Below are 286,225 nucleotides of genomic sequence, written 5' to 3'. Positions count from 1 at the left end.
AGAGGTACAAGGAGGAGCTGGTACCATTCCTTCTGAAACTATTCCAATCAACAGAAAAAGAGGGAATCCTCCCTAACTCATTTTATGAAGCCAACATCATCCTGATACCAAAGTCTGGCAGAGACACACACGCACACACACAAAAAGAATTTTAGACCAATATCCCTGGTGAACATCAATGCAAAAATCCTCAGTAAAATACTAGCAAACCAAATCCAGCAGCACATCAAAAAGCTTATCCATGATCAAGTGGGCTTCATCCCTGGGATGCAAGGCTGGTTCAATATAAGCAAATCAATAAACATAATCCAGCATATAAACAGAACCAAAGACAAAAACCATATGATTATCTCAATAGATGCAGGAAAGGCCTTTGACAAAATTCAACAGCCCTTCATGCTAAAATATCTCAATAAATTCAGTATTGACGGAACATATCTCAAAATAATAAGAGCTATTTATGACAAACCCACAGCCAATATCATACTGAATAGGCAAAAACCGGAAGCATTCCCCTTGAAAACTGGCACAAGACAGGGATGCCCTCTCTCACCACTCCTATTCAACATAGTGTTGGAAGTTCTGGCCAGGGCAATCAGGCAAGAGAAAGAAATTAAGGGTATTCAATTAGGAAAAGAGGAAGTCAAATTGTCCCTGTTTGCAGATGACATGATTGTATATTTAGAAAACCCTATCGTCTCGGCCCAAAATCTCCTTAAGCTGATAAGAAACTTCAGCAAAGTCTCAGGATACAAAATTAATGTGCAAAAATCACAAGCATTCTTATACACCAATAACAGACAGAGAACCAAATCAAGAATGAACTCCCATTCACAATTGTTTCAAAGAGAATAAAATACCTAGGAATCCAACTTATGAGGGATGTAAAGGACCTCTTCAAGGAGAACTACAAACCACTGCTCAGTGAAATAAAAGAGGACACAAACAAATGGAAGAACATTCCATGCTCATGGATAGGAAGAATCAATATCGTGAAAATGGCCATACTGCCCAAGGTAATTTATAGATTCAATGTCATCCCCATCAAGCTACCAATGACTTTCTTCACAGAATTGGAAAAAACTATTTTAAAGTTCATATGGAACCAAAAAAGAGCTTGTATTGCCAAGACAATCCTAAGCCAAAAGAACAAAGCTGGAGGCATCATGCTACCTGACTTCAAACTATGCTATGAGGCTACAGTAATCAAAACAGCATGGTACTGGTACCAAAACAGAGATATAGACCAAAGGAACAGAACAGAGCTCTCAGAAATAATACCACACATCTACAAACATCTGATCTTTGACAAACCTGACAAAAACAAGAAATGGGGAAAGGATTCCCTATTTAATAAATGGAGCTGGGAAAACTGGCTAGCCATATGTAGAAAGCTGAAACTGGATGCCTTCCTTACACCTTATATGAAAATTAATTCAAGATGGATTAGAGACTTAAATGTTAGACATAATACCATAAAAACCCTAGAAGGAAACCTAGGTAATACCATTCAGGACATAGGCATGGGCAAGGACTGCATGTCTAAAACACCAAAAGCAATGGCAACAAAAGTCAAAATTGACAAATGGGATCTAATTACACTAAAGAGCTTCTGCACAGCCAAATAAACTACCATCAGAGTGAACAGGAAACCTACAGAATGGGAGAAAATTTTTGCAATCTACACATCTGACAAAGGGCTAATATCCAGATTCTACAAAGAACTCAAACAAATTTACAAGATAAAAACAAACAACCCCATCAAAAAGTGGGCAAAGGATACGAACAGACGCTTCTCAAAAGAAGACATTTATGCAGCCAACAGACACATGAAAAAAAGGCTTATCATCACTAGCCATCACAGAAATGCAAATCGAAACCACAATGAGATACCATCTCACACCAGTTAGAATGGCGATCATTAAAAAGTCAGGAAACAACAGGTGCTAGAGACGATGTGGAGAAACAGGAACACTTTTACACTGTTGGTGGGACTGTAAACTAGTTCAACCATTGTGGAAGACAGTGTGGCGATTCCTCAAGGATCTAGAACTAGAAATACTATTTGACCCAGCCATCCCATTACTGGGGATATACCCAAAGGATTATAAGTCATGCTGCTATAAAGACACATGCACACGTATGTTTATTGCGGCACTATTCACAATAGCAAAGACTTGGAATCAACCCACATGTCCATCAGTGACAGACTGGATTAAGAAAAGTGGGACATATACACCATGGAATACTATGCAGCCATAAAAAAAGGATGAGTTCGTGTCCTTTGTAGGGACATGGATGCAGCTGGAAACCATCATTCTCAGCAAACTATCACAAGAACCGAAAACCAAACACCGCATGTTCTCACTCATAGGCGGGAATTGAACAATGAGATCACTTGGACACAGGAAGGGGAACATCACACACTGGATCCTATTGTGAGGAGGGGGTATGGGGGAGGGATAGCATTAGGAGATGTACCTAATGTAAATGACGAGTTAATGGGTACAGCACACCAACATGGCACATGTATACATATGTAACAAGCCTGCACGTTGTGCACATGTACCCTAGAACTTAAAGTATAAAAAAAAAAAATGTGGCACATATACACTATGGAATACTATGCAGTCATAAAAAAGGATCAGTTCATGTCCTTTGTAGGGACATGGATTCAGCTGGAAACCATCATTCTCAGCAAACTATCGCAAGAACAGAAAACCAAACAGCACATGTTCTCACTCTTAGGTGGGAACTGAACAATGAGAACACCTGGACACAGGAAGGGGAACACCACACACTGGGGCCTGTTGTGGGGTGGGCGGAGGGGGGAGGGATAGCATTAGGAGATATACCTAATATAAATGACAAGTTAATGGGTGCAGCACACCAACATGGCACATGTATACATATGTAACAAACCAGCACGTTGTGCACATGTACCCTAGAACATAAAGTATAATAATAAAAAGAAAAAGACTTCAAGTCTGTTGGGATGAGATTAATGTACTTTATACCTAAGAAGGACATAAATTTTGGAAGGCCAGGGTGGAATGTTGTGGTTTGCATACATATTTTGTATACAGGCAATTTATCAGAGAGACATTTGGAAAATATTTTCTTCCAGTCTGTCTCTCCCTCAAATTCATATGTTGAAATCCTAACCCCTGAAATGATGGTATTTGGGGGTGGGGTCTTTCAGGGGTGATTAGGTCATGAAAGTGGAGCCCTCATACATGGGATTAATGCCCCTATAAAAGAGGCCTGAGAGAGACCCCCTGCCCCTTCCACCATGTGAGGACATCACAAGAAGGCACCATCTATGAACCAGAAAAGGGTTCTTCACCTGACACCAACTCTGCTGGCAACTTGATTTTGGACTTCACAGCCTCCAGAACTGGGAGAAAGAAGTTTACATTGTTTATAAACTACATAATCTATGGTATTTTGTCAGCAGCTGAAATGAACTAAGACAGCAGGTCTGCTGGTGATCAGGCCCCCCAGTTTTTATTTTTCTGAGAAAGTCTTTATTTGCCTTTCACTTGAACAATGAATTCACTGGATATAGAAATCTAGGTTGTTGGACTTTTTTTTCTGTCAATACCTTAAATATTTCACTCTACTACTGACTGGGTGGGTAGAGTGGGTTTTAATCTCCACAAAATGCCCCATCCCAGAGGAATTATCACTATTTGTGTTGTCTGGTAGTTCCCTAAAAAGCTGCATGCTCAAGGCTTGCCTTTATTTGACCTGACTCAGAGCTCACTGTGTATAACAACTCTATACCTAAGGTGTTTATTGAAAAAAAGAGCAATTTTTCTATACTGCAACTGCCTGAGATAATAATAACTGCTGTGGCTAACAAAGGCTAACCAAAACCTTTTAAAGTGTAAACCAAAGATAAAATCCTAAGCCCCCAACTGACTGAATGAACCCCCTCTTGGCCAAAGGGAACCCAGAGAAACCTGAAAAACTAAATTCCAGGCCATCATGGGAAAGGAGATTGGACTTGCCTCGTTATACTCCTGCCTTTTTGGAGTTTAGGCACAGGTGACCAGCATTAACATTAAAACTGAGATCATAACACTGACCAAACCGACTCTTTGTGGCAATAAGATACCAAATGGCAACTCAATTCTGATATAGTATCACATGATAGATAGCAGACCCTGAAGGAAATAAAAATATTTTATCCCAAAATATATTTCTTTGACATATTTTGAAATGGCTGCCACAAACCAGCAGACTGATGTGGAGGAAATTTGCATCTGAGGCGAATCTCCATTAATGCAGCCAGGCCTTCCCTTTCTAGGCCTTTCCTGGATCTAGAAGACAATGAGAGTCTGACACCTTTAAAAGTTTAAAAAGAAACCTTTACTATCTATTCTCTCTGAGGGCTGCCACCTAAGAGGCTTCATTTACACAATAAGAGCCTTATTGTTCACAACCTCCTTATCTTAACTCAGGCATTCCTTTCTGATTTCAAGCCTTTAGACAATAGCTTAACTCTCTCAACAAACCGTCAACTAAAGAATCCTTAAAACCCACCTAGGACTCACTTTGAAATGTCCCGCCTTTCCGGGCTGAACCAATGGGTACTTTACATGTATTTATTTATGTCTTTACTGTAACTTCGGCATCCCTAAAATGCATAAAACCAAAATGAAACCTGACTGCCTCAGGCACACTTCCCAGAACCTCTTGAGACTGTTCCCTGGGCCATGGTCACTCATATTAGCCCAGAATAAACCTCTTTAAATATTTTACAGAGGTTAGTTTATATTTATCAACAAAAGGAAAAACTGAAAAATGAGATATCCATAATGGGCTTAGGAAAGTGATGACGTATTTCTATAAATCTAAACACCATATGCAAGTGCAGGGCTGTGTACATGCTCAGGAAAAAACCTGATAAAGATCTAGTCTCTCACTTATAGCTTAATTTGAGGTTCTGCATATGCAGGAAGTGAAAGTTAAGGCAGATGTATAAACTGCAGGCCTGAGCATTGACAGTGTGCTCCAACATATACACAGAGTTCCCAGCAAAGACTGGGAGACTCATTGGTCCAAGACATTCGAGGAAATGTCTGTCCAATCATTAGCTGACCACTATACAAACTAAGAAGAGACGTCAGTGGCTGCACATAACCAAGAATACAGACTTTACAGAATTAACCCAGGAAATTCACCAAACAAACAAGTAGAAGCAACAATAACAACAACAATAAATAAACAAAAAAGCTTGGTTGGAAAGGGGAATCTTCTTATTTTCCGTGTTGCCACATTATATTATTTAATATATTCAGTTTTCAACAAGAAAACATAGGAGATAGGCAAAGAAACAGTAAAGTATGGCCCATATACAGGAAAAAAGTCAGTCAATAGAACTGTTCCTAAGGAAGAGCAGATGTTGGACTTACTAGACAAAGACTTTACATCAGCTATTGTAAATATGTGCAAAGAACTAATGAAAATCATGTATAAATAATTCAAAGAAAGCATGACAATGACATCTCACCAAGTAGATATATAACTAAAAACATAGAAACTACAATAAAAACAAATAGAAATTATAGAATTGAAAAGTACATAATTGAAGTTAAAAATCACTGGAGGGGCTCAACACAAGATCTCTTACAGAAAATAGAATCAGTGAACCAGAAAATAGATGAATTGAAATGATACATTTGTAGAGTAGGATGAAAAATTAGTGAAATAAATGAACAGAAGCCTCAGAAATCTGTGGAACAACATCAAGTGTGCCAACATACAGGCAATGTGAGTTAAGAAGGATAGGAGAGAGAAGGGGTCAGACAGAATATTTGGAGAAATAATGGCTGAAAATGTGCCAAATTTTATAAAAACATTAATCTATGTATCTAAGAAGCTTAATGAACTCCTAGTAGGATAAACTGAAAGTGATCCACACCTAGATTCATCATAATCAAATTGTCAAAGTGACAAAGGCAAGAAGAATCTTGAAAGTAGCAAGAGAGGCTAGAACAGTGGCTCATGCCTGTAATCTCAGCACTTTGGGAGGCTGAGGCAGGAGGATTACTTGAGCCCAGGAGTTGGAGACCAGCCTAGGCAACATAGTGAGTCTCCATCTCTACAAAAATACAAAAAGTAGCCAGGCGTGGTGGTACATGCCTGTGAGCCCAGCTATCAGGAGGCTGATGAGGAAGAATTGCCTAAGCCCAGGAGATGGAGGCTGCAGTGAGCCATTATCACGCCACCGCACTCCAGCCTGGGCAACAGAGCAAGACCCTGTCTCAGAGAAAAGAAGAAAGTAGCAAGAGACAAGCAATTCATCACATGCAAGGAATTCTCAACAGAATTAACAGCTGAGTTCTCATCAAATATCATGGGAGCCAGAAAGCAGGGGAATGACATATTCAAAGTGCTAAAAAAAAAACTACTTTTAACTAAGAATTCTACATTTGGCCAAATTGTTTTTCAAAAAAGAGCCAGAAATTAAGACATTCCTGGATAAACAAAAATTGGCAGAATTCATTATTAGTAGATTTTCACATAATGACTCAAACAAATACTAATGGGAGTACTTTAGTTGAAATGAAAGGACACTGGACAATAACTAGATTCACATAAGGAAATAAAAGTCACAAGGTATCTACAATGTAAATATAAATGACAATTTGTTTTATGACACTTTTCTTCTATCTGATTTAAAAGACAACTACACAAAGTAATAATTGTGTTGATGAGTTTAAAATGTATAAAGATGTAACTGCATGACAATGGCAGAAAGAAGAGATAAGGAATAGATTTATATTGAAGCAAAGTTCTTTGTATAGTATTGAAATAAAATTCATATTAATACCAACTATACTGTTTTAATTAATATGCTATTGTAGTCCTCAGAGGCCCACTAAGAAAATAACCATATATATGTATATATACATATATGACAGACATAAATCCATTCTTCTCAGGAATTTCATTAAATGAATTAAACACTCCAACCAAAAGTCAGAGATTGGCGGAATGGATTTAAAAAGTGTGATTCTACTATACTTCAGCAAGACACATACTTTAGATTCAAATACACAAATAGGTTGAAATGAAAGGACGAGAAAAGACATGCCATGCATATAGCAAACAAAACAGAGCTGGTATGGCTACACCAATATACAAAATAGGCCTTAAGGCAAAAATTGTTACTAGAGACAAAGAAATACTTGTATAATGATAAAAGAGTCTACCTATTAGAAAGACATAACCAAAGTGGTTATGTCTTGCCATCTAACAACAGAGCTACAAGATATATGAAGTTAAAAGTGAAAGAAAGGAGGAAGAAATAGACAGTTCAACATAATAGCAGGAGACTTCAATACTCAACTTTCAATAATGGATAGAACAACTAGACAGAAGACCAACAGGGGACCCGAAGACTTGAACAACACTCTAAACCATTAGACTTAACAAACGTCTATAGCACACTCCACCGTACCACAGCAGAATACATATTCTTCTCAAGTGTACATAGGACATTCTCCAGGATAGACTATATGTTAGATAACAAAACAAATCTCAATAAAATTTTAAAGATTAAACTCTATAAAGTATCCTCTCTGACTACAATAGAATTAAACTAGAAATTAATAACAGAAGGAAAACTGGAAAATTCACAAATATGTGGAAAATAAACAATGTGCTTCTAAAAACAACTAACGGATCAAAGAACAAATCAAGAGAAAAATTAGCAAATACTTTGCAATGAATGAAAATGAAAAAGTACATGATATGGTTTGGCTGTGTCTCCATTCAAATCTCAACTTCTATTGTATCTCCCAGAACTCCCACATGTTGTGGGAGGGACCCAGGGGGAGGTAATTGAATAACGGGGGCTGGTCTTTCCTGTGCTCTTCTTGTGATAGTGAATAAGTCTCATGAGATCTGATGGGTTTGTCAGGGTTTTCCCTTTTGCTTCCTCCCCATTCTCTCTCTTGCTGTCGCCATGTAAGAAGTGACTTTTGCCCTCTGCCATGATTATGAGACCTCCTCAGCCATATGGAACTGTAAGTCAAATTAACCTTCCTTTTTTTCTCAGTCTTGGGTATGTCTTTATCAGTGGCATGAAAACAGACTAATACAGTACAAAAACAAAAAATTGTTTCGTTTAAAAGATAATCAGAATTGCAAACCTTTAGCTAGACTGACCAAGAAAAAAGAAGATTCAAATTACTAAAATCAGAAATGAAAGAAGAGACATACACATTATTTATATTATTATAAAGAATTGTTTATATATTATTGTAAATAATTATTTATATTCCTTTGGGTACATACCCAGTAATAGGATTGCTGGGTCAAATGGTATTTCTGGTTCTAGGTCGTTGAGGAATCTTCCACAACGGTTGAACTAATTTACATTCCCACCAACAGTGTAAAAGCATTCTTATTTCTCCACAGCCTTGCCAGCATCTGTTGTTTCTTGACTTTTTAAAAATCACCATTCTGACTGGTGTGAGATGGTATCCCATTGTGGTTTTGATTTGCATTTCTGTAATGATCAGTGATGTTGAGCTTTTTTCGTATGTTTGTTGGCAGAATAAATGTCTTCTTTTGAGAAGTGTCTGTTCATGTCCTTCATCCACTTTTTAATGAGATTGTTGGTTTTTTCTTATAAATTTGTTTAAGTTTCTTGTAGATTCTGGATATTAGACCTTTGTCAGATAGATTACAAAAATTTTCTCCCATTCTGTAGGGTGTCTGTTCATTCTGATGATAGTTTCTTTTGCTGTTAGTTCCTTTTTCTTTTAGATCTCATTTGTCAATTTTTGCTTTTGTTGAGATTGCTTTTGACATTTTCTTCATGAAATCTTTGCTCGTACCTATGTCTTGAATGGGCCTAGATTTTCTTCTAGAGTTTTTATAGTTTTGAGTTTTACATTTAAGTCTTTAAGCCATCTTGAATTAATTTTCATATAAAGTATAAAGAAGGGGACCAGTCTCAATTTTCTGCATATGGCCAGCCAGTTTTCCCAGAACCATTTATTAAAGAGGGAATCCTTTTCCCATTGCTTGTTTTTGTCAGGTTTATCAAAGATCAGATGGTTGTAGATGTGCAGTCTTATTTCTGAGGTCTCTATTCTGTTCCATTGGCCTATGTGTCTGTTTTTGTACCAGTACCATGCTGTTTTGGTTACTGTAGCCTTATAGTATAGTTTCAAGTTGGGCAGTGTAATGCCTCCATGTTTGTTCTTTATGCTTAGGATTGTCTTGGCTATACGGGCTCTTTTTTGGTCCCATATGAATTTTAAAGTAGTTTTTATCTAATTCTGTGAAGAATGTCAATGGTTGTTTAATGGGAATACCATAGAATCTATAAATTACTTTGGGTAGTATGGCCATTTTAACAATATTGATTCTTCCTATCCATAAGCATGGAATGCTTTTCCATTTGTGTCCTCTCTGATTTCCTTAAGCAGTGGTTTGTAGTTCTCCTTGAAGAGGTCCTTTGCTTCCCTTGTTAACTGTATTCCTAGATATTTTATTCTCTTTGTAGCAATTGTGAATAGGAGTTCATTCATTATTTGACTCTCTGCTTGTGTATCGTTGGTATACAGAAATGCTTGTTATTTTTGTATGTTTATTTCGTATCCTGAGACTTTGCTGAAGCTACTTATCAGCTTAAGAAGCTTTGGGCTGAGACAATGGGATCATATCAACTGCAAACAGACACAGTTTGACTTCCTCTCTTCCTACTTGAACACCTTTATTTCTTTATCTTGCCTGATTACCCCTGGCCAGAACTTCCAATATTATGTTGAATGGAAATGGTGAGAGAGAGCATCCTTGTTTTGTGCCAGTTTTCAAAGGAATGCTTCCAGCTTTTGCCCATTCAGTATGATATTGGCTGTGGGTTTGTCATAAATGGCTCTTATTATTTTGAGATATGTCCCATCAATACCTAGTGTGTTGAAGGTTTTTAACATGAAGCGATGTTGAATTTTATCAAAGGCCTTTCCTGCATCTATTGAGATAATCATGTGGTTTTTAGCTTTAGTTCTGTTTATGTGATGAATTATGTTTATTGATTTGCATATATTGAAGTAGCCTTGAATCCCAGGGATGAAGCTGACTTGATTGTTGTTGATAAGCTTTTTGATGTGCTGCTGGATTCAGTTTGCCAGTATTTTATTGATTGAGGATTTTTGTAGTGATGTTCATTGGAGACAATATCTTTCATTAAATAGACATAAAAATACTAGCAAACCAAATCAAGCAACGTATCAAAAGGATTATATATTACAAGCAAGTGGATTTATCTAGGAATACAAGGTTGGCATAACATCCAAATATAAATCATTGTGAAATAATATTTTTTTTTGTAATAGACAAAAAAAGCATCTGACAAAATACAACACCTTTTTCTGTTTTAAAAAAAAAAAATCAACAAATTTAAAATAGAAGAGAATTTCCTTAACCTTCTTCAGGGCATCCATGAAAAACACCATAATGTAGTAAAAGACTGAATACTTTCCCACTAAGATAAGGAACAAGACAAAGATGTCTGCTTTCACCACTTCTATTTAACACTATACTGGCGGTTCTAGCCAGGGAACTATTAAAAGGCATGCAGACTGGAAAGGCAGAAGTAAAACTATCTCTACAGATGACATAATCTTGTATACAGAAGATCCTAAGGAATCCACAGGAAAATTATTAGAGTTAATACATGCATTCAACAAGGTTGTGGGATACAAAATCATTAGAGAAAAATTCATAGTATTTCAATACTTTGAATGAACAATTTGAAAATGAAATTAAAGGCCAACCACAGTGTCTTGTACCTGCAATCCTAGCACTTTGAGAGGCCAAAGCAGGAGGATCGCTTGAGCCCATGAGTTCAAGATCAGCCTGGGTAACATAGGGAGACTCGGTCTTCTCTACAAAAAAAAAAAAAAAAAAAAGGCCGGGCATGATGGTGCACGTCTGTGGTCCCAGCTATTCGGGAGGCTGACGTGGGAGGATCACTTAAGCCCAGGAGATCAAGACTACAGTGAGCTGTGATCACACCACTGCATTGCAGCCTGGGCAACAGAGTGAGACTCTGTCAAAAGAAAGGAAAGGAAAGAGAAAGGGAAAGGGAAAAAGAGGAAAAGGAAGGAAGGAGGGAAGGAAGGTAGGAAGGAAGAAAGGAAGGAAGGGAGGGAGGGAGGGAGGGAGGGAAAAGAAAAGAAAAAGAAAAAAATCCATTTACAATAGCATTAAAAATTTAACAAATGATTTGCAAGACTTGTTCACTGAAAACTACAAAGCATTTCTGGAAGGAATTAGAGAGCATCTAAGTAAATGGGAAGGCATCCTATATTTATAACTTGGAAGATTTAATGTTTCTAAGATGACAATACTCTCTAAATTAATCTACAGATTTGATGTCCTAAAAAATAAAACCAGATTTTTGTTTTTCATTTTTATAATTTGTTTGTTTTTACTTTTTTGCTGATCTGATGTTAAAATTCACATGAAAATACAAGAGACTCGGAATAGCTAAAACAATCTTGAACAAAAAGAACAAAGTTAGAGAACTCGTATTTCTCGATTTCAAAACTTACCACATTTGGTAATATTTGGTACAATAATCAAAACACTGTGGTACTGACATGCGGATAAGTCAATATTTCAATAGAATAGAATTGACAGCACAGAAATAAGTGCTTACATTTATAGTCAATAAGTTTTCTACAAGGGTGCCAAGACAATTCAATTAGGAAAAAAAGTAACATTTTAGATCTCTCCCTCACATCAACCATATACAAAATTAACTCAAAATGGATCACGAACTTAAATGTAAGTGCTACAACTATAAAACTCTTTTTTTTTTTTTTTTTTTTTTCTGAGATGGAGTTTCATTCTTGTTGCCTAACTGGAGTGCAATGGCGTGATCTCAGCTCACCGAAACCTCCACCTCCCAGGTTCAAGTGATTCTCCTGCCTCAGCCTCCCGAGTAGCTGGGATTACAGACATGTGCCACTACGCCCTGCTAATCTTTTTGTATTTTTAGTAGAGATGGGGTTTCTCCATGTTGGTCAGGCTGGTCTTGAACTCCCGACCTTAAGTGATCAGCCCGCCTCGGCTTCCCAAAGTGCTGGGATTATAGGCGTGAGCCACCACACACGGCCTATAAAACTCTTTTTTTAAAAACATGGGAGTAAATCTTCATAATCTTGAATTAGGCAAGGTTTTTGTTGTTGTTGTTGTTGTTGTTGTTGTTGTTGTTGTTGTTTTTGAGATAAAGTCTTTCTCTGTTGCCCAGGCTGGAGTACAGTGGCACAATCTCGGCTCACTGCAACCTTCACCTACCATCTCGAGTAGCTGGGATTACAGGCCCACGCCACCACGCTCAGCTAATTTTTGTATTTTTAGTAGAGACGGGGTTTCACCATGTTGGCCAGGCCGATCTCAAACTCCTGACTTCAAGCCATCCACCTGACCCAAAGTCATTGCACCCAGCCTTAAATTAGGCAAATATGACATCTAAGGCAAAAGTGACAAAAGAAAAAAAATTGATAATTAGATTTTCTCATTTCCTCAAAATTAGATTTTCAGGGCGTTCAACGGACACCATCAAAAAAGTGAAAAGACAACCCTGCAGGATGGGGACAATATTTGCAAATCATATATCTGATAAAGAACTCTCAAAACTCAATAGTAAAAAGATAATCCAATTTAAAAATGGGCAAAGGACCCATTTTTTTCAAAGAAATTTTTCCAAAGAAGATACACACAATAAGCATGTGAAAAGTCGCTCGCCATCATTTGTCATCAGGGAAATGCAAAACTAAAGCATAGGAGATACTGCTGCCCATTCATGAAGATGGCTAGAATCAAAAGCAGCCGACAACAAGGCTTGGCAAAGGTGTGGAGGGATCCGAACCCTCTTACTGCCGATGGGAATGGATGATGGGGCCACTGCTTTGGAGAAGAGCATGGCAGCTCCTCAGAAGGTTAGCCTAGGTGCCACGTGATCCAACAATTCCACTCCTAGGTATCTTTTTTTTTTTTTTTTTTTGATGGTGGGGGACGGAGTCTCACTCTGTCACCCAGGCTGAAGTGCTGGAGTGCTGGAGTACAGTGGAACGATCTCAGCTCACTGCAATTGCAACCTCCGCCTCCCAGGTTCAAGCAATTCTTCTGCCTCAGCCTCTCAAGTAGCTGGGACTAGAGGCATGCGCCACCAGGCCCAGCTACTTTTTGTATTTTTAGTGAAGATGGGGTTTCACCATGTTGGCCAGGCTGGTCTCAAACCCCTGACCTCAAATAATCCACCCGCCTCAGCCTCCCTAAGTGCTGGGATTACAGGCATGAGCCACGAAGCCCCACCCTAGGTTTCTATTAATACCTAAGAGAGCTGAAATATATTTTTACATAAAAACTTGTCCATGGATGTTCATCAGCAGCACTGCTCACAATCACCCAAAAGTGGAAACCGCCCAGTGTCCATCAGTTGAGGGCATTTATCTGAGAGGAGTTTTCAGGAGGCAGGAGGTAAGACAGGATAGGAAGAAAGCTCAAGGCCCGGGATGCATTCAGCAGTGGCTGGAAAGCCTGCCCCAGGGCCTGTGTGCTCCCCACTGCACTCACACCCCTTGCTCCATGGAGAACTGAGATGAAACCTTGAAGATCCCAAATGCAGTTGATGGAAATGGCAGTTGCTGTGGTTATTATCTAGGGAGTGCCTGTGAGAATCTAACAAGATAATGCACTTAGAGAGCCCCACTAGCCATGCTGAATAGGAAGCTTGGGTTCTCTGTTTCCAGTTCCCTCACTGCCCTGTCCTGCCCTGCCCTCCTTCCCACTCACTGGCTACACAGAGTCACCATTGGTATCACAGGAGGTCTTGGAGCTGTGTGTGTGTGAGAGAGACAGACAGACATAGACAGACAGACAGAGTCAGTGGGAGCCAGTGAGAGAGCATGGGAGCTAATTTCTCCCTGGCTCCCAATCAGGAATGAGGACAGGCAAAGTCATGCAGCATCCAGGCTCCTTGGCACAACTGGATCCCAATTCCCATCCTCCTGCCATCAGCCTCGGTCTGTTCCCACCTTACCACTGCCCCCAAATTAAACGCTTCCAAGCATTTTCCAAAACTGTTTTTCTCACATCACCCACCCATTCTTATCCCCTTAGTCAAGGGTCTGCCCACCCTTAGCCCACCGGACAGTCAATTTTCCCAGCCGCTGGTGAGTTTCTGGTTTGCCAAGACCCAGAGGCTGGGGGAAGCCAGAGAGCAGGTGGCGGCTCTCCCGGCTGAGGAGGGGAGAGGGACAGGGCTGGCTCCTCTACATGAAGAGGTGAAGGAGCTGTGCCAGGATCAGGCAGACACTGTTGCTGGCAGGGGCGGCTGCAAGGGCACAGGTCCTGAGGTGGGGCTGAGCTGAGCTATCCCAAGAGTGAATGGCAACCCCTCGGGGGCCTTAGAGGGTGAAAAGGGGTGGAGAGAAGTGGGGTAGGGTCGCCAGGGGCCAGGTCACACCAGGCCTCATGGGGTTTGGTGGTGGCTTCAGGTTCTATTTTGGTTGCAGGTTTTAATCCCAAGAGTGGTGTACCCTGGTCACACTTGAGAAACGTGGGCAGCTGCTATATTGAATGCAGGTTGAAGAGAAGGGGCATTAGGGGGGTTTGCTGTGGTCAAAGTGGGCATGATGACCACATGGGCTAGGCGCTGGGGGGACAGGCTGGAGAGACACGGGAAGACTGGATGTGTGAAATGATGTCACCTGCCCAGGACTTGCTGAAGCCACAGCAAGTGCATGAGGAAGCACGAAGTCCAGGGACTCCTGGTCTCCAGCCTGAGCAGCGGGCAGACAGGGTGTGAATCCCGGTGTGGGGACATATGGGGCTCGGTGGAACCCTTGCTAGGTGGGCCCCGAAGCTCAGGGCCCTCCCGGGCATCATTTTACGTACATCACGGTGCAGGCTGGGTAGTGCTTCTTGGGACAATGTGAATCCATTATTTATTGTAGCACAGCAGTATTGTCATTTTGTTTATTTGCTCAGTTATTGTTTATCCTTCAAATAGAATTAATAGCTTGCTGAAGTATCCTTTGTGCCTAGAACAATGCTGGCACAGGGCAGGGGCTCAACTGATATTTGTTGCATGGATGGATAAATGGATGAATGGATGGATAATGGATTATTGGTGGATAGATGTGTATTAGTCAGGGTTCTCTAGAGGGACAGAACTAATACATATAAAGGGGAGTTTATTAACTATTAATTCACATGATCACGAGGTCCCACAATAGGCTGTCTGCAAGTTGAGGAGTAAGGAAAGCCAATCTGAGTCCCAAAACTGAAAAAAATTGGAGTCCAATGTTCGAGGGCAGGAAGCATCCAGCACGGGAGAAAGACGTAGGTTGGGAGGCTAGACCTGTCTCCTCTTTTCACACTTTTCTGGCAGCTTTTCATATTCTAGCCATGGTGGCAACTGATCAGATGGTGCCCAACCAGGTTAAGGGTGGGTCTGCCTTTCCCAGCCCACTGACTCAAATGTTTATCTCCTTTGGCAACACCCTCACAGACACACCTGGGATCAATACTTTGGATCCTTCAATCCAACCAAGCTGACACTCAGTATTAACCATCACAGATGAATTGATGGATGAATGGATAAATGGATGGGTGATGGATGGGTGGATGGATGGATATAGATGGACGGACGGACAGACAGATGGATGGATGAATAGATGGATGAATAGATATATGAAAGAAAATGCAAATAGATGCACAGATGGGCAGACGGATAAATAGAAAAATAGATGGATGATGGATGGATGAATCATGGATGGATGGATGGTTGGTGTTAAGGACTTAATTGTGTCCCCCCAAATTCATACTGAAGCACTAATACGTAATGTGGCTATATTTGGAGATAGGGCCTTTAGGAAGGCAATTAAGGTTAAAAGAGGTCCTAAGGATAGGGCCCTGTTTCAATGGGACTGGTGTCCTTATAAGAAGAGGAAGAGACACCAGAGAGCTCTCCCTCCATGTGTGCACAGAGGAAAGACTCTGTGAGGACACAAGGAGAGGAGCCTCCTACAAGCTGGCAAGAGAGGCCTCACCAGAAACCCGCCCTGCTGGCACCTTGATCTTGGATTTCCAGTCTCCAGAAGCGTGAGAAATTCAATGTATATTGTTTAAGCCACCCAGTCTGTGGTATTTTGTGATGATGGCCTGACACGGGTCACATAGATAGATGGAGGGATGGATGACTCCCCCAGCCCCTCTGAGTCTTCCCTCTCGGTGCAGGAAACCCTCTGCAGGGAAAATATGAGTGCATGGCTGCTGCTGGAAAGACCAGTCTTGGGAACTGTGGTTATGTTTGACTTCCTGGCTCTTCAGCTTGATGCTCTCTAGTCCCAACCTGGGACAGGGCTCCTTTCCTACAAGGTTCAAGTTTGCAGAGGGACCCTGGAAACCCTGAAGGCAATGCCTCGGGGCCCTCACACCTGGACCCACTCACACATTTCCAGGTATTGGTGCCTCCCCCAGGAGCTTGCCTGGAGCCCTTGTGGAGGACCTGGGGCAAGGGAACAGAGCAGGAAGCTGAGAGCCATTTTCCTCAGAGCTAATGGAACCTCTTCCATCACCACTGGCTTAGCCTTTAATCATCCTCACTTTCAAGTGGAAGGCAGCACTCCCCAGACACCAGACGGGTCAGGGCCATCATCTTCCAACTAGGGGTGCACAGCAGGGCTAATGAGTGAAAGGAGGCCACCTCAGGGCTTGGGGAGGGGATTGGGCCAACAGCTGGAAATCAAATCATCTCCCAGAACCACAGCTCAGCAGACCCTGGGGGAGGGGCACCTCCACTCTCTGCATAGCTCTTGGGTGCAGGCTGGCAAGGCTGGGGGACAGTCCTGAACTGCTCCACCCAGGCATTGCGTCCTGCACACTTCTTGGCCTCAAAACTTTCATTATATGGAAGCTTGATGAGTAAAAGCTGATCTGGTTGATGGCAGGTAAGGGCTTTCTCCCTTCCTGCCAGGCTGACCCTGGGAGGACACCGAAAGGAACATTGGAATGATCCACTTCCACCCTCCCCAACCTGCCTACAGTGACCACAGCTGTGGGCGGCCACCATCCTGCCCAGACCACGCTGATGACCCTTCTCACAGCCTCCCCTCTGACCCCTCCTCCTCCACCTGCCCCTGGCACCTGCCGTGGCCCTGCCACCACTCCCACCGTAGTCCCAGCAGAGAGAAGAGCCTCTTTCAGTGTGTGGTTACAAAGAGTGAAGTGCAAAGTTTCCCCTTTCCTTTGCAGTCTCTCTTAATGAGTTGTGGTGGTTATGTTTGCTACTTAATTGCATTCTAGTCAAGAAAAGCTGACATTTTAAATTACAGAAAAAATTAAAATTTTAATTTTAATGGTAAAATAAAATTTACCATTCATCTTTGTATCATTCAATGCCAATTTTAAACGTAAATGCTGTGTACGAGAATTTAACTCATGCAGAAACACCAAAATTTCTGTAACTCGTACATGCATGTGTGTGTTGCCCTTTTCAGAAAAGCACAAACACTTCACTGAACTAACTCACCTGATGGACTTTCACTTCCTGATACAGGCGCATTGTACCAACCTTCTCTACTTCAGCTTACCTGGAGGGAGGAAGGCCACCGTCTTTCCTTCTTCCATGTCATCCTCAGCGTCCGTGCTTGTGCAGTACAGGTAGGTGACAGAGCCGGCAATGATGCCCAGGGCTGATCCTTTGTGTTTCTTAGGAGCCGCTGCCCCACCGTGCTCAGGCAGGGCAGCAAGTGTTGGCCACGCTCACCAGCTGGCTGAGCTCCACCGGGAACCCTGTGCTGGGGCCTTGGGAGGCCTGATGGGGATGGGCTCACACTCATCCACACATCCCCTCTGCTCAGAGGGCCAGGGCTTCATTTAGCACAAGTTCAGACATGAAATCTTTAAAAATTCCAGCATAGCCGCAACCCAGCATTGAACCCAATGCCTGCTCCTCTGCCTGTCTGCCTTGGCTGATTCCTGTGTCACTGGAACCTCAGGAGGAAGGAACCCCTCCCCCGTCACCATGGTTGTTCAGTTTTGGGGCCTGGCACCATCACCCAACAACTATTTGCTGGATAAACGCATCGATCACCCTCTGAGTATTTGCTGAGCACCTATTGGCAGGGCGCCCCGAGGGCGCACAGATACAGCGGAGGACAGTGCAGCTTCTTTTTTTTTTTTTTTTTTTTTTTTTTTGAGACGGAGTCTCACGCTATTGCCCAGGCTGGAGTGCAGTGGCGCGATCTCGGCTCACTGCAAGCTCCGCCTCCCGGGTTCCCGCCATTCTCCTGCCTCAGCCTCCTGAGTAGCTGGGACTACAGGCGCCCGCCACCGCGCCCGGCTAATTTTTTGTATTTTTAGTAGAGACGGGGTTTCACTGTGGTCTCGATCTCCTGACCTTGTGATCCGCCCGCCTCGGCCTCCCAAAGTGCTGGGATTACAGGCTTGAGCCACCGCGCCACAGTGCAGCTTCTAACCTTGCCATCCCGGAGGTGCGTGGAGCCCTCAGGGTGACCTAGCTTGCTGACGAGCAAGGGGAGGCCGAGCAGGTGAAATTGGCCTGAGGCAGACCTGTTGCCAGGGCAGACGCAGGACAAGGCTGCTTTTTTGCCCCCAGACCTCAGGATCCAGGCCCTGGACGCCGAGGGCAGGGGCTCCGGACCCCGCGGCTCGGCCCCTCCCCCACCGCCTGGGACTGCCCTGGCATTAGGGAGCCGCTGCAGCCAACCTGCTCCTCCCGTACTATCGATTTTCAATTGACCTCAGCTTGCAACTTTGCACTTCAGAGCGCTCAGCGGCCTCCACACCTCCTGAGCAAGCGGGAAGGCCAGCCGGCCGCGGGGCTCCTCCTCCCTCCCCAAGGGAGTCCTCAGCCAGGCCACCACCACCAATCTAGCTCCTCTCCCTTTCCTCTCTGTAAATCACACGAATGGTATTGTAAGGACTATAACAGGCACTTGGCCTTTCTAACTTTTTATTTGAAAATAACATCACACCTACAGAAGAGTTGCAAGAACAGGACAATGGATTCCCCTGGGCCCTGTACTTAGATTCGCCCATTGTTAGCAAGACAAGGACTTTCTCTTTCAGGACACAGCATCATAATCAAAATCAGGAAATTTATGCAATACTCTTTTCTAATATTCAGTCCATATTCAAATCTCATCATTGTCCCAACCCCGTGTGTCCTTCAGAGCTCTTTTTATTTCCCCTCATGCAGGATCTGACTTCACATCACACATCTCATTTCCTTATCATGTCTCTTCATTAAGAACGGTTCAGAAAGTCACAGCATATGATTCTGACAGGCACGGTGCCCTGCTCTCATGCTTCCCACATGTGTGCGTGTTCATGCATGTACACACACACGTGCGTGTGTGTGCACACATATGCACCTATATGTGCACACACGTCCATACACATACCAGCCTTCAGTGGGCACTCAAGGTCCCCCGCCATCCTGCAGTCCCTCCCAGCCCTGTGGCCATCACCTTCTCTGCACACAGCACCCCACCAAGCTGCCATGACACCTAACATCCTCTCTGGCGGCTGCATGACAATGCCCATGGTAAACATGCTGTGCTTTATTTGTGGATTTTTGCCAGAGAATGGGGTGTATGTCTGCCTCTTGTGATTCCTTGAAATCATAAGGCCTGCTGGTCTGTGTCGGGCTTTCTCTGAGTGGCCTCCCTCTGGGTCAGGGCCCAGTCCTCCAGGCCAAAGGATGCCCATCCAGGCTGGCCTTGTGCCCAGTTGGCTTGTCCTGGTCAAACCTGCTCCAGGGGCACCTCTAGAGCTGAGGCCTGGGCCTGGGGGCAGTCCCCCAGACCCATCGGGAGGCACGTGAAGCTGCCAGCACAACAGGAAAGTGGTTGAGCTCAGTGACTCTGGGATTCTCAGCTCCCTGTGACCTCAGGCAGGTTCCCTGCTCTGTTAGCCACAACTCTATCTGGAAAATGGGAAGAACATTATCTATTACATGAACACTAAACGCTCAGAAAGCCCTTCCTTCCTGGAATAGGTTAGTGATGCGGCACTGCCCTATCCCTTCTTCCCTTTTGAGGAGAAGCGCAGAACCCTATGGGTGCTGTCCCCAGGGCACTCAGGCACCCACTGCTCCTTGGTGCCATCTGAGGCCAGGAATCAGCTCAGGCTCTGGCAAAAGGATTCTTGTTTCTCGTTCAAGCGCCACCTCTTCCTCTGCAGATGCTTCTCTATAGTTCTGCATGTACTGCACGCATGCACACACGCATGTGCAGTGGTCCCAGAAGGCAGCCGCAAATCTACAGGCTCCACAACCCCAGGGCTCAAAGCCTGGCCTAGCACAGAGCGACTCACAGGCCACCCGGGGCCGTGAAAGGCCAGGACCTGGTGCCCTCCTTGGCAGCAGAAAGGACAGAGAAGTTGCCTGTTGGAGGCATGGCCCAACACAGTGGCACTGCCTAGTTCAAGTCACAGGACCTGCAGGAAGAGTGCAGGGCTTGGGTCCACTCACAGTGATGTTCCAATGACCTGTGGGGTCTGAGTGCCCCAGAGGTCTCAGACACCAATGCTTGGGTCTATACATTGAGACAAGCCAGACTCCGTGGGTCTGACCCCCAGGCAGCCTCCCGTGCCACCTTCCCCTGGATCAGGCACACCATCCACACCTTGTCTGGCTTCACTCAGGCCTTTCTCAGTGCTAACCCACATGGCTGTTGGCTTGCTGCTTAGGTGTGTGAGACAGTAGCATGCATCTTCTCCCAGAGCTCACAACCTACTGGCTTTATCTGGTAGCACACCTGCTAGTGCTCCACTGACCTGTCTGTTTTTCCTACCTCGTTAGGGCAACTTTGTTTTTCTGAAGGTGATTATGACTACTTATAAAATATTATCTGAACTTGAACATACTAACAGATACTTCTCAGGTATATGTCTGAAGATGCTGCTCTGAGATGTGCAGGAGTGTAGACGAGACGCCATGTGAGATCAGAGTTTACTTCTTGCAAGGCCATCAGAGGAGATGATGTCATGGAGGATGTGGTCAAGGGTAGTGCCTCTGGCTCCGGACAGGCACACTGTGCAGAGGACCTTTCAGGAGCATGGGCATGAAGGGAACAATGAGCAAGGGTGAGCCAAGAAATTTTCTCGGGGACAGAGCCAGCCAGGGCCAAGCTGGGACAGTTGGATACAGCCAGACCGAGCAGGGCCTCCACCCGGGTTGGACTCTGGTAGCATCCACTGCAATCTCCATCCAACCACGTGCTGGGGTCACAAGGCATGAACATGATCTCACGGTGAAAGCTGTCTGTCTATGGCTGCGGGAGTGATTGCATTCCCATCCTCTCAAGCTTTCCCCAGCAGGAGCGGCAATGCTGAGCCTCGCTCCCTGGGGTCTACTGTGACAGACGCCATGGCCAGCTTCTCAGGGTGGTGGTGAGGGTGAGGGATGCAGACCCCACAAAGTTCAGCCCAGCCTACTCTTCACTGCAGCTCTGACTTGCAGATGTCAATGGGCTCCTTGGGATTCTTCAAATTCAGAGTCACAGCCCATTGAGGGGGCAGCCTGAAGCTGGTTCCCTGGAACCTTTTTCTGTCCACGTTGAGTGCTTGCTAGAAGCTATGACAGCAGTTCCTTCCCACTGTTGCGGTGGCATAAACTGCAGCCTTAACCCCTGAGCCTGCCTGGGCTGGAGTTGGGCTCCTTGACCCCTCCCTCTCCTTCACACTCCATACAATGAAGCCCCATTCACCTTACTCCCATAATCCCTCTAATGTGCAGGCTCTTCACCCACCTCCTGCCCCGACACTGTGCTGCCCAGTTTAAGCCCTCATGAGCCCTCACATTGATTCCCTGCCTCCAGTCTCACCCGCTGCAATTTCCTCCCAACCTAAGTGCAAAACACAAGTGGCATCATGGCAATCTTCAGTCTGAAATATCTAATGGGCATTCAGGTAAGAGAATACTTGAGCATGGGCATCCAACTGCCCCTCCCAAATGCTGGCCCAAATGATTCCAGAAATAGAAAAGGAAGGAGAAACCTGTATCCATTTTAGAAATCCATGAGGACACCATTTACATGCCACATGCAGAGTCACTTCCATAAGTTACAGTGCAGGCAAAAAACAGCCTGAAGGAAACTTGAACCCTCCTTGCTGAGCAAGTACAGGCATGGGAGAAGAAACTGCAGGGGCCTGAGAAAGGCCCAGGAATAACCCAGCTATAGAGGATGGTGCAGATGATGAGGGCATGACACATGGAACCTCTTAGCACTGAGGGTCAGCATGTCTCAAAAGCAAACCAGGGCAGGGGGGCCAGGGCAATACTCTTCCTGAGGGGTGGGCAGTAGTCCGGGAAACAGGCTAGACAGACAAGGGAGGAACCAGTCCAAGTAGAAAATTATTAAGAAAAATAGGTTCAAGGAAGAAATTCCCCTAGACAGAGACAAAACACCCTGTTGGAACTGACCAGAACCATCTCCTCCATCTTGGGCTCTGAGTTAATTGTGAGACCCTTAGGCCATGTAACACTCTAAGCAGAGGATTTTGTTGTTATTTGGGTGGACAGCAAGGAGAAGCAATGATGTAAAGAAATACCATACTTGTTTGAGGCAAGTGCCAGGCTTTCATAGAGTCCTTACAATTCAATGCTAGGTCAATGGAAACAGCAGATATGAGAAAGAGAAAGGCTTTGCAAAGAAAAATAAAAACACATGCTTCTCAAAAGATAGATGAAGAGTGATGAAAATGATTTACCAAAGGAAACAGAAATTGTCTTAGTCCATTTGTGCAGCTATAACAACATCACGGCCTGGGTAATATATAAAGAACAGAATTTTTTCACAGTTCTGGTGGCTGGAAAGTCCAAGCTCAAGGCATCAGCAGGTTTGGCTGTCTGGTAAGGGCTGTTCTCTGCTTCTAAGATGGCTTCTTGAGTGCAGTGTCCTCACATGGCAGAAGGCCGAAGAGCAAAAAGGGTGAAATCCTTCCATCAAGCTCTTTTTTTTAAGTTTTATGGGTACATAATAGGTGTATACACATAGTAGGTATATATATATATATGGGTTCAATGAGATATTTTGATATAGGCATCAATATGTAATAATCATCTCGGGGGTAACTAGGGTATCCACCACCTCAAGCATATATCCTTTGTGTTTTAAACAATCCAATTATACTATTTTAGTTTGTCAAACCCTCTTATAAGAGCACCTAATCCCACTCATGAGGGCAGAGCCCTTATGACTGAATTGCCTCCCAATACTATGGCATTGGGGATTAAATTTTAATATGAATTGTGGAGGGGACACAATCATTTAAACCACAGCAGAAGTAAATTTCAGAAACCATCCATTTGATATTTCCAATAAAATATAAATTTAAAAATAGCTCTTAGGAGTAGTGACATTGCCAAAATGGCAGAGTAGGGAACTCCAAGCCTTCATTCCCCCAGAGAAACACCAAAAAACAGCCAGAAACTGGCTGTTTAAAACTTTATAGGCACTTTGGACAGCAGTAAAAGGTCCACAATAGCCATATTCAAAACAGTAGGAAGTTTTCTGGCATTTTTACACACTCTTGCCTCACTCCCTTCTTGGCACAGCACAGTCTTGGTCTGGAGGAGGCAGCAGCCCAATTCTCAGTTTCCTCCCTCAAACTGGAGGGAGCAGAGCGGATCTTAGTTGCAATGTTCTAACATGTGTAGGAGCTGCCTGAAGAACTGCTCTCTTCCATGCCTAAATCACATCTCAGGCAGGGAAAAGTGGCAAAACTCAGGACTCAAGCAGGGAAAAAACAATGGGCATTTCCCATAAAGGTTTCAGGGGGACTACAGACCCATAGATACCTGGGGTAAAAGATTACAGGTGGAGACATACAATAGAACATCTAAGGTCCCAAGGAAAACTAGGGTGAGACTCTTTGGAAAATTAAGACATTCAAAAGCCACTGTGTATATAGAGAAAATTGGGGGTGAGAGTGCAGAAGCACACACACAAGCACAGGCAAGATGCATGCTCAAAAAATACTTGAGAAGCTTTCACATCTGGCTGATCTTAAGTCTCAGAGCACACCCAGCCAAGCAGGAAATGATTGCCCTGGTGAAAAGTCAGTCTGAAAAGACAGAAAGAGGTGACTGCGTTCCACGTGCCCAATTTTCAACAACAAAAAATTACAAGGCATACAAAGAAACAAGAAAACATAGCTCATTCAAAGGAACAAAATAAAATGGCAGAAGCTGTCTCTGAAGAAACACGGGCATTGGACATACTAGACAAATAACTCAAAACAATTCTATAAATATCCTCAAAGAGTTAAAGAAAACACAGAAAAAGAACTGAAAAGAATCCAGAAATTTATATAGAATCAAAATGATATTAACAAAAAGATAGAAATGATAAAGAACCAAACAGAAATTCTAGAGTTGAAAAATGCAATAATGAATTGAGAACTTCACTAGAAGGGTTCAACAGCAAACTTAAACAGGTGGGAACTTGAAGACAGGTCACTTAACACTAGTCTGAGGAGCAAAAAGAAAAAAGAATGAAGAAAAGTAAACAGAGCCTAAGAGATTTATGGGACACCCCAAAGCTGACCAATATATGCATAATAGGAGTCTCAGAATGAGGAGAGAGGAAAAAGGGTAAAAGAGTTTATTTGAAAAAGTAACAGTCAAAAACTTGCCAAACTTTCATATCCAAAGAAATAGATATAAAAATACAAGAAGTTCAACAAACTCCATTAGGATAAGCCCAAACAAGCCCACAGAAAGACACACTATAATCAAGCCACTGTAATCACACACTATAATCAAATCTTTGAAAGACAATACCAAAGGAAGAGTCTTGAAAGCATCAAGAGAAAAGTGACTCACCAAATACAAGGGAGCCACAGTAAGATTAGCAATGAATTTCCTAGTAGAAGCCCTGAGGACCAGAAAGCAATGCAGTGATGTTTTTAAAGTGCTAAAAGAAAGAAAAAGCTGTCAACTGAGCATTCTATACCTAGCACAACTGTCCTTTTAAAATGAGGGAGAAATTAAGATACTCTCAGATAAACAAAAGCTGAGGGAGCTTGTTACCACTAGACTTATCCTATAAAAAATATTAAAAGAAATTATTTAAGTTGAAATTAAAGGATGCTAAATAGTAACTCAAAGCCATACAAAAATATAAAGTTATGCAATAAAGGTAAAGACATAGACAAATATAAAAACCAGTATTATTATGATTTTGGTTTGTAATACCACATTTTATTATTTTATAGAGTTTGTAAGGCAAAGGCACATAAAATAATTATGAATCTATGTTAATGGGAACATATATAAAGATGTAATTTGCAACATACATCAATAACATAAAATGGGAAGAGCCATAAGATTGTAGAGTTTTTGTATTCAATTGAAGTTACTTTGTTATCAGTTTAAAGTAGATTATAATAACTTTAGGAGTTTTATGTAATTCACATAGTAATAGTAAAGAAAATATCTATGGAATACATACAAAAAAATGAGAAGGCAGCCCTGATGTATGGCACATACATATTTATAATTGTTATACCTTTTTGTTGAATTGACCCTTTATCATTATGAAATGTCCATCTTTGTCTCTTGTAACAGTTATAAGCTTAAAGTATATCTTATCTGACATTAATATAACCACCCTTGCTCCTTTTAGTTAATATTTGCATGAAATTTTTCCCCATTCTTTTACTGTCAACCTATGCATGTCCTGTGCCCTTAAATCTAGTGTATTATAGACAGCATACAGTTGGATTATAGTTTTTGTTGTTGTTGTTGTTGTTTGAGATGGAGTCTCAGTCTGTCGCCCAGGCTGGAGTGCAGTGGTGCGATCTCAGCTTACTGCAAGCTCCACCTCCCAGTTTCACACCATTCTCCTGCCTCAGCCTCCTGAGTAGCTGGGACTACAGGCACCCGTGACCACACCCAGCTAATTTTTTGTATTTTTAGTACAGACGGAGTTTCACCGTGTTAGCCAGGATGGTCTCAATCTCCTGATCTCATGATCTGCCCACCTTGGCCTCCCAAAGTGCTGGGATTGCAGGCGTGAGCCACCACACCTGGCTGGATCATAGTTTTTCTTTTAATCCATTCTGCCACTCTAGGTCTTTTAATAGGGGAAGTTAATCCATTTACATTTAATTCATGTAATTAATAATAAAAAAGGACTTACTATTGCTGTTTTGTAGTTTGCTTTCTGTATGTCTTATAGCTTTGTTGTCCTTCATTTCCTCCCTTCCTGCCTCCCTTTGTGCTTAGTTGAGTTTTTGTATTGACATCTTTTGAATACCTTCCTATTTCCTTCTGTATGTATTCTATAGATATTTTATGTGTGGTTACTATGCCCAACACTAATCATTAGGGAAATGCAAATCAAAAACCACAGTGAGATACTATCTCATACCCATTAGGTTGGCTACTATTTAAAAAGCAAAAATGAAAATAACAAATGTTGTCAAGAATTTGGAGAAATTAAAACCCATATGAACTGTTAGTTGGGATGCAAAATGGTACAGCTGCTGTGGAAAACAGTACAGCAATTCCCCCCACCTTCTCCAAGAATTACCATATGATCCCGCAATTCCACTTCTGGGTATATACTCAAAAGAATTAAAAACAAGGACTTGATCAGGTTTTTGTACACCTATACTGATGTCAGTGTTATTCTCAATAATCAAAAGGTGAAAGCAACCCAAGGGTTCACTAACAGATGAAGTGATACATGAAATGTGGTATATCTGAATAATGGAATATTATTCAGCCTTTAAAAAGAAGTAAATTATGATACATGACACGACATAGATAAACCTTGAAGACATTATGCTAAGTGAAATAAGCAAGACACAAAAAGACAAATATTGCACAATTCCACTTACATGAGGTGCCTACAGCAGACAAATTCACAGAGAGAAAATAGAATGGTGGTTGTCAGGGGCTGGCAGAGGGGAGAATGAGGAGTTGTTGTTTAATGAGTGTAGAGTATCAGTATAGAGCATAGAGTATCATCTTCCTTTCATCAGGAAGATGAAAAAGTTCAGAACTGAATGATGGTGATGGTTGTGCAACAATGTAAATAAAGTACTTAATGCCATTGAACTGTACACTTACAAATAGTCAAAATGGTTATTTTATATTATGCGTATTTACCACAATTTTTTAAACAGCTTTTGAAGTAAAAGATAAAAATGAATTAGATGACTGACTCCAATGAGGAAACCAGCTGAGTTAAGGAAAAGATGAAACGACTACAGTGAAACAAAAAGAAGACTTTTCTCTGCTGAGTACCGGGGCCTTAGGGCAGGCACAGCTCCTTCTTAGGCGAGGGGTAGAATGAGCAAGGAGCAGAGATGTATCACTGGGGATCTGCACCCAAGGAGGGAGGTCACACAGTTGAGGTTCACACTTTGGAAAGGATGTAACCCCTGAGGTTACATGGAGAGAAAGAAGAGACAAAAGGCTGAAATTAAACCTGGAACAAAACCAGCAAAATGAAGCTCAAAATAATGAGTTATTGGAGGAAATGGAAACTAAAACCATAAGGAGATGCCGCTACTAACCACTGTTAGTCATTTAGCCATACAACAGCCAAAACTAAAAACGTTGACAACGCCAAGTGTTAACGGGGATGCGGAGCAGGTGGGACTCCCAGACAGTGCCAGTGGAAGTATAAGTTGGTACAACTATAATGGAAACCCAGTTGACAGGATCTACTAAAGCTGAATATATGCACCCCTATAATCCAGCAATTTCACTTCCAAGTATTTACACAAGAAAAGTGAAAATTTATGATCAAACAGACTTGTACGTGAATATTCATAGCAGCTTTAGTCATAATAGCAAAAAAACTGAAATGAATCCAAAAGTATCACAACAGGAGAATGGGGAAACAAACTGTGATATGCCCACCCAACAGAATACTGCTTAGCAATAGAAAGAACCAAGGTGCTAACACACACAAGAAGGACGAAGCTCAGAAACATGATGTTGGGCAAACGAAGACAGCCAATTATCTGACATTCTAGAAGAGTCAAAACTACAGTAACAGGAAGCAAATCAGTGGTTGCCTAGGGATGGGGCTGGAGGCTTGACTGCAAAGGGGTACAAAGCAACTTTCTCGGGTGCTGGAAATATTCCAGATCTTGATGGCAGTGGTTACACAGGTATAGATATTTGTCAAAATGCATTGAACTGTCCACTTAAAATGGGTGCATTTTATTATACAAATTATATAATACAGTCGTTGTTTTAAGTGAAGGATTTGAACTTTATATCCAGGACAGATGAGAGTGGGGCTGAGACATGGATTGGGGACAGAGAGAGGTATAAGAAAGCAAGGAACTCACAGGAACTATATAGGGCTCTGGGTTGGGATCTGGATCCACCTTATCAGCTCTCTAGAGGCAAGGAGGTCCAGTCAACACATGGGATATGTCAGGAAGGCTACATCAGAGTTCAATACTAAGCTGCAAGCAGTAATGTACAGAATCAGTACTTAAGAAAAAGAATGTGGGACATGGAACATTTGCACAGGAAAGGGTTTCAAGACATAAAAGTCATACAAGAGAAAAGGAGAGTTGTGCAAGAGCAAGAAGAGAGGCCCTTGTGTGGGCCACTGATGTCCCTGGGGTTGAGGCCAGAGGTGGAGCAGCGTGATCTGGAAGGAAAGCAGAGGCGTCAGGTTGCAGGAGAAGCTCTCACTCAAGGCAGCAAGCTGAGCTGTAGGGACCAGGGAGACCATGGCTGTTGGTCGCTGTCTGGAAGTTGAGGACAGAGTTGTTTAGGATGAACATCCTTCTAGAACATCCACCAGCATTTGCAGCCCGCTCTGAGATCGCTGGAGAAAAGGGCCTGAAGGCTGGTCCAGGGTGAGCAGAGGTCCCTGGCACATGTGGGCTCCTACCAGGAGGGCTGTCTTCTATGGACCCTTGGCCTGAGTCGCTGGAATGGCTCCTGAGCCCCCCACCCCCGGCCCTGTGCTCCTGCCTGATGTCACTCATGCCTGCGTGAGCCTGGCTGGGGCCAAGAGCCAAAGTGCTCAGGTGATTGAGTGCTCATGGAGGACCACTGGGCCCTTGGCCAGGAGCAGGGGGCCCTCAAAGGCACCTCCAACCTTTACCGCCCCTCACTGACCCACTCCTAGCTCTGCACATATGTGCTGATAGCCTGAAGTCATGCACCTCCTGGTACCTGTCTCCAGGTACCCATGGAAACTGGAGGTGTGGCCCCCTAGAAGGTATGGCCTTGGGAGGGGGGCTTCATGGAGGCTGCAGTTGCCTGGGGTCTGGACACAAATTACTTTTTGGAGTGGGATGAGCTGGGGTCTGGGCTTCACGCCCTGCCTGGTCTGTGCTCCTGCTGCACTCTCACAGCAGTGGGAAGGGGAGCCAGGTGGGAGCTGTGACTGTCCCCGGCCCCTCTGCAGGTCTCCTGCAGTCCGCTCTCACAGAGGGTGGTGGGAACAGTAAATAGAAGATGACGGAGAATGGCCAGGTGAATTCTAAGCATGTGATATCTGTGTGCTGTTATTTTATATCTCTGATGTAAACCTGTCTTCTCATCCAACCCAGACATGGGGTGTGGAGGGTGGCATAGAACTCAGAGCTGGCCTGGGTGCTGGAGTAGGGCATGGGTGGGAGTAGACCAGGCTGACCTCTGGCTGGGCCCAGAGCTGCAAGGTCCCCAGTTTCCTGGACAAGGGTGAGCTGGAGACCAGGGTGGGATTTCCAGAGGCCAGAGGGAAACCCAAGGCAAGGGCCTGAGGGGCCCGAGGGGCCTGAGCAAGTGGGCTCTGGGAAAAAACCAAGGCTAGAATTCAGGACTCCCCACTGGGCTGTCCTCTAAGGGACAGGGTGGGTTTGTGAATGTGAACCCCAACCCCGGGCCTCGCAGGGGCCCACAGCAAGTCCAGGGGCCCACACTGTCCTAATACAGAAAAGACTGCCACCCTCTCTAACTCCACTCATCTTTTTTTGTTAAACATGTTTCCCCCCAGCTAATTCCCTTGGTTTTCCTTTGTGAGTTTTTGTTTATTTGTTTGTTTGTTTTTAATGCTTGAAGTTTTAAAACAATAGAAAAGTACAGGGAACAGACACCAGCATGTCTACCACCAGCGCCTCATTTCACAGAAAGGGAAACCGAGGCAGCAGTCCGCAGCCAGAGGCCTGGGAGTGTCCATGGGCATGGACTGTGGAGCCGCTGCCCACCAGGGAGCAAATTGTTCTGCCTTCTCCTTACTCAGAGACACCGAGCCCAGCCCGAGCCACAGAACAGGCTGACAGGACATGGAGGTCAAAATAACCTCCCAAGCTCACTGTGTTTATTGTGTTTAAGGCTTTATCGCTTCAGTCCTTCCATACAGCAGTGCCACTGGGACTTCAGTGGCCCCCGGGGCAGGCAGAGCTGAAGCTGCTCCCATGAGACAGCTGTGACCAGGAGGCTGCGAGGGTGGAGGGAGGCGGGGTCCTCATCCAAGCATCCACACTTGGGAGGGCAGGGACCACTCCCACCCAAGGACCTGCACTCCCCAAGGTGGGAGAACCTTTCTGGCCACTGATGCTTCCCAAAGGCCCAAGCCCACTCTAGGGGCACCTGGAGAGGCTTCAGGTCCTGAGTCCCCTCGGTGTTGCACGGCACAGCCTCCTGGAGAAGGCAGCAAGTGAATTGCAGCCTGTCTGCAGGCACAAGAGGACCATGTATGACCCCAGCTATGCTCCTGGCCAGCCCTCCATGGCCCCACAATGCCCCTCTGCCCTGGATGCAGTGGGATGCAGAGGGCAGGTCCCACGGAGGCTGGTGCGCACTCTCTGCAGCCATGGGCAGGGCTCTGAAGCCCCTGCTCCTCTCCAGCTTCCAAAGAACCTGCAGCATCCCTGGAGGTTGTGCTCTCTGTCACTCAGGGCCAGAAAAGCTCCAGGGTGAAAAGGCAGGTCCCTCAGAGAGGCCCACACCCAGTCGCTCGCTCAGGCCTGAAGAGAGCTCAGACTCAGTCATGGGAGCCACAGTCCCTCTAACTCCTGCCACAGGATAGGCTTCTCAGGCCCAAGTCACATCACAGGAACTGAGGGAGGTGAGAAGGAGGTCAGCGAGGGGAGGTTAGCAGCTTGCCCAAGGTCCCTGGCTGAGTGCACCTCCAGGGCTGGGGGTATTGTGCACTTGGCTGCAGGGAGCTCTCCACCCAGGAGGAAAGCTTTCTCACCACTGTTCTTGCTGGCTTCTCCCTGAACTCCTCTAGGCTCCCTACACAAGCTGGTGTCCAGCAGCTGGACTCCAGGGTACCCTGCCACCCATCTAGTGCCCTGTAGTATGCATGCCTCACTCCCACTCTCTCTGGGTGGGGCTGCCCGGAGCATTCACTCTGCATTCTAATTTTCAGAGGCAGCCTGAGAACGTGGAATGATTCCTGTCCCTGTTTAATGGATGAATGTACTGAGACTGCTGAGATCGAGCCACAGGGTAGGGTCATGGAGTTGGACCTCTGAGTTTCCAAAGTGCTTAGGTAGCCCCTGATGCTGTCTTTTTAAAAAGGCAGAGCAAAGCCTGCCTCCTTTCTCTGCACAGACCCCTAGGTCCCAGAGGAGCTGCCACACAGCCACACACAGGCCCACGCGCGCGCACACACACACACACACACACACACACACACACCTGCAGCAGCCCCCCCCACCGCCAGCAGGCCAGCCATTCCCCTGGCTCCGGGGAGCTAATTATATCACAGGAAACTGCGGTGTGAGTCTCATATCATCGTGGTCCCCAGTGGAGCGCCGAGACAGAACACATGTGGTGGAGCTCTGGGCCAGGCCCAGCTGCCTCAGGTGTCCCCGCAGCTGGAGTGCAGCCAGGCTTCCCATGTAGCTCAGCCAGGGAAGGGCCTCCTTGCTAGGCCAAGAGTGGTTACAGGGTTCTGAGAGTGGCCTCAGGCCTAAGCAGCCTCCTCTGCTTCTCCTCTTGGGTGTCCTGGCCTGGGGCATGTTGTCCTTACAACAGTCCTGTCACCCTCAGGGAGGGTAAGTGAGACCCTGCATAGAAAGGCGGCACACAACATCTGGTGCAGAGGCACAAGGACAGTGTCTGTGACAATAGTACCGTCTCTGCCCACAAGGGGCACATTCAGGGACATGAGACCCACGTGCCTGAGGCTGCATCCTCACTCAGGGCCTGGGACACACGGGTGCCTCTCTCTCAGATGATACGCCCAGTGAGCCCATAGCCCATCGGACCAGAATTCTGCTGGGGACTCTGAAATTCCTACAGAGGGTTGGAGGGCTCAGGCAGGGCACTCCAAAGAGACATGTGAGCTGAGGCTGAGGGGAGAGGGCGAGTCAGATTGGAGGGGGAAAGGGCATGGGGCCGAGAAAACAATAGCAAAGGCCCCTGGCTGCAAGCTCCAGCCAGAGAGGCGGGCAGTGTGGCCCAGGAGGAAACAGAGCAGGAGAAGGAGGGGACAGGTCTCAAAGGGCTGGGCCTTCAGAAAGAACACGGGATATCCTGTGCGGGTATCCCACTCGCAGCAGGAAGCTACCAAAAGGTGTGCATGACAGTGACATGCACACAAGTCCTTTTGGAAAGTTCATGCTGGCTAGTGTTGGGGAGGGCACAGGATAGTAGTGGCTCCAAGGAGCAGGTGATGGTAAAGATGGAGTTGTGAGGGGTCCCAAGGACACAGGACCTGCCGTGCTTTGGGAGCGGGGTGCTGACGGGACCTGCCATGCTGTGGGGGAACGGTTGACAGGTCCTGCCATGCTGTTTTTGGGGGGACGCTGACAAGACCTGCCATGCTGTTGGGGGATGCAGCTGATAGGACCTACCATGCTGTTGGGCGGTGGGGTGCTGACAGGACCTGCCATGCTGTGGGGTGGAGCTGACAGGACCTGCCATGCTGTTGGGAGCGGTTGACAGGATGACAGGACCTGCTATGCTGTCAGTGGGGGTTAACAGGACCTGCCATGCTGTGAGGGGGCGCTGACAGGACCTGCCACGCTGGGGAGCTGAGAGGACCTGCTCTGCTCAGGAGGGGGAAGAGGGAGAAGACAGAGAGGGTGGAGGTAGTGGTGGTGGGGGATGAAGTCCAGGTACGAGTGAGGAGGAGGCTGGGTTAGTGCAGGAAGCTGTAAGTAGACATGGAAGGGAAGAGAGGTTCTGGGGTAGAATCAGAATCAAAGAATCTCAGAAAGTTCAGTGGAGAAGGATCCTGTGGTTTTCTATCTCCCGAAGTAAAATGAGAGGCCAGAATTTGCCTCTAACCACCATTCACTATAACCCATCCCTCTATAACCTCTGAAGCACTCCCTGGGGACCCCGTGGGCTCATGGAACACACGCTGAAAACCCTGGAGGGGGCCAGTGGGTGGCCTAGAGCCACATCATGGGTTAGTGCTGGAGCAGCGCAGTTCCAGGGCATCAGAGGCCGGCCCTGGGCCGGCTCCCTGTCAGGGGCTGAGTCCAACCAGGGGCATCCCTCACCTGAGAGCTGGCCTGAAGTCCCTTCTTCCTTTCCCCAGTCCCTGTTTTAGTGACCACCTGCTCCTCCCTCCTCCGCTGCATGCTCCACTAAGGCCGGAATGCAAAGGCCAGTGGGGAGGCAGCCCCTGGACTTTCCCAGGCAGACAGCAGTCCTGGAAGAGCGTGCTGAGGGAGGGACAGACTGACTGCTGCATCCTGGGTCACCCCCACCCAACTCAGCCCACCTCCCGGTGCTGAAGCCCCTCTCAATGTTTCAGCCATCAGAGCCCAAGAGCTGGGCAGCTTCTTGAAGCTCAAAGCTGGCAGGGGCAATGTCAGGCTTTGCTGGCACCAGAGGGACCCTGTGGGTGTAGCACTGGCTTCCCCTGAAGCCAGCTGCTGTGTCCACGCAGCCTGAGGACCTGAGGAGACCTTCTGGCTGTCCCAGCAGGAATCCCCACATGAGCGCTCTTGAGCCAGGCGCCCAGCCAGCCTGGAGATCACCCAAGATCCTCAAAGGTTACAGAGGGAGTTCTGCCTCCTCACTTCCCGGTCCTGCACCGTCCCTGGAGCACCCCAGGAGACTGCCCCCATACCAGCCTTGGGGCCATGGGCAGGTTGGAGACCGGCCAGGAATGAGCTCCTCCTCTCTGGGGGCTGCCTCCCCATGGCAGGTCCTTCCCTGTGAGGGAGAGGTGGGGGTCTTCACAGCTTTCTGGCTCTGTGTGACTATCCAAGACCACAGTTCTGGGGGGCCTGGGAAGCCCAGGGTCCTTCAACCTTGGGCCAGGCCATGGGGCCATTCCCCAGGGCAAAGCCAGAGTAAGTGCAGGCAGGAAAGTAGGGGTTACCTTTAAAAATGGGACCAATCTGCAGGTATGGCTCCCTGTCCTGGGAGGAGAGGACAGTTACATTTTTTTCTTCCATCTATGCAATACTTAAAGGCCAAGAGGCCATTTGAAGCAGACCTCCCATGTTCACTCCGTGTCACACAGATGGCCTACACCCTCTCATTCATGTCTCTGCTCCCCACTTAGGAGGGGCTGCAGCCAGGTTAGGGGACCCTCACCCATCTCCCAGTGGGCTCTGGGCACGCGCCTTTGAGGTCAAGCCCAGCCACGCCTCCCTCTGGGCTTCAGGGAAGTTTGGGCCGAGTAGGCATAGGGTGCCTCCTGCTGGTGCTCAGGGCCGAGGCTTGGAGGCCCCTCTTGGGACTGGGGCCACGCTGAGGGGGCTGTCATGCCATGAGTCAGCCAGCTGTCAGGGACCTGGCCCCCAATTCTTCCCTCCTGTCCTCCCCACAGCCTGCTTCACACTGGACGGGTGCCCCGACTGGCTGGTCTGGGTGTCTTCAGGGGCCACAGCAGGTACCATTGCCTGCAGCCCCTGGAGGGATGTCATCAAGGCCAGATCAGCCACAATCCCTGGCTCTCACACTTTCACCTTGAGAAGGAGGCAGCATGGCCTGTGCAGTTGCCCCTCCTAATCCACAAACATGTGGCCTTTCCTGCTGAGTGTGATGGAGATTGTCAGCAGTCAATCTCAGCAAGGAGCCCCCTGCCAATTAAGATGGAAATGCCACCCTGTGGGGGCTTCCCCATGTACCAGGGAGCTGAAGTAGAGGGAGTATGTTTACAGCCAAATGCAAAGACACTGCCCAGTGCAGCCTTCTGTCTCAGGGCGCCCGGGAGGGATGTCATTAAGGCCAGATCAGCCATAGTCCCTGGCTCTCTCTGCTGGGAATTCCCTGGACAGCAGGACTAAGTGGCCCTTCCTTCCTCCTCTGCAAAAGCCCCAAGGTCGCAGGCACCTCTGAAATATGCCCCATGCTCCCCCTGCTTACCAGGCCTCATTTCAGGACCTCCTACCCGGCCTACACTCCAGGTCCAGTGGCGAGACAGAGATACCTGCAGGGCTCCCGGATAGGGGGGCAGTGAAAGCCTGCAGGTGCACACCCCAGCAGACCATAATCCTCATGCCAGCTGGCCAGCAGCTGCACGGAGACCGGTGGGAGGCAACTCCCTGAAGTGCCCTGTGAGGCCAGGGAGGTGAGGACAGGCAACCCCTCCTCAGAAGTGCCCTATGAGGGCTGAGGGAGAAGCACAGTCTCAGCTGGCCCTGGCCATGGAGGCGTATCCCAGTGAACAACATTGATTGTTAGTGCAAAATGGCACCCCAGCCGCTCAGCCTGCTTGCTGCCAGGGCGCCTGGCGGAAACTGACACAGACACAAAGGAGAGGAAGGGGCACAGCATGGCAAAGCTGGAAGCAGAGCAGTGAGGCACAGCCGGGGGCCCCCGGGCCAGCAAGGGCATCTGGGGCCCAGCCACAAGAACTGCAGTCCCGTAGAGGAAGGGGTGGGTGTTGTCTCACTCCCAATCTGTGCAGCCCCTCAGAGCCCTGCACAGGGTCAAGCAGAGACCAGGAGGGTCCCTGCGCCTGCGGGGGCTGTTGCCTAGGGCTCTGCAGAACAGAGGGCGGGGGAGCAGCTGCACCCCTGTCCAGACGGCTCCTGCTGAGTGCCAGCTCCTCACCCACCCGCCCTGGGTGCTGCGGGCCCCAAGGCAGAGGGCATAAGCTCTGTGCAAACATCCTGCCTTCTCCCCAGGATATTTCCTTTAATAAAAGACCATGGAAATGTCAGCTAGTCTAAACAAATAGCCAAGGTTTTCAGAGGATGAGCAGCCTGCATAGGAGAGCCTCCAGGGCCCGCTTTTCGGGGTGGCTTTAGGAAATTGTGTGCCAGAAAGGCAACAGGAGCCCTTCCTGGTGGGGTGAGCACTGGGGGTTGTGGTGACTGAGCCCAAAGAGGCAGGGCCTGTGAGGTCCCCTGGGAGGAAGGGGCAGACCCTGAACTGGGTGCAGGGTGGCTGTCCAGGGTCACTGAGGAGCCTGGAGACTTCAGATGAGGGCTCCCTCCTGAGGACCCTCAGAAAGGGCCTGCCTCAGAGACGCACGCAAAGGTGGGAGTGGGAGGCTGACAGCACATGCTTCTCAGGACACCCTCCTTCCCCTCCTGCTACAGGAGCCACTTCTGGAGCCCCATCCTCCTCCTTGTGCATAAGGGGAGGCCCCTGCTTGGGGAGGCCCAGGTTGGCCAGGGGGAGGTGAGAAGTTCAATAATGAAACTTCCAATCCCCTGCCTGACAAAACGTGGCCCAGGCCCAGCGGTGGCAGGGTTGGAGTAGGGGTGAGATATGTGTCCCAGCTCCCGGCAGCATCCAGGGCCTGCGTGTGGGGGTCAAGTGTTCCCGTGATCCTACTGCCTGAGCAGCAGGCCATGGCATCCCTGCTCTTCCTTGGTAGGGCAGACCCAGCTTCAGCCATGTGCAGGGCACTGTGGGCAGGGCCCAGACTGCCTCCCCAGCCAAGAAAGGTTTTCGGGGTGTGGATCTCCATGTGGGTTCAGCCTCTGTGAATGATGTGTCCGGGCAGAGGCCACACGTGCAAGAATTGCTGACCCTGCCTGGGCCAGTACAGGAGAGCGAGGCTGGGCTTCCAGGCGCTGGGCTCGGGCTGTGCCAGGTAGGCCGACGCTCCTCAGGAGGCCAGCAGATGCCTGCTGGGTGGCAGTGAGGGTGTTCCCAGCCCTTGGGACCTCCATGCAGCCACTTGCACCTGTAGCCATGGGTGGAAAAGGTGAGCCCACAGCAGGTGGGATGGCCAAGGCTGAGCAGGTCCACAAGGAGCAGAGATGGAAGCCAGCAGTCAGCTCTGCACCAAGGCAGGGCCTCTGGGCACCGCCTCGGAAGGAGGGCATGGGCTCTGGAGTCCTGTATGCTGTGCTGGAATCCCAGCTCCATTTCCTCACCTGTGAGCAGAGAAGTGGTTTCTAGCCAATGCGGTGTCAGAAGGAGAGAACAGGATGAGGTGCCTGGGCACGGCTCGACACTGGGCACTCGGTCCCTCCCCAGTCCCTCTGACCAGGCACCCAGGCAGGCCCTCCCGCTAGCAGAGAACGCCATCCTTGGGCCTCTGGGTGGCAGATGGTATTTTCTCAACATGGCCACAAGAGTATCTCCAATCCCACACATTCTCAGAACCTTGCTACTCTCCAGGAGCACACCTGTTTCCCCTTCTCTGGACCTGGGTGCAGGGCAGAGGTGGTGGGTGGGGCCTGCAGAGGCCACGCAGAGTGAAATCAGAGACTGGGGCAGATAGAGCGACTCATTTCTGCCTGATTTCCTCTCTAGGGAGGTTCCCCTTGGAGTCCGGTCCCATGCCGTGAGGAAGCACAGGGCCCTGGAAAGGCCACATATAGGTGTCCCACCTGAGGGCCCAGCAGCAGCCTCTGCTGCCAGACCCGGGCACCAGGAGCCCTCAGATGCCTCCAGCCAACCCAGCTGACACAAGTGGAGCAGAGACACACTGTCCCCACCACACCGGGCCCAATGTGCAGTTTGAGGAGCAGAATTAATATTGTCAATGAAGCCACTGTGCTGCGGGGTGCATTGTTAAGCAGCAGCATGATGGAGCATTGGTGCACAGGCTGAGTGACAACATGATCACAAGATCACAGTGCCCCCATGTCTGTCAGACTCTAGCCAGGGGGCGGGGCGAACTCAGAAAGGCCTGTTTCAGGAGACAGGGCCTGGTGACCATTCTATCCCTCCCAGCCGGAGGCGCCAGACAAGGCTAGGCTTGGAATCCAGAATACCTGGGCCCTTGGGACACAGCACCCCGCCCCCCAAGAGCCAAGTGCTGAGACACACGCTGTTTAAACGGCCTCATTCAGACGCGCCCGGGAACCCCACGCAGTCAGGACTGGCGTTTTTCACAGGAGGAATCTGTTTTTCACAAGGGACTCCAGGATGGGCTGAGTCCCTTGTCTAATGCGCCCTGCTTGACCTTGGAAGAGACACGCTGGGGACTGATTTAAAGCCCCCACTCCATACGTTCTCCCTGCAGCTCCCATGCCAGCCACTGCCATCCCTGCTGTAGTAGCACAGCTCTCAGCCACGGACGCCCCCATCAATCAATATTTTTAATTAGTTACATGATTGACTAATAAAATTCTCCACCAACTAATTGATTTTTTGATCAGAGGGAGCCTTTATTTTTATTAAAAGGCTACTTAGATGAATTTTTTTTTCACTTAAGTGGGAAGTTGTATTTCTTTTGGTCATTTTGGAAGAAGAAAAATAGGAGGGCGCTGGAACAAGGGAAGACCCCAAGTCCAAGAAGATTACAGGCCCAAACTGAGAGACCCGTGATAATCATCAGAACCCACTCACCATGTGCCCACCAAACACCCAGTGGCTCAGGCTCTGGCCAGAGGGGCCCTGTGGCATGGGTGGGCAGAATGGTGACACACACCACCCAACCACCAGCAGCTTCCATCATTTTAAAAGGTGAACTGTAAACTTTTCTCTGCATTTTAATAAAAGAATCGGGCTTGAAATTATAAAAGCAACTCATTCATTGTGTAGAGTTTGGAAAAGATGGGCAAACCTCACCAAACAATGAAAGCGGCCCATGGTGCGTGGGGCAGGTGACCTGAAGCTGTGAGAAGAAGCCGCAGGGTTGACTTCGATTTCCCAGGGACCCAAGGCCCCAAACAGCCATGACCATAAAAACCATCTGGACAGCCACTCACCACCCAGAAAACTGCTCATGGGCTCACAAATCAGTGGACTTTTTATTGTTTTCCTTTTTCTTTTCCTTTTTTTTAATTTTTTTTTTTTTTTTTTTTTTTTGAGACGGAGTCTCGCTCTGTCGCCCAGGCTGGAGTACAGTGGCCGGATCTCAGCTCACTGCAAGCTCTGCCTCCCAGGTTTATGCCATTCTCCTGCCTCAGCCTCCCGAGTAGCTGGGACTACAGGCGCCCGCCACCTCGCCCGGCTAGTTTTTTTGTATTTTTAGTAGAGACAGGGTTTCACCGTGTTAGCCAGGATGGTCTCGATCTCCTGACCTCGTGATCCGCCCGTCTCGGCCTCCCAAAGTGCTGGGATTACAGGCTTGAGCCACCGTGCCCGGCCTTTAATTATTATTTTTTTAGAGACGGGGCCTCATGCTGTTGCCCAGGCGGCAGGCAGTGGTGCAATCATGGCTCACTGCAGCCTTGAACTCATTAAGCGATCCTCCCACCTCAGCCTCCTGAGTAGGTGGTACTAAAGGTGTGTGCCACCACTCCCAACTAACTTTTAAATATTTTTGGAGAGACAAAGTCTCACTATGTGGCCCAGACTGGTCTCCAACTCCTGATCTCAAACTGACCCTCCTGCCTCAGCCTCCCACAGTGCTGGCCTCCCGTTTTCATTTTTCTTTTACCAGATTGGCATCTTACTGTAGATCAGGTGTGGCCATGTTCCTCCACTTGCAGTGGCCTTTAAAGATGTGTTTGTAAGTGGCTCCAGGGCAGCCCATCCTGGGACCTCTTCATGTGGCACAAACTGAGGTTGTTTCCCTGGCAGATGCTGGGCACAGGATGATACTGGGCAGCTAGTAGGGCCAGGGGCTTGGCAGTGATGATTAGAGTAAGGGATGGTGGGCATGTTTGGTGAAGGAGGGGCAAGGTACAAGGTCTCCACCACAGCCATGGGAGGCTCCTTCTCTCCTGGCTGGAGGGTCTCAGCCGGTGGGACACAGTGGATGGGGGGTGTTGCCTGCAGCTCAGCACTGGGCCTGCCACTGCCTCTGCCTGTTACTTCCGCAGTCATGGTCATCCACTGATTTCACTGTGACCTCATCTCTTGTTGGCTGCTCCATGCCCTGCAAGCAGAGCAGTACTCAGGATATGGTGGGTGCTCTGAGACCAAGTTAGAAATGCTTGCTGAGTAATCCTACAGAAATGAACATTCTTACTGTGGCCTCCACATGGCCTTTCTGAGCGAGGCCCTGGGGCTGTGGGGAGGATAAGCCTGCTCCTTTAGGAGGGTCACAGCAGATGTGCAGAATGACAATAGGGTGCAGAGGTGACAGGGGCAGAGCTGTCCCTGTGGCACAGCTCATCCACACAGACTGGGTGAATGCTCTGTGCCTCATGCCAGCCCCATGCATAGAACTGAGTCCTCGAACACAGAGGGGCTGAGTGACTCCCCAGGCCACACAACCTGTCTGGTTCTCCCCATGGGACACTTCTCAGGCTCACCCGGAGCTTTCAAAATGGATTCCTTTGCTCATGACCTGCTCTCAGCCTCATGCGAGGCCTCAGACCAGACACAGCTAATGACATGGTAAGGAAACATGTGGACGTTTAGCGACGTGAAGGACCACCCAGCTGGCCCTAGAGTGTCTCGCCTGCCTGGCCAGCAGCTCCAGCCTGTCTGTCACCCTGACTGGGCACATCCAGAAGCCTGACCCTCCGTCCTTGGTGATCTCATGCTTCATGGCTTGCACCCGCTGGGAGCCAACGCCAGCACGCCAATTGCTGCAACCCTCTGAAAGGCACCTCGAGGTGTCCTGATCTGTCCCCAACATGCACCCTGCCCCTAGATGCCCTCTCCACCGCAGCAGGAGGCAGTTTTGTCCTGCTCAATTGGAAAACCTGGGAGCTGAGTGACCCTGCCATTTCCCCCGCCCACTGACAGCAACATCCCTGCTGAGAAGACCAAGTAGGGAGTTGGGGCTTTGATCCTCACCAGCTGATACTGATTTCCCCACCTGCAGCAAGGTCAGAGAAGACCACACAGAAAGCCAGAACTCCCATTCCCACTCAGCTGTAATGAGGAGTCCCCACCTGCACCTCAGGTGTCAGCAGAGGCTGAGTGAGAAACCCGAGCTTCTACTTCTGCCTGGCAGTGAGAAGGTGCTGCCTCCCTTTCCCTGACAGAGGCTGACAGAAAGTACCAGCTGAAACAGAGGCTTAAATAAGACCCAGAAGCTGGGCATGGTGGCTCACACCTGTAATCCTAGCAATTTAGGAGGCCAAGGCGAATGGATCACAAGGTCAGGAGTTTGAGATCAGCCTGGCCAATATGGTGAAACCCCATCTCTACCAAAAATACAAATATTAGCCAGGTGTGGTGGCGCACACCTGTAGTCCCAGCTACTCAGGAGGCTGAGACAGAAGAATTGCTTGAACCCAGGGGTCAGAGGTTGCAGTGAGCTGAGACCACATCACCGCACTTCAGCCTGGGCAACACAGTGAGACTCTGTCTCAAAAGGAAAAAAAAAAAAAAAAAAAACCCAGGGTCTCGTAACAAAATATGAGAATATCTAGGTTTCTAAAGAGAATTTCTAGTCACACCAAAACCCAGGGAATCTCAAACTAAATGAAACAATAAATAAATGCTGACATCTAGATGAAAGAGATGCTAGAATTACCTGACAAAGATCTTAAAGCAGTCATCAAAAAAGTGATTCAACAGGCAAATTATTATAATTTGGGTTTGTCCACTGTCTCCTCGGGATTAGATTCAGGTCACGCATTTTTGGCGGGAATGCTGCAGACCTACTTCCGTGCCCTTCTTGAAGCACCACACCAGGATAAATGTGGAAGTTTATTACATCACTGATGATGATATCAGCTTTCACTATTTGATGACGTCAATATTCACTTGCAGTGAAAATTCACTACAAGACACACAAAATAGTAAAGAAATTTAATACAAATTCAAAAAGCATTTCATTTAGTAAAAACAAAAATGATCTAATAGAAAAATGAGCAAAGATTACAGATCATTTAAAAAATAACTGGAAGCCACGAACACATGAAAATAAGCTCAACATCACTAGTGATGAGACTAACGCAAATTCGAGTATCTGTGAGATGCCTTTTTGCTCCTATCACATTGGCAAAATTATTTTTCTCCTTAAACGTCATGTTTGAAACAATTCCAAACTTAGAGAAAAGTTAAAGAATAGTGCAAAGAACTCCTATACCTCATCTCCCCAGATTCACCACTGTTCACATTTTTCTTTCCGTGCTCTCTTTTCTTTCCCTTTCCCTCTCCCACTCTCTCCACATGCATATGCAATTTTCTCTTTTGAACCATTTGGCAATAAGTTATATCCATTCACCATGCCTCCTTGCTTCCAAATATTAAATCTTTATCTTCTGCAAACAAGGACATGTTCCTACTTAGAGATGATACATCTGTCAAGTACTGAACAGGAAAATTAGCATTGATACAATACTATTGTACCTTGTACCTTGATACAATACTATTATCTAACCCAAAGTCATACTCCAGTTTTGTCAGCTGTCCCAATGTTGTCTTTGAAAATAATTTTTTTCCATCCAGGATCACGCTTTGCATCCGATCATCCTGTCCCGGTGGTCTCTTTTAACCTGGGACATCCTCCACCTTCCTCTCCTCTAACGTTCGCATTTTGGAAGGGAGCTTTCCACTTACGTTGTAGACTGTGCCTCCATTTGGGTTTGTCCACTGTCTCCTCAGGATTAGATTTGGGTCATGCATTTTTGGGAGGAATGCTGCAGACCTACTTCCATGCCCTCCTTGACACACCACACCAGGATGAATGTGGAAGTTTATTCCATCACTGATGATGATGTCAACTTTCACTATTTGGTGAAGTCAATATTCACTGGGCTTCTCAATTATGAGGTTACTATTTTTCCTTTTGTAATAAACCAGGACTTTTATGGGCAGATACTTGGAGTCTGTGTGATTCTGTGTTCTTGCACAAACTTTCAGCCTCAAATTTAGCATCTGCTGATGATTGTTGTCTGAATCATTTATTCTAATTGTTGCCAAATGATTATTTTTCTAAATTCCACCTACTTTTGCTAGCTGACGTTCTATTGTACCATAAAGACAAGCTTTTCCTTATCTTTTTATTTCATATCATTATTGGATGATGAGCTCATGGAGTTTTATTTTATTCAGGGGCCATAATTCATTCCTAGCATTCATTCTGATGCTCAGAATGTCTCAGCTGGGCCAATGGGAGCTTGGTTCCTGTGCCCTGTAATATGCCTTCCTTGTTCTCTGAGTCTTTCCTTACTTTCAGTGAGATGTTCTAACCTCATTTTTTTTCTGCTCCAGCCCTGGAAACCTTTCTCCAGGGAGCCCTGGTTCCTTTTAGTGGAGACAGAATTTACAAACCAAGATGTGAGTGCTGGGTGTGCTCATTGTTGCTCTAGAATTCCTGAGGGCCTGGGGACGGAGCACTCTCATTCTCACTTCGGGGAGAGAGCTGGTGCAACAGCTTAGGGGCATTTGGCCATCCCTGTCAAACGTGGCTACGTGTGCATCTGCACACAGACACGCCATTTGCAGGAATCTGTTTGACAAGAAGTAGCACACAAGTGCCTAACAGTAACCCGTGGAAGCAACTAGAGTGTCCATCAAGGTCAGCTAAAAAAACCACTGAGCTCCCTTTCTAAAGGACACTCAGTGTACACTGAAAATAATGAGCCTGATTTGTTCAAGTTTAAGAATTACTAAAGGAGAAGAAGTAACTTATAGAGTGGCACATGTAATCTGGTTTTTAAATACATTTAAAATAAAATGTGTGTGTGTGTGTGTGCACATGTGCACATATCTTACATACATTAGTGTGTTAGTATAGGAAATACTCTGGAAGGATGAAGTCCAAGCTCCCAAGTAATGTTATCGCTCAGAGAGGGTAGTGAGCAGAGGTATGGAGGCTGGTAATACCAGCAGAAAATTATAGTTTTTATTTTATAAACTTCTGAACTACTTGAAGATTTTATAGCAGCCATATAGTTCCTCTGTCTGTAATTTTTTTAAAAAGCGTTAGAAGATAATAGGTCAAAAATGACAGCCGGCTCTCCAGCCTACAAAACTGGCCAGCACTGTTGAAATATACTGAAGTAGTTTCAAAAATAAAGAGAAAAGTACTCACCAGAAGTGGGATCAATCAGCTGTGGAAGCAGAGGAAGAAGACAAGGAAGAGAAAATGTTGGCAGTGTTTTATTATACCTGCCCTGGAGCAAAGGTGGAGCCCTGGCCCATCTTGGCTCTCTGTGAAGTGGCCCTGCAGGATCTTGGGGACATCCCAGGTGTCAGCTCTCCAGCTCTGATCCTACCCCCCACTGGCTTCCCCTGAGTGGTCCACAGGGGGAGGGGATGTAGTGGCACCAGGCACAGAACCAGAGGTCGCAGACCTGGGCTGTACTGTTCTTCCTCATCTCCTGATCATATAGATGGATTCGCACGTGGTCAGAAGGATGGATTCTGGAGCCAGACTCTGAATTCACATCCTGGTTCACCGCTCACTGACTTGGAACTTGGAACATGGCAAGTTCCCCCCGCCCCAACCTCTCTGTGCCTCTCTGTGCCTCAGTTTCAACATCTGTAAAATGTCCCCTTAGAGTTGTTGGAAAGATCAAATGAGTAAATATGACAAGTGCCTAGGACAGTAGCTAGCATGTAGTAACACTCCAAAATGGTTGTTTGTGATATTATTCCTGGAAGTCACAGTGGGCACACCCTTCTCTTATTTCAGAATGTAACAGGAATGAGGCCAGGGTTTTACTCTTAGGTGTGATATTCCTGATGCTTTGCCATAGTGGTGTATACTCGCTAGGAATGCTTTCAACTGCAAGAGTTTCAAACATAGCAGCCTAAACAAATAATGTTTTGTTTTGCCTCCATTTACAAGAGGCCTGCCAGTAGGCAGCTGCCGGCCTGGGTTCAGCAGTTCAACCCCATCAGGGCTTTGTTTGTCTTTCATGCATTCTGCCTCAGGGTTGCAATATGGCTGCCCCAGTGCCTGGCATCACATCTATCTTCAATGTAGGAAGAAAGGAAATGGAAAGAAAAGAGCTGCATTTGGATCTTTTGACAAGAAAACAAGCCTTCTCAAAATATCCCAGCTGACTGCAGCTTAGGTCTCATTTACCAGAACTGTGTCATTTGACTACACTTAGTTCAAGAGAGGCTGGGAATATATTTAGACTTTTAGCTTCAATAGCGCAGATCTCAAGGGAAAGGCGGTTGGAAACAACCTCATGGAGCCTGCCACTATTTTCTTTATCCCATTAAGAAGATCTGTATGGCCCATGTTTGAGTGACATGTGTTTGTTTGAGTGAGGAGTGGTTGGTGGCATTCACCAAATGTTTTCTCAGCAGAGGGATCATCCCAGTAGTGTCTCTACCCCCCTCCTACTCTAGGGGTCCAACTAAACGGAGTCCCACCTATTATGAAGCAGCAGCAGGGGAAATTCATCTGTGGGGGCAGCTGGGAGCTCCAGGACTTAGCAAACCTGAGAGCCTGTGCAGACCAGGATGCAGGGCTTCCAACCCCAGCCACCTCCCTGCTGGAAGGCCACCACTGCCAGCTCCAGGTTAGCTCCAGGTTGGAGGAAGCTGGAGGCTGCCAGTTTCCTAGCCCCAGCCTTTGGCAGCAAGGGCATCTCTGGTCAGTGCCTCCTGGATTGTTCAACCTGTTTCCATCTTCCAGGCTCTCAGGAGCACTGGGCAGTGCAGTGGGGTGGGGGCTTGGGAGCTCCCATGTGTGACAGACACAGCTCCCAGCTTCCCTTCACATCCGCAGTGCAGGCCTGGCTGATGGTATCTAGTTCCTGAGACCCTGCTGTGAACTCAGACCCCAGATACTTTCCCTTGATAACAGCTTCACCTTTTTCATCTCTTTTAACAAATACCAACTCCTGGCTGAAACCCAGACTCCTGGCTGTATACCAAGTCCTGGCTGAAAACCCCTTGCTGCTTCCCAGAAACAGCCTGGTCTGAAATGGTCGGTGAAGAAGAGAGTGGGCCTGGTGCCCACGGCCACTTACTGCCTTCTCTGGGCCCCAGTTCCTCCTGGTGAAATCAAGAGGGTGGGTAGGATGCTTCCTGGCTGCCCCCTCTGTGCACAACTGGTGGCTGTGGGTCCTGGTTGCCCCCACTGTGCATGCCCAGTGGGTGTGGGTCCTGGTTGCCCTCTCTGTGCACACCCCCTGATATGGGTCCTCATTGCCCCTCTGTGCACACCCAGTAGCTGTGGGTCCTGGTTGCCCTCTCTGTGCACACCCCCTGATATGGGTCCTCATTGCCCCTCTGTGCACACCCGGTGACTGTGGGTCCTGGTTCCCCCCTCCGTGCACACCTGATGGCCATGGGTCCTGGTTGCCCCACTCTGTGCACACCCAGTGGCTGTGGGTCCTGGTTGCCATCTCTGTGTACAACCTGTGGTTGTGGGTCCCGGTTGCCCCTCTGTGCACACCTATCTTGCTCCTCATCTGGATGAAGTCACTGCCCGTGGTGGCCTCGTGCAGCCTATGACGCTGGGCTCTCACCTGCTCCACTTTCCAGATGAGGAAACTGAGGCTCAGAAAAGCTGCCCCTTGCCTTGATCTGAGCCTGGTCTTGCAGCCCAGGGCTCTTGCCACCTGGCTGCACCCCTGGCAGTGACCAAAACTGTTGGTCCCAACCCAGACCTCAGAGGGTCGGTGAAGAGTGTCCTGGGTTGGCCTCTCCTCCCCTCTGCAAACCCTCTCAGCCCACACTCTTTCAGCTTCTCACAGACCGCATGAAACAATGCAATAGATGCAATATGAGATTAGGAGCTGAACCTCATCCAGGTCAGGAAATTCCAAGTGCAGTCTCCCAGCTCAGCTCTGGCTCCTGTAGGCTGCCCCCAGGTCTCAGCGGGGTGTGCAGGGGACCCTTGCAGGCTTCAGGGGCACCTGCATCCTCTAGAACTTCCTGAAGATCAGACGCTCTGATTTTCCAACCAGCACTGGCCCAGTCATTTCCCTCTGCCTCCCTGGGGACTGTCCAAGCCGCCATCCCTTGCTCCTGCCTCCATGGGGACTGTCCAAGCCGCCATCCCTTGCTCCTGCCTCGTTCGGGTTTCCTCTCTAACCAGATCCTCCCCGTCTGTATCCAAAAATACTGTTACCTCCCTGCCTTTAAGACAGTCCTCTGTTTGACTTGCTTTGCTTGTTTGTTTGCTCCTCTTGATGGTAAAACTGCTTCAGAGATGTGGCCCCATCTGGGGTTGCCCCGCTTAAGCCCTCCATGGAGACTTTGTGACACCTGACCACTAACCTCACCTTGCTAAACTGAGGCAGAGCTTGGCAACAGTGGTGACTCAGTGGCAGTCCTCCTCTTGAAATACTGTCCTCGCCGAGTTCCAGGCCCCCTCTGCCAGGCCCCTCCCTCCTTCTCCATCCCCCACACCTCCTCCCCATCTTCCCATGGGGGGACCCAGTGCTCGTCTTTATTCACACTCTACAGACTCCGTGTGCCACCAGACCCCACCCCTGCACCCTCCACCTCAAGGTTGGAGAGGCCTTCCAGACTGCACCCGTGAACCCCAGCCTCCAGGTCTCCCCAAAACCTGCTCACCATCACCTTCTCAGGTACAAAAACAGCCGTCTTCCCTCACACCCCCGCCGCCCAATCTGTGGTCTACCTTGGAAATAAACCTCACACCTCCGGTCATCGCCACTGCCACTCCACTCCCCACCCAAACCACTCAATGGCCACCTGGACCTCGGAACATGTCAGGTGCTGGAGGTCTCAAAGCTGCCCTTTCCCTAAGGTGAGCTGAAGCCCAGATGCCAGCACGGCCCCTTCTCCTCTCTGCCTTGGTCCCCACCTCCTCTCACCCCCTCACTCTACTCCAGTGCCCTGGTCTCCTGAGCACCCTCAAACACATGTCCCCAAATCCAGCTCTGCCCCCAGGTCCCATGATTCCCTCTCTTCTTCTACAACTCATTTCTCAAATAACTCCTGCCCTGCTACCCCATCTTAAACTGCACCCACCTTGGTGTTGGTTAGCCAGTGTTGAGGAACAAAGCAGCCCAAACCTTAGGGGCTTCAGAGAACATTGCGGTCTCGGCTTCCGCGGGTCAGGAGCCCGGGCATGGCTCAGTGCCATGTCTCCCACCCCCGGCCCAGGGTCTCCCATAGGCTGCGCTCAGGCTCGGCTGGATCGGGTCATCTCAGGGCCGGGTCCACCTCAGGCTCCCTTACAAGGCTGTGGGCAGGAATGGGCTCCTCTCAAACTGTAGCAAGGGCTGCCCAAGTCCCTGGCAGGTGGTCCCCCAGAGCGCTGCTGAGGACATCGAAGCAAGCAAGGCAAGAGAGGGAGCAAGCACCAGTAAGACAACCCACAGGCCTCGGTCAGATGGGGACCTTGGAGGTGGCAGCCATCCCTTCTGCCTTTTCCGTCCATTAGAAGCAAGTCCTGGCCCAGGCAGCCTCCGGGGAAGGGCAGCTCAAGAGTGTGGCCCCAGCAGTGGGCGTGAAGCTCTCCTTCCCACCGCGAGCTCCTCACTCTCCATGTAGGCGGCTGCAGAGCCCAGCTCTTTGTCTGTCTCCCTCAAGGAGAAAGCAGGCTCTTGAGGGCCGTTCCCTGTCATCACAGGCTTCATCCCTACCAGCTGCCCTGTCACAGCGTCAGCACAGCTCACAGCAGGTGCTGAGTAAACACTTGTGAACTTCAGAAAGCCCCTCACAGTGCAGAAGGAGGAATGGCCATCCTCTCCCAGAGACTCCGCTGGCATTTTCCTGTGTTACACCCTGATCCTAGGACCCCCTGAAGGCTGGCTTCTGCAGGAGTGAGAAGCCTGGGTACGAGCCCCTGAAGCTGGGGCCGTACTGGTTATCTCAGTCCAGCGGCCTGGAAATCACACCCTCCCCAGACTTGGCCCCACGTCTGAGAGGAGAGACACATCACAGAGCCTGGCCTCGAGGTCTCAGGGGTCCTGTAAGGGGTGGGGCTAGGTTATTTTACATATGTTTTCAAATATTATTAAAAGTCATAAATTGGGCCAGGCATAGTGGCTCAGGCTTTTGGTCCCAGCACTCTGGGAGGCTCAGGTGACAAGATCTCGAGTCCAGGAGTTCGAGGCTGCAGTGAGCTGTGATTGCACCACTGCGCTCCAGCCTAGGTGACACAGACTCTGTCTCTTTAAAAAATCATAAATTGTTAGACGTACTTTTGTGGGAGTCATTTGGTACACACTCCTTGACAAGTATGTCCAGATCCTGGAATTACTGATGTTTTTCTATCATCACACATGAATGCAGAGATGTGCAGTGCAGCTTTGTCTATAGCATCAAATAGAAAAGCTAGATGTCCTCAAGTAGGAGTGGATGAATTATTACAGCACAGCCCCACAGTGGAACACCACACAGCCACCGGAGTCCCAGGCAGAGCCGCATCTGGGTGCATCACCATCTCCTTCTTCGTGTAGCCAGGAGACAGCTATAGGGCCTGCACCTCCCCAGCACTGGAGGCAGGCAACCACGTCGCTGCCTTCAGGAGCTTTATCTCAAGGTTAATGCCAACATGCAAATAAGGATGCAAACACACAGACGAATGCAGCTATCACAGGAGCATAAGGAAAGCAGAGCAGGACAGGGAAAGTGGGAACACGCTTCACACAGCAGTCCGGGGGGCTGCGCAGATGCCAGGGCACGGTGAGGGAGAGGCCGCAGCAAGCTGGGGCTGGCCCCTCCCAGGCAGAAGGGACCTCCAGGCAGGGCAGGTGGGGGCAAGCCAGGGTGGGGAGGATCCTGTGACACCTGGCAGACACACTGGCATTCCACACTGATCTGTGTTACAACACAGGCACCCACCTATCAGAGCAGCCTGGGCCACCCACTGCCAGCTGCAGACAAAGGTCAGGCTAACTGGTGCTGATAAGACACCAGTCCCCATGCACCTGGTGTGATAGGGCCTTGCTGCCTGCCAGTGTCACTCTGGAGCAGATCAGCACGGGTGAGGGGGAGGAGCCTGCATGACCCAGGGTGGGGAGGCCGACCTGGAGAAGCAGAGTAGGGCAGGTCGGGAAGACAGATACTCTGAGGGGCCCAGGACCTCCACGTTCTGAGATGCTCTGCAAACAGCTTCCGGAAATGTTATGTGGAATGAACCATCTGGTCTTACCCTTCTTTTTTTTTTTTTTTTTTTTTTTTGAGTTGGAGCCTCGCTCTGTAGCCCAGGCTGGAGTGTAGTGGCATGATCTTGGCTCACTGGAACCTCCATCTCCCAGGTTCAAGCAATTCTCCTGCCTCAGCCTCCTGAGTAGCTAAGATTACAGGTGTGTGCTACCACACCCGGCTAATTTTTGTATTTTTAGTAGAGACAGGATTTCACCATGTTGGCCAGGCTGGTCTGGAACTCCTGACCTCAGGTGATCCACGTGCCTTGGCCTCCCAAAGTGCTGGGATTACAGGGGTGAGCCACCACGCCTGGCCGTTTTCTTTCATAGACCTTTGAGATTGCCAAAGTCCCTTCCAAGACTCAAATCTACTGGCTCTGATACAGGACATGGGCATTTGGAGTAGATCTCCACCCAGACACAGGAAAGTAGCCCCCCATCTCCGTCCTCACTGGGGTCCACATGCAACCCAGCTGAGCACTTGGACACAGATGGCCTACTCTGCCCCAGTGCAGACAGCTCCAGGTGCCAGGTGCTCCTGAGTCCTGGCCACAGGTCAGATCCCATTCTGAGAATGGTCAGAAGCCAGACAGAGGCCTCAGGTCCTGTGACCCCGAGGTGCTGACCAAGGACCTCAAATGTGTCTGGCAGCATGCGGGGCCTCAGAGGAGGAAAGGGGGCCCTGGGCCCTTCATGCACATTGCTGCAAGGTAGGCGCTGTCATGTGACGGGGAGGGTAGAGGCCTCGGGTGACCCATACGAGGCAGTGGGAGGACAAAGCTGGGGCCCATCACAGCCTGTGTGCTGAGCAGCCATCCTTCACCCTCAGGCTCCTCCTCGTGGGAGTGCCGGGGACCCTGGCTCGGGGAGTCCATCACTTGCACAGGTGTCACAGGTATAGAAGTCCAAGCCCAATGGATGCCCTTGCCTCCAGCTCCCAGCTGAACATCCTGGCTGTCAGGAGCTGACTGCCCTGACTTTCCTGAGGTAGGTGAGCTCTGGGGGCTCCATGGGGGAGGTGGCTGTGTCTAGGCCACATATCCCTCTCCACCAAAGCGTCTGCCCTGATGACATCACCTCACACTGCCAAGCCGTTACTCACAGAATGACAGCTTGTCTGAAAGTTGGATGAGATGTATACAATGCCCCAGGATGACAAATCCTCCCTTTGAGTGGGTCATTTCCTGAAGGAGATTCCAAGGATTCACAGATCAGCGTGTCCTGGCATTGCAGGCAGTGGGAGCCGAGGCCCCTGAGATGTGTCTGGGTCTGGTCTCGTTGTGCTAATGAGGGCCAGAGCAGACACTGATGTCCCGGTGGGGCAGTGCCACATGATCACGTCCATGCAGTGAAGAGGCATTCTGGACTTTGTCCCTAACTCCTGGTGGTGAACCATCTTTGGAACCTGACCCCTGGGCCCAGACTCCCTGGTAGGTCTGACCTCTAGCCCACGGCACAGCAGGTTGCAGATCTCATGGTCCAGAAACAGCCACAGCAGTATTTCTGAGCTCCTCCAGGATCTGGCCACTCATTGAGAGGCAGAGTCTATTTCCCCTCTCCTTGAAACCAGGGGTGCCTTCACGACTGCTGAGATGAAGAGGAGAGAGGGTTTTAGGTGACTTAGGACGATGGGTTACAGACAGTAACATGACTCTGGTCACCACATTGTAAGGAAGCCCAGCAGTCCCGGCCCACAGCTCCAGCAAGGGAGCTGTTAGTCAACCGACAGTCAACAACAGCCACCAGCCACCAGCTGCATGAGGGACCTCAGTGTTGCCAGCCCCAGCCCGCAAGCCGCCTGCCCTAAATGAGTCAGAGCTGAGCAGAGACAAGCTACTGCACCGAGCGCTGCCCGGATCACAGACTCAAGAGTAAGGCAAACAATGGTGTTGCTTTAGGACACTCAGCTTGGGGGTGGCTTCTCATTCAGCGCTAGACAGGGAGAACACACCCTAGGTGATTCCCAGCTTTCCCTGGGTCTTCTGTCTGCAGATCACTGGTGCAGATCCTAGGCAGGGAGAGGGCTAGAGCCCATCTGCAGTGATGGCTCTGCATGCTGGGCAGGCTCCGATGGGTCGAGAGCAGCTCCTCGGGCCCGGGGGCAGGACTCAGAGCCACATTCACGGCTGCAGGAGTCGTGGATCCGTGGTCACCAGGGTCTGTGAGAGGGAAAGTGTCGCAGGCTGGAAGCCCTGTCTGGGGTTTTCTACTTAATGGGAGATGTTTTCATAGTACCAAAATGTATTAGTCTTCAGAATTAGATATTTGGTCATTTTTCCAAAGGCTGTGAGGTCTCCGAATCCCTCCTGTGGATCTGTGGCAAGCTGTGCACTGTCCTGTAGAGAAATGGCCCTTTCTAGATCTCCACTCTAAAAGCAGCAGTAACGGGACAGCGTGAGAGCAGAGCCTGGCCCGGAGCAGCATGGGTCCCCAGGCATTAAGCAATACGCTGGGATCCTCTGTGATGGGTTTCATTAGATGAGTCGTCTTTGGTTTTATTTAAAATACATATGCCCTTTTTATTAAGGCAGTATTGACCTGTGACCATGTGGGAGGACAAGCCCGTGCCCCAGTCTCTGGCTGGAGGTTGTTGCGCCCTGGGCCCCCACGGGCTTCCTGATCAACCACCCTGCCATCCATGGGCACAGAAAACATCGCCAGGACAGCAACAGGGGGAGGACAGAGTGCAGTTCCCACCATGCCATGGTCCTTGGGGTCCTCGGTTGGAGATGAGGGCTGCAGCTCCCCTCCCAGGTCACAGCCCACGGTCCTCTATCCCAGCAACCTCTGGACCAGCCTCTACCAAGGCCACTGCCAAGACAGCACCAGGCCACCTTCCCACCAGTCAGCAGCTTCCTCTCAACCTCTGTTCGTTAGTAAATAAATTCTGATTCATGAAGCCATAACAAACAAACTAAACAACAAAAACACCTAAGACACCAACTTCCCTGAGAAAACAAACAAACAAAAACAAACAGTGCTTTGCATTCCCTAGAGTGAATTCCTTTGCAATGTACACGAGTTGCTGGGGCTGCTGTAAGGAAGGACCACAGACCAGGTGGCTAAGTTTACTGCCCCCCAGTTCCAGGGCTGGAAGTCTGGAATCAAGGCCTCCAAGGGCCACCGGCCCCCTGTGGGTGCTAGGGAAGGGTCTATTCCAGCCTCTCCTTACTTGTAGACAGTTGCATCTTCCCATGTCTCTCTTCATGGTCTCCCCTCTGTGTGTCTATTGGTGGCCAAATTTCCCTTTTATAAGGACACCAGTCACACTGGATCAGGGCCCACCCTAATGACCTCATCTGACCTCGATTACCTCTTTAATAAACTTAGCTCCAATACAGTCACATTTTAAGGTCCTGGGGCTTAGCACTCCAGCATGGGAAGTGGGGCCTTTCCTGGGTCAGTCCAGAGTGGGCGGTGGGTACGGGAGTCACCCAGGCTGCTCAGAGCAGGGCACACAAAGGAGGCAGCAGCAGAGAAGCACTGGGAAGGGCTGGTTCTGCCATCATCAGGGACAAAGGACTGAGCCCCCCCACACCAGCTAGCCCTGCGGGGATTTTGCTGGGATCTGTATGACCAGGGTCCAGCAGAAGCAGAGGGCACATGGAGGGGACAGGGACTGGGGTTTCCTGTAGGGGCAGAGGTGTGGGCAGCATGGGGAACCCACAGGCCTGGAAAGAGACTGACCCATCAGGAGCTCAGGGAATGGTGCTGGACCTCCAAACCTGGCTGAGAAAGAGGGATTTGGGTGTGGGGGTGGGGGGCACTGGGGCCTTGCTAGGAGGGGGTAGGGGATAAACACACTGTCCTCCCCTCACCGGTCTCCCACAGGGCCTCCAGGTGGAGGGACGGGTGGCACAGCTCAACTACCACATGGCCCCCCCATCCCCCTTCTGCCCCATGTGGTATGTGCACAGGATGGGGCAGAGCTGAGTAAGCACAGCTCCTAAAGAGGAGGGCAGGAAACTTGCTGCTCTTGCAGCCCTGCCGCTGCTAGGAGACTTGACGCTCCCAGCAGGGGAAAGCAGAGAGGCAACTCAGGCATGGCCAGCAAGGGCTTGGACTTATAACTCCTTGAAGGCATTCTCACAGAACCACAATGGCGGTGGGTCACACAGAGGGGAGACCATGAGGAGAGACACGGGGAGGGGATAGCTGTCTACAAGCAAGGAGAGGCTGGAACACACTCTTGCTTCCCGCCCACACCTTCAGTGGGTGGGCGGCCCTCGGAGGCCTTGATCCCAGACTATCAATGCCATGAGCATCTCCAAGCCCAGGCCCCGGGAGAGGTCCCCACTGCATGGGCCTCAGGCAGCACCTGACCAGCCAGCCCTACCCTGCCCCACCCTTACCTGCCCTCTCCTTCCCTGGAGAAGCTTGATGACAGGTGCCCTGGGCCAGGCCTCTGGAAATCCTTCTGCTGCAGGCCTGGAGCTCACCAGGGTGGAAGAGGGAGGGGATGGGACAGCCCAGATGGGCCCCTGCTCCCAGCAGCCTCCCCGCCCCCTGAACACTCCCCTCCAGCCCGCATGGACGGGCAGGCCCAGCTGGCCCCATTTCTCATTCCTATTGATTATGGTGGCAGAGACCTGCAGCACAGAATGTAAATCAGCATCCCTGGGGTATTTAACCCCGGAAGGGTTAGGTGGAGGTGGCATCGCTTATAAGTCCTGCATCTGATGTTTTTATATTAATTCCTATAGTGGCCAGATTAATTTTTATTCCACTGACTATTATCTCTTCTTCATTGACTAGGAGACATTTCTGAGAAGTGCGTATCTGTTGAGTATCAGTCATTTAGTCGGGGGCTTCCCTGGCTGCAAGGTTTTCATTAAAGGAGGAAAATTCCTTTGCTCCAAAGACTCAGTCTGGAAATAACAACGCACAGGCCGGCTGGAGTCACTGCCAGTGCCGCCGTCACTTGGGAGTGGGGTCTGCAGCTGCCTGGGAGCCTCAACTAAAGAGGCAGGGCCCCCTAGTCGTCCCTCATCCTCCCTCTCCTCCCAGCCTCCCAGGCCCAGCTTTGGCCTCACACAGGCTCTGAGTGAGCCTTCAGCAAGTGACCACGCCCAGCTCATCAGCCCTTGCTCTGTGCTGGGGCCTCCCCTCCCACATCTCACAGAATCCGTGCCCCGACTAGGAGTGAGGTGGGACTGTCGCTGCAGCCATTTTGCAGGTGAAAGAAATGCATTTGCTGTAGATTCTCTGACACTCAGTACTGTACAGGGTCATGGATATCTTGGGTGGGATCCAGGCCTAGATCACAGAAATGACCAACCTTTTTGCTGGGGTGGCAGAGGCACTGGATGGGTGGCTTCCAGGGGCTCTGGGCCTTGCATGAGGAGTCCAGCTGAAAAAATGGGTGTCAGAAGGCTAAGAGCTGTCTGCAAACCCAAGTCTCTGCAGAGTGTGGTGTGGTGTGTTCTAGAAGCATCCTTCCCCGCTGACCAGTGAGGCCAGGGCCAGGGGCATAAGTCCAGGGCACTGAGGCTGGGAACAGATAGGAACACGGGAAGGAAGATGGAAGGAGGGGCTTGGCAGCGCTGAGGATGCCTGGCCAAGCTGGACATGCTGCCAGTAGGTGGGGGAGTGCCTCTGCTCTGAGACCCTCACCTGTCCCTCTCCCATCCTACAGGACTGAGAGCAGTGGATCCCAAGTGTCGGCCCAAATGTGGAGCCAGCAGCATTCCAGCCACTGGGAGCTCCTGGCAAGTGTACACCCCGGCCCACACCCCACATCCGCCTGGTGACCAGCCTCCACTGGCACTTGGGAACCATGTGCAGGGTGGCTTGAGGGCCCCAGAGAAGAAACACCTGAGTTGGAGCCTCAGTTAGCTCACCTATAAGACAGGGACGTAGCTGCCACCTGGGGGTGTTGTGATCCTGAGTGAATTGGAGGGGCCAGTCCTGGGCTGCCCACTTGCCTACATGGTAGGGAGGATCTCCACCAGCTGTTCTCACCCCCCCAAAAAAGAGGGCTGCCTCTTTGTCTAGAAAAGATGATTCAGGGACCAAAGCTTTACCTCCCTGAGGGATCTCATTCAGCCTTTCTTCCAGGGGCCAGATATGCATGACTAAAACCCAAACCTTTATGGTTTGGAGAAAGCTGATAAATTACAAATGCAAATGGGTAACCAGGCAACAGCTACCCTCCATGCCAGGCTGGGTATCAGGGCTGGGAAATAGAGCAGAGGTCGCTTCCTCCCACCTGGCACAGGTCACGAGAGCCTCAATGACGCGTCCTTTACGGAGCTGCTTTTATTTAGTTGGAAGTTGCTTCAGAGACACAACTGTGAAGACAGAAAAGGCTGCTGTGTGTGGTGGCTAAGACATCAGCTGCATCTGAAGGGCTGGATTCTGCAAGGAAATAAACTATGAGGCAAGAGAAAGACTTCAGAAAATCCTCCAACTATTCTCATCCTTCCGTTAGGTGGTCTCCTGATGAGGTTCTGGGCGAGTCTCGGGCTGAGGAGGTGAGTTTGGGCCCCTAGGAGAAGAAGGAGGGGGACAACATTTCCCTTCCTAATGTGGGCCTCTCCACACCTACCCCTCATTTACAGCCTAGGACGAATCAGCCAGGGAGGCTGTTCACAACAACCCCGTCCTGACCCCGTCCCGACCCCATATGCACCACCTCCCACCCAGGAGGATGCCTAGGTCCCCGTGAGTGCAGGGCTGGGTGGGTGAGGGTCTGAGACACGCCCTGAGGGCCAGGCCCAGGGAGGCAGGATACCCACTGAGGTGGAAACCTGAGGCCAACTGTCTCTTGGCTCCAGCGCTGGAGCTGTTGAAAACGTCGTCCCAAATGTGCACAGAAATCAGCAGGGCGGAGGGTGAGCTGCCTCGCCACTTCTGCCATCAACATGGAGGCCTGGAACCTTTCTGCAGCCTTCGGGGGGGGTCCTGGAAAACAGCGCAGACACCCGTCCCTTCTCTCCCACTCCCCATCCACAGCCCTGCCAGGAGGAGGCCTGCCTGTGCCCTCGGAGCCCCCAGCACCAGGGAATCCACCTGGGCTGCCTCTCAATTCTTGTTTCTGCCTGTGTGTTTTCTGTGAGCCAGGTCCTGGGACCATGACGCAACCCTTCTGCCTGGGCTCCCTGCGACCCCGCCCATACCCACCGGGCCTGGAAAACAAGCCTGCAGTCAGCCCAGCCTGGCCCTAGGACCTCCCACCCAAAGTGGTCCCAAGCCACAGCACAGATGATCTGGTGTATAGTGCTTAGACGTCAGCCTCACTAGAAGATGAGTTGCAATTGGGACTGCAATTCCAGGAGGGCACCCACACCTTCACAGCTCAGCCCCATCCTGGGGCTGGGAGGCTGAGAGTAGAGCAGCTCAGGTAGGATGGAGTCAGCCCCCCCAGCGGCTGCTTGGTATCCAAGCCTGAGCTGGGCAGAGGGGGGTTACAGGACCCTGGGCAGGGCCCAGGATGGATGGGTGGGCAGCAGGGTGGGGGCCCATCTCTAAGCCGGAAGGAGAAGCTTCCAGACAAGATTGCATCTGACCTTCTCCTAGTGTCTCCTCTCTCTGGCTCAGAGCCCACGGTGAGCTCAGCTCCCACTCCTGGGCTTCATCCTGGGGAACTTTGTAGAGTATCCAAACTACAGAAAATTGCCAACCTCTGGAAGCCTCAGCAGGACCAGCGTCCTCCACGCAGAGCCCTTCTTATCCCCTAGGACAGCAGGCCCAGGCTCCTCTGGGGATCTGGGCGGGGCACAGCTGGGAGGGGAGGGGAGTTGCTCTGGGTAAGCAGGATGCTTCTAAGCTTCTAAATCAGGTTCCGGAGAGACCCTCCCATCCCTGATCCCCCACCCCCTGCTGGCCTGGAGCACTGAGGTCTTCCAAACCTTCCAGAACATTCTCAGTTGAGCAATCCCAGCCCTGGGCAAATCCCAAGGGAACCTGGAAAAGGAAGCCCCTCCCCTTGCTGGGATCATCATATCCTTATGTTTAAAGGGCCAGAGGGAGAAGAATGTTTCTGTGCTTTTTAGAGAAACTCTCTCCACAAAACACTTCCTGATGCTTGTCTGACACCAAAAACCTATTAAAGTCATAAAGTTCTCCTGCGGAACGCTTCTCAAAAATGTATTTATCTAAAGGGCATCTGTGTTTGGTCTCCAACGCAAACGCTCCAAATGTCGGGCCCCGGGTGATTTATTTGGGCGCTTTGTTCTCTCCCTGCGAGTTGTTTTCAGCTCAAGCCCCTGGTCGCATAGCTCCTTCCCCTGATGTTTATAGATGGCTTCGATCGGCGCAGAGCCAGGCCGGCCCGGAAGAAGGGGCTTGGAGGAGCAGGTGAGCATGCATCGAGGGGCTGCAGAGAGTGGGGCAGCGGACAGATGCTCCCAGCAGACCCCTGCACTCCCCATCTGCTGGCTGAACACACTCCTGGCTGGACCCAGGCTGTCCTCCCCACCCAGAGGGCATTCTCCTGGTAGACATTTGAACAGCAGCTAGGAATCCTCACCAGGTCCCCAGCTGCCCTAGATGCTGGGAATTCAGCAGTTAACACACCTGAACCCACTCAGGCAGACTGGACACACGAGACAGACCAAGGAACAGAAAACAGTGAAGAGTGATGTAGGGAGCCTGGGGCCACAGACATTGCAAGGCCTCCCTCAGGCGACAGGGAAATGCAGCACAGCTAGGGCAGAGGGCATGCTAGGCTCCACGCAGTGCCAGTGCTGAGCATCTAAGTAGGGTGGGAAGAGGTGACTTCTGAGTGATAAGTAGGAGTTGGACAACAGAGGGGCTGGGAGGAGCCAGGAAGAGCCTCCCAGGCCGGTGGGGGTCCAGGGCAGGGAACACCTGAGTCTGAGGGATGGGGAGTCTGGGGCAGAGGAGAGAGGGCTGGATGCTGAGGTCCCAGCATTCGGTGATCATGCCTGGGCCTCAGGCTGCATAGAGAGTCCCCTGACAGCTCTTCATCAGCCTCTTAATATGCAGTAGCTCATCAGCCCCTTTCCAAAGAGGCCCCTGAGGGCAGGGCTCTGCCAAGGCTGAGCTGTGTCTGTGCTCCTAGCCCTGCCTGCTGTAGGAAGGAAGTCCTGGGACTGGGCCTGGAGGAAAGCAGCAGACTCTCCAGACAGGGGGTGCCCAGGGTGTACCCCTGCAGTGCTCCCCATCTCCTCAGGGCTGTGCATTTTCAAGCTGCCTGGAAGCCAGGGCACAGAGGGAACGCTGCAAGAGCAGTGGTTCCCGGGATAATCCAGGCACTACCCAGCCAGCTGCTTCTCTGCTCTCCTTCCAGTAGGGAGGTGGGTGGCAGGAGTCCATCTTCCCCAGGTGCCCCAAGGAGAGGCTATGGAGATGTTTTTTAGAGCTGCATTGCTCAATAAGTATCCTAGCCACATGTGGCAATTTAATTTTACATTATTTTAAATTCAATAAAATTAAATATTCAGTTCCTCAGTCACACTAGCCACATTTTAAGTGCTCGGGCAGCACAAAGTTCAACATGGTCATCGTCACAGAACCTTCCCCTGGACAGACAGAGCCAGCAGGGAGGGGCCTCTCTGGTCTGTATGAGGGGTCCGGCATGGCGGGAAGCCCTGGGCAGGCCTCAGCTCAGGTAGCAGCACAGGGTGTTGCAGGGGCTGGAGGGGAAGTCCTGGGGGCTCTGCCTGCAGCCAGCCCCAGGGCTTGCAAAGCAACAAAGGCCTGCAGGAGAGCCGGAAGGGGTACCAAGCACCTGGGCCCTCTGCAGTACCTGTACAAGTATCAAGTGCCTGCACCCTCTGCAGACACAGGGGCTGGAAATCACGCACAACCTGCACTCTGCACCCCACACCCAAGGGCAAGCAGGATACAGGAAAGGAGGGTGGCCTGCAGGCAGCTTACAGTTCCCTCCTGTCCCTGCAGCTCACAGCAGCTCCTGAATGTGGAGCAAGGCAGGCTCCCCTGGGCACCCACAGGCCTGGAGGGCCCTGGCAGATACACACCTCGCCAGAGCCGCAGCCACCTCCATCATGAGCCCATGGCAGCCTGCAGACCACTGGGGCATTCAGTCACTGGCTTCCTGTTTGTCAGCATCCCAAAGTACCACAGGGTTTTTTGGCTCCAAAAGACCTCCTGGGCCAAAGTGAGCCTCTGCAGGTCCTGCGGGCAGGACCCCTCTCAGAGGACGGAGGACACGCTGCAACTTCCAGGGAAGCCAGCCAGAGGCTGCTGCGAGGATACTCTCCTGGGAGGGTGAACGCCTGCCTGCCTCTGCTGGGGCACTGTGGGGAAGCCAAGGCTGGCTGGCCTCCCACCACCTCCCGGTGTCTCCAGGGCAGCACTGCACCCCAGCACCATCCTCTTTGCCCAAGGTCAGCTCCCAGGGCCGCCCAGGCCTGACAACCACCACCTACGTCTCTTCTGCCTTGGACCCCTGCACACATGTCTTGAGTTTGGGGGATTGTTCCCTAGATGCACGGGGAATTGAGGGACTTGGTTTTCTTCACTGTTAACGTCTCTGTTTCCAAAAATGGTGCCGGGAATACAGCAAGGGCCCAGGAGATGTCTGTCAAATAAATAAGTGGGCTTTTCAAGAAGAACGAAGGGCAATTGTGCAGACTGAGGGAAAGACAGATTCTCCTACCAGTGTTGGAGCAAAAAACAAATCCCGACTTCATCCTCAGTGGTCATTTTGGGTTTGGCGACTGAAGAGGAGCAATGCTGCTGAGGACGCTGGGAGCTGGCGGGGGCACACTTCCTCCCTGGAACCCCGCTGAATGGCAGCTCACGGTGGCCTTGGATGCCAGAGTTCCTCCTTCGAAGTGGCTCCTTTGCGGCCCCTCTGTGGCCCCTCCAGCTCAGATCTCGTTGTAGTTTAGAAGCCCAAGGAGAAGTTGTAAATAGGTTTTGCAATGGCAAAAGTGAGCTTAATTTTTCATTGAGCTTACCTCCAGCTAATAACGAATCAGGAGGCGCTCTTTCACTCACAGAAGCAAAAAGGAAAAGAAAGGGCTTCCTAGTGACAAGATAATTTGTCAGAAAGTTATGAGTGGGCACGGCAGGGCTGTATAGGAAGTGTGTATTGAACAATACGACACACTGGCTTCTAATTGCTGCTGCCTTTCTGATCAATAATACATGTTTTCAAAAAGCCCTTCTGCTTGCATTTACACAATGGACTGTAACTACTGCAAAGATCCATTAAGGCCTATTTTAAAAAGTGCATTCGTAAAAAGTTGCCTAAATCTGCATTACAAGGCAGATTATGAAACTGCCTTGGGAGATGTTTTGTCTAAAAAGCATTCAGCCCGTATCTGCTGGACGGCTGACTCGAGCTCCCCACTCTCCACGTTGCTTGGAGCCAGGATGCCTTCTCCAGAGGATGCACCAAGCAAGGCACCAACAGGCCTGAGGTCCTGTCCATGAACCGGCCGGCCTCTGAGCCCCTCGGGCTGGGTGTAAGCCAATCGCCCAGGAGGCTGGGTGGGTGCAGACATTAATCAACCCACCACTCCTGAATGTGTAATTCAAGGTCAGATAAGTGGTCCTCTGCGGCAAATACGGCTCTGGGGTCTTGGGTCCCTCCAGCACTGAGAAGGCTTTGGGTTACATGGGGAGGGCTCAAAGCCTGTGGCCAAGCCAGGATGCAAAAGACAGGTGTGTGCTCTGGCAAGCTAGTCTTGTTGACCACCAGCCCCACACAGCATGCAAGTGCACCTGTGCAGGTGGAAAGTCTGGACTGTTTGGGTCCAGGGTCCCCTGGCTTTCTGTGCCACCCTAGCACCGTCCAGTGGCTGCTTGGGCCTCATGGCCTCAGCTCCTACAGCTGACAGGATAGAGGCTGATGCAGTGGCAGCTCATGTTGATGGCAAGGGTCCCTGGGCTGAGGGCTCTGTGCAGACTGACTGGCTCCATCCCCAGGGAACTTAAGGGAGAAGGAGCTCTGCCTTCCTACTGAGGCACGGAGACTCTCGGTAACCCGCCAAGGACACGGGGACAAGAGACAGAGCAAAGACACACTCAGAGCCCCCTGCAGCCTTCCCACCATGCTACTGCCCCAGGCCACACCTAGACAGCCTCCTGTAGGAGAGAAACCCTGGCAGAGGGGCAGGAAACACCGCCACTGTCTACTGAGCCCACTGATGCATCATTGGGCTTTACCCTCAAGTCAGTGCCCATGTTATTGCTCTCATGTCACAGAGGATGACACCGAGGCCCAGAGAGCACCACAGAAGCTGCTGAGTGGTGTGGCTAGCCTGGCTCTGGTGCTGGGCAAAAAGGATGGAGATTCCTCCAAGGGAAGGGGAGGAGAAGAGGGGTAGAGGGGGAAGAAGAAAGGAGGACGAGGGAAAGAAATTCAGAAGAGAACGAAGTGTGGGGGCATGGAAAAGTGAGGTCAGCAAAGTGATAATGATAGGTCAGCGGGAGTAGGTGGGCAGGCTGGTGGGAGGAGGTGGGCTTTCCCTGAACCCCCCAGGGTTTCTGATGGATATGTAGGCCCCTGTTGCTTCTGTTCAGGCACTCGGCTCCTAATCAGGCCCCAGGGAGGATGCAAAAGGGGTCTTCTCCCAGGCCAGGCTGAGGGCTCTTCTACAAACACCCCTGAGGGCACCTGAGGTCCACAGGCAGGCAGGACTTGCACGGTTAGGTAAAGCCTGTCCTGCGCAGCCACACCCTGCGAGCCCAGGCCAGGTGTTCTGTGAGCATGCTCACGGAAACAGCATATCTGGCATGCGGTGGGCTGGCTGAGCAGCCCTTCTGGGTGCCCTGAGAGCCAGCTGGTGGTCACTGGCTTCCTCCTCGCAGCTGCCCTGGAGGGCACCAACAGCAAGGCCAGGGAGGCAAACCGTGGGGAGCAGTAGACCTGCCCCTCACCTCAACAGCCCGATGGGGGAAGCAGAGGGCAGTGGCAGGCAGATGGGGAAATTGAGGCACCGACCACTTTGCTAACAGTGCACATAGCCAGCCTCAGAGTCTGTGCTTCCAACCACCATGTCACACTGCCCATGGGAGGGACCTGGACCCCTGCCCACGTCCACTCTGAGAGGCCTCGGTCAGCAGTTCTAGGAATGCCACCCAGCCTTCCAGTGTCACCAGGACCGAGCTGCATTCTTGAATGTGTTTTCCCCTACCTGCAAGTCATTAGACACCCCCAGAGCCAGTTTCCTGTCACTGCACTCAGCCTCACTCCGACCATGCTTCTCAGTGCAGGCAGAGAACCCCACGTCACCTGGGTCAGAGGACACAGAGCATCCCGCCCGCCTCCTGCCAGGCAAACCTGCACAGGCATGGCCCATGATGGGCTTGCCCTCCTCCCTCCCTTCCCTTTGCTGCGTTTTGGTGCTTTGGAGTCAGACCTGAGGAGCTCCAGGTAATCTTCATCTGCTCAGAAGCAATGAATGAACTCCAAGTTCTCACATGCTGCAGGGAGATGGTGTGAGCTGCCCACCCACTAAGCATCTTACCCTGCACTGGGGCAGAGTCTTGAAAATACCATCTCCTCACAGTCACCAGGGAGGGACACTATTTCAGTCCCCATTTGAGAGATGGCAAAACTGAGGCTGAGGAGTAAAGTATGCAATGTCACACAACTATGAATGGCAAAATTCAAAATCAGGTCTAATCACTCCAAGCAGATGCCTGCAGCAGAACCTCCTGGGGTTTTTTTTTTTTTTTTTTTTTTTTTTTAGAGATAGAGTCTCACTCTGCTGCCCAGGCTGGTCTCGAACTCCTGGCCTCAAGTGATCTTCCTGCCTTGGCCTCCCAAAGTACTGGGATCACAGGTGTGAGCCCTTAGCCTGGCCCCTGAACTTTTCTTTTAACATGGATTTTTAGGGAGCGGGGGACCCAGGATGTGTGTCTTCATAAAAGCTGTCCTAAAGATTCTCCAAGGGGACCTGCGGGCAGGGACAGGGAGCACCGACCACATTTTGATGTGCCCTCTTCCAGCTCCCAGAGAGCCCGTGACCCTCAGCAGGACGGTGTGGCCAGGGTGCCCGAGCCCAGGCCCAGGGAGGCCCAATGGCTGCAACTTACTAACGGCTTCCTGTTTGTTGGGCACTGGGCTCTACCCTCACATGCACTCCTCTTTCTATCTTCACCCCTTCTTCTGAGAGGGAGATGTTTATAGCTGGGGAAACTGAGGCTCAGAGAGATGACTAAGGGGCAGAGCCCCCTGCAGGCCCTCCCCACCCCATGGACTGAAAGAAGTCAGGGCCAGGCCTCCTGGGCACCCAAAGACTGGCACATCTGCCTTGCACTTCACCCGGCCTCCGCCTCCCCTTGTGAGACCTCAGGGGGTGGCCTCACTTTCCCTCTGCTGGGCGAGGAGCTCTTTCCTGCTGCCTGATGTTCTGGATACTGAGCCTACACCCAGGCAGGGCTGAATCTCCTCCCCCCGCAGTCCCTGAGACCAGCCGGCTCTGGGCCTCACCTCTGTCCTCTGCTGAGCAACCCTTTGGTCAGATCCCTGGGCGTGCACGTGTCAGGGAGGCATGCATCTGTGTGCGTGTGTGTCCATGTATGGGAACACAGGTGTATCCTGCGAGGGCCCCCCAGACCTTTTTCTAAGGGGTAAATGACACCCTTTCACGGTGTCAGGTGTTCACTCAGGACCCCTAAGGGTGAGGGTGGAGCGAGAGGGTGGAAAGGTCTAAGGTAGGGTAGGCAGGAGCACAAGCCCAGATGGCTCCTTAAGATGGCCACACAGAGCCCAGCCAGACATCAATGTCAGCCAAGGGCTGGCCAGGGTGGTCCCTGGGAGGTGTGGGGGTGGGGCTATTTAAGCCTACCCACTTCCCTCTTCATTCACCTAGAAGCCGATCACAGGAGCTTGTTTGTAGCCAAAAGATGCCCCCAGCCCCTCCCTACCTATCAGGTCCCTTCCCTGGGCACAGGCCTGAGTTTGCAGCCTGGGTAGCCACTGGCACCAGAGATGGAACCTGTCTGCACCCAAGGGAGCCCCTTGTGGCCAACTCCAGCTCCATAAACTGGAAGGGTGTGGCAGGCAGCCGGAGTCCAGTGGCCCAGAGTGGCTCTCCTCGGCTGCCAGGCCTGTGCCCCGGCCACCTACCTCTCAGCAAGCCAGGTCTGGACATCATGGTTGGCTGAGTGCAAGCCAGCCTCTGTCTTGGCAGTTCTCCCTCCTGCCTGTGAGGGTGACTTCACTTTGACTTCATATCTGCAGTGATGTGCAGATCACTTACTCAGCCCTGAGCTCAGCCAGGCAAGAGGGCGGGGTTCTGCACACAGCAGGCAAAGGAGCGGCTGGCTCAGGGGCGCCCTGTGCCCAGGTTCCCAGGCTCTTCATCCTCAAGGGCCCATGGGCTTCCCTTCCTCCATCCCTCTGCGCCTAGGTGCAGGCCAGACCTCAAAAGGCAGCGAGGGATGGGGCGAGAACAGAGAACTTCCCCACTGAGCCCATATCCAGCCTCACCCAGAACCCCTTCTCAGGTCTAGTTGCTGCTCGCTACTAGGGGTAAATGTGTTTTGCGCATCATTTCCATCATTTCTTTGGGGGAAAATTGGATTCTTTGGGGCTCCAGTTCCTCCCTGCTACTCACTCGCCGACTGTCAGCCCCACCTCTTAAAAGAGTTCTGCTGTGTTGTAAGGGATGCAAGGGCCACCAGCACCAGGTCTCTGAAAGGCGGCCGGAGCCAGTTTCCGGTTTCCAAGGGCTGGAACAGTACTGGTGGGGGGAATCACAAACTGCCCTTCCTCGACCCTACCCTCTCTACTACCCCAGGATGTTGAAAAGGCTATTCTGCCACTCTTCCCCGCCTCTCAGCTCTTCCCCGCCTCCCGCCTCCAGCCCCAGCAGAGGCCGCGCTCCCACTGCGCCTCCCGCCTCTGAGAAATGGCGCAGCATGCGCTCCGCGGAGAGCCTGGAGGCGGGGCGCCCTTCTCTGAGTCCGCGGGGTCGCACCCCGAGCCAGTCGGCCAGACCTGCATCCCTCGTAGCATCCCTGCCCTTTCTGTGCAGCGGAAAGGGCAAAACGCAGGGACTGCAAGTGGGCGCGCACCGGGTAGGAAAAGCGGTTCTGCGTGCAGAGGTGCGTGGACCCGGGCTCCAGGGTTCCATCGGACCCGGGCTCCAGGGTTCCATCCGCACCGCGCCCCTCATGGCCCGCACACGACTCCTGCCGCGCCCTTTTCGGCCGCACCCCGCTCCTCCCCAAGCCCCACCCGGCCCGCGCCGCACGTCCCGCACTGAGCTTCTACGCGCGTCGCGCCCCGGCCGCACCCCGCGCAGCCAGAGCAGGCACCGGAGCCCCGCCCCTGCCCGCACCCCGCCAGCCTCCGGCCTCGCCTGGCCCACCCCTGGACCGCCCCCGCACCGCCCAGTCCCGCCCCTACCCGCTTCTCCGGCGCAGCCGGCGTTTGCCTCGCTTCAGTCCCGCGACCGAAGCAGGGCGCACAGCAGCGCTGAGTGCCCCGGAGCCCCTGCCGCGCGCCCAGTGTCCGTCGTGTCCGCCGCGCCCCGGGCGGGGATGGGGCGACCGGACTGAGCGCCGCACCCGCCACCCAGACCCGCCGGCCCCAGCCGCCGGCCCTCCAGCCGCGGCCCCAGTGCGCACGGGCGATGGCGAAGGCGACGTCCGGTGCCGCGGGGCTGCGGTTGCTGTTGCTGCTGCTGCTGCTGCTGCCGCTGCTAGGCAAAGGTGAGTCCTGCCGGCTGCCGGCTGCCGGCGCCCGCAGCGGCCAGGGCGAAGTTGGCGCCGAGCAGCGGAGAGGACGCATTCAGAAGCGCCTTTCTGTTTGCTGTGGGCAGCGGGCTGTGCGGTCGCCGGCCGCCTGGCCGCGGCTGGGAGCGCAGTGGCTGCGGCGGGCGGCGGGCAGGGCGCCTCGGGCTGGGGCTGGGCGGGTCTCGGGCGGGAGCGGAGCGCAGGCCGGGCAACAGGGGCCGGTGCTCAGAGCCCTAGCCATAGCCGCAGGTCTCAAATCTGGCCGCGCCCTACGCCAAAGCCGCGTCCTGGAGCAAACTGGACAGCAGTTTCGGAGCCGGCGTGGCGGATGGGTCAGGGACTCCCAAAAGCCCGCGATTCGTGCGGGGAGTTCTGTTTCGGCAGGAGACGGCTCCGTCCTGGTTTCCTTTTCCCGCTCAGCGTCCGTGCGTTACTCCGCCAGCTCTGCCGTCCTGGCCAGCCGAGGGTTTCGGAGGCTCTTTTGAAAAGATTGCTTTTCCCTCGTGCGCTTTTGCCGCCCTGGTCTTTAAACACCTAAAAACCGTGGTTTCTGGGGTGGCTCCCCCCGAGGGGCCGCCGTGATCGGAGTCCCACCCGGCAGCCCTGGAGTGGTGTGGCGCTGCTTGGCAGAGATGCTGAAGATGCGGCCATAGGAGGCCCAGGGCTTGGGGTGGGGTAGGGGTTTGCGCCGCCAGCCAGCGTGGGTGCTGGGCCTGGTGAAACCGCAGATGCCTTAGGATCCCAGCATTAGGTGTGGCCTTGCAAAGATGGTCATCGACCCCACCCAAACTCTGGCAGAATGAGCCTCAAGGCTGTGCAATCTTTGACCCCTTGGTGCACGTTTTAGTGTCCCTCAAACTGGCCCTGACTTAATTCCCTCCAAGTGCTTGTGTATGAACCAAGTTTCCCTCTAAGAGGGTAGGAGCCCTGGCCATCCTCCCTCACTCCTTAGGAAGGGCTTTCTCTCCCCCACAGCCTTTGGGAACAGAAGAAGCCGTGGGCAGTCAACCTGTCTCTGGCCCCAGGCCCTGCACAGACTGAGTTTCCAGGCCTGCCTGAGACTTCATGTGTGTGACCTGTGCCTCAGCTCAGCATATGCTGAGGCCAGAGTGGGTCCCCAGTCCACCTAGCGAGGGACAGGGGAGAAGCCCTTGCCCTCCTATCTGTTCTGAGTGTTAGGACTTTGGGGTCCCAGTGCTGCAGGGGGAAGACACGGGGCAGAAGCAAACAAGGCGCCCTGAGGCTGTCTTGGGATTCTGGGCTGTGGCTTTGGCTTTGAGGTTGTGGGTAGGAGGTCAGGTGTCAGCAGCTGCTGATGTGCTGGGCAGGGGACTTCCCCACACCCTTCCACAGCGTTGCGTTCAGTCGGGGTGGCCAGTGAGGCTGTGGGGGCCAGGCTCTGGGGGTTGGCTTGTGGCACTCAGCAGGCATTCAGGTAGCTTTCCATCCCCAGAACCCTGGCCCACAGACAGCTTCCGCAATCCAGAGATCGTGAACCCCTAGTCCCTGGGATAACCCAGACACCACAGTTGGTAGCACTGGAAGTGGAGAGGCAGCCCCACTCCCTGTTGTAGACAGCTGGGGCCTTTGGAGAGGCCTGTGGGGCTCTTTCCCAAGAGACACAGCTCGGGAGGTTCAAGCCGCACTCTTGGAGCTGCCAAGGACCGCCCCAGTAAGCCCTGCCGTGCTCCCCAACCACCCCGGGGGACAGCTCGGCCTCAAGCGCCCTCTTGCGGACGCTGCCCTTTAGTAGCTGGGCCTGATGACAGGCACAGACAGGGTCTCTAGAGGATGAGAGTCCTTCCCCAGCTCACACACACACACTCACACTGGATCACCATCAAGACACACTCCTGCCCCTTCTCATGGCACTTGCTCCCAAGGCTGTGGACACGCACAGCGTGGTTCCTTCACACCCTGCCTCACCCAGGTCCACACAGGGACCCCAGCCCCTCTCATCACTCGCACACACAGGGACCCCACGTGTGTATGCAGGGACACACACTCCTCATACCTGCAGGGCATAGCCTGTCAGCCCCAGGTATGCTGGAACCAGAGTGAGAGAACCTCCATCTAAAAGTTACATTCATTTAAAAGTTGCTCTTAAAGGTTTCTGACATTTCACTGCTCAACATAGATATGGCTGTCCCCGTTGCTTGGATGAGGAAACTGAGTCTCAGCTTCTGGGGTTCCCCCCAGATCCCAGGCTGACCCTGCACCTCAACCTCCCACAGCTCCTCAGCAAGCCTCTTGTCTCTTGTCTTCCTGGCCTGGCTTCTTGGGTCCTGTTTTGCAGCAAGGAAGGACCTTCCCTCTCTGCCCCCGGGCCCCAGGGCCTTCTGCTCCCAGCATAGAAGAGCTGGGCAATGTGACTTGGCAGGGCCCCAATCCAAGCTGCCAGACCACCCTTTGCAGAGGGCCTAGGCGGCCCACCTCTGCCTGAACCACCAGGTGCCAGCGTGGGCAGCTCAAGCCAGGGGTACAGCTCCCCCTGCTTCATCCTTTTCCTCCTCTCCTTTCTCTGGCCAGAGGCTTCATCAGGTTCACCTGGGCCTGGCCTGCTTTCTCCTCCACCCCAGCTCACTGACCCTGTCTGGTGTCCAGGAGCTGCCTGCAGCCCACACTGGTGGGCTGGGCCTGCTGGGGGCCTGCAAGCAGAGAGCAAATGGGGAAGTGCATTGAGCTGATTCACTAAACTGCCTTTATTCTGCAGAATCACTTTAGGGACAGGTTGAGGAAATCGCTGTTTCCTTGGTGGTGTGAAGAAAATGGGATGCATTCACCTAGTGGGGAGCTAATAGCCTTTTAGCCAGGGGAGGAGAAAATCAATTAAAAATTATGATATCTGTTAAAATGGAACCTGGGGTGCCAAGGGGAAGGGAAGGCCCCAAAGTTGCCATCTCCCCTGAGACCTTCCCCCTCTGCAGCCTGGCCGAGGACCCTCTAGGTCCCCTCATCCTAACTGGATAAGGCTAATACCAACAGTAGCACCCCATGGGGGTTCACAGTGCACTGCCCCTGTGCTGTGCCCACTCACCTCATCTTTTCCAACAAGTCTGCAAGGGCCATGGCCTTGGCCCATTTCACAGGTGAGGAAACTGAGGTTCTCATAGCCTATGGACTCGAACTGGTGGAGAGGATGCAGGAGCTCCCCAACCCTGGCCCTCTGGCTTGCTCCAGCCCGTTCTCTGGGCCAGTGGTTTGGGTCCAGGGTGGGGCTAAGGAGGGCTTCCAGGGAGGTTGCCCTAAGCCTGCCTACCCACTGGTGAGTCCCCCCGCCTTGGGCTCCAGGTGCCCTCGGGACATCCCAACCCAGATCCCAGGGTGACATGTGGCACCATGCACAGACACTGAGACACTCTCTGGGTCTCATCAGCTTTAGTTGATGTCTGGGAGTCCTATGGGTCTGGGGACGAGCACCAGGCATGGCTGTGCCAGCAGAAGGGCCGGCCGCATGTGCTCTGTGGATGGCAGGAAAGCATCTTGCTGCCAATGGCGATGCAGATGTTCAGCTGGGACACCAGGCTGTGGCCCTTGCAACCAACATATGCCTGAGGCACTGGCGTCGGATGGAAGCTACTGTGCTGAGGACAAGGGTGTAGGGATGGGGGTTGGGCATCAAGGTCAGGGGTACAGCTGTGTTTCCTCATGCGGGACAGGGCCTTCCCCCTCGTCTTCCCCATCCTCCAGGACAGCCTGGGAGAAGAAAGCCAGGGAATAGGGGCAAAGCGGGGCGCAGCCCCCAGGCTCCCTGCTCCCCTCCTCCCCGCCTGCAGAGGCACTTCCTTTCTACTTCAGGAGCCCCTCCCCCAGAAGTGGGCCCCACCGTCCCCTCTCCCTGCCTCAGAGGCTGCTCCCTGGTGCTGAGTTATGCTCCCTCCCCGTTCTCTGCTGTGCCCTCTATCTCCCCTCTCCTCTGCAATTATTTTTCAGCAGTGTGACTTAATAGTAACAATAATAGTACCAATAACAGTAGCAATATAGTAACAACAGCAGCTGGGAGCACTCCTGAGGGAGCCTTGGCTCCTGCCTTGCTGCTCTAGGGCTGGGGACTCTCCGGAGCTGTCTCGTGGCAGGAAGAGACCATAGTCAAGGAGACCCTGTGTAGTGACTTCCACATGTGTGTGTGGCGAGGAGCGGGGACTGGGCAGTGACCACCAGGCAGGGAGCGCACCTCGGTCATGGTCACAGAGAAGCTGATGGCACCGAGGCCGTCTCTCCCTGCCCATCTGCCTGCCAGAGCCTTCTTCCATGCTCCATGGGGTAGGGGAGCACCCCATGGCCCCTGGGAGGCTGCCAGTCAGTGGGACTATGAGGTCAAGCTGGGAGGTCCCTTGGGGTCCATAATCCAGGCACTGCACCCCTGGGGCTGGGAGGGGAGAAGGCCCCAGGCCCACCAGAACCCACCTGGTTCCCCCACTAGAACAGCAGCCGGGGCTGGCTCAGGGATTGAGGCGGAGCCTTGGGAATTGATTCTTTGCTCCCTGAGGCAGTCTCTACCTCTCATAGGAGAACTTTGGAGGACAGGCCCTCTCCTGACCAAGGCTCTGGGACACTTAGCAGCCGCTGAGGTCCTGCCTTACCTCTCTGCTTCGTCCCGCCTTCCCTGAGCTCTGGGGCCAGGCCTGGGCATGGTTGAAGGTGTTGAGACAATGAGGCCTGGACCTCCATGGAGCTCTGGTCCCGCAGCTGGGTGATCATGGGGGCCTCAGGGACCCTGCTCCCCTCCATTCCCCAAGCCTAGAGGCCATGAAGCCCATGGGTCCCTGAACTGTCCACCCTGAGACCCCAGACAGAACAGAGCTGGGCAAGAGCAGGCAGCGAGGTGTTCTTGTTCCCGCAGCTCCTCCTGGCTGGACTCCTGGCCTCTGGAAAGCCTGGGGCAGGGAGATGGTGCCAGCAGGACCTTAAGGACAGCAGTTCAGGTAGCACCTGGCCCTGGAGGGAGCAGGTGGCCAGCTCCGAGCAAACACCTCTGTTTGCTTTTGCCTCAAGGGTGGCTCCACAAAGTATAGCAGCCCAGGCACCACCACACAAAGGTCACCGCTGCACCCGGACAGGTGTGCACCCACCTGGTGGACCAGCGGGCATAGGCTTTCTTCCCTGATACCAGGGATACCTGGAGGGCCTGGTGCTGGGGCTCTATGCTCAAGGGAGAGCCTGTGGCCCTACAGCCCCAGGTCCTGGACCCCCTCCCAGATTCGGGTGCTGCAACTGTGCTTCCACTTCTGGCTCTTGCTCCTCTGTGCTGCTGCAGTCTGTGCCCTGCAGGAGCTAGGGTTCCAGGGAAGCACCTGAGGGGCAGTGTGGCCCCAGGGCAGGAGGACAGTGGCCACCAAGCTGTTTCCAGTTCCCTTGTGTGCCTGTGACTCCAGAGGATTCTTGCCCTTGTGTTCCTGAGAGGGAAAAAGGAGACATGTTATTTCCTAGAATTTAAGTAATGAGCGGGGAGATGCTGGGGTAGATGTGTGCTCTGGGTGCCGGGACGAGGGTGGGTGAGCTGGGGGTGCAGCATGAGCCGGTGCAGCTCCGGAGGGAGGGAGAGGGCTCACTGGGTTTCTTCCTCATACTACTTGCCAGTGCAACTGGCACAGACCCGGCAGCTGTTGCTGGGCTAGGGGCCAGGGGCTTCCTCCTGCTCTGCTCCCATTCCTGCTCCACCACCATTGCCTGTAGGGCATCTGCCACCCCCGGGAAGCCTAACACTTAGCCCAAGTGGGGCTCCAGGCCTGGCCCTCCTCACCCAGGAAAACAACGGGGCTCATAGGCGCTTGGTGACATGGGCACATTGCTCTGCCATCGTGAGGGGCCAGCCTGGCTGTGGGACCCAGCACTGGTGGGCAGCCTGCAGGTTGTCTCTGCAGGAGACTCCTCTGGCAGGTCACATACAGGACGCCCCACAGCACCTTGAAAACTCATGACCCAGGAAAGTCTCAAATTGTCTTTACTTCCCTAGCCTCCCCACCACCTGTATCTGCAGGGGCAGGTGAAACTGTACTTGGTGACAGGAACGCCCCCAGTCTCAGGAGCTTAACACCATCTACTGTGTCCTGTTTGTGGCACAACCTGGCATGGCTCTTACCTGCTGGGTGGCCACACCTCCCAGCCCGTGTGCCCGGCTGTGTGCATAGGCAGGCACAGAGTTTCGAGGAGCCTGAGGCTTGAGGAGCTTTGAGGCCTGGGAGGGGGCCACTGTCAGTTTCCCTGTCTTCCCTGGGAGCCTGTCACATGGCCCTTCTGAACACCCCAGGAGGCTTCAAGTTCAGAGGACACAGGGATGCGGGCATGCAGGGGTGTGCCTGCACACACGTCTGCCTCTCGGCTCTCCAGCCCTTGTCCTGGTCCACATAGCAGGGGCTGATGGCAGGCCCAGCAGCTGAGGGGGAGGGAGGGGAAAACAGGGTAGCAAATAATTATGGGTTACACTTTTTTAATTGTGAAATTTATATAGCATAAATTTAACCATTTATAAGTGAACCATTTGGTGGCATTTAGCACATTCACAGCATTGCACAGGCATTGCCTTAGTTCCAAAACATTTGCATCACCCCAAAAGGAAACCCCATACCCATTAAACAGCTGCTTCCTGTCCCCGGGCAACCCCCAGCCTGTGTCCTGTCTCTGTGACTTGGCCTGTCCAGAAATATTTCATGTACATGGACTGTTGTCTGGCTTCACTCAGCATAAGGTCTTCAGGGTTCCTCTAGGCTGTGGCATGCGTCAGCCCCTTCCTGTCAGGGGTAAGTAGTGTGCTGTCACCCATTCATCTGGGGATGGACACATGGGTGCTTTCCATCTTTTGGCAGTTACGAAAAATGCTGCCAGGGGCATTCCTGTTACAAATATCTGAGTTCCTGCTTTCAGTTCTTTTGGGGACATACCTGGACATGAAATCGCTAGGTAATTCTGTTTTAATTTTTTGAGGAGCCGCCAAACTGTTTTCCGCAGTGGTTGAATTGTGTTACATTCCCAAGGGTTACAATCTATCCACATCCTCACCACCACGTATAATTCTCTGTTGTTTTCTGGTTCATGTCTCACTCTGGCCGTGCAGCCAGTGCACAGTGCTAGCTCATTGTGGCTTTGGTTTGCCTTTCCCCGGTGATGGCGTGCTGGGCATCTTTTCCTGTGCATGCTGGCCAGTTGCATGTCTCTTTGGAGAAGCATCTCTTCGAGCCCTCTGCCTGTTGTCTAACTGGGTGGCCGTCTTGCCGTACAGCTGACTTTGCTGTCGCATCTGCATCAAGAGCTGCAGAGAAGCAGCTTCATGCAGGGCTGTCACCGTCAGTGATTGAGCCCCGGGTCCCTTGTGAGGAGGATGTGGATTCGTCTGATTCCTCACATGGGCATTGAATCACCACTGCCCTTGGGGACCTTGAGAACGTTCTCGGAAGACCCGGACTCTGAGGCCACATTGAGCACAAACATCTGGAATCCATGATGTCACTATTTGTGCATAAGAAGGGGCCTCCCAGGAACCACCCTGTGAAGGATGGAGGAGGGGGAAGGTGCAAGAAGCCAGCGGACCCCCACCCCACTGACAAGACAAGACTCAGCAACATGGGAACCCAGGGCCGCCCTCTCTCGCTCACCCTGAACCCTGACTCTAAAAATAACCAGGCTGATAATCGGATCCGCTGTAAGTTGATTATCGTCATTGCTGTGGTGTTATGTCATGCTGCCAGGGCCTGGGGCAGTCTTCTCGGGACAGTGGTGGATGCACCTAGGTAGCTCGGGAGGTTAGCACGGAGCTGGGGTCCCTGGCCCAAGGGTGGCAAGCAGCCTCTTTGGGCTCCTGCGAATCTGCTTGGTGGGGGTGAAACACTGGCATCCATAGACAGGCACTCTGTGCTCCCAAGGAGGAGTTCCTGTCCCCATTCGAAGCTAGGGACAGAGCTAGGGAGGTCAAGCGCCCAGCCCTGGCACACAGCGGGGAGGCACAGGGGGATGGACTGGGCCACTCTGCCCTGCCTTTCTGCTCCCTCCTGCTGCTGAACTCTCTTCTTTGGACTAGGCCTTTGTCTTCTTGCCTCATCGTCAGTGGCCTGGGAGGACACTTGCAGTCTTAATCCTGTTTTGGCCCCATGTCCCTCACCCCTCAGGGGCTACCTCGGCCAGAGCCTGTCCCGATTTCCATCTCAGCCACCGTCCGCCCCTCAGCCCCTGGTCAGGAGCTCATTCTGTGAATACTCCTGCACAGATATCACGTGGACTCAAAGGGCATAAGGACCTCGGCTGAGAGGAGCTTACACATCAGTGCAAACCTCTCATTTTACACATGGAGAAACCGAGGCCCCGAGGGGGTGTGAGTTGTCACACATGGGGGCAGTGTCAGGTGAAGACTTGGCACCACTCCCCTGGGCATCCCCTTCCCTGCATGGCACCCCCAGCCTTGGGTTTGGATTCCTCTTCACCCTTGATGTTGAGGTCTTTGCTCCCAGGACCTGGATAACAGCATCCAGATGCAGGTGGTGCCCCCTCATTGGGCTGCCTGGCCGTGACCTGGGGCATCAGGATTAGCAGCTTGTTTGGCCCCAGGTCTGTGCTGGGCTGAAACCTACTGTCTCAGAGGCTCGCGACTCTCTCCCCTGACTCTCCACCAGAGCAGACCCTCAAGCCTTTTTTGTGTCCTCTCCCCAGGGAGAGCCCAGCTTCTGCTCTGCAGCCCAATGCAGAAGGGGAGGTAGCTCACAGTGCCCCGGCTTCTCTGCATGCCTGTCACTGAACAGACAAGCCCAGGCCAGACTGCAGCTTAATTCCTAACCTCTGTGTGGCCTCCAGCAGGGTACCTAAGCTAGCTCTGCCTCATTTTCCTCCTGTGTGAGGTGGAAATCCTTATGGTTCCTACCTCTGACAGTTGTTTTGATGCCATGAGTGACGCAGGTGAAGCGCCTGAAGCAGACTTGCTTACAAGGAGCACACCGTGGATTCCCACTTGTTAATGTTGAGCAGGGATGAGAAGGGGCTGGGGTAGGGCGAAAATGGGCAAGACCGTCTCAGCTTGAGGAACATGAGCTGACAGATTGACTTAAATTAGCACATGGACATGCTTTGAGTCACTGCCTTGCTGAGTGCATGGGGACAGTTGCCCAGGCCAGAGGCACCAGGGTCAAAGCCAGTGGTGATGCCCTGGCCCTGTTGCCCCAGGCCAGGGCCAGTGAACAATGTAATCAGCTGGGGCAGACTCTAGAGCCTTGCAGCCAAGGGGGCCAGTGACCCTTACACGGTCATCCATAGGCCACTTGGGTGGCCAGTCTTGTTACAGCCAGGCCTTGCCCTAGGAAAGAAATTAATTATAACCTAATTGGCAGTTTCCTTTGCATAGAAGCCGGAAGCAACTGCCAGTGAGGCTGGTGATTAACTCCGCAGCAGCTGGGAAATCGCATTTGGGCAGGAGCGCCCATCATCTTGGCCAGGCCGCTGCAGCTGGTCTGGGTGTGGAAGTGTGGGTGGTGGCCATTGTGCAACTTAGGGCCTGGGCCCCTCAGAGCAGAAGGCTGGGTCTGTGTGCAGAAGGTAGCCCTGGGGTGCCAGATACCGCAGTGCCCAGTTGGGGACCTCCTTCTCCCAAACCTCAGCCATGCCTGGACCCCTTCCCCACTCACAGCAGAAGGCTGCATGGCTTTTAGGGGTATCAGGAGGCTCATGCCCTGGTTGCAGTTCTACCATGGGTGTGCGGCAGGAATTCTGGGCCTCTGTTTTCTAGCATGGGATGAGGTGAGTGGTATCTCTGTTCTACAGCAGGGGCTCAGACCGGGTGTGTGAGAAGAGCCGCAGTGAAGGAGGGCCATGCTCGTGCGTGCAGGGATCGTGGTGCCTCCCAGGCCAGGGCCAGGCCCCATCTCTCCTCCTCCTCAGCTGCTCTTCCAGCTACCGGCCACCCTGCCTGGCTAGAGGTCCAAGAGGAGAGGTATCTGAGGAGATCCTGCACTCCGCACTGGGTCTCCTGCCCAGCATTTTGGAAGAATAAATTTTTAAGTCTGGTACTGAGGCTGCCCTGCCATGATGATAACTGGTGTCACCAGGACACCAGGAAAGTAGCTGCCCTTGGTGTTTATTGAGTGCCCAGTATGTGCACTGAGCTGCAGAGGCCAGTTTTTTCTTGATGGTTTTACAGAGAGATGCTTAAACCTAGCGTACGAAGAATGGGACAGGCTGTCAGATTTTTCTTGAAGGAGGTATTGGCTTGTTCGTGGGTACAATTGGGCCAAGGAACCAGGGGCTGATGCAGTGTGCTCCTGAAGAGGGGCTTCTGTGGACTCCAGTTACCAGAGCCTGCCCCAGGCTTTTCCTTCATACCTGCTCTGTGCCGGGGATCAAGCAGGGTTATAAATACAATAGTGGGCAGGATGAGCCAGTGGTGGCCCTGTGGGTCTTCACAGCCCAGATTTCCTTCCACGGTTAGTGTAGGTTAAACCTGGCAAAACTGCTTTCATTTGGAAGTCTCAGGATGCCAGCAAAGTGATGAGAGTGGTGGGGATAGAGGTGAGATGGGGGTGGTGCTGGTGATAGTGATGGTCATGATGTTGGTGTTGGTATTGGTAATGGTGGTATTGGTATTGGTGATGGTGATGGTGGAGGTAGCGGTGATAGCGGTTGTGGTGGAGGTGATGATAATGTTGATGGTGGAAGTCATGATGGTGAGTGGTGGTGGTGGTGGTGGTAGTGATGGTGAAGACGGTGGTGGTGGACATGATGGGGATATTGATGGTGGAGGTCATGATGGTGAAGGTGGTGATGGTGGTGGAGGCGATTGGTGGCAATGGTGCTGGTGGAGGCAATGGTGATGGTGGTGGTGGAGGTCATGATGGTGAAGGCAGGAATGGTGGTGGTGGAGGCAATGGTGGTGGTGATGGTGGTGGTAGAGGCGATGGTATTAGTGAAGGTGATGGTGAAGGTGGTGTTGGAGGTCATGATGGTGAAGGTGGGGATGTGGTGGTGGAGGCAATGGTAGTAGTGGAGGTGATGGTGCTGGTGGTAGTGGTAGAGACAGTAGTGGGGAAGGTGGAGGTAATGGTGGTGGTAGAGGTAATGGTGATGTTGATGGTTGTGATGCAGCCATCTTCTGTGAGCATTTGCTTGGTGCCAGCCACTGTTCTATGAACTTCACGTGCATTAATTCCTTCTAGCTCCCAACACCCCTGTGTGGTGGGAGCTCTGAGTCTCGGTGGGTACGGAGGGGAAACTGAGACACAAATATATGTCCTTTGCTCCAGGCTTGTTACCACTGCAACACACACTTTCTCTCCATCACCCAGATGGAGTCCACAGCCTTGCCTGGAATCCACAAGCTTGCCCAACCCTCCTCTTCTTCCTAAGTTCATGCCCTCATGGTCCAGGGAGCTGGCCTTCTGTCTCCAACCAGCATTCGCCTCCAGCTCTGTGCTGTTGCTGCTCATCTGAACTGCCTCCACCTCCTACTGCTTTTCCCCTCCTCTCACTCTGGCTCTGCCCCCAGCCCTCCCGTCCTGCTGGGCACTGGCTCCTGCTTGTGGCTGCAGCCCCAGGCAGTCCCTTCCCTTTAGCCTCCACTTGCCTGTCTGTGGCTGTCTCTTGGTCGGCATTTTTTCAGAACAGGCAGCGTGGGGTAGCCCCCTTGGCCCCTCAGCTGGGCTGGGCACTCTTCTCCACCCAGGGCTGGGCCCTTTAGACAGGTTGGGCAGTGTCAGCTCAGCAGAAGGGTGTGATGACTTCGCCAGCCCGCTCACCTCAGGGAGGGTGCACATGGGTGCCCCAGTCAGGTGTCCCAGGGTCTCCAGCCTTAGGGTCTAACACATTCATCTCTCCAAAAGTAAGGATTCCTTGCCAGGGAAAGGGCTGAAAAGCTGCCTATTTTCTTGGCCAGCAAGCATCCTCCCCATGAGCCCAGGACTGTGTGTGACCAGCAAGCCATTAGCATGTGCGTGTCCATCTGTCCTGCCTGGTTTGTGGGCTGCCAGGATAGCCGCTCCTTTCCTTTTGCTGCTCAAGGAAGTACTCAGGACCCAGTTGCTGTCACCTCTCCCAAGGCATGCAGGCAGTGTGGGGAGTGCATGTCTGTTCTTTCTGTAGGACACACCTCAGGACCCCAGGGTTTATCGTCAAGAGGCATAACCGGGTGCTCCTGCTGTGTACCAGGGCCAACAGCATTGTGTCAGGGAGCCCGCCCCCACGTGCAAGGACGCACCACACACTGAGAGGCATGGAGCATGTGTGGCCTGTCCCACCTGCTTGGCACCACCATAGGCCAGCCAGTGGGGCCCTCCTCTGGCTCATAGGCAGGGCATCTGGAGGAAGCCATCCCAGCCAAGAGCAGGTTGAGTGTATGGGCACCGTCTGTCAGCCTCATACTCTTGTTATCATCAGACAAGAACCCTGAGAGTTAAGGGAGGCAAAGGCCAGCAGGGTCGGGACTTGGGGCAGAGATTGGGGCTGGGACAGGAGCTTGTTCAGGACAGTGGGCAGGACTCCCACAGGTGGAGAAGACAGGGACAGTCATGCACCTGGGAGCCCTGGGCCAGGCTGAGCGAGCGAGCGAGCACCAGGGCCCAGAGTGAGGGGCTGGTGGCGGGGGCATGCAGGCAGCTGCACATCCCAGGGTCTGTGTATGAAGGGGAAACTGGACATGTGTGAGCAGGCCCAGGCCTGGCAAATGGCTCAGAGAGACACCTGTGAACAGCTGTGTGTGGTGGCTGCCCTGGGCAGGGTGAGGCTTAGAGGCCACTGAACCTCCTGAGTTAGAGGTGATGAGAGCCACCCCCAGATGCAGGGAAGACACAGGGAATTGAGGAAGAGAGCAGGACGCCAGACAGGGTGCACTTAGTCGTCACTTGGAAACCAATGTCTGGTAGTGGCTGCCTGGGAGGCTCTTGAGTTGGCACCTGGGCTTGTGGGAGGAGGAGGCGTGGCAAAGGGAAGGGCTCTGCAACAGAAAGCAGCTGAGATTGGGCCGCCTCTGGATGCTGCCTCCTCTGCTGAGGCCTTGGATGGGTCCCTGCCTTGCCCAGGGCTGCGTGCTCCATGCTAAGCCTTGTCCTCCTGGGGGCTCAGGCACCACCAGGTGACTCTCAAGCCAGGGCCACATGCGTGCACCATGGACCCCTCCCACATTCAAAGGCAAAATTGTGTTCTGCAGCTGTGTTGGTATAAGACAAACATAAACCAGGCCACTTTATTATTATTTATTCCTTATTGTTATATTTATTTCATCCTTTTGATTTTAAAATTAATTAAAACAAAAACATTTTTTGCGCACCCAGGCGCATGTAGCAGCGGTGCTGGTCAGGAGCAGAGGTTCCTCCTCTGCAGGCTCCTGGCCCCCTGGGACCCTGGCACCGAGGGCTGGCGCTAGTGGCCCAGCCCTTGTGAGCCCTCACACCTGCCTAGAGATGGGGCACTCCCTAGCCAGTCAGGGCGCTCCCGTGCCTGGATGCCGTGCTCTTCTGAGTGGACAGCAGCTGAAGTGGGAACTGCAGCAGAAACTGGCCGTGCCCAGGTGTGTATCTGCCCCAGGCAGGTGGCCAGGGCAGCAGGGTGATGCCAGATGGGGCCAAAAACTTCATGCTTCTGTTTGACCTTGGTTCTAGCTGAAGATTTAGCTGGGTACACATCTTTAAAACTATAAAAACCAAATGCACAGGCAGCCAAAAAAAGGATGGATGAATTGGGCTACATCAAATGTAGAACTTCTGTGAACCAAGGCCACGATCAAAAGAGTGAAAATGCAGCCTATGGAACGGGAGAAAAACTTGTAATTCATAGATCTGGTCAGTGTTAATCCAGAATCTGTAGAGAACTCCTCACACTCAACAATAGCAACAAAAAAACCTGATTCCAAAATGAGCACAGGGGGCCAGGCGTGGTGGCTCACTCCTGTAATCCTGGAACTTTGGGAGGCTGAGGCAGGTAGATCACTTGAGGTCAGGAGTTCAAAAGCAGCCTGGCAAACATGGTGAAACCTTGTATCTACTAAAATTACAAAAAAAAAAAAAAAAGTAGCCAGGCGTGGTGGCGGGTGGCTGTAATCCCAGCTACTTGGGAGGCTGAGGCAGGAGAATCGCTTGAACTCAGGAGACGGAGATTGCAGTTAGCCGAGATCGTGCCACTGCACTCCAGCCTGGGTAACAGAGTGAGACTCCATCCAAAACAACAACAACAACAACAATAACAAAAATGAGCACAGGGCTTAGATGGACATTTCTTCGAATAAGATTTACAGATGACAAAGAAGCACATGAAAAGATTCTCAGCATTGCCACTCATTAGAGAAATACAAACCAAAATCGCAGTGTGATACCACCTCACACCCATTTGGATGTCTACTATCAAAAAAAGAAAAGAACCAGTGTTTGTGAGGACGTGGAGAAATTGAACTCTTGCGCACTGCCAGAAGGTAAATAGTGCAGCTGCTGTGGAGGACAGCAGGAAGGCTCCTCAAAGGTTAAACCTAGAGCCGACTTCGGCTCCAGCACCTCCACTCTGGATACATACAGGAAAGGAAGCAGGAAGCAGTCAGGATACATTTATATGTCCCCGTTTTTAGCAGCATTATTCATAGTAACCACAAAGTGGAAGTTACCCAAGTGTCCATTGACCAATGAATGGATAAGCAAAATATAATACAGACATACAATGGAATATTACTTAGCTCTAAAAAGGAGAAAAATCTTGCCACATCCTACAGCGTGGATGAACCTCGAGGGCATTATGTCACAAAAAGACAAGCACTGTATGATTCCACTTACATAAGGTCCCTACAGTTGTCAAATTCGTAGACAGTAGAATGGAGGGTTCCAGGAACTGGGAGCAGAGAGGAGGGGGAGTAATTGTCTCATGGGTACAGAATTTCAGTTTCACAGGATAAAAAGAGTGCTGTGGAAGGATGGTTTGCACAGTAGTGTGAACACACTTAATGCCATTGAATTGTACACTTAAAAATTGTAAGATGATAAAGTTCATGTATATTTTACCACAATTTAAAATAACTTTTTAAAACTAGAATCTCTCTTTATATACACCTCCAAATTTGTTATTTATGGTACAGCCTCCCTTGATCTGTGTTTTTTTTCTTAAAAGCAAAGTTAGATTATAGCCTCAGGCAAAAGCAGCCTCCAGCTGGGACAGAGCCCATCACCCAGGTCTGTGCAGCGTGCTGCAGGTGGTCCTACCCGAGCGAGTCTGGAGAGCCGCTCCGGTGCCCAGGGCTCCTCAGGCACCTATAGATCATTTCCTGAGCTGAAAAGGAGTGGTTTTGTTCTCAGCCTCAGGCTTTGTTTGCTCAGCACAGTGACTGGCCCCACAGGGCTGCTGGTGCACTAGTGGGCACTGCACATGTGCACAGGGTGCATCCACACAGCCCTGTCCTGCCACTGACAGCCTGCCCGTGGCTCCAGTGCCCGTGAGACCATGTCACAGTATCTCCCCGTCCCCTTACCCTCTTCCCGTCCCCGAATTCTGACCATTTCCCAAATGTGCCCAGTCCTTTCACACTCCTGTTTATGAAACCATTGTACTGGCTCGTTGATTCATTGATTCATTCATTGGTTCATCAGTTTATTCATTCAGCTCACAGAAAGTGAGTTGGCAGATGTGGCAGGAAGGTGGGCACCCTGTAAGAGTGAGGAGGAAGTGAGCTGGAGGGTAGAGGGGGCCCTGGGAGCCCTGATGAGGAGCTATGTTTTATTCTGCAAGCAGCGGACAGTTAACACAGGGCTCCACAGAGGGTGCCATGATTCAATGGACCCTGGCTGCTCTGTGCGAAGTTGCCTGTGATGCCCAATGTGTGGTCCAGAGTTGGATGGGGGTGGCAGAAGGGACTCGGGAGGTGGGGTGAGGGGTAAAAGAGAAAGGACTCTAGGGACTAAGGTGTGTGACCTGAGCAGTGAGGTGGGGCCATGCCTTGATGAGATGGGGAAGAGTTGGGGACAATTTGGGGTGAGGAGGGGCCAAACTGAGGCAAAGCAGTGGAGGGAGCAAGGCATGAAGATGCCCAGGCTGCTGATCAGCACACCGCACACCAGCATAGAGACGGGATTAACAGCCCAGGGCCTGGATATGGCTGGTGAGTGAGCCGCTGCCACCATCTGGAGGACAGGGTGCAGAGGCGGAAACCAGCCTCGTTAGCATCCCAGCAATGCTGGACAACACCAAAGACAGAGGAGGTCCTGGGAGCAGCTGGGAGAAAGTGGGTTACCCAGGAGGGGCCGGCTTGAGCATGGGCCCTCAGCAGCAGCAGTGAGGCTGAAAGACGGGAGCCAGACCTTATGTAGAGCGGAGGAAAATAGCTGTCCACATGGAATTCTCCACCCAGCAAAAATGGGCCTTCCATGAATGACGTCAAAAAATGAGGCAAGAGAAAGGACAGGCGTGGGCTCCTGCTGGTGGGGGTGGACTCAGTGGCAGATGGGGAGGCGGGAGGGCAGCATGTGGCCAGGCATCCAGTTCAGCAGGGCCACGGGCTCCTGTTTGTTCAGCATAAATGTTCTGTGAAATGTATTCGTTGTACATGTCAAATATTTGACTACAGTAAGAGAAAACATGAGTGGGAAGTGGGAGAGAAGCGGTGGGGGAGGTGGGGGTAGGTAACAGGTCACATCCTGAGAGGATAACAGTGCTCAGCATGGGGCTGGAGGAACCCCCATAGGGACAGCTGGCCTGGGGAGGCAGGGACCGCCTCTTTCCACCCCCAGCCCCCAGGGAGGAGCCCTGGGGCCTGTTTCCCATTCCCAGGAAGATGATTGCATTAGGAAATCGTCTCTTAAGGAGATTCTGCTGGGCCATAATAAAGCTGTCATCTGCATCGTCTGCCACCCATCAAGGGCAGGCGTGGGGCTGGTGTCGCATGAGGGGTTCTGCAGGAAGGGCCTGCTGTACACACACGCCCTGTGCTGCTTCTAATTCATGCAGTTTTTGGATCCTATCGTTGTTGTTATTGTTTTCTTTTTCGGAAGTCCCAAATTTCAGCCCTTGTGCTGCCATCCTAGGGAAGTTTTTCATCATCTGGAGCTCCATTTGTGTTTCTGTGGCAGGGTCACCATGCCATGGTGAGGGTGACCTTACAGTGCCCCATCAGAGCTGCTGGTCACCAGTGGGGGAGTGGGAGACCAAGGGCCACAGCCAGGAGCCTGTGGAGAGCTGGTGAGCCCCCGCCTCCACAGACAGGGCCAGGCCATGCTTAGTATGTGTGCACCTAGGGTGCAGGAAAATGTGTGTGCTTGTGTGTGAAAGTGGGTGGGCACCAGTATGAGCGAATGCATGTGCTTGTTAGAGCCAGATTGGCAGTGCGAGAATGTGTGAGCATATGGAAGAACAAGTGTGTAACTGTGTGCCCCCGTGGTGTGTAATGGTATGCATCCGAAAGAATGAGTGTGTGTGAGAGAAGGAATGCATGTGTGCAGTGTGTCCGCCCGAGTCTGACCAGGAGACAGCCCCACGTGGCCCCTGAGACAGGAGCAGTAACTTGAGAGGCACTAAACTGTGATGAAAGAGGGACGAGTAGGGATGGGGAGAGCTCTGTGGGGCACCCTCGACTGCAGGTGAGCACCAGGGAAGGAACCCCCTTCCCAGCTGGGGTCAGAGCCTGAGGGAGGAGCTGGATCCCCGACTGGGGCTGCTGTGCAGGCTCAGGTCTGGCAGGAACTATCCTCAGAGCATGGGAACTGAGGCTGAGGGCTGCAGGAAGCTGATGGCTAGGCTCAGGTGTGGGCTGCATCAGTGCCGAGGGATTGCATGCACTGGGGTGGAGCACACCCTGTCTCATGGGCTGCTGGGCAGCAGGACTCAGAAAAGGCAGGTATAACAACCGGAGACAGGAGCAAGCCCTGGCCTGTCCTCAGCATCCCTCCAAAGCCCTCCACCAATAAAGCTTTGCCTTGTGCTGCCTGCAAAGTAGCCTGCTCCAGGCCCTCCTGGAGAACATGCACACCTGGACAGTGTATGGACTGACAAGGTGTGTGCATGCACACCTGTGGGACGAGGGGGCTTGGGACTGGTCCCCTCTGCATCCAAAGATGAATAAATTAAACAGCCCAGCCAAGTGTGGATCATTGGAAACAGTCTAGCACTTTACTCTGTCAAACACTAGGGCCGAGTCTTTCCAGCTGAGGTGGGCAGGGTTGGAGCAGATGGGGTCTTGGGTGGGCGTGCCTCCATCTCTTTTCCTGTCTCCTGCATGCCCTGTGCATGCACACATATACACACACTCATGACACACACTACACAGGCCTTGAAGGTTCCTGAGGTCTCTCTGAATGTGAGCAGCAACTTAGGTCTTTGGCAGGTGTGCTGTGAGCAAGCAGGACCTTCGCTCACCCCATCCTGCATGGTGCCAGGGTACAGCCAGCCTGAGGAACCAGAACCACGGTGGGGTAGTCATTGAGGGTTGATGTGGGAATCCTGTTGGTTTCTCAGACAAGCAACACTGCCATTTGCACCGTCGGTGGGTGTGGTGTGTGCCAGGCCACTGCTGTGCTGCAGAAGTACAGGGTGGGCCCAGCCCTGGCAACCAAAGCTGTCCAGGCAGACACCTGTGTGCTAGGTGTGGGGGAGGATTCTGTTACCACGTGGCATTTGGGCCCTGAAGGCATGGGGTGGGAAAAGCTTTGCAAGTCCTGCTGGTGACCTTCCCATGGTGCCAGGAGTGGCTCTCACCAGAGGTGGGTCTCAACCCACAGGCCAGTCAGCCCTTCTAGGCAGAAAGGCAGCAGCAGGATGGGAAGCCAGCCAGCAGGGCCCTGGGCCTCCTGGCAGGCTCAGCACCTGCTGGAGCCTGACTTCCACCATCCCTTTCTCAGCTGTTATTCTAACCCCCAAGACACAAAGCCTCACAGCGTGTCCAGCTGTTTAACTTGGTCAGGCTTCTCGCCACCCAGCCTCACTGTTCTTATCTGTGAAATGGGCAGTGAAGGGATCTGTACCCAGTGGCTGAGTCTGCAATGAGAGGCTCATGATGATACAACCCTGGGCAGAGGTGCACACCTGCCTGCACCTGCACTGGCTGTTCCTCCTCTCCTTAGCATGCCTTCCCCACTTCGAAGCTGGGGAAACTGAGGCCCAGAGGAGGCCAGTGCTCTGCAGAGTCTACACAGCCCGGTGGTGCCTGATGCCAGCAGCTCTTCCCCGGCTCTCCCCCGTGGCTGACCCACCACGATTGGCTGCATCGTTTGTGGGCCCCTTGTTCTAGAATTACGAAGAATTTCAAGACTGTAGCAAAGAGCGTTAAACCAAGCATGAGACCTCTGAGCACAGCCCACTGGGACTGCCCAGGCTGCACTCCGCTGAGGCCGGCCCTGCACCCCGCTGAGGCCGGCCCTGCACTCACCTCCTTCATTCTCCCACCTTGGATCATGTGTTTTTCCATCTAGAAGTGTCTGTGACAAGCAGGAACATTAAGACAGCTGTGCCCAGCTGCAGAGACCACCTGGGAGGCGAGGCATTTTAAGTGCATTTAAGTCTGTTTCTGCTCGCAATCATTGCCTGACCCACAAATCCCTTTTAGCAGCAGGGAGACCAATTGGGATGGGGCCCCCCACGATCCTGTAGGGGTGGGCGCTGCCAGATGGGAGCAGAAAGGCCCGTTCTCCCCTGCACATGTGGTCTTGTGGTGGGGGCTTTGGGAAGCCCAGACCTGTCTTATGTCTAGTCCCTGGACCACTGAAGGTACTTGCACATCATGGAGGCCCCAGAGGAGCACCTGCAGGATTCCCAGACTGGAACTGCTCCTGCCGCAGATGGGGTGTCAGGGCCCCGCCCACTCTTCTGCAGCCTGGGCATCACCAGAGCCACCGCACGGCCGCCCAAGGGCAAATGGTTCTTATTGGGAAGACCAGGACCAGAGGTGTGTGTCCCAGAGAAAACTAGACCACCTGAGCTCAGTCAGGTCCCTAGCATCCCCTCTGGGGAAAGAACACGGACCCCGCCGCCTGCGTGGATAGCCCAGACATACGACACCACATGGAATTGGGAGGGGGCTCATCAGGGGCCAGGGCATTTGGACCCTCCTCACCCTGTGAGGCCACTGTGAGTTACTATCTCTCACCCTCTTTGTCACCAGAAATGCAGCACCCCTCCCACCCCGAGGGCACTGTCATGGGAGCAATGTTCCTGATGTGCAGTGAGCACTTCAAGAGAACCCTTCTCCTGTTGTTGTCCCACTGTGGGACTCCAGACGTCTCACCTGTTCTCTTCCAGGGTCCACTTGGCATTTGATTGTTTCCCAAACCCAGATGTGTCCCGGAGGAGCCCGGTGGCCCCCGGGGGTATTCTCAACTGCTGCTGCAGACCCCGCCCTCCAGACCCCTCAGTGACCTCAAGCAGCAACTGTCTGGGTGGGAGCAAACTGATAGAAAAGAGAGATCGATTACATACAAGTGCAGTATTCCTAATGTCTGCTTTGGATGTTGGTATTGTTTGGGCATTCTAGAGTCTATTTGCAGGTTCTTAATGGATTTTAAGCATTTTTTGCCGATTTATCCATCTTTTAAAAAATTCATACTACTTTTTATTGTGGAAAAATATACACAAAAATAAGATTTACAATGTAGCTATTTTTAAGTATACATTTCAGGGACATCACCACCGTCCCTGAACTTTTCATCATCCCAAACTTAATCTCTGCCCCTATCAAACACTAAGTCCCCATCCTGTCTCCCCCAAGCCCTAGCATTCACCATCCTATGTTCTGTGTCTGTGAATTTGACTACTCTAGGGATCTTACATAAGTAGAATCATGCAGTGTTCATCCTTTTGCAATGGGCTTATTTCACTTAGCATAATGTGCTCAAGGGTTATCAATGTTAATAGCCTGTGTCAGGATTTCCCTCCTTTTTTTTTTTTTTTCTCTGAGACAGGTCTTGCTCTGTTGTCCAGGCTGGAGTGTAGTGGCACAATCTCGGCTCACTGCAACCTCTGCCTTGCAGGTTCAAGCCATTCTCCTGGCTTAGCCTCTCAAGTAGCTGAGATTATAGATGCCCGCCATCGCGCCAAGCTAATCTTTGTATTTTTAGTAGAGACGGGGGTTTCACCATGTTGACCAGGCTGGTCTTGAACTCCTGACCTCAACTGATCCACCCACCTCAGCCTCCCAAAGTATTAGGACTACAGGCGTGAGCGCACCAGCCAGATTTGCCTACTTTCTAAGACTGAATATTCCATTGTATGTGTAGACCATGTTTTGTTCATCCATTCATCCATCGATGGCCACTGGGGTTGCTTCCACCTTTTGTCTATCTTGAATAGTGCTGTTGTGAACATGGGTGTGTAAATATCTCTTTGAGACCTGGCTTTCAATTTTTTTGCATATGTACCCAGAAGTGGGATTTCTGGATCATATGGTAATTCAATTTTTTAAGTTTTTGGGAACTACCTTCTTGCTTTTAATGACATAACTGTATATTATTTTCCATTCTCACCAACAATGTACATGAGTTCCAAATACTATTTTAAAAGCTTTCTACTGTGGGGAATGTTGGCCACACACAGTCAGCAGTGTAATGCACTGCACTCCTGCTTGGGCTCACCCGGCCACAGCCGAGGCCAGCATCCTGCCTTCTCCGAGGAAGCTACACCTCTGTCCACAGCGCCCTCAGTGATTCATTCGTTTTTCAGTTATTTAGGTAAAAATTATATAGATAGGCCAGGCGCGGTGGCTCACACTTGTAATCCCAGCACTTTGGGAGGCCAAAGTGGGTGGATCACCTGAGGTCGAGAGTTCGAGACCAGCCTGACCAACATGAAGAAACCCCATCTCTACTAAGAAAATACAAAATTAGCCAGACATGGTGGTGCATGCCTGTAATCCCAGCTACTCGGGAGGCTGAGGCAAGAGAATCGCTTGAACCTGGGAGGTGGAGGTTGTGATGAGCCGAGATCGCGCCATTGCATTCTAGCCTGGGCAACAAGAGCAAAATTCCATATCAAAAATAAATAAATAAATATTAAAAATTACGTAGATAAGGTGCCAGCCTGGGCAATAAGAGCAAAACTCCATATCAAAAAGAAATAAATAAATACTACATAGATAAGATGCAAGGACCTTAGCTGTACAATGCAGACTAATGAATATACCCGTGTGATCTGCACCCCTCTCGGATATAGGACCTTCTCCAGAAAGTGCCCTGTGGCCCTTCCCAATCTGTCCACCTCCCCCACACCCCTGCCCGCCACAGGCAGCCAGTCTGATCCATTGCCTAATACCATCCAGAATCGTGCCATGTGTGCTCTCCTCTGCCTGGCTTCCTCACCTTGGCATAGTGTGTGTGTGTGTGACCCATCCAGGTGTTCGTGTGTATCCATAGTTCATCCTTTTTCATTGCTGGGCAGGATTCTGTGGCGTGGCTGGACCATGGTCTGCCTGTCCATCCACCTGCTGAAGGGCCTCTAGGCTCTTGGCTTCTATGAATCATCCTTCCAGTTCCAACTATGGCATTTGATAGACATGTTTTCATTTTTCTTGGATGAATGGAGTGGAATTGCAGGGTCATATGGTAGGCGTATGTTTAGATAAAGACTTACGACTTTCCTATAAAGTGCTTTCTTCATTTGTTGGCAACTGTTGCCCGCCCTGCGTGGCTGGCAGTGTCACCTGCCCTTGAACACTCTGGCTCTGGGTGATCTGTTGAGAAGTCTGTATGGTTCGGGCGCCCTTCCGGCTTGGACGATTGAGAATAGGCTTGTCATTGAGGATACTGCCTCCCCTGTTTCCTTCTCTTTTTCTATTTTAAAGCAGTTTTTTTCTAGCCCGTGTGTAACTATACAAATAATTGAGTGTTCATGTTATCAGGAACAGAGATGAAAAACTCCTGCTAAGATCAGAATTTTAAGTTAATGATTTTGTGTGTGTGTGTGTGTCCTTGAAGAAGCCTTATCCTCACCATCCCTCACTCACTTCCCTACTTCCCACAGTGGCATTGGGCCTCTACTTCTCAAGGGATGCTTACTGGGAGAAGCTGTATGTGGACCAGCCGGCTGGCACGCCCTTGCTGTACGTTCACGCCCTGCGGGACGCCCCTGAGGAGGTGCCCAGCTTCCGCCTGGGCCAGCACCTCTACGGCACGTACCGCACACGGCTGCATGAGAACAACTGGATCTGCATCCAGGAGGACACCGGCCTCCTCTACCTTAATCGGAGCCTGGACCGCAGCTCCTGGGAGAAGCTCAGTGGCCGCAGTAAGGGAGCCGCCCCAACACCCACCCCTGTGCCCCACCCCACCCCTTCCTCAAGCCGCCCTCATCACAGCCACTGGCACTGAGGCTCGGGGTGGCTTCCCCACCACCCCTGCTGTGGAAAGCGTCAGGGGTTAGGTGAGGCTGGCCTGCCTCTGTGTCCAGCCTGGAGAGAAGCCAGGACAAGCTTCAGGGCTGCCTGAGGCTGTAGGAGTTTGGAGACACACGGGAATCATCTGGGTACACTCTTCTGCCAGACCGGAATCCCTCTTCCAGTGGGGCTAAAAAGGATTAGGAGGTTTCGAGAGAGAGAGTGAGTGGGACTGGAAAAATCCCAAGGTTTTGATTTAGCAAATGACCTGCAACTCTCTGGAGAAGCGGCAGTTCCCAAGGAAAGCCTGACTTCTTATCGGCAGCTGGCTGCCCTTGTACCTGGCAGGGACTTGGGCCTGTCCCAGGTGTCCAGGGAGGAAAGAGGAGCAGTCAGAGCCGGAGTCATGGCCACATGTGACATTGGTAATGGGAGGGGTGTGGGGGGGAAGCAGAGCCCCTGTGACAGGGAACAGTCACCTGGTAGTTCCCATCCCCAGCACCCCTCCAGGGCCACGACTCTCACAGCCCTCACAACTACCCTGAGCCCTGTCTGCTGGGGAGAGGCAAGCCTCGGGCTGTGAATGCAGAGCAGGCATCCCTGCCCTACCCAGGCAGAGTGACTGATCTGTCTTCCAGGGACAACCAGGGTGCAGGGGAGGGAGGGGGCTTGGGTGAGCAGCTCCCTCCAGCGCAGCCCAGGCAGTTCCTGGAGGAGGCGGCATCTGAGATAGGTCGTGGTTCCATGCACTTAGTTGCTGCCCTCTTCATCCTGCTCCCCCAGGGTGGAGCTTGAGGAACGGGAGTCCCTGGGAGGGGGCCAGCATGGAATTTGCCCTGGGCCTGCATTTCCTAGGAGGCCTAAGCCCTCCAAGGTGGGGAGAGGCTTCATGCACAGCCAGTTCATGTTAAGGAAGAAACCACAGGGTAATTTAACAGGGAAAGTTTGTGTAAAGAATTAACTACAACAGGGGATTGGAGCAATGAGGCACAGGCTACAGGCTAGCAAAAAGTAAAGAGAATGCCAGAGTATATGGGAAGAGCAGCTCTGAGGAGCAGCCGCCCACCTAGGGCTGAGATGGAGGCTGGGAAAGCCCTCGCAGCCCAGCTGAAATGGCTGTGACACATGGGTGATGGAACTTGCCGGAAATGCCCCCCTCTAGGCATTGGGGAAGTATGTCTGTGGCCACTCCAAACCTCCTGGGGAGGATGTGGAGGGGGGGCACTGGTCACTCCTTACTGGAGAAGTTGCCAGCGTCAGAGCTGGGGAGCCTTAGACCCAGTGCTCAGCGCACCTCCCTGAGGAAGGGGCCTCTAAGCTGAAAACTGAATGATGAGAGCTAGGCCTGTGGGGCACTGGTACTCTGGGCTGCAGGGCCGTGCAGCAGAGGTAACGAGGTGGCAGGCAGAGCTGGAACACCAGGCTGAGCTTTGTGGACCTTGGTGGGGACCAGGGTTTACACCAGCCCTGGAGCTCCTGCCTCCTCCCCATTCCCAACTGCCTGGCAGGTGTGGCCAACGCCCTCACAGACCTGACTTCTCTCTGCAGACCGCGGCTTCCCCCTGCTCACCATCTACCTCAAGGTCTTCCTGTCACCCACATCCCTTCGTGAGGGCGAGTGCCAGTGGCCAGGCTGCGCCCGCGTGTACTTCTCCTTCTTCAACACCTCCTTTCCAGCTTGCACCTCCCTCAAGCCCCGGGAGCTCTGCTTCCCAGAGACAAGGCCCTCCTTCCGCATTCGGGAGAACCGACCCCCAGGCACCTTCCACCAGTTCCGCCTGCTGCCTGTGCAGTTCTTGTGCCCCAACATCAGCGTGGCCTACAGGCTCCTGGAGGGTGAGTGCCGACCTTGTGGGGCCACCCCACAGTGCCTGCTACTGCTGGGCTTGCTCTGCGAGCCCTTGACACAGGCCATCTGGTTTATTCTTCACCTCCATGCCATCAGTTCATTCAACATTCCAGAAGTACCTCTTGCATGCCTGCCAGGGGCCAGGTACTGTTCTAGGAGCTAACGATATAACAATGAACACAACAGGTTGGAATCTTGCCTGCCTGCAGCTTTCATTCTTGTGGGGCAGACAGAGCGTCTGAGCATGCCAAGGAAATCGGGTGGCTTCTGGAAGGAGCTAGCTTCCAGAAACTAGGAAACTGGGAAGAGGGAAACGCTGAGGAGGAGGGGAACAGAGGAGGAGACCTCCATTCCTCCATCGTAAATTGGGTGGTTGGGGTGGGGGCTAGCAGAGCAAAGGTGGGAGGGTGCCGGGTAGGCAGGCCTAGCCCCTTGGAGGGCACTACAGTGTGACCCTCGTGTGCCTGGAGTGCACTGAGCTACAGGGAAGAGCTGAGGCCGATAGGGCAGAATAGTTCTGGGGCAGGGGGCAGGTCTGGGAGCGCTTTCAGGGCTTTCTCCAGAGGAACATGGGGAGCTATGGAAGACTTTGGAGGGACGGAGTGCTGGCAGGACCTGTCTTAGTTTTAAAAGGATTAGCCAGACTGCTGTGTTAGGAATGGTTTGGGGTGGGAAGATTCAGGGGTGAAGCTGGGTGACAATCAGAAGGCTACAGGAGAAACCTCTGAACAGGAGGATGTGGGCTGTGATGCCGGGATGCGGGTGTAAGCTGAGGCATGGCAAGAAGCAGGCAGCTGCCGCCAGTCAGGGGGTGGGATGAGCTGGATCCCAGCGGAGAGGGGAGAAGGCAGCTGACCCAGTGCAGGGAGGCCCCATTTGACCATCTGAAAGTCAGGAAGTGGGGCTCAACCAGGTCACAGGCTGCACCCCTGGTAAGTGTGTCCTCCATTCACACTATATCACACAAACATGGCAAGAATAGTAAAAATCTCAGTAAAGGAAGAAAAGCCATCACTCTTGGTTTTTTGCATGCCGCCCTTTTCCACTAAAAATTATGTCATTAAATTTAGTTTAGTAGTGTTCTTTTTGTAATCACACTTGACAGAGGAAAGCATTATATGATAAGCATTTCCCACATGTGTAATTCATGTGCAAGGCATGGTTCTGCCTGGGAGGCTTGTGGAGTTGCCCCCTCCTCCTTGGGGTTGGCTGTGGAGTCTTCAGCGGTGACCTTCCGCCTTCAGCATGCCCCCTTTTCTGGATTATTTCTGGAGGACAGATCGAGGGCAGGCTCACTGAAGAGTGTGTTGTGGTTCCTGGCCCTGCTTCAGGGGCGATGTTGAGCGCGAGCTGCCGTGCAGGGCACGGAGCATGCGCTTTTGCCTCAATATCCGGCCTTCAGAGGATGATCAGCCTGGCGACGCACTGGACAGGAGTTGTAGAGTGGCGATGCACACTAGGCGGTCAGAAATCATTATGCATTAATGTCACATCATACCTCAGATGTCCACCGTGTTTGTTTTCAAGTGGTAGAATCGTGGCTTTATTTCTCACGTTCTCTAAAATGAACATATACATAATTGAAAAAAAAAAACTAACATTTTTTAAAAAGCAGCCAAGGTCACCAATATGGTGAAACCCCGTCTCTACTAAAAATACAAAAATTAGCTGGGCGTGGTGGCGGGCGCCTGTAGTCCCAGCTACTCGGGAGGCTGAGGCAGGAGAATCGCCTGAACCCGGGAGGCAGAGATTGCAGTGAGCCGAGATGGCGCCACTGCACTCCCGCCTGGGCAACAGAACGAGACTCCGTCAGAAAAAAAAAAAAAGCAGCCAAGGCCAGTAGCTGGCTCTCTAGGGCCGCAGTGCAGCTTGATCTGACCCGGAGCCACCCTTCCCCACACAAGGTCACTTCCGATCGAGGCCGGGTGGACGGAGGGGTGTCCCAGTCCCTACCGGTTGCTCAGGGTGCTGGTCCCCGCTCTTCCCCACCAGCATGAGTGAGGACGCAGCTGCAGCAGGACGTAAGCGCAAACTCGTGTTCGGAGTGCTGCGCTCACCTGTGGAGCGGAGGAGGGGAGGCCTGGGTCCTCGACTGGCGTGCGGTGTGCGCCCCGCTCTGACCGCAGAGCCCCCTTCCCGAGAAAGGCGGCTGGCCCGGTCCCGGCTGGCGATCACGCGGGGCCCCTGTCTGCTTGGTGCGCAGGTGAGGGTCTGCCCTTCCGCTGCGCCCCGGACAGCCTGGAGGTGAGCACGCGCTGGGCCCTGGACCGCGAGCAGCGGGAGAAGTACGAGCTGGTGGCAGTGTGCACCGTGCACGCTGGCGCGCGCGAGGAGGTGGTAATGGTGCCCTTCCCGGTGACCGTGTACGACGAGGACGACTCGGCGCCCACATTCCCCGCGGGCGTCGACACCGCCAGCGCCGTGGTGGAGTTCAAGCGGAAGGAGGTGCTTGTTCGCGCGTGCTGTGGTCTACCCAGTGTCTGTCTCCCGCCGCAGTTCGTTTCTCTGTCAGTTTAGTGTCCGTGTAGCCACCCAATCATGTGGCCGACCATTCACGCGTTCATTTGTCCTTCGTCTCCGTCGGCCCCCTCTGTCCTAGGGGGAGGAGAAGGGGGAGTCCTGTCAGCACCCAGCGGGGCCTTGCCTTGGGAGGCTGGGAACCCTGGGTGCCCAGTCTGGGACTGACCAGGATGAGGCCCGAGGGCTCGCGTCTGGGGCACACTTGTGCCGCTGCAGGCGGGCGCGGCGCGCTGCCCGGGCGGGGAGCATCTGCCGGGAGGGCACTCCCACCAGCAGTCAGCCCCCAATGGGAGGGCCATTGAGTGACCAGGAGCGGTGCCGGGGATTGGAAAGGGACAGGAAGGCGGATCGCCGCCGGCCCGGCCCCGCCCCGCCCCTCTCCGGTTCGCGCTGATGGAGCGCCACCGCCACCTGCTGAGCCTCAGGCCTTCCTGCAACCGGCCCACTCCGCCGGGGCCGTGGGAGAGTGGGCGTGGGGACTGAGGTAGTGCGTTACCTTGTGCCGCTTCTCTGGGCACACCACGTGCAGGTTTGGCAGGGAAAGGAGGTCTGACCGAAAGTACACCTTGTGAGTAAAGGCTGTGTGGGCCTCCCTGGGCCGCCTAGGGGTGACAGCAGAGGCCTGGTGCGCAGAGCCATCCCAGGTGCCCCGCGGCTTTCCTCACAACCCCCTCCAGCCTGGGGGAGGAGGATGCTTCGAGCAGAGTGCTTTGATGTACACCTGGCCTCGGATCTCGGCTCTGCCATCTGTTCCTGTGTGACCTTGACCTGACCTTCACCCTGTAGGGCCCAGCTTCCTCAGGGGAGAGTGGAGGTGCTCATTCTGCTCTCTAGGGACCTTGATGGGACCTGCCAGCAGGGTGCCTGGGCATCAGCTGTAATTCTCCCTATAAGAGGTCTACATTGCACCTGTTACACAGAGGGTCAGTGGCTCAAGGAAGGTGACTGGGCCAGGCTGGCCAGTGACCCTGTGGGAACTTGAATCTAGGTCAGACAGTCCCCATACCTGGCTCTGACAACGCACACCTGGTCCACCTGTGGGCTGCGTGGGACGTGCAGCATCCTGAGGTCTCTGGTTTTGGGGGGTCTGAGGGGCCACTCTCACCTGCACTGACCAACGCCCTCTGCATCCTGCAGGACACTGTAGTGGCCACTCTGCGTGTCTTCGATGCAGACGTGGTACCTGCGTCAGGGGAGCTGGTGAGGCGGTACACAAGCACGCTGCTCCCCGGGGACACCTGGACCCAGCAGACCTTCCGGGTGGAGCACTGGCCCAACGAGACCTCAGTCCAGGCCAACGGCAGCTTCGTGCGGGCGACCGTACATGACTATAGTAAGAGGGGCTGGTGGCATGGCCTGGCTGGGCCCCCAGGAAATGAAGTGCTCGTTCTTCATGGGCAAGCAGCACCCCACACACATGCACACCTGGCATGGCCCTCTGTGGCCCAAGCCACTTCCCCTCCACCCTCTTCGAAGCACTTCCTGTGTCTCTGCCAGGCCTGCCCTCCAGCCACCATCAGGGCTTTCACCATGGGTCCTCTCTCCCTGAGCTGCACCATGGCCAACCCTGGCAGGGCCCTACCACACCCCCATGCTAACCTCGCCAGGGCTCACCACTGATTGCAAACATACATGTCACCTGAGGCTTTCCTCCCGCCCCTGGCACTCCATCATTGCCCCTAAGGTATCTCAAATGCTTAGGGATTATTGCTCCAGCCTTATCAGCTCTCTGCTAAACAGTCTGGTGTACAGAAGCAGCCCCAAGCCAGGTCAGGGCTTCTGAGCCCATTGTCCTGCCTGACTCCTGACATGTGCCACCATGCTCACCTGCTTGCAGGGCACCTTTCAGCTGAGGCCTTGCTTCCTGCCTCCCTCCCCCACCTCCTGCTGATTTCTCCTGGGATCGCCTTCCAAATAAACCACCTGCATTTGGGGTCTGTGTCTGGGGGAACCCCGGGCCATGGGTCCTTCGCCCCTTTCTGCCTGGCCTGGTCCTGTTCATTCCTCAGTCCTCCCCACCTCACCAAGCCTATGGAGGCCCCACCTGTCAGAAGGGAGACAGCCTCCTTGCCCTGGCACTGAACACCCTGTCTGCCAGAGTGCCCCTCCCATCAGTTTCCACCGCATGAGAACTAGAGCGGCAGCACGCGGCAGGTACACGGACGGCATGACTTCCAAGGCTTGGCCTGCAGGGTCATTGGGTCTGCTGGAGGCTCCTGCAGTGGAGGGGAGTTCTGCCATGCTCTGGGGGAGCTGTTTGGAGGGCTCTAGCATGTTCTTCCCAGGGCCTTGGTAATGCAGACCTTTAAGCCCCCATGTCACACACACACACACACACACACACACACACACACACACACCCTGTTACCCCCAAAAAACGAAACTCTGTAAAACATTTTAAAGAGGTTTATTCTGAGCCAGGATGAGTGACCACAGCCTGGAGAAAACACAAACCCAAGAAACCTTGAGTAAGTGGTCCCCAGGTCCAAGGTGGTGGGGTTACAGTTTGCTTTTATACATTTTAGGGAGCAGGAGTTATAACCAAGGGCATAAATCAACACTTGGAAGGTATGCATTGGTTTGGCCCCAAAATACAGGGTATCTTAAAGCAGGGGCTTACAGGTTAGAGGTACATGCAGAGATTCTTTAATTTACAGTTGGTTGAAAGAGTTAAGCTTTGCCTAAAGACTTCAGGTCAGTACAAAGGAATGTTAAGGAGGCCTGCTATGTGTCGCGTGATGCTATACAGGGTCAGGATGGAAAGTAAACCGCGTTATACCTGGGTAATAAAAAAAAAAAAGGTTTTTAACAAGATTTTATGGGCCAGGCATAGTGGCTCACACCTATAATCCCAGCACTTCAGGGAGACCGAAGCGGATGGATTGTTTGAGTCCAGGAGTTCAAGACCAGCCTGGGCAACATGGTGAAACCCTGTCTCTACAAAAAAATACGAAAAATTAACTAGGCGTGGTAGCACACGCCTAGATTCCAGGAACCTGGGAGGCTGAGGTGGGAGGATGGCTGGAGCCTGGGCGGTTGAGGCTGCAATGAGATGCAACAGAGCAAGACTCTGTCTCAAAAAAGAAAACCAATGTTATGGTTTGTAGGGTGTTACTTAACCCTTGCCTGGCATGGCCTTAGGTCCTATTTATAATTTGGTATCTTACTGCAAGAAGAGTCTGTTCTGTCAGTCTTATGATCTCTGTTTTAATGTTAATGACGGTCAGTTGTGTCCAAACTCCAGCAGGAAGAGGGCCTAATAAGGCAAGTCCACCCTGCCTTCCTGTCGTGGCCCAGAATTCTGTTTTTAAGGTTTTTCTGGTGTCCTCTTGGCCAAGAGGGGATCTATTCAGTTGGTCTGGAGACTTAAGATTTTAATTTTAGTTTACAACTCGATACACAAACACCCCATACATACAGGCACAAATACCCTATGTACAGACACCACACACATGCATACTACACATTTACACATACCACATACACGCATACCACACAAGCATATCATACACACAGACACCTCATAGAGTGCGTGCACATGCACACACACACAGGCTGCCTCAAACTGAGAAGGGTTCCCTGGACTTTCAGTTCAGCAAATCCCAACATTTGAACATTGGTGCTAACTTAGGACCAGCCCCCAGGCCGGTCGCATGGCACTGTACGTTTGAAAGTGCATGTTTGCACCAGTGTGTGTGCAGGGCTGTGTCTGGGAAGAGGCGTGCTACATATGAGGAAGCATCCAGAGCAGCTCGGTGGTCATTGTTGTGCCCCCACCTGCAGGGCTGGTTCTCAATCGGAACCTCTCCATCTCGGAGAACCGCACCATGCAGCTGGCTGTGCTGGTCAATGACTCGGACTTCCAGGGTCCAGGAGCGGGCGTCCTCTTGCTCCACTTCAACGTGTCGGTGCTGCCGGTCAGCCTGCACCTGCCCAGTAGCTACTCCCTCTCTGTGAGCAGGAGGGCTCGTCGATTTGCCCAGGTGAGCCCACACCCACTGCCCGTCTGGGGAAGATTGAAGGGCCAAGGGACATGGGGGCACAGGGAGGCAGGTGACACAGAGTAGACTGGGTGGAGTCCTGAACCCAGGGCCAGGAGGTACAGCTGGGTGCACAGAAGAGGCCTGGGAGAGCTCACAGTGGGCGGGGCTAGGGGCTCCTTGGGCCTCTCTTTTTTCCCCCTTTCCATTCTTGGTATCTTTAAAATGTTTTTTCAAAAATGCAAGAGCAATGCTGGGTAAATCTACATATATGGTGACTTGGAAAAATCTTCCTGGTAAATTGGTAAGTGAGAGTGGCTTGCAGAGATGTTGGTCCCCACGTGACTCCCTTTGTGCAAAAGCAGATCTTTCCTGACGGGGATCTGCAAGTGTGCAGAGATCACAGTGCTGTCCACAGTCATGCCCTCAGGGGGAGGCAGAAAACGCTTCCACTTTTTACCTTTTGTAACTAGGTTTGCTAAAAAGCGTACATTTATATTTGTCTTTGGAAAATAATGATTAGAAAGAGAAAACATAAAAGTAATAAATACTCATTAAAGAAGATGAGGCATGAGGTGTGATCCCTTCTGCCTGCAGGTGCCAGTGTTGCACGTCATGGCGTTCTTTCTGGGATGTTTCTCGTAAGCACTTATTAAGTTGACTTGAAACTGCAGCACGCATGGTCTCACATGCCGCTCTCCCTTGCAGAGCAGCCCGCAGCGCCTCCTCTTCAGAGGGCCATTGGCCAGTTCTTTCAGGTGGTTCTGTGCCCACATCAGCTCCTGTCAGCCACCTGTGTCCAGCCCACAAGGGAGCCCACCCTTGGACATATCCAAGCTCCCCGACCACCCACATGGCCTTTAATGGGAGAGGGATCAGAGACGGAGGGGCGACAAGGCAGAGGGACCTGGGGGTCTCACAGGGGGCGGGGCAGGAGCAGGCATTGCTGGAGGTGAGTCACCTGCCCTCTGTCAGGCTCAAGAACGAGGGCCTGAATCCCAGTCCAGCCTCAGCCTCACTGTGGTCTCACCCCTCTCCCCAGTTTGTAAAGCTGTGAATTAGGGACAGGAACCCTGGACAATTTGGAGAGTCACAAGAGAATTTGGAAGTGGGCTTTGTAGGGGGAAGTGAGGAGGCCCAGGAAGCTGGTTTTTGCTGTGGTCACATGGGCCTGGGAGAGCCCGGCCCTACTCTGGCTGGCCCCTGTCTCACCATCTGTGGAACTTTTGGTTTCAAGCAACTGCAAGAGTTGCCATGAGGCTGAAAGAATTCAGCTGCCTGGCTCCAGGACCTGGCATCCCCAGGAGAGGCCCCTCTTTCCCAGGGGCTCTGGTCAAAGTCCCAGGGAGGCCCCTTGGTCCTGGCTCCAGGGCCTGGCATCCCCAGGAGAGGCCCCTCTTTCTCAGGGGCTCTAGTCAAAGTCCCAGGGAGGCCCCTTGGTCCTGGCTCCAGGGCCTGGCATCCCCAGGAGAAGAGGCCCCTCTTTCCCAGGGACTCTAGTCAAAGTCCCAGGGAGGCCCCTTGGTCCTGCATGGGCTGGGGCAACCATGCTCCCGAGTGTTGTGGCTGGGGTTCAGTGCTCTGACCAGGGGACACCAGGGCAGGGTGGACCTCTAAACCCTGTGCACTGAGGGAGGAGTAAGGGGTCCCCAGAGCACTGCTGGGGCAGCTGGGGAGGAGCGTGGGAGACATTCTGGTGGCCTTGGTGTCTGAGTGAGGGAGAAAAGGGGAGTAAAGGGTTAAGTCAGGGCCTGCCTGGGGCTTTTCCTGCCACCAAACTGAACCTCGAGGCCCTGGGTTGCTTTGACCTCCGGCTCCCAGGAACAGAGGCAGCTGGTGACATGTGGCCTGAGTGGAGCTGGGCAGGGCAGGGCCGGGGCAGGTGGGTGGGTCTGCAGGCTCTGAGGGGATGGAGGACAGGGCGCTCAGCGGGGCTGCTGTCTCCAGGTTCAGTTGGGGGCTGTTCCAGAACTCAGGCTGTGTGGGAACCTCTACCCTCAGGCCACTGCAGGCCGGTCCAGCGGCCTGGTTAAGGTGTTCCCCTGTGCCCCCCTAGATCGGGAAAGTCTGTGTGGAAAACTGCCAGGCGTTCAGTGGCATCAATGTCCAGTACGAGCTGCATTCCTCCGGCGCCAACTGCAGCACACTAGGGGTGGTCACCTCGGCCGAGGACACCTCGGGGATCCTGTTTGTGAACGACACCAAGGCCCTGCGACGGCCCAAGTGTGCTGAGCTTCACTACATGGTGGTGGCCACCAACCATCAGACCTCCAGGCAGGCCCAGGCCCAGCTGCTTGTCACGGTGGAGGGGTTGTGTGAGTGCCTGCTCCAGGAAGGAATGGGTTGGGGACCTGGGGGCTTCCGGAGCCTGGGCCTGCTGCCCTTTGAAAAAACACAGTACAGCTGCAAGGCTTAGCTGGGGAGTGGGGAAGGCATGGACCAGCTTTACCATGAGTGACCCAGCAATAAATGGTTGTCCCTTCCAGATAACATACAGGACCTTGGTTAAATTTGAATTTTAGGTAAACAACAGGCAGTTTTTTGGTATAGGTGTGTTCTGTGCAACCTTTGCAGCTTCTCGAAAGACACACCTCTAGGCCCATCCATGCCCTCTTAGGAACATGCTGAGCAGCTGCCATTCCTGCCATTCATTGTGTATCTGAAATGCAGGTCCCACAGGGCGTCCTCAGCATCGTTGGCCGAATCTGGCTGCCCTCACATCCTTCCTCCTGTACTTACCCCAGCCCAGGTGACCCCCGCTTTGTGACCATGATGTCCTGTACCCTGCCCTGTGCTCTGTGCTCCTGGCACTGGCTTTGCTGCCCTGGGTCTGCCACTCCAGTCCCCTTGGGCTCCATCTGTGAGACAGCTCGGCTGGTACTGTTCCCTGTCCTTGGGCACTGGCTGGGCACTGGACCCAGGCCAGCCCCCTGTGACCCTGCTTGTCTGCCACCTGCAGATGTGGCCGAGGAGGCAGGCTGCCCCCTGTCCTGTGCAGTCAGCAAGAGACGGCCAGAGTGTGAGGAGTGTGGCGGCCTGGGCTCCCCAACGGGCAGATGTGAGTGGAGGCAAGGAGATGGCAAAGGTAGGTCCTGGAAACGCCCGAGGGATGCCTGCAGGGGCAACGGCACCGGTAGAAACGGGGTCCTGGGGCCCTGCCAGCCTGGGGTGGCTCTCCCTGCTCCAGGTCTGCTTCTGGCACCTCATCCCCCACGTGGCTCACGATGCCAGCATAGTGGGCAGCAGTGCAGGGCTGGGGAGAGGGCTTGTGAATACAGCAAATGGTCCCCAGGCTGGAGTCACTCTGGACTTGGGAAGGTCTGAACCAAAGTTGGGATGTGCTGGGGACAGAATGGCCTTTTCTGGGAAGTCCTCGTCCAGGGGATGTGGTGTGGGCAGGGGACTCATTGTCTGCATCAGCCAGAGGCCAGCCTGGGTGTGCCCACCACCATGAGGGGCCCTCACTGTGCAGCCCTGAGAGGGTCCTGGCCTCTTTGCTGTAAGGGCCACCTGTGTGAGGAACCCCCCATACCTCCTCTCCCATAAGCTGTGGCTCCCCAGGATGCTTCCGCTGGCAAGGCTCTGTGTGTGGTGTTTCCCTGCTCAGGGCTCCATTTGCTCCTCCCTAGAGGGGCAGGATCGGCCTAGGAGGTGGTGGGGGCATGTGGCGGGGCTCCCACGTGGGTGACAGCCTGCTGTGTGTCCTGTGCAGGGATCACCAGGAACTTCTCCACCTGCTCTCCCAGCACCAAGACTTGCCCCGATGGCCACTGCGATGTCGTGGAGACCCAAGACATCAACATTTGCCCCCAGGACTGCCTCCGTAAGCAGGGTTTAATGAGGGCATGGGAACAGGTAGGAGATAGTAGGGGAAACCTGGATCCCACATGCACTTCAGCCAGAGTTGCCAGGGCTGTCAGTTTTATGCATCAAGCTGAGCCTCTTGTGCATTTCAGCGTCACCCTGGCCATGGGGAGGGAGCAGGGAGGGTCAGGGACGGGGGGAGGCAGGGACACACAGACTGTCCAGGTCCCTGCTGAGGCCCCAGAAATTGGCACACACAGATTTCAGAAGCAGAGAATGGTCAATAGGGACACTGACAGGGAAAGTGTGGCCCTGAGCTAGACGAGGGACCCTGCAATGTGCTGGTCAGGCCACCAGGCTCCAGTTTTGGAGTCAGAGTCCTTTGTTCAGATGAAATGTTAGGAGGGGGCCTGGCTTCACCCATGGCTTCAGAAAGGCACTGTGACCGAACCCTGCCCGGCTGAGCCAAGCTGCTGGGCGCCTGGCCTCCCTGGGCCTATGCTTGCAACACCAGTTGGGGAGGGGGGCTCCTTGGGACAGTGCCCTCCAAATATGGGGGCCTGGGGTGGTCAGGCACCCCAGGGGGCTGAGTGGGCTATGTCTGCCCTCAGGGGGCAGCATTGTCGGCGGGCATGAGCCCGGGGAGCCCCGGGGGATTAAAGCTGGCTATGGTACCTGCAACTGCTTCCCTGAGGAGGAGAAGTGCTTCTGCGAGCCCGAAGACATCCAGGGTGAGTGGGTGGCAGCCACGACCACCATCACCTCCTGGGCCCATGGAGGTCTCAACAGCACATCTGAGGTCCCAACAAGGGAGGAAATTGCTGGGAGGCGAGTGGGCCCCATGAGACTTCCCTCCCTCCCTCTGGGCCTCTGTTACTCCATTGGTGCAACCCAGGAGAGGGGCCAGAGCCCCTATAAAGTGTCCTCTGGCCCTAAGTTCTATGATGAACAGGCCAGAAAAGCAGTTCTTCCACCAAACAACTTGTCAGGGTGACAGGTCACTATCCCTGTGACCATGCATCTGGGACCCACCCAGGAACACATTTCAAGGTCAACAGGTATGGTGGGTGGCACAGCCACACTGACTACACTCAGGGATGCGGTTCTGCCTGAGCACAGGGACACATTTCTGGTATTGAGTTTTCCGGTATTATATAGCCCTACATCATGAGCCACTTAACATTTTCATAAAGAAAATGCCAAAGACATTTGGAACAGAGGAAAATTTTAACCTCCCCTGCCAGCCCTCCAGTGCCAGCTGGTGTAGTGAGCATAGCCTCTGCTGTGTGACCTTGGCAGGCTGCTCAGCCTCTCTGAGCCTCTGTCACCATCTGTAAGAGGGCAATAGTAGTCTAGGAGGGGGCAGTAAATGGCAGTACCCATGCCCAATGGGGTGTTCTCAGGCCTTCCCACACCTTCATGGCCACTTCCCCGCTGGTGCGGACACGGTTGGCTGGAGAGCCATGCGGTGGAGCATGTGCAGCCTGTACCCAGTGGTGCCGAGCCTCTGGGCCTAGAGCCTCACACCGCCCCCACCCACAGATCCACTGTGCGACGAGCTGTGCCGCACGGTGATTGCAGCCGCCGTCCTCTTCTCCTTCATCGTTTCGGTGCTGCTGTCTGCCTTCTGCATCCACCGCTACCACAAGTTTGCCCACAAGCCACCCATCCCCTCAGCTGAGATGACCTTTCGGAGGCCCGCCCAGGCCTTCCCAGTCAGCTACTCCTCTTCCGGCGCCCGCCGGCCCTCGCTCGACTCCATGGAGAACCAGGTCTCCGTGGATGCCTTCAAGATCCCGGTGAGGGTCCCTATGGGGCAGGGAAGACCACCTGCCCTCCCCAGATGCCTTCCAGGGAGGGAGGCCAGCTGGGGAGAGGAGGCTATCCCGTGAGGGACTGCCAACACTGGGCAGACGAGGCCCGTGCTCTGCCCCTATTTCCGTAGGGTGCTGTGTGGGGACAGTCTGTGGGGTGGAACTATGATGAGGTGCTGTTCCCATCCAGGTGAGAGGCAGTGGTCAGGGTCGCAGCATCAGGCAGGGGAGCAGCAGTGTGGACGGAGGGACACTGAAATCAGAGGGGGGTGCCTCTCTGGAGAGCCTGGCCTGCAGGTCTGCGTGTGTTGCTCAGAGCCTCCAGGCTGTGCTGAGCACCCTGGAGCCTCCCTGTCCCGGCCAGGCCTGCTGTGTGGTGCTTCTGCCCTCTTCTGGTGGTGGCCTGCCCCTTCAGTGTCCCCACTAGCACTGTCCAGGGCGCTGGAAGCCAAGCCTCGTTCTGGGAGGAAAAGAGGCTCAGAGCCAAGGGTGTGAGTGAACGGTGAGCCATGCAGCTTATGGTGGCGTGAATACCTCCTCGGCAGGAGCCTCCAGGGAGGAAACTGAGCACCCAGTGGCCACAGGGCCCTGGCAGTTGCCATCTCAGGCTGGGAGGTAACCTGGGATTCCTGGGAGGGGCCACATCCCACAGCACAGCTCAGCCTGAGGCCTCGGCCCTGGAGCCTCCGTTCAGGCAACACCCAGCCCTCGGTAAGGGTGTGGGCCAAGGAGGCCTTCCCAGATGTGGCCACTGCCACTTCCCCACCAGCTTTCCTAGTTGGTGGTCCCCGTCCTGGCCTGGCCGCAGCTTACTCTCGTGACAGGGCTCTAGGAGGAGCCTCCAGAGTCCTTCATAAACCCAGCGGGTTTGTGCAAGGCTGCCCAGGAAGGCCACACTGGTCTGGGCTGCTGCTGGCAGAGACCATCACCCTAACCCCAATCAGCTCCAGAGTCACACTCATCAGCAGCAGGTCTTGGACCTGTGACTCAACCTCAGTTTTTGAGAGGATCATGTTGATGTCGCCCTCATGTGCTTACTGCAGTCTCTGGAGTGTGGTAAACGGGTTTCCAGTGCCAGCTGTGGAGGTGACAGCCGCAGGGAATCCATGGCGATGTCGACACTGACCTTGACTGTGGCTTCCCAGGGAACATGGGGCCAGACCAGGATAGCCCAGGAGCAGGAGATCTGGGGTGACAGATGCCCATAGCTGGCACATCAGGGGAGGGTTCCTGGATCCTGGCAGGCTTTGGCCTCCCTGGTCAGAGTTCAAGCACTGGGGGTGGGGGTCTGGGAAGACATCCGAAGCAGTCCCAAGTGGTCCCGATGTGTGGATAGAACTTTGATGGGAGGGCAGGGTGGTGGTGCCAGCAGGCAGAGTAAACGGGTACGTGAAGGCAGGTGGCAGCCCTGGAGGAGCAGTGGTTCCACACTTGGAGGCAGAACATGGTGGTGCCTTTCTTTGCAGGGGTGGCTATGTAGAGAAGTTGCCCTGGACACTTCCATTGTAGCCGGAGGTCCTGGGCTGGACCAGTGCTCATTTAGTCCTGGGGCAGGGGTCAGGGGAGACAGTAGACCAAGAGCCAGAGACGGTCAGAGTACTGAGTCCAAGCCATGCTGTGACCACACCTGTCATGTAGCAGCTCTCAGGGGCCTGGCTGTGGGGTCCTGCCCTGGACAGAGACAGGCAGCATTGCCTCTGGCTCAGATGACAGCTGGTTCTCTGCACATTGGAACTTGTCCATGGGGGCTCCTTTAAGGGTCTTGCCTTCTTCCTCCCCTGTCATCCTTACACTTTTCTCCCCTCTTCTCCCACTTCCCTCATTTCCAACATAGGAGGATCCAAAGTGGGAATTCCCTCGGAAGAACTTGGTTCTTGGAAAAACTCTAGGAGAAGGTGAATTTGGAAAAGTGGTCAAGGCAACGGCCTTCCGTCTGAAAGGCAGAGCAGGGTACACCACAGTGGCCGTGAAGATGCTGAAAGGTACCTGCCAGGCACAGGCACAGTGCACCTGGGGGAGTCTCTGGGGCGAGGGGGCAGGGTGAGGCCCCTCCTGCCCAGCATGGGACCCCGAAGAGCCCCCATTGCTGTTTTAGAGCGGCTGCAGTTGGGGGACCCCTCCCATGGACCACTTGGGCCTAGAGAAGCAGAGCGAGGACTTTGTTCTCCCTGGAAGGCTCTAGAGGTGCTGCTGTGCCAGTGCCACTGAAGATCTAAGCTTTAAACATTTAAAAAGCCCTTTGGTTTTGAGCTGATAGCCGTCTTCACTCCAGTCTACCCCATTCATTCCTCTCAGCCCAGTGTCTCCTGGGGTCCTGGTGAAGAGACCACCAGTAAGGACTGGCCCTCAATCTCAAGAGACCCCCATGGGCCTATCTCGCCTGCATGCCCAGTCATGCCACAAGTTTGGCTCTTGATAGGCACATGCACCTACCCGCACAGGCCTGCATGTCTGAGGCTGGTGACTGCACTGAGTGGCCCCCTCTTCTGTGGCCAGGCCCCAGCCCTGTGGACAGCCAGGCTGAATGGCAGTGAGGGAGAGTAGTTGGTGTACACAAGAATTATTTGCAGTAGTCAGGGGCTGCACAGCACAGGGTGCTTCCAGATGCCTACCCAGCCCCTCAGACTGGGTTCACCTCCAAGCCAGTAAAACCCTGGACTTTCCAGGGGTACGGGGAGACCCTTGGATTTCCTTCAGCCATGCACAGCCCCAGGCCGCCCACACCTGATCCAAGGGGTCCTGGGGCCCTGACTCCCCAAGTCCTCCTATGTTGGAAATGTCCTCTCCCTTCCAGACAATCCTTCAGGACAGAGGAGGTGGCACGGCACAGTGGGGCAGTGGGACAGCTGACCTGGGAGGGATGGCTTAGCCATGTATTCTGACTCTTGGAATACCTTCAGGCCCAGGCACCTGCTGGGCATTCCAGGACAGCACTGGCCACCCTCGGGACGCGTGTGCTGGGCAGGCCACCCCTGTGGTGCCTCGTCCTCTTTCCATCATGCCTCTACAGTTAGACTCTCTGGGGAATCATGCTGTTCATTAAGAATAAGCCAGAATGTCAGGTGTTCAGTGCACTGGTAACACTGTTTTATCTCAGGTGCTAATGTGGGTCTTCTTAGTAACTAACGGAGTTTGAGCTGCTGACATGCGTGTGTGATGGATACATCAGCAGCATGGGAGATGCCTGGGCTCCAGGCTGGCCATCTCAGATGGGAGTGGGAAACGGGGAGCCTGATCGTGGTGTGTGGACCTCCTTCATGGCTCTCCACCTTCTCCAGGGCCTCTTCCCACAAGTCAGCGTGGGTACCTGGGGGAGTCCCCTCACCTTTCCAGAAGGATTAAGGAGGGGGATTTCTGTGGACCACTGTCTTCTAAAGACGACTACAGGAACATAATGCCACATACACAGGTGGCCCAGCCCTGGGACACTGGGGAAAGATCTGGCATGTGTGGATGCTGGCTCCTCAGGGTGCTTCTTCCTCAGGGCGGATGAAGCCCCTGTCCACTGACCCCAAAGGCTGGGAGAAGCCTCAAGCAGCATCGTCCTTGCAGGCCTCTCTGTCTGAACTTGGGCAAGGCAATGCCGGTCCATCCTGACCGGTATGGTCATGGAAGGGGCTTCCAGGAGGGATCGTTTGCAACCTGCTCTGTGCTGCATTTCAGAGAACGCCTCCCCGAGTGAGCTGCGAGACCTGCTGTCAGAGTTCAACCTCCTGAAGCAGGTCAACCACCCACATGTCATCAAATTGTATGGTGCCTGCAGCCAGGATGGTAAGGCGAGCTGCAGGGTGAGGTGGGCAGCCACAGCACCCAGGCTGGGGGCTCCATACAGCCCTGTTCTCCCTCTTTCTCCCTTTCCTGACTGCTCCTGCCCTGTTTCCTATTCTCCCTCTTTCTGGAAGCCTGGCTCAGGCCCCAGCCTGGAGCTTGTGTCTAGCTGAGTCCACGGGCTTAGTGGGCACTTCCCATCAGAGGGGCCGCGTGCTAGCGGCACTCCGTGGGCCCAGAGGGCTACTCAGAGGTCTCTGGTGTGACATTGCCATGTGTCCTCACCCAGTTTCGGGCTGAGCCTGCAGTGCAGGGAGCTCTAGGAATGGCCAGTGCATCCTGGTTACTAGGGTACCCTGGGTACCACAGGGCACTAGGTGTGCTGTGACCTCAGGTGACCCCAACCCCACCCTGCATGACAGGAACTTTGCCACCATTTCTCAGATAAAGATCCAGGAGACCAGCCTGGTTTGTTGGTTTTTCAAACCACCGTGCTGCTCAGGGGCTTCCCAGCATGCATGTGCGGGTGTGTGTGAGAGGGATAGGGAAACACTGGGAGCACGCAGTAGGCATTCTGCTCAGCACCAGTAGAGTTGGAGGCTGGACCTGGGGCAGGACAGGCGGGAACAGGGAGCAGGCTGCGTCCAGAGCCCAGCGCCAGGCGGGAACCCTTGCATCTGCGCAGGTCTCTGCCTCCATCAGCACCCCCAGCCTGCACTGGGGCAGGACCCAGGAGGCAAAAAGGCATGGGGTCCTAGCATCGGGGGGGGGTGCCTCCCAGGGCAGTGTCACCTGCCTCAGGCAACTCTAGAAGGAGGCGCCCACACGAGCAGCAGGAGGCAGAGAGCAAGTGGTTCAAGAGAGAACTGAGACTTCAAGGTCTTCGATCTCCACGGAGCTGCAACTGTACTGCCCGAGGCAGGGCTGTGTCTGCCCCCTTACTCATTGGGTGGCTGGGCCTGGGGGTCCTGCAGCCTCCCACCCCGGCTCCCGAAAGACCGGAGCTGCCTGACCTGCACGCCCAGGGCCCCCTTTCTCCACCCCCAGGCCCGCTCCTCCTCATTGTGGAGTACGCCAAGTATGGTTCCCTGCGGGGCTTCCTCCGTGAGAGCCGCAAGGTGGGGCCCGGCTACCTGGGCAGTGGAGGCAGCCGCAACTCCAGCTCCCTGGACCACCCAGACGAGCGGGCCCTCACCATGGGCGACCTCATCTCATTTGCCTGGCAGATCTCACGGGGGATGCAGTACCTGGCCGAGATGAAGGTGCGTGCATATGGCTGTGCACCCAGCCAGCCCCGGTCAGGCCACACCCTGACCCACCATGTCCCTGCCACCCACATCCTGGCCTGCCACGCCCCCACCATGCCCCGCTCTAACCCGCCACGCCCCTGCCATGCCACACCCCCGGCCCAGGTCTCACCAGGCCGCTACCCGGGCCACACCCTACCCCTCTGCTGGTCAAACCAGGCTGAGCCAGTGACCGCTGCCGCTGGGCCATGGCCTGAGGACTTGTGCTGTTTTTCCTCGCAGCTCGTTCATCGGGACTTGGCAGCCAGAAACATCCTGGTAGCTGAGGGGCGGAAGATGAAGATTTCGGATTTCGGCCTGTCCCGAGATGTTTATGAAGAGGATTCCTACGTGAAGAGGAGCAAGGTGCCCAGTCCTGGGGGTGAGGCAGGGCTCCCGGAGATCCCAGCTGCACCACAGGGCGGGCAGTGCCCTTGAGACACCTAGGAAAGATACCGAAGATTTGTGGAACTCTAAGTTTTTTATAGCCCTCACCCCAAATCTTTCTGACCCTGGGTCCCCAAGGACCCAGTTAGAACTCCGCTCAGCCTCTGGCATGTCCTTCTCCTCCACGGCCTCGAGGGCACCCCTCCCCTGCAGCACTGACTGAGGTCCTTGCCACACTTTTCAGAGGCCACCTCATGCTGCGGGACTAACAGTCCTCTTCTGCAGAATAAAGGTCACCGTTCTGATGTGACCTTCGCTCTTTTCTCAAAGAAAGGTGGGATGAAATTAGCAGGATCGCCATTCTTTGCAGAAAGGAATGTACTGCTTTACAAGTGAGGCTTCTCCTGCACAAGGGCCTTGGATGCTGGGCTGGGTGAGTTTAGAGGCATAGGAACCCCCTGGACAGGATCCAGAAACGCAGCCCAGCTTTGTCCAAGGCTATGAAACAGGCAGTGGGCACCCTTGAGGACACCTGGTTCCCTACCGTGGTCCTAGTCCCAGGACAACTGCCTTGGCCCTTAGGTTTTCTGCCCACGTCAGCCCCTCTCCTGCAGCCTCCCAGTGGCAGCCCAGGCAGGTCAAGTTCAGGGGGCTGCTCAAAGGCCATGCTACCCAGACGTTCAGAGCAGACCCTGCTCAAAAAAGAAGAAGAAAAAAAACAAAACAAAACACACACACACACACAAAAGGCAACTTCCTATGATTCAGCTTTACTCTGAGGGGTCTGGAAAAGTCATTTGTGTTGCCAGGGGTTGTGAGCTGTTCAGTTTCTTCTGGGGTTTCCCTTGTGACAGCAGATCTCAGAACTGCTGCAGGGGAAGGGGTAGGGGCTGGCCCGGGCTCTGTGGAGGGTGTGGACACAGCCTTCCTGTTGATGTACTGGTCCTCCAGGGAGAGAAGCTGAAGGCATTCCTACACAAGGTGTGCAGGCTGCACTGTCACACACTGCTACCAAGACAGCCACAGTGCCCTAAGGACATAAATCCCTAATGTGTTTAAGTAAAAGAAGTGACAGTAATGTTGTGTTACAACCTAAGGCACACATTTTTAAAATGGACTTGCACCTTCAGGCTTGTCTGTGGAGAAGCTGTTTCTCAAGTTACCCTGGAAAGGATTTGTTAGGTCAGACCCCAGCACTGATGAGGGATGTAGGAGGCCGGGGACACTCATTCAGAGATACTAAAAGCACCCTGCAACACAATAAGAGAGAAAAAACAGCCTCCCCCAAGGCACATAGACAAATCCCTTCCCTCAAGGCTCTTTCAGTGTGGTAGCTGCTGGCAAAGTGCCCAACATGGAAATGCTAGATGTTGGTTTCCCAAACACATTGGCCCTCAGAACCCTAGCAGAGATCTTGCTGGAGGAGTTCCAGGCCCATGCATAGGGAAGCACTGCTCTACACCACCAGCAGGCCTGTGTCGTGTGACAAACTGGCCCTGTGTGGCTGTGGGCAGGCAGCTGACTCCCGCCAGCATCTCAGCAATCCCCAGGAGGTTCAGGCTGAAGCTCCAGCCCCTTCAAAGCTGTGTGTGGCCAGCTCTGTGCCCAGGAGTGTCTACAGCACTCTGGCTGCTGAAAGCTCAGGGATAGGGCCTGGCCTTCTCCGTCACCCCTCCTTCCTAAGAGCGTCAGAGTAACTTAAATGTCTTTCTTCCATCCCCTCTTTAGGGTCGGATTCCAGTTAAATGGATGGCAATTGAATCTCTTTTTGATCATATCTACACCACCCAAAGTGATGTGTAAGTGTGGGTGTTGCTGTCTTGGGGTGGGGGTTACAGAAACACCCTTATATGTGTAGTCAGGCCACGACACCCCATCCATGCAGTTTGGCCAGGGAATTGCGCTGGCCCTGAGCACCTGTCTGCAGTGTCAGCCCTCCACAATGACCCCCTCACTGAGGGGACTTCACGATGTATTCATGAGGCGAATGGCTGGGCCAGGCCAGCCTGCAGTTCTGAAAGCTCCAGTGGAGCATGAGAGCAGAGCAGGTGGCCAGTAACCCAGCCTCCCCCACCCTTGCCAGCCCCACGCCTCCCTCTGGGCCCCTTGGTGACTCACAGGCCCAGCCCAGCAGTTACCCTCCTGTGGTCCTGAATAGGGCTTTGGGCTCAGGCAGAGTGCCCAGTGACTTGCCCCCACCCACAAGTGGAGCTTGGGGACTCCACCTGAAGATGGCCTTGTGTGAGTTTATAGATTGGTGTGCCCCAAACTGCTCAAAGGTGAAAGCCAAAAATTCATTATTCAGGTCCAGTGACAAGAGCTGATCGCTTTCAAAACACAGGATTCTTGCCTCTAAAGTGTTCTATAGTCAGCAGAGGTATGATGTGCATCTCTTTTTTTTTTTTTTTTTTTTTTTTTTTTTTTTGATGGGAGGATAGGGTCTCACTCTGTCACCCAGGTTGGAGTGCAGTGGCACAATACTGGCTCACTGCAACCTCCACCTCCCGAGTTCAAGCGATTCCTGTGCCTCAGCCTCCTGAGTAGCTGGGATTACAGGCACGCGCCACCTCTCCTGGCTCATTTTTTTGTATTTTTTAGTAGGGACAGGGTTTCACCATGTTGGTCATGCTGGTCTCGAATCCTGACCTCAAATGATCCGCCCACCTCAGCCTCCCAAAGTGCTGGGATTACAGGCGTGAGCCACCACACCTGGCCAACACGTGCATCTTAAATACTGTGGGCTGTGAGCAACCATTTGGACAACAGCTTCGCAATTACATAAGCTGAGTGTAGGCTAGTTGGAAAAGGCAGAGAGAAAAGCATAAAGAAGAGACTGAATGTCACTGGACCACACCGCACAGTGACTTCTGGCTGCCCTCTGGTGTGCTCTGTGGTGTGCACTTGTATGCTTTTTATTGCCCTAAATGGGCTCATGCGATGCTGTTTTGTGATATGATATTGTTCCCATTGCACAGCAAGTTTTCCTTCACAGTTAAAATGTTTTTCTATAGCTTTTTTCCTTCTAAGATTTTACGAAATTTTCCAAGCACATAGAAATGGTGAAAGAACTATATAAGGCACTCTGAGTCTGGTGGTCTGCATTCTCACCCCTTTAAGTGCCAAACCTCATGTGCCCCTTGTGGGTGTGGCTGCTCCAATGGGAGTGGCTTGGGCAGGGACTTCAGCTTCATGGAGTAGGGGCCAGGCAGGCAGGCAGCCCTTCCGCACCTTCATACTACATCCATCTGAGCAACCAGACCCAGGCTGACATCTGTGAGCATCTGTGCTTGGGGCCGACAGGGTCAGCAGGTGCTTGGTGGTGGGGATTGACATCTGGGCCCCCCGGAGGGCACTGTGAGGGCCAGGTGGAACCACTCACTGGTCTTCTCGCTCTCTGCAGATGGTCTTTCGGTGTCCTGCTGTGGGAGATTGTGACCCTAGGGGGCAACCCCTATCCTGGGATTCCTCCTGAGCGGCTCTTCAACCTTCTGAAGACCGGCCACCGGATGGAGAGGCCAGACAACTGCAGCGAGGAGATGTGAGCGGGAACCGGCTTTGGCCCAGCCTCACTTGGGAAGGGAGGGGACACCTGTGTGCATTCCCTCCCCATCCAGAGCAGCCCCAGGAGAAACCAGGAGAAGTGGGGGCTGGGGAGTGGGCAGGGCAGAGGTTAGAGAGCCATCCTTGGGTGTTGCCGTAGATGCTGGGGGTCCTACCCTGCTGAGGGCTGGTGGGCTTGCTAGGGGCTCTTATAAAAATGAGCGAGAGCAGGGACTGGTGCAATACAAGCTCGAAGGCTGAGAGCTGTCCCAGCATGACACTTGGGGAGGAGCTGGTAATTCCAAATGGCCCAGGGGGCACGTGTTAAGGGGTGCCTGAGCAGAGGTACAGAGCCAAGCAGGGGCAGCCTGGGCTGCAACCTGAGAGGTTGAAGCCTTTACACTCTTGGGAGAGATGGTCTTAGAAACCAGGCCGAGAACAGATGAGAAAGGGCTGTCCAGAGGCAGAGATGCTTGGTCCATGCATTCCATAGAGTGGGGCGTGGAGGGGGCATCCTGGGCCAAGAAGCCAGGCACCACCTCCCTGGGCCCCCAGCTGGTGGCCAGTTGGAGCACTGTGGTCTGCCTGGGCACCCAGCAAGCAAGGACAGTGCAGGACAGACATGTGATTGCCAAAGGTTCTTGCTTGTCTGTCTCCACACCTAAGAGCCCTCAGTCAATTCATCCTTCTTGAGAGTTTTAAGGACGGGCACTTATCACTTAGCTGCCAGAGCAGGCATAGTATCCAGTGAGCTGTTTACCAGTGTCTTTGCAAGGGAAGTAAAAATGAATCTCCCTTGGAGGGAAGGGAAGCCTATAGGATTCTGGACCACAGCTCTGGGAGACCTGAGCACAGTGGCCCATGGGCTGGGATCCTGCAGACAGGCCATGCCCCAGTCCCAGCAAGGCTCAGAGATGTCAGCGATGCAGAAATAGCTTTGGGGTTGGAAACAGAGCACACTGGGCCCAGGGTGCAGGGCAGGGTGAGGTGACTGTGGTGGGCTGTCCTTCCGAGACCTGGCCTTGCTTGGGTCACATTGGCCTGTCTGCTCTTCCCACCAGGTACCGCCTGATGCTGCAGTGCTGGAAGCAGGAGCCAGACAAAAGGCCAGTGTTTGCGGACATCAGCAAAGACCTGGAGAAGATGATGGTTAAGAGCAGAGTGAGTGCCTGGGGCCAATTCCCACCAGCTGAAAGTGGCATGGGAGACTCCAGCCTCACCCCAGGCAGTGGTTTTAGCCCTCAGAGTTCCCAGTGGGAGGCCACAGTGGGATTGTGCAGAGAGAGACAGTCATGCTCTCCCCTGCGTGCAGACAGCAGACTGAACCCTTCTCAGGCCAGGCTGCTTGGGCTTCTTTTCAAGTCATGAAGAAACCAAGATTCTTGACATTTAGGAAGAGCTCTCTACAGACAGGCATGGGAGGAAAATATTCCAAAGCCAAAAAAATTGTTTTCCATAATGGAAAATGAGAAAGTCGAGTTGAAGCAAGTGCCCAAAATTCAGATGCCCAGAGGGGAGCCCAGCTGGGGGAGGGCAGTGAGTAAGGAGCAGTGGAGACTGTGACAAACAGCCAGGCCCCTCCAAAAGGTTCCTTGCTGGGGTACCTGTGGCCTGCAGAGAAAGGAGCCAGGAATGGACCGGGTCTTCTGAATTTTACGAGGTTTATGTTGTCTCCCAGTTTTTATTGTTAACAATTCATTTAAATTTCCCAGAGCCGAATGTAGGCAAAACAAAGCTTATCGGGGGGTGACCAGAGTCAGCCCGCGTGCCTGGAAGTACAGTTTGTGAGTTCTACACATTTTCAACCAGTTTCATCAGGCAGCTGCTAGGACCCGTACTGTGTATCAGAGGCTGGGAATCCAAATAAACAAGACCAGCACAGCCCTGTCCTCACGGGGTTTACACACAGACCTTGTCTTAACATTGGCACATTTACTGAATTGTCACTTCTTCAGACTTGGATAGCAGGATGCAGGACCTAGGACCCCGTAGGAACACTTCACATCACTGTCTCGCTTGGATGAAAACTCCCAAGTCCTGAGAATGCAGGGTTGTTCTAAACAGAAGTGATCACTGGTTCTGGCCTTCCTAGAACAGTGCTGAGAAACAGCCAGGAAAACACTGGGCCCCTCTGTGCACATTCAAGCTGGGCATTGAAAGGAGCAGATGCAAGTGGCCCCTCATGCTGGGGAGCCTGTGCCTGTAGCAGGGTCATGTGCACCCTGACAGCACTGTCAGATTTCAGAAGTCTCAGCCCTGACGTGATGTTCTAGATGACAGGGATCCTTGGGGAAAGCTGGAAAACATCCTGCAGGCTGGGGCTGCATCCTGGCATGTCGCTGCAGTGGGCTCCCCCAGAGCCCAAGGGTTTGTCAGCGGGCCAGTTCCCTGCCACCCGTCTCCGAGTTGGGCCAGGGGCAGCTGGATGAGGCATCCCCTGGGGCTGCCCTCCAAGCCCTGGAGATAGGACCCTGAGGGAGCACATTTCTGTCCCCAGGGAGGTGACTTTCTAGGGGAAGAGACAGAATAGACAACAACCAGGGGGAGCCATGGGGACCTCAGAGCAGGACCAGGCTAGCCAGGAGTCCTGGGAGCTCAGTGCAGCCTGGCCCTGGTCTCCCGGAGAGGCCGGGAGATTGTTGCAAGGTGGAGACTCAGCCAGAGCCTCTGCCCTGAGGGCGGCAGGGGACCTGAGTTGTGTCTAGTCGTGGCGCATGGCGTGGAGTGACCGGCCATCTCTCTCTTCTAGGACTACTTGGACCTTGCGGCGTCCACTCCGTCCGACTCCCTGCTTTATGACGACGGCCTCTCAGAGGAGGAGACACCCCTGGTGGACTGTAATAATGCCCCCCTCCCTCGAGCCCTCCCTTCCACATGGATTGAAAACAAACTCTATGGTAGAATTTCCCATGCATTTACTAGATTCTAGCACTGCTGTCCCCTCTGCACTATCCTTCCTCTCTGTGATGCTTTTTAAAAATGTTTCTGGTCTGAACAAAACCAAAGTCTTGCTCTGAACCTTTTTATTTGTAAATGTCTGACTTTGCATCCAGTTTACATTTAGGCATTTTTGCAACTATGTTTTTCTAAAAGGATGTGAAAATAAGTGTAATTACCACATCGCCCAGCAACTTAGGATGGTAGAGGAAAAAACAGATCAGGGTGGAACTCTCAGGGGAGACCAAGAACAGGCTGAATAAGGCATTTCTATGGTGGGAATCAAGTCATAGCACTTCTACTTTAACTACGTGGATAAATTTACAAATCTGGGGAGGTATTCAGTTGAGAAAGGAGCTGCCAGCACCACCCACCCTGCACTGGGAACACAGCCAGGTTCCCCCAGACCCCTCCTGGGCAGACGGGTGCCTCTCAGAGGCCACCTGGGACTGGCAAGCGGCCACTGGCCAAGCCTCAGCCCCAGTCCCAGTTGCATGTCCTCCATCCGGGGCAGTGAGATTGCAGGAGCTGGCCGGCCCTGGGAGGACACACCCCCACTGCTGTTTTCACATCCTTTGCCTTACCCACCTTCAGGACAGTTGTCACTTACGAAGTCAGTGCTAAAGCCGGAGCAGTTGCTTTTTGAAAGAACATAGTCTGTGGTGCTGTGGTCTTGCAATGGACAGTAAATATGGTTCTTGCCAAAACTCCTTCTTTTGTCTTCGATTAAATACTTGAAATTTTTTTCTGTTTCCTAACTTCATCATTGGTTGTTTGAAATCTTGGAGTTTCAAGCATTTTTTCAAGCTGAGACGGTTCCTTTTGCATGCTTTCTGACTCACTGACTCCTCACTGGCTTTGTGTCTAGTGCCACACTCCATTTGTGCTGACGATGCTATGAGGCTGGCCCGCGTGCGCCCTCGATTTGGAAGGTCCTCTTCTCCGTTGTAGGCTCCAGACAACAGACGAGTGCCTCCTTTATGTTAGAGAACGTTTTATAGAACGTTCCCACTGCAGTAAGCCAATGAGTGTAGCAGTGTGCTGTTGCCCTACACTGCCTTAGAAAAAGTTAAGCAGTTTGACAAATATACATCAGATTTGAGAGTCTCAAGCTCATAAAAGTCAAATTGGTAGTGTCTGTTAAGTTACATTTACCAAGAGAGCACATGATATTCCCTTAACGATAACAGTGTTTTTGGAAACCTGAAGCACAAAACCATTAATATAATTGGCACAGAAACCATGAGTTTGGTTTGAACATCAAAGGGAGTTTTGCCAAGGCCTTACTGTCTGCACTTGAAGTTTTGGTTCTTCAGTGCAGAACAAATGATCTGTTTTCATTTTTAGGCATGTCAGACCCGAACTGGCCTGGAGAGAGTCCTGTACCACTCACGAGAGCTGATGGCACTAACACTGGGTTTCCAAGATATGCAAATGATAGTGTATATGCTAACTGGATGCTTTCACCCTCAGCGGCAAAATTAATGGACACGTTTGATAGTTAACATTTCTTTGTGAAAGGTAATGAACTCACAAGGGGAAGAAACATGCTGAGAATGGAAAGTCTACCGGCCCTTTCTTTGTGAACGTCACATTGGCCAAGCCATGTTCAGTTCCCAGGCGGCAGACTCGTTTTTGGTAGTTTGTTTTAACTTCCAAGGTGGTTTTACTTCTGATAGCCAGTGATTTTCCCTCCTAGCAGACATGCCACACCGGATAAGAGCTCTGAGTCTTAGTGGTTAAGCATTCCTTTCTCTTCAGTGCCCAGCAGCGCCCGGTATTGGTCTGTGTCCATCAGTGACCGCCAACGTTCTGTGTTCACATGTGTGGGTCCACTGCTTACTACCTGGTGTATGAAATTGGACCTGAACTGTTGGATTTTTCTGGTTGCCGCCAAACAAGGCAAAAAAGTTTAACATGAAGCACACACACACAAAAGGCAGTAGGAAAAATGCTGGCCCAGATGACTTGTCCTTGTTCAGAATGAGAGCCTGGGAGGGCCTGGGGGTAGTGTCAATGCCCCTCCAGGGCTGGAGGGGCAGAGGGGACCCGAGGATGGGCCTGGGCTCAGCATTCGAGATCTTGAGAATGATTTTTTTTAATCATACAACCTTTTCTTAGGAAGACATTTGGTTTTCATCATGATTAAGATGATTCCTAGATTTAGCACAATGGAGAGATTTGATGCCATCTTTACTGTGTGGATGGTGGTATCAGGGAAGAGGGCTCACAAGACACATTTGTCCCCCGGGCCCACCACATCATCCTCATATGTTCGGCACCGAGCAACCACTACCCCTGATGAGAACAGTATGAAGAAAGGGGGCTGTTGGAGTCCCAGGACTGCTGACAGCAAAGGCTTTGCTGCTGTGAATCCCACCTGCCACCAGCCTGCAGCACACCCCACAGCCAAGTAGAGGCGAAAGCAGTGGCTCCTCTGACCTGTTAGGAGCAGATAGGGCTTGTACTCACTTTAATTTGAATCTTATCAACTTACTCATAAAGGGACAGGCTAACTAGCTGTGTTAGAAGTAGCAATGACAATGACAAAGGACTGCTACACCTCTGATTACAATTCTGATGTGAAAAAGATGGTGTTTGGCTCTTATAGAGCCTGTGTGAAAGGCCCATGGATCAGTTCTTCCTGTGTTTGTAATTTAATGCTGCTACAAGACGTTTCTGTTTCTTAGATTCTGACCATGACTCATAAGCTTCTTGTCATTCTTCATCGCTTGTTTGTGGTCATAGACGCACAACACTCCTCCAGTCTTGTGGGGGCAGCTTTTGGGAAGTCCCAGCAGCTCTCCTGGCTGTGTTGTCAGCACTGTAACTTCGCAGAAAAGAGTCGGATTACCAAAACACTGCCTGCTCTTCAGACTTAAAGCACTGATAGGACTTAAAATAGTCTCATTCAAATACTGTATTTTATATATGCATTTCACAAAAACAGCAAAATTATGGCATTTTGTGAGGCCAAGGCTTGGATGTGTGTGTAATAGAGCGTTATGGTGTGTGTGCACACACCCAGAGGGAGAGTTTGAAAAATGCTTGTTGGACACCTAACCTGGCTCTAATTTGGGCTGTTTTTCAGATACACTGTGATAAGTTCTTTTACAAATATCTATAGACATGGTAAACTTTTGGTTTTCAGATATGCTTAATGATAGTCTTACTAAATGCGGAAATAAGAATGAACTCTCAAATTATTAAATAAACTCTCAAATTATTAAAAATGCCTACACAGTAAGTGTGAATTGCTGCAACAGGTTTGTTCTCAGGAGGGTAAGAACTCCAGGTCTAAACAGCTGACCCAGTGATGGGGAATTTATCCTTGACCAATAACCTAGTTGTCTATTCCTGAGTTATACAAGTCCCCATCCTTATTAGCTCTATTGGAATTTTCATACACATATATGCAGAAGTTCCTAAGTATTAAGTATTACTGAGTATTAAGTAGCAATCTGTCAGTTATTAAAATTTGTAAAATCTATTTATGAAAGGTCATTAAACTAGACCGTGTTCCTTTTTTTGTAATCAAGGTGACTAAGAAAATCAGTTGTGTAAATAAAATCATGTATCGTAAAATGTGTAACCTTTTTTTTCTTTTTAACATTCTAGTTGAAAACAGATTTCTGATTTTGTAGTCTGACGTTTTAAATATTGTATGGAAACTACAAAATCAGAAATCTATTGTTTTAAATATTTAAAATGTCACAAAGAATTCTATCATGATAACCACTGAGGCATCAGTAGTGGTCGAGGACTAGGGGGTCCCGTGATATCGCTGGTTTATCTGGTACATTTGCATGTGAATAGGCACATTGATAGAAACTGAAAAACTCAGCTAACTCCACTGTTCAAGGAATCCCTTCCTTAAGGTGTTCATCCCTAGAACAAAGCAGCAGCCAGCATCGAGTTTAGATCTTCACAGTTCTCTAGCAATTTGCTTGTTGCTGATCTTTTGAAGTTGGCCTTAGAGTGTGTGAGAGAGAATATAAAATGCCGAGTCCTGAGGAAGGCCATTAGAAGTGTGAGGGAAAATGCTGTCCTGACCACCATGAAGCCTGACACATTCACTGCTTCTGTTTATGTCTTCCCGAGGAATTCTCTGAGCTTCTCATGCTGGGCGTGGAGCTGGTGGGTCAGTGGGCAAATGGGAGTTGTCAACATCAGTCTTATCTGTGATTGCATTGTATCAGATGGCAAGGGCCTGTGTCACACGCATACATGTGTGTACACGTGGGCCTTTGCATGCTTTGCCAGGTGGTGTACACACAGGCCTTTGCACACCTCGCCCAGTGCCTGCCCCAGGCCCATGAGGCCCCGCCTCCCAGCCGTGGGTGCCTGTGTCTGCTCACAGCTTCCTCCTTCAACCTGGACCACAGGAGCTGGAAGTGAATGTAATCTCCAGAGCCAGCTGTTTGCTATAGCCTTTACCACTGAAAGTAGAAATCTATGCCAAGAAAAGTTAATACAAAAAGCCACCCCAATGTAGACTCTACATTAGGACTATTTGAGTGTGTATGTTTACTGTTTTATTTTCCCCTAAAAACACATTTTCTGCCAACCTTCATGAAGGATTTCTTCCCACCACAAGGCCAGCTTATATGGTCAGAAATCTAGTTGAAATGTGCCTGAGAACAGGGCTTGAACAAATACTTCATATACAAAAGAAATTTTGAAGGGAAAGCACAATTTCTAACTTTAAGAAAGCCTCTCCCGCAGGCAGGTGGAGCAGTTAGTAGTGCCTCTCCCTGCCTCGGATGCGTTTACACATAGTGTCTGGCACACCTTGTTTTATTGCTCTTTGCTTTATTGTGTTTTTCACAAATTGAAATTTTGTGGTAACACTGAATCATCGGGAAAGTCTATCAGGGTCATTCTTCCAACAACCCACACTCATTTCATGTCTCTCTATCAGTACTGTTGAGCAATAAAGTATCTTCAAACCAAGGTATGTACATTGTTTTTTAGACATAGTGCTGTCACATACTTAACAGACTCCAGTACAGTGTAAGTGTAACTTTTATATGCACTGGGAAACCAAGAAACTTGTGTGGCTCACTTATTTAGGATCTTCAATCTTCTTTGCTTTACAGGGGTGGTCTGGAACAGTATCTCTGAGGTTCGCCTGTGTTTAGTGGTTCTAGGAAGTCCTAGGGAATCCTAACCTCTGTGGCCCTGAGAAAGGTGGAAAGGTGGGTCTGCAGAGTGCATGCCACAGTGTGTATGGCCCCTCGCGTCTTCCACATGAAGCTGCTCTAGGTGTGTGTCCTAGGCTTGCGTGCCTGCAGGGAAAGCACCCTCTCTGCCAGGGCTGCCTGCTGTGGCCCTGTCCCTTCTCCACGGCAGCAGCCTTGACCGAAACTGTAGAGTCTCCCACCTCTTCAGGGAGCTGGGACTCAGGAAGGATCATGTTAGCTGAGGTCATAAGAACCTGTGTGTAGAGAACTTTTCAGCGTGGGGCCACTACTGTGTCCTGCTGCTGAGGCCAGGTAGTGGCCGTCTGAGGGCTGATAGGGCTGGCTGCTCCCAGGAGTTAAGGAGGCAAACACTCTGAACACCCTGGAGAAATCACATTTTATCTTTGCAACTACGAATTTGAGTGCTGTGTCAAGTGACCAGGTATTTTTGCAGATGTCTCTGAGGTGTTAAATCACAGGACCTGGCCAAGTGAGATCTCTCAGCTGGACCCCGGGCAGGGGATCCTTTATGGGGGCACATCTCACTGTGGGGGCTGCAGAAATGTGAAGTTCAGCATGGAGGGAGCTTGTGGTCTAAGACTACCCCAGGCACTGTGACTACCACACTAAAAGAGATCATAAACCTGCATCCTCTCAGATGATACTGAGCAGTTCAAGCTAAAAATGTGCTGGCTGGCAAGCAAGGTAAGTGAATTCTAAAGCTAAAAAAAAATATTTTTCATTGTTTGAGAAGGAAACAAGTTTGATATTTCATACACAGACAATATTTACCATGCAGACTGTCGATTTCTTGAATAAAAATATGAAATTCATTTAAAACATTCAAGTTTTTCAAGTTTTTGTGTATTTTTGTCAATGTAAACAGAATCAGAGCCCTGTTTCTTGGCTGCTCGATTTTCTCACCTGCACATCAATCCTTTTCTGTACTCTCCCATGGAAGAAGGGGTCTCTGGGGGCAAGAGACTTTGGTCAGAGGACTGCAGGGAGCCAGGCAGTACCCAGTCTCCCTAGGGCGTGTGCCTTGCTCCATATTTTGTGCCTTTCTTCTGGGAGTTTTCAAGAGCTTGAGAATTTTCCTGAAGACTCTGGCCACAGGGCCTGAAGCTCTTAGATTGCTCAGAACCCCATGGTAAAGGAGCATACTGAGGGTTTGAGGGATTTCAGTGTCTGGGAAGAAAGTAAGATCATAGCAAATGATTTCTAAAAATAGGAATGACACCAAGGATGGAAGAGCTCTAGTGTCTCACAAGATAGTCACTGGAAAAAGTAGAGGAAGTGTGGTTGGACACTATTTTTAAAGAGATATTCACACAATTACCTATAATCTTTAATTTTGTAGAAATAAGCAAAGGCTACCCATATGAGAACCCACAGGAGCCATTGGTTCTGAACTTGCTATAGCAAGAGAGTCAGCCAGCATCACTTAAGGCAGACACTCAAGATAGGCAGAGGAGTGGGAAAGCCTCATAGTAAAAAATAAAAGGTGGGGAGGGTGAGAAGGCTTTGGGGATGCTGTGATTGGGGCTTGTTGGCCTGGGGAAGCTGGAGGCAGCTAACCAGGAGGGCCTCTTATGTGATTGGTTTGGGGGACACAGGTGGCTTTCTCTGTTTAGTTCAGAGGGCAAAAAATAGGGAAGCTTGTAGTTCCTGACCAAGTTGTAATCATTCTGGGATAATTGTTGCAGAGGCTATGGTTTAGCTTCCTGGCTAGTTCTGCAGAGAATCTGATCCAAATCCTCCGGCCATATGTGGTCTGGCCATTGTCTGTTTGCATGTTCAGTCTCTCAGTCCCCCTTGTTGGTCATTTTCTTGTTTGTAAAAGGTTGGCCGACTCAAGGAAGTCTAGAGATCCAGCTCTTCACTGCTCAGAGATTATTCAGTTGTCTTTCCGGTCAACTGTACTGTGAGATCTTGATCCTTCTGTTGTTGTAGCATCATAGTGCTCATTTGACAAGAATGGGATGCAGTGGAACAACATCAGGACCACTATGACAGAAATAAGAGCAACTGTCCCTATGACACGCTTAGAACGCAAACCTCAGCTGACCAATGCAGGCAAAGAGCAAATCCCATATAGGCCATGAGGATCAACCTTAGAAAGCCAAATAGCTTTTGCCTCAAGGTGATCTGTGGCCTGTTCTACCTTTCTGTTTCACTGATCCAGGTGCAGTATTGGCAGTGGCAGAGGCCTTTACCACCCAACAAGAAATCTACAGCAATGAGACTGTCCATCACTACTCATGCCCATGAGTTGAGACTGATAGGTGCCCCATCTAGTGAAGAAGTGGCATTGCTAATGACTTCTGCCAGGGTTAATGAGAAGTTTATGACAACAGGATTCCCACAGATGAGAACATTGCTCTGATTGTTTGCATAAACAATGAGTCAGTAACTCCCCAGTTAGAGTGCTGAATAACCAAGGGTGATGTTACGGTTTTTGTAGTTTTACACCAACCAGTTTGTGGTAAATCATTACAGCAACCCTAGGAAAACCAACGCACCATTTGTATGTATGGTTAATGTGTGGCAGGTGTTTAAATGTATTGCAGGATATTGGTGCTTTTCCTTTCCCCAGTGCACCTCATTGATCTGAAGTGAGGGATTTTTTTGTCTTGATTTTTGTTTTGCAAGATTGAACAATCTTTTTTCCCAGTGTCCCTTCTGTTTACAGTATCTATAATTGCCCTTGTCAGTAGCTGACTGGTTGGGTAGGGGCCACCCAGCAGTTTGATCGGCAGGGCCACAAGTTAATTTTGAGTCCTGTCTTATTTTTGTTCTAAAGCACTTTTAAAATGTCTGCCAGGTGTTGTAGTTCAGGTTAAGGGGTTATTTCCCATTCTCATTTCTGTTTTTGATTAGGTCTCCAATTTCAGGTTTAGCTCCTTGAAAACAAGCAATGAAAGGGTTAATTTCTAGACTCCCAAACGGTACAATGTATTTTCTAGCCTATCCCAAAAAACATACTGTAGGTTCATCTTTTTTTTTTTTTTTTTTTTTTTTGCATGACACTGGATTATGGTCTAATCTTTCTTTTGTGGGGGGGCGGGGAATGTTTGAGGTATGGCTTTTAGAAGACTTTGCCCTATTTTGAGCCTCTTTGTTAACTCTCAGTTTCATTGTGGGCGGTGTGATCCTAGGATTCCTTTTGGGGGAGTCTAGTCAACTTTTGCCATTCAGGATTTAGCATGCAAGGTTCTGGTCAATGTGTGTACAAGTTGATATGGGTTAGGTAACACTGGGTCACATGCTTCCCCCGCCACTTTTTTTGAGATAGGGTCTTGCTCTGCCACCAAGGCTAGAGTGCAGTGGTGCAATCACGGCTCACTGCAGCCTCGACCTCCTGGGCTCAAGTGATCCTACCATCTGAGCCTCTCGAGTAGCTAGGACTACAGGCACACACCACCATGCCTGGGTTTTTGTTGCTGTTGTCACTGTTTTCCATAGAGATGGAGATCTCACTATGTTGCTCAGGCTGGTCTCGAACTTGTAGGCTCGGGCAGTCCTTGCTGATTCACCTTCCAAAATGATGGGATTACAGGTGTGAGCCATAGTGCCTGGCCAAAGTATTTTTAATTATTTTATGAATAGTTGTTGATCTTGCCCGGGTTTGGGGAAATCCTTAATTTTGGTTATTAATTTAGCTTGGGTCTAAGGTTTAAATTCCACATTTGTCTGTATATGGGGCTCATGGAGGGATAGGCCTTCAGAGAGGCAGTCGGCATTCTGGGGTCATAGGAGGGTTGTTGTGAAAGGGCAGGGATCTGGACAAGAGAAAGAGAAGGGAAGTGTGGACAGATGTGTGGAAGGAAAGAGATCAGAAGGATAAGGGGGAGAAGAGGGAAAGCTGTATTAGGGAAGCAAATGGATGACAAGCAGAAGGATTTACTAGGAAAATGAGTCTAGGCTGTTGCTGCTTAAATTTGCCAAATCGCTCATTAGCTTTAGCCAAAGAGTCTTTCAGGGAAGCACTTTTGAATCAGAATATCATTTGGAGACCTCTGACTACCAATCAAAAAAGGCTGCTCACTGGGCCTGAGAAATCTTATTCTCTTTCATTTCTTTTTTTTTTTTTTTTTTTTTTTTTGAGATGGAGTCTCACTCTGTCACGCAGGTTGGAGTGCAGTGGTGCGATCTCAGCTCACTGCAAGGTCTGCCTCCCAGGTTCACGCCATTCTCCTGCCTCAGCCTCCCGAGTAGCTGGGACTACAGGCGCCCGCCACCTCGCCCGGCTAGTTTTTTGTATTTTTTAGTAGAGACGGGGTTTCACCGGGTTAGCCAGGATGGTCTTGATCTCCTGACCTTGTGATCCGCCCGGCTCGGCCTCCCAAAGTGCTGGGATTACAGGCAAGAGCCACGGCGCCCGGCCTCTCTTTCATTTCTAAGGTATCTCTCAAATGAGCAATTTTGTTCAATTAGATGTTCTCCAAATAAGATCTTCACCAAATCAACCTTGGTGAAGTTAATGCTTTTCAGAGATGGGCATGAGAATTGGAATTATTAAGAGAGTATATGTAAGAAGCAGGAGTTTTTCCTGGAGGAGGAGAAGATTTAAACTTAGACAACACCATGAATGCTGGCTGGTGAGGCTGGCGAGAAATGGAATGTTTGTGTCTCTCAGGACATGAAAGTGAGATGGAAGGAGAACCTCATTCAGTTTTACCAGAAACCCACAGCAAAGTTTGTCCAAGTAGAGGCCGGTGTGATGAGAACTGCTAACTCATGGGCTGCGGGGCTGGCTCAAATAAGAGGCTTATGAGCCCCATGCCTATGTCCTTTCCTATGGTTTCCTTATGACAAGCAGCACTTTTTGACAGCACAACACTAAACACTAACACAAAATACAGTGAAAAGGGATGAAAAAGAATGGCCTGAATCCACTAGAGATGCCAGACAAATGAGAATCTATAACAACCAGAGTACAAAACTGAGAATAAGCCAGAGACCTCCACGCAGAGTGAGGTTAGCCCTAGTGCTGACCACATCGGTGCACTTGATAGGCCGAGAACATGGAGGCACAAGGGGCCTCTGGGTGGCACAACGGTTGGAAGCCTGGGGACCTCAGGTACAAGCAGTACAGACTTACCACGGGATCACCAGGAAAACTGTGCAACCAGCAAAGGCTATTTATTCACAACTTGCTATAGCGGGGGAACCAGCCAGCATCACTTGCTTTTGGTAGAAATTTAAAAGGCCCGAAAGGGATGGGAAACTTTTTATAGTTTTTTTTTTTTTTTTTTTTTTAAGTATCAGATTGGAAGTCGTTGGGGGGAAATGTTTTTAATTACATATTTTCTGATATTAAACCCAACACAGTTGTACTTTAATATTTTACCTAGGGGAACTACTTATTTTACAACTATATCCCAGTGTATCACTCATGATCAGCCACATAATTTGAATCATGCATTATCTTCTCTCCACAAATTACATACATTTAGGATTTGGCTACTTAAAAAAATCATTAAAAAGTAACAATTTAAATCCATTGATGGGAGAACCTCAGTTAGTTTAAAAACAACTGCCAGGCGGGGTGACTCATGCCTGTAATGCCGGCACTTTGGGAGGCCGAAGCTGGAAGACGGCTTGAGCCCAGGAGTTCCAGGATAGCCTAGGCAACACAGGGAGGCCCCATCTCTACCAAAAAAAAAAAAAAAAAAAAAAAAAAAAAAAAAAAAACCTAAAAATTAGCCAGGCGTGGTGGCATGCACCTGTGGTCCCAGCTACTCGGGAAGTTGAGGCGAGAGGATCTCTGGAGTCGGAGGTGGGGAGGCTGCAGTGAGCAGTGATGGCTCCACTGCACTCCAGCCTGGGCGACGGAGCGGGACCCTGTATCAAAAAATAGATGAATAAATAAATAAAAACAATTCTAATGGAAGATTCGAAGAGCAATTTAAAACATGTGGCAACTAACCCTGACCCTGCGGCTTCAGTCTCCTCGCCGCTAGCTGAGGGCCGTGGCCGCTGCACAGGTGCTTGGGAGGATTCAGGGATTCAGGCAGCGCCCGCCGCCCGTGTGCCAGACGTGCGGCCACACGGTAGGAGCAGTAAGACGTATCCAGGGAGAAAACAAGTCCATGAATGAGAAAGGAAACCCAGCGTTTGTAGGACTAGGAGGACAAAGAAAAAATTGCTGGCGGCGGAGGGCGAGGCTCAGCTGTGCGTGGCAGATGGGAATTTGCTCGGTGGCGGCTCCTCTTTCTAGAGGGTTTCCCAGCGTCCCCTCCCCCGCCAGCCCGCGGTGACGCGCCCGGTGCCCACCAGAGCCGGCTCTCCGCGCCGCTACTTCTTCGCTCGCCCGCTTAGGCCGTGCTCGGGGTGGCGTGGGAGACAGAGTACCCGGAGAGGACCCTGGAACACACAGTGGCATGGAAGACGCCTAGAAAAGGGCTTCTCTTCCCACTCACGAAAATCAGTGTGTGAGCTCGAAGCCATTTCCCAGCGTGTCCGCTTCAACTCCCTCCTTTAACAGATGAGGGAACTCCTCCAGGGAAATGCAATGATGCGCCCACGGCTGCCGGCGGCCCAGCGCCAAAGGACGTTCCACAGCCCTGGGGCCCGAAGTCCTCGGCTCGGCTGCCACGCAGGCCCCGCGGCCCCGCTCGGGCTCCCAGGATCGGCTCCCGGGCTGGACAGCGCTGCGGTCCACGAGTCCGGGCAGGGGCGCCTGCAGGCCGGAGCAGTTTCCTGCCTCGGGCATTCTGCTGCCTCCACAAACGGTTTTTGGAGGCACACACACAGATACTTTAACACGTCGGTGATGAATCGGCACCCAGCTGCCAGTGGCGGAGCTTCCTGGGCGGGGCCGCGGGCGCGAGGCAGCCTCATTTCCTCGCGCGCGCCGGAAGTGGCCGCTCAGGCGCGGCGGCGCGCCCGGGGGTGGGTGGCTGAGGCGGCGGCGGCGGCGGCCTGCCGCCCGGGTGTGCCAGCGGCGCAGGAGGCTGTGCAGCGCAGAGCGGGCGAGCGCGGTGAGTACCTGGCCCGGCCTTGCCCGCCCGCCCGCGACTCCCGCCGGCTCGAGCCCGGGCGGTGCGGGCGCCCGGGCTGCGGGCTCCTGTCTGGTCGGGTGGGGTCGCCTCGCGGACGGGTCCTGCGGGGGGCCCTGTACCTCAGGGATGAGCCTGCCGGAGTAGGCTCCGGTTTTGGGGAGAGCGCAGCCAGAGACGGTTGGTTCGCGTGTCAGTGTTGGTCTTTTTTTTTTTTTTTTTTTTTCTTTTTTACCAACTCATCACCATCTCTGCTCCTCTCAGTGGATAAACTTTGGTCAGCGGTGACCTTGTCACAGCGTTAAAATAGTTCTGCCCGCAGCCCCTCTTTATCTGTAGATGGCAGAGCGAGCGCCGGTAAAGATGCTTGGTCGTGGAGGGCTCAGTGGGGCGGAGGAGACGGGAAGCCTCTGGTGTTGTCGGAGAATGCACCTTAAAAATGACCCTACCCTTGAGCAACGCAGGAAGCACGACAGTGATACTTCTGTTTGTGATGATGGTATTGGCGGTATGATAGTTTGATTATGCATCTGAAGCTTTTCTTCGTGAGCCCTTGGCTTGTTAAACTTGGAGGCGTTTTCTAGCATGCTTTTGAGATAGATGTGGGATGTCGTGACGTTTCACCGTCATTCAAGGCTCGCAGGAGCAGGGCCTTCATGTCTGGTAATTAATGTTTTTTGAATGTTGTATTAAAATAGTATTTTCGATCTTGGAAGTAAGAAGCCAAGTATTTTAGGACTGAGTGTTAGCGTTCATTTTGTACTATTATTCTTATACCAACTTTAAACATAAAATTGTCATGTAACTAAAAGAATGAAAAAAGATGTTGAATTTCCAATATTTGTGGCTCAGAGGATTTTGGCCTAACTAAGCACAGTTCCAACCAGTTTAGAAGCTGCATTTTTCTCTTTGTTTTTGTTGAGGCATACAATACATATGAAATCAATAAGAGCACGAATCTTTTTTTTTTTTTTATACTTTAAGTTATAGGGTACATGTGCATAACGTGCAGGTTGGTTACATATGTATACTTGTGCCATGTTGGTGTGCTGCACCCATCAACTCGTCAGTACCCATCAACTCGTCATTTACATCAGGTATAACTCCCAATGCAATCCCTCCCCCCTCCCCCCTCCTCATGATAGGCCCCGGTGTGTGATGTTCCCCTTCCCGAGTCCAAGTGATCTCATTGTTCAGTTCCCACCTATGAGTGAGAACATGCGGTGTTTGGTTTTCTGTTCTTGTGATAGTTTGCTAAGAATGATGGTTTCCAGCTGCATCCATGTCCCTACAAAGGACACAAACTCATCCAAGAGCACGAATCTTAATTGTGCAGCTCAATGAATTTTTACATACTTATTACCCTGTGGAATCACTAGATATATCAAATTATAACCGTAGAATATTTCCATCATCCTGTTTCCCTGTGCTTCTTCCAAGTCAATTATATCCTTGTTTTCCCATCTGTATTCTAACTTCTCTTATCAGCTTTTAGTTTTCTGTGTTTTGAGCTTCATGTTAATGGATTGCATAGTATTCTCAGCATATTGTTTGTGAGACACACTCATGCTATTTCATGGTATTGTATTATTATTGTGTAATAGTCCATTGAATAATATGTGACTACTCTTCAGTTGATGGACATTTTTGTTCCCAATTTTTGTATATGATGTATTTTGGATATTAAGAATGCTGTGGGCCCGGCATGGTGGCTGAGGCCTGTTATCCCAGCGCTTGCAGAGGCCAAGGTGGGTGGATCACTTGGTCAGGAGTTCGAGACCAGCCTGGCAAATATGGTGAAACCCCATCTTTACTAAAAATATGAAAATTAGCCAGGCGTGGTGGCGGATGCCTGTAAGCCCAGCTACTGGGGAGGCTGAGGCAGGAGGTGGAGGTTACAGTGAGCCAAGATCGTGCCTCTACACTCCAGCCTGGTCGGCAGAGCCTGACTCAGTCTCAAAAAGAAAAAAAAAAAAAAAGAATACTGTGGACATCCTTGTAAATTAAATGTCTTGGTGAGCATCTGTATGCATTTCTGTCAGCTATGGAATGACTGAGTCATGACATAGGCAGAAAATTACCAACATGGAGTCATTACCAACCTTACCATTACCAACCAAAGGCAGAAAATTTAACCAACATGGAGTCATGTTTTTTTTAATGTAATAGAATTACTTATTTTAACTAATATAACATTCAAGGTTGGTTTAAAAAAAGCATAACTATTAAGAGCTCAAGACGTAAGTGATTCATTCATTACCATGTTATTATTTACCCGTTGGATTGCACATTTATGACCGTCTTCTGTCGGACTGTCATTGTTTGTTTAACTGTTAGACAAGTCTGTTAGAGCTGGTGAGGATCTGACTCTGAAGTTTAGCATAACGTTTACATAAGAACTATGTTACTCAAGTTAGTGGTTTTTTAGAGGAAATGAAATACCAAAAGGATGTGACTGAAAGTGGATTGAAGAAGCATGGGACTGCAAGTCAAAGAACTTAACATTGTTATTGTCATGCTACACAAGCACTAGGTATAAGTGTAAAATTGAATTATAAGGCTAGTTACAAATGTGAATTTACAGCAGGAGTACAGTGATTTTCATATGGACTGAGATACTACTAGCACATTTATAATGTGAACACACAACAAAAATCACTAAAAATTTGTGGGAAATCGGTAGCATCTAAGAGAAGCTTCAGACCAAACAAATACAAGAACTAGGCACTGAAGCAGTGGAGCTAATGTGAGACAAAAGAAAACTTTAAAATAAGTATTAGTATCTTCAAATTTGTTAAGGTATTATGCCTACTGAACACATACAGGGTGACATGAAAAAAAAGCAATCAATTATTGAATATTTAAACATGGAAAGTAGGAAAGAGCCAGGTGTGGTGGCTCATGCCTGTAATTCCAACACTTTGGAAGGCCGAGGCAGGAGGATCGCTGGATCCCAGGAGTTTGAGACCAGCCTAGGCAACATAATGAGATCCTGTCTCTACAAATAATTTTTTTTTTTTTTTTTTTGAGACAGAGTCTGGCTCTGTTGCCCAGGCTGGAGTTCAGTGGCATGATCTCGGCTCACTGCAAGCTCCGCTTCCCAGGTTCACGCTATTCTCCTGCCTCAGTCTCCTGAGTAGCTGGAACTACAGGTGCCCGCCACCACGCCCGGCTAATTTTTGTATTTTTAGTAGAGATGTGGTTTCACCGTGTTAGCCAGGATGGTCTCGATCTCCTGACCTCATGATCTACCTGCCTTGGCCTCCCAAAGTGCTGGGATTACAGGCATGAGCCACCGCACCTGGCCACAAATAATTTTTAAAATTAGCAGTATGGTAGTGCACACCTGTCATCCCAGCTGTTCAGGCAGTGGAGGCTGCCACTGCACTTCAGCCTGACAGTGAAACTGTCTCAAAAAAAAAAAAAAAAAAAAAAAAGGAAAGAAAGAAAGAAAAAGAAAGTGGAAAAAACTAGCCATGACATGCAAAGTAGATCTAGAAGAGCCAATATACATCTAATAGGAGTTCCAGGAGGCGTTAGAAATCGGAAAAGAGGAAATAACCACAGAGATAACAGACATCCGGAAGGTAGGAGTGTCCAGGCCGAGTCTTGGGCAGCCTGAGCCAGGGAGAAATAAGTATCAGAGGACAAAGGACTGGCAAATATAGATCAACCCTTCCCTCTCTGGTCTGTTTCTTCATCTATACAGTGGGGATGATCAAGAAGTATGCATTTTTCTGAGAGCTTATGGAAGGATGTATTAGGTTTGCTGACTGTTCCCCACTCTTCTTCCCTACCAGCTCACAGCAGGGATTGGGGTTGTGTGTCCTTATATGATGTTTAACCTTTTTATCACACGTATTTATTTTGTGAAATTTTTAAAGTGTAACAATTTTTTAGAAGTTAAAGCAGGGATTGCCAGTATGGCTGGCTACCTATTTTAGTATAGCCTGTGATCTAAGGCTGGCTTTTACACTTTTTATTTTTTTATTTTGTATTTATTTATTTATTTATTCATTTATTTTTGAGACAGAGTCTTGCTCTGTCGCCCAGGCTGGAGTGCAGTGGCGCAATCTCAGCTTACTGCAACCTCTGTTTCCTGGGTTCAAGTGATTCTCCTGCCTCAGCCTCCTGAGTAGCTGGGTTTACAGGTGCACACCACCATGCCCGGCTAATTTTTGTATTTTTAGTAGAGACAGGGTTTCATCATGTTCCTCAGGCTGGTCTTGAACTCCTGACCTCGTGATCCGCCTGCCTCAGCCTCCCAAAGTGCTGGGATTACACGCGTGAGCCACCGTGCCCAAGCCCTACATTTTTTAATGCTTTGGGGAGAAAAAAAAAATGCTTTTTTGTGCCGCAAAAGCAGAATCAACTGATTGTGACATTTACTGTCTGACCTAAAATATTTGCTGATTTCTGGTTTAGAGGTCAGAAATGGACTTATGCATATATAGGAATTTTGCTAATGATAAAGGTGGCATTTCAAACTAGTGACAAGAGCATGGATTGCATGATAAATGGCAAGAATTAGCTATCTATTTGAGGGAAAATTTACTTTTATTAGGATTACTTCGGGTAGGGAAGCTAAAATCAAGAAGTAGGAAAAGATTAATAGATTTGAGTCTATTACCACTATCACCACCAACAACAAAACTTTGCTTAATAGGAAATAATACCTAACACTTACTGAGCACTTATGCTTGTCATGTTTTACTTGAATAAGTGTTATAATTATACTCTAAGGTAGGTTCTGCAATTATTCCCACTTAACAGAGGAGGAAACTGAAGTTTACATATATTATGGAATTTGTCTGTAATGAAGAGTAGGAAACCATGATGCAGATCTTTGAATTCAGGCCATCTGGCTCCCAAGCCTATTGTAGACAAGACAAACTGAGAAAAAATATTTGCAACATGGTAACACCATTTTGTAGGTATTATCTACATCAGCACATAAAGATGTATGTAATTCCTTTAAAATATTCTGTTGTGTAAATGTCTTCAGTTAATTTAACCTTACCTCTATTGATGAACTTTAAGTTGCTTCTGTTTTTATTTTGCTCTTACATATAACACTGATAAACATCCTATGTATGTGACCTTATATAGTAGTGTGGATACTTCTGTAGTATGGAATCAGGAAAGTGGAATTGTGAATTGCTGAATTAAATGACCTGTGCATTTAAATCAAGTTTTCTCTACAAAAATTTTTGTGTGCGTGTGTGTGTGTGTGTGTGGTTTAACTAAAGGAATCATAATATCTTGGAAGGAACATTGACTGTTCAGGCAAAACTGCCTCATTTTTTAGAGGAAGCCCTGAGAGGTAAAGTGTTGTGCCTAAGGTTACATAGCTATTAAGTAGCTGTTACACTTGACTCTTTAAGTTGTTTTTACTGTGCCACAGTTTGGCACCTTTTTCTCCTTTGTCTTGCTGAAATCCGGGTGCCATGAGTATAGTTTTCTCCAGAAACACGCTGTCAAAAGGATCCATTTGATATTACTTGTCCTTGGTACTCAGCACAGTACCTGACACACAGTAGGTAATCAAGTGTTTGTTGAATAAGTGCTGCTTTCAGATGATCAGTACTTACAGATCACTTATTCAGTAACATATTGACAACCCATGCATCACTGTAATACTCATCAAGTAATCAAAAACTTACCAAGAAATAAAACATTCTAATCTCCTGCTTCCTAGATATTTACACTTCATAATGGTTTAGTTTTCTGACTGGTTTATGTTTTCCAGATAATTGTGTGACTTTGTTTTTGCTTTGTAAAAAATGAACTCAAAATTATAAATTTAGTTTTTGAAAACTTTAATGAGAAATTGTTCTTTGCAGAAAATTTGGGAAGATTATACAGAATATGTTTTATAATAGACTCAAATGGATTGTATCCTTCAGAGGGCAGTAGATTAGTCTTGCAGGTTAACTTGACATACTGCAATGTACACGTCCTGGAAAAGATGCGTAACTTTTGTGTTCGTAGTACCAAAAATTGTGTATAATCAAGATTGAGTAGAAACTCCTTAAGGGTCATATTATTATGTAAGGGACTAATGCTGTAGAATTAACTATCTTTAACACTTCTCTTGTCTCCAAGTCACAAGGCAAAGAGAAAAGATATGGTAAGACCTTTAGAGAAATATGTAGTACTCTACTTTTGGGGAGATGAGGGGCTTAGTTTTGTTTTTTAAATGCAAACTTGTAATCAATAAATCTTTATACTTCAGTAAACAAACTGGAGGATTTTTGGTTTTTTATTTTTTTTTACAAATGCCTTTTTGGCACTACTACTAAATCTGACTTGGCTTTATTTTTTAAACAGCTTCATTGAGGTATAATTTACATAAACTACACATATTTAAAGTGTGCAATTTGATAAGTTTTAACATATGTATACACCTGTGAAATCATCACTGCAACGAAAGTAATGAACAAATCCATTACTCCCAAAAGTTTTTCCATCCCTTTTTATAATTCCTTCCTAGTACCACCTCCCACAGGAAATCATTGACTGATTTACCTTCAGTTAACCACAAATTACCTTGCATTTTCTAAAATTTTATATAAATAGAATCATATAGTAAGTACTTCTGTTGCCTGGCTCCTATGACTCAGAGTAATTGTTGATATGTATCCATGGTGAAACATGTGTCAGAGTTTATTCCTTTTTATTGCTAAGCAGTGTTCCATTGTGTGTCTGTTTTACATTTTGTCCATTTACCTGTTGATGGACACTGGGTTGTTTCTGGTTTTGGGCTCTACACATATAAGTTGCTATGAACATTTGTGTACAGGTTTTGGTATGGTTAAAATATAAACTGAGGCAGAATAAAATGTTAAAGAGTTTTATCTGAGCAAACAGCAATTCATGAATCAGGCAGCAACAAATCAAAAATGATTTGGGACTCCACCAAAGGAATGTGAGCAGAAGACTTCTATAGGATGAACAAGGAAGCAAGGCAAAGACAATATTTGATTAATTGCATTTATACAGTTGCCTTGTTTAGTCCATCCTATTGTAAAGTCCCTAGTTATATAAGTTAGTTGATGGCTTCTAATTGGCATAACCTAAGTTTGTTTGTTTCTTTTTTTTTTTTCTTTTAAGAGACAGGCCTAGAGTGCTTTGGTTCGATCGTAGCTCACTGCAGCTTTGAACTCCTGGGCTCAAGTGATCCTCCCACCTCAGCCTCAAGTAACCAGGACAACAGGAACTACAGACATGCACTGCCACACCTGGCTAATTTTTTAAATTTCTTATAGAGGCAAGGTCTCGCTAGCTATATTGCCCAGGATGATCTCAAATTCTGGTCTCAAGTGATCCTCCTGTTTCAGCCTCCCAAGGTGCTTACAGGCATGAGCCACCATGCCCAGCCTAATGTTTCTTTAATATAGGCACAGACAAAAAATAAGCAAAGTTTTACATTTGCAAACAGCCCAAATTAAGTTTTGCTTCTATTGCTTATATTTGCAAGGTCAGGGTTGTTTTAATGGCTTAACTGGCTTTGTTCAGGAGATTTACAGACCTATTCTCCATCTTATTTTAATAGTATGAATATGTGTTTTCATTTCTTTTGGGTAAATATCTAGGAATGGAATGGCTGGATCATATGAGTAGGCTTATTAACTTATTAAGAAACTTGGCCTGGACTACATAGCAAGACTCTCTCTCTAAAAAAAAAAAAATTTAATCCTAGCACTTTGGGAGGCCGAGACGGGCGGATCACAAGGTCAGGAGATCGAGACCATCCTGGCTAACACAGTGAAACCCTGTCTCTACTAAAAAGAATACAAAAAACTAGCTGGGTGAGGTGGCGGGCATCTGTAGTCCCAGCTACTGGGGAGGCTGAGGCAGGAGAATGGCGTGAACCCGGGAGGCGGAGCTTGCAGTGAGCCCAGATCGCGCCACTGCACTCCAGCCTGGGCAACAGAGCGAGACTCCGTCTCAAAACAAAAAAAAGAAAAAATAAATTTTTTTAATTAGCAAAGTGTATTAGGGTTCTCTAGAGGGACAGAACTAAGAGGATATATGTATATATGAAAGGGAGTTTATTAAGGAGAATTGACTCATACCATCATCACAAGGTGAAGTCCCATGATAGGCCATCTACAAGTTGAGGAGCAAAGAAGCCAGTGGTGGATCAGTCCGAGTCCCAGAAGTAGGGAAGCTAACAGTGCAGCCTTCAGTCTGTGCAGCCAAAGGTCCAAGAGCCCCTGGAAAACCACTGGTGTAAGTCCAAGAGTCCAAAAGCTGAAGAACTTGGAGTCTGATGTGCCAGGGCAGGAAACATCCAGCATGGGAGAAAGATGAAGTCCGTAAGACTCAGCAAGTCAGCTCTTCCATCTTCTACCTGCTTTATTCTACCCCCGCTGGCAGCTGATTAGATGGTGCCCACCCAGATTGAGGGTGGGTCTACCCCTCCCGGTCCACTGACTCAAATGTTAATTTCCTTTGGCAACACCCTCAGAGACACACCCATGAACAATACTTTGTATCCTTCAGTCCAGTCAAGTTGACACTCAATATTAGCCATCACACCAGGTATAGTGGCTCCCACCTGTAATCCCAGATACTCGGGAGGCTGAGGCAGGAGGATCACTTGAGCCCAGGAGTTAGGCTGCATTGAGTTACAATATGATAGAGCCACTGCACTACAGCTTTGGTAACAGAGCAAGGTCCTGTCTTTTTTTTTTTTTTTTTTAATAAGAAAGAAAATAACTTGTTAAGTTCATAACTTATTAACAAAACTATTTTTTATTCCCATCAGCAGTGTATGAAAGTTCTAGTCCTTCCACGTTAACAACACTTGGTATAGTCATTCTTTTTAATGTTAGCCATTATATTTTTAGCCCTTGTGTGTAGTGGTGTCTCATTATGATTTGATTTGCATTTCCCTAGTGACTAACAATGTTGAGCATCTTTTTCAAGTGTTTATTTGAAGTGTTCAGGCCTTTTCCCACATTTTGAGTTTGGTTTATTACTTCATTTTGGTCATTTTAAAATATATTCTTGGTACAAGTCCTTTATAAGCTGCATGCTTTGCCCATATTTTCTCCAGGTCCATGACTTGTCTTTTCATTCTCTTAACAATGTCTTTGAAAGAGCACAGATTACTAATTTTGATGAAATTCAATTTATCATTTATGCTGTTAAATATCATATCTAAGAAATATTTGCCTAACTCAGAGTGACAAAGATTTTATCCTATGTTTGCTTTTAGTTTTATAGTTTTAGGTTTTCCATTTAGGTCTATGATTTCACTTTGAATTACATGCTAGTGGATGTGGAGTGGTATCTAATTGTGCTTTTGATTTGCATTTCCTTTTTGGCGAATGGTGTTGAGCATCTTTTCATGTACTTATATGGGCCGTTTATTTATCTTTACAGAAATATCTGTTCAGGTCTTTTGCTTGTCGAATTATCTTTTCTTTTTTTCGTTTTAAAGACAGACAGACAAATGATTTACAAATGTCCTCTAATTCTGTGTGTTTTTTCTTCACTTTCTTGATGATGTCCTTTGCAACACAAGTTTTTTTTATTTTGATGAAGTCCAATTAATATTTGTTTTGACTTTGGTGTCATAAGAAGCTGTTGCCTGATCCAAGGTCACAAATATTTACACATAGGTTTTATTCTGAGAGTTTTATAGTTTTGACTCTTACATTCAGATCTTTGACCCATTTTGAGATAATTTTTGAATGTGATGTGAAGTAGGAGTCTAGTTTCATTCTTTTGCCTGTAAATATCCAGTTGTCCCAGTACTATTTATTGAAAAAACTATTCTTTCACCCATTGAACTGCCTTGCTACTCTTGTTGAAAATCAACTAACCATAAATGTGATGATTTATTTTTGGGCTTTAAGTTCCATTCCATTGACTATATGTCTGTTTTTATGCCATACCACATTGTCTTAATTACCTGTGGCTCTGTAGTAATTTTTGGAATTGGGAAGTGTTTTCCTCCAATTTCATTTTTCTTGTTCAATATTGTTTGGGTTATTCTGGGTTTCTTGAATTTGTATAAATTTTAAGATCAGCTTGCCAATTTCTGCAAGAAGTCCACTGGGATTCTTGAAGAGGATTGTGTTTAATCTGTACATTAATTGGGGAACATTATCCTTTTAGCAATATTAAGCCTTCCAATCATGAGTGTGGTGTCTTTCTGTTTATTTAAATGTTAAATGTCTTCCAACAATGTTTTGTAGTTTCTATGAATACAAGTCTTGCAGTTCTTTTGTTAAAATTATTACTATTTTGTTCTTTTCAATGCCATATTGTATACATAATTGTTTTTGTTAATTTCTTTTTGAGATTGCTTATTGCTAATATGTAGAAATACAATTGATTTTTGTATAGTGATATTGTATCCTACAACCTGGCTGAACTCATTTATTAGTTATAATAGATTTTTAGTGGATTCCTTAGGATTTTCTGCATACAGATCATATCATCTGCAGATAAGGATAGTTTTACTTCTTCCTTTCCAATCTGGATGCCTTTTATTTCATTTTCTTGACTACTTGCTTTGGCTAGAACAATGTAAATAGAAGTGACAAGAGCAGACATCCTTGTCTTATTCCTGATCTTGGGGAAAGGCATGCAGTCTTTCATCATTAAATACAATGTTAGCTATGAGGTTTTTGTAGGTCCCTTTTCTTATATTAAGAAGGTCTCTTCTAGTTTATTGAATGGTGTTTGGTTTGGTTTGGTTTATTTGGTTTGGTTTGGTTTTTTGAGATGGCATCTCGCTCTGTTGCCCAGGCTGGAGTGCAGTGGCGCAATCTCGGCTCACTGCAACCTCTGCCTCCCAGGTTCATGTGATTCTCCTGACTCAGCCTCCTGAGTAGCTGGGACTACAGGTGCATGCCACCACCACACCCGGCTAATTTTTTTGTATTTTTAGTAGAGGCGGGGTTTCATCGTGCTAGCCAGAATGGTCTTTATCTCTTGACCTCATGATACGCCCACCTCGGCCTTCCAAAGTGCTGGAATTACAGGTGTGAGCCACTGCGCCCAGCCCCTATTGAATGCTTTTTATTACGAAATGGTGTTTTTGTCAAATGCTTTTTCCATGTCTGTTGAGATGATCAAGTGAATTTTGTCTTCTATTGATATGGTATATTGTATTAATTGATTTTCAGATGTTAAACCAGCCTTGCAGTCCTGGGATAAATCTTGGTCATGATGTATGATTCCTTTTATATATTGCTGGGTTCGTTTTACTAGTATTTTGTTGAGGATTTTTGTATTTATATTCATATAGGATATTGGCCTATGGTTTTCTTTTAATGTCTTTGGATTTGGTAGTAGGATGATACTGACCTTATAGAATGCTTCCTCCTCTTCTGTTTTTTGGAAGAGTCTGTGAAGATAATTCTTATTTAATAATAATAATTCTTATCTAAATGTTTACTAGGCTGGGCGTGGTGGCTCACGCTTGTGATCCCAGCACTTTGGGAGGCTGAGGCGGGTGGATCCCCTGAGGTCAAGAGTTCGAGACCAGCCTGACCAACATGGAGAAACCCCATCTCTATTAAAAATACAGAATTAGCCAGGCATGGTGGCACATGCCTATAAGCCCAGCTACTCGGGAGGCTGAGGCAGGAGAATCCCTTGAACCTGGGAGGCAGAGATTGCAGTGAGCTGAGATTGCGCCATTGCACTCCAGCCTGGGCAACAAGAGCAAAACTCTCTCAAAAAAATAAGAAGAATAAATAAATATTTGGTAGATTCTACCAGTGAAGCCTCTAGGCCTGGACTTTTCTTTGTGAGTAGTTTTTTTTTATTACTATTAATTCAATCTTTTGTCATGTAAGTCTATTCATATCCGGTATTTCTTAAATCAGTTTTGTTTCTATCTTTCTAGGATTTTGTCTATTTTATTCAGTTATCTTTTGAAGAGATTTAGATAATAATGAGCAAAAATCTTATGTTACCAATGTAGTTTAACATTAATGATGTTTTCCGTTGCTTTGTATAAATCCATATTCCTTTCTGGTATTATGTTCCTGTGCCTAAAAGACTTACAGTACAGGTGTGATGGTGATGAATTCCTTTAGCTTTTTATGTAGGGAAAGTATTTTGCCTTTTTCAAAGATAATTTTTCTGGGTATAGAATTGTAGGCTGGTGGCCGGGCGCGGTGGCTCAAGCCCGTAATCCCAGCACTTTGGGAGGCCGAGACGGGCGGATCACGAGGTCAGGAGATCGAGACCATCCTGGCTAACATGGTGAAACCCCGTCTCTACTAAAAAATACAAAAAAAAACTAGCCGGGCGAGGTGGCGGGCGCCTGTAGTCCCAGCTACTCGGGAGGCTGAGGCAGGAGAATGGCGTAAACCCGGGAGGCGGAGCTTGCAGTGAGCTGAGATCCGGCCACTGCACTCCAGCCTGGGAGACAGAGCGAAACTCCGCCTCAAAAAAAAAAAAAAAAAAAAAAAAAAAAAAAAAAAAAAAAAAAGAATTGTAGGCTGGTATATTTTTCTTTTCAGTTCTTTAAAGATAATTGTTCCACTGTCTAATTACTTGCAATTTTCAAGGAGTAATCTGTCATTATTATCTTTTGTTCCTTGTATGTGATGTGCATTTTTCATGTGGCCAGTTTAAAGATTTTTCTCTTTACATTGGATTTGAGCAATTTGATTATCATGTGCCTTGCTACAATTTTCTTTATGGCTATTTGGGATTGGTTGAGTTTCTTATGTGTGTTTATAGTTTCCATCAAATTTGGGAAATTTTCAGCCTTGTTTATTTATTTCTCCTAACTCCTTCCCCCTTCTTTGGGGACTCCATTTACATGTATATTAGGCTGTTTGAAATTATCACAGAGCTTATCAATGCTCTGTTTAAATTTTTCATTCTTTTTTCTTTCTGTTTTTGCATAGTTTCTGTTGCTACATCTTTAGTTTACTAATATTTTCTTCTAAAATATCTAATCTGCCATTAATCCCATTCAGTGTATTTTTCATCTCAGACACTGAAATTTTCATCTCTTGAAGTTTAACTTGGATCTCTTTTATGTCATTCATACCTCTACTTAAATTTTTGAACATAAACATCATTTTAAAAATACAGTTATGATAGCTGTTTTGGTGTGCTTTTTCTGCAGACTCCCACATCTGTCAGTTCTAATCATTGGTCAGTTTTAATCATCAATTTTTCTCATTATGGATCATATTTTTTTATGCCTGGTAATTTTTGTTGAGATGCCAGATACTGTGAATTTTATTTTGTTGAGTACTGGATATTTCTATATTCTTATAAATATTCTTAAGGCTTATTGTGCTATTACTTGGAAATAATGTGATCCTTTCAAGTCTTGCTTTTAAGATGTATTGGCAGGATTAGTGTCATGTTTAGTCTGGAGCTAATTATTTCCCACTACTGAGACAAGACTTTTTTGAGTGCTAGTCTACCCAGTGCCCTGGGAATTTTGAGGTTTTCCAGTCTGTCTGGTGGGAACATGCACTAATCCTGGCCCTGTATGAATGCTGGGTTCTGTGTCCTCTAATTTTGTGTGTGGTCCTTTTCTTAGCCCGTTAGTTGCCTCATAAGCCTTCACTGATCAGTGCGCTGCCAAATACCCATGGGATATCCTATTCAGATTTCTGGAGTTCTCTCTCTCTGCAGCTGTATCCACTCTGGTACTATTTGCTTTAATCCTACATACCTTGGTCTCCTCAGACTGTGAGCTGCATCCCATCAACTCAGGGAATCTGCTGGGCTCTGCTTAGGTTCCCCTCCTTGTGTGGCTCAGAAACTAAAGCAGTAAGCTGGCAACCATTTGTTTCTTGTTTCTCTGGGGATCACTGTCCTTTGTTACCTGATGTTAAATATTTTGAAAATCATTGTTTCATATTTTGGGTTTTTTGGCAGAAAGGGTTGGTTTTTTTTTGGTTGTTTCAAGACAACCAAAGAGAGCAAATCTGAGAGTAAATCTGGCCCATTACTTCATCTTGGTTGTAAGAGGAAGTCAGTTTTTTAGTCAGTTTTAGAGAGTTAGAATTGAGGGCTTGTAAGGTTTCTTTCAATCCTGAGATCTTTGGTTTCATGTTACATACCTTTAACAGCTTATTTTCCCATCTTCATGTTATCCTTTTCTCTCCTCAAAACACTTAACTATCTGCATTTGTGCTTAGAAGGCTTGTTGGGATTAACTCTGGGCTGTGAATGAACCGTATTCATGATACAAACACATTTCATAGAATGATGACAATCAAGATGTAACAACAGAAAAATGTTTCCTGTAATATTCTTAACATAATTTATATGATAGAACAGTTATAATGTAATCTTCTAGATTATGGCCATAGAGTTCCTTTCAGGAACTAGGCAAATAAAATTTTAATTGAAATCTTTCATTTTTAATAACCACAGAATTATGCAACTAACATTTACATTCTGAAGTAATTACAGTATCCTTTCTTTCATTTTATCAGAAAATATTCAACTGTAATATTAAGTAGGATATCTCAAAACCTGTATTTCCCTTAAAGGGAAGAGGAAGAAAGATGACCTTAGCTTTAACACTGCCACTGATATTTTCCATTCTATTTTATTGAAAAGTAAACCTTCAGTAGTGACCCATTGTCTGAGTTATAGCTCATTGTCTAAAATACATTGTGTATATAAAGAAAACATATGAGGTACCATATTAATAAAAGATAGTGGTAGTTCTGTTCCAGTTTCACTTCAGTTTTGAGTATAGTATGCTTAAGTATGTGTATCTTTATTAAAGTATGTATATCTTTATTTTACAAGATTATGTCTCCACATTTTCAGTTCTTTTTCCTAATAAATGGACTAGTAATAATAGTTTAAAAAGCTACTGCTAGGTTTTGAAACTCAAGTGTTTTCTTATGCTAGGGATTATGGTTTTGAGGTATGGTTAAGTCCTGGAAATAATATTAGTTTCGTATTCTTATTTTTTAATTAGATAGTATTTCTTAAAGCCAACTATTTTTTTCTGTTTTTCTCTATGTCACTCAAACAAGATTTATAATCAGTAAGAGAGATACTGTCATAGTAAAAGACTCCCTTGGCTGGGCGCGGTGGCTCATGCCTGTAATCCCAGCACTTTGGGAGGCCGAGGCGGGCGGATCACAAGGTCAGGAGATCGAGACCACGGTGAAACCCCGTCTCTACTAAAAATACAAAAATTAGTCGGGCGTGGTGGCGGGCACCTGTAGTCCCAGCTATTCGGGAGGCTGAGGCAGGAGAATGGCATGAACCCAGGAGGCGGAGCTTGCAGTGAGCCGAGATCGCGCCACTGCATTCCAGCCTGGACAACAGAGCCAGACTCCGTCTCAAAAAAAAAAAAAAAACTCCCTTGTAGTGAACTAAATTTTCCAAGATACTTGGTTATCATTTAGTTTACTAAAATAATAAATGACTAAGGAGAGTTAAGACCATTATTTGTGGTATATTGGCCATAAGAAGTTTTCATCTGTCCTATGTTTTATACTGACATGTTACCAAAAAACAAAAACAAAAACAAACGCATTGCAGCATTTGCCACAGAAAGCATCCAGGTTTTTTACTCATTAAAAAAGTGGCTAGGACTGATAATCTGTAGTGATCTTCCAGGTTTTGCTGCAGTGAGAAAACCATTACTGTTAAAAGCCTGCTGTCATATCACATTATCCTTCTCAACAAGCACTTTGTTACGATGGAAGTTCTCTTTGCAGTGAAGGCCTCCTTGCCTCCCTTGTCCTAAGTTAAACCTCTATTTCTAGAGTTAAGAATCATTAAAGACATGGAGGAGTTTGCACAACTGGTTGTGGCATGAACGATGGCATGTAATTTTATAAATGTATAAATGGTTTTTGAATTTTTTTCTCTGCTGATAAGGATGATTAAATTCTTCATGTTTTTTCTTTGTATAGACTCCAAACCTTTCTAGACTTGTAGGAAATCTGTTGATGCATAATACAGTGGAAAGAATTGTGTAATCTAATGTGCAAATAATCTACTGGAGGACATTGGATATAAAAATGTTTTCTTAATGTGTTTTTCAGATGTCTGTGAGCTTATGAAATTGTTCTTTCCCCCACTTAATTTTAAGGCTTCTAGACTGGCTGAGCTGAGCAGTAGAAACTAATGAGGTAGAATGCTTGAGTTGAATAAACTGGAAGAAAATATCTCTCTCCAGTAAACCATTATTACTATAACAGAAACAATCTCTATAAACTCAGTTCCCAAATGGACATAAGCTTTAGTTGGGAAATGGTGCGGTAATTGAAATACTATGTTAATAAAGAATTATAGGCAATATAATTTTCAAAAAATTAGAGAACAGTAGAATATATGTAATATAGACTATGCTGAACGTAATTTTAATGTTTCTTTGACTCAAGTTATAGCCGTGTAGACATACTAGTTAAAAGTATTATACATAATTTATTGTTTTGTAAGGTATTTTTAAAAATTCTCCCAGGCCAGGCTTAGTGGCTCACACCTGTAATCCCAGGGCTGTGGGAGGCCAAGACAGGCAGATCACCTGAGGTCAGGACCAGTCTGGCTAACATGGTGAAACCTCGTCTCTACTAAAAATACAAAAATTAGCTGGGTGTGGTGGGCAGGTGCCTGTAGTACCAGCTACTCGGGAAGCTGAGATGGAAGGATCACTTGCACCCAGGAGCCAGAGGTTGCAGTCAGCCAAGATCGTGCCACTGCGCTTCAGCCTGGGTGACAGAGTGAGACTCCGTCTCAAAAAAAAAAAAAAATTCTCCCAGTATTTACTGAATATGCTAAATTATATTAGTACCTCTCATAGTTCTCTGCATGTAGTAGTCACGTAGCTAAGTTCACTGAAGCCACAAACAAAATTGATATCCTTAAGGGAACAAAATTCTGATTGATTCTGATCTGTGTCTTTCAGAAAAATCACTACCAATATAATGGATTTTATATGTCAGATTGCTTTATTCTGGATATCATGGTAACAATACAGAAAGTATACATAACTTCCCATTTCTGCAAGTAGTCATGACTGCTGAAGAAAGAAAAACTTAAAGCTACAGCAGAATTATTTGGGTACCTTTTATGGAAATTCTGATTTTGTTTTTAATTTTTGATAACTTTTTACTAAAGGTATGAACACACAAATAGCTTATTTTGTTAGGCAAATACACATTAATAAGAATGCCTAGAAGAGGACTGATTCTTCACACCCGGACCCACTGGTTGCTGTTGGGCCTCGCTTTGCTCTGCAGTTTGGTATTATTTATGTACCTCCTGGAATGTGCCCCCCAGACTGATGGAAATGCATCTCTTCCTGGTGTTGTTGGGGAAAATTATGGTAAAGAGTATTATCAAGCCCTCCTACAGGAACAAGAAGAACATTATCAGACCAGGGCAACCAGTCTGAAACGCCAAATTGCTCAACTAAAACAAGAGTTACAAGAAATGAGTGAAAAGATGAGGTCATTGCAAGAAAGAAAGAATGTAGGGGCTAATGGCATAGGCTATCAGAGCAACAAAGAGCAAGCACCTAGTGATCTTTTAGAGTTTCTTCATTCCCAAATTGACAAAGCTGAAGTTAGCATAGGGGCCAAACTACCCAGTGAGTATGGGGTCATTCCCTTTGAAAGTTTTACCTTAATGAAAGTATTTCAATTGGAAATGGGTCTCACTCGCCATCCTGAAGAAAAACCAGTTAGAAAAGACAAACGAGATGAATTGGTGGAAGTTATTGAAGCTGGCTTGGAGGTCATTAATAATCCTGATGAAGATGATGAACAAGAAGATGAGGAGGGTCCACTTGGAGAGAAACTGATATTTAATGAAAATGACTTCATAGAAGGTAATGTGAAAAATACGTTGGTCAATATTATATTAGTAAGACAAATGCTAGTATTGTATGCTGGTAACATAAGTCAGTCATTGTCCACAGTATTAAAACACTTAAAGTTTTCGCACTTCATTCCACCAAGAATTTTAAGTGGCCTTCTGGAAAAAGGTATAATGAGATCATAATAAAATTGGAGAATAAGGACTAGGGAAATAGAATAAAACAGCTCTTGTTGCATGTGTATGATTTGTATTACTTATCTGATCTCAGTGTTTTTTATGTTTTTAAAAATGTGTAAACTAAGACTCAAAACTTGAAAACCGTTTGATAAAGAAAATATTAGTAGACTCTTAGCTATTTTTCGTATTGGAGGAAGGAGAAGTGTCTGTGTGAACAAGGGGTCATACATAGTTTAAAAAGCATATTTGGCATTTGGAAAAGTAAGGAAATAATCTGTTTTCCTCATACATATTTCAGAAAGGGTATGGGATTTTTATGTGTCAAGATGGGATATGACTCAGAGGTTGAAGAACACTGCTATAAAATTTAAGATACTTATTGATTGATATTAACAGTAATAATTCTATATCCCTACCCATCTCCTTTACACCTTTACACTCACTGCTAGACATTTAATTGCTGACTTAAACCATTTTGAAAATAAATGTTTCTTGAAAGTTCTCTTTGCTTGATTCTATAAACTGTGTATCACAGTGGTCCCCAGCCTTTTTGGCAACAGGGACTGGTTTCATTGGTGACAATTTTTCCATGGGATGGTGAGGATGGTTTTGGGGTGAAACTGTTCCACTTCAGATCATCTGGCATTAGTTAGATTCTCATAAAGAGCGTGCAGTGTAGATTCCTTGCATGCGCAGTTCACAACAGAATTTGCGCTCCTTTGAGAATCCAGTGCAGCCCCTGATCTGACAGGAGGCGGAGCTTAGGCGGTAATGCTTGCCAGGCTCCCATCACTCACCTCTTGCTGTGCCGCCTAGTTCCCATCAGGCCACGGACCAGTAGCGGTCTGTGGCCTGGGGGTTAGGGACCCCTGGCATGGCACATGTAGACTTTTTGACTCCAAATCGTCATGGCCATCACTTGCTGCACAGTAGCATTATTATAATACACCGAGGCCTTTGGAGGCCATCAGGGAGGGCATTATGTTTTGCAGTGGCATTGCAGCTGCCTTTCCTTGTGGCCTCCTCTTTTTTCTGCTGTCACTTCCTGCCATTTTTGATGGATTATTTTTCTCAAAACTCTTCTGATTTTTCTGCAAGCTCAGCTTTTTGTCTTCTCACTGTATGTTTGTAGCTTATGGCAGAATTGGAAGCTGCGGAGGAAATAACTAAGTAACATGCGTAAAATGTCCTCCCATCAGCTCTAACTAAAAAGAAAGGGAGCTTTGCCAGTTTTATATTCTGCAGCTCCTGCTTTTGTCTTATAACTCTCCTTGGATTCTGATACTTCAGGATTTTTCTCTACATGGAACATATTCTGTTCCTCACCTTTCCTCTACTGTGCCACTGTCTGCCCACTGCAGGGAGAGTAATTACTAATAATTAGTAATGACAGCTAATTCCTATCCCTCTTCTAGACTTTAGCTCAGATATCACTCTTCTGAGAAGTCATCTGCAACCTCAAGTCTAAGACAGCAGTACTTCTGTGTGCTCTTGTCACCTGTACATTCATACTGCTTGTCACAGTATGTGGCATTGCCCATTTCCTGGCTTATGCTTCCTACTAAACTGTAAGCCTCAGGAGGGTTGGGACCAAGTCTAATTTATTCACCTTTTTATACCCAGATATTGACTGAGTGACTCACACATCTGTAAGTCTAACCTTCTGTCTCCTGAGTGCCACACTTAAAAATCAGATTGCGACTGGGCACGGTGGCTCACACCTGTAATTCCAGCACTTTGGGAGGCCAAGGCGGGCAGATTATGAGGTCAAGAGACGGAGACCATCCTGGCCAACATGGTGAAACCCCGTCTCTACTAAAAATACAAAAATTAGCTAGGCCACGTGGTGGGGCATGCCTGTAGTCCCAGCTACTCAGGAGGCTGAGGCAGAAGAATTGCTTGAACCTGGCAGGTGGAGGTTGCAGTGAGCCAAGATTGCACCACTGCACTCCAGCCTGGTGACAGAGTGAGACTCCATCTAAAAAAACAAAACAATCAGATTGCCTTGTAGATACTCATGCTTTTCTCTCAAAGGCATCTCAAATCACTGTGTTTATGTCTGTACCAATTTTTCTTTGTCTGACTTCACTCTAGTCAGTGATTTTATATGTGTGTATGTATGCACACATATATATACAGATATATATATCACATAGCACACTATTGTTATTATTTGTCTATTTTTCTGTCTCCTTCACTAGACTGGCCCTATCCTCAAAATTGAGACCACATGGCACTCTTTATATCACATAACTGACATGAAGGCACTAGATTTCTTTTAGTTGACCTAAACCAATAGAAATTTTGACTCTTGGGTCTAGATTTTAATATTGCTAGAAGTAATGTCTTTATTTTTCATGGTTACCATATTGATAGGCTCTAGTATTTTTAAAAAGTCATATGTAAAAAGGAATAATTGTCATTCGTAGTATATTTTATAGATTGAATAAAATAACAGAACAGTGAACTTTTTTTTTAACCTTTCCTTTTCTTTTAAGGGAGTAATTGTTACTGATTATGCAGTGGGGATAAATATTTTCACAAATAGGTAAAAATCCTGCGGGTCTGGTTTAATACCCTTGATGTTTAAGTGAGTAAAATCTGTCTTCCCATTGAATTTGTAAACTTTGACATGGAGATGTCTTTGTTCCTAACCTTTAGGTTATTATCGCACTGAGAGAGATAAGGGCACGCAGTATGAACTCTTTTTTAAGAAAGCAGACCTTATGGAATATAGACATGTGACCCTCTTCCGCCCTTTTGGACCTCTCATGAAAGTGAAGAGTGAGATGATTGACATCACTAGATCAATTATTAATATCATTGTGCCACTTGCTGAAAGAACTGAAGCATTTGTACAGTTCATGCAGAACTTCAGGTAACTGTCAGGGCTTAACGATTCAGCTACATTCTCCTAAAAAAAAATCACATTTTGGCCGGGCGCGGTGGCTCAAGCCTGTAATCCCAGCACTTTGGGAGGCCGAGACGGGCAGATCACAAGGTCAGGAGATCGAGACCATCCTGGCTAACACGGTGAAACCCCGTCTCTACTAAAAAATACAAAAACTAGCCGGGCGAGGTGGCGGACGCCTGTAGTCCCAGCTACTCGGGAGGCTGAGGCAGGAGAATGGCGTGAACCCGGGAGGCGGAGCTTGCAGTGAGCTGAGATCCAGCCACTGCACTCCAGTCTGGGCAACAAAGCGAGACTCTGTCTCAACAAAAAAAAAAAAAAAAAAAATCACATTTTACTCAGATTTCCTTAATTTATCTTCACTGATTATAATTACTTAGAATAATTTTATAGGCTTTAGGGGAACTTTATTTTTTTATATTCTCTCTTTTTTTAAAGCATGTGTAGTGTATTGTGTTATAGACAATTTGAACTATGAAATAAATTGAGTGACACCTATTAGAAACTAAATTTGATGGCCTTGATAATTGTGAATTCATTTTAAGACAAGTTGACGGCCGGGCGCGGTGGCTCAAGCCTGTAATCCCAGCACTTTGGGAGGCTGAGGCGGGTGGATCACGAGGTCAGGAGATCGAGACTATCCTGGCTAACATGGTGAAACCCCGTCTCTACTAAAAATACAAAAAACTAGCCGGGCGTGGTGGCGGGCGCCTGTAGTCTCAGCTACTTGGGAGGCTGAGGCGGGAGAATGGCGTGAACCCAGGAGGCGGAGCTTGCAGTGAGCCGAGATCACGCCACTGCACTCCAGCCTGGGAGACACAGTGAGACTCCGTCTCAAAAAAAAAAAAAAAAAAAAAAAAAAAAGACAAGTTGAATTTTTAAAAAATCAACTTTACTAAGGTATAATTTACATGCAGTAAAATCCACATATTTTAAGGATATGGGTATCATGACTCTTTTTTTTTTGTTTTTGAGACAAGGTCTCACTCTGTCACCCAGGCTAGGATGCAATGGAGTGAGCACAGTTCACTGCAGCCTCAACCTCCTGGGCTCAAGTGATCCTCTGCCTCAGCCTCCCAAGTAGCTGGGACCACAGGTGCATGCCATCTTTTTTATTCTGTACAACTTTGTAGAGAAGGGGTCTTGCCATGTTGTCCAGGCTGGGATTTAATGTCTTTTGACAAATGTATACACTCGCGAACCACCACTCCAATCAAGACATAGAATACTGGTGTCTCACAAGAAAATCCCCTTGAGAATGATTTCAGTTTTTTAACTGAAATACATTTAGAAATACAAACATTAAACTAAAAGTTGGAGAAAGTTATTTCATCTTGCAAAGCAGAGAATTTGTAAAGGTTTTTTTATGTTACCAAATTTGGATATTTTAAAATGCTGAAGGGTTAAATAATTATCTACACATGAAAACTATTTGTGGAAAATGCTGCTTTTTGATTTAACAGTTTCCATGTTTTTAATACTTTAATATTTTTAATGTTTTAGATACTTTGATATACTAGTTTTAATGCTTTGTGATCCTAGTCTTTATTCTCATATTGAAATTGTTGGATTTAAAAGGTTAATTAAAACTGTTCTGCAACTGAATGTCTGGCAGTCATACTTCCAAGTGAGATTTACTGTTCCAAATAGCTCACTTGAGATCTGATTTCCTAAAGCATTTTTTTTATTGCCTGTCTTAGAATTACTTTCAAAGGCCACATTATTATTTACAGTAAGTAATCTCAGTCATGGCAAATATTATTCTTTAATGATAGTTATAATTTTTGGAATTAGCCAGTCTGAAGGCAAAATGACTCTTAATCCAAAAGGTCAGTATTTATTTATTTGGTTTTGAACCAATTGAGTTTATTTCCTTGAACAGCTTGTGATTTGCTTCTGAAAGCAATCCAAAAGCAAAAGTTCAAAAAATGTTTTGAAATATGGCAACAATGTCAGACTGCTTCCATGGGCCTCCAAGGGGTGCACCCATTCAGGCATAGATCTTGTGCCTTCCATAATTCATCAGTATTGCCACTTTTATGTTTACTATTGTGTCAGTAATGCCTCATTTTCTTGTTAAAGCTTCATGTGGTTGCTTTCTGAATAAATAGTGCCTCATGTTTTCCTGAATAAACTTTATTTTTCACTTCTGTTAGGGATGTTTGTATTCATCAAGACAAGAAGATTCATCTCACAGTGGTATATTTTGGCAAAGAAGGACTGTCTAAAGTCAAGTCCATCTTAGAATCTGTCACAAGGTTGGTGAACCACATCCACAGCAAAGTCCTTGATATATAACATTGCTAAAAGAGAATTTCAGATATGTAATGAGTTAATAATTTTTAGTAACTATTATTTAAAAGTTGGCTGAGCATGTGGGTGGTTGTGGTGATAAGTTCCTCATTTCACATGCAACCCTACATGACTCAACTTCCCTTCCCTGCTTACAGGCAGCTTGGCATGATCAGGATGCTCTCTCTGGCCCATTCACCTTCTGTGTATTTGCTGGTGCTTTCCCTTTGTTTAAATCTAATTCCTTCACTTTGACATAATCATCTTCTGAACTTGTCTCTTTTTTTGTCACCTTTCTTTCCTTCCATTTCCTCAGGCTCCTTCTCCCCCTGCTAACAGTGCCAAGGTCTCCCATATCCTTAAGAAACTCCCACTCAACTCTGAAGTGCCCAGCCGCTACCATTACGTTTCTGTCCTTTCACAGCTCAACATCACAAGACAGTAGTTCATAACTAAGCAAGTCATACAGTACCTGGCACATAGTAGATGCTCAGAGGTTTGAATGGATGAATTAGTAATCCCTTAGTACTTAATTATTCTTCAGCTTCTCAGTCTTTTTCTTTCTAAATCATGGGCCCAAAGATACGACTTAACTGCCAAATTCTTTTCTGTTATTCTTTTTCATTGCTTTTTTACCTTTGACAACCTAACCAGTATTTCCATCTTAAAATGTTCTTGTTATGTTTGTAAAATGTAACTATTTTGTAAATGTAAGTATATGTAATGTAAACTATTAGGTTGATTATCATTTCTAACCGGTTACACCAGCTCTATATCCTTTACTTGCTTCTTTACCTTTCTGCCAGTTGTGGCCATTTGCCAAGAGCCCAGATTTGATCAGCCGTTCTTCTCAAATCATTCAACTAACATTCATTGAGTCCTACCTACTGTGTTCCAGGTACACTGCTTGGGAGTCTGGCGTAGTTGGAAGAAGAGTGGGCATATATGGGTGAATCTGAGTCCCTGACCTGCAGGGATTCTCAGAGCCTTGATATATATAGACACTACTCACTGTCTTCCCCTTCCATATACCAGCTCCTCCTCCTGATGGCCCTCTATCAGTTCAAAGTAAAACCATTTTCACCATCCCCTGGGCATGACTTCTGAGAGCCACAGTCTTTTACTTATTCTTTGCCTCCAGTTACCTCTAATCAGTTAGTTCCTACTTACTTCACAAGACCTCTTCTCTGTCTCTTCCTTGCTACTGCCACCACCCTAACCCTGGTTCCCCATTCCTCCATTTCTTCCCTTCCTCTCCCTCCTTAGTGTTTTTAGATCACCTACTAAGTGCCACGAGCTCACACTGGTAATACTGAAGTATTGTCAAGACACTTCTGTGGCAAATGGTGTAAACCTACCTTGAGCTTACTTAAGGAAAATAGGAGCAGTATTGAAGAATCTTGCATACCTCCCAGAAATAAAGGGATTGTTACAACCAAATTTGGGGAAGAAAATCAAAACAACTCTGGTTTCTCAGGGATTGGAACCAGAGACTTGAATACCATCAAAATTCTCTTGTCTCCTTGTCTGTTTTTCTCTGCATGTTGACTTCATTCTCCTGTTGCAGATTGGCTTCTTCCACATGGTGAGGGATATGACTGTTGGCGGCTCTGGGCTCACATCTTCTCAGCTTTGCCATCAGAGAGGAAAGAGCTTTCTCCCAGCTCCAGTTGAGAAAATCCCAGGGAAGGACATTTTGCCCACTCTTGAGCCAGTCACTATGGCCAGGTGGGGTGGGGGTATTGGGACTGGCGCAGCTTAAGCCTGGTCCCCACCCCTAGGAAATTACTGTGGTTGGGGTGGGCAGAGAGTGAGGGGTATTCTGTGATCAGTGCCTCCACTTGATGCTGAGTATGTGGGGTGGCAGTGGGCAGTTTTCACCCAACAGAGGAGAGATTTATAATCCTTAAGATGGGGGAAAGAGTCTTAGGCACTCAGAGCACTTGGAGTCCATTCCATGCACTATTTGAGCCTTTTTTCCATCTCTCCATTACCCATTCTGTACTGTTGTAAGCATAATCCTCCTAAAATGTTACTTTTTTGATTAGGCTGCAGTAAGCGGTTCTCCAACTTCAGTGCCAGAGTTACCAGGAGGACTTGTGAAAATGTAGAAGCTTGGCTCCAGCCCTAGCATCTGATTCAGTGGGTCTGGGTGTAGTCTGAGAGTTTGCTTCTCTAACACGTTGCCACGGGAAGCTGATGCTGTGGGTTTGGGGGCCTCACTGTGAGAACCACTGCCCTAGCAGAAAAGCCCTGCTGATTCTCTTACCTTTAGGATACTGACCGATTTCTTTAACCTTGCATGGGAGGTACTCTTCTGTCTGACTCTTCTCTCATTGTTCCCATTTTAAGATTCCTTTGACCCTTATCTCACTGTTCCCATTTTAGGGTCCTTTTGTACCAATCTGATTTGTCTGATCCCTTTTCTCTAAAATGCTTTCTACATTCTTACCTCTTTGCCTTTGGGAATAATTCTCTTGAATGACCTTTACGCTCACCACTGAATTCAACATTTTAACCAAGGCATAACTCACGTTCCACTTCTAACATCTTATCTAACTACTCCAGACATGAGCGATGTATTTTTTAGAACTGCTGTTCATTCATTCATTCAGCAACTATTTATTGAACTCCTACTCTATCAGGGGACACTGTCCGTAGTAACGAACAAAACAAAATCCCTGCTCCCACAGAGTGGAAGAGACACTGGAATAAACATGTCTGACAATATAAAGGAAAACAGCTGAGGAAGAGGATGGAGATGAAGGACTGGGAGGTCGGAGCTGCTTCTCAAGTAGTATTAGGGAGGATCCCTCTGATAAGGGGACATGTGTGCAAAGACCCAACAGATGCAGGAGGAGAGTGATCTTTGTGTGTGTTATCCAATTAGAATGCATTATTTATTAACAGACATTACAGCTCTTTTTCCATTTGTGTATTTTTCATCTCCCCAGAAGGTGTTTAAGATTCCAAAGGGCAGTGGCCACTTTAACACTTTTGGAGCCTCATACCACCAAAATGTGCCTCAAATGTGGGCATTTGGTGAATATCTCTCCCTGATGATAATCATACACATGAAGCTGGGATTTTCTTTCCCTGTGTGAATGTAGAACCAATATAATCAAATATTTGAAGTGTAAAACATATTTTGTAAGCTGTGTTGAAGGAAGAAAATTGGTAACTTTAAGTGGGACTTATCATTTGTTGTGTGTGCTTTCCTCATAGTGAGTCTAATTTTCACAATTACACCTTGGTCTCATTGAATGAAGAATTTAATCGTGGACGAGGACTAAATGTGGGTGCCCGAGCTTGGGACAAGGGAGAGGTCTTGATGTTTTTCTGTGATGTTGATATCTATTTCTCAGCCGAATTCCTTAACAGCTGCCGGTTAAATGCTGAGCCAGGTGCGTAAAATGTTGGTAGATGAGCTGACTATAGAATTTAGAACAGTGTCGGCATGTCCTATAGTTTGAATCAAGTGATTTTGAGGGAGAAGTTTCAGTTAAACCCCAGTATTTTTTTTAAGTTATATTAGGCATAATGTAACTGGAATACTAAATAGGAAATTGAAAATTTGACCCTTTGAAATTCATATCCTTTGTTCTCTTGGGTCCAACTTCCAGTGACTACATTTGAAGTCAAATAAAGAAATGCAGAGGAACAGGATATCTACAAATTGATGAGGCAGGAGCAATGCAGGTCGAAAAAGAGCTAAGCAGATGGTATGGAGATGTGTGTGAGTCTGAAGCACTCAGCTTTGGACATATAGTGTCCACACATGCAAACATACCCCCATGCATGTGTGCACACACACTCACATGGAAGTCTAGATGCAGATAGTGCTTGGTCTCCAGACTGCATTTTGAGGTGTTTTACTATATTTTGCTTTAAGTTGTAGATATTTTTTGAAAATTAATGAGATAGCTGGGTGCAGTGGCTCTTGCCTGTAATCCCAGCACTTCGGGAGGCTGAGGCGGGTGGATCATGAGGTCAAGAGATTGAGACCATCCTGACCAACATGGTGAAACCCCGTCTCTACTAAAAATACAAAAATTAGCTAGGCATGGTGGCACACGCCTGTAGTCCCAGCTACTCAGGAGGTTGAGCAGAAGAATTGCTTGAACCTAGGAGGCAGAGGTTGCAGTAAGCCAAGATCGCGCCACTGCACTCCAGCCTGGTGACAGAGTGAGACTCCGTCTCAAAAAAAAAAAAAAAAAATTAATGAGAAGATGACATTTTTTTAAATCAAATTTTAAATGCTTTTTAGTTCATTTTGGTGGCGGGCGCCTGTAGTCCCGGCTACTCGGGAGGCTGAGGCAGGAGAATGGCGTAAAAACCCGGGAGGCGGAGATTGCAGTGAGCTGAGATCCGGCCACTGCACTCCAGCCTGGGCGACACAGCGAGACTCCGTCTCAAAAAAAAAAAAAAAAAAAAAAATTAAAAGTATTAAAGAGGCCAGGCGCAGTGGCTCACCGCCTGTAATCCCACCACTTTGGGAGGCTGAGGCGGGTGGATCATGAGGTCAGGAGATCGAGACCATCCTGGCTAACATGGTGAAACCCCGTCTCTACTAAAAATACAAAAAAAGTTAGCCGGGCGTGGTGGTGGGCGCCTGTAGTCCCAGCTACTCAGGAGGCTGAGGCAGGAAAATGGCATGAGCCGAGGGGACGGAGCTTGCAGTGAGCCGAGATCGCACCACTGCACTCCAGCCTGGATGACAGGGCGACACTCCATCTCAAAAAAAAAAAAAAAAAAAAAAAGCATTAATCTCAGCAGGATGAGTAAGTTCAGGAAATCTATTATACAAACGTGACTATAGTTAATATATTGTATACTTACAAATTGCTAAGCCAGTAACATTAAAAAAAATGTTCTTACCACCAAAAAAAAAACATGTTAATTATGTGAGGTGATGGATATGGTTATTAGCTTGATTTAGTCATTTCACAATATATGAATGTAGCAAAACATCATGTTGTACACCATTTTTATTAGTCAATTAGAAAAACATTGTGGGGGCGCTGCTGAGCACAGTAGCTCACACCTTAATCCCAGCACCTTGGGAGTCTGAGACAGGAGGAGCACTTGTGCGCAGGAGTTCAAGACCAGCCTAGGCAACATAGCGAGACCTCATCTTTAAAAATAAAATTTTTGGCTGGGCACAGTAGCTAAATGCTTTTTAGCTCATTTAAAAGAATTAAAAGTATTAAAGAGGCCAGGTGTGGTGGCTCATGCCTATAAACCCAGCACTTTGGGAGGCCGAGGCAGGCGGATCAACTGAGGTCAGGAGTTCGAGACCAGCCTGGCCAACATGGTGAAACCCCATCTCTGTTAAAAATACACAATTTGCCTGGCGTGGTGGCTTGCTCCTGTAATCCCAGTTACTCTCGAGGCTGAGGCAGAAGAATTGCTTGAACCTGGGAGGCGGAGGTTGCAATGAGCTGAGATCGCCAGCCTGGGCAACAGAGCAAGACTCCGTCCCAAAAAATAAAAATAAAAAATTTTTAAAGAATCTAATAGCAAATTTTTTTTGTGTGGAACTATTCATATGCAAATGATTGCCTTCTTATTAATTAGGTTAGAGAGAGTTTTCAGGAACTCTCTGAACCTAATGAATAAATGAAGGTTAGGTTTATTTTACAGCATGAAATGCAAAATGTGAAAGTTGAAGGAGACATATTTGCTTAGTTTAAAAGAAATATTTTATATCCAGAAATAGATTTGCCTCTGGAAAATTGAGCTCCCCATCCCTAAATGTATTTGAACAACGGTAGAATGAACATCTGCTAGGGATCTTGTAATAAAAAGGTTGCCATGTTACTCCCACACTTCCTGACAATCACTGAACACTTCATGTGATCACATCTGATTGAAGCCAGCCATACTCTACTGAGGGAGATGGGCTAGTTAGCCTTTATGATCCTTTTAGATCAGTCAGTTTGAATGCTGATGACAGGGTCTTCTCCAAGGGCTATTATATCAGGTAAATTTAATCCTTATCTTCCTGACTTTTCCAGATTTTGGTTCAGATTTTTTCTATATTTTAATTATTCTCTGCATGTCTATTCATTGTACAGTATTTTTTGAATTTACTTTTTCTAATGATTCATTTTTGAAGGGTGGATTTAACAGACATTTCTAAGTTTCATAGTGATTATCAGAGGTTAATCTACATTTATTACTACTGATTAGATGAAATAATGAGTAATAAATGACTCAGGTAATGAATACACATCTCCCCAAAGTCAAAAGGAATAAATGTGAAGCACCCTTTAGTTTGTTTTTTCCTCTGTTCTTTTGTAAGGTTGTAGTTAACCTACTGATATGTTACAAAATCATCATATTCATCAAATTAACATGATGTTCTGTAGCCTGAATATTTAAAAATATAGATAAAATCATCTTATAAGAAAGACTTTGATAAAACTTAATAGATATTGCAACAAGGAACAGTTCTTCATAACTTCTTTGTATGTTACAAACCTATATTTTAATTTGTAGGTAAGAAGGTGTTTTACCCTGTGGTGTTCAGTCTTTACAATCCTGCCATTGTTTATGCCAACCAGGAAGTGCCACCACCTGTGGAGCAGCAGCTGGTGAGACTTTCACATTTTCAGTTATGAAAGACTCTAAAGATCTTTTCTAGATGTTTGCTGTGTAAGTAGAAAACAAAGTTTCAGTAAAAAACTGTATTCCCATGAGCAAAGTGTTAAAGAAAAACTGTAGTTATTGTAAACACATTTCCATAGTTTCTCTTTATACCACCAATAAAATGCTTTTCACATTTATTGCTTCAGAATTAAGTGTAAGGGGAGCAGAGTTTAGGTCATAAAGGAAAACCTCATGTCCCAGAATGTGGAAATTGTACAGTCATTTCTGCCAGCTTATTTTTACTAATACTAAAAATTTGATTTTAAAAACCCTACTAACTAGAAATACAAATCTACTCTGCTAAATAAGAGGGAATAGTATACTCTGGTAAATTACTTGGAAAGTCATGGAATATAAATGCCATATATCAAAACTTACAGTTATTGCCAAAGCTAAGCTTATGTAAGCTTTTTAAATGTTTAAATAAACATTATTTTGTAATAATTTAGATTTAGAGAAGTTGCAAAGATAGTACAGAGAGTTCCATACTTCACCCAGTTTCCTCTAATGCTAACATCTTATGTAACCATGGTGCATTTGTCAAAGTGAAGAAATTAATATTGGTAAGTTACTGCTAAGTACACTACAGATTTATTAGGATTACACCAGTTTTTCTACTAACGTCCTTTTCTGTTTCAGAATCGAGTCCAGAATACCAAATTGCTTTTAGCGTAATCCTTTATTGTTAATACTAAGAAAAAGTAGAAATGATTAAGAAGTCACTTTAAGATGTTTAAAAAAAAAAGAAAAATAACTTCAAGGAAAGCAATAAAGATAAAGGCAGAAGTTAAAACAAAAATAGATTGAGAAATATAGAAGCTTATGTTTATGTACAAAAAATTTAATCGTAAGGTAGACACATTTTGGGTAAAAAGGAAAACATTGGAAATTAGAAAGTGAAAACATTGAGATAAATCAATTTTATAGGGTAAGTTTTCTAAATTCTAAATAAAATGAAAGATTTGAAAATTTATAAAATATGAACACAGGCTAAGTTCATGTTAGTATTTTATGAATAAAAGAGGTGGAAGTGGGCCGGGCATGGTGGCTCACGCCTATAATCCCAGCACTTTGGGAGGCCAAGGCAGGCAGATCACAAGGTCAGGAGTTCGAGACCAGCCTGGCCAATATGGTGAAACCCTGTCTCTATTAAAAATACAAAAATTAGCCAGGCATGGTGGCACGAGCCTGTAGTCTACCTACTCGGGAGACTGAGGCAAAAGAATCGCTTGAACCTGGGAGGCAGAAGTTGCAGTGAGCCAAGATCACACCACTGCACTCCAGCCTGGGCAACAGAGCGAGACTCCTTCTCAAAAAAACAAAACAAAAGAGGTGGAAGCTCTGAAGAAATTAAGAGCCATTTAAAAAACAGTTATCAAAAAGTTACCCTGTAGGTACATAAATACAATGTTTTAATTTATGAGCTTTTCCAAACTCTCAAAGAGCAGGTAATATTAGCACCATATGATGTACTTAACATATTTTATGAGGCCACCATTATCCTGATATCAACACTTGGCATAGTACACACAGACACACACACACACACCCCCCTCTATCTTATCTCTAGGCCAGTATTATGAATATAAATATAAATAGGTTCAAAATGGCAAACTGAGCACCCACATCTGCCATATCTGACAGTGAATTATTCTAAAGAAAAGAGTACATTAGTACTGGAAAATGAGAGAAGGTGTTAGCAGCCATAAGTTTTGAGAACTTTCTGTAAGATGATAGCAGCATAAGATTTCTGGAGGAGAGAACAGACTAGAACGTGTTCAAGAGAACAGTGAGTGAAGATGGGGCTGCTTTGCATCCTCTGAGCTCATGGCAGACAGAATGGAGGGAGCCTGGAGTAAACATGCTTCTCTAGGTGTGCTGAGTAGCAGGCATCACAGGGATTGACCCTCAGTCTAAAGCAGTGCGTGTGGTCCCTGGGGCTGGAGAGGCTGGTCAGGGTGGCTAGGGAGCCCCTAGACTACAAAAGTGAGCTTCTGTTAGCACATTTCCCCTGAGACCCTGTTCTCCCCTCCTTGACTGTGACTGGAGATAGGCCATTTTAATCTTAGCTAACAGCCGTGGACTTCCGAACAACACTTGAAACAAAAATGAGTAGCAATTAACCAAGACTAACCAAACATTTGAGGAAAAACAATAGTGTGAAAGAGGGACCAAGTGTTAATACACAGAAAAATTAACACATGAGTGTGTGAATACAGACAGAAAGTAATTTTAAAATATATCTTTAGGGAGATTAGAGAAAATGTTAAGTTCATAAAACAGGATTTGTTGCTTTAAAAAATCAGAACTTGGGAATTGTGAAAATATTTTAAAAATCAGTAAATGGTCTGAATAGCAGAATGGTTACAGGTGAGCCAAATTTGTAAACTGGAAGACAAGCCAACTGAACACGTAAAGTTCACGAGACAACATGAGAGAAAAATTGAGACAAGGAGAATCAAGCCAGAAGCTCCCAAATTATCAATAGGAGTTCAGAAAAGAGAGAATATTGAGTGGAGGAAATGGAAGAAAAGTTTCCAGAGCTAAGCAGAAACAAATCTTCTGGTGTTTGGAGAACAACAGTAAAGGAACAATTTTAATAGCTTCCAGAGACACTAAAAATATCTAAACCCAGCTTGTTCACAAAGGAGTAACAATCAGATTGACATTCGCCTTCTTTTTGACAACACTGGTGTTAGAAAACAATAAAGCAATACTATGAAAATCCTGAGGAAAAGTAACTTTGATTCTAGAATTAATATTTGACCTACTATTTTAGGATAAAATAGACATTTTTGAGCTTTCAAGGACTCAGAATTTATTTCTCACAGATCTTTTTAATCAAGTCCAGCAAAATGATAAATGTATACATTGAGAGAGGAGGACTTGAGAATAAATAGTAGTGAACAACAAAAAAATTAAGTCTAAACATTTGTTGATGTAATAGTGTAAATAGTTGACATAATAAAAAGGCAATTAATAGCAATTTGGGATTAAGATGTCAGAGGGTTATGTGCATGGTATACTTATGTGTGTATTACCTAACTGTCAGCTGAAAGGGCCTAGAACCAGTGACACCCTAATAGTAACAAGCACACTCAGCTTCCAAATCTTAGTTTCCAATACTGTTCTCCAATCAAAGGAGCCAGAGATCCACGGAGAAATGGTTGATTCCAGGGCACAGGCAAAAAATATACAAGAAGACCCTGGAGCATCTTACAGCGCCAGAAAGTTAGAAAGCACTCAACAAAAAGACAGGGGGAGTGTGTCAAAGGGGGCAGGAGCCAACAGAAAGAGCTCCCAGTGCCCAAATTGGAACAACCTGAACAATGACCTGGATTATAACCCAAAGCATCAAATAAATAGCCATGAGTCTATACAGATATAAATGAGTAAGTGAATGAGCAGATAAATATTAAATGACTAGACTAGATAAGAAAGAAAAGACAAATCTTCCTTACAGAATTCCAAATAACTTATGTAGATACTCCCTCTTCCAGTAGATGGAACTAGGGGACCCACTTTCAAAGAATATAGTATGGAAAGAAAAAACAAACTTTTCAAAGGAGAAACCCAGCAGACACCTTAACCAAGTGATATTATTCCAAAATAAAAGGTTATACATTAATTGAAAGCAAACAAGAAGAGGTAAATAAAGTCAGCATATAAGTGTGAAGGGAATGTAAAAGCTTGCTAATACTTTTTTTTTTTTTGGAGACGGAGTTTCGCTCTTGTTGCCCAGCCTGGAGTGCAGTGGCGCGATCTCAGCTCACTGCAAACTCTGCCTTCGGGTTTCTCCTGCCTCAGCCTCCCAAGTAGCTGGGATTATATTCGCACACCACCACACCCGGCTAATTTTTGTCTTTTTAGTAGAGACAGGGTTTCACCATGTTGGCCAGACTGGTCTCTAACTCCTGACCTTGTGCTCTGCTGGCCTCGGCCTCCCAAAGTGTTGGGATTATAGGCGTGAGCCACCCCACCCGGCCAAAGCATGCTAATATTCTTGCCTGGCTTGGAGGGTTGTAGGAGAAGAATGATTTGAATGCCGATTCATTCTAGGTGTTGCATAGCAACTTCAGTTTAAGCACTTCAAGTTCTAGTTTCACCACATTTAAATAGTCAGCCTTACTAGGAATAAATTAAAACAGCAGTATAATGCTTTTTTTCTGCTGTTAGGTCACTGCTTTTAAAAAGGAAAGCCATGCGAGCAAGGCTGGGGGATGGGAGCTCCTCCATCGCTCCTGTTGGGGATTCAGGCCAGTTCTCTGGGTCAAGTTCTAAACAGATTCATCCCTCTGATCCAGTAATTTCCACTCCCAGCAGTCTCTCGTGGGGAAATAATCAAGCTACATGATAGTAATATGCATAAATTGATAACATTAAAAGCAAGCAAAACTAATAATAAAAGGATAAATTGAATTCTGGTGCATTCTGTGGTGGATATTGCATATCGAGGAAAATGTGAAATGTAAATACAGCAATGTAAATGTAGAGAAAACTGTAAAGCTAAAAAGTGGGAAATAGCTTATCTATATTTTAGGTAACATTTGAATGATGATAATAGCTAATATTTTTATGAACCCTTTACTATGTGCAGGGTACTTGTTCTGTTTTGCCTACACATTAATTCATTTAATCCTCCTGACAACCTCTGAGGTACGTACTATTACTGCCCCCTTTGTCACAGCTGTGCTGCAGTCGAGTGCCTGTCCCAAGTGCACACTGGCCTGGGTAGGCCCAGGAGCCCGGGTGATGTGGCTCCACAGCCTCTACTCCTGTCCACTGCACACACTGCCTCTGTTATATTAATTCATCAAATATTGAGGGTCCCTTTGATGCCAGGCATTATCCACCACTGGCACCCTGACATCTAGACCCTAACAGATATGGCTATTGCTCGTGAGGACCTTTATTTATTAGGAGGTGACAGAAAGTAAAATCAGATAATACGTGCCATGTGAATCATTAAAACAGACTGAGTTGCCAAGACTGACTCCGTGGTTTCTGTGACTTGTTTGATCAGAAAGGCATTTCTGAGATGAAGCTGAGCAGAGCTGTCCAAAGAACAGGAAAGAACCAGCTAGGCTATGATTGGGGGATAGTGGTTTCAGGCAGAAAGAACAGCTACTGGGTTTCCTAGGGTATTTGGAGCACAGCCGGTGAGGGTCATATAGCTGGGCCAGGGCATGTAGAGCTTGTTAAGCCTCTGGAAGGTGTTGGGATTTTATGCTAAGTGTGTTGGAAAGCCTTTGCAGGGAGAATGGATTGTGTGTTACTCTGGCTGGCAGCAGCCAGTTTAGGCTTTCACAGTAGACAAGTGAAGATGATTGTGGCTTGAGCGACAGTGTATTACAGTTACGGAGAAAGGTTTGGATATGATTCAGAGATAGGGCTGACAGAGCTTGCTGTTGGATTAGATGTAGGAAATGAGCAAAGGAAAGGAATGGGAGAGGAGAGATCAGGATTCAACTGGAGCCATAGTAGGCATGTGTTGTTTATCAGACATCCAAGGGGAGGTGCCAAGTTGCTAGTTGGCTTCAGGGATCTGGCATTCTGTGAGAGGCCAAGGCTTAGGTATCTAGGTTATGTGTGGATAACTGCATCTCCCACATGCTTAGGAGGCCAGATAAAACAGTGCAAGAAAATATTAACAATGAGGATTATGGACAATTTGAGTTTCCTTCTACTTTCCTCTGTGAAAATGTGTTGCTTTAAAAATCAAACAAAACCAATGATTCCTTTCTCTAAGTCTGATAATATTTGAAGAATTTTTAGAGAAACTAAGTTACAAAGTTATAGTACTTATAAAATCAGAATTGGCATGATGTAGAGATGTCAAAGTGGGTGTTTTGCTTTTTAATACTTTGTATCACAGTTATATTTTAACAAAGAGATAAGAATATTAGAGACAGGAGTGGTGGCTTACATGTGTAATCCCAGCACTCTGGGAAGCCGAGGCGGGTGGATCACCAGAGGGCAAGAGTTCGATACCAGCCTGGCCAACATAGTGAAACCCCGTCACTACTATAAATACCAAAATTAGCCGGGTGTGGTGGCACACACCTGTAATCCCAGCTGTTCAGCAGACTGAGGCACGGAAATCGCTTGAACCCAGGAGGCAGAGGTTGTAGTGAGCCAAGATTGTGCCACTGCAGTCCAGTCTGGGCAACAGAGTGAGACTCTATCTCAAAATAATAATAATAGAGTCTAGTCATAATTTTGCCACTAAAGTTTTGTCTCTCTATATATTTATTTATTCAACATGTATTTATTGAAAGCTTGCCATGTGCCTAGCATTGTTCTAGGTACTAGGAATAGAGCAATGAACAGAATCCACAAGTCCTCCCCTCAGGGAGCTTTACATTCTAGAAGGGGAAGAAGTTCTCCCCCTCAGCTCAAAGAAAAACAAATGGAAAAGAAAAATGCCAACCTCATCCATCAGCTCCAGTCTGAACTGAGCCCTCAGGGCTGCCTGGTTCATTCTATGTTTTCCTGTTGAGTCTCCTATTCTGTACAGCAGCAGTTTCAGACTGTGCCCACTCTTCTCAAAATTTGTCCCCTCTACAGACCTTGATATTCCTGCTATCTGCAGGAATTTCTGTGTAGGGGCCATACAGATCACTCAGATTCATTATGGCCAGAACCAACTCCATGTTGTTCCTCTCTGGGCTTCCCCTTCCCCTGGGCTTCATCTTGGTGATGGCACCATTACATACCCACTGTTCAGCACAGAAACCTGCTGTCATCTTGGTCGATCCTTCTCCTTCACTCACCATTACATACTCACTGTTCAGGACAGAAACCTGCTATTGTCTTGGTTGATCCTTCTCCTTCACTCCCTACTCCTGCCCATTCAATCACTTGCGGACTTCTGTGAAGTCTCTGACCTAAATCTTTTCCACATTCCACATCCATACACTATTTTGCTTTCTGTACATACCACAGTAGCATACACTAGCAACTTTCCATCCCTAGTTATAGCTGTTGCCTCTTTGTAGCATGTATCACCACCTAAAATGTATATTTATTTATTTACTATTTTCCCACCCAAACAAAGGTGCTTTGAAGGCAGGGACTTTGTCACCTCTGTTCACTGCTAAGCCCCAGTTACTAGAACCATATCCAAAAGATTAAACACTTGTTGAAAGTATGAATAAAATAAGAGGTTTATCAGGCTTCAACTTGTAAGTAGAAGTGATTCCAAGGACTCAGTGTCATCAATGCCCTGGTTTTAAATTTCTTTCTCTACTTAGACTTCAGTGGTGACAGCTTCATATTAAAGCTGGTTTCTCACATGGTAGAAAAGGACTTTGGCAGTTCCAAGCTTCATAGCTGCATCCTGCACTAGAGGTCAACAAATGTTTTCTGTAGAGAGCCAGATAAGAAATATTTTAATCTTTATAGGCCATAGAGTTCTGCTGCAACTATTCACCTCTGCCACTGCACTGTGAAAGCACCCATAGACAATTTTTGTAAACAGATCAACACAACTATGTTCCGCTAAAATTATTTACAAAAGCAGGCAGCAGGCCAGATTTAGCCAGAGGCCATCGTTTGCTGACCCTGCCCTATGACCAAGTGTCTTTTCTAGGGAGTCTCTTAGAAGAACGAGGGAGCTTTGTTTTCCAAAGTTCCCAACAACCCCCCTGGTTTACCTACTTGGCCTGACTTTTTTCAAATACCTATTAGTGAGCCAGTTCCTATGGTAAGTGGGGTGAGACTCTCTCACTAGTATAGAGACTCATGGCCCACTCTGAATCTACTGGTGACAGCAGCTTCCCAGAATTCATGGGCTGCCCAGGGCCAGGTAATTACCAGAACAAAACTGTACCAATAGGAAGGGGGCTGGGGGAATGGATGCTGGGTAGGCACCAGAAAAGGTCTACTGTGTAAGGCTGATCATGTGTGTTACAGTTTGTTTATGCAACTGTTGTCCTAGAATGTAAGCCCCTTGAAGTCAGGCACCGCACTAATTATTAGTAACCTCAGCTTGCACCTTGTACAGGCTTTGAGTTCTATTTTTATTTGTTTTGTAAAGATTTAATAACATAAGTGCATGTGATCCTTAGTCACATAAATGACAGGAAAAAAAGTATACATTAGAAAATAATTTGTTTCATCATTGATTAAAACTTCTTCTGCTTCTTATGGAATTAAATTGATTTTTTTTTTTTTAACTAAGGTTCATAAAAAGGATTCTGGCTTTTGGCGAGATTTTGGCTTTGGAATGACTTGTCAGTATCGATCAGATTTCCTGACCATTGGTAAGTATACTTTACATTTAAGGATAGGACTTTCTTTATTCCAGGCTTAATGGTATTTTGCTAAAAGTTCTCAGATCTGTTTTCCTACTAAATTATGAGTGTCTAAGGTTAGCTAAAAAGAGAAACTGGATATACAAAAGGCAAAGTAAGTTTATAATTAATGTTTTGACTAGGAAAAAAGGTCATAAAGATAAAGTATAATATTGTGCTTTTAAAATCAAAACACTTGTTTTTAAAAATATCTGTTTAACTTGTTGCCTGTATTTGCAGTTGTTTAGAGTACTCTTACAAAAGCTTTCTCTATAACTTTACTGTTCTGCCCATGGGTTGTTACAGTTGGAAGTAATCTTGGTTGTCTAAACCAAGGACTTTCACACTTTTTTAAGATGAAACCTCCTTTACTTGTCTAGTGAACTGTTACACAAAATCCCAGTATTTAATACAAATGAAAGAAGACCTGCTCTCTCTAGCACTGATTGGAGTTAGCGTCTTGGAATCACACCTTAGTCGTGCATTCTCCTAAGTCTAAAGATGGCCCATGAATAATTTGTTCTAACCATCCTCCACGCCAGCTTCAGTCTTTCTTTCTTTCTTTTTTTTTTTTTTTTTTTTTTTGAGACAGGGTGCTCCTCTGTTGTCCAGGCTGAAGTGCAGTGGCGCGATCTTGGCTCACTGCAGCCTCTGTCTCCCAGGCTCAAGCGATCCTCTCACCTCAGTCCCTAAGTAGCTGTGACCACAGGCATGCGCCACCACACCCAGTTAATTTTTGTATTTGTTTTGTAGAGGTGGAGTTTCACTTTATTGCCTAGGCTGGTCTTGAACTCCTGGGCTCAAACGATCTGCCCACCTTGGCCTCCCAAAGTGCTGGGATTACAGGCATGAGCCACCATGCCCAGCCCCCGGCTTCAGTCTTACCCATCAAAAAATAAAGTGTCAAAGAATAGTTTAATAAAGCAGGCTGAAACCTAATTCCATGTCTTCTGATTCATTTAGGGCTAGCTGCCTTTCTACAGCATACAAGTCATAGAATATATTTTATATACATTCTAGGTCCATATCACGTTCGTTTTTATAATCAACCTTTTGTTTTGGAAATCCCCCCCACCTTGTCTCCTTATCACTGTAACACGTGAATAATGGAAAATCAGGAAATAACAATAAAAGGGGCATTAAATTAAACTGATGCTCTTTTCCTTGATTTCTGGCTTAGTTAAGCAAGAAGCATTTCACTATTCCTCAAAAATAGATTTGCGTACATTTTTTTCAGCAGTAGGTTAAATGCTTTGAGTTCCTTATCTCTTTTATGACAATTTTATTGAGATATAATTTACATATCATAAAATTTACCAATTTAAAATGTACAGTTAACCGAGTCATGTAGCTATCACCACCATCAAATTTAGAGCATTATAACACCAAAAAGAAACCCCATACCCATTAACAATCACTCCTCATATCCCACCAACCCTCTTTTCCCCCAAACCTAGGCATCTACAAGTCTACTTCCTATAGATTTGCCTCTTCTGGGAATTTAATAGAAAGCAAATTATACAACATGTGGCCTTTTATGACTGGCTTCTTTCCCTTACATAATATTTTCAAAGTTCTTCCATGTTGTGACATGTGTTAGGTACTTCATTCCTTTTTATAGAAAATGTTCTATTGTGTGGTTATACCACATTTTGTTTCTCCATTTGTCAGTTTATATGCATTTGAGTTGTTTCTGCTTTTTGGCTATTATAAATACTGCTGCTGTGAACATTTATGTTTAACTTTTTGAGTGGACATAGATTTTCAATTCTCTTGGACATATATCTAGGAGTAGAGTTGCTGGGTAATACGGTAACCCTGTGTTTGACCTTTTGAGAAATTGCCACACCGTTTTCCAAAGTGGCTACGTCATTTTACATTCCCACCAGCAGTGTTTTAAGGGTTCCAGTTTCCCCACATCCTCATTAATACATGTTGTTATCTGTCTTTTTGTTTCTAGTATCACCCATGATAGTGGATGTGGTATTGGTTGTGACTCTGATTATAATTTTTCTTATGATTAATGTTGTTGAGCATCTCTGTCACTCCTATTAGACTCCACTGACGGTTCACTAAGTGCTGTCTTGTTTTTGACAATGCTCTGGGGTCATAAATTGCTCCATAATCTGTCCCTACTAAATTGGGCCCTTTTGCAGGGATAGTTTTGCAGCAAGTCTTTGAGATTTGTTCAGACCCTGGGAGGTATATTCTTACTCTCTCTCTCTGTGGTTCTCTCTAGTAAATTAGCTGGCCTACAGTTTAGCTGTTGCCCTCCTGGAGTTATCAGCCTCCTCTTAATTGCTTACTACCAAAATCTCCATTATTTTCAAGAGGCTGGAACTTCTCTAAACTCTGAACTTCTCTACATTCTATTTTAAATAAAGTCAGTTCCTTAGGGAAGAACTTTGGAGCAGTTTGTTCTTACGGACTGCCTCTCCCCCTTGGAAAAAAATCCATGAGGTTTTGCCCTGAGGATGGGGACAGTGACATACTTATCATTAAGCAGAGTGACCATCTCTGTCCTAATGAGCAGGACACTGGGTGGGGGCAGAAGGACCCCCAGTATTCTCAGCTGGCCACACCTGGAAGTGGAGCCTCCACCCTGTTGCTGTGGGCTGGGTGAAAAAGAGCTGTACCTGTTTGGAACTTAGACTCTTTATTTGGAGGTTTCTGTTCCTTTCTCTGTTTCCTTTCCTCCTGGTATTCCCATTATGTGTATGTTACATCTTTTGTAGTTGTCCCACAGTTCTTGGATATTTTGTTCATTTTATTTTCAGTCTTTTTCTTTGATTTTCTGTTTTGGAAATTTTTATTGTTATATCCTCAAGCTCAGAGATTGTTTCTTCAGCTAAGTCTGGTCTACTAATAAACCCATCTAAGGCATTCATTTATTTTGCAGTGTTTTTGATCTCTAGCATTTTTTAAAATTCCTTCTTAGAATTTCCATCTCACTGCTTATATTATGCATCTTGTGTGTTATCTGCTGTTTCCATTAGAGCCCTTAGCGTATTAATCATAATTGTTGTAAATTCCCAGCCTGATAATTCCAACATCCCTGCTGTATCTGAATCTGGATCTGGTACATGCTCTGTCTGTTCATACTGTGTTTTTCTTATCTTTTAGTATACCTTGTCATGTTTTCTGTTGAAAGTTGGACTTGATATACTGGGTAAAAGGAACTGCAATAAATAGGCCTTTGATGATGTGGTGGTGAAGTATGGAGGGAGTGGAAGTGTTCTGTAGTCGCATGAGTCTCAGTCTCTTAGGGATCCTGTATCCTAGACTCTGAACTTCACACATGCTTCTCAATCTCCCCTCCTCTCCTGGACAGGATAACTAGAAGGGGCTGGAGTTGGGTATATTTCTTCCTCCAAGTCAGTTAGGCACTGATAAAACCCCAGCAGGTTAGGCTCTAGTTAAATAACTTCTTCTAAGGACAGGCCTTGTTAATAATGACAACATGCTGCGGCATACTTTAAAATGATTACCTTTTCCCCTTCCCCACTGCTGGACGCATTAAGAGATTTTTCTCTGATCTTCACCATTGAGAACCTGGCAGAGCTCCTAGAGGTAAAACTCACATGAATATGGGGGTCCCAATATGACTGGGTCCTCCTGGAGTTTTTTAACTCTCAGACTTGCCTCCCCTGAGCCTCCAGCAATTTGTCAATTACAGTTCGGGTTCTCCTACCTGGGTACTGGTTCCCACAGAGATTTCTGCTCCAGTAAGTTGGAATTCTTTGTATCTGCCTATCTGTCTCACCAGTTTTGAGGGCAGCGGTTTACCCTGTGACCTCACTTCCCTGTGAGAGACCTAAGAGGAGTTGTTGATTTTTCAGTGTTCAGCTTTTGACTTGTTAGGATGGAGTGATGACTTCTTAGCCCCAGACATGCCAGACCAGAAACTGGGAATGCCCCATTTCTTTTAAGTATATATAACATCTCTAATATTCTAAGAGCTTATATCTACAAGGAAGAAAAGCTGATATGTCTCAGACATAGCATTTAGTAAAGCTCTGATTATTTAATACTTTTCAGAGATCTCCGGATTATTGTCCATCCTGTTAATGTGAAATTAAGTGGGATAGAATTATTTGACAGGAGCCAGGCATGGTGGCTCGAACTTGTGGTCCCACTTACTAAGGAGGCTGAGGCAGAAGGATCATTTGAGCCCAGGAGTTGGAGGCTGCAATAAGCTATGATTATACCTCTGTACTCCAGCCTGGGCAACAGAGTGAGACCACATCTCTGAAAAATAAAAATTATTTGACGGGCCAGGCACAGTGACTCATGCCTGTAATCCCAGCACTTTGGGAGACCAAAGTGGGTGGATCACCTGAGGTCAGGAGTTCAAGACCCCTGACCAACGTGGTAAAAACCCATCTCTACTAAAAATACAAAAATTAGCTGAGCGTGGTGGTGCATGCCTGTAATCCCAGCTACTTGGGAGGCTCAAAAAAAAAAAAAAAAAAAAGTTGTTTAACAGATGGCAGGGCATAGTGACTAACACTTGTAGTCTTAATGCTTTCAGAGGCCAAGACAGAAGGGCTTAAGGCCAGGAGTTTGAGACCATCCTGGGCAACATCGTGTAAGCCTGTCTCTACAAAATTTTTTTTTGTAATTGACCAGGTGTGGTGGCACACACCTGTAGTTCTAGCTACTCAGGAGGCTGAGGCAGGAGAATTGCTTAAGCCCAGGAATTTGAGGTTACAGTGAGCTATAATCATCCTACTTCACTCCAGCCTGGGTGACAGAGACCTTGTCTCTAAAAAAATAGAATTAATTTGGAAGCCTCACTCTTAATTAAAGAATTTTTTTCTAGGTTTTTAAGAATCAGTTTTCTAGCTCTTCAAAAAACTGTGGTTTGCATTCTCCCTGCATCTTTAAAACGTTAGTTGTTTAGCTTGAACCTGGCTTGAAAACAGTCTCAACTTCATCTCCCGTTTTATGGGTCTGCCCACTCCAGTTAGCCTTCTGCCCCATCACTCTATCAAAATTGTTCTGGGTAAATTTATAAGTAACATTTAGGCTGCCAGGTCCAGTCAGTTCTTTTTAAATTCTTCACTGAATAGCACACACTTGACAACTTCCTCAAGACACTTTCTTCACATGGCTACTCCAATGGCACCTTTTCCAGAATTTTCTCCCTCACCTGGGGCCACTTCTCAATCTCTTTTCCTGACTTTCTCTACCTCTATTTAATCTCTAGAAATTGGCATTTCTTAGTGTGTAGACCTAGGCCTGTTTTCCTTCCAAATTCCTTCAGGAATTTCATTCATTCCTATAGCTTTAAATAATCTATGGACCCATTCTCAAATTTCTATCTCCAGCTTGGCCCTTTCTTCTTTTTCCCCTCTGGGGAGTTTTTCTATAGCCCAGAAAAGCATGTGTCTCAAAGGATAGAAAATGTAGCTGGTCTCAGTGGCTAAAGCCTGTAATCCAGCACTTTGGGAGGCCAAGTGGGCAGATCACTTGAACCCAGAGTTCGAGACCAGCCTGGGCAACATGGTGATACATCTCCACAAAAAAAAAAAAAAAAAAAAAAAAAAAAAAAAAAACAGCCGAGTATGGTGGCATGCGCCTGTGGTTCCAGCTGCTCAGGGGGCTGAGACGGGAGGATCGCCTGAGCCACGGAGGTCGATGCTGCAGTGAGCCATGATCACACTACTGCACTCCAGTCTGGGTGACAGAGTGAGACCCTGTCTTAAAAGAACAGAAAGAAAACATAAAAATTTAATGGTGGTGAGATTATAGGTGACTTGTATTTTCTTCTCCTTTGACTTTCTGTAGATTTTCTACAGGACTGTGAAATTTACAAAGTTCTTAAATATTTAACCCCATTTTGATACTCTCAACAACCAATCTTGAGCTCCTTGAGTCCAAGTGTCAGCTCAAAACTGAACTTCCAGTGATTGGAAGTCACTCCTCCATGCCAGGTGTCTCATGCTATCTTTGTGCCGAACCATCCCATCCCTTTTGAAGCAGAACGTTTAAACATTTATATATATATATATCCCTGTGCTCTGGCTAATAATAGGCAGATATTTATAGTGTCAGTTTTGATCTTACAGGTGGATTTGACATGGAAGTGAAAGGTTGGGGTGGAGAAGATGTTCATCTTTATCGAAAATACTTACATGGTGACCTCATTGTGATTCGGACTCCGGTTCCTGGTCTTTTCCACCTCTGGCATGAAAAGCGCTGTGCTGATGAGCTGCCCCCCGAGCAGTACCGCATGTGCATCCAGTCTAAAGCCATGAATGAGGCCTCTCACTCCCACCTGGGAATGCTGGTCTTCAGGGAGGAAATAGAGACGCATCTTCATAAACAGGCATACAGGACAAACAGCGAAGCTGTTGGTTGAAATCATAATTAATGTGTTACTGTGTGAACCACAAACCAGCACTATTTATTTAGCCTTACTTCTACTTCCAGATGCAGTGCCTCTTTTGGAAAAGACTTGTTTATTTTTCATATTCTTTCTGACATGACTTTAGCAATTCAACTTGATGTAAGAAGAAAAAGCAAATGTTTCAACACGAAATCTCTGTTTTGTGAGAATATTGCACTATGGAATAATTGACAAATTGAAATCTCACATTTGTCCCAAAAGTTGTTTTGAGTTAGTTCTACCTGGTGCCCATGTTCTGACTGTGTGTGGGATGGCATGGTGTCCTGATTGCATCTAGGTGGAGCAGATGGAATGTGCTGGGCTGCTGTTGGGTGGAGAGCAGCACATTCTTACAGAGGAGATGGAGCGTTATGAGCATAGTGTGTGGACAGGTATCTTCACCTGCCCACCCCTGAGTCAGCCTGCTTGATTTGATAGCTCAAAGAATCCTTTTCCACTGAAGTAGAGGATAATTAATTGACACATCTGAAATCCCCAATCAGTCAATCAAGAGAAAGGTAGAAATAAAAACTCCTTAACTTAACTGTTGCTTACACCCCTGAAAGTCTGTTTTTAAGCAAATGGGTAATAGTAGAAAATAGGTTAGAATCTATGGCTTGATTAAAAATATAATGTTATTACATTATCATTTTCAGGATTAGTAGTCAGAGTTGCTGTAAACTATTTTGAACAAACAGAAAAGAACATGGAAACATTTTTAACAGAGCATTTAATTATGTTGGAGTACAGGATCCTAGCTGTGTCTGGGAACATTAGTTTATGTTAGCCATCTACATCAGGGTCTTCCCATGGTGGGTCAGAATAGATGAGTATAGCATGGTTTTGTTTGTTTTTGCTTTCAATTTTCTCATTTGGCATGGATCCATATGTATTTACTATCCTTTTTTCTAATGTATTAATATATGCTACATTTGTATTTGCATTACTATAATACTTTGAGTTGAAAAAGAGTTTCATTGTGGAGAGAAAAAGCAAATGTATGCCACAAGATCACTCTGATTTGAGAAAAGGGAGGAGGGGAAGATAGTCTGAATGGAAATCTGAAATATGGAATGTTTTATAGAAATATATCACTTGTATATAGAATGTTTTAACTGAGGTATAAATTAATGAGACAAAGTGAAGAAGAAATTATATTCACATAGGACTGCACTACATTATTTATCACACATGGATCTGTTACCATCAGGTCAATTCCTAGTATGCATAAATTTTTTAACCTTTGGCTTTTAAAAGAGACCTATGTTGAAAACCACTGAAAATTCACTGAAGAAAAATCATTATTCTTTTTCTCAGTAAATCATATAATCTGAAATATTACAAATTTCAAAATTCTAGGTGCTATATTAATTCAATATTACAATAACTCTTACCCAATTATTCTTACAGATTTTAAGTTGTGGTTTAGTGATTTTTTTTTTTTTTTTTTTTTTTTTTTTTTTTTTTTTGATACGGAGTCTCACTCTGTTGCCCAGGCTGGAGTGCAGTGGGGCAATCTCTGCTCACTGCAAGCTCCGCCTCCCAGGTTCACTCCATTCTCCTGCCTCAACCTCCCGAGAGCTGGGACTACAGGCGCCTGCCACCTCGCCCGGCTGGTTTTTGTATTTTTTAGTAGAGATGGGGTTTCACCTTGTTAGCCAGGATGGTTTCGATCTCCTGACCTCGTGATCCGCCCGTCTCGGCCTCCCAAAGTGCTGGGATTACAGGCTTGAGCCACCGCGCCCGGCCCGTGATTTTTTTAAAGATGTGTGAAATGTTCTTTGCAAAATAATTCAGGCCACTGTCTCCTTTTATGTATTATTATAATTATTTATTATGAAGACCATTGAATTATGATATTTAAAGTGAGAGAACTTAATTATTTGCAAAGGTAAGTTACAGCTTGTTTTTTGAGAGAATCAAATGAGTTTACTTTCGTTCCTCTTGTTTTTAAACTAGCTTGTAGTTTAAAGATGGAAGCTAAGCAATGGAAATGTTATATGTTTTTGACATTTATTAAATGGTACCAATAAAGTATTTTATTATCAAAAGTTAAATGAAAATGTGATAAATTTATTTCTGTTGTAAAGTATAAAGACAGAACATTACACATAACATGTAATTGTGTACTTTAAAAATAAAACAGCAGTGCCGCAGCTGTTCAGGTTAAAATATGGGGCATTACCGGGGACAGGTCCCTTGTGCCCCTTCTTGATCACCTGCACTCACCCTCACCATAATAGTCATGCTCTAATTTTTGCGATAGTTTTTACTTGTTTTTCTTCATAGTTTTCCCAGTTACGTATCTCCCAACAGACTGTTTTGCCTGGTTTTGAATTTATATACATTATTATTTCATTATATATTCTCTTTCATTCAGTGTTTCTGAGGTTGACTCATGTTATTCTCAAAATTAGTCAATTTTTATTATTGAATAGTATTTCATTGTACAGTAGGGAGGGGGAAAACTCCTTCCCATCTTCTCAGGGTCCCAGCTGGGCTTGAAGATTAAATTGGCATAGGATAGATTAACAAGAGAAAAGCATATAAATCTATGTAATACAAATTTTATGTGGCGCAGGAGCCTTCATAAAGAAATAAAAAACAAAAGAAGTAGAGTCAGTTACTTAAATACTGAATTGGACAAAGACTAGTAAACTGTGAAAATGTGACTATATTTTGTGGGAGGCTTAAAAAATAGTTATTTTAACAAGGTCTGTACAGTGTTCTCCTGGTCTCAAACTTCTTGTCATTGAAGATAAAGATGTTTGATGCCTTTCCTTCTAGTATAGTGTCTTTCACACTGGAATCCATCTCCTGCTGTTAAGAAACAGCACAAAGGTCAGTCACCTTTTTGTACCTGCTGTTTTTCATGTGTCTTTAATTTAAATAGTATGCCAGAATGGCATATTTTAACCCCTTCAGTATGAATGTCTACTATACTTATTCTACTGGTAGGAGATACTTCGGTTGTTTCCAGTTTGTTTTTATATTCTCTTGCTGGTAACTGTTTGGGTTGTGTGTAGATTTTTGTGGTTTGCTTTTGCTGTTAACATGAGTGTTGTCGTGAACATCTCTTGTAAGTGTGCCAGAATTTCTCCAGGAGTAAAAATGCTGAGCCATCGGTTGTGTGCATGTTTAACTTTCCAAAGTGGACCACCTTCCAGCACTGGGTGAGTTCATTTTGCATCCTTGACAGTACTTAATTTTGTCGGGTTTATTAATTCTTGCCAATTTAGTGGGCTTTAGGCATGAACTGTAGTTATGATTTATCTCTAGTCTTTTTATTCATTTTTACCAGTTCCTAGGGATTCTTCACATATTCTGGATACCAGTTCTTGTTGGTTTAATGTTTGCAGATACCTTCTCCCATCAAGACCAATGTGGTTTATCTTTTCCCATTTTTGGTGGTACTTTTTGATGAATAAAAAACTAACTTTATTGTGACTATCTTTTTTCTTTATGATTTCTGCTTTTTTCAATAGAATTTATTTTTTAGAGCAATTTTAGGTTCACAGAAAAATTGAACAGAAAGTACGTGGAGTTTCCTTATGTCCCCCTGCCCACACACATGCACAGTTTTTTCCATTATCTACATCTGCCACCACAGTGGTACATTTGTTACAACCAGTGAACCCACGTTGACACAAAATAATCACCTAAAGTCCATAGTTTACGTTAGGGTTCATTCTTGTACATTCTATGGGTTTAGACAAATGTATGATGACATCCAGTGTTATAGTATGATACAGAACAGTCTCACTGCCCCAAAAATCCTCTAAGCTGACTATTCATCTCTTCCTACCTACCCTCTAACCCCTAGCAACCACTGATGTTTTCACTGTCTCCATAGTTTTGCTTTTTCCAGAATGTCATATAGTTGGAATCATACAGCATGTAGCCTTTTCAAATTGACTTCTTTGACTTAGTAGTATGCATTTAAGTTTCTTCCATGACTTTTTATGGCTTGACAGCTCATTTCTTTTTAGTAGTGAATAATATTTCATTGTCTGGATGTAACCACAGTTTATCCATTCACCTATTGAAGGGCATCTGGGTTGCTTCCAAATTTTGGCAATTATTAATAAAACTGCAATAAACATCTATGTGCAGGTTTTTATGGGGACATGTTTTCAACCTTTAAACAAATAACAAGTAACGCAGTTGCTGAATCATATTGTAAGAGTATGTTTAGCTTATTAGCTTTGTAGGAACCTGCCAAACTGTCTTCCAATGTGGCTGTACCATTTTGCATTCCCACCAGCAATGAATGAGAGTTCCTGTTGCTCCACATCCTCGCCACCATATGGTGTTGTCAGTGTTTCAATTCTGGCCTTTCTAATAGGTGCATAGTAGTATCTCGTTGTTTTACTTTACATTTATCTGATGACATATGATGTGGAGCATCTCTTCATGTGCTTATTTTCCATCTGTATATCTTTTTTTTTTTTTTTTTTTTTTTTTTTTTTTTGAGACAAGGTCTCACAGTTGCCCAGGAGGCTAGAGGCTGGAATGCAGTGGCGCTATCATGGCTCACTGCAGCCTCAACCTCCTGGGCTCAGGCAGTCCTCCTGCCTCACCTCCTGAGTAGCTGAGACCACAGGCGTGCACCACCTCCCCTGACTAGTTTTTTGTTTTTTTGGTTTTTTAATAGAAACAGGGGTCCCCCTATTTACCCAGGCTGATCTCAAACTCCTAGGCTCAAGCGATGTGTATCTTCTCAAGTGGTGTGTATTTTCTTTTGTGAGGAATTGGTTTCTACTTTTTATTGATTTATGACCTCATAATAGGGAAGGATTTCTTTTAAAATACTGTTGTATATTCTCAATATCTCCCATGTAATTTCGCTTTTCTCAGTTCTTTAACCTAAGTGGAAGAGATTTTTGTGTATGATGTAAGGTGAGGATTGCATTTCACTTATTTCCAGCACTACGTACATACTTTACCTGCTAATCTGCAAAACCATTCTTATATCCTATCAGATGTCCCTGTGTGCATCAGTCTGATTCTATGCTCTCTTCTGTTCTGTTAGGCTACCACTCTATCACTTACCATTAGCATTGCATGGTATAAGTTACTGTAATTTTATGCTAGTCAATATTTGGGACATGTAGTCCACTCAACTTGTTCTTAAAGATTGTCATGGCTATCACAGGCTTTGTAATTTCATATAAATTTTAGAATACACTTACTAGGTTTCATGAAAATGTATGCATTTGATTAGAATTTCATTGAATCTGTAAGATCACTTTGGGGAGTCTTTATGATACGAAGTCTTCCAATCTATTCTATTTGGCTTTATTGTCTTTCAATTACGTTTTATAATTTTTCACACTGTGGACTTACATGTGCTGTTTTTCAGATTCTTCCTAGTTACTCTGCATTTTTGATACCATTGTACCTTATCTTTTGTGTTACTGGTGTTTAGAAATCATTGATTTTGCATGTTAATTTTTGTGTTCAGAAACTTTGCCAAAAACTGTTAATTCTAGTAATTAGAATTCTTTTGCATTTTTCATGTTTTACATAATGTCATATATATGAATAGTGAGTTTTGTTTCCTTTCCATTTTTAGGTCTTTAGTTCTTTTTCTTGTCCTCCCATGCTTGGTAGGCTTTGTTGTGCAATGCTGATGGAAGTGGTAATAGTGGGCTCCCTGCCCTGTTTCTGATTTCAAGGGCACTGCTTTCAGGGTTTCATCAGTAAGTGTGATGTTTGCTGGAGGTGTTTTCGTAGATAACCCCGTCAACTTGAAAAACTTCCCTTCTGTTATTACTTAGTGAGTTTTTATCCTACCTAAGAGCATTTATCAGATACTTTGACTACATCTGTTGAGATGTTCATATAATTTTTCCGCTCCTTTAAAGTATTAAATTGATGAATTAATAGATTTTCTCAAGTACTTTTGCATTCTTGGGACGAATTTCGGTCAGTCATGATGTGTTATTTTTATTTTACATTGTTTGATTTGGTTTGCTTACATATACACACATGTAAGTATTCACATTTACACATCTCATATGTATTCATGTCGGGGGTGTGGGTATGTATATACTTCAGGTGTTTTTAATCTATGTTCATGAATGAGATTGCCTATGACTTCCCTTTCTCTTCCTTGTTGGGCATTTTTGTTTATTTATTTGTTGTTTTAATTGACAGGATCTTGCTCTGTCTCCAAGGCTGAAGTGCAGTGGGGGCGATCATGGCTCATTGCAGCCTCAACCTCCGGGCTTAAGTGATCCCCCTACCTCAGCCTCTCAAGTAGCTGGGACCACAGGCACACACCCCTGCACCTGACTCATTTTTGTTGTTGTTGTTGTTGTTTGTTTGTGTGTAGAGACAGGGTCTTGGTTTGTTGTCCAGGCTGGTCTGGAGCTCCTGATTTCAAGTGATCTTCCCACCTTGACCTCCCAAAGTGCAGAGATTACAGGTGTGAGCCACCATGTCTGGCCCTCATTAGGCTTTTCTGTTGAGGTTATACTAGCTTATAAACTAAGTTACAAGTGTTCCTTCTTACTCTGTTTCTAAAAAAGTTTTGTAAAACTAGAATAAATTTCTTCCTTGAATATTTGGAACTGCCTGGAAGAACTGCCTGAAAGCCACTTGGGCATGAACTTTTCTATCTGGGAAGATTTTTGATCAGTTGTTCAATTTATTTAGTAATTATGTAACTATTCAGACTTTCTATTTTTCGTAGAATAAGCTTTCATTGAGTTATTTTGGGTAAATCGTAATTTTCTAGGAATTTATACTGATAAATTTGAAAATTCAGATGAAATCAATATCCTCCTATTATCTCTGTGATATGTATAAGATCTATAGTGATATCCTTTTTTTCTCATTCCTGATATATTTATGCTTTCTATTTTTTCTTGATCAGCTTTGCCAGGAGTGGGCAGATTTTTTTCAATCCTTTTAAATAACCCTTACCAGCCATGTATGAGAGATCAGTTGCTTTACATCCTCCCCAACACAGTATTTCCAGTGTTTTTAATTTAAACTCTTTAATTATAATTTCTAATGGGTGTGTACAGTTCTTTTCATCTTAGTTTATAATCAGGGAATGATATCAAGTACCTTATCATATACTTATTGGCCATTTAGATATCTTCTTTTGTGAAATGCCTGTTGAAGTTTTTCTGCCTTTTTAACAAAAAAAAAAGTTTGATTTTTTTTTTTTTAGTTGATTTGTAGGGGTTAATTCTGAATTCTGAATTTGAGTCCTTTGTCAGATTTGCATATTACACATACCTTCTCCTAGCAACGGCCTCTCTTTCAGTATGTTAATGTTATCTGTCAGTAAACAAAAGTTCTTAATTTCAATAAAAACCAATTTTCTTTTATGGCTAGTGATTTTGGTGTCCAATTTAAGAAACCTTTCCTACTCTCAGAATTTTTTAAATTCTTTTTTTGACACTTCATTGCATTGCCTTTCATATTTAGGTCTGTGATCCATCTGGAAATCGTTTTGTATATGGGTTGCAGTAAGAGTCAAGATCCATCCTTTAGTTTTTCTTTTAGGGAAGGTCTGTGGATAGCAAACGCCATTGAGTTGTCTGTAAATATCTTTATTATCTCTCATTTAATAAATAGTTTTAAAAAGTAGAGAATTCTAAATTGACCATTATTTGTCTTTTTAGCACATTGGAGTTACTACTCCACTGTCTCTTGGCTTCAGTTATTTCTGCTGTGAATCATCAGCGTAACAGCCATCATCCATTGAAAGCAATCCACTCTCTTCTTTTCTGTTCTGTGTCACTATGATACATCTGTGTGTGGGTTTGTTTTTTTTCTGGTCCTGCTTAAGATTCTTTGGGTTCCTTGGATTGTTACTCTGAAAAATTCTCAGCTGTTTTCTTTTCAAAAGTGATTTCTGCCTCATTCTCTCTTTGCTTCTCTAACTCTGATAACATGTTAAAACCGCTGTGCCCTCCATGTCTCCACCTGTTTCTTGTTTTCCAATGCTTTATGTGTTAGATTCTGGTAATTTCTTCAGAATTATGATCAGATTTGGAAAAGAACCAAATAGAGCATCTAGAAATGAAAACTACAATAATTGAATTTTTTAAATCCAACAGATGGGTTGAACAAAATTAGACACAGCTAAGGAGATTTTTTTAAAAAACTGGAATATAGGTCAGAATGTTTGTTTCTACTGGATGTTTAGGGGCAGTAACGGTTCAGGGCCAGTTCAAAGAATTCTCAGCTTAAAGTTTGTTGGACCGGTGTTGATTTGTGCTGCAAAATTTTGTGAAGCTCACTGATTCATCGTTATCAATTATCAAGGTAAAATTTCCCTGCCTCCATTCAGTGCTGAGGTTCAAATCAGGGAGCTTTTCCTAGCTCCCTCGGTGGGGTTTGGGTGGAGCGCCTTATTTCAAGCTCACGGCTGCACTGAGGGGTGGCTCTTTGAGATGCCAGCTTTATGGGCTAGGGTCTCCTATTTGATTCTTCATCTTGAGGCAGGCCCTGGACGTTTTTCTCTACCCCTGTGGACTTGAAAACAGAAGTTCATGGTCCTTACCCTCAGGCAAAGCAGGCTCCAGAGCTTCCCTGACTTCTCTGGCTCCCTGCCTTCACTTGGATTTTTAAATTTGGTACAACTTTATCATTTTCAGTGGGCACGCACTTCATCTCTCACACTGCCAGAAATGGACAAGTGGTGCAGTTTACTTTCTTACACTCTTCCCTGCACTGTTGCTGAACCACTCAGCCCTGCTGCTGTACAGCCGTACCTGAGCGTCTGCACCTGAGCATTGTGGTGCTGTGGGGTAGATACTTGTGAGGTGTTCGTCAGCCCCTCACCTTCCTCACAGTATCCTGACTTCCTTGTTGGGAGTAAAGATTGAAATTGTGTTAACATCATCTAAACTGGCCTGCAGATGGATTGTAAGTTTTGCCTCTTGAAGTTTTGAATGCAAATTTGTGGGAATTCTTTCCCATTTATATTTCTGTGCCGGTTGGATCGAACAGTGACCGTGGTGAATGCTAACATGCTTCGTATTGACCAGGACCCCAGGTGTTCCTTTGAGAAGGGAGCCTTTGCTTCACTTTTCCCAAACGGTGCTGTGACCTTTTGCAGAAGTGCTGCTTGGCGTCCCCAGCACCAGGGCCAGTCCACAGCAAGCACCGACTGTGCTGACAGTGGACCAGGTGCCTGTTCTGTCTGCCTTTGCTTCTTAGAAGACTTTGCTTCACTTTTCCCAAAAGGTGCTGTGTCCTTTTGCAGAAGTGCTGATTGGCGTCCCCAGCACCAGGGCCAGTCCACAGACAGCACTGACTGTGCTGACAGTGAACCGGGTGCCTGCTCTGTCTGCCACCACAGCCCTGCAAGGGAGATCAAATGAGAACATGGAGGCTATAAGGTGAACAGCTTGTCCAAGCTTCTCCAGCTGGGGGCTGAAGACCAGCGCTCACTCCAGGTTCCCCAGGTCCTTGCTCCCTCCCTGCTGCCTTGTGCCTCCCTGAGTAGCAGGGTCTATGTTCGCATATGGGCATAGTAGGTGTGTGTCACAAGCAACGTGTGTCACAGAAGTCTCCATGGCTTAGTACAGATCTTTAGCTTATTCTGCTACATCTGACACTCGGACATCAATTTGTTCCTGAAACGTGTGAAGGGTGACATTCAGCCATCACACAGGGATGTGCTGGTCACAAGGCATATAGACTGTCACCCACCGAGTGCTTCTCGCACGTACTGTGCGGCCCAAGGCTTGGACTAGGCCCCCACCATGTTGCCAGTTCAGGAGGTGTGTGGAGGGGCCTAAGAATGGACATTCAAACAGGTTCCCAGGGACCCACACTTGAGAGCCACTGCCCATGGCAGAGGATGGCCCGCCCAGCTTGAGGTTGTATCCAAGGCCAGGGCAAATTATCCACTCCCCCTTCTTCAGCTGAGGCAGATGAACACTTCCAAAAATAACTTCACCAGGAAATTAGGGATGCCATTGGATTAAAGACCTAAAAAATATCATTCACTAAAAGCCCAAGCATCATCTCCATGTCCCCATTTCCTCCACAGACACCTGAGCACCTGTCCTTTACTGCCCACTGCATGGGGTGGCAAGGCCCCAAGGCCCAGCTTCCGTCCAACACAGGGGCTCCTGGCTGTCCAAATTCACATCCCAAATTCAGCCCCTGGGTCACACTGGCCACATCCCAGTGGACAGGACCCACATGTGGTTGGCAGCTGCTGTACTGGACAGCACAGATACAGGACATTCCCTTACCCCAGAAAGGTTTCTGTTGGATAGCGCTCATCTCGTGGGAATGATGACACTCAGCGCATAGTGAAAGATGAGCTGAGTTATCCCTGGGGTGCAGTCCCCACCTAGTCCGGGCCTGAGAACCGCGGGAATGGGCAGGTTGGAGGAGCAGAGGGGAGTACCATGTCCTGGTTCTGGAGCCTTAGTTCTTTTCCTTCAATTCTGGAGCTCTCATGTGCCCCCCAGTGAACCCCTCTTCTCTGTTACTCTTGAGTATAACTCATGACACCAGAAGCAGCCCCTCCAGACCTGCTTTCTGCAGGCTGCCCTGCAGGATTGTGTCCAGGGGTTCCCCAACCTCCCCTGCCCCAGAGAGGCCATCTGACTCCTCTGCAGTCACACAGCCCATACAGCCTAGCTTAACTAGGTATCCTGAACTTACGTGACCATGCGACCATGCAATACAGTAGCCAGTGATATCTTTTTGGAGCTCACATTGAGGAAAGTAGGACTAAATGTGCCTCCTATAGCTTTTTTCGAGTCTTGCCTTATCCAGTGGAAAGCCCTTTGTCAGAAAGTGTTGCCAACTGGAGACAAAAGTCCCTTGCCCAGTCCCTCCTGGGAAGGCCACAGCAGGCCTGGCAGCCTCACCCTTCTCCCTGCCCCAGGGGACCCACGTCTCCAGCCAGCAGCAGGGCTGCCCCCTCACCATATACACATAGCAGGCAAGGGAGGGGAGTGACGTGTTCTTTTATTGAAGCAAGTATGTCCAGTCACACCAAAACTGACATCTTGCATTATGGTACAGCTTCATACTCAGAGTTCATCTTAAATACCAAAACATCAAATCAGGGTATGTATCAAATTGGGAAAATAAAGTAGCAAACATAGACACTGTTTCAAGTAGGTACTAGAACTGATCACCCGTGAAGTGCACGTGGATGTGTACAGAAACCATTCTAAGGCTGTATTCCAAATATATATTCTCAAGTTTTAAGCCTTTCTCATCTCAAAGACATAAACAAAGCAATATGTACTATCAATATACAATCTGTACTAGCTAGAACCTCAGAAAGTGCAAACACACTGTGACAATACAGTGGAACTATTCCTGCTCCACCCAGGACCAGAGGCATGGGCAGCGGGCCTAGGGCTGCCTCCTCCCCAGGCCCAGCCTCTCCCAGTGTCTTCAGGCTCTCCCAGGAGCTTTGGGAATTGGGACCTGGCCCATCCTCACCCAGGCTTCCCCATTAATCAAGGCTCCTGCAGAAGGCGGGAATGCAGAGAGGGACGAGGGTGCGGAATTCCTGCGAGGGAGACGGTCTGCGTGGATGGACCTCACGCTTTCTGAAGGACAGCTGTCCTGTGCCATGGTCAGTAGTGCCCAGGGCTCACACCAGGAAGTCAGACATGGGAAAATGGAGTGTGCTCCTCTAGCTGGATGTAGAAAACACCTCTCAGTATTGGGCAGTTTTATCTGAATGAGCTCCAGCAGTATGGCCTGGCGAATTTTGTTTCTAATTCCAGTTAGGGGCGCTGCCCACCCAGGTGGGAGGAGGGCTGTTGGCTCCCTCCCCTCTGTAGGTAGGTTTCAAGACTAGCTCTAAATGTCACCACCCTGGAGTCAGCCGTGTATTTTTCTTCATCACAGCTCAGTGTGTCTTTCCGTCGCAGCCCAAAAACCTGACAACTCCATGCTTCCCTCCCTTATTTTTAGATTTCCTGCTTTCTAAAATGTAGCTGAAGAATGATTTGCTGGACACATTGTCACAGAAAATATGCTGCCAGGTGCCCCCTGCCCCTCCCTGACCCCACAGATCCCTGAAAGGAAAATGAAAATGTAAACTTTGGACAGCCTGTACTCAAAGGCTCACTTCCAGAAGTGTGCGGACGTGACCTCCCAGCCACCAGCCCTCCTGAGGGCAGGCGCCCAGATGGAGTGGGACTCACCGCAGCCCGAACCACAGAGCAGGAAGACCAGACCCCAGTACCCTCTAAGGCACTAACCCCGACGTCAGAGACACTGGCTGGAAAGGCGTCCGAGCAGGCAGGGCTCACGTTGGTTTTGGTTGGGTTTTTTAAAATATTTTTTTCATAAGATGTTAATAATCAAAAGTAGAAAATAAAAATCTACATTTCATTAGAATAAGATGTTATCATGGATGCCATCTCCCATGATACTCTCCCCTCTCCCTCCCCAAAGCAGGGCCCTGCCCTGTTATTTAAAATAAACAAAAAAACTTTGTAAGTGCCAAAGGTTGATGCATGAAATAATTACCATTTTTTTCCTCATAAAAGTTATATACAAAATGGACCCCAACCAGTGAGGCCTCCTCATCTCAACCCACATCAGTCGAAATTTAAACCCAGTTAGTGCGCGTGCTTCCTCTGGCGTCACGGGCTGCATCCGCCTCAGGCTCTGTTCAGGAGGGTGGTCCTAGAGGGGGACAGGGGACAGGCAGCACTCAGGCCCGAGCAGGGCAGCGGGTCTGAGCCATCCTCAGCCTCCCACCAAACATGTCCGGCAGCCCCGCACCAGGGACGCGGCAGTGCCCAGGCCCCCTTTCCAGGAGGGTGACCCTTGTGCCCACCCTGAGTCCTCCCTCTTCCTCACAGACTCCCATGTCGCTGGCACTCTCCTACCTGAGGGTCTTCCAGCTGTCTTTTTCCATGTGGTTCTCAGGACCCTCACTTTCAAAGGAGGCGACGAAGAGAGCTGAGACACAGGAAAGTCCCTCAGAGTCTGCGTCCCCATGCAGTGTCTGCCTGAACCCAGCTGTCCCTTCAAGGGTGCGGCCCAGGACAAGGGGACAGTGACCTCTGGCTGGGCTGAACACAGTTCTCTGCTGTGTGGGGCTCTCAGGCTGCCTGCTGGGGACTCTAGGAAGGTTCCTCGTGTTGCAGCTCCTGCCCTAACCCCATGTGACCCTCTCCAGTGGCCACTGGAAACTAAGTCTCTTGTCCTTCTCTTCCATCCATCCCACGACCCACCCTCATGCACACTCGCCCATGTGAGCAGAGCCAGGCCTGTGTGGCATGGAGCAGCCAGCAGGCCACCTCCCAGGGCAACCCCAAAGGGCACCGGGCCTGGACAAGGAGTCAGGTGGGGAGGGAGGCATGCTGCATTGGGAGGCAGCCCTCACCTTCCTCGCTGTAGATGGGCGCCGTGAGCAGGTAACTCTGAATCTTCTTGTCCTTCTCGAAGGGACACTCTACCTGTGTCCATGTCATGAACTCATGGATCTGTCTGGAGATCTCCCAAAATTTCTGAAGGGAGCAAAACCAACTGATGTTCATCTGTCACCTTAAGCACCAAACACTCGGTCAGGGCAGGGGACGCAGGTTTTGGCCTCAGTCTCCTGCCCACTTCACTGGTCCCAGCGAGATGGGACAGTGGCCCTGCATGCTGACCCGGTGGCCATGGTGGCATGCCATGCAGCCTCAGAGCCAGCAGGTGTCCCCCAAGGCCACTCTATCTAGCCCTCCACCTGGGCCATCAGGCCGGCAGCAGGGTCTCTGCCTCTCTGTGCAGGGACCCAAAGAAGGCCCTACTGATGACTCCAGCCTGAGGCAGGCACCCCATCCACACCCAGCCCAGTGGCGCCAACCAGAACATGTCATGATGTCCCTTCTCTGGGACCTTCAGAGGGATCCCTGCTCCTGCCCACCCCTCACCTGTGTGAGGTAGGCATCCGGCAGCCCAGAGCCGCCTACACCTGCCCTGCCACCTATGTCCCACCCTCCCATCCTCAGCAGGTGCCTTCAGGCCCACCAGGCAGGCTCTTCACTTCCATCTGGAATTCTCTGCCGCCTCCTTCCTACTCAAGTCCCTTCCTACCTAAACCCCTCCTGACTTCCAATCCCACAGGGGTGGACAGGGCTGTCTCCCTGTTGGGGCCAGGCTGGAACCACGGTCCTGGATAAATACAATTCCCTGTGACTCCAAGCTCTGCAACTAGGCCACCCACCCGGAAGTACAGACAGGCGCACCTCAAACCTCACAGTCAAACAGCACCCCTGACCCACCATAAGGCTTTTGGTCTTGAAGGCCCTTGTGAACCTCAGGCAGGGCTCAGGAAACCCACAGACCCTGACCCAGGGCTACTGCTGGCAGCTCCAGTAGCTCAAGACAGTTTCCACCTGGCCTGCCCTGTGCTGGGACCCCATGGGGCTGAGCTCACCTTGAAGTTAATGTGCCCGTTGGGTAGGTGGTTGGTGTGGATTTTGTGCAAGAAGTAGATGTCCTTAACGAAGAGGTTGAACACAGGGATGACAATCTTCTCACGGCTGCTGTTGGCCATCTGGGACCTCTGCGTGGCCCCCTGCAGGGCTGTGCGGTAGTTGCAGAAGTTGCTGGACGGGTCCATGTGATGCTGTGGGCACAGGGAGGACCTGGTGAGCATCACAGCCCCATGCCCCTCTGACCTGCTCAAGACACCCCTCTGCAGAGCAGGAGGCAGCAGACAGAGAAGGCACCTGCCCCCTGGGCAGCCTGGGAATTAGCACAGGGGAGGGGACGCCCAAGGTTGCCTGGCTGAGCTCTGGAGCCAGGGCTTCTGAGTTCAGGTCTCGGCATCCTCTGGAAAGCCATAAAGAAGTGTCATTGCCCTGCCTGCCAAGCCTGACCCCCTCGCCCTCCTTCCTTTGAGACTTCCCTTTGCTCCTCTACTTAGATCAACATCTCCCAGACCTGATCAGCTCTACAAGACACATGCTTTGCAAAAATGGACTCTGTGATCACACACATCTGAGGAAGGCTGCAGATGATCCTGTCTGCCGGCCCCTGGGCCATCTAGACAAGCCAGGACCTGGAGACACTGACCAAGGAAAAGGCAGCGTCTTCCAACACAACCCCACTCTTGTCAAATTCTTGCTTAACCGCCTTCCACTCTGGAACTCGCCTTAGGCGATGCCGGGTCCGCCTGAAGTAACTGAGGACACCTTAAGTCCCCACTGCTGGAGGATGAACACGCCAGGCCAACTCAGCCAGCAGGTAGGTGCTGACCACAGGGAGAGGACAGCAGCTCCCCACCCCCACTGTCAGGGCCCCCTTCGAGCCGTTGCGGGACAAAGTGGGTGCAGCTCGCAGCTGTGACAGGGACTCAGGTGCCTACCTCCAAGACATCAAACTTGGCTGTCTTGACCTTGGACCAAGTTTTCTTCAGCCTCGCCACAGGACTGAGATTCATGCCAGCTGCAGAGGACAGCAGGTAGGGTCAGGGCTGGGGGGCGGGCCACACAGCAGTCCCACCCTGGGTGCCCAGTCACTCACAGATGATGGCCATCATGGAGTTGAAGTTCCCAATGTTGAAGCACTCCCGGGCCACATCAATGAAAAACTCCAACATGCGGGTCCGGTGTTTCTTCTTCACCACCTGAAAGGTGCAGGTGACCTCAGCACAGCGCTGCCAGGGGACAGCAGGAGCTGAGGCCACCGGGAAGAGGAACAGAGGGGCAGGGAGGACCTTGGGACTTAGCTTCTGGCCACAGTGGGCTGGTCCAGGTCTATGGCTGCGTCTGGGAGGCCCAGACATGTGCACAGCCTATGCTCAGGCTCCTCAGTCATCAAAGGGAGGGCACCATCTGCCCCAGAGGGCTGTGAGGGCCTGCAAAGCCTCACACAGGCAAGAAAAATGGTGCTGGGCATGGGGAGCACTCCATGGACAGGGTGTCTGTTGTCACTGAAGGAATCGCTGTATGTTGGGGTTGGGGGGCCACCAAGGCCCTGACAATGCAACAGGGACTTCGTGCGTTCACTCTTAAAGTTCCATCATCTAACTTCTGGGGCAGGATCAGGGCCTCGCTGGGTGTGGGCATGGCAGCCACCCCACCATGTCTGCCGTCGGTACTTACCCGGCACACCTCAGTGGCCACGAGCATGCTCAGGCAGTTGAACCAGTTGTCGTAGGCCTCCAGGCTGTAGGTCTTAGTCAGGTCCCCTCGGCACTGGAAAGGACACACCAGGTCATAGGGGGCCTGGAGAACCCTGGCTGGACAACTCAGTCCCCACAGCTGGCCCTGGTCCCCAGCCATGGCTCAGCCTACACTGCAGCAGCCTCGATCATGCCTGCCTGCTCCTTGCTGCCCAGTGCAGGGCTGGTAGGCCAGGCTGGCTCCCCGGCCCAAGTCTGTGACCTTTCCCAGCACTCATCATCCATGACCAGCACAGCCATCTAAGGCCTCTTGGAGCAGGTGCTAGGAGGGCCAGTGCCACATCCATCAGGGCTCATGGCCCAGCACTCCAGAGGCACTAAGTGAGGCCCACACCCACCCTGCATGGAGTGCAAGTGCCAGGCAGACAGGGCTGGCAGGGGTGCCACGGGCCTTGGCCCACTTACCCTGTGGTTGTCCAAGGAGTCCATGTGGCTGACGATCTGCATCAAGTCCTCAGGGTAAATGCTGCTGACCCTGTCCTGGGGTGGAAGACAGCAAAGGGAAGGTGACAAGCCTCCCCTGGAGAAGGGACAGCACTGCATAGGCGTGGGCACAGGGAGAGGAGGAGCTGCCCAGGGCATAGGACCTTCACCTCCTCCCAGGCCAGTCCTCCATCCTAGGGCCACTACAGTCCCCACTGCAGGACGACGCTGCTCCAGCTCCTCCCACTGACACAGCACTGCTGTGCTCCTGAGGATGTGAGTGCCAGGCACAGAGGTGCCCGCCACTCAGATGGACACACACCTGGCATGAAGTGTAGCAGCTGGGACTGGCAAGCGGGCTTCCCTGATGGCTCAGTGTGACTAGCAGGGGCCTGCAGTGCTGTGCTGAAAGAGGCACTGTGGTCCCGCAGCCCCCGCCCCCTAGTCAGGGCATGAAGCAGCACTGACCAGCTCAATGTGAGTCAGCTGCTGGGCCAGCACCAGGGGGTCGCAGCACACGCCCAGGATGTCCTTCTGGGCGGCTGGTGGCTTGGTCTTGAGGATGGGCCCCTTGTCTACAGCCGGTGGTCGGAGCTTCTCGCGCAGTTCCTGGAGCTGGCTCCGGGCAGCCAGGGACAGCAACAGGCTCTGCGTCATCTGGGCAATGGCCTTCTTCACTGTGCCATTCTCCTGTGGGGTTGAGGGCAATAAGGGTGCCAGCATGGGCTGGCAGCAAGCCCACCACCACTGTGGGTAGGATCCATCTCACCTCCAGGGATGTGCCTGACCAATATGAGCCCACAGCTCCTATCTAAACCTCAGCCTTCAGGCCTTCAAGGACAAAGTGGGGCACAGTGTGGGCTCCTCTGAGGACTGCTGGGGAGGGGTCTCAGTGGGCTGTCCTGCTGCAGAACGAGGCTAAGGGCAGAGACAGGCTCAAGGCTGAGCTTTTGGGTCTGAAAAGCATGACTTTTTCAGAGGTGGCCCACTGAGGTGCTTCCTGCAGCAGGAGCGGCCCATAGAACAGTTCAAGGCATGGGAAAGGCTTCTGCCAAAGCCAGGAGTCTCTGCCCCCTAGGTGGGGGCAGCCTGGGATCCCTGGCTCCTCCTGGAGTACTCTAGGTGAACAGAGTACTGCTAAGCACTGGGAATGCTTCTACTGTGGAGGCCCAGTTGGCCCAGGCATCTCCAGTTTTCTCTCCACCAAAGGCAAGGGTGAAGACATTTGAAAAATGGGAGGCCTATTTAAAGCCTTACCCCCACCTCCTCTCACTAATCCAGGACAGGCAGAACCTTACAAACTCTCAATAGGCTCCCACTCCAGGGACAAGAACAGCAAGGGCCAGGAGAGGGCTGAGGCAATGATCGCCAGGCCTGCAACTGGGCTGCAAGGTCCCTGTGTGCAGTATCATGAGTGACCCTGGCCCACTGCTGGACAGCTGAGCTGTCATCTGGGGGAAGGGAGGTTGAATGGGGCCACCCAGCAACTCTCCTGGGGGAGTAACATGGAAGGGGACCACATACAGAATTATCCCCGAAGCCCCCGCCCTCCCAAGGGCAGACCCTGACACACACCCAAGGACCCTGACCAGAGCCCAGAGAGCACTCACCTCGTCGCACTGGGTGACACGGTGTGTGATGGCTTTCAGCTCAGCCATGGCCTTCTCATCCTGGAAGTCATAGGGGAAGGCCTCCGTCCACTCCTTCAGGAGCTGCACGATCTTGGCTGAGAAGGACTTCAGCTTGGCCTGGGGCAGCAGAGGATACGGAGTGAGGCCCCACAGGGCAGAGCAGAGGACAAGATGGCAAATTGTGCAAGCTTCCCACATCCCCGAGCCACACCCCAGGGCCTGTGCTGGGCACAGCCCCCAACTGCGTGCCACCTGCAGTTTGGCCAGACCTGAACCACCACAGGACTCCTGTTTGGTTCCTTCTTCCTTTCCCTTAAGTTGGCTTTCTTTTTCACTTAAATAAACTTATATTCAAAAAACCTACCCCATCTCTAAGGTGACAAAAAACTAATTCCATTTGCTATAATGAGAAGTCACCCATAAAAACAATACAGTAAAATAATCCAAGCCAAGCCATCCAGTTAGAGGAGAGCTCCCGTCTGCCCCCCGCGGTTGAAAGCAGGGCGACAGCGCTGAAAGGGGTGTGACCCTGAGGAGAGGCGACGCGCCCCCGCGTCCTAGTCCACAGGCACGCACGACCCCACCCAGCACAGGGCCTAGAGCATGGGGACTGGCCCTCTTGGCTGAAACGACTTCGACCCTCTCGGAAGATGCCCGCGCTGCCTCAACCCCCATGGAGGGGGGACTGTGCCCGAGGCTCAGTCGCCGCGCCCCCATCCTCCAATCCCCTAGAACGCACCACGGGCCAAGCCCCTCCTGCTCCCACAAAGACTTTGCGCCAGCCCACACCAGCCCACTCAGACCGCTGGACCTCGCCCCCGGCTCCTGCACCACCTAGTCCGCCCACGTTGCCGGCTCGGGCCTCCCCCTCCCACCACGCCCCTAACCCAACCCACAGCTCCATCCCAGACCTCACCCCAGCCTGGTGTGGCGCCACGCCCCAACTCAGACCCGCCCACAGCCCCAGCCAGGCCACGCCCCAACCCTAGCCCTGACCCCGCCCCCAGGCCCCGCCAGTCCAGCCAGGCCATGCCTAACCCTAGCCCTGACCCCGCCCCGAGACCCCACCGCCCCAGTCAGGCCACGCCCCAACCCCAGCCATGACCCCACCCCCTGGTACTACCCTGGACCCCACCCTACAACCCCAGCTAGGCCACGCCCAACCCTAGCCCTGACCCCACCCCTGCCCCAACCAGGCCACGCCCCAACCCTAGCCCTGACCCCATCCCCTGGCCCCACCCTGGACCCCGTCCCACAGTCCCAGCCAGGCCAAGCCCCAACTCTAGCCCTGACCCCGACCCCTGGTTCCACACGGAACCCCGCCCCCTGCCCCCGCCCTTGCCCCAGCCAGACCCCGGATCACCTTTTCAGGCCCAGCCTCCAGCTGCTGCTTCTGCTCCACACAGATCTGCCCCACACGGGCCAGCAGGTCATGAGGGGGCATAAAGACCCGTGAGCTCAGGAGAAAGGTGAAGATGTACGTCCTCTGAAGGCAGGAGACGGCGAGAGGGCGGAGGGAGGGTGAGGCTCGGCGGAAGCAGGCCCCCCGGGGGCTCACCGCGCTGCTTCACCTGGCCCGGCTGCTTCCCAGGCCCAGCACCGCCCGTCCGGCGGCCATGCCTTCGCCTGCCCGGTTCCCTTCGCCTTGCAGGCCCTTCCTCCTCTTACTGCTACCTCGGCCCTGCCTACCTAGGAGGCACAGCTCGAGCCCCGCCTCCCAGCAGCTCTCCGAGGGCTCCTAGCAGCCTTCCTCCACTGGGATTCTCCCCCTCTCTGCCCCAAGCCACCATAGGGCTAACCCCAGCCTGGGACGTTGGTAGGGCTCCTTGGGGCTCGCTGCGCCAGGATGCAAGCCAGTTGCTTCTTCAGATCCTCGTGGGCCGGGCTGGAGGTCAGCGGTGGGGAGGGTGGGGGATGCAGGGAGGTTGGCACAGGAGCGGGGCCTATCGGGAGCAGGGCTGATCCATGGGGCGGGGCCTCATCAGCAGGGTCGAGGCCCCATCAGCAGGGGCGGGGCCTGAGAAGCAATGGTGGTAGGGGTCCCTGCACTCTCTGACCAGCTCTGGGCCTAGACCCTGACTGCCAGAGCAGGGCCCCTCCATACCACATCCACATGCCCTCCATCGAGATCCTCATGGGCTGGGTTCTTGGGCCTTTTGTCTAATGAGGGTCAGTGTCTGTGGGAACTTCACTTTGGCTCCTGCTTGTGGACAGAGTAGACTTGCAGGTCAGGGAGACTGCCTGGGACTCCCTAGAGGGACTCTGCCCCACGTGGCTGCTGCAGGCTGGGCTGCCCAGGAGCCTCTGCCCCTACTCCCAGCCCAAATAACCCAGTTTTTCTTGCCCTAGCCAGAAGCAAGCCAGGTTGTATTTGCTGAGAGTACAGGCCTCCTGGAGCAGGACTCAGGGGCCTGGGCTGGCACTGCCCACCGCAGCCCTCCCTAGAGCACCGGGGACTCCTCTAACATCCTGCAAACTTCCCACGCCCTGCCCCAGGCTGTGCAGCATGGGGACTTGGGGGGTCAGAGCCAGCACATCTCTCAGGGTCCACCTTCTAAGGAGACAACCAAGATGTGGAGGAAAGGCCCGCCATGGAGCTCTTGGCCAAGGGCAGGGCACCCAAGGGGAGAGCCTGTGCATCTCCAAGGAGGAGCACGGAGACCATGTGTGTGTGTTTGTGTGCATATGTGAGTGTGTTCAGCTACCCGTGCACATGGGGAACGGTGGGGTGGCAGGGGAGGGGTAGATGCTTGGCAGAGGAGCCAATGCCCAACTGGGCTCTCCTGCCCCTACCATCCCTTTGTCCTCTCCTGGGAAGCTGGTCAGATCCCAGGGCACAGGGACCACACTGGGTGACCGCCAAGTTGGCTCCTCTGGGGTAGGCCTCTGAGAGGGGCGGCTTCTCCAGCTGCGGCATGAGGCCCATGTCCCATAGACGGTCCTGCCCTGGACTAGTTCAGGGCCTTGGGCCTCTCCCCTGGCTCTGCCCTGTGAGCACTCACCAGCCTGTCTGCACTGCCATCTCCAGCCCCAGCCAAACCCTGACAGGGCTTATGGGACGGACAGAAGGACAGATGGAGGAGGAGGAGAAGTGGGCAACAGAAAGGCAAGGCCCCCTCACCCAAAGCCCAGAAGGCAGAGGAAGCCTGGCAGGTGGTGAAGCCAGGCTGACTGCAGCCCCGTTCATTGGAAGCTAGAGGGCAGCATCCCTCCCGCCCACCTCCCTGCAAGCTGTCTAACTCCCAGGCTGACTAGCAGGGCAGGGAGGGAGAGGGGGTAGCATGACGTGGGCAGGACTGGCCCTCCCAGAGGGTAAATGCTCAGCTCACAAGAGGGAGCTGGCAGGCCCAGTGCCACTGCTGCTAAGAGACAGGGAGGGAAGCCACACTTGACAAGGGAACGCTTTCTGTTCCAATACTGTATCATGCCACCTTGAGGTGAAAAGGGAGGATTAGGGTTGTTGCCTAGGAACAGTCCCCGAGTCAGCCTGAACAGTGCTCTGCTGACAGGGCACGGCAAGCCGGGCCATCTCCTCTTCATTCTGGACCACCAGGGTTTATGTACAAACCAGCTTCCCAGCTCAGCCCTAGGCTCCAGGACCTGGGCTGGGCGTGCCCTCGCCAGGACCCCAAGTGCTGGCTTTGCCCTTTAAAACTCCTCTTCCTCCTTGGAGGCCCTGCTCAGAACTCAGGGCCTTGCTCGGCCCTTGTGTGTTTCTGCTTCCCGTGTCCCCAGGATCATCTCCTCCTGCCTGGGGCAGCAGCAGGGAAGTCACAGCAGGTTCCCCCAGGCCCCCTGCTAGCTGGGGGTGTATGCAGAGCAGAAGGCAGAGAAGGCCCTGGAGGTGGGCCTGGGCCCTCCACTGCCCTGCCCCTCCTGCAGCCCCATCCAGCTCTACCACTCTGTGGGGGCCTCCCTCCCACACCTGACATCTGCTGGAGCCCAGGTCACCCCATTAGTCTCACTCCACAAGGCCCCACGCACTCACATCGGGGTAATAATCCACTGTGGGAACAAGGTGCTCCATCAGGGCCTCCAGGGACCCAGAGATGAGGCGTCCATCTTGGAAGATGAGGTCCCCGGAGCCACCACCGGCCCCGCCTCCACGCTCCCCCATGCCAGGCTGCACCTGTCCACTACAGCTGGGCCCAAGGATGCTGGAGAAGACAACGGACGTCTGGGGCATAGTTTCCTGGGAGAAAAGAGCAAGGACATGAGGCATCAAAGGCGCCTCCACAGCTCCACAGACCCTCCTCCCAGGCAGCCCGCAGCCTGCATGCATGTGCACAGGGGTGCGTGGCAGGGGCACAGCAGTACTGGCAGAGGGCACCCCCATCCCAGGGCAGGGGCAGGCGGGCTCCTCAGTGGTCCCCCAGCTGCTGCATATCTGATCACTGTGTCTTCAGCTCCCTGCGGGCCAGGCCTCATTCCAGGGCCCTGGACACTCAGAGCCAGCAGAGAAGAGAAACTCTGGAGAAATCGTCCGAGGAGGGACAGGGAGCCCGTGGTGGGCAGTCAGGGCCGCCTGGGGTGAGAGGGCTGTGAACAACTGATGGGGCTGGCCACGCAGCTCCCAGGATAAGAAAGGAACACCCTAGGCATGAGGGACAGCGGGTGCCGAGGTCCTGACCCAGAGATGTGTGCAGCCGGGAGCTGAGAGGGCAGTCTGAGGACTCAGGGCCGGACACACAGGCTGCATGTGCTGCTTCGTGAGGTGGGAGCCTGGGGCTCTGAGCACAGTGGTCTGACTTGTGGTGGCTGCCGCGTGGACGGTGGGTCTTGCCACAGCCCAGGGAGAGCTTGCTCAGGCAGGTGGTAGCAGGAGTGGTGAGCAGGGCCACTGCACACGGTGAAGGTCTGGGGCCGAGCGGCTGACCAATATGAGGTGGGCGGGGCTGGAGAGAGATCTGGAACTGGCTTTGAGTGAATCTGAATGCTCCTGAGATGCAGATGTCTGAGCAGCTGGGCCTCCTGGCGGGCTCGGTGCCCACACTGGGACTGTCCTCCATGGCATGGCCCGCTGTGACGGGGCTCAGGGTCTCACCACACCCTGCAGCTGGGAGTTCTTGTGAAGCCTAAGGGAGTCTGAAGCCCTCTGGGCCTGTTTCCCCAGTGCCCCAGACAGCCAACCATGCCTGGGAGAAGCCAAGTGGAGACTGGGCAATGCAGCATTTGCCAGCCTGAGAGCCAGGGGTGGCCTGTCTATGGCCTTGTCTGCACACAGAGCCAGCCTCACCCTCCTGGCCCTCAAGGGAAGGCAGCACAGGTGCCAGCAGCTGAGGTCAGGTGGAGGAGCCAGGCCCTCCTGCCATTTTGGCCTTAGTTTCCCCTCTGGGCAGAGCATGTTGCCATGATTACTTCAGTGCCATGACAGGACCGTGGGCCCCTGCCCTGTAGGGGCCTTACAAGCAGAGAGCGGACCACCTGCCCGCCGCCCGCCCCCCATACACACACACACAGCACGTCCCTGTCCCTGCCACCAGGGAAAAAAGGGCATCCGGCCCAGATGACACTGGTTTTCCCACCAAATGCCTAAAGGTTTCCTTGGAATTCTTAGAAAATCCTTAGCAAGGAGAGCAATAACGCAACCAAAGGCCCCACGATGAGGCTGGGTGGAATCTCCAGGCCCCCAGGCTCAGTGCTGTCCCCACTCCAGGGCAGGGAGGTCATGGCTCAGACTCACACAATGCTCCCCTCAAACTCAGGCCAGCAGTGGTGCCTCACACAAGTTGGAATGCACATTCTCAGGCCTAGCCCCAGACCTGCTGGTCAGAAACTCAGGGTGGCTGCTTCTGTACTCCAACACACCCTCTACTCCAGCCCAAGAACCACTGATGTGAGCCAATCCTTCATTTTTCAGATGGTGAAACTGAGGCACAGTGGGAAGGAACTCAAAGGAAACTCCAGGAGTTCCAAGTCCAGCCTAGGTGTCACCACCTCCAGGAAGACTCCCTGGGTTTAACCTAGACTGTTGACCCACAAAGCCAGAAGTGGCTGTATCATTCACTTGTGTGTCCTATTGCTGGCCCAGGGTGGCACTCAGTGACCATTTGTGCAATGAAGTCATGAAGGTGGGCTCACAGACCCCTTGTTGCCCACAGCTGCTCAGCACTGTCTCAGGCATCTTACCTGAGGCCAATGCACTCTGAGACAACTTCCCCAAGATCACAGTTCTGGGTTCAAAAGGTGACCAGCAGGTGGTAACCTTGGTCAGTTGGGCCTCCTCACCCCAAGCTCTTGGAGTCATCAGAGAGGGCATTTGCCATGCCACTGGCCTCTCCCACTGCAGGCTGCTCTGATCAGGAGGTAGTATGTGGGGGATGCACTCTGACACCCCACAAACTCAGCCCCAGCGGATCCCCCACAAGGCAAGGCCACTCCACGTCCAGCCTTCAGAGAGACCTGCCTCAGTGCCGGGAGGCCTGCCTAGCAGCTGAGAAGCCAGCCTGGGGACCCGGCCCACTGGTCAGCAGCCAGAGGGGGGCTGGGAAGGCCACATGGGAGCTGGTCACCTTCAAGGGTGGGGGCCTGGAGGAGGAGCATGCAGGAATGTCCCAGGCAACCAGGGGTTCTGCACATGCTCACAATCCTTTCGGGGAGTCAGCAGAGCCTGAGGGGGCCCGTGTGGAGCCACACTGACCTGAGAGGTGGGGTGCTCTGGGTTCCTTCTGTCCTGCCTACCTGGAGACCCACCTGGGGACATGGCCCAGTGCTAGGTCTCCTGCATTCAACAGTTTTAAACCAAGACCCTGCAGGTCTGGGGGATGCCCCATGAGCCTCTACTCCTGAAAGCTCAAGCCTAGCAGGGCCCAACCCTGCCCAGCTATGGAGCACTTCGAGGAGGGTCTCCAGGGCTCAGTGCCAAGTGGAGAGGCAGGTTCACTACATGGCTTTTCCCGGGCAGGAATCCTGGCCCCACAGCAGGCCCACTCCTTGTTCCTGGGTGCTTCTGGCCAGCCCTCGACCTTCCCAGCTGTGAAATGGTGATGATGACAGCACTTCCCCTGCGGGGTCCCCTGCCGGCCACCCCCACCCAGCCCTGAGGTCACTTGTTCTTGCACCTGCTTCCTCCTCGCCCCAACAGCAGGGACAGGCACTTCGATGTGCAACTGCAAACCTGTGTATCTGAACAGCTGTGTCTACCCCCAGGCGGCCCCTTCCCAGGGAAGAACTGCACACTGGGCCCTTGGCTCCAGTCACAGCAATAGCGATCATGATACAGTGATGGCCAGGGTGCTGAACACTGAAAATGGCAATGCTAGAGTTGAAGAATCCCAGTTACTCCTCACAATCACCCCCTATGCTCCCAGAGAACCCTTTATTCCCTTACGCAGGTGAGGGCTCAGTAACTGCCCCAGGTCACAGCCAGAGGGCAGCAGTGCCAGGATTCACACCGAGCAAGCAGCAGGGGCAGGCAGAGGGCCCAAGTCTGAGCCTGGCTCCACCACCTGTCTTGGCTGTATCAAGATCCTCAAACCCTCGGAGCCTTAATTTCTTTGTCTATAAAATGGGCACAGGGAGCACTACTTTAGGGGTTTGCAAGGAGGATCAGAGGAGCCCCTGTGTAAGGTGCTGGGCACCAGGTGGCTCCTCACCCCCAAGAGCTGACTCCCACCAGCATGATTGCTCAGCACCTCTCCAGCCCACACAGGAGGCACTGCTTATTCTAGACACACTGGCCGTTTGTGTCTGGGCACTGTGGAGAGCTCAGGAAGCCCCCCCAGGGCTAGGCAGAGACAGGGCTGTGGCGGGCCAGCTTGCTCAACCAGCATTTGTGGGAACCATCACCTCCACCCCAAGTCCAGCTGGGGCTGGCCTGGACAGAGCAGGCCACCCTGACCCCAGAGAACCAGACCCTGCATGGATGCTCTAAGGCCAGGTGTGGTCCCCGAAGCAGGAGCAGCACCTTCTCCTGAGCCAGAAACTGGTGGGATTGGGCCCAGTGCTCCCCCTTCAGGTAGCTCAGCTGCACACTAGAGTTCTAGACCCTTCCCCTACAGCCTCTCAGTTCCAAGTGTGGCCGCTGGACCTGCAGCTACAGCATGACCTGTCGCTTGTCAAAGTGCAGATCGCAAGTTCCAGGCCAGGCCTGCTGGGTCACAACCGCTGCTGAGCAAGACACCAGATGAATCATATGCAGGTGAATGGAAGGCCCGGGAAGCCCACCTGCGTGAGAGCCTCAGCCTCCAGGTAAGCTGCACTGGCTAACCCAGGGCAGGGGCCGGGTACAGAGGCTCATGCCTGTAATCCCAGCACTTTGGGAGGCCGAGGTGGGTGGATCGCTTGAACCCAGGAGTTGGAGACAAGCCTGGGTAACATAGAGACCCCTGTCTCTACTAAAATTCAAAGAAAAGTTAGCTAGGTGTGGTGGCACATGTCTGTGGTTCCAGCTACTTGGGGAGCTGAGTCTGGGGGATCACTTGAGCCCAGGAGGTTGAGGCTACAGTGAGCCATGATCATACCACTGCACTCCAGCCTGGGCAACAGAACCAGAGCCTGCCTCAATCAATCAATCAATAAACCAGGGCAGGCCCTCGGCTGTAGTACGTGCACACCAGCACCACGTGGCGACTTTTCAAAGACACCATGCCTAACCCCCACCCCAACAACTCTAATTTAACGGGTCTCAGGGGCAGAAGAGGCACTGGCATCTTCCACAGACTTCCACGAAGCACGGGGAGCCTCTCTCCTGCCTCAGCTGCTGCTGGCTGCATCAGACCCATCTCGAGGCAGCAGACCCTGTGAAGGGCTCAGGAAGCACCCTCCCCCTTCCCCCGGGATGTAGGCACAGACGGGGCCAGGGCCAGCCAGTGTGCCAGACCAACGTCTGTGGCAACCCTCACCTGGAAGAGCAGCAGCCCCTTGCAGGGAGTTGGGGACAGGCTTGCACCCTACACTAGCCCCTCTGACTCCTTGGAGAAGCAGCCCCTTGCAGGGAGTGGGGGACAGGCTTTCACCCAGCAGTCCCTCTGGCTCCTTGCAGCCCCTCCTCTGTTCAGGCAGGAAGGAAAGTGCCTCCTAATTATAGAGCTAATCAACACAGAAGAAACGTGCTCACAGTGAGGCGGGGAAGAGTGACTCACTGTCTCCTGGAGCACGCGCCTCACTCCCTTCTCACCTCCCACGCAGGGCCGGTGGGCACAAGGGCAGTCCAGAGGCCCAGCCTGCTGGTGAGAGAGGGGCCCTCTTCCATCTCGGGAGAGAGCCAGTTTCCATACTTGGCTTTACTTGGCTCTCTGGGGGCAACATTTGAGAAGGGGGTCCTCCCTGTATCTGAGCCCAAGTCATCCTGGCTGGGCCTTGAGGGTCACACTCCTGCCCTGCACAGCCTCAGCAGCACTGTGGGAGGCCTGGAGTGGAGGCTGCCTGAGAGAGGCTGAACCTAGAGACCCCTTGCCACCTGCCTGCCGGGATGCGCTGCAGCAGGCCAGAGGGGAGGCGGCAGACAACAAGGCACAGGGCTCTCCCCAGGCCTCCACTACTCCGCCTGAGTGTGGCTGTCCCAGCCTTTTCAGGCTCGACCCAAGGTGCCCCACTTGGCACATGTGCTGCTGTCCCCCAGAGGATGAAGTGACTCATGGGGTCCTGCTGCTGTCCCGCCTTGGTCTGCCACAGGGGATACTATCCTGAGAGGCCCCCACAGCTGCACCCCAGTCTCTCATGCCCTTGTCCGCAGCCCTGCACACCTGAGTCTGTTCCCGCAGTTGCAGATCTTGGGCCTGGGACTGCAGAGCATGCCAGAGAACAGGCTCTGTCCCCACACCTGCAGGAAGCCTCTGGGTGGCCCTGAGCCTGCTTCCTCAGCTGGACACTGGGTGTGGAATGTCTCGTCCTGCCTCCCTGCAGGGTTGCAGTGAGGTTGAAGTGAGAGACGGAAGTTAGTGCGGTTGTGTGCCTGGAGCGGAACCAGATATGTGGTTCTGTGCCGCCCACATCTAGGCCTTCCCTCAATGGTGCCCAGTGGCCCAGCACTGGGTGCCACTGCTTCTGACCTGTGGCCTCTGACCTAGGCCCTTAGGACCATGGACACACACGACACCGCCAGCCCTGGGAGAGGTTGGGGCTGGGGTAGGTTAACACCTTGTAGGAATCCTCACCCCAGAGGCACTGTTTTGAGACACAGAAGTTTCACAGAGCCTCCCCAGAGATGACTGGGACACCAGCTGATGTTGGAACACATCCCGGCATCTCTCCACTCGCTCCCGGCCTCCCGCTGCCCGGGACTGTGCTTCCCAATAAAGCGAGCACAGCCAACATTTCCCTGAGCTCTGATCTCAGGTCTAAGATGGGCTCTGAGACCTTGCACCACCCCGTAGAGTGAGTAGGGTAGAGGAAGGGCTGTCATCTGGTTTCTCAATCCCCTCTGACTCTAGAACAGCCACATGCTGATGGCGCCAAAGTGCCAGGAGGGGAGAGGCCAGGAGCCTGCATCCACAAGTGGGCCAGGCCTCCCATCGGCGGTCGGCCTGGGGCAGTTCCTCCGTCTGTGTGAGCCTTAGTGGCACTGGCACCTGAACCTCATGGTGGCTGTGGGGAGGGCGGGGGTGGCAGGGACACACGTGGAGTGTGGCTTCCAGCCTAGCATGAGTGCTCACACGCGGGGCGTGCTTCGGTGCAAGTGAACGCTGCTCTCGGGGCTCTGCTCAGCCTGGGTGAGGGACTGCGGGAACACAGCCCTGGATCTCTGGGACCTTTTGCAGTGGGTATGTTCTGGAGCTTGGCTTCAGTACAACTCAGGGGAGAGGCACTTTTAGGGGACATAGCCTAAAACTTTAGCTTCTGAATATTCACAGCTCCCCCCACAACACTCACACACACAGGTTCACACAGGTGCACACATGCACACACAGATGCACACGCCCCTTCACACCAAGGAAGACACTGTGCCAAGCACGCAGCACTGAGAGTGGAGGGCACTATGTTAAGTGGAGCAAGCCAGGTACGGAAAGACCAACACTGCATGTTCCCACTCAGGTGGGAGCTGAAAACCTTGGTATCATGGAGGTAGACAGTAGAATAATGGCTACCAGAGGGCAGGAGCAGGAAACAAAGATAGCTTAGGCAACCAGTACAGACACACATTTAGATAGAAGAAATAAGTTCTAATATTCCATAACAGACTCAGGTGGCTATAGTTTGCAGTAATGTATTACATACTTCCAAAGAGAAAGAAGACTTGAAATGTTCCCAACACATAGAAATGATAAATGCTCGAGATTATGGACACCCCAAATACCCTTCCTTGATCATTACAACCCCGTGCATGTAAAAAATACATGTACCCCGTAACTATGTAAAATACTACATATGAATAAAAGAAAAGAATAGCTTGGGGAGAGGAAAAAAGCATAGAGAGGAAGAATGGAAGTGGCTAGACTAAGGGTCCAGGGTGAGAAGAGGGGAGGGGGCAGCCAGGATGTGAGAAACTCCAGCCTTTTAAGAAAGTAAGAGGGACCCTATGCAGCCCCAGTGCCATGAGAGATCCTGGGAGAGAGAGGAAAAGAGGGATATTTTTGCCAAAGAGCATGAATGACATTCCTTTTTGCAGCCTCTTCAAGAGACGTTGGAGAGTTTTTTGTTGTTTTTTTGTTTTGAGACAGAGTCTTGCTCTGTGACCCAAGCTTGGAGTGCAGTGGCACGATTTTGGCTCACTGCAACCTCCACCTCGCAGGTTCAAGCGATTCTCCTGCCTCAGCCTCCTGAGTAGCTGGGATTACAGGTGTACACCACCATGCCCAGCTAATGTTTGTATTTTTAGTAGAGACAGAGTTTCACGATGTTGGCCAGGCTGGTCTTGAACTCCTGACCAGTCTCAAGTGATCTGCATGCCTCAACGTCTCAAAGTGCTGGGATTACAGGGTTTAGCCACCGCACCCAGCCTGCTACCCAGCTTTCTAATGTGGCCCATGCCTGCCCCCCAGGCAGCACACAGAGAGAGGCCATCTGCCTCTGGCCTCATGTGTGCAAAAGCTGGATGCACTCCTCAGGAGGGGCAGCCACACAGCATGTACACCTTTCCTGAGCTGATGCACAGTCCTTCCCTCCACTCAAACTCCAGCCATGGGCTCTGAGACCTTGCACCCTGCCCTGTCACCCAGGAGCCCCTGAGAGCTGCAGCTACGATGGAGGCCTAGTGGCTCCCAGCTCACACCCGTGGCCTCACTGCAGCCAGGCTCTGATGTGTGTGTCATCTTCCTGTGCACCCACTCATGTGTCCGGGCCTGGGCAGCAGCTGGGTCCCTTCCCACTCCCGAGTGTTCTTTCTGTGTCCTGCACTGAGGATGCCCAGCAATGAGGAGACCCAACAGAGCCACGGGAGGCCTGACACCACTGTGGCCTCATAAAAGACCCCCGGGGAAGGGGGACGCAGGGGTCAATGAGTATTGACCCACCCTGCCCCCCTTCAGGGGTGTGTGCACAGAGTACGTCTGTCCAGCTCCCCAAAAGGGACTATGGGAGGAGCATCAGAAGGTGGCCCCATGGGGTAACTAGCCATCCTCCAACACCGCCAGCCCCACCACAGCAGAGTGGGGACAACAGGGCAGGAGGGGACAAAGTCTCCTGCACAGCCAGACATGAACAGGGTCAGGCCTCCGTTCAATTTCAAAGGGAAGAGCGGTCTAGGGCAGGATTCTAGCACACTGTCGGAATCTAGCACACTGTCGGAATTCTAGGACCCCTTCTGGATCCTGGAGTCTGCAGTTCTGGAAACTTCCAAAGCAGGGATTTGCCTTCACTTGACTAACTTTGCTTTGCTTTAAGTGTGCATCATTAGGAGTTAGAGTGAGCCGTGTGCTGCCATTCCATGACTCATCTCAATGCAATTCTCCCTCATCCAGGGAGGCAGCCCGGAGAGGCCCGTTTCTCAGATGGGAACACTGAGGCTCAGCTCACAGGACCCACGAGGCCGTAATGTGCAGGTCTGCCCAGGTCTGCCCAGGTCTGCCCTGCTGTTACTCAGACCTCAGCATTACCCCTGAGAGCGCCTGGCGGGGGCATGGCCCCCCGAGCATCAAGTGCAGGCTAAAGCCCTGGCCCAGACGTGTGGACAAGCACACATTCCCATGACCTTCTGCAGATGATTCTGGGGACCGATGAGCTCTCAGAAGCTCATCCGTGGACCTCAAATTAAGAAACTCAGCTTCCTGGAAAACTGGGACAAAAACAGCCCTCAGGGCCCATCATGCATGAGTCCCAGGGATCTGCCAGGAGGTGGAGGAGGGGCTCGAGCCAGCCCCCTGCCTCTGCCAGCCTTGGCAGGGGGGTTTCTTTCTGAGGCAGCACGTGGGCTTCTATTTTTTAACCTACTCAACAAAAATGGAGACTATTTTTAGCTCAGCAAGCTGCAGGGCATCACAATTAGCAACTGAAAATTACACATCTCGCCTGTCTCCCCTCTCTTGGCTGGCGGAGAAAGCGTGCTCCTGGAGGGAGCCGGGGGCAGCCCTGTGCCATGACACTGGTAGGCCTCAGGAGGGGAGGGACCCACGCACCTACCTGGGCTGGGCTGGATGCATGCCATGGACCCAACAGAATGGGCCGTTTGCCCTTCAAGGGATAACCGGCCAGTTCTCCGAAATTATCGGCACTGGGGTGGGGAAGGAGGTGGGTGTTCCTGGAGCCCTATTCTTTGGGCTCGATGCATGCCATGGACCCAACAGAAAGGGCCCTTTGCCCTTCAAGGGATAACCTACCAGTTCTCTGAAATTATCGGCACTGGGCTGGGGAAGGAGGTGGGTGTTCCCGGAGCCCTATTCTTTGCCCATTCATTCATTCATTCATTCACAAGTGGTAATGATCCCTACTGGAGATACACCAGGGAAAAAAAACAGGGCTCTCTGGCCCCAGAGAGCACCCCACAGAGCCTGTGTGGTGCCACACATAATGGCCACAGATGGCAACATGATATTACGGGTTAAGAGAGAATCAGTGCTCCAACAGAGGAGAGAGAAGGTCAGGAATATGAGTGGGAAAGCAGTAACCTCTGTCTGGGCTGTGAGGTTGGCCTCCCTGCGGAGGTGAGGCCTCAGCCGACTGGAAGGAGCTTCTGGGAAAGGACTAGCGGAGTGAGTGAACAGAAGGGCTGGCGCCAAGGCCTGGGAGCTTTGGCCCATTAGTTCTCTGGCAAACGCTCCCTGGGGCACCTCCTGGCTGGCTCACTCGCTCCAAAACATGCACTGACTGATGATGTGTGTGTCGGCTCTGCTAAACCTGGACCTGTGATGTGCCAGGGTCAGGGTCCCCAGCAGTGCCAGGCTGCCCCCCAACCTGGCCTGGTCCCCACCCTGCCAGGAGCAGGGGCGCTGGAGCCACCAGCACCCCGGGCACATCCCACCGCCACCACCATTGTCATCGGTACTCAGGGTCTGTGCCTACAGTGGGTGGGCCGCCTGCCCCACTCTGCGAGGGTCTGGGCTCCTCCCACCAGGACATCGGGAATGAGGCTCCCCTCCCCAGGAGGCTCTCCCAGGATGTAGCAGATGGTTCCTGATTCCCTTGGGGGACCATCTTGTGGGGGTCCTCACCTTACATAGCGGGGAGGGCTCAGCAGGGAGTCAGGTGCAATTTGTAAGTGAAGTGCTTGTTTGAGTGTATGGGAGGCAGACACCACGGTTACAAGATTCCTCGTGCAAATGCACATCTTTTGCCAAACCTTCAGTGGGCCCTTTGCCTCAGTGAGGATTTTGACCCCCTCCTGGATAGGAGACAGTGCTAGGTAGCCGGCCCAGGGGCTGCCCCCACCCAGAGAAGGCCGTCGGGATGTGGCAGTAGGCCACATCACAGGGAAGAAGCTGCCCGCCTTGGGGAAGGTAGAGGGCTGAGTGTGCCCACTTGGCTTGAAGGCTCAGTCACCCTCAGGGACGAAAGAAAGCGGGACACTGCTCCTGATGGGATAGGAACCTGCATGGGGTGGCAGAGGAGGGGGAAGGAGGTTAGGGGCCTCCTCCACGCAGCATGCAGCAAGGACAGACCTCACCCCATCTCCCTCCCGAGCTCCATCAGCATTGGTCAGATGGCGGAGGCAGCTGCACCTCCTTTGCCACTCACCCTTCCCAACTTACACACCCTTCCCCATCCTCTGACCCTGCCAGTCCAGAGCTGCATTCCCAGACCAGTAAAAAGAGGCCTCTGGGGTCCCACCTGCACTGAGAGGCACGGTGGAGGGAGAGAAATGAGGTAGGGGCCACCCTCACTTCCTGGATGTCACTCACCGGCAGGGGAGCCCAAGTGAGGAGAGCCGATGGCCCACAGACCCAGTGGGGCTGCTGTACCCTCAGCTGGCGGAGCGCGCTGGGACCCGGCCCATCCCAGCATAAGGCTGGGGGACCTGTATGGAGCTGAGAGGAGGGGTGCCTGCCCCAGGCAGCTCCCAGCCCTTCCATCCCCTTTTGGCTCCCACTTCTCTATCACCCCTGTCCTGGTGACCTGTGTCCCTCGCTCATGCTCCCTCTTCCCACACCAGGGCTACGGTGCTCTCTCCAAGCTGGCACTGCAGTCCCAGGCGCTGGACAACCCATCTCAGCGCCTCCATCCCCACTGCACCTAGGCCCTCCCGGCTCTGTGGAAGAAGGCTGGGTGGCCAGCCACAGACCAGCCCCTCCACCACCCCCAGGTCCTCCCAGCTCTGTGGAAGAAGGCCAGGTGACCGGCCATTGCCCAACCCCTCTGGACATCGTCTATCCACAATGTGCAGGTGAGTGACACCTGCCTGGGAGAGTCTGGGGCTTTGTCTCCACCATTTCTGAGATTCTAGTGCCTGCTAGAGGGACTAAAGCCAGGACTCTAGAAGCCACACCCTGACTCTGCCCAGGTTGGCCCCCGGCCTGCCCTCAACAGCAGGTGGGTCACATCAGAGCCCCTTCCCTCAACCGGCATGCATCCACCTCCTACTCCCTGACCCAGGGCAGGAAGGGATCTCCCCCAACCACCCAGCCAACACTCATATGTCCTCCCCACCCCCAAACCCCAGCTCTCAGACCGTCCTGACTGCGCTGAAACGTGTCTCCCTTGACTCCAAGGAGCCCTTGTCCAATCTGCTGAGGCCAGCACAGCAGATGGGCAGGGGCCGGCTGCAGGCCCAGGCTGGATCTAGGCATAGGCTGGGTGTCCAGTGGTAAGGGAGTGGGCCCCACTCCAGCTGGGAGCCGGCACCCTCCTCTGTGAGATGCCACCTCCAGCACCTTCTTCCCAGGTGACCGTGAGCACTAAGTGAAGCCACGAAGCTCAGGACAGGCTCAATGCCTGGTGGGCTCTGATGGCATCGGCACTGCAGAGCACTAGCAGTCCTATAGGTTATCCAGCTGCCTCCCTAGACACACAGCTCTTGGGAGCTGGTGCCGCCCCCTCCCTCATCCCACTTCTGAGTCCTCACCTCCCATGCAAGGGACAGCCAGTGCACCTGCTGCAGACAGCAACAAGCGAGCAGAAGCTGCCTCCTGCTTCTAGGCAGGTGGACCCATTGACCTGGTTGCACTGTCCTGTCCCAGGCATGGGGGACTCAGAGCTGGCTCTGGTCTAGGGGTGGGTGGCGTTGGGGGTGACACTCCCCTGCAAGTCACCTCTCCAGTCCTCACCCTCCTCTCTCTCAACTCCTGTGGCCTCTGCAGCAGCACAGTCCTTGGGAGCACATGCTGGTCCCATTCCTGCAGCAGGGCAGGGAGCTCCCTACAGCCCCTGCCTCTCCATCCTCCAGGCCAGGCAGGCATCAGAAGGCAGGAGCCACACTGTTTCACATAAGCCAAACTTCAAGTGCTGTGAAGAAGGGCTGGATTTACCTTGGTGAACCTTCCAGGCTGGCCAGGGCAGTCCCGGGACCTGGCCAAGGGCCGCAGGCCGGACTCCAACAAGGAGGCGGCTGCCATGGGAACCAGCAGGACAGCACCTCGCAAGGGCGCCCGCTCCAGAGGCCCGGCCACAGGCGCGACGCAGATGATTAAAGCTTTGTTACAGACACATGATTCATTTTTTCCTTCTGAATTCCCTTCTATTACCCAATACAATTTGAATTGACTGAAGGAATCTGGCCATCTCCTCTTCACACTCCTCAGATTCTGCCCAGTCTCCCTTTTCCCTTTCTGTCTAGTCAGCTTCTTCTGGGCCTGCTCAGGGCACAGAATGTCATTGTCCACGAAGAACCATTCCATTCTTGAGACTCAAGAGGCCCACGGATGCAGGAGGTGGGACTTCAGGGAACCCCTGCCCTTTCCCAGCAGGCGCTGGCAGCCTGGCTTCCCACTCCGGCTGCCTGGGGGTCCCTGTACCCCCTCCCCTTGGCCTCGCTCCCTCTTGGGTTGATACCATCAGATTCTGCAGGGGTAACAGGAGCCTCCTGCAGATGGGTGGGTAGCCCTAGGCCTCCCAGGGGCAGAGCTGGGCACAGGCTTGGATGGGGTCATGTGCAAACTCAGGCAACCTTGGTGGTCAGTTCTGTCCTTTCCAGGGAGACCCTCAGGGTGCCATGGAGGAGGGGGCTGGGAAGCAGTGTGCAGATTCCACCCCAAGTGAAATCAGCCCTCTGGGGTCCCTGTCCTAGATGGGTTGTCCACTGACGATGGCAAGACAGAGTAGGGTGTCCTGCTGCTCATCAGTTCTGGGCAGTGGCCAGGGCACCTGCCGGCTCCAGTAGGAAGGCACCAGTAACCTGTCCTGCCCAGGCCCACTCGGGCACACTGCCCACATCCAGCCAGCCCTGGAGTCAGCCCCGAAGCAGCAGCCCATGACCAAGAGAGAGAGACAGTGAGCGGGCGGGGTCAGGGCTGAGGGCCTCCAGAGGTGGGAAGGGATGGCCAGCCGCGCAGGACATAAACAGACCTGTTCCAGGTGAGCTGCAGCCTCTGCCCTCCACAGCCAACTAGGGTGCTGGAATATAGAATAAAAACCATATGGTTCTTTTAAATGATAACTAATTAGGCTGAGCAAAGATCTTTCCTTTGTGTTTCAAAACAAATAAAAATCCATTTCCCTCAGCTGAATTGTCATCCTCCTGGCAGATGACTGTGGGAGCAGGGAGCTCTCTCTGGGCCAGTCATGGGGGTAAGGGCAGGGGCACCCAGCTCCCTGCTGGGTCACAGAGCCATGGGCATGCTCAGCCCAGCAGCCTCTGGGAAACAGCACCCAGACACACGTCCTGACTGTGGACGTGTGTGGACACAAGCATGCTCCCCATGCTGTGGACACAAGCAGCTCTCCTGTCACATGCTGTGTATCTGTCCCCTGGCCCTGGGGGCTGGTAACCGGTGGTTAGACACTGGGCAGACCAGTACACAGGAATGTGTAATAACGTGTTGTGGTCCTTAGGGTCTCAAAATAAACGGCCAGGCACAGTGGCTCACACTTGTAATCCCGGCACTTTAGGAAGCTGAGGTGGGAGGATTGCTTGAGCCCAGGAATTCAAGACCAGCCTGGAAAACACAGGGAGATCCCTGTCTCTACAAAAAAATTAACCAGGGACAGTGGCATGCACCTGTAGTCCCAGCTACTCAGGAGGCTGAGGTAGGGGGATTGCTTGAGCCCAGGAGGTAAAGGATGCAGTGTGCCAAGATCGTACCACTGCACCCCTGGGTGACAGAGCCTGGGCAACAGAGCAAGACCCTATCTCACCAGGTGTGGTGGCTCACTCCTGTAATCCCCACACGATGGGAGGCCGAGGCAGGTAGATCACTTGAGGTCAGGAGTTCGAGACCAGCCTAACCAACATGGTGAAACCCCATCTCTATTAAAAGTACAAAAAATTAGCCAGGCGTGGTGGTGCATGCCTGTAATCTCAGCTACTCCAGAGGCTGAGGCATGAGAATTGCTTGAACCCAGGAGGTGGAGGTTGCAGTGAGCTGAGATCACACCACTGCACTCCAGCCTAGATGACACAACAAGACTCTGTCTTAAAAAAAAAAAAAAAAAAAAAAAAAGGAGTACTTACGACAAGCAACTCAGCTTAGAGTGAAGTTGCTGAGCCCTCAGCGTGCAGAGTGACAAGCATAGGTGTGGTGGACTGCAATGATCAGGTGATATCTGCTGTGGCCAGGCACCCCTTTGCCAGACCCAACAAGAAAGTGATGCCAAAAGCCAAAAGGCAGCTGAAGATGATGGGCAGGGACACTCCTGCAGAGGGCCATAAATACAAAGAAGCTGCTCATGACCAACTCCTTTCCGGGGAGACCCTCAGGGTGCCATGGAGGAGGGGGCTGGGAAGCAGTGTGCAGTTCTGCGGAAGCACTGCCCTCGAGAACTCCAAGGCCTCTTTTCCTCTGGAGGCCACCAGATGCCCTGCTGGGAGAAGAGCAGAGATCCCATCCCTCCACCCGGGGGTCTACGCTCCCTCTGCTCTGAGGGAACATGGACCTCGGGCAGTCAGCAGCTGGTCTCCCCCTCCCCCCACACTGTGGTTCGCTCCCGCCTCTCTTATGACTGCCTGGGTGTGTGGAATATATTTGCATGATCGTTGGTGTGTGAAAGCGTCCCAATAAACCATGAATTTGTAAGCATTTAATTGGCTACTGAGTCATCCTGAAACCTCCCTGCATCAATTAGTGCCACTAGGCTGATTCGAACCTAAGGCAGACACAGCCACCTCCATGCCTCCCCAGGGTGGCTCTCCTGCTGCTCCCCCTTCTCCAGATGAAGGAACAGAGGCCCAAAGGGCCTCAGTCACCAGCGCCAGTCGGGGAAAGTGGGATTGGAGGAGCTGGGATTGGAACCGTGTCTGACGCGCCACCCAGGGCAACCAGCGCAGGGCTCAAGGGGAGGGAGAATGGTGTGACACGGTGACAGCAGGGGGAGCCAGCCAGGCCTGTGGGATGGACAGGGCCTGATCCAGGAGGAGCTGCCCTTGCTGCATTTGCGAGCTAGGCTGCAAGCGCAGGGCAGCGAGGTGGGATGGGGGAAATCAGGTCGGGGTCCAAGGGGCCTGTGCTGGATTCCAGCCCCCACAAAACTGCCCACAAGCCTCACCACTAATGAGTGCCGTGGGCAGAGGGCCTCCCACCTGCTGGGCCCTGTGACACCTTCTGGGGGCTTCTGAGGCCCTGCTCACCACTTCCCAGATGAGATACAGGTGTGGGGCTGAGGACAGGGCAGAGCTGGAAGCAGCCCAGGCCTCCTGCCTGCAAGTTGGCCCTTCCTGTCCGTGTGGCCCAGGCACAGGGAGGGGCCAGGATACTGTGATTTATAAGAAGACATACAGTCATGCGTCCATTCGCGATGGGGATACTTCCTGAGAAATGCATCTGAGGCGATTTTGTCATTGTGCAAACCCCACAGAGTGACTTAACACAGACCAGGATGGGACAGCCCACTACATACCCAGGTTCCGTGGTACAGCCTATTGCTCCCGGGCTCCCAACCTGCATAGTGTGTGACCGCACTGAATACTGGAGGCAAATGTAACACAATGGTAAGGATTTCTACAGCTAAACATAGAAAAGGCCCAGTGACAATATTGTATTATGAATCTCAGGGGACCACTATGTGGTGCATGACGCTGTCTTTTTTCCCAGCACACTCTCCTAACACTAAAGTGGTAAATGTGTGCTGTGTGCTGATGGACTCCTGGACAGCCTGGCTGGGGGCTGGTTGTCAGGGGAACCAACCATGTGATGAGGACTTTCACTCCCACCCCAGCTCTAGGGAGGAGAGAGAGGCTGAAGGTTGGGTCCATCACCAACGGCCAATGATGCAGTCAGTCACGCCCACGTAACCAGGCCTCCACAAAATTCCAAAAGGAGCGGGTTTGGAGCCTCTGGATAGGTGAGCAGGTAGAGGGCCCTGGAATGCAGTGCCTGGAAGGATGGGGAAGCTCCACGCTCCTTCTCACATTCCTTGCCCTGAGCATCCCTTCCTCTGACTGTTCATCTGTGACCACTGTAAAAACCTGTATAGTAAGTGGGTAAATGGAAGCAAGTGCTTCCCTGAATTATGTGAGCCGCTCTAGCAAATTAATTGAATCTGAGAAGTGAGTCCTGGGAGCGCTGATTTGCTGGGTAAGTCAGAAGCATAGGCCACAACCTGACACTTGCAAATGGTATCTGAAGTCGAGGGAGGGGGGCAGCCTTGTGGGACCAAGTTCTCAACCTGTGGGATCTGACTCTGCCTCCAATATTGTCCAAATTGAATTACAGGGCACCCAGCTGCTGTCTTAATGTTAGAGAATCTGGTGTCAGAATGTTGTGCTGAATGGCTGAGAGTGGAGAGTAAGAAAAACACTTTATTTTTTTTTTTTTTTCTCTAACCCTATTAGAGGTAAACTCCCAAGAACACAAAGCTATGCCCAGGAAATACAGTGAGCACCTCTTCATGCTGGATTCACAACCAGAAATTGCCCAGCAAGTGGTAGATGCCCAAGGGATGAAAATACTGCAATGCACGCTCTCTGGATAGGGGACCAACATATGTGAAAAACTGTGTCTAGAAACAGAAAGGCACATTCTACTGTCCAGAGTCTCTACCACATGGTAATATGCTATACCACCAATGAAACCCCATAAAGTCCCCAAACAGAAGTGTGCAGGTGAGAGAATGACATGAGCTACAGTTGGATATTAATGTACAATGTACTATAGTTGGATATTAATACATAACTGATAAGCCAAAAAAAATACGCACTTCATAAAAAAATTCCCTAAATCATGCCTGTGTTAAAGATTCAAGCTCCAATTAGAGATGTCAGAAAAATAACCTTTATAGGAAACTCTGGTTGGAATTTGATATGGCCAAAGCTGTACTCAGAGAAAAGATCATAGATTTCAATAACATACTGAAGTAAACACTAAGCACTTGATTCAAAAAACTTAAAAAAGAGCTTCTCAACAAAATAGCGAAACAAACTGGAAGAAGAAATTGCTAAAAGGCAAATTAGATGACTTAATCAAAAAATAAAGTAGAACTCCTTATAAACTTCAAGAGCTGATTCTTTGAAAACACAGATTTCAAGGATAACCCTCTTGCAATTCTAATCAACAAAAGGAAAGAAGAAAGGGAGGGAGGGCCAGGCACCCTGGATCATGCCTGTAATCCCAGGACTTTGGGGGGCTCTAGTGACACCCTGTCTCTATTTCTTTAAAAAAAAATTATTAAAATGTATTTAAGAAAAGAAAGGCAGGGAGAGAAGAAGGAAGAAAGGAAGGACATGAAAAATACATTGGGCATGAAAAAAGGAAATCTAACTCCAGATATGTAGAAGAAAGTTTAAAACAAACAACTACCTAAATCTATGGTAAATGATCTGCAAGAACTTTGAATGGTTATATTACCTAGAAAATATAAGTAACCAAAAATAAACTAAAAATGTTTAGAAACCAAAAAGACCAATGACCATAGTACAAATTAAGTTGACAGCCAACTAACCCTCTAGAAAAAATAAAAGCAAGCCCTGGCTGAAATAGTTTCTAAAATGAATTATTTCAAGTCTTTGAGGATAAGATAATTTTATATGATATATAAACTATTTCAGCTACACAATTCATATTGAAAAGGCTTCCTATTCATTTTATAAAGCTAAAATAGCATGATTTATAAATGTGACAAATGTCTTCTAGTATAAAAATATGCATAAATTCTTACTTCTGAAAATAGTGAAAAATACCCTCAGCAACATAGCAACACATCAGTAAAATGAACTCAGCAGCATTTTTAAGCACAATAGAGCCTGACCCAGTGGGCTTTATTCCAGGAACAAGAGGATGATTTAGCTCATAAGAGTTAATAAGTCAACACATTAATAAGTCCAAGGAGGAAAGGCATTTGATGATTTTGATAGATACAGGAAAGCCTTTGATGAAACTGAATATCCATTCGTGGTGTGCACTCTTGGCAATTAATGTAGGATTCCAGCATACTGTCCATGATGACAAATACCTATTGGAAACATAGGGCTGATTTCAGACTTAGTAAAACATGAACGACCTCCTCATTAAATGAAGATCAAGCCAAGGACAACTGCTATTATTTAATGTTGCACCTTTTAGAAAACACAGTAAGATAGGAAAACTAAAGATACATTAGAAATAGAGAAGTTGGCTGCTCCTTATGTGCAAGTAATATAATTAATTTCTTGGGTTTTCCGGGAAGCCAAACTAAAAATCTGTTCAAACTAGTAAGATATCAATAATCAATTACCTAACATAAACTTAAAAAATCAATAGCTTACCTATCTACCTCCCCTGAGCACAGGTTTCTGCACATAAGTCTGTGTGGAGCTGGTATGGAGATGCCCACAGCAGTGGCAGTAGGGGGAGGTGTGCCTGTGTGTCTCTGTGTTAGTGTGTCTCTGTTTCTGTGTGTGTGTGCCTGCATGTGTCTATGTGTGTGTGCGTGTCTGTGTGTGGGGGTCTGTTGCGGGGGGGTCTCTGTGTCCGTTTCTCTCTGTGTGTCTGTGTCTTTGTGTGTGTGTGTCTTTGTGTGTGTGTGTCTTTGTCTCTCTCTGTGTCTGTGTCTGTGTGTGTGCCTGCATGTGTCTGTGTGTTTGTGTGTCTCTGTGTCTGTGTGTCTCTGTGTGTGGGTGTCTGTGTGTGGGTGTGTGTGTGTCCAGGAATCTCTCAGCTCTCTAAGCTCCATCGTCATCACCCAGGAACACGATGTCCACAGTGGGCCTGCTCTGCCAACCAGCTCAGCTACCCTGAAGCCACTTTTCCTGGTCACCCACCCAAAACACCCCACACCACTGCCCCCTCAGGCTGGGCACTCTAGGAACATGCCAGTCCCTGTTTTAAGGACATCTGTTGTATGTGGCCCCCGGGATGCCCCCAGGGAAGTCATACTCAGGTTGGGGCCAGAGTTGAAGGCTGAGCCTCCTCACCCACAGGGAGGGGGAGGGAGAGGAGGGCGGCACTCTGACGCACACTTACCGGCCCAAGGCCGGGCAGGGGTGGCTGGCGGCAGTCACAGTGACATTTGGGAAATGCCAGGGGCTGGGTTCTGGCCCAGAAGGCGGGTGTGGGCAGTGACAGGGCGGGGGTGGGGTTATTCCCCAAGCCTGAGACCACAAGATACCAGCTTTGCCAACAAAACTCCACTGGGCCAGTGGTGCCAGGGGCCACAGGGCCAGGGCCCAGCCAGCAGCAGGGGCCAGAAGAAGAAACAGGAGGCCGGGTTCGGTGGCTCATGGCTGTAATCCCAGCACTTTGGGAGGCCAAGGCGGGCAGCTCATCTGAGGTCAGGAGTTCGAGACCAGCCTGACCAACATGGAGAAACCCCATCTCTACTAAAAATACAAAATTAGCCGGGCGTGGTGGCACATGCCTGTAATCCCAGCTATTCGGGGGACTGAGGCAAGAGAATCACTTGAACCTGGGAGGTGGAGGTTGCGGTAAGATCATGTCATTGCACTCCAGCCTGGGCAACAGGAGCGAAACTCCGTCTCAAAAAAAGAAAAGAAAATAAAAAAAGAAACAGAGAAGCTGCAGGGGGTCTTGGCTGCCATCCTCCTCCAAGACCCACACCATCCATAGGCGCCCACCTGACTGTCCCCAGGTTCCCTCAGGAGCCCCCAGGCCTCGTGTTCCATCAGCCTCTGAACTCCCCTTGTCCTGGAACCCACAGGGACCCAGGCAGCCCAGAACCCACACGGTGGAGCCCTCATGACCCAGGAGCCAGCTCTGACTCCTGACCTCCTGGCTGACCTCAGGCAAGACACAGCCCCTCTGGACCTCAGTTTCCCCAGATGTAAAGCAAGAAGTAGAGAGCCTATACGGGCCACTTCCTGCCCTCATCTTTGTTCCTTCCTTTCTTCCTTCCTCCTTCCTTCCAGAACTTGTTCAGTCAAGTCAGCATCCCTTGAGGCCCTTGTGGCCTATGCCACACATTCAGAACGGAACAGCCCATGGACCTTAGTGTCTGTGGGGAAACAGACACAACTCCATGGCATGGCATGATCTCTTCAGGATTGGGGGTCCATGCCGGGTGTCAGGGAGGCACAGCGGTGGGGAACTAACTCTGTAGGGAGTAGTCACGAGGGCTTCATGGAGGAGGTGATTCTGAGATCGGCTTCCAAGGATAACCAGGGGTTTTCCAGTGGATTAAGGGGGAAAAGGGAGGTTGACATGACAGTTTGGTCTCCTTCCTCTAGTCATTCACCAGCAGTTCCCTGGAGGACGAGGCCCAAAAGCCCAAAGGTGTGGGGGATGCAGGCAGCTTCCCCTGCACTAAGTCAATTCTCATGCATCCCACCAAAGCCAGTGTGATACTCTCTCCCCCAGGCAGCCCTTCCTGACTGCCCGCCCCTCCCCCTCCAATGGATGGCACTGCTGCGGCCCATGCATCTGTGAGTGTGTGACCCTGGGTTGTGCTGTCCCCAGTGCCTCCTGCATCCTGGCCAGGCCTGGACCCCCAACACACAGAGGGGGCGGGCTAACATAAGAGGCCATGGGGCTCTGCTCTCCTTCCCCTGGCCTATGCCCCGCTGAGGGCTACAGTCCTTATCCCACCTCTCCTGAGGGAGCTGAAAGAAGGTGGCTCAAGTTAGCAGGCCCAGCAAGATGGGCTTTGGGCCTGGGCAGGCTGGGGCCCAGGGCTGTACTGTCCTGAGCCAGCAGATGCAGGCGTGGGCAGTGTGGCCAGGAGGCAGGGCAGCAAGGAGCCTGCAGGGTGGAGCAGGCCAGGCTCTGCACGAGCACATGCAGCCTAGACCTCTCCCTGGACTCTAGACTGCCCACACCCCTGCCAGGCAACACCTCCGGGGTTGGAGGTGTTGAACTGTCCCCGCTCCCACCTGCTGCACCTGCCATCTTGCCCACCTCTAAGGGCAACACCCTCCTTCCTGCGCCAGCCTGACTCTTTCCCATCTCAATGAAAACAGCCTACCCAGCACGACCTCCAGGTTCTGCCTTCAGAATACCCCGAGGATCAGTCCTTCCCTTCTCCTCCTCTGCCATCTCCCAAGGCTGGGACTCTCATCTGCCCCTGGACCACTGGGGTGGGACCCTGCTAGCTTCACCCCTCCCAGCAGCAGTCAGCAGTGCCATGGTAGCCCCATGGGGAGCACACCCTGCTCTGCTACCTCCCACTGCAGCCCAGTCACTCCCCCAGCCATGCCACCTCGCTGACCTCACTGTCCCACCTCCTCATGGGCTCTGCTCCTGATGCCCCAGTCTCCAATCTGGCCCCAACATGCAGGCAGCTTCCACTTCAAAGTTCTGCCCTGGCCTTTTCCTAGTATGCACCCCACATAGCTCCCTCCCTCCCCTCCTTCAGCAGGTCCTGTGCACATGTCTCCTCTAGCCACTGTACCTAAGGCACAGACAGCCCCCTCTTCACTGGTGGTCAGCACGCTGGGCACCAAGTGTGTCAGACCCCTGGTTGCTGGGGGAGCAGGACTGTCATTGCAGGTCCGAATGAAACTGGGTGGGGCCGTGGGATCCACCTGTCTCACAGCAGTGACTGGAGTACTGGGCTGGGGTATTTAAATGCCAGTGCAGGGCCCTCCCCCCTCCCCTACCACGTGACCCCGTTGGCCTGGGTCCCTGAATGAGGGCGGCCTGGACCAGGGCTGACACCAGTGAGTGGAAACTGCACCGTGTTGTTGTGAGCCGAGGGACTTGGGGCTGCTCTGTTGCTGCAGAATGACCTGAACTACCTTCACCGCTGAACTCCTCACAGGCCCTGCTGGCTCTCCTACATTGCTTTTTCTCTAACCCTCAGCACCAGGTGGCACTCCACCCATTTTACCTACCCATTGTGCTTGTTTCTTTCCTGTGTGGGCACCGTGAGGACAACACCCTCCTTCCTGTGGTGTTTGGTTCCCTGCTGAACCGCAGTGCCTACACACAGCAGAGGCCCAATAAATGCGTGCTAAGTGAAGGAAGGAAGGGACAGATGAGCCCTGCATCTTTCACGTGGCCAGGGCTGGCCGGGGCTCAGCTCCATGCTGTGGGCGCTCAGAATCCAGGGGGCTGCCGCACCCGAATCACACCGCCTTGCGCCTCTGGGAGTGGATCTCCATAAACAGCATGAGAAATGCCTATGCTCCACGCTCAGGTCCTCTACAGGGCCAGTTCTCCACCTGCGCCCCACAGCGCCCTCGCCCTGGAGCGTACACTCCTCAAAGCCCCACGCTGGGCTCCACTCTCCCTAAACGCACAGGCGCGCCTGGGGCTCACAAGGCACAGGCACGGCCGCCTCCCTCCCGCGTGCCATGAATAAGCGCGCCCGCGCTTCCGCAGCCCTCCGCTGCCACCACCTCACACAGACCACACACAGTGGACCACCCCTCGCCCGGCACATCCTTCTCGGAGCAACAGGTGGTTCTGCGCCCCTCAAGTAGTCCGGGCTCTTATACACCCGAAAGTGCCCGTCCCGGACAGACCCCTCCGGTGCCTGCTGCTGGGGCGCCTGTCCCCATCCCTTCCAGGCTCACAGGCTGTGCTCTCAGCGTCTGCGGGCCGCGCCGCGAAAGGCACGGCAGGAGAAGGGGCAGGCTGGGCGCCGCCCACAGGGCAGCAGGTGCTCCAGCGGGGACGCACAGAGCGAGGCGCGTGGGTCCTCAGGACGGGCTCCCTCCCGCGCGAGTCGGGATGCAGGGGACCGTCGCACCCCTCCCGAGCCCGATAACGCAAAAACCCTGCCCCGCGGTCCCGCACCTGGGCCCGCCACAGCCCTACCTGGGGCTCCAGTAACATTCTGGCCGCCGCGTCCAGCGAGCGGCAGTTCCTCTGCCCGCGACTTGAGCAAGCGCCCACTCCTGCGCCAGCCCCTGCCGCTGGGCGCCTCCGCTGGAGGGGTGGGACCCGGGACGCGGGAAACCGAGAGGCTGGGCTGGGGACCGCGGGGTCCGGGCGGCGCAGAGGGGCCGCAAGGCCAGCCAGGAACGCTGGGCGGGGCCGAGGCTAGGAGCATGGCGCGGAGGTGGGGCAGGGACCTGGGGCGGCCTGGAGTGCTGTCAGGGGGCGCCGCCTGGGCTGGGCGCGTGCCTGGCACTAAGTGTGGGGGCGTCGTAGGTGCCGGGGTGTGGGGCTGGGCGGGGCGTCCGGGGTCGGCCGTGCCGGGGGTCGGTGCTAGAGCGCGGAGCCGGCGAAGAGGCGCAGCGTGGGTCGGGGCTCGGCTCGAGGAGGGGACGCCTCTCACCCCGCCCCGGCCTCACCTGATCGTAGACATCCACTACGGAACTACAGCAGGTGTTCCGCCAGCGTTCGGCTTGAATGCCTTCCCTGACGGGGCGCTCACTCCACACATCTCTGGCCTGAGACGGGGGTCGCACAGAACTCCCTGTCCTTCCATTTCCTTGGAACGCGGGGGACACGGCAGCTGCTTTTGTGGGAGGACTGATCTGAGCCGCGGCAAGGGGTGGGCCGGGCACATGGCACAGTGAGGCGCCTCCCGCCCCCAGAGCCCCAGACTCAGAAGGAATCTGTCAGGTGACGGGGCTCCCCCTCCGCGAGTCCCTGCAGTGGACCCCACTCCCTCAGAGGATGTGGACGGGAAAATTCGCGGAACCGAAGAGCGCCCTCTCCTGGGGTCTGATTGGAGCATCCAGCACCTGAGCTGGGTGAGAGACCCATTGGTTCTGGGGGAGTCCAAGCTGGCCGGTGGGGCGGCCGCTAGGGAGGAGCGGGGTATGCTCAGGTTGAACCTCACAGAGAGGCTCTGACAACCCCGGAGAGCTCGCAAGCCATGGGCTGATGGACAATCGTGACCCTGAAGACATCCAGCGGCCCCAGGACACCCATACCCTCACCCCACCTCCACCCCACGGCTCTTGCCCAGGCCTTGCCAGAGGCCCTCTGCCTCCCAGCTTATTTGCCTGCTCACTTACTAGCAGCAAGAGTACCTACTAGGCTGGTTCGATGGGCAGTTATCTCTGTCTTGGGAAAGTAGGGGCTGTGCTGGGTCCATTCACTGGCCTCCCTCAAGCCAGCTCAAGGGCCTGGATACAGGAGTCCTTCTCCTGGAGCACTGCCCTCTCACCCGCTCTTCTCTACCAGTGAGTGTTGGCCTGGCCTGGAACCGCTTCCCACTGCTCAGAGCATGCACTATACATTACTGCGTGGTATGCAGTGCCTCTGGGTGAGCAGTGCGGGCAACCAGGCAGAAATGGCATAGTGGCCCTCCAGCTTTCACAATGTCCTCCCCCACTTTTGCTTCTGCATCTTGTTTCAGTCCAGCCAGAAGATGCAAAGCTCATGGTGACCTTGGCAGGTGGACAGGTGGCATCAGGATGGTCTGGGCCTGCAGGGCCACCCTGTCCCTTCAGGTGGCTTCATGGAGAGCACGAAGAAGGTGAAGCCTGGTGTCTTGCTCCTGGGGAAGACTTCCAGGCACCTGCCCCTGCCTTCCTCAGCCCTGTACCATGGCCCTGCAGAACATCTCGGCCCTGGGGTGAACCCAGTGTTGTCTCAGGAAGTCCGTGTGAGCAGTTGGCCCTGCTGCCTCCTGACCCCAGAGCGAGCATCCCCTCTGCCTCCCTGAATGTGACACTCTAGAGGAGGTGGCGGATGGGTGGGCAGTCCCACAAGCCTTCTTATACAGTCACAGGGTCACTTCTCATCGTGCTCATCCCAGATTGCACCAGTGTCATCCAAGGACCTCGATAAGGCAGACATTTCCCCAGGAGGAATGGGGCCCTTGCCCCCGTCTCTGGCTGACACAGATGGTGCTATCTCCTTTACCCACCAGTGTGACCTCAGCATTCATGTGTGACCTGACCCACATCCTTCCTGGTGCCTGAGGATGTGAGGAGGCTGCTGTGCTGGGGCTGAGCCCTGCCAGGCATCCTGCTTTATATCCCTGCAGCTGGGACTGAGGCCATCCTGCAGGGAGGGCCGGTGGGGCCTGAGGCAGAATCCCATTGCCACTTCAGAAAGCAGAGAAAAAGCCAGGTGTGGTGGGGCCAGTGGCCATCTGCTGGGGCTTCAGGGAGACCAGATACACAGGAAGACGCACTTTCTCCAGATGCCTCCTCTAGGGGGCAGGGCACAAGGCCTGGAACGGGGCTGCCTCTGACCAGAGCAACAGATGCTGCTCTGAGGATGGCGAAGCCTAGAGCAGGCAAGCTGTCAAGATTCTGAGTTGAGGGTCTCAGGACAGGAGGCCGGACTCCCCTTGATATGATTTGGGTGTGTGTCCCCACCCAAATCTCATGTTCAATTGTAATCCCCAGTGTTGGAGGTGGGGCCTGGCGGGAGGCGATTGGATCATGGGGGCAGAGTTCTCACGAATGGGTTAGCACCATCCCCTCAGCGCTGTTCTCCTGTTAGTGAGTGAGTGAGTTCTGGAGGGATCCGACTGTTTGAAATTGTGGGGCACCTCCCCCTTCTCTCACTTGCTCCTGCCGTGTCAGACCTGCCTGCTCCCACTCTGTCTTCCACCATGAGTGAAAGCTCCCTGAGGCCTTCCCAGAAGCAAATGCTGCCACGATTCCTATACAGTTTGCAGAGCCGTGATCCAATTAAACCTCTTTTCTTTATAAATTACCCAGTCTCCGGTTTTTTTTTTTTTTTTTTTTTTTTTTTTTTTTTTTTTGAGATGGAGTCTCCATCTATCGCCCAGGTTGGAGCGCAGTGACATGATCTCAGCTCACTGCAACTTCCACCTTCTGGGTTTAAGCGATTCTCTTGCCTCAGCCTCCTAAGTAGCTGGGATTACATTACAGGTGCACACCACCATGCCCGGCTAATTTTTGTATTTTTAGTAGAGATAGGGTTTCACCATGTTGGCCAGGCTGGTCTCAAACTCCTGACCCAAGTGATATGCCCACCTTAGCTTCCCAAAGTGCTGAGATTACAGGCATGAGCCACCGTGCCTGACCAAGGCCCTTCTTTATAGCAGTGTGAGAACAGACTACTACACTCGCAAAGGCTCCCTCTCAGAGTCCACCCTTGCTGTCTCCACACAGCAGCCAGAGGGGATCTCTTAGAACCTGAGTCAGAAGCTCTCTGACTCCCACCTCAATCTCAATGAAGGCAGAGTCCTAACGAATAGCCCCATCAGGGACCTCAGTGCTCCCTGCTCAGCCTTGACATGCCCTGCCCACCCTCGCCTGAGTGGAATGTGCTCTGCAGTGTCTGTGCCCCCCACCCCGACAGGCCACCTTCCCACTAACACAGCTGCAATGCCACCCTCTGCCCCAGCACTTTCCCGCCATGGAACGGTTTTCCTCAAGGTTACTGGGTCCAGCAGAGCCTTTCCACCTCCTGGTCCGTTCGTCTGCTCTCCTGAGAATGCGACCTCCATGAGGGCAGGATCTTTGTTTTGTTCACTGCTACATCCCAGTGACTGTAACATGTCTGTGCACAGAGGCACTCAGAACCTATGTGTGTGCACGTGTGTGTGTGTGTAGACAGATATAGAGACACAGGTGTGGATACGGATTTGGTTGTATATATCCAGCACAGGACTCATATCGAAAATATATAAAGAACTCATGTAAATCAAAAAAGTCAGAAGACTCAATATTTTACAAATGGGCAAAAGACTTGAAGACATATTTCACTGAAAGAAGGCCATCCAAGGGGTGATAGGCCTAAGAGAGCACCCAGCTCCATGACTCATCTGGGGAGGGCACTAAACTGCAGTGTGGCACCCTGCACACCCGGCAGCATGGCTACGATCAAAAGCCAGAAAATGCCACGTGCTGACGAGATGGCACAACCCAAACTCCCAGCTGCTGGCGGCACGGCAGAGTCAGCTGGAGCAGCCAGGCAGGAAAACAGCCCAGTCATGCCTATGAACACCGATCACACCAGGACCAGAAATTCCATCCTGGATGGAGGCCGGGCAGAAACACTAGAGACTCACACCGAAGGACACACACAGGAGTGTCTGCAGCAGCCCTACACACAAGGGCTTCCAACTGAAAATGACCCAAGCATCCCCCACAGGGGACTGGGTTTCCACCAAGCTGCGGCATGTGTCACTCAATGGAATGCTCCAGGCCGAGGATAACCCGCCCAGACAACCACAGGCAAGGGCAGGGAGTCAAGGACACTATGCACGAAGAGCATCTAAGGCTGGCCCCACGCGGAGCCAGCTCAGGGCCGGTGAGGGCACCCTCACCCCCAGAGGTCTGGGGTGCTGCCCTGGGGCAGGGGCTGAAAGGGGCTGGATCTGAGTGTCCCCGCGGAGTCACCCCATGAAAAATCACTAAGTGTACACTGTGGCTCTAGCTCAGGCATGTTTCTGTGTGTGTTACACTTCAATCGCATGAAGAAAATTGAAGGAGAGAAAAATAAGAGAGAATATCCGGGCCGGGACAGGCAGAAGCTGTCGGCACCTCAGGGCCTATCTAGGTCAGCTGTGGCCACACCTAAGGGAAGAAGGGATGTGGAGGAAGGGGCCTAAGCCTCCCTCTGCTCATCCCCCCAAGAACAAAGGCAGAGTTGGGGCAAACCCTGCTCCCTCTTCTAAAAGGCACAGCCTACAGGGTCAAGCAATGGCAAGTGAGAGGCATCCACTGGTTTTGGAGGATGGAAGGTGGCCTGAGGCAGGTGATAGACCTTGCAGAACAGAGAAGCAGGAGCCCAGTGCTCCACGCGGGCTGATGAGGACCACGCCGGTGCTGCAGAGGCCCTGATGAGGCTCAGCCCACAGGGCCTTGGGTTCCAGGAGGAGGGTCAAGGGACAGAAAGGCTCTAGCCCCCGACCCTGCCCTGCTGGTGCCACCTCATTACCGGACCACACCACATTGTCCAAGAGCTTCGGGTCCAAACCCTGAGGGTGATGGTGCATACCTCTCTATCCTCTCCAGGGCATGAAGTGGGACCCATGATGCCAATTCACAAGGGTGTTGGCAAAACATGAAGCAAAATGAAGCAAGCCCTCAGTGAGCTCCAGAGGCTCCTCAGACAGCCCCTGCCTCCAATGGGGTTTGAGGGCTCGCGCTGTCCCCAGGCTCAGGCCTGATGTCTGCCAGACTCAAGCCTCCTGCACACACAGCTACAGTCTGCAGAAAGGCCTCTCCAGGCTCCTCCAAGGCTGGTCGGCACCCCTGGGCAGAGGCCACTGATAGCCCCAGTCGAACCCACACCCAAGCAGACCCACAGGCTCCAGGGAAGGTTGTCTGGCAGTCAGCCCCGTCCCTTGGGTCAGTGGAGAACCCCTAAGTCTTCTGGAATTTCCCTCAGGCTATACCATTAGTGCTCCCTTTTGGAGAATAATGTTCCATGCACTGAAACACTCATGGCTTTAGGCAGAAGGCGTGAAGGAGGGGCTGAATGGGAGTCAGCTGAGCTTTCTGATGTGCAAGGCAGCATCCTTCCAGGCACCAGCATACCTGGGAAGGAGCCCACTGGCCACAGTGTCAGGCACACCTCTCCCCAGTCGTCTGAGTCAGAGCCTCCACCCTCACACATGGGCACCTTTGAGAAGCACATCAAGGTACCATAGTGGATTTAGCCCTTCCACATCCTCTTCTGCCTCCTGGGGTCCACGAGTCTTTCCTGAGGCTCTTCCTGGGGTCCTGTATCCATGTGCCTTGGCCACCCCTCCTCAGCCACACTCAGAGCATCCAGGGTTTCAGCAACGCAGGAGTGCGGGAAAGGCAGGAATGCCAGGCTGGGAGGCTTCCTCCAGATGGGGCTCTCAAGCCTGACCACACTGCCCAGGAGCTTGCTAAAAAGGCAGTGCACAGGCGACGTCCTCAGAGATCCTTCCTGCCCCCATTGGTGTGTGGGACTCAGTGCTCAGGGAGGTGGCAGCAGTCAGAACTCGGCTTGGGACGCAGGGCCTCTGGTCCAGGGGAAGGGAGCCCACCACACTGAGCGCCAGCCTGCCACATGCACAGGGGACAGTGGAGAACGCCTCCAGGGATCGGGGGGGCATAATGCATGGGGTGAGGACACAGCATCATGCCCAGCATAGTGGGACCCAACAAGGGAGGAGGCTACAGCCACGCAGGCAGGATGGGTGAGGGCCCGGGAAGTCACTTCCCCAAGATGAAGCAGGTCATGACCAACAGGGACCCCTCCCGTCACAAGGCTCTGGATACCCACCCCATCATATGAGCAGAGACCTGCACAAAGTGAGACATAGAAAATACCAATGAGAAAGACAGAAGAGGGACAGCACATGGAAATAGGGCAGGCCCAGCCAGGAGCAAACTACTTCATGGTGACAAAAAGCTTGCAAGTCAAAGCCTTGAGTCATCACTTGGCACCTGTGAAATCTGCAAAACTAATGTTAAAGGTAATACAGAGTGTGAGCTTAAGTGTCAGGGAAAAGCCAGGGTCACTGGCAGCAAAAGGAGAGAAATGGACAGCAGGTATCCCCAAGCACCTCCCCGGAGCAAAGACATGGCAGCAGGCATCATCTAGGGCACCGTGCATCCATGTGTGTTTGTGTGACCTTGTGTGCGCACGTGTTCATGTGCTTGAGTGTACCTGTGTATCTTAGGAGGTGTGCGTATGCACATGTGTGCTTTGTGCATGTGTGCAACAGGCATGGGTGTGTGTACATAGTTGCACGTGTGCATTACGAGTGTACATGCTGTGCACGTGTGCGTGTCTGCACCTGCGCCTATAAAACAGACAAGCATCCACATACCAAAAGTCTAATCAGGGTGCCTCCCTCCACTGGCTGGCATACACCCTCTCTCCATCTCTCCTGCCCTCCCTCCTCCTCTTCTCTCCATTTAGCCTTGTCAAGTGCTTCCCAAGTTCTCTCCAATTACTATGAATGGCTTCATGACAGCATAACACAGTGCATGCTCATCTTCTAAAACCAGGACATGAGGCATCCCTGCTCCCACTAAGATGCACAAAGTTAAGGCTGGAGCAGCAGTGGCCCACTCAGGGCTTGCCCCTCCCTCGGAGCCCTTCACAGGCTCCTGGAGAAGGGAGACTCAGAGGAGACCCTGCCTGAGAGCTCATACCTGAGATCCCCTGGTGTGTGGGGAACAAAGCAGGGATGCTTAGGACCACAGGGGGGTCTCAAGGCCAGCCTGGCCTTGTGGGAGGGTCTCGGGGCCAGCCTAACCTTATGAGGGTCTTAAGACCAGGCTGCCCTTGTAGGAGGTCTTAGGACCAGCCTGGCCTTGTGGGGAGTCTCAGGACCAGTCTAACACTGTAGGGTGTCTCAGGACCAGTCTGGCCTTATAGAGGTCTTGGAACCAGGCTAACCTTGCAGGGGATCTTGTGACCAGCCTGGCCTTATTGGGGGTCTCATGACCAGCCTAGTCTTATAGAGGATCTCAGGGTCAGTGTGGCCTTCTGAGGGGGTCTAGGGGGCCAGCCTGGCCTATGGGAACTGGAGGCACCAGGCAAGGAGAGAGGCTTCTGTCTCCCTGGGCCCTTGGTTTCCACCTATCCTTGGCCAGCACCCTTACTCCTCCCCGACCCCGGAGGTTCCTAGTCTGTTCTCCTGCTTCACCTGCCCTCCAAAGGAGCCTCCGGCCATCATGGGCCCAGGCCCCAGAGCTGATCCCTGACCCCACTGTTGTGCCCCTAACTCCCACTCTCCCCCTTCTCCCCTCCCTTCTACTCTCTGCCTCCATTTCCCCTCAGCCTCTGCCCTCTCCAGACCACAAACACAGTCTTCCTGACCCCGACTCCTCCTGAGCTGCCTCCCAACCTCTCTTTTCTTCTCACCTACATTTCTAGAAAGAGTTGCTGCATCTGCTACTTCCCAGCCAATTCCGCCTCCTCCCTCCAGTCCCTGCTGTGTTCATCGGAGGCACCAGGCTAACGCAGGGCATGGGTTCCAACCAAGCCCAGGCCTCAACGCACTCATGCCAGGATGCCTAGCTGGCTCCGCTCTCCCCCAACTCGGCTGCTACTCCTCAGGGACCCCATGACACCCAGCCCCATAGAAGTCCCAGGGACCCTCCCAGCATGGCCCCAGCACCTAGACCACAGAGCTTCTCTGCCTGAATGTCCCAGGACCGCCATGGGATGCCTCCTCTCCCACAGGGAATAGAGCCCTGTCCTGCAAACACTCAGGCACAGGCACACGGAGACCCAGCCACTGTATCTGTGGGCGGGCATCTGGGCTCAGCACAGCCCCTGACCTGCCTATCAGGGGAGTGTGCCGCACAGGCCAAGGTGGCCAGGCCTGACACAGATGTGCCTGAGACCCGCCTTTCAGGGGGATTAGCCATCACAGATTGAGACCCGCCTTCAGGAGGGCTGATGCTATAGATTGAGACCGGCCTTCGGGAGGTTTAGCCATCGCAGATTGCGACTCGCCCTCAGGAGGGTTAGCCACTGCAGACTGCGATCTGCCTTCAGGAGTGTTATAGTGCAGATTGAGACCTGTCTTCAGGGGGGTTAGCCATGCAAAGTCAGAACTGCCTTCAGCAGGGTTAGCCATTGCAGATTGTGTGGCTTCCTACCGTTGAGCTGCTCAGTGTACTTCACCGAACTGCAGTACTTTGGATAGCTCTATTACTACCGTTTTTGACCGTTTACTTATATTTTATTTAAGTTTAGTGGAGAAAGCCTGGGTTCCTCTTCCAGCCTCCTCGTTCACTGCCCCAGCCCCATGTCCACATATACTCCTGCAACTCTGCAAAGACACCAGGGTGCTGTGAGGGTCCCGTGGGTTTCCCCAGCTCCTCTTTTGGCAGGTCCCTATAACATGTTGTAGGGCAGGGGAGAGGCTGTCTGTGATGGGCAGGGCCCCGACTGCCATTCAGGCAAGTGGGGATACTGGGGGACCCTGAAAGATATCAGAGTGAGGCTGGCCAGGCTGGTAGGGCATGTGGGCAGCAATGCATCTCAGGGAGTCCTGCCCCCTCCTCCATGGGAAGGGCCCACAGCTGCCATCCCCATGAGCCAGAGAGGATGACACTCTAGGCTGGTGGAAAGGGACCTGATATGAAATGGAAATGAGGCAACCCACGAATGCACAAGTCTGCACGTGCTTCTGTGCATGTGTCTACTCCTAGAGCAGACACAAATGTTCCAGAAGTTTCTTTCTTAGTCATTCCCAGAATCACAGGCTCTCGAAGAAGGAGTATTATTCATTCTAATCGGTGGTGCCTGGAATGATGCCCCTGTAGTTTCTTCCCTTGCCCCAGACACCTGCAGCTACCTGGACAGAGCCCCTCAGTTCCTGGAAACTCCACATGTTCTGTAGCAGCTGCAGGATATTCCGTTGGGTAGGTGGGCTGCCACACATGTAAGAGGTCCTGTAGCAAAAGACACCGAGGTGTTTTACAGTCTTTGGCAACTAAAAACACTCCTACAATGGGCATTCTTGACTTGATGAAGTTTTTATTCAAACGTGTGACCATATATAAAAGATGAACTCCTAACACTTGATGTGCTGGGTCAAAGGTTATGAGCATGGTAAGTTTAAAGAGACATCACAGAAGTGCTTTCAGTAGAGTATGGCCAGGTCGTGAAAATGGTGGAGTGAGGACCTCTAAAAACCCTCTCTTCCATAAAAGCGACAAGAAAACCAGCAAAAAAACAAAAAGGTCAGAATCTACTTTTTTAGAACTTCCAAAATTAAGCAAAAACTTGCAGAAATCTTATGAGGATTTATTTAAAAAACAACCGAATCTCAGTAAGAACTGCAAACTTTGTAGCACTTGAACTTGCCCTAGTCCCATCCCTGACTCTGTATCCCAAGTGCCTTGAAAAGTAAGACCCCACATTCATCATGAAAACTACTAGCACAGCAGCCCCTGGTGGGAGAACAGCAATGGAACTCTTTCAAAGCTTCATTCTCAGAAACTGTCGTTATTCGACCTGTCCAGTAGTTCCCATGGAGACCCCACTTACAAGGATGTCTGTATTTGACCTGACTCAGAGGTCTCAAGCACAAAAACCATATTCCCCAAGGTTCATTGTCAAAAACAATTACTGGTATTTAATTTCACAGATGCCTGAAGCAGTAGATAACAGTGAAGTAAGCAATAGACTAACCAGAAAGCTTAAAAGAAAAGTTCAGTAATGACATGATCATAGGGGTTTTGAAAAACTGCAGTGCATTCCTGAGAATCTAGAAGGCCAAGTGCACGCTCAGGGCTGTGCACATGCTCAGAAAAGTACTTGGGAAACCCTAAGCACTCATTTCTGGCTGACTTCAAGGCTCTGTGCAAGCAGGAAGAGAAGACTAAAGCAGAGTTATCAACTGCTTAGCTGAGAGCTGAAAGCATACCCAAGCACACAGAGCCCCTTAGCAAAGACTGAGAACTTACTGGCTCCAGGCACTTAAGAAAATTTCTTTCCAATCGTTATTTGACCACTAAGATAACTGAGCAGAGATTTCAGTGCCACACACAAAAGAATACAGGCATTGCAGAAGTAATCCAGAAATGTCACAAAACAAATAACCATTACTACAATAAACAGCAGCAGCAACAAACCCCAAAGAGTGGGGAGAATCTGATTTCCAGACTTGACTTACTAAACAAAAACTTTCAATCAGCTACTTTAAGTATATTTTTTAAAGACTGAAGGAAATGATGTTTAAAGAACTAAAGGAATGTATGGAAGCAATATATCAAACAGAAAATATCAATAAAGGAATACAAATTTATAAAAAAGAACGAAGCAGAAATTCTGGTGTTGAAAACTAAGTAAACGAAATGAAACATGAGCAAGAGGGCTCAACAACAGGTTTGAACAGACAGAAGAAAGAATCAGTGACTTGAAAAAACATCCATTGAGATTATCCAGTCTGAGGCACAGAAAGAAAAAAGAAAGGAACAAATAAATAGAGCCACCGTAATGGACACTGTCATATGTATAAGAAGAGTCTCAGAAAAAGAGGAGAGTGCGAAATAAGGCAGAAAAAAAAATCAGAAGCAATAATGGCTAAAACTTTCTAAATTAGATGAAAATATCATCTCCATATCCTAAAAGTTCAACAAACTCCAGGTAGATTTCTTAACAGAAACCATGAAGGGCAGAAAGCAGTTAGGATGACATGTTCAAAATACTGAAAGAAAAGAGGTGTCAACCATGAATTCTTTATGCAGCAAAACTGTCATTCAAATATGAAAGGGAAATTACCTGACAAATAAAATAGAGAACTCATCAGTAGAAGACCTGCCTTATAAGAACTACTAAAGAGAGTCCTTCAGGCTGAAACAATAGGACAGTAAACAGCAACTTGAAATCATGTGAAAAAATAAAGAGGACCAGTAAAGGTAACTTTACTAGTTTAATATTTATTGTTATATATTAGTAAATATAAAAGATAGTATAAACACATTTTTATGCACTTAACTCTATTTTTCTACTATTTGAATTAAAAGACAACTGGTCTATGACCATACTACCCTGAATGAGCCTGAATTAAAAGACAACTGCATGAAACAATAATTTTAAATATAGACTGATAAGCACACAAGGTATTTGTAAATTTTATGACAATAACAGCACAAAGGAGAGGAGAGGAGCAAAGTTTTTGCATACTGTTGCAATTAAGTTTGTATTAATCTGAATATTGACATGTACATATAACATATACACAGCTATATGTTAAGATGTTAATTATAACCCTACAGGCAACAGGTAAGAATATGACTCAAAAATATACAATAAAGGAAAAGAAATTAAAATAGTATACTAGATAATATCTAAATATCTAACACAAAGGAAGAAAATAATGAAGGAATAGAGGAACAAAAACGGCATAAGACATAAAAAACAAATAGCAAATCCTACCTTATTAGTATTTACATTAAAGTAAACGAATTAAAGACTCCAGTTAAGAGTCAGAGATTATCAGCATTAAAAAAACATGATCCAACTATATGACTTTCTAAAACAGACCCACTTTAGAAAGAACACAAATAAGTTGAAAGTGAAAATATGGCCGGGCGTGGTGGCTCACGCCTATAATCCCAGCACTTCGGGAGGCCGAGATGGGCGGATCATGAGGTCAGCAGATTGAGACCATCCTGGCTAACACAGTGAAACTCCGTCTCTGTTAAAAATACAAAAAGTTAGCCAGGCGTGGTGGTGGGCTCCTGTAGTCCCAGCTACTCGAGAGGCTGAGGCAGGAGAATGGCGTGAACCCAGGAGGTAGAGCTTGCAGTGAGCCGAGATTGTGCAACTGCACTCCAGCACTCCAGCCTGGGTGACAGAGCAAGACTCCATCTCAAAAAAAAAAAAAAAAAAGAAAGTGAAAATATGAAAAAAGACATCGGCCGGGCGCGGTGGCTCAAGCCTGTAATCCCAGCACTTTGGGAGGCCGAGACGGGCGGATCACGAGGTCAGGAGATCGAGACCATCCTGGCTAACACGGTGAAACCCCTCTCTACTAAAAAATACAAAAAAGTAGCCGGGTGAGGTGGCGGGCGCCTGTAGTCCCAGCTACTCGGGAGGCTGAGGCAGGAGAATGGCGTAAACCTGGGAGGCGGAGCTTGCAGTGAGCTGAGATCCGGCCACTGCACCCCAGCCTGGGCGGCAGAGCAAGACTCCGTCTCAAAAAAAAAAAAAAAAAAAAAAAAAAAAAAAAAAAAAAAAAAAAAAAAGACATCCATGCAAAAAGTAATCAAAAGAGAACCAGAATGGCTATATTAACATTAGAGAAAATAGACTTTAGGACAAAAATTTTTACTAGAGACAAAGAAGGACATTTATAATGATTAAAGGGCTAATCAACAAGATATAACAATCACAAACAAATATGTACCTAACAACAGAGCCCCAAGATTCAAGAAGCAAAAACTGATCGAATTGAAGGAAGAAATAAGACAATTCAACAAAAATAGTTGGGGAATTCAATAGCTCCACTTTCAATAATGAACAAAAACACTAGACCATAGATCAGCTAAAAAAAATTTCAAAAGACTTGAACAACACCATAAGCCAACTAGACCTAACAGACATCAACAGAACACTCCACTTAACAACAGCAGAACACATACTCTTCTCAAGTGCACAGGAAATATTCTCCAGAATAGACCTTATGTTAGGCCATAAAGCAAATCTCAATAAATTTAAAAGAACTGACATTATACAAAGTATGTTCTGTGACCACAATAAAATAACAGAAGTCAATAGCAAAAAGAATCTGGGAAATTTACAAATACCTGGAAATTACACAACATATTCTTAAACAACCAATGGAAAAAGATGAAACCACAAGGGAATTCTCAAATTTACTTAAGTAAAAATACTATGAAATAAATGGACATGAAAACATAACATGCCAAAACTTATGGAATGCAGCAAAAGCAGTGCTGAGATAAAAAATATATAAAACTATAAATGTCCATATTAAAAAACAGAAAGTTCTCAAATCAATAACCCAACATTCCACCTTGATAAACTAGGAAAAGAGAAGCAAATTAAATTCAAAAATAACAGAAGAAAATACTATAGAGTGGAAGTAAATGAAATAAAGAGTAAAAAAATTTTGAGAAAATTAATTAAAAATCAAAAACTGGTTCTTTGAAAAATAAAATTGACAAACCTCTAACTACACTGAACAAGAAAAAAATAGAGAGAAGACTCAAATTAGTAAAATCAGAGAGGATATTACCACCAGCTTTACAGACATAAAAAGCACTATAAGGGAATACTATGAACAGCTGTTTGCCAAGAAATTCGATAAACTAGATGAAAGGGGAAAACTCCTAGAGACACACAAACTCTCAGACTAAAACTTAGGTCAGAATAAACCTATAACTAGATATTGAATTAGTAATCAAAAAACTTCTCACCCACAAAGAAAAGCCCAGGGCCAAAGTCACTGGTGAATTCTGCCAAACATTTAAAGAAGAATTAACACCAATCCCTTACAATTTCCTTCAAAAAATAGAATACAGAGCACTAACCAACTCATTCTATGAGGTCGCTATTTGCCTTAATACTCAAACCAGGAAACAAAATCACAAGGAAAAAAACTATAAATCAATAAAAACCATCTATAAATATAGATGTAAAATTCCTCAACAAAATATTAGCAAATCAGATCCAACAGCATATTTTGTAAGTATTCATCATGACTAAGCTGTAAGTATTCAAGGAATGTAAGGTTATATCAACATACAAAAATCAATGTAATATACCATATCAATAGACCACATAATCACAATAGATGCAGAAAAATCATTTAATAAAATCCAACATCCTTTGAAGATTTAAAAAAATGCTCAACAAACTAGCAATTGAGGGGAACTTCATCAATCCAATAAAGGGTATCTGTGAAAAATCCAGATCATCATTTTTTTTTTTTTTTTTTTTTTTTTTTTTGAGACGGAGTCTCGCTCTGTCGCCGGGGCTGGAGTGCAGTGGCCGGATCTCAGCTCACTGCAAGCTCCGCCTCCCGGGTTTACGCCATTCTCCTGCCTCAGCCTCCCGAGTAGCTGGGACTACGGGCGCCAGCCACCTTGCCCGGCTAGTTTTTTTGTATTTTTTAGTAGAGACGGGGTTTCACCGTGTTAGCCAGGATGGTCTCGATCTCCTGACCTCGTGATCCGCCCGTCTCGGCCTCCCAAAGCAGAACATCATACTTAATTGTAGAAGATCAAAAGCTTTCCTTCTAAGATCAAAAACAAAGCAAATATATCTGCTCTTGCCACTTCTATTTAACATTGCTCTGGAGGTTCTGGCCTAGGCAATTGGATAATAAAAAGATATAAAAAGACACCCATATTGAAAAGAAGAAGTAAGACTATCTCTATTTGCAGATGATCTCATATATAGGAAGTCCTAAGGAATACACATACACACACAGATGCACTATTAGAACTAATAAATAAATTTAGCAAGGCTACAGGATACAAGATCAGTATATGAAAATCAATTGTAATTCTATATGGTAGTAATGAACAATCTGAAAATAAAATTAAGAAAACAATTTAATTCGTAACAGCATCAAAGAGAATAAAATAATTATAAATTTAACAAAAGTATAAGACTTGTACACTAAAAACTACAAAACATTGTTGGGAGAAATTAATGTAGACTTAAATAAGTGGAAGGACGTCCCGTGTTCATGGATTCTAAGACAATATTCTTCAGATGGCAATACTCCCCAAATTGACCTACAGATTCAATGCAATCCCTATCAAAATCCTAGCTGGCTATTTTTGTTGTTGTTTCACAAATTGACAAGCTGTTCCTAAAATTCGTGTGAAAATGAAAGGGACCTGGAACAACCAAAACAGTCTTAAAAAGAAGTACAAAGTTGGAGGACTCAAATTTTCTGACTTCAAAACTTACTACAAAGCTACGGTAACTAACTGTGTGGTAATGGTATAACAACAGACCTATAAATCAACAGAATAAAGGTAAGAGTCCAGAAATAAACCCACACCTCCATGATCACTCAATTTTTGTCCAGAGTGTCGTAACAATCTAATGGGGAAAGAATACTCTCTTCAACACATAGTGCTGGGACAACCAGAGAGCCTCACACAAAGGAACACATTTGGACTTGCACCTCATACCATATACAAAAATTAATTCCAATGGATCACAGAAATAAATGCAAGACCTAAAACTATAAAACTCTTAGAAGAAAACAGGTGTAAATCTTTGTGACCGTGGATTAGGCAACAGTTTCTTAAATATGACACCAAGAGCACGTGCAGTAAAATTTAAAAAGAGATAAATTGGACTCGATCCATTGAAAACCATGTGCTTCAAAGGACACTATCAAGAAGAAATGGAAAACACTACCCTCGAAATGGGAGAAAATATTTGCATACCATATATGTTATAGCGTCTAGTATCCAGAATATATGAAGAACTCTTACAATTCAATGATAAAAAAGATAACCCAATTAAAAATGGGCAAAGGCCCTCATAGACAGTTCTCTAAAGAAGATGTACAAATGGCCAATAGGCACATTAAAATTGCTCAAAATTATTAGTTATTAGGGAAATGCAAATCAAAACCACACTGAGACACTACCTAACACCTACTGGGGTGGATATAATAGAAAAGACAGTAATAACAAGTGGTACTGAGGATGCTGAGAAACTGAAACTCTCATACTTTGCTGGTAAGGATGTAAAATTGTGCAATCCATTCAGAAAATGATTTGGTATAGTTGCTTAAATTGTTAAACAGAGTTACCATGGGACCCAGCAATTCCACTCTTTGTATTCCACAAAATATTTTAAAACCTCTTTCCACTCAAAAACGTGTACACAAATGTTCGCAGCAGCATTCTTCATATTAGCCACAAAGTGGAAACAACCCAAATATCCATTAACTAATGAGTGCGGTTTATCCATAGGATGGAATATTACACAGCAATAGAAGTAATGAAATACCAACATGCTACAACACTGAAGAATTTGAGAACAGTATGCTAAGAGAAGGAAAGTAGACAAAAAAGGCCATGTTGCATGATTCCACTTATTCAAATATCCAGAATAGGCAAATTTATAGAGTCATAAAATAGATTAGTGCTTACCAGAGGCTGGTGGGTTGGGGAAGGGGCAGTTTGGGGGATAATTAAAAAGTTCTGGGCTGGGCGTGGTGGCTCACGCCTGTAATCCCAGCACTTTGGGAGGTCTAGGCAGGCAGATCACCTGAGGTCAGGAGTTCAAGGCCAGTCTGGCCAAAATGGTGAAACCCCGTCTCTACTAAAACTACAAAAAAATTAGCCAGCTGCAGTGGCGCATGCCTGTAATCCCAGCACTTTGGTAGGCTGAGGTAGGAGGATCACTTGAGCGCAGGAGTTTGAGACCAGCCTGAGCAATATAGTAAGACCCCCAGTTCTATTTATAAAAAATAAGATAATTAAATTAAATTAAAAAAAAAAGTGACCGAGTGTGGTAGCTCATGCCTGTAATCCCAGCACTTTGGGAGGCTGAAGTGGGTGGATCACTTGAGGTCAGGAGTTCAAGACCAGCCTGACCAACATGGTGAAACCCTATCTCTACTAAAGATACAAAAATTAGCTGGGCATGGTGGCGCATGCCTGTAATCCCAGCTACTTGGGAGGCTGAGCCCAGAGACTCGCTTGAACCTGGGTGACAGAGGTTGCACTGAGCCGAGATGGCACTACTACTGCACTCCAGCCTGGGCAACAGAGTGAGACTCGGTCTGAAAAAAAAAAAAAAAAAAGAGTTCTGGAATTAGAGATGATGGTTCCATTTATGGATACACTAAAACCCACTAAATTGTGCACTTTAAAAGGGTAAAATGTATGTTATGTGAATTATATATTTTAATTTCTTAGAAAAAAAGATGACGATGGCCAGCATTCCACTACCAGGACAGCACTCAATGCCCCTCACAGGCACCACAATCTAACAGGTGAGAATGGTCTCACTGCAGGCTTAATTTGTATTTTGATAATTATGAGTAAGAGTGAGCTAATAAGGCATTTTTTTCTTGAATGGTGTGTTTGGGGTTTCCCTTTATTCAACTAATCTGTAGATTTTTTTCTTATTCATTTCTCTTTGGCATAAATATAAGGCTAGGTAATGGTATTCATTCATCCAATAACTATATCTTGAGGGCTTAGGGTTGCCTCACTCTGTTCTAGGCAGTGGGATATGGTCATAAACACGACCCACAGAGTCCTGGGCCTCATGAGGCATAAATGGTCAAGGGGAGACACAAATACTAAACAGGGAAACACATACCAGCTGGCAACAAGCGCTGTGGAAAAAACTAGAGCAAGTGGGGAGAGCCAGGAGTGGATGGGGGCAGGGCTCTGTTGGTGATAATATGGGCCAGCTGGAGAAGGCTCCTCAGATGCGGTGACTTCTCACCCGCATGACGCAATCCACGTAGGGAAGAACGGACCCCAGAGGAAACAGACACTCCAGGCAACAGAAGAAAGCATAAAAAGTAGTTGTGAGGGAGAGAAACCTGGGCAGCTGTGTCCATCTGAGGAGCAGGACACCACGGCTAAGAATCAACCAGACTCTAAGAACAGTAGCCAAGACCCGCAGCCATCCCCTCACTGCCCCACACCTACGCCATCGCCAGCTCCCACCTGCTGGTATGCTACCCACTTCCCACGTCTGACCATCTGTCTGTCCATCCTCCCTGGTAAGCCCTCATCCAAGCGGCCATCCGCTCTCCAATGCGGGGTTGTAGGGCCCCTACTCTACCCCAGCTAACCATGCTCTCCTGAGTCAGGGTCCTGGGGGAAAGGGGGTTCTGTTGGCCTCAGCTTCTGAAAGCACTTCCGCGGCTCCAAGAAGGAAGACAGTGCTTGTGATTTGGCCAGCAAGGCCCAGCCTCACTCTCCCTCCCCATTGCTGTCGGCTGACTCTGCTCCCCTAGGCACACAGCGGCACAGGGTCCTGCCCAGGTCAGCTGACATCACTGCCAAGATGGGACTGAAATGTCAGTGTCTGCACACAGCTCAGACCAGCAGGGCGTCCTGGCCCCTGGCTGGCCCTGGGGCTTCCTGTTCCCCTTACCTGCCGACCAGGGCCAGCTCTGTGTCCCTCAGAAGGAGCCAGCTGGGAAGACCCGTGGGCAGGAGGGGCTGGGCCCCAGAGTGTCCCCCGATCCTCAGAGTCCAAAACAGAGAATGCTCCTGCCCCACCACCGGCGCCCACACCAGGAAGCTGCTGCAGCCACCAGGGTCTGACGCTGCCTAATCAGGGAAGGTGCTCCTGCAGGGACTTTCACGTGTGTCTAATGTATATTTAAAAGCAAGATTATTCAGGGCCCTCCTTCAGGGAAGGTCCCCTAGGGAGAGGGCACAGTGCTCACAGCAGGGTCCAGCGGCCAAGGCAAGCACGCCACCTCTGTGTCTCCCAACGAGGGAGCTGGCAAAAGTCCTTTACCTTTCTGAACTTCAGTTTCCTCTTCTAGAAAATGTGGTGAATGACATGCACCTGAGGGACCAGTGCAGCTCCCTGCGGGGCACCTCCTCCGGCACTGTGTACCCTTGGCCAAGGCACAGTCTCTCGGCTACGGAGGAGCACTGCCTGGGAGCCAGCTGCCCGGACACTGGTTTCACTACAGCTGGGAAGAGGAGGGCCGCCTGGAATGGGGGAATGAGGAGAGCCCCTGTCATGGACACACCTGAGCAGCTATGATGGTTTCCCTGTTGGGGGATGCGGAGACCACCTCCCAGGTCCACGTGCCATTACCAGCCATAGGACACAGTCGTTCTAGCTGACCCAGGACAGTGCCAATTTCACCTGTTGCTTGAGATAAGTCACTCTCAGAAAGTGCCCCACCCCACCCAAGACTGCTAAAAACACATTCCTGGGCTCCGCCCCCAGGCTGACAGAATCAGAGTCTGGGGCTGTGGTTCTGAGGTTGGAATCATCTGCCAGTTCAGTGGGAGACCCCAGCACACAGCCAGACTTGAGAACCCCCAAGTGTGGGGTGTGCCGAAGGGGTGGGGGTGGTCAGGCACCCTAGGGGGTCCCTTCCACACTCCATTCCACAGAGTCTCCTTGCTTACATCTGCCCCTCACCTAGCCCCAAGGTCAGGTCAAATGTCAAAAGTACATGAGGGGCATCGTGGCTCCGCTGTTTTCCCACCTATCACCTGGTCAATGGCGGCTTCCCAGCTGAAAGGGGCAGAGAGGGCTGGAGGCTTGGGGTGGTGGTCCTGGGGATCAAGGCTTAATGGACCCAGGCACCGACCGGCAGCCCTGCTGAAGCCAGAGACGCCTGGGTGGAGGTGGGGACGTGCAGGCAGGAGCTGCCCAGGGCCAGGCAGAGGCTCCAGCAGTGAGCCTCACAGCTGAAGGGAATGTGTGAGGAGGGGCCTGGGCCTCGCTCTAGGGAGTGCCTCTGAGGCTGCAGGGCATGGAAGGCAGTGCCTATCCCCTGATGGAGGCAGGGAAGGTGCCAGAAACCCAGAAATCCAACAGGAAGGGCTGCAGGAAGAGGCCTGCTCTACTTGCTGGGCTCTGATGGCACTCTTCTGCAACCCAACTTCTGAGACTCAGTTTACCTTCCTGCCGCAGTCCCAGCATGCAGCACTGATCAGCCAGCAGCAGCCGCCTGGGGCCCTCATGAGAAGCACACCGTGGGTTCGGCACCAGGTCCCTAATATCCCCCCAACATGAGGACTGCATGCTTCTCATCTGCACCCCGCTGCTGCCTGAAGCATCTTGTGGGGCCCCTCACCATCCTGGGATTTGCCCTTCAGCTGGAGCCCCCTAGGAGGCACAAAAGCTGGAGCAGGAACAGCGTGGCTTCCAGAACACACCCAAGCATGCCCAGGAAAGAAAAAGACACACAGATTGATTTACTGCTTCTGCTTTGCCACCGAGCACAAAGTGTCAGTGTGTGTGACAGATGCGGGCCACTGTGAAAATTGAGATGTCAGCCCAGAGCCCACAGCCACACCACCTCACCTCCAGACGCAGTCAAGGGTGGCACAGTCCTGTTAATTGTGAGCCCTGAGCAGACTGCGAAACATGCTTGTTGAGCGCTAGCTGGGGAGCTCGCACTGCCCGGACTGTCAGGAATCCGCACTCTCTGGCTCACGGGACACCTCTGCTTCTGCCTCCCTGTGCACAGCCACTCCTCCAGGACTGTGAGGGGGACCAGGTACTGCTGGACAAGGACCGGGCCTTCATCTGGCCCTCACAAGTACCAGTTCTCTCCTTGCTGTTGTCAGGTTCACAGGAGACACTTGAAGGTGCTGTGCCACAGGGAGTCTCCCCAACAAGACGGAACCCTGGTGATGCAGAAGCAGGCAGACGGAGAGGCCCTGTTGGATGGTAGCAGCACCCTGAGGATACACAGGGTGGTGTCGAGCTCCCACCTGGCCCTGGCCACGGGGAGTGTTGTCAGAAGGTGAGGACACAGACGGCACCTGTCGCCACTGATGCTGGGATGACCAAGGGCGTGCCTGGGGCAGGCCCCCAGAAGCAGAGGGGGCTTGGGGGCATAGAGGGCTGACCCAGGCACTCCTGTGTGTACACAGCACTGCCACCCACCCACATGGGTGTGTACACACAGGCACACTCCACACCATGGACACATCTTTAGTTTCAAGGGTGTCAGCAGGCAGGGCACAGAGTGGGCACCCCAAAAGGAGCAGACAGACCAGCAGACCCACCTCTCCACAGCCAGGCCTAGGTGGGCAGGGGAACCAGGTCAGGAGTCAAGGGCCTGGCCAGGCACTTGGAGTTGGGAGGTAGGGAGGAAGGGGTGGGCTACGGGGCTGCGGGACAGGCCGGGGCTCAGCGTCCAGCAGCCCTTTCTAGTAGGCAGGTCCTGCCTGGGAAGGGATGGCAGGGCATTAAACCACAGTCAGAAGACCACCAGGCAGGCTGCTGGGCAGGGGGACCCTCCAGTGGGGCACGGCAGGGGGACCCTCCAGTGGGGCACGGCAGCCCAGGCACACAGCCAGAGGCAGGGAGGGTGGATGGGAGGCCTCGGTCTGCCACCAGGCAGGGCTCAGATCCCACATCTGCCATCTGCTACCTGCTGTGAGTCCTGAGTCCTGCTGTGTAGTCAGTGACTCTGCCTTCCAACCCCAAGTGCCTGGCCAGGCCCTTGACTCCTGCTCAGCCATGGACTCCCAGGAAGGGAGGGGACCTGACTGTGAGGCAGGCACAGTACACTTTCTTTCTGGAAGGTCTGATTTCCCCTCACCTGTCCCAAGTTCAGGGGCCTTTAGCAGAGGCAGAGGACCCTGTTTCGGGGCTCAGTTGCCAAACTCACCTGACTCCCACTGGCAACAGAGCCCCTCTGCAGAGGCTTGCAGGCTCCCTCTGCTGCACGCCCAGTGATTGGCTGGCAGGGGGAGGCAGGACCCGAGAGAGGCACCTGTGCCTCCTGCTCAGCCTCAACACACACCCACTGGGACCAACCGCTCCCCTGCACCCTGGCACTCATCATCCGTACCCCACTGGAACCCACAACCTGCTGCCAACAACCCCAGCTCTCCTCACAGAGCACCACACCCCATGCCTTCAGGACTATCAAGTTCAAAGCAGCCCATCATGGGCAGACCCCCATGGTCTCCTCTGTCCATGCCCCAGAGGGAGGGCCCACAGGCAGGGGTGCCCCCACACACTCCCATGCCCGCCATAGCAAGGCCACCTGCAGGAGGGGCCCAGTCCAGGTCCAGCCTCCCTGACACCCACCCCCACACTCCCCACCACCCCATCCTGATGTGTTCAGCGGGTGCCGCAACCTCCAAACTGCCCCGTGTGTGGATTTGGGGTCCTTGTAGCTCCCCAGACTGTAAACCCCTGGGGAGGGCTGTCTTGCTCACCTCATGTGTGGGATTAGGCTCTCAAGAGTGGGTATGACCCCCAAAGATGCCCACACCCTGATCTCCGGAACCCGGGAATGTTCCCTTATTCGGCAAAAGGGACTCTGTAGGTGTAATTAGGCAGAGGCTCTTGAGGCTGCTGGGAGATTCTCCTGGGTGGGTCCAATGTATTCACAAGTCCTTAAAGTTGAAGAATCTTTCCCAGCTACGGTCAGAGAAAGTGTGACGACGAGGCCGGGTCAGGGAGAGGGTGGCGTGAGGGGACCCAACACCTGTGGCTGGCTCGGAGATGTGGGGAGCCTCACATAAGGCCCAGAGGGAGGCTCTAGGGGCCCTCAGGGGCCAACAGCCCACAGGGGACAGAGACCTCATGGAATGAGATTCTGCCTGGAGCCTCCGAAGAGGCAGGCCAGCCAGCGCCTTGACCTCGGCCCCTGAGACCCGACCCAGCCTCTGACCTACTGGCCAAGATAAGCAGCATGTGGTGTTGAAGCAGCACGGCTAACCCCCACCCCCAGGCCCAGTCTACTCTTGCAGGCCCCGGAACTGACACCTTCACACCCAGGTCACAGCACACTGACATCCGGCCTCTGGGCCTCCGCTGAAGGCAGAAGGCTGGGTGGGGGCTGGGTGGGGGCTGGGAGTTCATAAGGCTGCGTTCCCTGAGCCAGTGTCTGTGGTCACAGGCAAGGATGGAAAGTGCTGCTGTAGCTCAGAGGTAAAACAGGTCTCTGTGGGGTGAGCTCCAAGCAGGGTTCCAAGCAGGGGCTCCTCCTAGGGTCCCCAGAATCCGTGACTAAAGGGAGGGAACAAAGGAGACAGTCCCTTTATGGCACACAAGCAATGACACCAGTGACTCCATTGGGTCTGACATTGGGACCTCCTTGTGTAGCTGGTGGCCCCAGGGCCCACTGGAGAGCCCTCTATCCCTGCGCTCCTGACATACTCAGCTGGGAAACTGGGGACTTTCCTCCCAGGCAGAGGCTCCCCATTCCCAGGCATCTGGAGAGGAGACCGGGAAGTGTGAGGTTTCCAGCACCTCCAGGAAGCCCCAGCCACGGCCTGGTCACTACCTGGCAGAGTTCAGCCCCACCCAGCCCCACCCCTCCGGCTGGTGTCGGGCTTGGCTGCAGTGGGAATGCTCAGCAAGGAGAAAAGGATCCAGGAAATCTCCCCAAGTCACTACGCTGCATGGCCCCACCCAGGCCCCGGCGCCCTCCAGGCCCCTCACACCACCTGGGCCAAGCTGCCCACCTAGGCTGCCCACTCAGCATCGCTCCTTCCTGCCCGGCCCACTGCCATCTAGGCCTGGACAGTGGAGCAGGCTGAGGTGAGAGAGCTGACCACCATCCTGACCCAGCCCCAGGGCTGCACCCTCGTCCAAAGGCTGCGGACAGTTGCCCCCACCTCCTCTTAGGCTGCAAGCTCTGGGGGCAGGCACACTCCTCACTCCTTGTCTCACAGCCCTGCCCAGAGCCTGCACCTGGAGTAGGACAGGAACATCACAGCTCTGCCGTGTACCCTCTGCAGCCACCACTCTGAGGAGGTGAGGAGTGCCACTGGCATTTCATAGCAGCACAGACTGAGGCCAGAGACCGTAACTGTCTGTCCAAGGACACAGGACACTGGTCAGGGCCAGAGTTAAAACCAAAACCCAGACTCCCATGTCAGGGGAACCGTGGAGCCAGGGATGGGGGTGCTGGGGTGGGAGTAGGCACGAGTGTTGGCTCAGGACCACCAGGTGGTGGGTGTGTGGCCCTTCCTGGGCATCCGTCACCCTTGGCTTCTCTGGGCTGGCTCCTGGCCCTGTCTGCCCACTGGTACCCCACTCCCCCAGAGGAGGACCAATCTAGAGTGGGGGCACAGTGTGGTCTGGGCTTCTCCGATGCCTTCCTTCCTTTCTGGTTGCCAAACAACGTTAAAGCTGCGCACCTGTGATCAGGGAGACCGTCTCGGCTTGACTGCTCTCTCCTGCCCCCTAGAGCTGCCACAGTGTTTAGATGGAGGCTGTCCCCAGCCTAGGGGGAGCACTCTGCAGGAGGAGGCCCCCAGGGGACCCAGAGTGAACTGACTTCAAGGAGCCCACGCTAACGACTGTCCTGGTCACACTGTGCCCCACATGCCACAGGTGGAGTGAGGATGCTGAGGGGCCCTGGAGCCAAGACAAGGCAGGCCAGGCAGCGGCAGATGCGGCAGGTGCTGCTGGAGGCCCCCCAGAACACACAGCAGCCTGCATCCAGGCAGCCAGTGGAGAGCTTGGTTCTTGATCTGGCTGCAACTGGCTGTGTCCTCCCTGGACCATGTGCTCAGTGATGGGACGAGGGCTGAGGGGCTTGTCACAGGCAAAAGAACGGGAACAGGAACCTCAAGGAAAGAAAGGGCTGGTGGGCTGGGGGGTGGGGTCGGGGGGGCGTGGGGAATCAACAGCCAAGGGAGGTGGGTGAAGAAAGTGAGGTGCAGCAGGTCAAAGACGCAGACCAGAGTGGCCTCTCAGGGGTCCCTGCCCACGTCATAATGCATGGGCTACCCCTCTCAGCTTCCAGGGCACTGCACACTCAGTGTGACTCTGGACCTCAGCCCCTTCCCCCACCCAGTCTCCCGTCCTTGGTTCTCTCCACGTTGGGGCTGAGGATGTGTTTGGTGTGGACCAGCGCACACCACGGCCACGCAGCAGTGCCCCCACTGGCGCCATCTGCACACTGACACAGATGAGTTGTGAAGGTGGCATGAAACCCCAGGCCTGTGTCCCCCGGCTTTTTTGCCATTCCCTGGTTAACGGCATGAGTCCATCTTGGGGCCCAGCTGGACCAAGATGGGGTTTCTCTACGACCAGAAACCCCCTTTCCTCCTCTCAGAGTTTTGCTTGAACCTGGCCTTCCCAGGGTGGCTGCCTTCACTGCTCCCTCCTGGCACCTCTCCCTCCTTCCTATGAGCCGAGTCATTAGGCTCGTTTCTGCCTATTTTCAGGTTGTGTCTGCACTCCCAGAGTCTGGGCCATGCCTGGCGTGCATGGCCTGCAGCGGGTGGGATTGTGATCTGACATATCTCCCCAGGTCAACTTTCCGCTCTCCAGTGGTTCTGCCTGAGTCCATCTCTCAGGTGGAGGTGAGGATGACTGGCACCTTGCAGAGTCCCTCACATGGCTCCAGAGGTCACAGCAAGGGGGAGGAGCCATGAGGCCTGGGTCCACACCCTGGACTGGCCACTTCTTGGTTATCAGCACCGGCAGGACTCTTGACCCCTCCAAGCCTCGCTGACACGCTGGTGACAATTTGCATGCCTGCCCTGGGCCCACTTGTGTCTAGACACCGCTCACCAGGTGGGCAGTTCATCAGCCACATAGGGCCTTGCCCAGCGAGTCCCACCAATGCGGTGTTTGGTGGGGAAGGAGGAGCACAGGTCTCACCCAGGAGGCAGGATTCTGGGACTGGGCATGCCTCTGCCCCCCGGGGGTGCCTCCATGGGCCTCTCCACACCTCAGTCCCATCTGACCTGCAGGCAGGTTCCACCAAGTGACATTCTCCTTCCTAGGAGGGTGAGGATGTTCTCGGATCCCGTAGTCCCCTGCACTTCCCCGGGGCCTCCCCAGGGGGTAGTGACTGCACACAGCGATGGGCAACAACAGGGTCCAGGGTCCCATCAGCAGTGCCCTCTCCGTTCGAAAGCAGGCCTGGGACTCACATTCTGCAGAGCCAGCCCTGGCACTGCATTACTCTGCACTGGCCATTTTTACATGTGCTGTATAATGTCTGGTTGAGGCCAGGGGTTCTCCCCTGGGCTCCCACAGGGGTGCATGGCTGTCCCCACTAGCTGGGGAAAGGTGTGCCCCCTAGGACTGACAGACACTCCTCCTACCATCCAGGCAGCCAGTGCTCTGGCCGAGGCACACAGCTGCAGCCTGGAGAGGGCAGACAGGGCGAGGCAGGGGAGGGCAGCTGGCTGGGCCATGATATGAGGGCCTCCAGTGTTACAGTTATGGAGGCTCAGAGACCAACCAGGCTGGGCATGTTTCCAGTGGGCATCTGGGGTGAACTCCTTCCCCACTCAGGATCCCAGGTGAAAGCTGCCTCTATACTACATGGCTCACTGCTACAGGGAGGGGTACCCTCATGGAGGCCTGCCTGACCGGAGCCCCCAGAAGCCTGCACCAGTCAGCTCTTCATTGAAAGATAGGGAGGCACAGTTTCGTTTAAGCCTGCATCATCTGAGTGGGTGGGTATGGAGTGTCTCATCTTGAGGTGAGGGATTCTGTGAGCGGGAGGACCCCATGGCTGGCCTGGCCTGTCAGGAGGTTGAGGTGAGGGGGCTGTGGAGGGTGACATCATCCCTCCTAGCAGGGCAGCAGGAGGGTGAAGTCCAGCCTCGGTCACCACTTCCCCTGCCCCATGCCACCTGCCCTCCTCTTTCATGGCCAACCCGGTGCCCCACCTCCCTCAGGGCCACCTGCCACTCTGCACTTAATGCCAGAGGGCAAGTGCATTTCCTTGGGGCAAAGCTGCAGGCTACACCAGGTGGCTGGCCCTTTGGGAGGAGGAGAGCAGCTCTGTTTCAGTAGGCCAAGGGGCACCACCCGCAGGGAGCCTCAGAGAGCCTGGCAGGCTTGGGTGAGCTGCTGAGCTGCAGGCTTGCTGGATGGATGCCCCACAGGCCAGCCCCTAGGAATGGGACCGCCTCTGTCTCCTCTTTGTGCCACCCACACCCACCATCCATCCACTCAGCAGAGCCTCTCCATGCCTGGTGGACTCTCTGGGCAGCTCATATGCTGCCACCTGGGCTGGCCCTCCTGGCAAGCTGAAAGAGCTCACTGGGCACATGGGCCTCCTGACCACCAGGCCTGGGCAGGACAGCTAGGAGCCAGAGTGGAGAGAGGGCTGTAGCAGGGGCTGATGTGCAGGCCCCAGACTCCCCAGCCAGTGCTCCCCACCCTGCACTGCCTTCACTGGCCTGGGGCTGGCCCTGGTCTCTGGTTCCCCCATCTCTGGCCCATCCAGCCTGAGCCCCGGGTTGACAACATGACCATCAGTCAGTCCTTCCCTGGACAAACAAACAAAGCTCCTCTGTGCCAGCACAGCACTTGGTCCCAGGGCTGGCAGTCAGGAGCACAGAGAAGAACCCGCAGACACTCACAGTGACCCCAGGAAGACAGACATCCATGCAGGGTGGTGATGCTGTGGGATGCAGGAGCAGGCTGGACCTGAGGTTGCATTCCAAGCCCCCCAGGGACCGGCTGAGGGCCTGTAGGCACAGCAGGTAGCCTCTTGCCTGGGGGTAGTAGCAGCGCCCCCTGGGACTTGCAGCTGGGCCCTACCCAGACTTCCCTAGGGCTGTGCAGCAGCCATCCACACTTGCAGCCTTCTGCAGAAGACTGGAGTGCCAGCATCCAAGGGCTGAGTAGTGCACAGGCCTGACTCCAACTCCCCTGCCTCAGAGGGAGGCTGGCTGTGGGGCCAGTTGACACTCCGGAGTCCCCATGGAATCAGGCTAGACTTCCACTGCAACTGCACCTCCATCCAGCCTCCTCCCCTCCCTGCATGGTGCTTGTCATTCCCACACAGATGTCTCCTGAGAGCATACCCTCTCTAAGCCCCTTCTATCAGAATCTCCAGCCCAGGCACTAAGTCATAGCCCTCACAGGCAGGAACGAGATGAAAGGACACAGAACAAGCACTCAGAAGCCAGGTGCCGCCGCTGCACGTTCAGGGGCTCAATAGCCCAGAGGAGCGGGGGTGTCCTCAACTCCAGGAGTGGAGGTGCTCTCCACTGGGGCCGTCCAGCTGAGCCCCAAGGTGGCAGTGTGCATTCAGGAGGCACACAGGCAGGGGAAACCACTCACAAAGGCAGGAAGGGGGACGGCCAGCTCAGGAGCTGGACGGAGGGGTAGGGCAGGGACGGCAGGAAGGCTCGGGGAGATGAAGGGAAGCACCAGAGAAACACACCACCTGCTCTCTAACATGCTCCCTCGAGCACGGGAGCGACCTGGCCTCAACCTCTGCCTCCGCCCCTCTCTGCAGACCCCAGAGGCTCATTGGCAAAATCGGTGTAATGATGCTGGCATCAAAAAGAGGTGCATTAAGTCACATGTCAGTGAAACGCCCAGCAGAGCCCTTGGACAGTAGGCTGGTCAGGGGCCCTCCCAGCACCTGGGTGTGAATGCACACACCCGGAATGAATGTGTACACCCAGAGCCCCCAGGCATGTGACTGTACACCACACCCAGGCCTGGACACCAGTAGGGTGGGCCAAGGGCACCGGCCTCCCCACACCTGCTGCTCCTTCCTCTCCACTCTGTAGCCTGAGCCCTGCCTGGCACTGGTGCTGTCCTGGAGATCCCCTCCTGTGTCTTCCCCTGACAGCATCCCCAGTCGCCTCACATAAGACAGCTCTGCACTCGGTGCACCCCCGGATGCATCTGGTGTCCTGCCCTGCAGGGCTGAGAACACCGTGCTGCCCTGGAGTCCATCGCTGGGCGCCATGGCAGGCCAGAGAGACACTGTGGAACTCCGGTCCCCACAGGCAGGGCCAGGCGGCTCCCCAGACCCAGACCCCATGGAGAAGCCAGGATCCGCCCCCCTCTCAGGACCCCAGCAGGGAGACTCCCGTGCCCACAGGAGGCCTGGCCACTGTCCTGCCCCCTCCCACCTTTCCCACTGTGGGAGCCAAGGAGGGCACTTGGGTGTGGACTTCTCCTGTACAACTGGGCTCTCCAGAAGTCAGCAGGCAGCAGGGCATGTAGCCCTCGACAGCCATGACCCAGAGCGCGCAGCATTCTATTTTTTATCATTTAACCCCAAACTTTCGATTCCACTGTTTCTTTGACCCATCATTCAAATATGCGTTTCAAATTTTCTAAATATACGATTCTTTTAGAGTTATCCATTTTGTTATCACTTTCTCTCTTAATTGCACTGTAGTTGGAACACTTGGCCTGAATAGCAGCTTCTTTGACATTTGTGCGGGCATCTCCGAGCCAGCACTGACTGTGCAGCCTGTGCGCACCTACCAGGCTTGGTGGGTGCCTGGTGACCACAGCTGTGGGCCTCCCCTCCAGGCCCCACCAATGTGAGAGTGCCCTCCCCCTCGGCCCCACCCCCTCTTGGAAGTGGTTCTGGCTGCCATGGCCTTTCCATGAAGAACAGCTGAGACCCCTGGCCACACCTGCCAGGGCAGTTTACTATCAGCCCTCTCCACCACCACCACTCCCCATAGGGCAGTCGATCTGGCCCAGGTACCCGCAGGTCACCTCACAGCAGGTCCAACTCACTCCAGCTTGGTCAAGGTGAGCTCGGCTCCCAGAGACAACCAGGCCAGAGGAGGGAGGGGGACAGGGCCTTCTATGCCCTGTGCATAGAAGGGGGACCGAGCAGGAAGGGCCATGCCTGCAATGGACCGTGTGGGCAGGACCTGGGCTCTCCCAGGTGCCACCAATGCTCACCTGGCCTGGCCTGGCCTGTGGGGGACTCCAGTCCTCATCCAGCCACCCACTGCTAACAGCAATAATAAAATGAATAATTGATGCAGCCCCCTACCCGCTCTGAGTAATTAACTCATGAAAGCATCAGGGCACCGCCAGAACTCCCCAAGCTCCAACCTCATCCAAGCCCCATCCTCCCAGCTGGTCCACTCGCACTGCCTCTGGCCCATCCTTCCTCCCCCAGCTCTGAGGGCAGAGGCTTGGGTCCCAGCAACTGGGGCCAACCCTCCTCTCCTCAGCCAGCAAAGCTGGGGCTGCCCAGCTCTCACCCAGAGCCTGGCTCAGGGCTGCACATTACCTCCATCCAGACCACAGCCCTGGGAGAAGCGGGGCCCAGAGGGCATGCTCAGAGCACTGGCCAGAAAAAGCTGGGCACAGAACTAGCCTGCAGAGAAGTCCAGGTAGGAGAAATCTGGACCTTGGAGTCTGTGTCTGTACAGGGACAAAATGCAGATCCTCACCCTGGGAAGTACCTGGTGCTGTGGCCGGGCATGTCTCCCCAGGCCCCAAGGAGGAGGCCTGCCCCAGTGCCCCAGTGCCCCAGCTGTGGCTGGGGTCCAGGACACACCCGGATGCACTCAAGGCTGCCTGACATTCACATTCGGTGGGTCAGGGTACCAGAGACCTGGAGAGCCCCATGGGCAGAGAGGGTGGGGGAGGGTCCACCAGATTTGGGCAGCCTTGGTGGGGGTGGGGAAACAAGCCCTGCTGGTAAACCATCAGAACGCGCCCCCTCTCCTCTCCCAGCTCCCGCCAGCCTCCTCCACGGAAGCTACTCTTTGTTAACAGTGTTGCCATGGTAACCAGATCCAGGGAGAACTCTCTCTTCAAGGTAGAGTCTAAGGGTGACACTTGGAGAAACAGAAGTGGTGGTGACAACAAACAGGGTGCTGGCCTCCCAGCCCCGCCTCCCAGAATTCCTTCCTGGTCCAGGACCCCAGACACCATCCCCCCAGACTGTCCCAGGGCTCTCAGGTCGGCTTCCCTCTCCTCTCCTCTCCTCTCTTCTCCTCTCCTCTCCTCTCCCTGGTGTGGGCGCAGCAACATGGCCCAGGCCAGGCAGCTCTGCCCCACCACACACAGTGGCTCAGGCACTTCCATGCACCTCCCATGGATGTTCGCTGAATCTGCCAGCATAGCCACTGTCTCGTGGCTGGGCTCCAACAGGCCTCGTGCAGACTGGACCCCAGGGGATCACAGACAAGTACACCCAGGGCGGCTGCTGCAGAACAGCCCCAAAACCCCTGCACAGCAGGAAAGTTCAGGAAGGCACCTGAGGAAGACTGGGAGCCTCCTGGGAGGAGGGAGTCCCAGCAGAGGCCATGTCCTGAGTAGGGGAAGAGACCGCAGGGTAAGGAGGCCACTGCAAATGTCCTGGCCAGGGAATGGCGGCCCGGCCCATAGAGGTGGCAGTGAGCAAGGAGAGGCAGAAGGGGCAGAAGAGAGGTCTGGAGTGGGGTGTGCCAGACTGGCTGACAACTCCAGGCAAAGGGAAGCTGGCAGAGGGGGCAAGGGAGAGCCGGCTGCCCATGTGCTCAGATGGGGAACCTGGGGCAGGCAAGGTTAAGGGGCATGATGATGTGCATCGTCACCTGGGAGGCGTCCAGCAGGCTCACACCTGACAGAGCCCAGAGGACAGGTGGGGGCTGATGGGAGCTGGAACCGGATGAGCATGGAGGAGGGAACAGATGCTGTGGCTGGGTAAAGGGTTTAAGCCCAGGTCCTGAGGAACAGGGACTTTGAGCGTACCGGGACAGGAGGAGGAGAACCAGGGGCCAGCCAAGCCCAGGAAATGGGTGTCTGGGAGGAAGGCAGTGGACGTCCACGGCCTCTCAACAAGACATCCCTGGACTGAAGGAGGTGTGTGCAGATTGGCGTGGGTGGGAGTGAGTGGGAAGTGAGGATTCAGAGTGAGCAGAGAACATGTCTTCAAAGTCAACCCGCACAGGCAACCAGGGTGGGGACGGCTGAGCAAGTTTCTCGTTGTTTTTAAAAAAGGAAAAGCACCTGTCAACCGAGCAGCCACATCTTTGCATCCCACGTATGAAGTGCCCGCCCTGGGCTGTTCTGTCTAGAGTCCCAGCCCAGGCCTCTCCTCTTTGAGCCGGTGCTGGCCTCTGCTCCCTGAATTCACAAAGAACCCCACAGCCAGCTCACAAGAGACAGGCAGGCCTTGGAGCCCCTGCTGGCTGCCCTGGGCAGCACAGGCCCACAGCCCAGCCCCTACCCCAGCCCAAGCAGCGCCCAGGGCAAGGCAGGCAACCACAGGTGCAGAGGAGCTTCCCAGAACAGGCTCACTGGGTGTCATCCTGAGTCATGCCCAAAAGCACCCATGTGCTTCCTGGGAAGCGCTGCAGCAGAGCCAGGGCCACCTGACTACTCTCCCTGCCTGGCTTCCCTCTCCACAGTCCACCAGGCAGGGATGGCCACAGCAGCAGTCACATCCCCACCCCGTCCATCACAGCACAGGCCCCACTTGGGTCCTCAGACCTGTCCACTCCTGGTCGGACACTCCTCACAGCCTTCTGTCACGGTGCCTGGAGCAGCCTCTACCAGCCTGTCCCAGGTGGTGAGCCCTGAGGCCAGAGCCCCTCTCCCACTCTGAGCAGGCCAGGACCCCAAGGGACTTTCAGGCTTCCCTTCACACAGTGCCCACCAAGCCACTGCTGGCCATACCAGTTGACCTTCCCACCCCTGCTCCCAGGCTGCTAGCTGGGGAATTCCTGGTGTCCCAGCGTGCAGGGACATTCTGCATGGGCTCCTGGCAGCTTGCCACTCTGGGCCGGCCCAGAGCCCACTCTCACACACCCACAGCCCCAGGTTCTGTGCCCAGAAAGGGGCAACAGGGATACACCCAAAAAGTGGGCAGTGAGCCCTCTCTGGACCCCCGCAGGTCAGGCTGACAGCCATAGGGAAGGGCCTCTGACACCCCCAGTAGTTCACCAGTGGGTATCAGAGGCCCTCCTCTATGACTGTCAGCCCACCAGTGCCACTTCAGTCCCCTCCCTCCGCACATCACACCCTTGCTAGGTAAACACTCATCCTCCCCAGCAGGGAGTGGGCAGGGGAGGGCAGAGGAGCCGGGAGGCAGGCTGGAGTGGGTGGGAGTTACAGGAGGCAGATTGGAAGCTCCAAGAGAAAAACAGCCAGAGCGCTGGGCCCAAGCAGATGGCCTCAGGAGAAAAAGGGGGAAGGGGAGGGAGGGGCCGTCAAGGGGCAGCAGGGAGGGGTCGGGGAGATGCCTTGAGTCTCCTCCCCATCTGCTATCTGCTTGCCCCTGGGACTACCCCCAGCAGCCCAGCGCCCCTTCCCTGGGGTGGGCCATGCAGAGAAGAGCATCCCTCCACCAGCCCCTCTCCTGAGGACAGTGGGGGGGCCAAACCCCCTGGCCCCATCCCTGCCTTGGCATAGCACCTTCACTTGACCTATTTGACAAATATGGCTTCTGTGAAACCCACGGTTCTGTTGCCAAAAACCAAAGGCCAACCAAAGCTGTCCCATCCTGCCCCTGGCATCATTCTACAGGTGGGGACCGGCGTGCTCAGGGGCTCCTGGCCACACTGTGTCCCAGTGTACACTCGCTCTCCTCCCTGGCTGGCCCCTCCCACTGCCGGGGGCCACTGTGTGTGTGGCTCTCCCCGCACCAGCCACTGTCCAGCACAAATGCCATTTATCCCTCTTCCTCCTCCTCCCCTGCCTGCAGTTGCTAAGTTACACCAAAAAACCCCTCTGCTCTGTGTGAACTGTTCCATTTCCACGTTTTGCCAGGTGGAAGGGAGCCATCCGGCTGGCAGCTCGAAGATGTCTCCCAGAGAAAAACAAACTCGCTGGCTGGCCTTCAGGCCAAGGCACACCTGGGATACCTGCTTGGTTCGCAAACCCAGGGGCATGTGCAGGAGGACACAGCTTCTCCACTTCACCAGAGAGCCTGGGGGATCCACACAGCTCACACCCTTCTCAGAAGTAGGGCCTGTGGGCCTGCTGCACCCACCTCGCTGGGTCACTACCAACCACAGCCCTAAGGACACGCACTGGCTGGAGGGGCAGAGAAACCACCCATATGTCCCTGGCCACCCAGCCAAGGTCCTCCATGTCCCCCCGCTCCGGATCTCCCCTTCCTGGGCTGGGGTCCTGAGGTTCCAAAGCAAAGTGTCACTGGACACCAGGGTGGAAATGTCCTCAGAGGTCATCAAAACTGTGTCAGTCTACAGATGGGGAAACTGAGTCTCAGAGGCCTGCAGCCTGCCCGTGGTTCACGAATCAAGACCTGTGGCCTCTCGGGTGGAGGCCCCCTAGAGTCCCTTAGAGTCCAGGGCACCGAGCTGGACAGGCTGGGCTGGCAAGACTGCATCCGGAGGGGGCAGAAGAACCCTGGGAGGGGGCAGAGGGAAGCAAGGCCTCGGGGAGGCTCCCCTGCACCCAGCCTGACGCCTGTGTTTTGGAATCCTGCGGCTGAAGGCCATCGGGGCCCTTCCCGCGCAGGACAGTGGGAAAAGAGTGGCAGTGGTGGGGAGGGTGAACCAGGGAGGAGCTCGCTGCTCTGGGCAGGGAGGGAGAGAGCGCTGACCACCACCAGGTCTCTGCCCCCAGGTGGCTCCCAAGAGGCAGACTGCGGCCTCCCTGTAAACATCCACCAGGTCCAGTACCCAGAGGCAGCCAGAAATGCAGGGCACATGAACCTGCCAGCGCGTCCCTCCACACACAGCAGGGGACTTCCGCCCCCACCTCTCACTCACCGACCCTCAGACCAGAACCAGCTGCACCTGCCCCATCCCTGGGGCCGACAAGGCCCGGGGCAAAGAGAGCGTGGTCCTTCAAATGACCCTTGCCCAGCAGGGAGAGGGAGACACCTGGCATGGCCCTGGCCCTCTCCCCCAGATGCAGAGCTCAAGCCCCAATTCCTCGCCAAACAGCAAGGGCGTGAGATACCACGGCGGGGCCCAGAATGCAGAAGAGCAAATGGAAACTTCCAACTGCGCAGCCCTGAGCTCCTCCGATTCCCCAGCCCCCACCCCCATGCCAGGCTCCGGGCAGCGGACCTGCCCGCAGTGCCCACGCCCGCCCGCCGCGTGCGCTCCTGCCACGCCCGGCCCGGCACGGCACGGCCCGCCGGGTGCACTGCAGGGGCGGAGGGCGCAGGGGGTCCTGGCGCCGTCCAGCCCCGGGCGGAGTTCTCAGCAACTCCGCGCGCCGGGCTCCCGGCCGCCCTCCCCCGCGCGCGTCCCCCGCCCCGCGCCCAGAGCCCGCGCCCCGGCCCCACGACGGCCGCGTCGAGCCGGGACCCTGGGCCCGCGCACGCCCCGCCCTGCCCGCGCCGGCAACCAGAGGGCACGGCCCCGGGCGCGGGCGAGGGCCCCGAGGGACTGAAGGTCCGCGGCCGCTGCCTACCTCGGTCCGGGCCAGCGTCGCTCCCGCGCCGCCCTCGCGCCGCAATCGGGCCCCGAGCAGCGCGCGGCCGGCGCCGGCGGCGGCTCATGCTCGGCGCCCGGGCCCGCGGCACCCGCCCACCCGCGGCCGCCCCCGCGCTGCGCCAGCTGCGGGCAGAGCAGCTCCCTCCGCAGCCGGCGCCGGGGAGCGCGAGCGAGCGAGCGCGGAGCGAGCGCGGAGCGAGCGCCGAGCGGGCACGGAGCGGGCGCGAGAGCGCGGGGAGCGGGCGAGCGCGGGACGCGGGGCGCAGAGGGAGGAGGGTGCGGGGCAAAGGTGCAGGGGGAGGTAGGGCACGAGACGGGGCTCGGGCAGAGGGCACTGGGACAGGGCAGGCGCCAGGAGAGGGCGGCCAGGCTTTCATTTAAAAAGGATAAGGCATCACGCCTGTAATCCCAGCACTTTGGGAGGCCGAGGCGGACGGATCACGAGGTCAGGAGATCGAGACCATCTAGGCTAACACGGTGAAATCCCGTCTCTACTAAAAATACAAAAAAAAATTAGCCGGGCGTGGTGGCGGGCGCCTGTAGTCCCAGCTACTCGGGAGGCTGAGGCAGGAGAATGGCGAAAACCCGGGAGGCGGAGCTTGCAGTGAGCTGAGATCGCGCCACTGCACTCCAGCCTGGGCAACAGAGTGAGATTCTGTCTCAAAAAAAAAAGAATAAGGCGACAAACAAGCTAGGAGGCGATGCGGCCACCGCATTTAAAAGGCCCTCTGGGGACTCCCGCAGAGCTGGCAAAATTTTTGTCAATGGCATCAGACCGTGAAAGTCCTTCTGTGGGCAAGTCCTGGCCCCTTGGGTTACTCGCCTTAACCATCACAATCGCCCTGTAAGATCGGTGGCGGGTTTGTTCCCATTGGACTGGTTAGTAAACTGATGTACAGGGAGTGCGGTGACCCTGCAGGGTCTCAGTGCCAGTAAGTCGCAGAGCAAGGCTCCAAAGCCACCTTGAGAGATTTCAGAACCACTAAAGCAGGACACAGGTCTTCTGGCATCCAGTGGAACTTCCTGTCGCTCTAAAGGGTCACCTTCTCCCCGTGACCTGACCTGAGGGTAGCCCGGAGTGACTCTTGCAGGCAGTCAGACGAGAGCCAGTGTGAAACAGGTCTGCGGCCACGAAGCCCCCAGGTGGAGGGGTCTGTGTGAAAAAATTGGGAGGGGCCCTACAGCACCCCTTGAAGAGGCTGAGGACCTTGCTTACTCAGTCCTGTGTCTTGAACACCTGTATGCCAAGTGTAAGATGGGGCACTGGGATTCGGCTGTGAATGTCTGGTTGGAGTTTGCATTCTTGTGGGAAGTAGGCAGTGAATAAAAACACACATAAATAGTCCATGTGTCAGATACTGCAGATCCCAGAGAGAGGCCCAGCGGGGAGAGGGAGCAAGCGAAGAGACGGGGAGGGGAGCTTGTAGGGTGGGGGATTCTTTGTTTTTTTTTTTTTTAAGGGGAAGTCTCACTGTGTGGCCCAGGCTGGAGTGCAGTGGCTATTCACAGGTGCAATCACTATGCTCTACAGCCTGGGACTTCCTGACTCTAGTGAGCCTCCTGCCTCAGCCTCCTGAGTAGCTAGAACTGTAGTCTCTCACCACCGGCCTTCTCTGCTGGGTTGGGGATTTTATTTTGGGTGATCAGGGAAATCTTGGCAGAAAGCATCATATTTGAGCTAAGACCTAACTGGGGCAAGCTATACTAAATCTGAAGAATGAACATTTTCAGCAAAGAGAACAGCAAATGCAAAGGCCCTGAGGTGAAGGATGCCTTAGAAGGACGCCAGGTGGCGATGAGTGATTGTGGTAGAGAGGAGCCTGCAGGAGCTGCCAGGTGGACCACATTGCGAAGAGCCTGGCCAACCATCAGCCCTCTGTGGTTTTGACTCAGAGGGAGGTGGAGGGTTTGCACAAAGTAATATGATCTTACTATTTTTTACAAAAAATATTTTATTCGGGAAGATTTCGCTTATAATAGTAATGGCTAAAAAGGTATATACAATAAACTCAATGGCCCAACTTCAACAATGATCAATACATGGCCAATTCTGTTTCATCTGTATGCCCATCTACCACTCCCCATATTATTTATTTGCTTACTCATTTTAAGTAAACTTTTATAGCTTTTTTATTTTTTTGAGACAGGCTCTCACTCTGTCCCCCAGGCTAGAGTGCAGTGGCACAATCATAGCTCATTGTAGCCTCGAACTCCTGGACTCAAGCAATTCTTCTGCCTCAGCCTCCTAAGGATAATTTTTTGTAAGTATAAAATACATAGACAAAAATCATAAAGTTGTGCTCCACGGATTTTCAATAAGAATACACCCATTCAGTGAGAATATTAATAGCTCTCTGCACCTGAATTTTCACTGTAGAAAGGTTTTTAATGACAGATTCATTTTCTTTAATATATATAGGACCATGTAGATGCCCAAAATGTGTATACATATTTCAATACAACACATTGTACACTATAAATACATACAATGCTTATTTGACCATTTAAGCAACTAATTAACTTTTAAAGGCACACTGTAATAGATTTATCCAATCTACTGCTAATAGACATTTGGGGCATTGACACGTTTTTGCTATTATGAACAATGCTGTTATGAATATTCATCCATCCACTGAACAAATGTTTCTTGAGTACCTACTGTGAACTGGCCACTATTTTAGGCATGGGGATACAGCAGTGATCAAGACAGATGAAAATCCCTTCCCACAGGGGTATTCTAGAGGTGGCTGAGTACAATGAGCAGGAAAAAATAGGGAAATTGTGTTTTATGTTAGAGGATGGTAAGCGCTCACTGGGAATGAAAAGCAGAGAAGGTGAAAAGTACCAGGGTAGAGGCTACACAGCCCTGAGTTGATATATAGGCGGAGACTTGGGGTGAGGACAGTGTTGTGCAGCTGTCCAGTGATAGCTCCAGCAGAGGGAGGGGCCTGTGCAAGGAGGCAGTGGGTGGGGCCACACTGAGACCAATGGAGAAGGGCCTGGTCAACCCAGGGCAGCCTGACTCCCCAGGCTGAGGCCAGACCTCACAGGTTAAGAGTGCCCTCACTGAGATACACACCGCAAACTTGGAGGCCCCAGGCCACCTGCGCTTCTGACCAACTGGCTCCAAATTTAGCAGTTCCCCCTCGAGTGGAATTCACTGGAACATGCTCGGAACTCAGTCAGCACTCTGCTCACGACGACAGCTTCACCATAGCAGAAAGGGCCAAGTCAGGACCAGCCACAAGAAGAGTCTCAAAAAAAACGAAGAAGTCTCAAAGGTTGAGGTCTGGGAGGGTCCCAGACGCAAAGCTTCCATGGCCTCTGCCAGGGAGTCAAGTACATCACCGTCCTGACACATCTATGGGTAACAACATGCAAAAGGCATTGCCGATGAGAGAGGTTCATCTGAGCTTGTGTGTCTAGAGTTGGGTTTCTGCATCCAGGGCTTCGTTGCACAGGCGTGACTGAGCAACCAGCACCACGTGCTTTGTGCTGCAGCTCCTCTCCCCAGAAGTTGGGATGATAGCGTGTGGCTCCAAGGCCCACCCTCTAATCACAGGGTTGGTCTTTCGGGCCTGACCAGCCCCACTCTGAGCCATCTTGGCATAAATTCAGATGTGGTCCGAGGCGCCCACCAGGAATAACAAAGACATTCCTGTCACCGGGGAAATTCCAAGGATTTAGAGGCTCCCATCCAGAAACCAGGACAAAAGCTGGCCCAATTCCTCATTCCACAGCAGCCTGTATGGCTGGAAAACAGTAAGTGTGGCCAAGAATAAAAGGAGGCGAGATCAGAGGGTTATGAGGACTAGACCCAGGAAGTGCTGGGTACCTGTCTCCTGGTGCCCAGGTGCAAGAGTTCCCCAAACGTAGGCTGGAATTTGCAACTCCTGGATCATAGGCAATACACATGTTCAACTCTTGGGAAATGTCCCATTGTTTTCTATAGAATAAAGACCCCCCAAATGTCTGTGTCCGAATCCCTGGAATCTGTGAGTATGTTTCCTTATATGATAGCAGGGACATTACAGATGTGATTAGTGGAGGATCTTGAGATTATTCAGATGGGTCGTCTCACCTCAAGGGTCCTTACAAGAGGGATACAAAGGGGTCTGAGTCATGGAAGGAGATGTGATGACAGAAGCAGAGGCCCAGAAAGAGTGAGACTGGGTGCAGTGGCTCACACCTGTAATCCCAGCACTTTGGGCGGCCAAGGTGGGCATATCGCTTGTGGCCTGGAGTTCAAGACCAGCCTGGGCAACGTAGTGAGACCCTGTCTCTACAAAAAAATACAAAACTTAGCTGAGCATGGTGGTGTGCACCTGTGGTCCCAGCTACTCCAGAGGCTGAGGTGGGAGGATCACTAGAGCTGGGGAAGTTGAGGCTTTAGTGAGCCATGATTGCATCACTGTACTCCAGCCTGGGTGACAGAGCAAGACCCTGTCTCAAAAAAAAAAAAAAAAAAAAAAAAAAAGACAACGACGAAAGAGAGAAAAAGTTTGAAGTTGCTCCACTGCTGGCTTTGAGGATGGAGGAAGGGACTAAAGCCAAGGAATGCCTACAGCCTCTGGAAGGCGGAAGAAGCACGGAGACAGCTTCCCCTCCAGCCTCCAGAAACAACCAGCCCTGCTGACACCTTGGTTTTGTGCGACTGATTTTGGACTTCTGACCTCTAGAACCATAAGATTGTGGATTTTTGTTGTTTAAGCCACAAGATCGTGGTAATTTGTTATAGCGGTAGGAAACTAACACACAATCTTTGCCCACCCCTCTAAGTGATGATTTCCCTACTTTGGCCAGTCTGTTGGTTGAATTGTGTTGTCTCATTGTGGATTTCATTTTTACTTTCCTGGTGATGAAAGATGTTAAGCATTTTCACAGATATCTATTAGTCATTTGGGTTTACCCTTTAGCAAAGTGCCTGCTCAAGATTTTTGCTCAGTTTTTTCCCCCATGGTTTTCAGCATGTATACAGAGTTGTGTAGCCATCACAATTTTAGAACAATTCTATCACCCCAAGAGGAAACCCCAAACCATCTAGCTGTTCTTCCCACTCTTCCACCCCCTCCCAGTCTTTGCAACCATTGATCTACTTTGTCTTTATAGATTTACCTATTCTAGACAGCTCATGTAAATAAGAAGCATACGACATGTGGCCTTTTGTGTCTGGTTTCTTTCGCCTTGCATAATGATTATTTTCACTTTTTGTAAACTGACAAATTTAAATTGTATACATGTATTGTGTACAACGTATTGTTTTGCAGCATATATGTATTGTAGAACGACTAAATCAAGCTAATTGACATAGGCACTACCTCACATACATGTCATTTATGTGTAATGAGAACACTTAAAATCTACTGTCTTAGCAATTTTCTTTGTTTGTTTAATATTTATTTTTTAATTTATTTATGTATTTACTTATTTATTTATTTTTGAGACGGAGTATCGCTCTGTCACCCAGGCTGCAGTGCAGAGGCGTGATCTCGGCTCACTGCAACCTCCGCCTCTTGGGTTCACGCCATTCTCCTGCCTCAGCCTCCCGAGTAGCTGGGATTACAGGTGCCCGCAACCAAGCCCGGCTAATTTTTTGTATTTTTTTAAATTATTATTTACTTTAAGTTCTAGGGTACATGTGCATAACGTGCAGGTTTGTTACATATGTATACTTGTGCCATGTTGGTGTGCTGCACCCATCAACTCGTCAGCACCCATCAACTCGTCATTTACATCAGGTATAACTCCCAATGCAATCCCTCCCCCCTCCCTCCTCCCCGTGATAGGCCCCGGTGTGTGATGTTCCCCTTCCCGAGTCCAGGTGATCTCATTGTTCAGTTCCCACCTATGAGTGAGAACATGCGGTGTTTGGTTTTCTGTTCTTGCGATAGTTTGCTGAGAATGATGGTTTCCAGCTGCATCCATGTCCCTACAAAGGACACAAACTCATCCTTTTTTATGGCTGCATAGTATTCCATGGTGTATATGTGCCACATTTTCTTAATCCAGTCTGTCACTGATGGACATTTGGGTTGATTCCAAGTCTTTGCTATTGTGAATAGTGCCGCAATAAACATACGTGTGCATGTGTCTTTATCGCAGCATGATTTATAATCCTTTGGGTATATACCCAGTAATGGGATGGCTGGGTCATATGGTACTTCTAGTTCTAGATCCTTGAGGAATCGCCATACTGTTTTCCATAATGGTTGAACTAGTTTACAATCCCACCAACAGTGTAAAAGTGTTCCTATTTCTCCACATCCTCTTCAGCACCTGTTGTTTCCTGACTTTTTAATGATTGCCATTCTAACTGGTGTAAGATGCTATCTCATTGTGGTTTTGATTTGCATTTCTCTGATGGCCAGTGATGATGAGCATTTTTTCATGTGTCTGTTGGCTGTATGAATGTCCTCTTTTGAGAAATGTCTATTCATATCCTTTGCCCACTTTTTGATGGGGTTGTTTGTTTTTTTCTTGTAAATTTGTTTGAGTTCTTTGTAGGTTCTGGATATTAGCCCTTTGTCTGATGAGTAGATTGCAAAAATTTTCTCCCATTCTGTAGGTTGCCTGTTCACTCTGATGGTAGTTTCTTTTGCTGTGCAGAAGCTCTTTAGTTTAATTAGATCCCATTTGTCAATTTTGGCTTTTGTTGCCATTGCTTTTGGTGTTTTAGACATGAAGTCCTTGCCCATGCCTATGTCCTGAATGGTATTACCTAGGTTTTCTTCTAGGGTTTTTATGGCATTAGGTCTAACATTTAAGTCTCTAATCCATCTTGAATTAATTTTCGTATAAGGAGTAAGGAAAGGATCCAGTTTCAGCTTTCTACTTATGGCTAGCCAATTTTCCCAGCACCATTTGTTAAATGTGGAATCCTTTCCCCATTTCTTGTTTTTCTGAGGTTTGTCAAAGATCAGATGGCTGTAGATGTGTGGTATTATTTCTGAGGACTCTGTTCTGTTCCATTGGTCTATATCTCTGTTTTGGTACCAGTACCATGCTGTTTTGGTTACCACAGCCTTGTAGTATAGTTTGAAGTCAGGTAGCATGATGCCTCCAGCTTTGTTCTTTTGACTTAGGATTGTTTTGGAGATGCGGGCTCCTTTTTGGTTCCATATGAACTTTAAAGCAGTTTTTTCCAATTCTGTGAAGAAACTCATTGGTAGCTTGATGGGGATGGCATTGAATCTATAAATTACCTTGGGCAGTATGGCCATTTTCATGATATTGATTCTTCCTATCCATGAGCGTGGTATGTTCTTCCGTTTGTTTATATCCTCTTTTATTTCACGGAGCAGTGGTTTGTAGTTCTCCTTGAAGAGGTCCTTTACATCCCTTGTAAGTTGGATTCCTAGGTATTTTATTCTCTTTGAAACAATTGTGAATGGAAGTTCATTCATGATTTGGCTCTCTGTTTGTCTGTTACTGGTGTATAAGAATGCTTGTGATTTTTGCACATTAATTTTGTATCCTGAGACTTTGCTGAAGTTTCTTATCAGCTTAAGGAGATTCTGGGCTGAGACAATGGGGTTTTCTGAATATACAATCATGTCATCTGCAAACAGGGACAATTTGACTTCTTCTTTTCCTAACTGAATACCCTTGATTTCTTTCTCTTGCCTGATTGTCCTAGCCAGAACTTCCAACACTATGTTGAACAGGAGTGGTGAGAGAGGGCATCCCTGTCTTGTGCCAGTTTTCAAAGGGAATTTTTCCAGTTTTTGCCCATTTAGTATGATATTGGCTGTGGGTTTGTCATAAATAGCTCTTATTATTTTGAGATACGTTCCATCAATACCAAATTTATTGAGAGTTTTTAGCATGAAGGGCTGTTGAATTTTGTCAAAGGCCTTTTCTGCATCTCTTGAGATAATCATGCGGTTTTTGTCTTTGGTTCTGTTTATATGCTGGATTACGTTTATTGATTTGCATATGTTGAACCAGCCTTGCATCCCAGGGATGAAGCCAACTTGATCATGGTGGATAAGCTTTTTGATGTGCTGCTGGATCCGGTTTGCCAGTATTTTATTGAGGATTTTTGCATCGATGTTTATCAGGGATATTGGTCTAAAATTCTTTTTTTTTGTTGTGTCTCTGCCAGGTTTTGGTATCAGGATGATGTTGGCCTCATAAAATGAGTTAGGGAGGATTCCCTCTTTTTCTATTGATTGGAATAGTTTCAGAAGGAATGGTACCAGCTCCTCCTTGTACCTCTGGTAGAATTCAGCTGTGAATCCATCTGGTCCTGGACTTTTTTTGGTTAGTAGGCTATTAATTATTGCCTCAATTTCAGAGCCTGCTATTGGTCTATTCAGGGATTCAGCTTCTTCCTGGTTTAGTCTTGGGAGAGTGTACATGTCCAGGAAATTATCCATTTCTTCTAGATTTTCTAGTTTATTTGTGTAGAGGTGTTTATAGTATTCTCTGATGGTAGTTTGTATTTCTGTGGGATCGGTGGTGATATCCCGTTTATCATTTTTTATTGTGTCTATTTGATTCTTCTCTCTTTTCTTCTTTATTAGTCTTGCTAGCGGTCTATCAATTTTGTTGATCTTTTCAAAAAACCAACTCCTGGATTCATTGATTTTTTGGAGGGTTTTTTGTGTCTCTATCTCCTTCAGTTCTGCTCTGATCTTAGTTATTTCTTGCCTTCTGCTAGCTTTTGAATGTGTTTGCTCTTGCTTCTCTAGTTCTTTTAATTGTGATGTTAGAGTGTCAATTTTAGATCTTTCCAGCTTTCTCTTGTGGGCATTTAGTGCTATAAATTTCCCTCTACACACTGCTTTAAATGTGTCCCAGAGATTCTGGTATGTTGTATCTTTGTTCTTGTTGGTCTCAAAGAACATCTTTATTTCTGCCTTCATTTCATTATGTACCCAGTATTCATTCAGGAGCAGGTTATTCAGTTTCCATGTAGTTGAGCAGTTTTGATTGAGTTTCTTAGTCCTGAGTTCTAGTTTGATTGCACTGTGGTCTGAGAGACAGTTTGTTATAATTTCTGTTCTTGTCCATTTGCTGAGGAGTGCTTTACTTCCAACTATGTGGTCAATTTTGGAATAAGTGTGATGTGGTGCTGAGAAGAAGGTATATTCTGTTGATTTGGGGTGGAGAGTTCTGTAGATGTCTATTAGGTCTGCTTGCTGCAGAGATGAGTTCAATTCCTGGATATCCTTGTTAACTTTCTGTCTCGTTGATCTGTCTAATGTTGACAGTGGGGTGTTGAAGTCTCCCATTATTATTGTATGGGAGTCTAAGTCTCTTTGTAAGTCTCTAAGGACTTGCTTTATGAATCTGGGTGCTCCTGTATTGGGTGCATATATATTTAGGATAGTTAGCTCTTCCTGTTGAATTGATCCCTTTACCACTATGTAATGGCCTTCTTTGTCTCTTTTGATCTTTGATGGTTTAAAGTCTGTTTTATCAGAGACTAGTATTGCAACCCCTGCTTTTTTTTTGTTCTCCATTTGCTTGGTAGATCCTCCTCCATCCCTTTATTTTGAGCCTATGTATGTCTCTGCATGTGAGATGGGTCTCCTGAATACAGCAAACTGATGGGTCTTGACTCTTTATCCAGTTTGCCAGTCTGTGTCTTTTAACTGGAGCATTTAGTCCATTTACATTTAAGGTTAATATTGTTATGTGTGAACTTGATCCTGCCATTATGATATTAACTGATTATTTTGCTCATTGGTTGATGCAGTTTCTTCCTAGCCTCGATGGTCTTTACATTTTGGCATGTTTTTGCAATGGCTGGTACCGGTTGGTCCTTTCCATGTTTAGTGCTTCCTTCAGGGTCTCTTGTAAGGCAGGCCTGGTGGTGACAAAATCTCTAAGCATTTGCTTATCTGTAAAGGATTTTATTTCTCCTTCACTTATGAAACTTAGTTTGGCTGGATATGAAATTCTCGGTTTAAAATTCTTTTCTTTAAGAATGTTATATATTGGCCCCCACTCTCTTCTGGCTTGTAGAGTTTCTGCCGAGAGATCTGCTGTTAGTCTGATGGGCTTCCCTTTGTAGGTAACCCGACCTTTCTCTCTGGCTGCCCTTAACATTTTTTCCTTCATTTCAACTTTGGTGAATATGGCAATTATGTGTCTTGGAGTTGCTCTTCTCGAGGAGTATTTGTGGCATTCTCTGTATTTCCTGAATTTGAATGTTGGCCTGCGCTACTAGGTTGGGGAAGTTCTCCTGGATGATACCCTGAAGAGTGTTTTCCAACTTGGTTCCATTTTCCCCCTCACTTTCAGGTACCCCAATCAGACGTAGATTTGGTCTTTTTACATAATCCCATACTTCTTGCAGGCTTTGTTCATTTCTTTTTCTTCTTTTTTCTTTAGATTTCTCTTCTCGCTTCATTTCATTCATTTGATCCTCAATCACTGATACTCTTTCGTCCAGTTGATTGAGTCGGTTACTGAAGCTTGTGCATTTGTCACGTATTTCTCGTGTCATGGTTTTCATCTCTGTCTGTTCGTTTATGGCCTTCTCTGCATTAATTATTCTGGTCATCAATTCTTCCACTCTTTTTTCAAGATTTTTAGTTTCTTTGCGCTGGGTATGTAATTCCTCCTTTAGCTCTGAGAAGTTTGATGGACTGAAGCCTTCTTCTCTCATCTCGTCAAAGTCATTCTCCGTCCAGCTTTGATCCGTTGCTGGCGATGAGCTGCGTTCCTTTGGAGGGGGAGATGCGCTCTTATTTTTTGAATTTCCAGCTTTTCTGCCCTGCTTTTTCCCCATCTTTGTGGTTTTATCTGCCTCTGGTCTTTGATGATGGTGACGTACTGATGGGGTTTTGGTGTGGGTGTCTTTCCTGTTTGTTAGTTTTCCTTCTAACAGTCAGGACCCTCAGCTGTAGGTCTGTTGGAGATTGCTTGAGGTCCACTCCAGACGCTGTTTGCCTGGGTGTCAGCAGCAGAGGCTGCAGAAGATAGAATACTGTTGAACAGCGAGTGTACCTGTCTGATTCTTGCTTTGGAAGCTTCCTCTCAGGGGTGTACTCCACCGTGTGAGGTGTAGGGTGTTGGTCTGCCCCTAGTGGAGGATGTCTCCCAGTTAGGCTACTCAGGGGTCAGGGACCCACTTCAGCAGGCAGTCTGTCCATTCTCAGATCTCAACCTCCGTGTTGGGAGATCCACCGCTCTCTTCAAAGCTGTCAGACAGAGTTGCTTGAGTTTGCAGAGGTTTCTGCTGCTTTGTTGTTGTTGTTGTTGTTGTTGTTGTTGTTGTTTAGCTGTGCCCTATCCCCAGAGGTGGAGTCTACAGAGACTGGCAGGCCTCCTTGAGCTGCTGTGAGCTCCACCCAGATCGATCTTCCCAGGGCCATTGCCTCAGCAATGGTGGGCGCCCCTCCCCCAGCCTCGCTGCTGCCTTGCGGTTAGATCTCAGACTGCTGTGCTAGCAATGAGGAAGGCTCCGTGGGCGTGGGACCCTCCCGGCCAGGTGTGGGATATAATCTCCTGGTGTGCCCGTTTGCTTAAAGCACAGTATTGGGGTGGGAGTTACCCGATTTTCCAGGTGTTGTGTGTCTCAGTTCCCCTGGCTAGGAAAAGGGATTCCCTTCCCCCTTGCGCTTCCCAGGTGAGGCAATGCCTCACCCTGCTTCAGCTCTCGCTGGTCGGGCTGCAACAGCTGACCAGCACCAATTGTCAGGCACTCCCCAGTGAGATGAACCCAGTACCTTAGTTGATAATGCAGAAATCACCTGTATTCTGTGTCGCTCGCGCTGGGAGCTGGAGACTGGAGCTGTTCCTATTCGGCCATCTTGCTCTGCCCCCTCCGATATCTAATTTTTTGTATTTTTAGTAGAGTCAGAGTTTCACCTTGTTAGCCAGGATGGTCTTGATCTCCTGACCTTGTGATCCACCCACCTCGGCCTCCCAAAGTGCTGGTATTACAGGCATGAGCCACCGCACCCAGCCTATTTATTTATTTTTAGAGACGCCTTATTATGTTTCCCCAGGCTGGTCTCTAACGACTGAGTTCAAGTGATCCTCCTCCCTCAGCCTCCCCAGTAGTCTCTTTGCAACTTTCAAGAATTAATACATGGTTATCAACTATAGTCATCATGTTATACAATAGATCTCCTGAACTTGTTCCTCCTGTTGAACTGAAATTTCGCATCCTTTGACCAACATCTCCCCAGCCCCACCCACCTCCAGCCACTGGCGACCACTGTTCTACTCCCTGCTTCTGTGAGATCAACGTTTTTAGATTCCACATATGAGTGAGATCATGCAGCTTCATCTGCCTGTCACTGGCTTAGTTCACTTACTATAAGTCTTCCAGTTTCATCCATGCTGTCCAAATGAAGGATTTCCTTCTTTTCTAAGGCTGAATAGTATTCTGTTGTGTATAGGTGCCACATTTTCTTTACCCATTCATCTGTTGATGGACACTTAGTTTGCTTCCACATCTTGGCTTTGTGAATAGTGCGGAAAATAACATGGGTGCAGACACCTCCTCAGCACAATGATTTCATTCCCTTTGGATATATACAAGGTAGTGGGATTGCTGGATCTTTGCTCAGTTTTCTATTGTTTATTCTTCTCATTGATTTGAAAGATTTCTGTATATTCTAGATGCTAGTATGATGAGAGTTAAATGTGTTAAAATATCTTCTCCCCCTTTGTGGCTTATATTTTACTCTCTTTGTGCTGTCTTTCTCTGCAAGAATGTCTTAACTTGTATAATAAAGTCCCCCGTGCGACTCTCTTCCTTTACGGCATAAGCTTTTCAGCCTCCTCTTCTCTAAATTCTCCAAACATTCCCAACAATTTCAAATCCTCCAGCCTTCCCCCAGCCTTCTCTCTATTCCCCTCCCTGTCAAAGAATGACTCTCCCTCTTTTACATCCTAGAGAAATTTGAAACCCCTGTTAGGAACCGTCTCAACTCTTACCCCCAAGTTCATACACTTACCTGCATGCTTCCCTTCTTCCTTCCCTGTTGCGGGAAGTCAGGGACCCTGAATGGAGGGACCGGCTGAAGCCGCGGCAGAAGAACATAAGTTGTGAAGATCTCATGGACATTTATTAGTTCCTCAAATTAATACTTTTATAATTTCTTCTGCCTGTATTTACTGCAATCTCTGAACATAAATTGTGAAGATTTCATGGACACTTATCACTTCCCCAATCAATACTCTTGTGATTTCCTATGCTATCATCTTCTTCGTAAACTGAGGACGATGAATGTTGCCTCAAGACCCTGTGATTGTGTCAACTGCACAAATTGTTTGTAGAGCATGTGTGTTTGAACAATATGAAATCTGGGCATCTTAAAAAAAGAACCGGATAACAGCGATATTCAGGGAACAAGAGAGGTAACTTTGAACTGGCCACCGGTGCGCCGGACAGAACAGAGCTATATTTCTCCTCTTTCAAAAGTAAATAGGAGCCGGGCGTGGTGGCTCAAGCCTGTAATCCCAGCACTTTGGGAGGCCGAGACGGGTGGATCACAAGGTCAGGAGATCGAGACCATCCTGGCTAACCCGGTGAAACCCCGTCTCTACTAAAAAAATACAAAAAACTAGCCGGGCGAGGTGGCGGGTGCCTGTAGTCCCAGCTACTCTGGAGGCTGAGGCAGGAGAATGGCGTGAACCCGGGAGGCGGAGCTTGCAGTGAGCTGAGATCCGGCCACTGCACTCTAGCCTGGGCGACAGAGCGAGACTCCATCTCAAAAAAAAAAAAAAAAAAGTAAATAGGAGAAATATCGCTGAATTATTTTTCTCAGCAAGGAACATCTCTGAGAAAGAGAATGCGCCCTGAGGGTAGGCCTATGAACGGCCCCCTCAAGGCGTGCCATCTTTTATGGTCAAAGCCTAAGGGATGAAATAAGCCCAGTCTCCTGTAGTGCTCCCAGGCTTATTAGGAGGAGGAAAATTCCCACCTAATAAATTTTGGTCAGACAGGTTGTCTGCTCTCAAACCCTGTTTACTGATAAGATGTTATCAACGACAATGTGTGCCTGCCCGAAACTTCATTAGTAATTTTAATTCCACCCCATCCTGTGGTCCTGTGATCTTGGTCCTGTAATCTCGCCCTTCCTCCATTTGCCTTGTGATATTTTATTACCTTGTGAAGTATGTGATCTCTGTGACCCACACCCTATTCCTGCACTCCCTCCCCTTTTGAAAATCGCTAATAAAAACTTGCTGGTTTTACGGCTCAGGGAACATCACGGATCCTGCCGACATGTGATGTCTCCCCCAGACACCCAGCTTTAAATTTCTCTCTCTTGTGCTCCTTCCCTTTATTTCTCAAACCAGCCGAGACACTTAGGAAATAGAAAAGAACCCACGTTAAACATCGGGAGCGGGTTCTCCCGATACTTCCCATCATAAAGGAGCACATGATCTCTTTTTTCTCATAGGTCACCCTCTCTCCCTCTGCCCTGGATACCATCCCCACCACCCCATCCTCTTTAATATTGTGCCATTAAGTATACCTTTCTAGGAGAGGGAAAAATAGTTTTCCTCTACCCTTTTATGTTCTCAGCTGGGGCCCCTATTACAAAAGGCAGATTGACAAAAGAAAGACAGAGGCTGATTAACATGTACATCTCATATATACATCGGAGATATATATATATACATATATGCATTGTATAGATATATACACTTATTGTGTGTGTATATGTGTGTATATATACACACACACACTTACATACAATGGAGAAACTCAGGGATGAGTAAACTCACAGAGGTGGTTAGAACTTGGGCTTACACACCATCTTCAGCTAAAACGAAGAAGAGTGTCAAGGAGGCTAGTTATAGGGATGTGACCAGGAAAAGCACAGTAACAAGCATAAGCTTTGGTATGCAGATTTAATTCAGTGCCTCCTCCATTGATAAGAGTCTCATGATTTAGAGCCATCCTTTTCTTCCTGGTATAGACAGAGACACCCTTACAAATTGACATTTTTTAAAAATAAATTTCCCTTATAAAGAGGTAATTATTTTATTATTTATTTATTTATTTATTGAGATATGGTCTTGCTCTGTTGCCCAGGCTGGAGTTCAGTGGCGTGATCTCAGCTCATTGCAAACTCTGCCTCCCCTGTTCAAGCAATTCTCCCATCTCAGCCTCCCAAGTAGCTGGGATTACAGGAGTAATCCACCACACCTGGCCAGGATTGTGATGTTTTCCATAAAGGCCGATACACACATACAGCAATTTGACTGGTTACAGCTTGCTGCATGCCAAGGAAGATTGCTTGAATATTCTGTGAGGAGGGGTGATGATCTGCAGGGGTCTCATCTCTGGCGCAGCAAAGCCTTTCCTAATCACTTACAAGAAGAAGCAGAGGCCAGGTACGCAGTCCTAATTTTCCTCCCCATCCCTTTTATCATTGCTGTCATTCATTTCACTTTTTATTTTATCTTCATTTACCTTCAATTTTTATTTCACCTTCATTTATTCATTCTCCGATGCTCTTCTTTTCTTTCTTTCTTTCTTTTTTTTTTTTTTTTTGAGACAGGGTCTCACTCTGTCACCCAGGCTGGAGTGCAGTGGTATGATCTCAGCTCACTTCAGCATCCGCCTCCTGGGTTCAAGCTAGTCTCATGCCTCAGCCTCCCAAGTAGCTGGGATTACAGGCACACGTCACCACAGCTGGCTAATTTTTGTATTTTTAGTAGAGATGGGGTTTCACCATGTTGGCCAGGCTGGTCTTGAACTCCTGACCTCAGGTGATCCACCTGCCTCGGCCTCCCAAAGTGCTGGGATTACAGGCATGAGCCACCACGCTTGGCTCTAAAGGGGTAATTTATATTCTGCTTTTAGAGCTCCTCTTGAGCCTGCAGTTTCTCAAGGTAATGAGCTCAAAGAAATCCTCATGTCAAAGAAGCATATTTTGGGGTGTGTGAAATAAAGTAATTCAAACTTAAAGCTGTTGGAACTTTAAATTATTTTGGGCCTTGAGAGGAATGTGGCTATGCAGCCTGAGTCACATAGCCTGCAGCTGCAACTTCTGCTTCTTCTTTTTTATTTTTTTGAGATGGAGTCTCCCTCTGTCGCCCAGGTTGGAGTGCAGTGGCGTGATCTGGGCTCACTGCAAGCTCCGCCTACCGGGTTGACGCCATTCTCCTGCCTCAGCCTCCCCAGTAGCTGGGACTACAGGCGCCCACCACCACTCCTGGCTAATTTTTTTGTATTTTTAGTAGAGATGGGGTTTCACCGTGTTAGCCAGGATGGTCTTGATCTCCTGATCTCATGATCCGCCCGTCTTGGCCTCCCGAAGTGCTGGGATTACAAGTGTTAGCCACCGCACCCAGCCAGGACTATTTTATTTTTATAAGGTACTTGAACTTCCCATGAAATGATGCAGTGTTTTTATTTTGTTTTGTTTGTTTGAGATAGGGTCTCACTCTGCAGCCCAGGCTGGAGGGCAGTGGCACAGTCATGGCTCACTTCAGCCACCATGACCAGTTGGCTAATTTTTTATTTTTTGTAGAGATGGGATCTCACTATGTTGCCCAGACTGGTCTCAAACTTCTGGGCTCAAAAATCCTCCTGGCTCAGCCTCCCAAAGTGCTGGGATTACAGGCATGGGCCACTGCACCTGGCTAGTACAGTATTATTTGAAAGTGGTCTTGGACTAGCTGAGAATATATAGTACAAACTCTAGGGAAACCACTAAAAAAAAAGTTTAAAAAAAGAAGTATAACTAATATACTAAGTATAACTCTCAGCATAACTGATATACTAAGAAAAGAGAGAAAATAAATTGCTCAGTTAAAACCACAAAAGGCAGAAAAAGTTTAGTAGGCAAAAGTAGGAAAAAATAGAAAACAGTAGCAAGTATGGCAGATATTAATCCAACTATATCAATAGCTACTTGAAATGTCAATAGTCTAAATACTAACTAAAAGACAGAGATTGTCGGAGTAAATCAAAAAACAATTCCCAACTACATGTTGTCTATAAGAAATTCACTTCAAATATAAAAACACATATAGAATAAAAGAGATGGAGAAAGATATATTATGCTGGCACTCATCAAAAGAAAGAAGGAGTCGTTAAATTAATTATTTAATTTTTTTTTTTTTTTTTTTTTTTTTTTTGAGACGGAGTCTCACTCTGTTGCCAGGCTGGAGTGCCGTGGCGTGATCTTGGCTCACTACAACCTCTGCCTCCCTGGTTCAAGCAATTCTCCTGTATCAGCCTCCCCAGTAGCTGGGACTACAGGCACGTGCCACCATACCCCACTAATTTTTGTATTTTTAGTAGAGATGGGGTTTCACTACGTTGGCCAGGATCGTCTCGCTCTCTTGACCTCGTGATCCATCCGCCTCAGCCTCCCAAAGTGCTGGGATTACAGGCGTGAGCCACCTTGCCCGGCTGAAATGGACCAATTTCTTGACAGATGCAATCTACCAAAAATCACACAAGAAGAAATAAACAATCTGAATAGGCCTATATTTACTATATAAATTGAATCTGTAATTAACAACCCTCAAATCAGAAAGTACCAGGTTTAGACGGGTTTCCTGGTGAATTCTACCAAACATTTAAGCAAGGAATTATATAGTCTCTTTCACAAGATAGAAGCAGAAGGAACATTTCCCAGCTCATTCTATAAGGCCAGAGTTACCCTAATATCAAAATCAGACAAAGATATTACAAAAAAAAAATTCAGCTAGTTAAGAAAATATAATCTATACATATCCTTAGCTGGGTTCATGGAAACTACAGTAAGTGCAAAATTCTGAAAGCAAGAAACATGTGGGTGACCACTGCCCTCTCTCTGCAGTGGGGTCTCCTGCTCTGACCCAGTGGGTGGCCTTTATCAGAAAAAAACAGAATCTACCTGACATTGGATTGAGGCAGGTGCCAGGGTCAGTCTGCAAATTAGTTATTAGTAAAGCTGAATTTCTGTATTTTGAATAAATAGATGCAAATGGATCATCCTGCTTACCCAACATTGGAAACTGCTGCTATATTTGGGAACAAATAGTCACCAAATACCAGCCCAGTGCTGAGTCTGTAACTTGAATTACTTTATTTAATTATCACAACTCTATGAAGTGGATTCTAAGATACCACTCATTTATGAATGAAACTGGTGGCTGGGCGTGGTGGCTCACGCCTGTAATTCCAGCACTTTGGGAGGCCAAGGCAAACGGATCACTTGAGGTCAGGAGTTCAAGACCAACCTGGCCAACATGGTGAAACCCTGTCTCTACTAAAAATACAAGACAGGCATGGTAGCGGGCACCTGTAATCCCAGCTATTCGGGAGGCTGAGGCAGGAAATCACTTGAACCGAGGAGGTGGAGGTTACAGTGAGCAGAGATTGCACCACTGCACTCCAGCCTAGGTAACAAAGCAAGACTCCATCTCAAAAAAAAAATATATATATATATACACACACATATACACACACACACACACATATATATACACACACATATATATACACACACATATATATACACACACACACATATATATATATATGTATATACACACCATGGCAGCCATAGCTGGGGCAGCATCCCCGTTCTTTAGTTAGTGCAGTCACTCTTCTTATTGGACACAAATCGACTGCGACCTTATGCCCCACCTTTGCAGTGACCCAAGGCTCCAGTCCCTTCTCAGAGGGAGGGTAGAATCCAGAGATGCCCCAGCCGTCTTGCCTCTAGTTCTTGGATCTGAGCAATAAGCGATGATCGTGGGCCTCTGCCAGTGGTTGGTCAGGATTTCTTTCTATTTGGTGTTGTCCCATCCTTTTCTGGAAGAATATCTTGAATATCCAAGTTTCTGATTTGTCAATGTCACACCTCTCCAATTTCTGGCATCGATGCATGCTTTTTCTATTTCTGTGTTCTGTTCTTGGCCATTTCAGTGGAAATTTGGAAAGAACTTAGAGGTGCATGCAAATGTAGCCATTTTATCTGGAAGTCTCTTGCATCAAGTACAAAAGCTAAATGTTCTTCTTGCCTCTAGAATGTGATCATGGGCAAATTTTCTGAACTGAGGCATTATTTGTCTCATCTGGGCTAATGGCGTTTACCTGAAACTATTGTCTAGAGTGTAATTCTGTCAAATTAGTGGAGGCAGGAGGAGCTGGAAGGTAGAGGAAGGTAGGATCTTCAAAATGCTCCCAGGATGCACTTCTCAGTTCACCCCAGAAGTGACCTATTCCAAGGCTGCTGTTTACAAGGCCTCTTTCTTTCTAGGGTTAAGGTCTTCAGTGTGAGTTCCGTGAGCCCTTGAGGAGTGGGAAGAGACTGAGTATGAGACTCCAGCGTCCCCCATTTTTTCCACTTCACCCAAGCAGCTTCGTGAGAAGATCTTTGCTAGGAACATGGTCCAAATCCTGGTTGGACATTTACAAATGATGTAAGCAGGACTGAGTCAGGGGCACCATTCCAGAGTGGGAAGCGTGCAGGGGCTCCTGGGTTTCAGTCCTTGCCCTAAGTCAGGAATTCCTGAGCCAGGAGCCAGGAAGTCCTGTCAGACCTGGAAGGACCCTGTCAGAAGAGGTGGTGGGGAGTCCTGTCCCCTCTGTACCTGAGGGTAAGGTACACTTTGTCTCCTTAAGGAGATCCAGTGTCTCTCATTTCACAGAAGAACTGGGGATGTTTCTATTACATGGAAAGTGAAAGACAGCAACATCAAAGCAACACTTATTTAGGGCGATGGACAAGACTGATGTCCCTCCACCCTGGAGAGCTTCCACCTCTGAAGTGTGGAATGTGCCCCAGCAGCAGCTCTGCAAGGAACGAGTCCACATAGGGCTCTCAGCACCTGCTTCTGAGGCTGAGGACAGCCAGGCAGTGTCAGACATCTGCTGTCGTGAAGGCTCAGGATCCTGCAACTCTGTAGCCTAATCCAGCTTTCTAAGAAGGTTGGAACCCCACTCTGTCTGAGGGTCCTTGGCTGCCGGCCACAAAGAGGTGCGCTGTTGGTCAGCACCGAGGACAGCACTTGGGGGGCGGCGCTCCGGGGAATTCCTGGATGACGAATACCAGGACAGAAGGACCTCCTTCCCGACAGCAGGAAGGATCAGGCTGAGGGTAGGAGTGTGCCCAGGTGCCCTGCAAATGCCACAGGCAACTGACGAGCCCTTTCTTGTCATCAGCCAGTGTTAGGATTATCTAACTGCACCCTGGGGGCTAGGAGGCCAAAGGCTGAGTGGAAGCCAAGGGAGGGTTGGAGGGCAAGATGACCTCCCTGGACAGAGAGATGCGATGTGTTCCCCAGAATGGCAAGCCCTGCCCGACAAGCACAGACCAGCTCTGTGGCTCTACCTCCTGGCCCAGGACACACCTTCTCTCTCTGGCCTGCCTGCTCACACTCTTGACCTTGGGGTGCTGTGCTTTGCAAGGGTCCTTGGTGTGGAATGGAAATACCTTTACTCATCCACCTTTATGTGGAGAAATCATGAGAGCAGCAGGGGCCAATGCAAGAGAGACAAGGCCCCGCTGGGGTGAGGCTGCCCAGTCCTGCCTCAGGTGCCAGCACGGCTGCTGTGCTGGGGCAGATCTCCATTCAAAGGGAAGCTCTCTGTTCCCAACGTCATCACGTCATCGAGTGGTGGGAAACTGGTCCCTCTTTGCCCCTTGAGGGGCTGCCCTCTACTGACCACTTCCTGTCCCCCACCCACTAATCTTTCCCTGCATCCTCTCTGATCCTCACAGCACCCCATGGGCTGGGCGCTGCTGTTGTTCCCATTTTGCAGGCAGGAAAGACAGAGAGGCCAAGTGGCAGTCGGTGAGTGGTGGAGCCAGGACTCTAACCCAGCTCTGTTTGCTGCCAGCATCCCTGTGTTGTGCTGCATGGCCCCAAGGGTTCTGCGGTAAAGTTCACACCACAGCTGAGCTCCAGGGCCTTCCTTTCTAGGTAGCCAGAGGTCATTTAGATTTAGGGCTGGGCGCAGTGGCGCCTTTAATCCCAGCACTTTGGGAGGCCGAGGCAGGTGGATCACCTGAGGTCAGAAGTTTGAGACCAGCCTGGCCAACATGGTGAAACCCTGTCGCTACAGAAAATACAAAAATTAGCCAGGTGTGGTGGTGCGCAACTGTAGTTCCAGCTACTTGGGAGCCTCAGGCAGGACAATTGCTTGAACCCAGGAAATGGAGGTTGCAGTGAGCCAAGATCACACCACTGCACTCCAGCCTGGGTGACAGAGTGAGATGCATCTCAAAAACAAGACAAAACAAAAAATAGATTTGAAGGTCAGACCCAAATGGCATTGCTCGGTGCTAGGCTTACAAGGTTCCTGTGCCCTGAAACTGAGAGTCCCTGGAGGAAGGCCCATATTAATGCACACATACTCATGCAAGGCCAGCCAAAGGGTATGACAGTCGTGTCTCTCCCACAACCCTGTCCAGGGTACTGAGTGAGGATCCCACTGAGAAGTGTCTGGTCCAAGGTACATACTTCAGAAACATGGCCTCCTTTCTGGCTACATGTTGGAGATCCAGGAACTCAGCCTGGTTCTTTTGGACACTGAGTCACCAGGAGGTCTCCAGTCAGGGGCTGTGAAGGTTGAGCATGGGGGCCTCCCTGGCCGCATGGGGCTGGCATCCCAAACTAAAAGGTGAGGGGATCCAGGGGCACATGAACCAGAGGCAGAGAGAGATGCGGGTGCTGTGAGCTAACTCCAGTCCTAACACTGCCACTTACTGTCTGTGTGAACTGGGCCAAGTCCCTTGTACACCTGAAAAGCAGTTTCCACATCAGTAACAGGGAGTAAACTGAGGGCACCTCTTTGAGATAAAGGAGGAGGGAACACCAGGAAAGTGCCTGGCAATGCCAACAGAGCACACGAACACATGCACACACAAGCATGCACAACCCCCCCCCCAAAAAAATACCCTTAATTAGCCCAGCAGAGCAAGCCCTCATAGACTGGGTTTTGAATGGTAAAAATAGTGGTCTGAGAGTGGTGAGCCCCCGGAGGCTAACAGCATTCCTCAGGAGGTACAGTCCGTGTCCCTCTCGTAGGGGGCACACTGGGCCTCCTTAAGACAGTGGGGATGGTGGGTCCTTGAAGAAGAACATGGGGCCCCGTGGACCCCGCCATCTGCTTCCCTCATCTCCTTGGCCCAAGCTGGCATTGGTCAGGAGAGTCTGTGGCGACCCCCTTCCCATCTCCCCTCTTTCCCTTCTCCTCTCTCTTCTAGAAAGAAGACAGAGGGAAGAGGACGCACTGCCTTCCTGCTAATGGAGGGGGAGGCTTGAGCACTCTCTTCTTTCTAGAGGTTGATGCGTTTGTCAGAATTCAACTTCTGCCCCTGCTCACAGATTAAATCACTCATTTCTAATCGGGATGGAAAGCTCCTGCGTGGGTGCCACTGTGCATGGCATTGTGTTTCAACTAAACGGATCATAACTGATCAGGAAGTGTTCCCCACACTTCCGAAGCTTCCCGGAAGCAGCCAGCAGATACTGGGTTGCAGGGGAGGCTTAAAGCAAAGGCCACTAAAGAAGCCACAAGGGGTTTCCAGGACCGGGTCAGACGGTGCTACCATACTCCATGCACAGGCGGTGCGCAGCACAGGGCAGCCTGTCAGCACACACTTGCTGAACAAATGAATGAATGAATGGAGGGAGGAAGCAGGAGCAGACATGGGAAGTGCAGAGAAGACTCACATTAGTTTAGCTAGGCAAGATGGCCCTCAGGTCCCGGAACACCCTCCTCGCTGGGGAGGACAGGCAGCCATTTCACAGAGGAGACAGCCTGAGGGATAGGGAGGCTGGCTGCAGCACATGGCAGGGACAGGCCAGAGCCCAGCCTTCTGCCTGGGCTTGGATGGGTCATTGTCAGGCCTCCAGCCATTCTGCCAAGAGGATTGGGGTTGCGGGGGGCTTCCTATGGTGACCCCAGGAAAGGAACAACAGCTGGCCCTGGGGGTGGCCCCTAAACTCCTGCCTGGGCTAAGGGATGGGAGAGTAAGCTTCTGCCTCATCTGAGGGCAGAGGGTGGCTTTGCTCAGTGAGCTCCCTGCAGCTGGGCCACTGCTCCTGATTTTCGTGCCTTGTGTGACCCCACCCTCGCCGGCCCTCCTTGAAGGCAGTGGGGCAGCTGAGCCTCTCCCCCATGCTCTGGGGCTGACTTGGTGGAGGGGATGGCACCAAGGGGCCGTGGATGCTGAAGCGACCTCCCAAATCTACTTGCAGCACAGCTGATACCACGTGATGAAGCCAAGAGCACAAACTGAGGCCCGGTCAAGCTGGGGAGAGGGGACAGGAGATAGAAAAGGATTCTTTGAGAGGGAGTGGGAGCGGGAAAGGGAAAGAGGAAACAGAAGCGGATGTGGGGAAAGAATAGTCCCGCACCACCGAGGACTGTGGGGTGCTGTGGGCTGCTCCACAGGGTGCATGTCTGTGCACGTGTCTGCGAGGGCACCTGTCAGTGTCTGGCGTATGTACCGAGTGCAAGGGTGACACACTCAGGCGCACTCGGGCACCCCCGCGAGACAGCAGAGCTTGTTGGAGTCTCTGGAACCCAGAGTGGGGAGGCGCTTGGCCTTCTCTGTTCCGGTGAGTCCCCACAGACCCTACAGGCCTGTGGCGCAGGCACTGCCCAACCAGCCCACAGGAAGGTGATGAGACCCGGTGATACCTGAATGAACCGCAGTGCACAGGTGCCTCCCAAGCATGCCCTGTGTTCATTCCCATGTTGGCCTTTCAGAAAGGAATGCTCTACCCATTTTACAGAGGACAGGGGGAAACCAGTGAGGTCAGTTTTCTAGTCCCATATTACCACAAATGGGAGGCTGAGCCAGGAGGATCCCTTGAGCCCAGAGGTTCGAAACCAGACTGGGCAACATAGGGAGACTCCGTCTCTACAAAAAATTAAAAAGTAGCCTGGCGTGGTGGTGCATACCTGTAGTCCCAGCTACTCAGGAAACTGAGGCAAGAAGATCACTTGATTTTGGGGAGTCTAGGCTGTAGTGAGTTGTGTTCACACCACTGCACTTTAGCCTGGGTGACAGAGAAAGACCCTGTCTTCAAACAACAACAACGAGAGACTCCTGGGCTGTGCTGCAGGCTCTGGGAGGAAGCAGCAGAGGGGCCTGGGTTCTGAGGGCTTTGAGACCCTGGGCAGGAATTGGGAGTCAACCCCTGTACTCCTCCTTCATTTGCTCCCTGACAGGGCGGAAGTGTAGGCATTTGGGTTTCAGAGGCCAGGCAGGGTCTGGAGCAACCCCAGGCAGCAGAGCCGCCCCACTCTAGGCAACCCCTCCAGGTGAGCCCACAACTGACCACAAGGCTTGCCCTTCCCCCATGTGCCTTGGGGAGAAGAAACAGAACAATCACACTGGTAAACAGGAAGTGAAAGGGCAAGGGAGATCTCAGTTGTGAGTCACTGTGATTTAAACACCGAGGCAGACAAGTAGCACAAAAGAGGAAACCAACACATCTCATGGAAAACACATTCTGGGACCCAGAGCTAATGCAACAAAGAGAGTAAGGCTTCAGAATAAGTGTAATTCATATCCACAGAGAGATGTGCGTAAATAGGAAGCCAGAACATATTCCACTGCGAATCTTGACAGCATCCAGATTGGAAAGGAAGAGGTAAAACTCTCTCTGTCTGCAGATGACGAAATCTTGAATATAAAAAGTACTAAGGAACACACACACGCGCGCACACACACACACACACACACACACAGAGCTAACAGCAAGTTCAGCAAAGCTGTAAGGTGCAAGGTGAATATGCAAAAATCAGTCATATTCCTATACACTAGCAATGAACAACCTGAAAATTAAATTAAAAAAACAATGTTAATTTGGAGGGACACCATAACAAAATGCCACCAACTGGGTAGCTTATGGGTAGCTTATAAATGTATTGTCTCATAGCTCTGGAGGCCAGAGGTCCAAAATCAAGGTGATGCAGGGTTGGTTCCCTCACAGAAGGCCGTGGGGGAAAGCTCTGTCCCAGGCCCCTATCCTTATTTCTGACAGCTTCTTGGCTTGCGGCAGCAAAACCCCAGTCTCCACATGCAGTTCTCCCTGTGTGCCTGCACCTGTGTCTGTATCCAAATTTCCCTTTTTATAAGGACAGCAGTTACATTGGATTAGGGCCCACCCTGTTCCAGTGTGACCTCATTCTAAGTCAATTATTTGCATCTATAGTTACCCTATTTCCAAATAGGGTCACATTCTAAAGTACTAGGAGTTAAGACTTCAACATATGAATTTTGGGGAGATATAGTTCAACCCATAGCAAATTCTGTTTACAAGGGCATCAAAAACAATAAAATATTGACCGGGCACTGGGACTCCCAGCACTTTGGGAGGCCAAGGCAGGAAGATGGCTTGAGGCCAGGAGTTTGAGACCAGCCTGGGCAATATAGCAAGACTCCATCTCTACAAAAAACATATACATAATTTGCTTCTCAGGAGGCTGAAGCAGGAGGATCCCTTAAGCCCAGGAGGTCAAGGTTGCAGTGATCCGTGTTGGCACCACTGCACTCCAGCCTGGGCAACACAGCAAGACCTTGTCTCAAAAAAATTAAAAGAATGAAACATTTATGAATAAATTTAACTAAAAGAAATGCAAAACTTGTAAACTGAAAACTATAAACACAGTTGGAAGAAATTAAAGAATACTTAAATAAATGGAAAGACATCCACATTCATGGATTGGGAGACTTAATATTGTTAAGATGGCAATACTTCTTAAAGATCTCTGGGCTCACAGAATCCATATCAGAATCCCAGGTGAATTCTCTGCAGAAAGTGAGGAGCTGCTCTGAAAATTCATCTGAAAATTCAAGGAAACCAGGATAGTTAAAACAATCTTCAAAAAGAAGAACAAAGTTGGATGACTCACAATTCCTGATTTGAAAACTTACTACAGGTCGGGCGCGGTGGCTCAAGCCTGTAATCCCAGCACTTTGGGAGGCCGAGACGGGCGGATCACGACGTCAGGAGTTCGAGACCATCCTGGCTAACACGGTGAAACCCTGTCTCTACTAAAAAATACAAAAAACTAGCCGGGCGAGGTGGTGGGTGCCTGTAGTCCCAGCTACTTGGGAGGCTGAGGCAGGAGAATGGCGTAAAAACCCGGGAGGCGGAGCTTGCAATGAGCTGAGATCCGGCCACTGCACTCCAGCCTGGGCGACACAGCAAGACTCCGTCTCAAAAAAAAAAAAAAAAAAAAAAAAAAAAGAAAACTTACTACAAAGCTACAATAATCACCAGGTATAGTGGCTCACAGCTATAATCCCAGCACTTTGGGAGGCTGAGGCAGGAGGATCACTTGAGTCCAGGAGTTCAAGACCAGCCTGCTCGACATAGGGAGACCCTGTCACTACAAATAATTTAAAAAGTAGCCAAGTGTGGTGGTGTGCACCTGTGGTCCCAGCTACTTGGTAGGCTGAGGAAGGAGGATTGCCCGAGCCAGGGAGGTTGAAGCTGCAGTGAGCTATAATCCAGTGCCACTGCACTCCAGCCTGAGTGACAGAGCAAGACCCTGTCTCAAAAAAATAAAATAAAATAAAATAAAATAAAATAACTTTTAAAAGAACACCAAACCAAGCTGGGCTTGGTAGTACATGACCATAGTCCTAGCTACGCAGCAGGCTAAGGCAGGAAGATCACTTGAGCCCAGGAGTTGGAGGAGTTGTATGCAATGATCATACGTGTGACAATAGCCACTGCACTCCAGCCTAGGAAACACAGAGAGACCTTGTCTAAAGCAAACAAACAAACAAACAAAACCCAAACAGAAATTACCAACCACTTAGAAATGGGTGACAGAACAGAATGTTCCACTTTTTAAACTTGTGAAATGTTTCAAAGCAATATCCCGAGAAAAGTAGAAGCCTTAATATGTTTATTAGAGAAAAGGAAGATTAAAAATAAATGAACTACTACCTTAGTTCAAAAACAGGAACACCAACATTAAAATAAGCCCAATAAAGTTGAATAAAGTGATTGATAGAGAAAAAAGCAAGGCTGGGTGCGGTGGCTTATGCCTGGAATCCCCCTACCCCTCACCTGTGAGAGGCGGAGGTGGGTGGATCACTTGAGACCAGGAGTTTGAGACCAACCTGGACAACATGGTGAAGGCCCGTTTCTACTAAAAGGCAAAAATTAGCCAGGCATGGTGGTGGGCGCCTCTAATTCCCGCTACTTGGGAGGCTGAGGTGGGAGAATGGCTTGAACCTAGGAAGCAGAACCTGCAGTAAGCCAAGATCGTGCCAGCGCACTCCAGCTTGGGCAACAGACCAAGATCCTACCTCAGAAAACAAACAAACAAAAAACAAAACAAAACATACAAACAACAACAACAAAAAAAAAAAAACAGAGAAAAAAGTAGAAAGTGATAAAATAGAAATAAATGGGAAAATAGAAATTCAACAGGAAAAAAACTCACCCTCAGAATGTGGTGAGGCTGTGAGTTTGGACAGAAGCAGGTGAGGCTCAGGGCTTTGCATGAGCGTTCCCAACCTGGCTGGTGCAACCTGGGCAGACGGTCAGGAGAAGAGAGAAAACACAGACAGATGATGTGGGGAAAGATGAAGTGGGTGAAGGAAATTAGCCATCGTGGCCCAATATGTATGAGGAAAGCTTTGAAATCATAGGCATCATGGAGAAATGTACAGGAAAATACAAATTATCAAAATGAGTGGGGAAACCCCAGTAGACTTAAGAACTACAGGGAAGGAAAAGGACAAGAGAATACAAGGTTTATCTAAAATACAGTGTCATTTGTTCAGACAATGTGACTTTCTACATTGTCTAGAACATTGAACTAACAAATTATAAGAATAATTAGGACAAATTCAACTATGTGGCAAGATCTATCTACACAGAGTCCTCCTAACTATCAGCAATGATCAATTACAGCATAGAAAAGAAAAATGTCATTCATGATAGCAACACTGTTACAGCACATAGAGGGGGAACCCAACAAAAAATGAGCAGTACTGATGTGGAGAAGACTATAAAGTGTAGCATGTATTGCACGAATAGAGATATACTGTGTTCCTCAGTGGAAGACTGAATATGGTACAAATGTCAGTTTTCCCCTAAATTGGCATTGAATTTAAATTTGGCATCAATTACAATCAAACAGGATTTCCCCGATGAAACTGACAAGCCAATTAGAAATAGAAAATGTACAAAAAAAGACAAGTGTGAAAAAGAGAAGAATGCAGTCGAGATTCTCTGTGATACACAAAATATGCAATAAATGATTTTAATTGAAACAATATATAAAAATAAACATATAGCCAGCCTAGACAACATTGGAAGACCCCGTCTCGGCCTAAAATAATAATAATAAAAGAAATCATCTAGGTGTGGTGGTGTGCACACCTGTAGTCCCAGTTACTCAGGAGGCTGAGACAGGTGGATCGTTTGAGCCCAGGAGTTTGAGGCTACAGTAAGCTATGATCGCGCCACCACACTCCAGCCTGGGCAACAGAGTGAGACTGCCTCTAAAAAAATAAAAAATAATAATAAATAAAATTTTAAAAAAGAATAAATATATAAAATACTCACTTTAAAAAAGAATAGTGTCCTGAAATAGGCCCATGCATTTAGTAACTTCCTATAAACTAAAATAACGTAAAAATATAGGCTATTCAAAAAATGGTTCTGGGTTGACTCACTACATTTGTAACATAAGATAGAGAGCTATCTCACACTAAAACAATCCAGATGATGTATTAATCTAAACTATTGTAAGAAAATTATAAAACCTTCAACTCATTTGATAATGAATGAAAGTTAAAAAAATTACAAAACTGAAAGAAAATATGCAAAAATATAAGTGAAGAAAATATAAAAGGATATATATTGAGGTAGAAAAGTCATTCCTTTTTTGAGATGGAGTCTTGCTCTGTCGCCCAAGCTGGACTCCAGCGGTGTAATCTCAGCTCACTGAAACCTCCCCTTCCCGGGTGCAAGCGATTCTCCTGCCTCAGCCTCACGAGTAGCTGGGACTACAGGTGTCCGCCACCGCACCCAGCTAATTTTTACATTTTTAGTAAAGACAAGGTTTCACTACGTTGGCCAGGCTGGTCTCGAACTCCTGACCTCAAATGATCCACCCACCTTGGCCTCCCAAACTGCTGGAATTACAGACGTGGACCACCACACCCAGCCGATAGAAAAGTCATTCTTAAGACATGAATTACAAAAGCTAAAAGTGAAAGATTAATACATTTGACCACATCAAATTTAAAACAAAAATATTCTATAGAATAAAAGACACTAGGCAAAGCAGGGTAGCTCACACCTGTAATCCCAGCATTTAGGGAGATTGAGGCAGGCAGATTGTTTGAGTTCAGGAGTTCAAGATCAGCCTGGGCAATATACCATCTCTACAAAAACTAGCAAAAAATAGCTGGGCATAGTGGCACATGACTATAGTCCCAGCTACTCAGGAGGCTAAGGTGAGAAGATAGATTGAGCCCAGGAGGTTGAGGCAGCAGTGAACTATGATGGCACCACTGCACTCCAGCCTGGATGACAGAGAGAGTCCCTATCTCAAAAACAAACATACAATCAAAGACACTAATTGCAAATCTAAAAGGCAAGTTACAGTATAGAGGAAACATTGGCGACAGATATACCAGGAAAAACAATCCCTGATACATGATTAAGGAAAATTCAACAACTAAGTAGGGAGACGACATAAACAAGTAAATCAAAGAAGAGGAGGCACAGGCAACTAGGAGCCATGAAAACATGCGTAATCTCAAGACACAGGACATATTTTTCACTCGTCAGTTTGGCAAAAACTGTGAATTATGAAAATGTTTAGGATTGATGGGGTGTAAATAGGTACAGCATTTCTGGAGGGCAATTCGTCCATAGCTACTAATGTTCCCCAGAGTCTAGCAACATGCAAAAGTGTAAATAAATGATCCCTATTCAGCAGTTTAGAAATGAGGTCGTCCTATATGCATTAATATGAATTACATTGCTAAGTGGAAAAAGCATGTCACAGAAGCATGAATCCACGGGACACTTTTCATGTTATCCATTTGTGTTAACTCACAGATGAAGCTCAAATTACACAAAAGTGAATTAAGCAGAAGCCCTCAGGAGGGACCTACACTGGAGGGTTGCCCTGTCATCTCCAGGGAGGACCCCAGGCTTGGTAGCAGAGAGCAGGTGGCCTCACAAGGACTGCTACTGCATTTGAATGATCTCCCTGCTTTAATTGCCAGAACAGGTTTGTGTATTGTGCATACAATGGATTCCTGGGCTGTCTTCTCAGGTCACAGAATCCCTGGGAGACATAAAGAAGAGGCGAGGACTCAAATGCTCTGCCAATCATTGGGGGTAACTTGTCCCTAGGGCAGAAGAAAGAGCTGCCTCTTCGTCCCTAAAAACATGTTTCTCTTCCTTACTAATATCACGGGGTTTGCGGGGAGCAGGGAGAGAGAGACTGAGTGAGAAGGAGGCGCTGGAGTCCCTTTCTGATTCTGAGACAGTAACGCCCAGGTTTTGCACACTATGCCATCCACTTTGCCAGTAGGACTGGTTGGCATGGCACTTCTGACAGAACGTCTGCTGTCTTTCTCCAGATTCCCTTCTGTGCCCTTCTGCGAGGCTGAGGCTGGTGCTTCCTTGATCATACCAGCAAGTGTCAGCAGAATGTTCTGGACACCATCCCAGACACTGGCTTCTTCCTCATGGTCCTTCAATGATCTGTTGGAAACACTGAGGGCTGGGGTCGTCCAGTCAGCTCCCAGGTCAAAGTGCAGAATCACCTGCCGCCCGCCCAGCTCCGGACTCTGAAATGCTGAGAGTGAACACCGCTTCGGAACAGATGAAAGGCACTGCTTCTCTCCCATCAACTCCACACACCCAGTGATGACAGAAAAGAGCAGTGCAGTCTTCTAGTGACCCTTCCATGTGATGGGGCAGCTGCAACCCAATTTTAGATGCTCTGAGAGGTTAAATCAATTCCCCAGGGCACACAGCCATAAACGGCAAAGACAGGACTTGAACTCGAGACTGTGGTTCTGAATAGTGCCCTGTCTACGCTACATGACCAACAGGGCATTTCTGGAGGGCTTGAGGCTGCATGTGTTAACCCCTGTGAATCGCAGGGTGACCAGGAGCAAAAGGCCTGCCACAGCTCAGAGCCCCCAGGGTCTTCCTCTGGGCCTTCTCCTCACTGGACCAGAGCAGCCCCATCAATGAAAAGATCATGCCGTACTCTAGGGTCTCTGACAGTCCTTGAGCACCACGGCTCCATGATTAAGAAACTCCAGAAAGAAAACTGTGAAGTGCGGCTTCACTTCTCTGCATCTGGACTCAAGATGGGCCTCGTCCAACCTGACAATCCTGGACTTCATGCCTGGCAAAAGGCTGTGCCGCTGAAGTTTCCTGAAGTAACCCTGTCCGATCCGGGGACATGCCCTGCAGTCCTCTGGGTCCAGGGAACACCTGTGAGCAACAGCCTCTGGGCTTGGACAGCCGATCCTGCCCCTCATGTGGACGGCTGGCCCACTCCCCCAGAGTCCCCAATCCTAGAAGGAGAGATGGAAATAGGGAGGTCTGGGTCTGTCCGGCAACCAGGACAGGTACCTCCTTCTCGATCCTGGAGACAAGCTCAGGGGGTGAGCACAGAGGGGGGCTTCCCAGGGTTGAGAAGCTGCTGCCGGTGGGGCAAGAATGGACAGATCACCTGAGGTCCTGTGGTTACCCCACCCACCCCACCTGTGGTCCCCCCATCTCCTGTGGTGACTCCACCCCTTCCTGCATCCACCCAGCTCCTCCTGTGGACACCCCACATCCTCCTGGGGACATCTCACCCCCTCCTGGGATCCTCTTACCCCCTCCTAGGTTCATCTCACCCCCTCCTGGAAACATCTCACCTTCTGTGGTCACTCACCCCCTCCTGGGGACATCTCACCCCCTCGGAACACCTCACCCCCTCCTGGGGTCACCCACCCCCTCCTTTGGCCCTTCTTGCCAGTCTCACTGACCTCTCAAGCCCCCAGCCTCTCTGTGGTCCCCTGAGCACCCCGAGTCCCTGTATCTATAGCTAGAGCTGGACTCCAGGGCACTCTGGCTTCATCCCCTGCTGGGCTCAGCCCTGAGTTCCCCCCGGAGGACTGCGGCACCCCTGAGTCATTGCTCACCTGGCCCCAGAGCTCTGTGGAGCCGCTCCTCTCCTCCTCACAGGGCTCTGAGGAGGGGCCTAAAAGGTGAGTGGACAGCCAGCCATGGAGGGTGCCACTTGCTGGGAGTTCCTGCCATCCCTCCGGTGTTGGGGGCCTGCCTCCCCTGTTGACAGCAGGCTGGGGATGGGATGGGCTTCGGCAAGGAGGTCTGAGTGGCTGTGGTCTGGGCACCCCCAGGCAAAGCTGAGGGGCCGGGTGCTGGGCAGCCTTGGCTCATCGCCTCCCACAAGCCTGCAGGTCCCAGTTGTGGCCTCTGCATCCTAAGGCCCCGGCTGAGGGGACTCGCAGTAGACAGTCTACGTGGGTAAGAAATAGTCCTCTGGGTCACCAGTCACAGCAACACGTCTT

General features: G+C 49.9%; 3 protein-coding genes across 9 annotated transcripts; 2 read left to right on the top strand and 1 right to left on the bottom strand.

Moving 5' to 3' along the window:
- The first annotated feature begins 66,580 nt into the window (after nucleotides 1–66,580).
- Nucleotides 66,581–119,567, top strand: RET (ret proto-oncogene). The gene is made up of 20 exons (XM_050803101.1): nucleotides 66,581–66,849; nucleotides 89,752–90,015; nucleotides 91,652–91,939; nucleotides 94,156–94,397; nucleotides 95,610–95,805; nucleotides 98,256–98,455; nucleotides 100,509–100,767; nucleotides 101,412–101,537; nucleotides 102,165–102,275; nucleotides 102,868–102,987; nucleotides 103,799–104,055; nucleotides 105,905–106,052; nucleotides 107,734–107,841; nucleotides 108,886–109,100; nucleotides 109,368–109,490; nucleotides 111,240–111,310; nucleotides 112,912–113,049; nucleotides 114,113–114,212; nucleotides 115,801–115,948; nucleotides 117,336–119,567. The coding sequence occupies exons 1-20, from the start codon at nucleotides 66,771–66,773 to the stop codon at nucleotides 117,491–117,493; spliced, it is 3,351 nt and encodes a 1,116-aa protein (XP_050659058.1). The 5' UTR covers nucleotides 66,581–66,770; the 3' UTR covers nucleotides 117,494–119,567.
- Nucleotides 119,568–128,043: 8,476 nt separating this feature from the next.
- On the top strand, nucleotides 128,044–174,750 carry CSGALNACT2 (chondroitin sulfate N-acetylgalactosaminyltransferase 2). 6 transcript variants are annotated; one of them, XM_050804309.1, is made up of 8 exons: nucleotides 128,044–128,157; nucleotides 145,058–145,981; nucleotides 148,810–149,026; nucleotides 151,216–151,317; nucleotides 154,577–154,755; nucleotides 157,853–157,947; nucleotides 166,185–166,266; nucleotides 172,368–174,750. In XM_050804309.1, the coding sequence occupies exons 2-8, from the start codon at nucleotides 145,321–145,323 to the stop codon at nucleotides 172,658–172,660; spliced, it is 1,629 nt and encodes a 542-aa protein (XP_050660266.1). In that variant the 5' UTR covers nucleotides 128,044–128,157; nucleotides 145,058–145,320; the 3' UTR covers nucleotides 172,661–174,750. The 6 variants fall into 6 exon arrangements, 5 of the variants coding, with proteins under 5 accessions (XP_050660266.1, XP_050660267.1, XP_050660269.1 ...); XM_050804308.1 differs by lacking the exon at nucleotides 128,044–128,157 and having other exon boundaries at nucleotides 140,647–145,981; XR_007728803.1 differs by lacking the exons at nucleotides 128,044–128,157; nucleotides 157,853–157,947; nucleotides 166,185–166,266; nucleotides 172,368–174,750 and adding an exon at nucleotides 154,045–154,127 and having other exon boundaries at nucleotides 140,645–145,981; nucleotides 154,577–154,674.
- Nucleotides 174,751–183,625: 8,875 nt separating this feature from the next.
- On the bottom strand, nucleotides 183,626–253,858 carry RASGEF1A (RasGEF domain family member 1A). 2 transcript variants are annotated; one of them, XM_050804314.1, is made up of 13 exons: nucleotides 253,735–253,858; nucleotides 194,868–195,071; nucleotides 192,243–192,365; nucleotides 190,859–190,996; nucleotides 189,717–189,938; nucleotides 189,231–189,305; nucleotides 188,746–188,838; nucleotides 188,165–188,267; nucleotides 188,007–188,086; nucleotides 187,074–187,265; nucleotides 186,036–186,159; nucleotides 185,536–185,608; nucleotides 183,626–185,329 (listed from the first exon to the last, which is right to left on the bottom strand). In XM_050804314.1, exons 2-13 carry the CDS (start codon nucleotides 195,063–195,065, stop codon nucleotides 185,305–185,307), a joined length of 1,446 nt encoding a protein of 481 aa, XP_050660271.1. In that variant the 5' UTR covers nucleotides 195,066–195,071; nucleotides 253,735–253,858; the 3' UTR covers nucleotides 183,626–185,304. The 2 variants fall into 2 exon arrangements, with proteins under 2 accessions (XP_050660271.1, XP_050660270.1); XM_050804313.1 differs by lacking the exon at nucleotides 253,735–253,858 and adding an exon at nucleotides 218,467–218,615.
- Nucleotides 253,859–286,225: the final 32,367 nt, after the last annotated feature.

This window comes from Macaca thibetana, chromosome 9, assembly GCF_024542745.1.
Source record: "Macaca thibetana thibetana isolate TM-01 chromosome 9, ASM2454274v1, whole genome shotgun sequence".
In the NCBI taxonomy this organism is placed as follows: Eukaryota; Metazoa; Chordata; class Mammalia; order Primates; family Cercopithecidae; genus Macaca; species Macaca thibetana.
The sequence above is the reverse complement of the archived record's forward strand: the minus strand, read 5'-3'. Positions and strand labels throughout refer to the sequence as shown.

Coding starts and splice junctions, on each gene's coding strand:
- RET (XM_050803101.1), top strand. CDS start 66,771: ATGGCGAAGGCGACGTCCGGTGCCGCGGGGCTGCGGTTGCTGTTGCTG. Junction 113,050..114,112: donor GACAACTGCAGCGAGGAGAT/GTGAGCGGGAAC, acceptor TCTTCCCACCAG/GTACCGCCTGATGCTGCAGT. Junction 114,213..115,800: donor AGATGATGGTTAAGAGCAGA/GTGAGTGCCTGG, acceptor TCTCTCTTCTAG/GACTACTTGGACCTTGCGGC.
- CSGALNACT2 (XM_050804309.1), top strand. CDS start 145,321: ATGCCTAGAAGAGGACTGATTCTTCACACCCGGACCCACTGGTTGCTG. Junction 157,948..166,184: donor CACCTGTGGAGCAGCAGCTG/GTGAGACTTTCA, acceptor TTTTTAACTAAG/GTTCATAAAAAGGATTCTGG. Junction 166,267..172,367: donor ATCAGATTTCCTGACCATTG/GTAAGTATACTT, acceptor TTGATCTTACAG/GTGGATTTGACATGGAAGTG.
- RASGEF1A (XM_050804313.1), bottom strand. Junction 192,366..194,867: donor CAGTGGATTATTACCCCGAT/GTGAGTGCGTGG, acceptor TCCTGCCTTCAG/AGGACGTACATCTTCACCTT. Junction 189,306..189,716: donor AGCTGACTCACATTGAGCTG/GTCAGTGCTGCT, acceptor CTTCCACCCCAG/GACAGGGTCAGCAGCATTTA.